At 41.3% G+C, this 243,793-nt stretch overlaps 2 protein-coding genes and 2 long non-coding RNA genes across 6 annotated transcripts; 1 reads left to right on the forward strand and 3 right to left on the reverse strand.

Moving 5' to 3' along the window:
* Positions 1-97,404: 97,404 nt before the first annotated feature.
* Positions 97,405-198,840, reverse strand: PAX3 (paired box 3). Of its 3 annotated transcripts, XM_055573580.1 has the most exons (10): positions 198,750-198,834; positions 197,211-197,446; positions 195,748-195,877; positions 194,446-194,580; positions 142,954-142,956; positions 131,153-131,358; positions 121,388-121,553; positions 120,016-120,230; positions 99,411-99,657; positions 97,405-98,916 (listed from the first exon to the last, which is right to left on the reverse strand). In XM_055573580.1, the coding sequence occupies exons 1-10, from the start codon at positions 198,832-198,834 to the stop codon at positions 98,882-98,884; spliced, it is 1,458 nt and encodes a 485-aa protein (XP_055429555.1). In that variant the 3' UTR covers positions 97,405-98,881. The 3 variants fall into 3 exon arrangements, with proteins under 3 accessions (XP_055429555.1, XP_055429556.1, XP_055429553.1); XM_055573581.1 differs by lacking the exon at positions 142,954-142,956 and having other exon boundaries at positions 198,750-198,840; XM_055573578.1 differs by lacking the exon at positions 142,954-142,956 and having other exon boundaries at positions 195,748-195,874.
* LOC129646813 (uncharacterized) lies at positions 171,850-177,942 on the reverse strand. Its single transcript, XR_008712184.1, has 2 exons — positions 174,376-177,942; positions 171,850-172,634 (listed from the first exon to the last, which is right to left on the reverse strand). It is a non-coding gene; the product is annotated as an uncharacterized LOC129646813 (long non-coding RNA).
* A 12,756-nt stretch (positions 198,841-211,596) lies between the features above and the next one.
* Positions 211,597-229,255, forward strand: LOC129646817 (uncharacterized). Its single transcript, XR_008712186.1, has 3 exons — positions 211,597-212,700; positions 222,268-222,601; positions 228,897-229,255. It is a non-coding gene; the product is annotated as an uncharacterized LOC129646817 (long non-coding RNA).
* LOC129646815 (RING finger protein 223) lies at positions 219,983-220,999 on the reverse strand. Its single transcript, XM_055573589.1, has one exon. It carries the CDS (start codon positions 220,997-220,999, stop codon positions 219,983-219,985), a length of 1,017 nt encoding a protein of 338 aa, XP_055429564.1.
* Positions 229,256-243,793: the final 14,538 nt, after the last annotated feature.

The raw sequence follows: 243,793 nt of genomic DNA on the forward strand, positions 1-243,793 counted from the left end.
TGAAGAAGAACTAAAGAGCCTCTTGATGAAGATGAAAGAGGAGAGTGAAAAAGTTGACTTAAAACTCAACATTCAATAACTAAGCTCATGGCACCCAGTCCCATCACTTCATGTCAAATAGATGGGGAAACAGTGAGAGACTTTATTTTGGGGGGCTCCAAAATCACTGCAGATGGTGACTGCAGCCATGAAATTAAAAGATGCTTGCTCCTCAGAAGAAAAGCTACGACCAACCTAGTTAGCATATTAAAAAGCAGAGACATTACTTTGCCAACAAAGGTCCGTCTAGTCAAAGCTATGGTTTTTCCAGTACTCATGTATGGATGTGAGAGTTGGACTATAAAGAAAGCTGAGTGCCGAAGAATTGATGCTTTTGAACTGTGGTGTTGGAGAAGATTCTTGAGAGTCCCTTGGACTGCAAGAGATCTAACCAGTCAATCCTAAAGGACGTCAATCCTGAATATTCATTGGAAGGACTGATGCTGAAGCTGAAACTTCAATACTTTGGCCACCTGATGCGAAGAACTGACTCACTGGAAAAGACCCTAATGCTGGGAAAGATTGAAGGCAGGAAGAGAAGGGGACAACAGAGGATGAGATGGTTGGATGGCATCACTGACGAGTTTGAGCAAGCTCCGAGAGTTGGTGATGGACAGGGAGGCCTAGGATGCTGCAGTCCATGGGGTCACAAAGAGTCTCATGTGACTGAGCAACTGAACTGTACTGGTATAAACCGGTATACCTAAAAGTCAACCTTAACAAAAATTCTAAAATAAGCACTTGGGAGTATTACTTCTTGGAATCCTGACAGCATGGGAAGCATTGGCCTGGAGATTTTAAGAGTTGAAGAATGGAGAACTAGTGGGAAAGTTGTATGCATGTTAAGTCCCTTCCATCATGTCCAACTCTTTGCAACGCTATTGCTGTAGCTGCCAGGCTCCACCGTCCATGGGCTTTCCCAGGCAAGAATACTGGAGTAGTTTGCCATTTCCTCCTCCAGGGGATCTTCCCAACCCAGGGATCAAACCCACATCTTTTGCATCTCCTGCATCGGCAGGAGGAGTCTTTCCACTAGTGCCACATGGGAAGCCCCAGTGGGAAAGTTATTTCATGCTAAAAGAACCCACCAGTTCTATTTAAGCTTGTCTCATCTGATGAAATTCTAAGCATCAACCCAAGGACTAGTGGCTTAGCTGGTTATACATGGAAGAATGGAAAATGAACTAGGAATGCCGGCTACATTCTCTTCTCTGAAACTAACGCTAGGAAGTAGTAAATTTTCTCAGTTTTGACAATCATGACAAAACATGACTTTCCATAATATTTCTGACACATCTCATTCACTTTATAGGTAGCACAGAAGCCTAAGACAGCTCTGTTTCTCTACCTTCCTCTTTCTGGAGCCCCCTTAAGGACAGGGCTGTGTGTTAAGGGGAAAGTCTAAGGACAAATGTCAAAACCATCTTCCTTGATAGAGAATAGTTAAAATTAATTAATTCCTGCCTTAACTCTCCACTTACCTTTCTCAGAATACCCACAACACAGAATATCATTATTTAGGCATTCAAGATATTTCAGAGAATTATCAGACAGCCTCAACAAAATTTCCACATGTCACACAACCCATCTCCGGTGGGTTGAATTATGTCCCCAAATATTCACATGTTGAAGTTCTAACCCCCAGTATCTCGGAATGTGACTGTATCTGGCAATAAGGTCTTTAAAGAGGTCATTAAGCTAAAATGAGGTGAAAGGTTAAAATGAGGTTAAGCTAAAAAAGGTCTATGGCCTATAGAATGGTCATTAGGTGCACTCTAATCCAGTATGACTGGTAAATTTACAAGAAGACGTGACCAAGACACAAGACACTCACAGAGGAAAGATGATATGAAGAACCAGAAAGAAGACAGCCATCTATAGGACAATGAGAGAAGCCCCAGAAGACATAACCCAGCCAACACCTTGATCTCGGACTTCTAGCCTCCAGAATTGTGGGGAAAAAAATAAATACCTGTCATTTAAGTCCCTCAGGCTATGGTACTTTGTTATGGCAGCCCTAGCAAACTAATACACTATTCATTTGCTTTTAGCTCAAACAATGATCTAATGGCTCAGCTCTTTTACAGATTTCTAGAGCTAGAAATCCCATATTATTCCATAGGCAATAGTTCTTAGAGACTGACCCATTTCTGTGCTCACACAGGTGCTCTTTACAGTCACCAGGTTAATTTGATCAAGGTAGAAACCTGTTATACTTTCTCCACCCCCACATCCTATGCCACTATCATTTTTATCCTTGTTTTCATCTTTAAAAGTATAGCCTGAACATTTAATGGACACTCAATATATCAGTGTCCATTAAATGTTCTCTGAAAGGAACTCTAAGATGAAGTTCAGTTTCAAATCTTAGTTTAGCTTTTCAACCTAACACTTACGAGTTAACATTTAGATTCAACATTGAGCATCAGTTCAGCTCAGTTCAGTTCAGTCACTCAGTCACGTCTGACTCTTTGCGACCCCATGAATCGCAGCACACCAGGCCTCCCTGTCCATCACCAACTCCCAGAGTTTACTCAGACTCACACCTAAATTATTTAAGATATTAATAAGGACATCACTTCCATTCTGAACTTTATCTTCTCAGGCCATTGACTCCACAGTCAAAGAGCTGAGAAAAATGCCTTCCTTCCATTCCTCCAGAGCAGAGAAATTAATTTTCCAGTCATGTAAATGAACACAGGTTTATGACTTTCTGACTTCTAAGTCACAGATCAGAAACCAGACTAAGGATGTTATAAACTGTTGTGATTATCATTGTTGTTTAGATGTTTAGGAAGTGGCATTTAATTTTGTCATTCATCTGTTTCAAGCAGGGAAAATCAGAAATTATATTTGTAATAATATGATATTTACCTCAGCAGAGTTTATGAGAATGTCATTCAACAAATTTTGTGCAGTAATTGCAATTAAATTACCTCCAATTGCAACTGAGGGCACATAACAGTTTCTCAGATTTCAGCCTCCTGGTGGCAGGTGTCTTCAACTCTTGACTATTCCATGGCTTTTAAAGGTAAATTAGATTAAATCATCAGTTACAGCTCCACATTTATTTTATCTTTCCTTGTTAAATTAAAGTCATCATCATATTTTTGTACCCTAATGTGAGGGCCTTTGTTTTTCTGCTTACTTTATGGGATGTAGTGTTTGTTATTAGAATGTTGTATTTCAAATACTTCGTTCAGCCTTTAGAATCTTACAAAGGAAAAGAGAAGCCTATAATCCATTAAGGAATCTGTTTCTAAAAAACACCATCATTGCATCAAAGAAATTCACTGCATTTGTTTGGAAAATTTCTAACGACAATATAGTCATCTTTTCTGACAAGAAGTCAGAAAACTTTGATAGTTATAAACATTGATAGTTATTAAACCAAAGCAGACAGTGAGAGGTCTATGGTGTACGAGGGGAATAATTTCCTCTTTGTGTGTTTTTGTTTATTACTGACCATGGAATAAGTGATTCAATCCTCCTCCACACTGTTGCAGAGTTAATACATACTTATTCCCAGAAAGATAAATCTGTACCTTGTTTAGTTCTAGGTAATAATATATCTGTTGAGAATTAAAAATGTGTTGGCACTCTTTGGGGAAAAACAAAGAAAGAGTGTTTACTGTGACTTTTAGCCTCATATTTCCTTTTGCCAATTGCCAAGCAGGTCATTCTTCCACGGCATTGCCTGGTTAGCATTGAAAGCTTTGTATAAATACCCTTTCCTAAGTTAGCAGCTCTTACTCTTCCGTTTCTTCCAACATTTTTTCTTAATGTGCATCAGTCAAGGCTCTTCTTGTCATTGGCTGCTTTCTGGGGAAAGCTTCTGCCAAATGGCCCCACTTCAGCTGGCAAAAGGGGTGGTTTAAAAGTCCATAAAATTCCATGGACAGAGGAGCTTGGCGGGCTATAGTCCATGGGGTCTCAAAGAGTCAGACACAACTGACCACATTATAATAAATAATAAAAGTCTATAAAGTACTGAAACCCTCAGAAAAAAGAGAGATTAATATTAGATTTTTTTCTACTGTCTTGCACAGCAGCTGCTGCAGTTGAAGAAATTTAGGACTACAATAGCTTCTGCTGTGTTGAAAGGAATCCATAAATGAGTCTTAACTTTACATGATGACAGGCACTAGCATTAATCAAAATTGTGATGGTCTGGTAGTACATCACCAAAATTACATTCAAGTTAAAGATATCCTGTTATCTCTATGGCCTTGGGCAAGTCACTTTTTGTCCATAACCCTCTAATGCTTTATCTCTCTAAAGTTCATTTCCAGTATAGAATGTTATGGTTCTATGGCCTATAGAGGAATTTTAAATTTCTGTATACAAACATCACTGTTGGTGTTTTAATTCCGGAATCTATCTTCTCTTTACTTGAAAGTAGGAGGTGCAAGTAGATCTGATCAAAATTAGTCACTCCCCAAGAACAAAGAAACAACCAGATGTGTAGCAGGGTCTGTCCTGCCAGAGTACTTAAACTGAGACTTTATAACCAAAGGCAACCCTTAGAATGGCTTAATGCACATAGCATACACACAAGCGTATAACCAAAATTTACCAAGCATTCAAATTAAGCATATACAACTCATTACAAATCTCTTCTACAACCATATCTACAAATAAACTTTGCGTATGTGAGTTTCATTTAGATTACGCATACTTCCCCCAACTCGGAATTAGAAACAGAAAGGATATGGGACTTTGTTCATCTTTCTGCTGTGCTCACAGGAGATCAGCTAGCTGAATGTCAGATTCAGTCTCTGAGCACTTCTTTGTGCTTAAGACATAAAGAAAATGCTTCTTTCAACAAGACAGTTAAATACGTACAAGAAGCATAAGCAGCACTAAGGTGGACTTGACCTATCACTTATAAAGTCACTTGGCCTGTCAGTTCAGTCAGTCAGTTTAGTTCAGTCGCTCAGTCACATCCGACTCTTTGTGACCCCATGGACTGCAGCACCCCAGGCTTCCCTGTCCATCACCAACTCCTTGAGCTTGCTCAAACTCATTTCTATCGAGTCAGTGATGCCATCCAACCATCTCATCCTCTGTCATCCCCTTCTCCTCCTGCCTTCAATTTTTCCAGTGTCAGGGTCTTTCCCAATGAGTCAGTTCTTCACATTAGGTGGTCAAAGTATTGGAGTTTCAGCTTCAACATCAGTCCTTCCAATGAGTATTCAGGACTGATTTCCTTTAGGATTGACTGAGACATGCAAAACACTTAAATTTGGGAAACACAAGTCATTCCCCCAGATCCAAAGTGCATAATAATTTAGAATAACCTGGAATTTGGTGGGTTCATCTTTGGTGCAACACTCTTTCTAGACTTTTTCTTTCAATGCTATATTCCTCAGCTCTCACTTACAGTGGGAAAGGCTGTTTCGTTACCTCTCAGAAATCTCAGGTGTTGCCTTTGGTGGGAAAGGGCTATCAGAAAGATAATCTTTCCCCCAGGAATCAAATTTTCCATCACTGCACTTCCTAATTCCAGGCAGCAGTTCCTTCTAGTAAATTCTTTTAGCCTGAATATTGAGGACTCGTGTGGCTGGTGCTGCCAATATCCTAATCAAAGCTGACACAGCCCACCCTGGAGGTTACCTGTAGCTTGATAGACCCTTCTGACTGTAGTGACATCTTCTTACTTTTTCTGACCAAAAGAGCACCCAGGGCAGGCTAGAAATGTCAGGAGTTAACACCTAGTTAAATACAAATCTCAAACCCTGAGGGATTGAGTGGTAAATACTTCAACTTTCACACTTCATTAGTTGCATAATCCTGAGGTATTCCCCCCACCACCATCTCTCATAGGGTCACCAGAGGGATTGGATCTCCCACAACAGTAGCTCAATAATACTCTTCCACCACCACCGCCCCCATCTCTCCTCTTAACTCCTTCTCAAGTGCCTCCCAAGATCATCTCCCTTCTTAATTTTTGTTTCCATATCTTTGTCTGAGATCTGCTGTGGAGTAGCTCAGGATAAGCAAAGAACAAAGATAAAACTAATAGACCGTGGAAATATCAGAAGTTAAGTAGAGGAAGAGAAGGAGAAGGAAGAGGCTGTTCCAGAAACCCAGGTGCTAAGTTAGGACATGGCAATAAATATTTAGGCATGGTCAAAAACACATGTGAGGACCAATAAGGGAATGAAATGGACCTTCCTACCACTTAATCAGCTGATCAAAGATCAAGACTGTAGGAAGGTTGGTCAGCCAAAGTTACAAGGGCCAGTTTTGAGCAGATGAGCCAGGAAGGGAAAAGCCAGAGGCAGAAGTTAGTCGGGTTAATAGACAGGCTTGAAGTCTACATGACAGAAACTAATGACACTTCCACAGAATTATAGTAGAGTCTTAGCTGAAAATGGGGTCATAAAACTGGATTTTCCCTGGAAAGTCAAGTTGCACCAAAGAAACTGGGTGTCTGATTCTACTTTGTTAATGAACTGAGGCCAAGCTTAGAGATCTCTGTCTCCAATGGGGCATGATAGCTTCTGTGTTTTAGGAGTAGATCTAGAATGTAGGTCTCCCAATTTCTGAGTAACATATGTTGTTAACCTACCAGTAAACATCTGAGTCCTTTAAAATGAAAGCACACACACATATACAGATACTCTTGTCATATCTTAAGGCACATATTTGATGATTGAATGAAATGAACAAGAAACAAGATCACGAATGTACATTTTCAAATCTCCTCATTCATGTATATAAAAAAATTGGCTTTTACTATTGTAAGACTACTCTTATGTTTCTGTTATTGGTGAGTTTTGAAGATAATAAAATAAAGATCTTAATTCCACAAGAGTGGAATCAACACATCAACTCTGTCAATTACATCATGGGTTTATTTCATCTTCCCAAGACTTGCATTCTTTCTATTGAGTTTGATGTGCCAGGTCCCCAAATTGGGAATTGCATCAAGACAAATATTTTTTAAATAAAGTAAGTATTGTTGGTTTCAAGTATGATTGTCTCAAATATAAACAACTACACAAATTCAAAACATGTTGGATGAAATAGTAGAAAGAAAACAGAGGAAGAAGCAAAGTAAAAATAGAAGCCATATACATAAGGGTATAGTGGATGAAGCAGAGGGTTTATTCTGGAATTATATGAAGCCAGTGAAAAAGATATCATTTGGAACATAATGTTTTGCAATTCTAGCCTATGTTAGAGGCAATCAAAATGTTTCAGGGGGGCTGAAATGTTTGAAACATGAGGACAAGTGTTGGCCCATTCAATACCTTAGAGAAAAGAAAACTATGGGAAAATTTTTTCCAAGGGTATATACATGAGCCAAATTCTTCACTCACATACTTGTCCATGGGACCTAATTCTGCACTTGGATATTTGTGGCAACCCTGCATTCTGCAAACTTAGTGCTTGTGTGAAACAGGAGTTAAGCATATGGCAGAATTCAGCTTGCACAGCCATGCACTAGCTTCTGTTAGCATTAAACTGCTCATTAGCATGCAGTGGAACTTTTTAAAAGGAAAACAACATTAATGGCTAGGAGCCATTAGTAAGCTATTTTAAAAGCTGGAATTCAAAATACAATTGAACAACCTAAAGCAGATATGGGTGTAATCCACCACCCTATACATCAAGTGCCTCTACTAGAACCCGCTCAGCTTAATCTCAGAAAGTATAAACCCAATTTAGCAGCCTGTGACATGTTTTTGAGAGGCATACCAAAGACAAACGGAGGGACCCAATGACTCGTAGCTGTATTGTCAACCATCTTCCAGGTTCAGAGGAAGATGAAGTGCCTGGAGAGGCAGTGCTCTCAGCCTCCTGCACCTCCCTAGGAAATAAATGCTTCCCAATCATTAGCAAAGGAGCTTATTTTTTTTTATTTATGTTTAATTGGAGTATAATTGCTCTACAATGTTGTGTTAATTTCAGCTATGCCAGAAAGTGAATCAGCTATACATATACATATATCCCCTCCCTCTCAAGCCTCCCTCCCACCCCCCATCCCACCCATTAGGTCATCACAGAGCACTGTTCTGTACAGCAATTTCCCACTAGCTATCTATTATACACACGGTAGTATATATATGTCAGTGCTACTCTCTCAATTCATCCCATCCTCCCCCTAAAGAGCTCATTCTTATGCTACAGATCCTATCTTCTTTGTATTTACTTGGCCATAATCTTCAAATTGGGCTTCCCTGGTGCCTGCAATACAGGAGACCTGGGTTAGATCCCTGAGTCAGGAAGATCCCCTGGAGAATGAAATGGCTATCCACTCCAGTATTCTTTCCTGGGAAATCCCATGGACAGAGGAGCCTGGGTGGGCTACAGGCTGCAGTCCATAGGATGGTAAAGAGTTGAACATGACTGAGCAACTAACACTTTCACTTTCACAGTCTTTCAATTACGGAACAGAGAAAAAAAGCTCTTAGTTTAAAATGCAAAGGCTTTCAAAAGAAAACCAGTCACTTCTGTGAACAGAACAAATATGGTCTCTGCATTTTCAGTATTACAGTTTCTTAAATGGGTGGACGTGGTGTTTCAAGCTACTGCACACTCATGGTCTCCTTCCTCTTCTTCCTATGTTTCAATGTACTTGATGTTAACCTATAAAAACACATGTTTCTGCTTTCAGGAACTTCTTGGATCTTCCAAGTCTGTTCTTTCTTGGCAAAAATTTGATCTGACAGCTATGGAGGATGCAGCAACTGTTGAGTGGAAAAACTGAGAAGGGGAAAGCAATTAGCTTTAGCCCAAGTTCATTTCAGGTAGTATGCAACATAATATAAAGAACAAGATCTTGAGAGAGAGAGAGAGAGGGAAGGAGAGAGGTTAGATGTGAAATGAAACCTAAAGAGACAACTGAAATTTATTAAGGATGGAGGTTTTCACCTGTCTTCTTTTTTTTTAACAACAGAAAACAAAGAGTACAGAACATGATGCCATTCAACAGAAACATACCCCACACAGAGCATACCAGGGAAATCACTTCATTTGAGGAGCCACTGCCTGACTATAAATGGACAGAGTGTGAAATCAGAACAGAAGTCTGGGTCAAGGTGCTTACAGAAGTGTAGACAGGGAAAAGACAATTGTCCACTGGAGAACAATAAAATAAAACACTCAACTTCAGAAGTTAAAGAATAAATACATACCTACTAAGAGTATGGTCCACAGACTCCATAGCCAGAGGGGGGAAAAAATTGCCGAAAGAGTGCTAAGCTACTATAAAAGCCACAGAAAAGCTAGGTTATTTACTCAGGAGAAGGAGCTCAAGAGGGTCCACAGAAAATGCAGTGGGAACAAAGAAACTCAGTCATTTCATGTGCCAAGAGAAATAAGCAGTAGCAACAACATTTTAAAACCCCAATTTTTGGGGAAAAGAAGAAAATGATTAGTCTCAGCCAAGAAAAATAATAGCTCTGCATATCTTCGGCTATTGGATTTTTGCATTCTTAAATACATGACTGTGGTCTGTGATTCCCAAGTCCTTTCGTGAGTGTGAAAATTGACCTCCATAAACTTCTCACTAAGCCACTTTCTCCTACCAAAATGTGGATGAGCTATTTACTATCCTGACTCAGCTGATGTACTCTGTAGCATCAGGATATGATTGTTTACTGGGAGAATCTTAAAGCTCTCTGATAGCTCAGCAGGTCTTTCCTTATTGCAAATAGGCCCTTCCTCTGGATTCTTAGGAGGGAAAAGGAAGAGAAGGGAGTGAATCATTTGTCTGGACTTTTAAGGTAATCATACAGAGGAAAACCTGGGAATAAAATGAGAGCCCGAAAGGCCATGATTCAACTTTGTCTGCAGAGTTTGACTTCAGTTTTTAATATTCTAAAACACTCAGCAAATGTGATTAAATATGAACAAGTGTCAATGCTGGGTGGTGGAGACATCGATGTTTTATAAATTATTATTCTTTTTCTTTTTCTAAATACTTAAAAATATTAAACAAAAATTAGTTAAAAGTAAAAAGTTTGCATGGTGTAATATTTATCAACAAATGGTTGTGGTATTGTGATACCAACAAAAATCATGAAGTTTAAAAGAGAAATGTACAGAATTGCCTGATCTGTTATTCCAATGAGCTTCAACTCCAGAAATAAATTGTCATTACGTTGGGGGGAAGTTTTTAAAACTACTACTCCAGTTCAGAGTTCAGCTTGGACCAAGTAAATGTGACAATCAGTGAATATAGGCCCCAGGCATCTGTATTTCTAAAAGCTTCTCTGATGGTTCTAAATGAAGCCAGCATAGAGAGCAACTCATATCTCCTGGGACATTGTCCTCTATTAACCTGGGATGAGATCAGAAAGAGTGTGACAACAAAAAGAGCACTAGAATACCAGGAAATTCAAGTTCTAGACCCAATTTTATTACAAGCTGCATAATCTTAAACAATTAATTTAATCTCTTTGGAATCCATTTCCCTTTTCTGGACCATGAAAATCCTATACTAGATCAATTAAAAGGTTTGTTTCTTTTCCAAAATTCTATTAATTCAATATAAAAAGAAGAAAACAGTTAACATTGATGTATTCTTTGGAAATATTTTCTACAACAATATTTTCAATAAAATAATTGAATATGTGATCCCCATTGCAGCTAATTGGCATTTGTCTTGCTTAGTATATGAAAGATCCCTACACATGGCTAACTCTGGAAGATCCTTTTAAGCCACTTTTGGAAGAGGGGATTCCATCTTTTCATTATCATGAATCAACGGATGCATTCAGCTGTGAATAAAGGTACCTAACTGTGCTTAATGGAATTGCTTGCCTTCTATTAAATAAAGACGGACCTAGCATTTTCAAATGACAAAAGTAAAGGAATACTCTGCAGAATGGTTGATGGGGAGCTAGAGGGGCCCTGGGAATTATACCTAGACAATGGAGAGGAGGGAAAGATAAGCAGCCAGGCTAACAGCGTGGTCCAAAGTGGATGATAGATAACCAGTCTACTATGCAACCCAAATGGGGTAACATTCATTCCTTCAATTCTGGCAAAAACCAAGTAAGGCTCTGGTCCTGAAAGGCTTAAAGAACTTGTCAGAGTATCATGAACAGGAATTGGACATAACAAAACAACAACTCGAATGTGTGACCCAGGTTACATGGTAGAACCCAAGAACAAGGCAGAAAGCAACCCAGGGACATGCCCAGCATCCCAGAGGAAGAGCAGGGCTAGCAGTAGGATGACTAGTTGCTGAACTTACTCTCTAAGTACTAAGATTGGGACTGAGCTGACAGTTTTGGTTAAGAGATCTGTCCTGTAAAGATGGGAAAATAGAGGGGCAGTCAAACCACCAGGCTCTTACCAAAGCAACTTAGAATTAACTTTGGTGAGCTTTCCTATTTTTAGGGGCAAAAAAAGAGAAAATCTAGCAAAAGTAGTCATATTTTATGCCAGAAGAGCACCATTAATAGATGTTGGAAAAAGCTAGACATACTCTGAGAACATGAAAAAAGCCAAAGGATTAGAAAGAGGAAAAGATATGGAAAACCACTGGAAGAGAGTCAAAACTAGAGGAAAAGGACAAAGAGCAAGAGAGAGGATGGCCAGCGAATCCCACCCATACAACTTCTAGTCCCTGGAAGATCAGTCTCTCCCCTTCACAATTCATCCCTCTGGCTTCTATTTTAATACTTTTGTTTCTACCTTCCCCACTGAATGGACAAAACAAGATCTCTTTAAGGTGGGTCTATGGGAACTTTCTTCTTTGCTGCCCTTCCCCGGTACCAGTCAGTACTGCTTGTAACATGTGCCTAAAACCAGCTTCCACTCTTTCAGGCCACTTTCCTTTCTTGTTCAATCCTCACTCCTTCCCTCCAGACAGTTATAACCCCCTTGTCTATTTGGCTGCTGCAGGACCTCATACATCCCATAGGCTTCACCTAGCTCCAGTGCTCCTGGGAAATCTGGCTTTTCATTACGGCCCTGACAGTGGTCCTCTCTCCATCACAATCATCTTGGAAGATGTCTCTGCTACAGAGAATAAACCGGACTTTGTGGAAAATTTACTGTAAGAGTGCCTGCAATACAAACTACACATAAGAAGGACACTTCTTTTGAACTACCATTTCAAAACAACCTTCCATATGCGCTTGAAAACAGTATGTATTCTGCTGCTTTGGGATGGAATGTTCTCTGTATAAATTAAGTCCATTTGGTCTATGTGCTATTTAAGACCTCTGTTTCCTTATTGATTTTCTGTCTGGAGGATCTGTCCCATTGATGTAAATGGGGTGTTAAAGTCCCCTACTATAATTGTGTTACTACTGATTTCTCCTTTTAAGTCCATTAATATTTGCCTTATGTATTGAAGAGATGTTAGGTTGGATCCATGTATATTTACAATTGTTATATTTTCTTGGATTTCTCTGTTGGTTATTATGTAGTGCCCTTTTTGTCTCAATAGTCTATATTTTAAAGACTATGGTGTATGATGTAAGTATTGCTACCTTGGCTTTATGAGTTTGGGTGAACTCTGGCAGGGAGGCCTAGCGTGCTGCGATTCATGGGGTCGCAAAGAGTCGGACACGACTGAGTGACTGAACTAAACTGAACCTTGGCTTTTTTCATTTCCATTTGCATGGAATGTCTTTTTTCCTTCTCCTCACTTTCAGTCTGTATGTGTCTCTAGAACTGAATTGAGTATCTTGTATGCAGCATATATGTGTACCTTGTTTTTGTATTCATTCATCCACTCTGTGTCTTCTGGTTGGAGCATTTAATCTGTTTACATTTAAAGTAACTATTGATACTTATGTTCTTATTGCCATTTTGTTAATTCTTTTGGATTTGCCTTGTAGGTCTTTTTTTTTTTTCCATTTCTTCTTCTTTTATATTCTTGTGATCTGATTACTATCTTTAGTGTTATGTTTAGATTCCTTTTTTTATTTATTATGTATATCTATTGCAGATTTTTGGTTTGTGGTTACCTTGAGGTTTTTGTATCATAGTCTGTGTATACATGATCGTTTTAAGTTGCTGATCTCTTCATTTCAAATGCATTTTTTAAAAACCCTGAATTTGTACTTTCCTCCCCTCATAATTACTGCTTTTGATACTATCTTTTACATCTAATTGTTCTCTGTATCTCTTAATTTTTTATTGTAGATATAGATGATTTTACTACCTTTTTCCTAACCCTCCCTACTGGCTTTATTTGCAGTTGATTCCTACTTTTACTGTCTGTTTGCCTTTATTAATGAGAGTTTTCATTTCATAATTTTCTTGTTTCTAGTAATGGCTTTTTCTTTTTCACCTAGAGGAGTCCCCTTAACATTGGTTGTAAAACTGGTTTGGTGGTGCTAAGCTCTTTTAGCTTTTGCTTGTCTGTAAGTCTTTTTTAATTGGAATATAATTGCTTTTCAACACTGTGTTAGTTTCTACTGTGCAATGAAGCAAATTAGGTATGTGTATATATATATCCCCTCCCTCTTGGACCTTCCACCTACTACCTCCCATCCCGCCCATTTAGGTCATCACAGAACACTGAGCTGAGTCCCCTATGCTATATAGAAGGTTCCCACTAGTTATCTGTTTTACACATGGTAATGTATATATGTCGATCCTAATCTCCCAATCCATCCTACCCTCCCTTCCTCCCCCGCCATGTCCACATGTCCATTCTCTACATATGCAACTCTGTTCCTGCCCTTGATTTCTCCACTATGTCTGAACAAGAGACTTGCTGGATAGAGTATTTTTAGTTGTAGGTTGTGACACCTCCTTCTGGCCTGCAGTTTCTGCTGAAAAGTCAGCTATAGCCTTATAGTATCTGTTCCGTTGTATGTGATTTGTTGCTTTTCCTTTGCTGCTTTTCCTATTCTTTCTTTATCTTTAATTTTAAATTTTGTATGCAAATACAAAAGACATCAAATAATCAAAACAACCTTGAGAAAGAAGAGCACAGCTGGAGGAATCACACTCCCTGACTTCAGACCATGTTGCAAAGCTACAGTAATCAAGATGGTATGGTACTGGCATGAAAACTGACATATAGACCAATGGAACAGGATAGAGAGCCAAGAGACAAACCCACATGCTTATGGCCAATTAACCTATGACAAAGAAGGCAAGAATATACAATGAAGAAAAGACAGTCTTTTAAAAAGTGGTACTAAAAATAAACTGGACATCTACATGTAGAAGAATGAAATTAGAACCTTCTTTAACACCATACACAAAAATAAACTCAAAATGGATTAAAGACCTAAATGTAAAACCAGACACTATAAAACTCCTTGAGAAAAACTTAGAACACTCTGACATAAATTGCAGCACTATTTCTTTGGATTTACCTGCTAAAGAAAATAAAAGCAAAAATAAACAAATAGAACCTAGTTAAACTTACATGCTTTTAAACAGCAAAGAAAACCATCAACAAAATGAAAAGACCAGCTACTTATCGGGAGAAAATATTTGTGAATGATAAGACTGATAAGGCATTAATATCCATTGTACATAAACAGACCATATAATTCAACATCAAAAAAGAAAAACAATTAAAAACTGGCAGAAGAACCAGACAGACATTTTCCAAAGACAAAATGCAGATAGCCAACAGGTACATGAAAAGATGCTCCAGTTCAGTTCAGTTGCTCAGTCGTGTCCGACTCTTTGTGACCCCATGAATCATAGCACGCCAGGCCTCCCTGTCCATCACCAACTCCTGGAGTTCACTCAGACTCATGTCCATTGAGTCAGTGATGCCATCCAGCCATCTCATCCTCTGTCGTCCCCTTCTCCTCCTGCCCCCAATTCCTCCCAGCATCACAGTCTTTTCCAATGAGTCAACTCTTTGCATGAGGTGGCCAAAGTACTGGAGTTTCAGCTTTAGCATCATTCCTTCCAAAGAAATCCCAGGGCTGATCTCCTTCAGAATGGACTGGTTGGATCTCCTTGCAGTCCAAGGGACTCTCAAGAGTCTTCTCCAATACCACAGTTCAAAAGCATCAATTCTTTGGCGCTCAGCCTTCTTCACAGTCCAACTCTCACATCCATACATGACCACAGGAAAAATCATAGCCTTGACTAGACGGACCTTTGTTGGCAAAGTAATGTCTCTGCTTTTGAATATGCTATCTAGGTTGGTCATAACTTTCCTTCCAAGGAGTAAGCGTCTTTTAATTTCATGGCTGCAGTCACCAACTGCAGTCATTTTGGAGCCCAAAAAAATAAAGTCTGCCACTGTTTCCACTGTTTCCCCATCTATTTCCCATGAAGTGATGGGACTGGATGCCATGATCTTCATTTTCTGAATGTTGAGCTTTAAGCTAACTTTTTCACTCTCCACTTTCATTTTCATCAAGAGCATCGCTAATTATCAGAGAAATGCAAATCAAAACCACAATGAGATATCACCTCACCCCTGTTAGAATGCCATCATCCAAAAGAATACAAATAACAAATGTTGGCAAGGATGTGGAAAAAAGGGAACCCTCCTACACTGTTGGTGAAAATGTAAATTGGTGAGCTACTGTTGAAAACAGTATAAAGTATTCTCAAAAAACTAAAAATAGAACTATCATATGATCCAGTAATTCCAATCCTGAGTAAACAAAAATACTAATTCAAAAAGATACGTGCACCCCAATGTTCATAACAGCATTGTTTAAAATTTCCAAGATATGGAAACAACCCAAATGTCCACCAATAGATGAATGGATGGAGAAGATAAATGCATTACTATTCAGCCTATTAAAAAGAATGAAATTTTGCCATCTGCAGCCACATAGATACCTTGGTGGGCATTATGCTAAGTGAGATAAATCAGAAAAGCAAATACTGTATGGTAGCACTTATAAGTGGAATCTTAAAAATACAACAAACTACTGACTGTAACAAAAAAGAAGCAAACTCACAGATTCAGAGAACAAATAGTGGTTAACAGTGGAGAGATGCAGAGAGGGAATATATAGAGGTGGGGGAATGGGAAATATGAACCATTAGGTGTACAATAGGCTCAAGGATATATAGTACAACATAGGGAATATAGCCAATGTTTTGTAGTATCAATAACTTAAACAGAAAATAACCTTTAAAAATCATATAATTTTTATATAAAATTTTTAAAAATTAGAAATAAAAAATGTTTAAGTCTACCAGTTGTTTTGCATTTACATCATTTAATTACATAGGACAAATTTTACAGTAAAGTACTGTTTTTTGCATTGGTAAGGATTAGAACACTCTGGCTTAGAGGAAAACACATGTGGTTTTCAACAGTTTAAGATTATAAACACTGCTTAAGCACCCAGAGAAGGGTGAAGAGAAGACACAGCAAGGACTTTTAGGCTGCAATCACCCTAGGTCTCTCCTCATCTATCAGTATGTAGATGTAGGTGTGGAATTGATGGGGGTGGAGGTGGGTGGTCCTTCCATGATCCTTGGCCTTTATAATATAATCTGGAGAAGGAAATGGCAACCCACTCCAGTATTCTTGCCTGGAAAATCCCATGGACTGAGGAGCCTGGTAGGCTACAGTCCATAGTGTTGAAAAGAGTCAGACACGACTGAGTGACTTCACTTTCACTTTCATAGCCCTTGTCTTTGTTCCAACATCTTAGATGTCCCACTAATTATTTATTAAAGCTCAGAAAAAACTATGTTAAGGTAAGAAAGATCATAAAATTTCAACATTTTTGTTATTTATATAAATTGTATGTTATTTAATGAGTTTGAGTAATATGGATGAGTATATGTGTTTGTTGCCTGGTGGTGGTCAGAGCACATTTAAACTTTTTATATTAGCTCTTATGAGAATACATTCAACTGCATAAGTCTCTCACTATACACTATATTCTTCTGGTATGTAAACTTGACATATGACAGAGACCTTCTTCACCCTGAATAATGCTGCTGTCCCTATTTTGCCATCTGGAAACAAGCCATTCTTCCTTTAGGGAATACTGAAAATTTTCTCAAGTTCAGATGGCAAATTCTTTGCTGAACGTTTCTTTGTAGAGTTAAGCATGATAATCTTTAAGCCCAACTCCTTTCCCCCTTTAGAAAAGAGTTCTCTCTTGTGGAAGAAAAGCAGCATCCCTTCCTTAATGAATTTAATCAGCATTCCCAAAAGGGATGGGTATTTTCATTCTGCACCTCTTCAGAGCATCAACTCTAGAACTTTATCAAATTGGCATTGGTTGGAGAAGTCCGTGGATGCTTCATTTTAGAAAAACTGAAAAAGACAAAGAAAAAATCAAACTAAAATTGAACTTAAATCCAGTTTTTAAGTTCACTAAATCTAAAAACTTTCTAGCATTCCACAAAATGTACCAGGCATAAAGAAAAATTTGAAACATCTAAAGGAAAATGTTTATGAGTGTATGTAGGTAGGAGATAGATAGATAGCTCAAAAGACAAATGAAAAACAGAAAAAGGCAGGATTTTCCACCATCAGTAAAAACAATGTACAACTTGATAGAAAAATACGATCAATGGGTTGTTCAAAGAAGATGAAATACAAATAGCCAAAAAATATGTAAAAGATACTTAATTTTACACATAGTTAAATATATGCAAGTCAAAACAGTGGGATTCTTTTATTTTCTCAATTATATAATGAAAGTTTATAAATGCATAGAACCTTAATGGGAGAAGGCAATGGCACCCCACTCCAGTACTCTTGCCTGGAAAATCCCATGGATGGAGGAGCCTGGTAGGTTCCAGTCCATGGGGTCGCTAAGAGTCGGGCACGACTGAATGACTTCACTTTCACTTTTCACTTTCATGCATTGGAGAAGGAAATGGCAACCCACTCCAGTATTCTTGCCTGGAGAATCCCGGGGACAGAGGAGCCTGGTGGGCTGCCGTCTATGGGGTCGCACAGAGTCGGACACGACTGAAGCGACTTAGCAGCAGCAGCAGCAGCAGAATCTTAATGAAAGTTGTACATGTATGGTATCTTTGGAGAACAGGTTCTTTCATTGATTGTTGATGAACATATAAAATAGTGCAACATTTTGAGAGAACAGTTTGGCAATATCTATCAAAATTCTAAATATGCATGCTTTTGACTCAATAAATACAATGGATATAGTCTCTCCTGAATAAACAGATGAATGTATACCAAAATTCTAAAAAAAAAATTTAATTGTACCAAGAAATTATGATACCTCTCTACAGCAGAATATTGAGCAGCTATTAAAAGAGGGTAATTAGATTTATATGTTATTTCAAATAAAATCTCCTAAGATCAAAGTACAAGAAATATGTAGTCTGTAATCACTAGGCAGCATATTTAAAAACAGAGATACTACTTGCCAATAAAAGTCCATATAGTCAAAGCTATGGTTTTTCCAGTAGGATGGATGCCTAAGTTGGACCATAAAGAAAGCTGAGTGATGAAGAATTGATGCTTTTGAACTGTGGTGCTGGAGAACACTCTTGAGAGTCCCTTGGACTACAAAGAGATCAAACCAGTCAATCCTAAAGGAAATCAATCCTGAATATTCATTGTAAGGACTGATGCTGAAGCTGAAGTTCCAATACTTTGGCCTGCTGATGAGAAGAGCTGACTCATTGGAAAAGACCATGATGCCGGGAAAGATTGAAGGCAGGAGGAAAAGGGAATGACAGACAACAAGATGGTTACATGGCATCACTGACTCAATGGACATGAGTTTGAGCAAACTCTGGGAGATGGTGAAGGACAGGGAAGCCTGGCGTGCTGTAGTCCGTGGGGTCCCAAAGAGTCAGACACAACTGAGTGACTGAACAACAACAATCTCATTTGTACAAGCAAAGAGAAGAACAGGTATGGAGAGAAAAGTAGTTATATCCATAGATATAATTGTATATATTCACTAGCATTTGCATAAACCTTTTCTGGAAGTTCAGTTCAGGCAAGAAATAGTTAAGAGAGTTACAAGGCTCCTTCCACTTGTGCCACTGTGTTTTCATTTCACGTTTGGCAAGCTTTGAGTAGAAGAAGGCTTTCCTTGGCTTTTCTGTAAGTTAGTCTTTCTATGAGTCCAGAGATGGGTGGCCAGAAAATCTCATCATACTTTGTACTTCCTGTTCCTTGCCTATAGAGAAACAACTGTAGTGTTTCTTGAGTTGTCTTTATGATGGTTCCTTTGTGAAACTCATTTCCAGTGTGATCTACTCTTCACAGGCCACATACCTGATAAGTCACTTCAGTTGTGACCAACTCTTTGTGACCCTATGGACTGTAGCCCACCAGGCTCCTCTGTTCATGGGATTCTCCAGACAAGAATACTGGAGTGCATTGTAATGACCTCCTCCAAGGGATCTTCCCAACCCAGGATCGAATCCATGTCTCTTACATCTCCTGCATTGGTAAGCCAGTTCTTTACCACTAGCACTACCTGGGAAACCCTCACAGGCCATGAAGACTCCATATATCAGTGTTGTTCATTAGACCTCAGATGTTACAGAAGCTATTGTCATGGTCGGGTAGGAAGTCTCCTTCACCAACGTAGTACATGGTAGCCAGAAGAGGTAATGAGTGACATTGCCAGGTATCATAGGCATATGCTTATCAGGTCTGCACAAAGGCACAGAAACATAAGGAAGATCCCTAACTAGATGTAATTACTCTCTGCATAAATCATTTTGAAATTCCAGCCTCTGAGAATAGGGGCTAAGTAGACAGGCCAGAGAAGATTCATGAGAATTTCAAAGTTTCCTCTGCAAATATGTATTAGTATTTCCTTTGTCCTAGCTGGTTGTTCAATTTTCAATCATTGATCTTCTCCCCCATTCTATTTCCCTCATCCCACAATTCCATCTGACTTATTTCTTTTAGGAAGAATACTTTTTCTTTGTGTACATGAGTGGATATAAACTCACTGGGGTATGAATGAATTTAATGAATTTCCAAATACAGAACTTTATGCAATTGCTATATTCATTTTCTTTAAAAAGTAGGTTTGCATCATGTTATATCATTTTCAACTCTGCATGTTCAGTCATTTCAATCGTGCCCAACTCTTTGCAACCCTGTGGACTGTATCCTGCCAGGCTCCTCTGTCCATGGGATTTCGCAGGCAAGAATATTGGAGTGGGTTGCCATTTCCTTCTCCAGGGGATCTTCCCGACCCAGGAATCAAACCCACATCTCTTATCTTCTGCATTGGCAGGCAGGTTTTTTTTTTTTTTTTTACCACTAGTGCCAACTGGGAAGTCCTTTTCAACCCTGAAAGTGAAAGTAAAACTGAAAGTGAAGTCACTCAGTCATGTCCGACTCTTTGCAACCCGACAGACTATAGCTTACCAGGCTCCTCTGTCCATGGGATTTTCCAGGCAAGAGTACTGGAGTGGGTTGCCATTGCCTTCTCCAGAGGATCTTCCTGACCCAGGGATTGAACCCAGGTCTCCCGCATTGTAGGCAGAGGCTTTACCATCTGAGCCACTAGGGAAGTCCTAGACTCTATTAATTTCCCATTCAGTGGTGTGGGAAAATAATAGCAATTGTTTTATGCATTTTAATTTATGCCCTGTAAAAACACTAATAGATAAAAATTTTCCAAACTGGAATGGTGATGACTGAACTTGATTTTTTTAAAGAGGGTTGTTTTCCAAAGAGTTTACAGAGAAACATTCTTAAAAGCACTGAGGATTTTGCACAGCATTAATTTCATTGCACAAGTCTATTTTGGGTACACACTGTCAACAGATCCTAGTGGCTAGTTTATTTCAAATGCACAGTTCACATACTTCACATACTGGGATATAATGCCAAGAGAAATCATAACCAAGTCCATGACCTCAAGTCTTGGTCTACAGAACATGAAAATCAAAGAATGCATAATCTAGAAAAATGGTACTGATGAACCTATTTGCAGGGCAGGAGTAGAGAGACAGACACAGAGAACAGACTTATGAACACAGCAGGGGAAGGAGAGGGTGGGATGAACTGAGAGAACAACACTGAAACATATATATTACCATATGTAAAATAGCTAGTGGGAAGTTGCTCTATAACACAGGGAGCTCAACCCAGTGTACAGGGGTAGGATGGGGTGGTGGTGGGAGGCAGGTTCAAGAGGGAGGAAACACATCTATATTTATGGCTGATTCATGTTGTTGTATGGCAGAAATCAATACAACATTATAAAGCAATCATCCTCAAATTAAAAATAATTTAAAAAAAATAAGAATACAGATTCAGCCTAGTAGAGTTGACACTATTCTAGAAGGCTGGAGTCCTGGCTCAAGGCTCAGCCTCTCTTCTACCTATCAGTAAGACCTAGCACAGACTACTTAAACACCCAGCCTCATCTGGACAATACGTGAAACAGGTTTGATGATCTTGGAGGTCTCTCCTAGTCTTCCCGTCTCATGAAGATGAGTAGAGAAAAAGTGAAAGTGAAGTTGCTCAGTCGTGTCCAACTCTTTGTGATCATCTGGACTGCAGCCTACCAGGCTCCTCCATCCACAACATTTTCCAGACAAGAGTATTGGAGTGGATTGCCATTTCCTTCTCCAGGGGATCTTCCCAACCCAGGGATGGAACCCGGGTCTCCCACATTGCAGGCAGACGCTTTACCGTCTGAGCCACCAGGGAAGCCCATGGGTAGAGATGTCCTTACTAAAACCGCTTTTTCCACTGCAAACTTTTGCTTCAAGAAACTATCATTCCCACCCCAGGAAGTTAAATTTGTTTCACCTGAAAACTAATTTCAAGGCAAGAAGTTAGTTGTGAACAGAGACAATACACCTGTTTCAAGCAACCCCTAGCACAGAACGATCTGTCTTGCTCACCCTCAGATGAATATGACTCCTTTATTTCTATGGTTGGTTTTCCTCATGAATACACATCAGTCTGGTTAGTGAAGAAATTCTTAGCTCAATCCAATAACATGAATCTGATTCAGTAATTGACACATTTTTTAAAGGTAACTCTTCAGCCTTCCTCAGGTATAGCGTTCATCCATGTAGAAATTTGTTCCCATCCCTAAATCTCCCCAAGAGACTTGCTGCAGATTTGCTGTCTGCGGTCCTCCCTTGAAGATGTAGCTGCTGAGGTGTGATTGGTTCTGCTGCCATTTTAGATGATATGTTGGCACACATCACAGGATCCGTGGTCATGTGTGTGTGTGTGTGTGTGTATGTGTGTGTGTGTTAGTCACTCAGTCTTGTATGACTGTTTGTGACCCCATGGACTGTAGCCCACCAGTCTTCTCAATAATATTTGACTTCTTTCAGCCATCCAGATTCTATCACCTGCTCCTCATTCTTCCTCTGATGGTTATATCTCTGAGAGTCAGCATTAGAGAAAGCTTACTGCTAAGTTGCTTCAGTCTTGTCCGACTATGTGCGACCCCATAGACAGCAGCCCACCAGGGTCCCCCGTCCCTGGGACTCTCCAGGCAAGAACGCTGGAGTGGGTTGCCATTTCCTTCTCCAATGCGTGGAAGTGAAAAGTGAAAGTGAAGTCGCTCAGTTGTGTCCGACTCTTAGCGACTCCATGGACTGCAGCCTACCAGGCTCCTCTGTCCATGGGATTTTCCAGGCAAGAGTACTGGAGTGGGGTGCCATTGCCTTCTCCAAGAGAAAGCTTAGAGATGAGTAATATCTAACCAGGAAGGAGAATACAACAAATGTTGAGTGGGATTAATTTCATCACAAAGAAAAACAATTGGTTTGTATATTCTATTTACATGTCTTTCTGTTAATCTGTGTATTCATCTATTTCATTCGATCACAAGGGAAAATGCCCCATTTCCTGCTTCCTTCCAAATGGCTTTCTCCATGCTGATTCTGCTCTTAGGTCTCTTTTAGACCCAAACCATTTGTTTCTTTGGACTGAGGGAATCTTCCTGAACTTTTCCCCAAATCCTCTACTTCACAGCCTTATGCACTTGAATCATCATCTAACCAAATCTAGAAAGCTCATAATTTATTTATTAAGCTACAATTTAATTGTTCCCAGTTGTCCATGTACTTTCTCCTTTGAAGAGGTAAACTGCTTAAAATCAATCATTTTAGCAATTTTAAGCTTTTCTTCTCTGAAACTTGTCTTTTTGTTTTTAATTCCTTTTTTATTCTGGATTAAAACCTGTTTTACCACCCTTTTCCCCAACCATCACCAATGACTAAAAATACCCAGTTTTTGTTCTTTATGTCCATTTTTTTTAGCAGTCTTCAAAGAATTTTCTGTGTTCCTTTCTCTTTTGTGCAGCCCTCCCCAGCTCCCCCATCATTTCCATTTAGCAAACAAGACAATCGTTCTGTAATGATTTGTTTCTCTCTCTCAGATCTTTACACAACTCTTCTTGCTTTCCCCAATGTGTTATGCACATACTATTTTTGTTAAGTCCCACATTCTTCTTTTTTTTTTTTCAGAAGGCCTGCGGTTCTTTGAGCTTTAATTATGGTGTCTCAAAAGATTCTTCAGCTGCTTTCATGCTCGTGAATTTTATACTTCCTCTTATTGCACCTTGTTCACCAGATTTCTTAATTCCCCAAAATTTACTTTCTTGAAATCTGATACTTTTGTATAGCCGCATTGTTCGAAACTTACATCTCATTATTTCCAAAATGAGTCATCTGTGGACGTGGAAACCCTTTTGCCTGCCCAACTGCTGTCTTCAAATTACAATGTTTTACTTCTTCTTTCACCCCAATGCAAAAAGATACCTGTATTATTTTTTCTCTCCAGCAATTTCTATTATTTTTAATTCTCTCCAGAATCTCTAAAGATAATCAAAATTCTAACATATTATTAAATCAAAATCTTTTATTTATGACCAAAATGACAATAATCCTCTGCCTTCCATTTATCTCTTGATCCAGTCAATACCTTTGTTAGGATCAAGCCAGAATTACCTAGCACTGTGCCAGACTTTGTTTCTAATCATCAGTAATCAATTTCTTAAGGAGAGGCATCTAGTCCAGAAAGAAGGAAATATAGTCTATGAGCCAAAAATCTGAATCAATTGAAAAGAATTACAAAGAAAGCTAGAGTTCCAGAGAAGTTGGAAATATACATATTAAATGTACAAGCATCTACCTTTTTTAAAGCAAGTGACAGGTAAATATAGAATTTGAACATGGAAGAATGAAAGTTAAAACCACTTCCTGGAACCAAATTAGTTTTCGGAATTCTTTTGGCTTGAATGTAAGGTTATTATCGTAAAAGTCGTCATGTACTGCAACCCTGTACTGACTTCAAAGTGAAGTATCAACAAAGACGATCACTCTTCAACATGAGAAAGAATATCTTGATGGAGGCGAGGCAAATAACATATGAATTCTGGTTGGTTTGAGTAGAAAGAGAACCTGTAATTGAGGAAAAGGGTTTAACCAAAAGGATTTGAGCCCATTTGATTAAAAGTAATTTTTAAAAGTCTCACATAAGCATCCCTGGATATTAGAGTTCTGAGGTTTATCCATCACTAGTCATTTTCCAATTAACTGCACATCCTAATATCCCCTGATCCTAGTTCAATGGCTTCAGTGACTGATAATTTTGTGTCTTTTCAGAACAGATACTTAAAACTGAAGCCTTAGGATTGTGATTACAATCATTCTGTGGGTTTGGGTTTGCAATCCTGATTATTCAGAGAGTGTTTATTTCTTCTGGGCCACCGTTTCAGCATCAGGTAGCTTCCACCAGGTAAACTGAGTGCAGCTCTGTAGATGTGCTGGTGGGAATTTTTCTCAGAAAAGGAAAATTCAGCATTACAATAGTTCAGTTAATTTATTTAACAAAAGTTATAACCACACATGTGAAGTAATTATTAACTGCGACATTTACATCCATGTGTTTAAAATATTATACACATGATTTTAGCAATAAAAATGAAGAAACTTCAAAAATACAGCATGGATAAATCTTAAGAAATAATGTTGAACCAAACAAACACAAAATGAGGAAAATTCTATTTAAAACGGAGTAGGGAAATGCATATATTACAAAAATTATTATTATTTTTTAAAAAAGGAATTATCCCTGATTAGAGAAAACTAAAGAGATATGACAATTGAATGAAGGCAATGGCACCCCACTCCAGTCCTCTTGCCTGGAAAATCCCATGAATGGAGGAGCCTGGTGGGCTACAGTCCATGGGGTCGCTAAGAGTCGGACACGACTGAGCGATTTCACTTTCCCTTTTCACTTTCATGCATTGGAGAGGGAAATGGCAACCCACTCCAGTGTTCTTGCTTTGAGAATCCCGGGCACGGGGGAGCCTGGTGGGCTGCCGTCTATGGGGTTGCACAGAGTCGGACACGACTGAAGCGGCTTAACAGCAGCAGCAGCAGCATTGACCCTGAACTATGTCCTATACTAAAGAGAAACTTTCACTGGAAGGGGAAAATTGCTGTAAAGGATTATTTAATAAAAGTGTTATTGTGGGCAGTAGATCGTATTGTATGAATGTAAATTTATAAACTAATCACTGTATTATTCTCCAAGCAAGAATACGGGAGTGGGTTGCTATTTCCTCCTCCAGAGGATCTTCCTGACCCAGGGCTTAAACCCATGTCTCCTGCATCTCTTATATTGGCAAGCGGATTCTTTACCACTGAGCCATCTGGGAAGATGGATTCCATTTATATAAAGTTGCAAACCAAGAAAAATTAAACTATGTTCTTTAAACCTGCATAATTAGATGTAAAATTATAAAGAAAGGCAAGGAAATTAATCGTGATTACAGTCATTCTGTGGATTTGGGTTTGCAACACTGATTATTCAGAGTGTTATTTCCTCTGGGTCACCATTTTGGCATCAGGTATCTCCCACCAGGTAAACTTGGTAAAACTCTGCAGATGTATGGTAGATGTAGGTATGGGGACAGCATAATCCCATAATAGGATACTACAATAGAGTAGTGATTATCTCTGGCAGGGAGGGAGGATCTTACTTAGGGCAGGGACCCCCTGGGGACTTTGGAGTGCTAGAACATTCTATCTTGTATCCTGGGTAAAGATTGTGTGAAGATTGTGCTCTATAAATATTAAACAGAATATCTACATTTTATGAACTTCTCTGTACATGTTTTCTAAAGGAAGGAAGGAAGAGAAAGAGGGAGGGGAGGAAAGAGAAGAGAAGGAGGCAGGAGAAAGATGCCAAGATACAATTTGTTACCCGACTTTATACTCTTATTGGTGAGTGATTTGCACTACTCTAGTCATCCTTGTTAAAATAAGAAGAAAATTGCTACTTAATCTTATTTTAGAGCAGAAACCCACTATTGCTTCCAGGTTTCTGACTTAGTACAAGTCTGAGCTTTAGAGCTGTCAAATATCCAGGCATAACTTGATGTAATCCAAGTAACTACAGAAACGGGTAATTGACAGAAGCAAGATCTGTATGGTCCAGCTGCAGATTTGGAGAACACCCAGGGCAACAGGTAGACAATGGCATCAAAACGATAAGAGAAGAAACCAACAATAACCAATGTCAGCCTTCCTACATCTTAACTCGTTAGATCTTCTTCCTGTGACATACGACTTAGCATATAAATGAAAAAGTGTTGTATGGCTGCATAGACTGGGAACCCAACCATGAAGCTGTGTAACCATCTCCCAGCTTCAGCTCCATTTCTGTCTCCCACGGCTGCAGGCTCTGACTTGATGTTCATCAGTACCTGAAGTGAGTTGTCCTCTTTCCTGCATCCATTTCACAGGTGGTCCTTTCCCCACTCCTTGCCTAACCATTGTCCATCCTCCAGTTCTCAGTGGAAATTTTACTTCTTGGAGAAACCTCTTCTAATTCTCCAATCTAAATCAAGTCTCCTTGTAATACTCTCCCATGGCATTCCATCCTTTTCCTTCACAGCATTTATCATACCTTATAATTATATACTCATTTGTGAAACTATTTACTTTCCCACCAGCCTTGAGTTCCTAAGAGTAGTATACTATCTGTTTGATACCAACTGTTTACCCAGTTACTAGCACAGTATCTGGAATACCGCACTCAAATCATTTTGTTGACTCATGAGAGAATGAATGAATGAATGAATGATTTGTCAACCAGCCTAACAATTTCTACTCTCTCTTCCAATAGACAGAGACATGACTGAAATATTGGTTAAATAATATCATCACATATAGAAAACAAACTAGTGGTTACCAGTGCGAAGAGTGAAGGGGAAGGGGCAAGAGAGGGATACAGAATTAAGAGATACAAACGATTGTGTTTAAAATAGGTAAGCAACAAGGATATATTGAACAGCATGGGGAAATACAGCCTTTATTCTATAATGGCTTTAAATGAAGCATAACCTATAAAATACCGAATCACTCAGGTATACACTTGCAACTAATATATTATAAATCAAATATACTTAAAATCTGAAAAAAAATACTATCACCAAAAACCCTCCCATAACCATAAAAGATTTTCTATAACATTGGCAGGCTCAAAGGAGATCATGTTTGTGAAAGTACTTTATAGAAAGAATCAATTATTCTTTCCCGAATTTTGTAGTTCCATATAGGAGACTGACTCATTTTTCCATCTCTTCATAATACCTACTATAGATCCAAACACACACCAGGTGCACAATTAATCTTTGCCAAATGATTGAAAATCTAGTTTAATAAAGTGATTATACTTTTTCAAGAATATTTTAATAATATGTGAAGAAAAACGTTACATAGAGAAAGCGAAGTGGGGCAAGTATCTAAACATAGTTCACTTTATTCTGCCCTAAGAATCACTGAAGAACATACTTCTCCAGCTCTTAAGTGCCATTATTAGAGGAAACAGCAAGGACAGTAACAAGAGAACTAGTTTTTAGGCTCAGTAAAACCTGTGTTTTACTGAAAAAGTGAAAGTGAGAGTGTCAGTTGCTCAATCATGTTTGACTTTTCGACTCTTTGTGACTCCATGGACTGTAGCCCGCCAGTGTCCTCTGTCTATGGAATTTTCCAGGCAAGAATACTGTAGTGGGTAGCCATTCCCTTTTCCAGGGGATCTTCCAAACCCAGGGATTGAATGCAGGTAAATTCTTTACTGTCTGAGCAACTAGGGAAGCCCATGGGTTTTACTGATGACCAAGTTAATTTTCACCTAACCTCCCAAGTTTGCTTTCCTTATCATCAGTTGAGGCCACTGGAGTTGACTTTGGGGGTCCATTATTTAACTATTGGGATGCTTTGTAAGATCAATGACTTATTTAAAGGTTATTAAAATGTAAGATTTTTTTTAAAGCTATAACCAACCTAGATAGCATATTAAAGCAGAGACATTACTTTGCCAACAAAGGTTCATCTAGACTAAGCTATGGTTTTCCTAGTAGTCATGGATGGATGTGAGAGTTAGACTATAAAGAAAGCTTAGCACCAAAGAATTGATGCTTTTGAACTGTGGTGTTGGAGAAGACTCTTGAGAGTTCTTTGGACTGTAAGGAGATCAAACCAGTCAATCCTAAAGGAAATCAGTCCTGAATATTAGTTGGAAGGACTGATGCTAAAGTTGAAACTCCAATACTTTGGCCACTTGATGTGAAGAACTGACTCTTTTGACAAGCCCTGATGCTGGGAAAGATTGAAAGCAGGAGAAGAAGGGGACGACAGAGGATGAGATGGTTGGATGGCATCACTGACTCAATGGACATGAGTGTGAGTAAACTCCGTGAGTTGGTGATGGACAGGGAGGCCCGGTGTGCTACAGTCCAGGGGATCGCAAAGAGTAGGACACAACTAAGTGACTGAACTGAAAATGTGAAATTAAATATTCTAAGAATTGGCTTTCCCTTTTAAAAAGATTAAAGAATCATTTCTTTGATGTTTAGATCTAGAAAAATCTCATACTATCCATAAGAAGTTTATGTTCATTCTTCAATATAAAAGAATAATTCTTCAGAAAGTTTTCTCACAATTTTGTAGCTCTGGGGATACAGGACTTGCTACTGGGACAAATACAGCATAAATAACTCATAATTCAGGCATCATTTCCATGACATTGACATACAGAACATAAAGAAATTCAACTATACAATAACAACATATAGAAGAAACTGGAAAACTGCTAAAAACTGTGTATGACTAGCTCTGCATATAGAACTAATTGAAGAAAGAGGTACAGAAAACCAAATGAGGATTTATATTTTAATTTGTGCAAATGCATATAGAAACCATGAAATTAATCTGTTCTGTGTTTGGGTGGTGCCAACTCCTTAAAATTTTAAGTAATATATGACCAACATTTCTCTAAACTATGCAAATACAACAAGCTAGATTATAGTGTTCTATATACTGGCTAGTTTTGGAAACATTTCCTGTCTTAAGTTTAAAGTAATAATTATGTATTTTTCTTAAGATACAATCTACCTTGAAAGGAAGGGTGACATATTCGTTCTGGTCCTAAAAACACCCCCTTGTGCAGTCAAGCCAAACGGTAGAGTGGTAGTTAAGGTGACATTCCACTTTTATTGGGGGTGGCTAGACTCTGCTTCCTTGAAGCATACCCATTAGAGATCCTAGAAACCAGCATGGTTTCCACAGGAATGGTCCTTTTGGGCACCACAATAAAATCTTGAAAAGTGGTTTAGAAAAAACATCTTATTAAGGTTTTATACTTACCGATTTCTAATGTGGTACACTCTGAGCTTCATAAGAAACGCTTAGCCAATGCGATGTGATTCAGAATCCAAAAGGAAAAAGGAAAAAACAATTTGCAAAGCAATGGTATGTATACAAGTGTTCTTCTTCCAAAGGTTGATCCACAGAGTTTTATCTGTCCTTCCCTCCCATCCACTCCACAGTCATTCTAACCCCCAGAACACAGGGGTGCAAATTCCATCACCCCTTAAAGAAACTGAGGCCCAGGATGTCTGCAAGTATTAAGCCTTGGTCCAAGTGTTGTCCTTCTGCAAACCTAATTCTTAATTAATATCCCTTTAATACTTGCTATTTGTAAAACATTGGGCTGGACTTGAAGCTTGAGGAATACGCAAACATCTGTGTGTGTGTGTGTGTGTGTGTGTGTGTGTGTAGTTACTTCCTTAACCACTGCTGGTTCACAAACCTAATTTAAAACCTAGTTTTGTTGTAGCCAAATAAATAAATATTTTAAAATAAATAAAACCTTTTTTTAGAAGTAAAAGATATGTTATCTGATTTGAATCACTTGAGATGTTTGCAAGATTCAATGCAAAAGATAAAAATGCAGATTAAAAAGATTATATTTGAAGAAGAAAAATCATACTCTTCTTAAAAGAACTCTAAAATACATTAGCATCTAGTTAAAGCACCCAAGTGGTAAAAAAAATTTGCCTGCCAACACATAAGACTCAAGAGACAAGGGTTCTATCCCTGGGTTGGTAAGATCTCCTGGAGAGGAAATGGCAACCCACTCCAGTACTCTTGCCTGGAAAATTTCACTGACAGAGGAGTCTGGTGGGCTACAGTCCATGGAGTTGACAAAGAGTTGGACACGACTGAACATGCACACATACACATGCACACACACATGGATTTCAAACATTCAGATGCACTGTGGGTCTAAGTATGTTCACCTAAGTAGACCACCTCTATAGGTCTATAGGGTGATTGCCTCCTATAGAGTGATTGCCTCCAGCCATTTCACAGTCACCAACCTCATCTTCCAACTCCAACATTTTAAAGGAGGTTCCAAAGGAGCCCTGTCCTTTAAAGAAGTATTGTGCCTTGCTATACTGAAAATGGAAAACCAACAAGACCTACTGTACAGCACGTGGAAGTCTGCTTAATGGTATGTGGCAGCCTGATGAGAGGGAGAGTTTAGGGGAGAATGGATATATGTATATGGAAGCCTGAGTCCCTTCGCTGTTCACCTGAAACTAACATGACATTGTTAACGACTATACCCCAATATAAAATTAAAAGCTTAAAGTTTGGAAAAATAAATAAATAGGGGTTAAAAAAAAAAAAAAAAAGTAGTGTGTCTAACAGCCAAGTAATGAGGTCAGCCCCACTGGAATGGCAGTTCTGGTTCCACACCTGACTCTCTGCATTACCATGGGAGCCTGCTTCATCTCACAATGTCTCAGTAAAGTGACTGGCATAATAACCACTTTATTCATGAAGGGACACTGTAAAGACCATTTTAAATTCTCATAGCAAGACTCCTTACTGAGCCAAACGAAGCATCTTCTGATTTCAGTCATCTCTTTTCTAAATATATAAACACATGGCCAGCTTATCAGCTAATAATAATAATAGCTTAATAAAAACAACAAGACTCTAATATGTCAAGCAATAAACTAGGTATTTTTAAAGACATCATTAAATAAATTCTCAACCTTCATGTTAAAGTTTTTAACACGTGAGCCATTTTTTACATGTGAGGAATCTGAGATTCAAAGCTATAAGACACTTGTTAAAGTTTTTAACACGTGAGCCATTTTTTACATGTGAGGAATCTGAGATTCAAAGCTATAAGACACTTGTCCAAGACCAAGTAACTAATCAGAGTATAAACAGAATTCAAACCCAGGTCTGTCTATAGGATTCAAACTATAGTGTTATTTCCACTAGGTCAGAATAATTAAGAGTTTCCAATAAAATTATAATTTACAAAGCACTTTTATAAAAGTTCTGAAAGATTAAAAATTACTGGGTTATCATGAAATTTATGATTGCAAATAATAAAATCAGTAGTATATTGGGCATATGTGGCTAAGTCCACATATTATTGTATTTACAATATGCCAAAGAAAAAGCTGATTAAGCTTATCAAGTAAATCAGTCAGACAAATTCAAAACTTCTATTAAGAAAGTCAACCAATCTGACAGAAAGCAACACAATATTGTAGTTTTTTAAAAATAAATAAAAAATGTTTTAAAAGTCAGCCAAATTGCTTATGGTTTTCATTGAACTTTTAATTTCCCTGTAAGTTACACAAGTGTGTAGAATACACTCACAAACATGGTCAGATCTTTTATGTTCTCTAAGGTAGTCGTGTAATGAGGTGCATGGGGTCAGGGGAAGGTCTGAAGACTATTTTTCAGCATTTCAAAGAGTCTAACAAATATCAAATATGTCTACTAGATAAGGCAGAACAGGCTAACTAAATAACCACATTCTTAAGCTTTTGACCAAAATTACTTCAGCTCAGTGCAGTAATACTCATGATCTCATCCTGATCAGAAAGACTGATTGGGAATTGCATATGTCTTTGGTTATAAAAAAAGTTTCAAAAAACATAATGATTACTTAATATCATAAAGGTATATGTGCCAAGATGTTTATGCTTATTACAACATTATAGTTACAGTACCAAAAGGGGTGGGGACTGGAAACTAGATGCTCAACAATAAGGAATAACTATGTAAACTATAGCTTATTCATGCAACGGAATACTATCTAACTAAAAAAAGGCCAGGCATCACTTCAAGATATGTTATAGACTAAAATATAGAAAAATACAGAATAAAATACACAGGTCACAGAACAGTATTTATTCCTTGCATACTAAGAGCCTTATTGTCTCACCTAGGTTAAGAAGCTAAAGGATAGAGATATGCATATTCTCTGTATACCCAGTGCACTAATAGAAATATGCAAAATTGCTTTAATAGAAAAGGAGAGAAGTAACTGGAACTGGTGGGCTTGCCTTGCATTTCAGTGGTAAAGAATCCGCCTGCCAATGCGGGAGACATGGGTTCAAACCCTAGGTTGGGAAGATCTCCTGGAAAAAGAAATGGCAACCCACTCCAGTTTTCTTGCCTGGGCAATCCCATGGACAGAGGAGACTGGAGGGTTACAGTCCATGGGGTGACAAAGAGTCAGGCACGACTTAGCAACTTATCAACAACAACAACCTAAACTGGTAACAGCAGTAATTTCCAGGAAAGGAAGGGAAATGAGGACAGATAAATAGGGTCTTTCACTTTCTACTCTAAATTCTTTTTTTTTTAATTTATTTAATTGGAAGTTAATTACTTTACAATATTGTATTGGTTTTGCCATACATTGACGTGAATCAGCCATGGGTGTACATGTGTCCCACATCCTGAACCCCCCTCCCACCTCCCTTCCCATCCCATCCCTCAGGGTCGTCCCAGTGCACCAGCCCTGAGCACCCTGTCTCATGCATCAAACCTGGACTGGCACTCTATTTCACATATAGTAATATACATGTTTCAATGCTATTCTCTCAAATCATCCCACCCTTACCTTCTGCCACACAGTCCAAAAGTCTGTTCTTTACATCTGTGTCTCTTTTGCTATCTCACATATAGGGTCATCATTACCATCTTTCTAAATTCCATATATATGTGTTAATATACTGTATTGGCATTTTTCTGTCTGACTTACTTCACTGTATATAATAGGCTCCAGCTTCATCCACCTCATTAGAACTGATTCAAATGCATTCTTTTTAACAGCTGAGTAATATTCCATTGCTTATACGTACCACAGCTTTCTTATCCATTCATCTGCCGATGGACATCTAGGTTGCTTCCATGTCCTGGCTATTGTAAACAATGCTGCAATGAACATTGGGGTACACGTGTCTCTTTCAATTTCCTTGTGTGTATGCCTAGCAGTGGGATTGCCGGGTCATAAGGCAGTTCTATTTCCAGTTTTTTAAGGAATCTCCACACTGTTCTCCATAGTGGCTGTACTAGTTTGCATTCCCACCAACAATGTAAAAGGGTTCCTTTCTCTCCACACCCTCTCCAGCATTTATTGTTTGTAGACTTTTTGAGAGCAGCCATTCTGACTGGCGTGAGATGGTATCTCATTGTAGTTTTGATGTACATTTCTCTGATAATGAGTGATGTTGGGCATCTTTTCTTGTGTTTGTTAGCCATCTGTATGTCTTCTTTGGAGAAATGTCTGTTTAGTTCTTTGGCCCATTTTTCACTTGGGCCGTTTATTTTTCTGGAATGGAGCTGCATGAGCTGCTTGTATATTTCTGAGATTAATTCTTTGTCAGTTGCTTTGTTTGCTATTATTTTCTCCCATTCTGAAGGCTGTCTTTTCACCTTGCTTATAGTTTCCTTCGTTGTGCAAAAGCTTTTAAGTTTAATTAGGTTCCATTTGTTTGTTTTTGCCTTTATTTCCATTACTCTGGGCGGTGGGTCACAGAGGATCCTGCTGTGATTTATGTCAGAGAGTACTTTGCCTAAGTTTTCTACTCTAAACTCTTGTATGGCTTGAATTTGGACAAAGAGCATCAATTGTGTTGTAATTTTTTAATTTGTTAATACATGCAAGAGGGTCCTTTGCTTTGGTAAACGTTTCCAACCAAGGGCTCCACATGGAAACAAAAAGAAAATGAGTCCCTGGTAGTGGAAACTAAGTGACCCGCTGGTGTGGAAATACTCTTCCAGCGCACATATGTAACACACGCATCCACTCCACCAGGGAGGGATCAGGAGTGAAGCATTTATGGAGAATGCTCTGTTTCTCATTGCCAGAAATCTATACCATGTGACAACTCTTCTCTACAACCTTAGCTGGTAGCTAAGCATTGTCAACAAGTTGGAGGAATAGCACAAAGACCCTTCAGGAATGCTGGTACCTTCCTGAGACTAGTCCCACTCCTCAATGGACACAGGTGTCCCTGAGAGGGAAGTCACCATGTAAGCTCATCCTGTGAGGGGCAGGACCAGCCTTGCCATTCCCACAATGCAAATAGGACTGGACCTGCTCCATCAGCTGCAATAGCAAACAGCTTGCAGTCTGCCCAGCTCCAACTCTGGCACAAGAGCTCAGCCCATAATGATAGATGTGCTGTGTGCTGGAAGTACCCCACCCCCCACCTCTCCACCCCCACCCCCCCACCCAAGGCTCTGCTAGACAGTGAGAATCTCTCTTTAAAAGGTAAGTGATGGGCTTCACAAGCCTTGTAAAAATGCACTTCTTAGGATATTCCAGTGCAACTATTTCAGAGTGAGCTCAAAGTAGGTCTCAGCCATATTGAGATTGATCAGGAGAAGAGAGGGGGTCTTATCTAGACCTCTTCTCACAACTGTTCCACATTCCATCCAAGTCTCTTTTTCCCTTTATCTATGAAAAACTTTTTATTTTATACTGGAGTATAACTCATCAACAATACTGTGATAGTGTCAGGTGGACAGCAAAGAGACTCGGCCATACATATACATGTATCCGTTCTCCTCCAAACTCCCCTCCCATCAACCCAAGTCTTTTATTCCAAGTTTCTTAGTTTGTATCAGACCAGCCTAGCCACCACATGCTTCTGCGCTCTCTTGGCCCAAGTTTTCCCAGGAACTAAACAAGGATGAGTCTCTGCCAATGCTAAGGTTGTTCTGCTGAAGGGGCAGATGCCATCAAATAAGGACCATGGAGGCTGTGGGAAGAGGCAGACTGAGTAAGGAAGGAAGAAGAGAACTTGCAGCACAACTTCTCGACAGTTTGGCTAACACTCACCCCTCTCTACTTGTGGTTAGGATGCTATGGGATAGGATACATGTCCCTTCCCTGTCTCTGATAAGGCTGGGGTAATGAAGACGGAGAGGTGACTGAGCAGGTGAGCACGTGTGGCAATTCAAGAGCCAGTGTGCATAGGTCAATGGAAGCATGTGTGGTAGAAGCAAAAGGAGACACGTATTAAGGGGGGTTTTTCCAAGGGACAGGAGAAATCAGAAACAAAATGCTGCATGAAAGAATGAATAAAGAAAGGCTGAGCATCTTAAAAGGTATAAACAAAAAGACTTATCACATCCTTGTTCATTCTCAGTTAGTGATGTCTTTTCAGCAACTTTATCTTCAAATGTATTGGTGCTGGAGAAGACATTTGAGACTCCCTTGGACTGCAAGGAGATCAAACCAGTCAATCCTAAAGGAAATCAACCCTGAATATTCATTTCAAGGACTGACACTGAAGCTGAAGCTCCAAAACTTTGGCCACTTGATGCAAACAGCTGATTCACTGGAAAAAACTGTGATGCTGAGAAAGATTGAGGGTAGGAGAAGGGGGCAACAGAGGATGAGATGGTTGGATGGCATCACTAACTCAATGGACATGAATTTGAGCATGTCTGGGAGGTAGTGAAGGACAGGGAAGCCTGGCATGTTGAAGTCCATTGGGTCACAAAGAGTCAGACACAACTTAGCTACTGAACAACAACAAATAATGAAAGAGACTTTTAAACGTTTTGAACAAAAAAATGAAGGCACACTCTCAGCAGCCTTTTCTTTTGTTTTGAAGCCACTTAAATGAGATGATCAACAACAGGTTGTCCACTGAAAGCTGGTGGATTTCCAGACAGACAATGGGGAATCAGTGTAGCCCATAGCTGCCTGCCAGGCTCTCCGAGAAAGTGTCTATCCACGGTGGCTCTTTATTCTCTGTCCCTGACCCCCGGGCCTTGGCTTCAGTGTCTCCCACCTTTTGTGGCCTCCAACAGGATGTTCTCCTCTTGAATATCCATTCCTGTTTCCATCTGTCAGCTCCCTGAAGTCTCATACTTGAGCACCCCCCTCATCAAACCCAAAGCCACCCAGCTCCACGATCCATTCGACTCATACTAGCTCTTCACTCCCACTTCTCAGCAGACACTTCACTTCCGCTTTTCACTGGACAACCCCAGCCCAGATGCTCAGTCTGAAAATCTGCACCACACTTCTCCAAAATGTTGATGATCTTGAGTCAAAAGACGTGGGTTTACTTCAATTGCTCACTCATCGTTTTTTACTATCTGACTCTTACACTGGGAGAGAAAGCCCTGTGAAACCAGAGAGTTGTCTTAGATGCTTTCACATCCTTGGTGCCTGGAGAAAAGTGAAAGTGAAGTCGCTCATTCATGTCTGACTCTTTGCGACCCCATGGACTGTAGCCTACCAGACTTCTCTGTCCATGGGATTTTCCAGGCAAGAATACTAGAGTGGGGTTGCCATTTCCTTCTCCAGGGGATCTTCCCAACCCAGGGATTGAACCCGGGTCTCCCGCATTGTAAGCAGACACTTTACCCTCTGAGCCACCAGGGAAGCCCTTGAGATTGGCACCTGGAGAGGTGCTGTCCAAAATTACAACCTCAAGTTACAACACCTGAATAGCTGCTCTTCTGAATTGTTATTGTTCAGTCACTCAGTCATGTCCAAATCTTTGCTACCTCATGGACCACAGCACACCAGCCTTATTTGTCCTTCACCATCTCCCGGAGTTTGCTCAAACTCGTTTCCATTGAGTCGGTGATGCCATCCAACCATCTCATCTTCTGTTGTCCCCTTCTCCTCCTGCCTCCTGCCTTTTCCAAAGGTCAGTGGAAAAGACCTTTCCCAGTATCAAGGCCTTTTCCAATGAGTCAGCTCTTCACGTCAGGTGGCCAGAGTATTGGAGTTTCAGCTTCAGTATCTGTCCTTCCAGTGAATATCCAGGGTTGATTTCTTTAGGATTGACTGGTTTGCACTCCTTGCTATCCAAGGGACTTTCAGGAGTCTTCTCCAGCACCATAGTTCGAAGGCATCAATTCTTTGGTGCTCAGCCTTTTTTATTGTCCAGCTTTCACATCTGTACATGACTAGTGAAAAAACCATACTTTTGACTATACAGACTTTTGGAGGAAAAGTAATGCCTGTGCTTTATAATATGCTGTCTGGGTTGGTCATAGCTTTTTTTCCAAGGAGCAAGTGTCTTTTAATTTCATGGCTGCAGTCACTATCCAGGGTGATTCAATTTCTTCTGAATTGGGATGTATTGTACTCTTTGATTCCAAAGACTCCGTAGAAAGAAAAGAATAAAATATATCTTATGAATAATTTTTGTATTGCTTATTGTTGAAATGATAATATTTACCAACAAAAGGTAACATTTTTAATTTATAAGGTTAAATAAGATATTATTTAAATTAATTTTACTTGTTTATTTTTTAATATGACTAGAAGAGCTTAAATTACCTATGTGGCTTACATTCTATTTCTATAGAGCATTGTTGACCTCAAATTATGACTGGCACATTTTAGGTGGCCAATACTTATTAAATACACATGTATATTCCACATTTATAAAAACTGTGGCTCCTTGGGTCCAACATTTAACCAGGCTAAACCTCTTTTCATTTTCACTATTTGACCTGACAATAAAAATATCTATCCCACAGGACTTTTTATGAAGACTGAAAGAAATCAGTTCAGTTCAGTCGCTCAGTCATGTCCAACTCTTTGCGACCCCATGAATCGCAGCACACCAGGCCTCCCTGTCCATCACCAACTCCCGGAGTTCACTCAGATCACTTCCATCGAGTCAGTGAAGCCATCCAGCCATCTCATCCTCTGTCGTCCCCTTCTCCTCCTGCCCCTAATCCCTCCCAGCATCAGAGTCTTTTTCAATGAGTCAACTCTTCACATGAGGTGGCCAAAGTACTGGAGTTTCAGCTTTAGCATCATTCCTTCCAAAGAAATCCCAGGGCTGATCTCCTTCAGAATGGACTGGTTGGATCTCCATGCAGTCCAAGGGACTCTCAAGAGTCTTCTCCAACATCACAGTTCAAAAGCATCAATTCTTCGGCGCTCAGCCTTCTTCACAGTCCAACTTTCACATCTATACATGACCACTGGAAAAACCATAGCCTTGACTAGATGAACCTTTGTAGGCAAAGTTATGTCTCTGCTTTTGAATATGCTATCTAGGTTGGTCATAACTTTCCTTCCAAGGAGTAAGCATCTTTTAATTTCATAGCTGCAGTCATCATCTGCCGTGATTTTGGAGCCCAGAAAAATAAAGTCTGACACTGTTTCCACTGTTTCCCCATCTATTTCCCATGAAGTGATGAGACCAGGTGCCATGATCTTTGTTTTCTGAATATTGAGCTTTAAGCCAACTTTTTCACTCTCCACTTTCACTTTCATCAAGAGGCTTGTTAGTTCCTCTTCACTTTCTGCCATAAGGGTGGTGTCATCTGCATATCTGAGGTTATTGATATTTCTTCCGGCAATCTTGATTCCAGCTTGTGCTTCTTCCAGTCCAGCATTTCTTATGATGTACTCTGCATATAAATTAAATAAGCAGGGTGACATACAGCCTTGATGAACTCCTTTTCCTATTTGGAACCAGTCTGTTGTTCCATGTCCAGTTCTAACTGTTGCTTCCTGACCTGCATACAAATTTCTCAAGAGGCAGGTCAGGTGGTCTGGTATTCCCATTTCTTTCAGAATTTTCCAGTTTATTGTGATCCACACAGTCAAAGGCTTTGGCCTAGTCAATAAAGCAGAAATAGATATTTTTCTGGAACTCTCTTGCTTTTTTGATGATCCAGTGGATGTTGGCAATTTAATCTCTGGTTCCCCTGCCTTTTCTAAAACCAGCTTGAACATCAGGAAGTTCATGGTTCATGTATTGCTGAAGCCTGGCTTGGAGAATTTTGAGCATTATTTTACTAGTGTGTGAGATGAGTGCAATTATGCGGTAGTTTGAGCATTCTTTGGCATTGCCTTTCTTTGGGATTGAAATGAAAACTGACCTTTTTCAGTCCTGTGGCCACTGCTGAGTTTTCCAAATTTGCTGGCATATTGAGTGCAGCACTTTCACAGCATCATCTTCCAGGATTTGAAATAGCTCCACTGGAATTCCATCACCTCCACTAGCTTTGTTCATAGTGATGCTTTCTAAGGCCCACTTGACTTCACATTCCAGGATGTCTGGCTCTAGGTGAGTGATCACACCATCGTGATTATCTGGGTTGTGATGATCTTTTTTGTATAGTTCTTCTGTGTATTCTTGCCACCTCTTCTTAATATCTTCTGCTTCTGTTAGGTCCATACCATTTCTGTCCTTTATCGAGCCCATCTTTGCATGAAATGTTCCCTTGGTATCTCTAATTTTCTTGAAGAGATCTCTAATCTTTCCCATTCTGTTGTTTTCCTCTATTTCTTTGCATTGATCTCTGAGGAAGGCTTTCTTATCTCTTCTTGCTATTCTTTGGAACTCTGCATTCAGATACTTATATCTTTCCTTTTCTCCTTTGCTTTTCCCTTCTCTTCTTTTCACAGCTATTTGTAAGGCCTCCCCAGACAGCCATTTTGCTTTTCTGCATTTCTTTTACATGGGGATGGTCTTGATCCCTGTCTCCTGTACAATGTCACGAACCTCAGTCCATAGTTCATCAGGCACTCTATCTATCAGATCTAGGCCCTTAAATCTATTTCTCACTTCCATTGTACAATCATAAGGGATTTGATTTAGGTCATACCTGAATGGTCTAGTGGTTTTCACTACTTTCTTCAAGTCTGAATTTGGTAATAAGGAGTTCATGATCTCAGCCACAGTCAGCTCCTGGTCTTGTTTTTGTTGACTGTATAGAGCTTCTCCATCTTTGGCTGCAAAGAACATAATCAATCCGATTTCGGTGTTGACCATCTGGTGATGTCCATGTGTAGAGTCTTCTCTTGTGTTGTTGGAAGAGGGTGTCTGCTATGACCAGTGCATTTTCTTGGCAAAACTCTATTAGTCTTTGCCTTGCTTCATTCCATATTCCAAGGCCAAATTTGCCTGTTACTCCAGGTGTTTCTTGACTTCCTACTTTTGCATTCCAGTCCCCTATAATGAAAAGGACATCTTTTTTGGGTGTTAGTTCTAAAAGGTCTTGTAGGTCTTCATAGAACCGTTCAACTTCAGCTTCCTCAGTGTTACTGGTCGGGGCATAGACTTGGATTACTGTGATATTGAATGGTTTGCCTTGGAAACGAACAATGCTGCCCAAATTTTAAAATACTACCTAAAGATATGTTCTTTGTATTTAAAGTACATTGAATGCTTGAAGAATGAGAAATGCATTGTAATTGAATAATCCCCTAATTACTAAGACAGCTCTATTATCAAAACATGTAAACACTGAGAACAACTACTCTGAAAGAGATAGGATTAATACTCTGAAACCACATTCATTATCAATCTTACAATCAGAATGCAGACTTCAGCAGAAAATCAGGGGTTTGCCAAAATTATGGCAGAAAATAGATTTAACAGCTTAGTGAAAACATAGATCCTAATTATTTTGCATTCCAGATTTCAGCCTAGATAGGGTGTTTCCCCTTTGGGTAATTAACTGTTCCGTTTGGTAAAGTACATTTTATATGTCAAGGAGAAAATGGCTTCAAACTGAAAAATAAGATGGAATAACAAATGGGGTGGGGGAAGTCAAATTAACTTGGAAAGAGACAAATCACAGTCATTTTGACCTAAGTATCTCTGAATGTTTGTCAGTAACAACCATATTCTGAACTCTCACTAATATGATTTAAATATACAATTTGGAAGAGGGAGGTAGCAGAATCAAAAAATATCCTAGAATTCTTTATCACAGAAGAGGAGATTTAAATTTATGATAGACAAAAATTTACCTAATTTTCAATCCAGTGAGTATCATACAAAGTTAAGGAAAAGTGGCTATTGATCTAATTTCAGGCTTCAAATTTAAGCAAATGAAATCCCATTTTAAGCATTGACATATCCAGTTTCTTTAAAAGACACCTTTGACTAGGAAGTCTAGGTTTTGTTGTAGAGAAAGAAGTCTTTGTTGTTTTTTCTCTCTCCGTTACTTTGCTATGTCTTTTAAATGTACTAAAGGAGTAGTTCTCCACTGGAGGTGGGAGATTCTGTTCCCCAGGGCACATATGTCTGGGGACATTTTTGTCCCATCATGGGAGGAGTTACTGGCATCTTGTGGATATAGCCATGGATGCTGCTGAACATCCTGCCAGGACAGCCCCCAACAACAAAGAGCTGTCCAGACCAAAATGTCAGTGGTGCTACTGGTGAGAAATCGTATCCCAAAGGACCAGTTGACTGTAAAATGTTTCAGAAACTTTTTTCAAATCAAATGAAGTGGAGTACATTCTTGATGGTCTCAGGCAACCAACAGTGCATGAATACAAAGCCAAGGAAGCAACACATAAGTTAACTGGTTATAAGTCATTATAGAAAAACTTAAAGATGATCCTTTAGTCTGTAGGAACAGATCAAGGAAAAGAAGAGTGTTAACAAAATGATTAATGTAACTGAGGCACAGCTTATAAAGATGAAAGATTTTCTTTGACACACTTCATTCAACATTTACTAGGGAGTAAGGACTTTGAAGGATATAAAAGCAGAAAATCCCAAAGTTTATCATCAACAAACTTATGATAGACTAAAGTTAAGACAGCCCTTGAAGAAATGTCTCTGCAATTTAACAAAATCTGGGAGGCACTGCACCATAAAAAATAAGAATCCTGGCTTTGGAATCATCAAAGGACAAACCAGGACTCGAATCAAGACATACCCTGGGAGAGCCTCTTAATCCCTCTGAGCTTCAGATTTCTCCTCTATAAAGTGGGGATAATAACACCTACTCAGTGGGGTAAGTGTGAGGATTATGTGTGATTAAGTATGTAAATTGTCTGGCATGAAGCCTCTGTCGCGGTGGTTACTCAATACATGCAATGCCTTGCTTCTTGATTAGGCTATTGGTGTTTTCATCTTAGCTATACCTAAGTAACCATGGTGAGGTGACACGAAAAGGAAGACTTCTTGCAAGTGTTGTGGAAATGCTGGGGGTTTTTGAGAAAAAGCTAACTCAAACAAACAAAAACTCTGAACTCCAGAAAAATGATTAGAAAAGAAAGAAGTAGTAAGAGTCAAGAAATTTGGTTATAACAATAGTGATGACAAGTGCTGGAGGATGTAGAAGTCAGTTGATGATGGAATATTCCCAGTTGAAAGAGACACCACTCCAGAACACACTACAATTTATGTTATTTCAATAAAGTAAGATGTGACCTGAACTTCCAGAAAGAATCATATATTTATAGCTAAGTAGAAACAAAGAACTGGTTGCAGAAGTTCTCAGATCAAAATTCATTTGCAAAAACCTTTTAGGATCTGTACAACAGCTCCTGGATATTCAAAGGGTTTGAAACATAAACTTAGTTAAAAACTACTAAGTAGTAATAGACTACCTAGTATACTACGTATACGTTTTTGTATTGGACATATTTTAAAACTTTCCATAGAAATCCTTGTTAGCGTTGGTGCTATCATCAACAACAGATTTCTCAACACTTTTCAAGTATTTTCATACTGCATTTTAAGTTTTTATGTGTTACCATCCTAAAAGATAAATAAGGCAGGTATTAATGTTCCCATTTTATTGGTAAGTATATAGAGATTGTGAGGTTAAGCAGTTTGGGGGAGTCTTTGCCACAAACTGGTGGGAAAATTGACTCTAACACCCTCACTCTTTTCAGCCTTCTTTTTATATAATAATTCTTTCTTCTCAATCGTATGATTCAATCTAATGCATTTTTTGAGCATATAATCAACAAAGATAAATAGCTTCAAATACCTACAATCCAACATGTACATAAGTACAACATGGGGAGGACATAATGACATAAGAAATGTGTGAAAAATGTGCTCTGTGAATTGAAAGGAGGGAGAGATCACACCAGGAAGGGAGGAAAGACAGGAGGTAGCATTCCAAGGGAGCATTGTGGGTGGCATTTTCACATAAAATGCAGAGGAAGAGATTCCACAGAAGAGAGAGACAGCAGATACTTGACGATATTTTCAGGTATCAGAGAGGGAAAATCTGGCCACATCCTAGGGTACCACGTAGACAGGAAAAATGGGAGTTGGAAAATTAGATTGATGCCATATTGTAGAAGCATTTGATGCCCGGGTGAGGAGTTTGTATTTAATTGTGCAAACACTCTGGATACTTCCTAGAGGAGAATCATTTCAATTTCTACAAAGAAAAAAAAAGTAGAAGGGTTAGTTGCTCAGTTGTCTCCAACTCTTTGGACTATCGTCTGCCAGGTTCCTCTGTCCACAGAATTCTGCAGGCACGAATACTGGAGTGGGTTGCCATGCCCTCCTCCAGAGGATCTTCCCAACCCAGGGATTGCAAACCTGCCTCTATCTCCCACTGAACTGTGAGTGTAATTCTTTATATACTGGTCACTGTAGCTAGTCTCTAAACTCCTAAAGAATGAAAACTATATCTTAATTATCTTTAAATTTCAGTGGCAAGATTACTCTGCAAAGCACACATAAGCACTTTAAAGTTTTCCAGAAGAAACAAGTAAGTATGGATGAACTAAGGGATGAGTCATTGAGCTAAAAAGGAGACATGAAAAGGAAGGGAATAAATATAGGAAATCATGTGGAAGAAACCCTACTATTTGGACTGGATGGACTCAGCAGGAAGCAGTAAAGAGGAAAGAGAGGAATGAGTTTGAGTCTTTGCTTCAGAGTAGCTGGGACTATGATAGGTATCAAAAACAGGGAAGATGGGACATCGAGTTTATTTGAGATAGGTGATGATCAGGGTAATAGATTATTATTAATGAAAAATAGAGGTTTTAAAGATCATGATAAATTATACATACTACTCTATATAAAATAGATAACTAATAAGGACCTACTGTGTAGCACAGGAAACTCTAATCAATACTCTGTAATGGCCCATATGGGAAAAGAATCTTTAAAAGAGTGGATAGATGTATATGTATAAATTATTCACTTTGCTGTATACCTAAAACTAACTCAGTATTATAAATCAGTTATCCTCCAATAAAATTTTTTAAAAATACATTACAGATTTTTACTTACTATAATCCACTTACAAAGATTTCTGTGCACTGTTATCCCATAATAAATGTTTTTTACATGAAAAATAAATAAAGATCATCATAATTGATTACCTGTAATATTAATGGAAACTTGGGAAGAAAACTAGATACCGGATTACAAAACAAACAAACTGAAGTCACTCAGTCATGTCCAACTCTTTGTGACCCCATGGACTGTAGCCTACCAGGTTCCTCTGTCCATGGGATTTTCCAGGCAAGAATACTGGAGTGGGTTGCCATATCCTTACTAACCCAAGAAATCTTTAAAATTCATCTATGCACAATCCCAATATTGGGAGAACTCAGAGACTAGCAGAGGTCACCACTTCACAAATAGCAAGCGTAAGGCAGTTAAGTGCTATAAGAGAGGCATAATCCCATGACAATACGCACAGCACCTCAAACATGTTTGAGAGGTTTTTCAGTGAATGAGTGGGTCAATTTGTTTGTGAATAAGTGAATGTTGGCTCAGCAAAACCTGCAAAATGCAAAACTGTTTTCTGTTTTGTGTATCTGCTTTTGATGTATTCCACAGTTCTTCTTAATAACTATATCAATCAAAGTTCTTTAAAATATCTCTAGACAATTGAGACAGATATATGAGATGTGTTGATTCATTTCCAGGTATTTTAAGGGATTTCACTTCACTATGACAGCCTTCTTCTCCTGTCAGGAAAACAGGTAAGGTTGGCAAAGTCTGGATAAAGGTATAAATAAATGGGTCAGTTCTTACACAGGGTTATAGTATACAAAGCACATAAACCACATGACCATCACACACACACATACATAAACTAAAGCCAACTGATTCAAATCCAAGTTTGCTAAGTAGAAGCAGAGCCAAAGGTTGGAGACCAGTGAGAGAAGCCACATCAGCTCTCAGTGTGGTATAGCAAAGCAGACAGAAAGCAAGCAAGGCTAGAGGAATTGCCAAATGGTTGAGCAGGTACCTATCACAATTGCTAAAAGGGTTCCTATCCACTTGTGTGGTTCCAAGAGGTACAGGAAAATGCAATAAAAGAAAACAGACAGAATAATCCTGGTCCCTAGTCATTGTTAGTGGATGACATTTCTTACAGGCAGATGGATAGAGTTTCTGTTTTCAAAAAATACCATCTGCAGCTTTGCACAAAAATGTTTCAAGTTGTTTTCTTTCATATAAACATGGACTTACAAGTTTTTTAGCTTTTGAAAATATAATATATTCAAATTATGCTTTGATAATGATCTATTAGTTTGGGAAGATTCCAGTTCAGGAAAAAAAAAAAAAAGAGCATTAAAAACTATAGAAAAGAATCAAAGAATAGAAAACAATTGAGCATTTACATTTCTGTGCATGTCATCATTCTCCCCCACCTAATCAGGACAGAAGAGGCCCAATCCAAAGGTCCTTGAATTGACTGGGTTACTCGGGAGACTCAGCACCAAGACCCTAAGGCAGGACGGCCCAGGACTTAGGGCTGAAGAGTTCTGCGCAGGCATCAGAAAGACAGTCGCTGCAGTATAACGTTGCTGTTCAATGGCCCAGTCCTGTCAGACTGTTTGCGACCCCAGGGACTGCAGCGTGGGAGTATGATACAGTCGCACAAAATGCAGCGATTTCATCAACAGTGCTGCGCAGCTGGTGGGAGGGTAAGTAGAAAGAATGATAGTTGATGGATGAGGTGACAACTCATGTTGGCAACATGACCACCTCACAGATGACGAGGATGTTCAGGCAACTCTCCTGACTCTGGGTTCAACAACTGTGGTGTTTTCTGGCTTAGTTACTTCCAAATCTGGGCTCAAGACTCCTTCCTGATGAAATTATGTATCTTCCCTCAAGTCTACCCCAGCTGCTGAAGGTCAAAGAAAAAGCCAGCAACCACCAGGTACAAATCTCAGAGAACTCTAGGAAGCAACTGACATGAGAACCCAAGAACTTTTCTAGAGAAGTATGCATTTAAAATCGTTTTTCAAATGAAGTCATAAAAAGCTTCACTCAAGAAAAAAGCATTTCTGGTGTAGTGATAGTTTTCATTTTTTTGGTCAAAATGCATGTAAGTGGTGCTTCTATAATTAAAGATTCCAAATAACAGAAATGTTTAGTTTTGATTTCACGTATTGTAGATATTATTAGTATCTCAACTTCATTTTCCTTGGATTTCATGCCAATAGATATGGGAGTAGGCTCCGTGGTGGTCTTGCCTGATGAGTAATCTTACCACAGCGGCAAGGTTGGCACTCCACCTACCTGGAGACATAATAGCCTCAGTAGAAACTGTGAAGCAACAAAATGAAGGAAGGCATATGTGCTGTTCAATGGTAAGATGGCATTTTCACATCATAAAGAATTTGTGGTATGTTATTTGGCTTTATGAAAACAGCTATTGCAAAAGTACAGAGACATGAGGAGAAAACAGATTATGGAGGAACATAGAGTGTGGACAGGGAATAATCAAAGTACTTAAAAGTGGTCTGAAAATGTCAGAATAAGTTATTTGGGGCCATTGTTAAGGACTTTGGGCCTCAAGTGGTCAAGGACTAATGCTGAAGTGTTCACCTGGCAATAACATTTGGCACAAGCTCCACTGCAACCAATATGAAGGAGATGATCAAATAATTTGGTCAAATTGGGATTTCATTAAGTCAGTAATTTCTAATCTAGAAACAAGGCAAGTTTCAGATACTCCTGGGGCTTCTGTTACTATTTTGTAACTATAGAAAAGTGAAAGTGAAAGTCGCTCAGTCATGTCCGACTCTGCGACCCCGTGGACTACTGGAGTGGGTAGCCTTTCCCTTCTCCAGGGGATCTTTCTAACCCAGGGATCAAACCGAGGTCTCCTGCATTGCAGGCGGATTCTTTACCAGCTGAGCCACAAGGGAAGCAAGAGAAAGCAAACTGATCTCTTGCATTCATTTCGTGATTCTTCAATGCCTCCCCTTATCATCCACGGTTGGAAATGTCTGTTCTATTTCTAAACAGTTGTCTGATCTGATGAAGGGCCCTTTGTTCCATCAAAGAGGCTGCTCATCCTCACCATTTTGTTTCTTAACACTTTAGAACCTTCATGAAAGATCTCATCAAGGAGACACCAGGTGTCAAAGCACCCTAATTGCTGTAGATAATGATCAAGAGCTTAAAGGCAATGTACATGCATGTGAAACATTTGCTGGGGGCCTGATTCCCAGGCAAGAACATGGAAACAGCTGTCTCCCTGGAGTTTAAGTTCTTACAGTTAAGGGGATATGCTATTTCCAAATCAGATCAGACGAATTAACTTTTAAAATAAAGACTGTCCTTCTGTACTTACACAAAGCATATGCTTAGTTTTAAACAAAACAAATGCTGGGGATAGAAGGACTTCATTCAAATTAATTAAAGAGTGTGTGTGTGTTATGAAGGAGAGAGAGATGGAAAATGTATGTGTGTGTGTGTGTGTGTGTGTGTGTGTGTGTGTCTGTGTCTGTGTCTGTGTCTGGGTGTATGATCTGACCTGGGGAAAACAGAAGAGTTTCAAGCTCAGTTGTTACTTTTAACATATTCTTTTTATCACTGGTTTTAAGCAAATAGATTGCCTTGTGCTTTGATGTAATTTTCAAGTTTCTTGTGCTTGGAATTTGTTGATCTGTTTATATCTGTGAATATACAGTTTTCATCAAATTTACAAAGTTTCTAACCATCATTTCTTCCACTATATTTTCTGCCCTCCTTCATTCTACATCCTCACCATGGGCACTACAATTACATGTATGCTTGTCCATTTGAAGTTGTACCACTAATCATTGATGTTCTGTTCTTTTCAGTCTTTTTTCTCTGTGTATCATTTTCAGTAGTTTCTACTGCCGTGTCTTCAAATTTATTGGTCTTTTCTTCTACAATATCTCATCTATGATTAATCTCATTTCATATATTTTTTTCATCTCAGACACTATGGTTTTTATCTCTAGAAAACTGATTTGAATGATTTGTATATCTTCCACGTTTCTACTTAGCAAATTCTCCTGGCTTCTTGAATATATGGAATACAGTGATAGTGATTGCTTTCATGTCTTTGTCAACTGATATTGTCATTTGCATCATTTCAGTGTCAGTTTTGATTGATTTTGCTCCTCATTATTTGCCGTATCTGCATGCTTCTTTGCATTCTGACAATTTTTTATGGGTACCAGCATTTTGAACTTCACTTTGTTAGATGTTAGTTATTTTTGTATTCCTATAAATATTTTTGAACTTTATTCTGTGAAGTTAAATTACTTGAAGCAGTTTGGGCCTTTCAGGCCTTGCTTAGTTAGGTAGAACTAGAACAGGGTTTAGTCTAGGTTTTTATTGTCTCTGATACTCAGGAAAAGACCCTTCTTAGTGCTCTAACTGATACCTCCTGAATTATGAGATTTTCCACTCTGGCCACTGGGAACAGGAATTATTCCTGGCCCTGTGTGAGCCTCAGACACTATTTCCCTTAATGTTCTTGAATGGTTCTTTCCCAGCCCTGAATTTTCTCCCACACGCTTGCTAATCTCTGGCATTCTTTCCCTATTAGAATCTCTCATGTTTGGTATTCTGTCCTTCCCATTCTAGCTGCATTGTCTTCCCCAGACTGCCTCTTCAACTCAGAAGAGACTGGGTACATCTTCTTGTGTTCTAGTTTGCATACTGAAATCTAGAAACTTCCTAAAGGAAATAAATTGGGACAGTTGCAAAGATCACTTTATTTGCTTTCTATCTACCAGGTATTGGAGGCATGGTTGTCCGATGTCCAATACCTTGAGGGCTGTCATTTCAGTATCCAGTTTTTAGTTGTTTCAGGAGGGAAACAATTTGCATTGAAAGTAGAAGTTCTCAAGTCTAATCATTACTAAACTACTTAAAAATTTATAAAGCAATGAGCATCAAGGCATAATGCAAAGTTTGGAGGTGATATCCATGAGTGAAAAGAAAAACTAAATAAACAGAGGGGCTTCCCAGGTGGCGCCAGTGCTAAAGAACTCGCCTGCCAATACAGGAGATGTAAGAGATGCAGGTTTGATCCCTGGGTTCTTGGCTGGAGAATCCCATGGACAGAGGAGGCTGGCAGGCTATAGTTCATAGGGTTACAAAGTTGGTCACAACTGAAGGAAATTAGCATGCATGCAAATGAATAGAGAGAAGAGACAGTCTGCTGAAAACTTATCTTCTAAAAGACAAGTCTGTTAACTATTTGTTAACCATTGACAAGTTTTTGTGTTAAAAAAAAATGTAGATAAATCATTCTGCAAATGTTGTGAAATTTTTGCTTTAATTCACAATAATCTGAAATTTTGAGACTTGGAACTTAGCAGAAAAAGATTACAGTTATAATAATTTGATCTTCTCATGGTGAGAAGAATGCCATACTTAGGAATGTCTTTATGAAGAGAAAGAATCATGCATGGCACAGTGCCAAACATACACACAATAAATGCTGTGCAATCATAATTATTACTGCAGGAGAATATAGAAAATAATGACCAATAAAGAGTATAAAATAGTCTGAGACAGTTATGACACAATGTCAAACTACTAGGTACTTTTAAAAACTGTATTGATTTGCTAAAAAAGAAATATGTGTTTAAAGATTCTATGAAGACATGGGGCTTCTGGGATACTCAAATTGTTATTTCTGGGCAGGGACTACACAAGTATTCATTTTACATCTACTTATTAATCTGTTCCTTTATATTTTATGCACTTTTCTAAGTGTTGATTATAGTACACAATTATACCTTTTTTTTTTTAAGAAGATGAGAAACCATAAAAGAGCCAGTTTCAAATGTCAACTTTTCAATTGAAACTAAAAAGTGGAATAATTCTAATCTTCATAAGAAATCATCATGTCATTATAATACACTGTCTATTTACAAGTTTAAATAAAAATTGAAGAGAGTCTTTTTTTTCATAAATGGCTTTCAGATAGACTATCTTCTTATGACCCTGAGGAATAGGTATTATTCACCTCCATTTTCCAGATAGAAAAACTGGGGCTTGAAAGGCTAAATGACTTGTCCAAGACCATACACAGTAAAGAATTAGTGGAGTCATGTTATAGCCACTGCACCATAATCCTACATTTTTCTTGATTTCATAACAATGAAGTATGTGAAGGGCCATATGGCAGACTAATGGTTATCTTCAAGCATTCATTTCTCCATGCTTTCTTTGTTAATATTGTTTGCACAGTAATCAGTTAGCCACTTCCTAGAAAGGAGTGGAGTAATCCTTCCCAGGCCCAGAAGGGAACATTTTATTAATTTAAGCCAATTACAGTAATCTCATCCCCTTTCCAATAACTGGTATATGAAATGAGCATGTGATGATGTATATTGACTAGGAGATACAAGAGAAGACCTGCTGTGGGCTTATTGTATAAAGACATGATATTTGAAGCTGTTTGAACATCTTGAGGATGAGATGGCTGGATGGCATCACTGACTCGATGGACGTGAGTCGGAGTGAACTCCGGCAGTTGGTGATGGACAGGGAGGCCTGGCATGCTGCGATTCATGGGGTCGCAAAGAGTCGGACACGACTGAGCGACTGAACTGAACTGAACATCTTGACAAGCCGGAGAATAAAAGCAACCTGATGAGGAAGGCTGAGGCAGAAAGATGAAAAACCAACCTGGATCTCTGATGACATGGTTGAATCCTATAAGTCAAATCCTAAAATATCTCCACTTTCAAAGTTTTTATTATGTGGGATAATAAACTTCTTTACCACTCATGCCACCTGGGAAGCCCAGATAATACTACTGCCATTTTTCAGAGGACTGACAGCTTAAAAAGCAGTTAGCAGTTTACAGCAGTTCATCAAGTTAAAACAAAGATTCAAATCTGTTATGCTTGACTCAGACATGTCATCTGATAAACTCTGCAATAGGATCTTTTTCTAAAGATGATGGCTCAGTCACACGGGATCATTAAAAGTTATTTTGTTGCCATCATTTTACTTGTGGCTACAGTGAGAATCAATGTGTTTTTCTGTTTCCTCCAGTTCTCAGACAGAGAACCCTTCAGGCAAAATTCTTGACTCATGGTACTCTGCAACCCATTCTTCCACAAAGATTTCCTAAAAGTGAAGGGAAGACAAATATTCCCCATTCTAAGAAAGTGCTTCCTAACAGCACATGATTACAAAAAAATTGTCTCAAGAAGTAGTCAGTTCCCTGCCATAGAGTCTTTAAAGCTAGGTGGCCATATAGTATAAACGTGGTGTTAATCTGGCAGATAACTTGGCAAAACAATCTATTAATTATAGTTATAAGGCTTCATGAAATTCACAAGTTTCCTATGGAATAATTTATCTGTATGTGTGTGCTAATTTGCTTCAGTCTTGTCCAGCTCTGAGACGCTATAGACCACAGCCTGCCAGGCTCCTCTGTCCATGGGATTCTCCAGACAAGAATATTGGAGTGAGTTGCTATGCCCTCCTCCAAGGGGTCTTTCCAACCCAGGGCTCAAACCCACTTCTCTTACATTTCTTGCTTTGGCAGGCAGGTTCTTTGCCACCAATGCCACATGGGAAGCCCCATTCTATTTGTCTTTTTTCTCATTCACATCTTCCTTTCTGAAGAGTAAAAGGATGAATGAAGTAAAAACTCAAATAATTTATGATTTCTCTATGGAAAGGTTTTCTAAGGGTGCACAATGAATATTGGTATTTTATAGCCTGTCATTTCTTTCAATATGCAAATACTAAGTTTTTGCTCTATGCATGTCACTTTGCAAGGTATATTCTAAATATAAAAAGAAAATGTAAGACACATTTCTTCCCTTGAAAAATTTGTAACAACTTACTTGATCAGATCTTGTTGTTGTTCAGTCACTCAGTCATGACTCTTTGCAACCCCATGGACTGTTGCACGCCAGACTTCCCTGTCCTTCACCATCCTCCAGAGCTTGCTCAAACTCATGTGCATTGAGTCAGTGATGCAATCCAACCATCTCATCCTTTGTTGGCCCCTTCTCCTCCAGCCTTCAATCTTTCCCAACATCAGGGTCTTTTCTAAGGAATTAGCTCTTAGCGTCAGGTGGCCAAAGTACTGGAGCTTCAGCTTCAGCATCAGTCCTTCCAATGAATATTCAGGACTGGCTTCCTTTAGGATTGACTGATTTGGTCTCCTTGCAGTCAAAGGGACTCTCAAGAGTCTTCACCAACACCACAGTTCAAAAGCTTCAGTTCTTCAGCGTTCAGCCTACTTTATGGTCCAGCTCTCACATCCATAAATGACTACTGGAAAAACCATAGCTTTGACTAGATGGACCTTTGTTGGCAAAGTAATATCTATGCTTTTTAATATGCTGTCCAGGTTTGTCATAGCTTTTCTTCCAAGGAGCAAGCGTCTTTTAATTTCATGGCTGCAGTCACCATCTGCAGTGATTTTGGAGCCCAAGAAAGTCTGTCACTGTTTTCATTATTTCCCCATATATTTGCCATGAAGTGATGGGACCAGGTGCCATGATCTTCGTTTTTTGAATGTTGAGTTTTAAGCCAGCTTTTTCACTCTTCTCTTTCACTCTCATCAAGAGGCTCTTCAGTTCCTCTTCACTTTCTTCCAAAAGGGTAGTGTCATCTGCATATCTGATGTCATTGATATTTCTCCCTGCAATCTTGATTCCAGCTTGTGCTTCATCCAGCCTGGCATTTCGCACAATGTACTCTTCATATAAGTTAAATAAGTAGGATGACAATATACAGTCTTGTCATACTCCTTTCCCAATTTTGAACTAGTCCATTGTTCCATGTCCAGTTCTAACTGTTGCTTCCTGGCCTCCATGTGCTTGAGTTTGGTTAATATTTAGCCTAATATTTTGGGCATCTTAACAAGTGAGTAGCGTTTACCTGAGGAGAGCATAGCAACCACTCCAGTATTCTTGCCTGGAGAATCCCATGGACAGAGGAGCCTGGCAGGTTACAGTCCATAAGGTTGCAAAGAGTTGGACAGGACTGAGGAACTAACACTTTCACTTTCATGCTAAGTGAAATAAGTCAGAAGAAGGCAAATACTATACAATATCATGTATATGTGGAATATAAAAACTAAAACAAGGAAGACAAAATAGCAAAAAAAAAAAAGAAGCACACTTATAGATCTCGAGAACAAACTAGTGATGACCAGTGTGTAGAGGGAGGGAGGAGGAACAATATAGGTATAAGGGATTAAGAAGTACAAGCTAAGGGCTTCCCTGGTGGTCCAGTGGTTATGATTCCACACTTCTGCTGCAGGGGGTGCAAGTTTGACCCCTGGTTGGGGAACTCCTGCATACCACTGAGTGGTGCAGCCAAATTCTACATATAAAATAAATAAGCTACAAGGCTATATTGTACAACACAGGGTATATAGTCGGTATTTTATAACTATAAATGGTATATACTATTCATGGGGTTTTCGAGGCAAGAATACTGAAGTGGTTTGCCATTCCCTTCTCCAGTGGACCACATTCTGTCAGACCTCTCCACCATGACCCGCCCGTCTTGAGTGGCCCCACGGGCATGGCTTAGTTTCATTGAGTTAGGCAAGGCTGTGGTCCTAGTGTGATTAGATTGACTAGTTTTCTGTGATTATGGTTTCAGTGTGCCTGCCCTCTGATGCCCTCTTGCAACCCCTACCGTCTTACTTGAGTTTCTCTTACCGTGGATGTGGGGTATCTCTTCACGGCTGCTCCAGCAAAGCGCAGTCTCTGCTCCTTACCTTGAATGAGGGGTAACTCCTCACCACTGCCCCTCCTGACCTTGAACGTGGAATAGCTCCTCTAGGCCCTCCTATGCCCACACAGCAACTAACTTTAATTTCTTCTTAAATTGAAGAAAGTAGGGAAAACCACTAGACCATTCCAGTATGACCTAAATCAAATCCCTTATGATTATACAATGGAAGTGAGAAATAGATTTAAGGGCCTAGATCTGATAGATAGAGTGTCTGATGAACTATGGACTGAGGTTCATGACATTGTACAGCAGACAGGGATCAAGACCATCCCCATGGAAAAGAAATGCAAAAAAGCAAAATGGCTCTCTGGGGAGGCCTTACAAATAGCTGTGAAAAGAAGAGAAGAGAAAAGCAAAGGAGAAAAGGAAAGATATAAGCATCTGAATGCAGAGTTCCAAAGAATAGCAAGAAGAGATAAGAAAGCCTTCCTCAGAGAGCAATGCAAAGAAATAGAGGAAAACAACAGAATGGGAAAGACTAGAGATCTCTTCAAGAAAATTAGAGATACCAAGGGAACATTTCATGCAAAGATGGGCTCGATAAAGGACAGAAATGGTATGGACCTAACAGAAGCAGAAGATACTAAGAAGAGATGGCAAGAATACAAAGAAGAACTATACAAAAAAGATCTTCATGACCCAGATAATCATGATGATGTGATCACTGACCTAGAGCCAGACATCCTGGAATGTGAAGTCAAGTGGGCCTTAGAAAGCATCACTACGAACAAAGCTAGTGGAGGTGATGGAATTCCAGTGGAGCTCTTTCAAATCCTGAAAGATGATGCTGTGAAAGTGCTGCACTCAATATATCAGCAAATTTGGAAAACTCAGCAGTGGCCACAGGACTGGAAAAGGTCAGTTTTCATTCCAATCCCAAAGAAAGGCAATGCCAAAGAATGCTCAAACTACCACACAATTGCACTCCTCTCACACGCTAGTAAAGTAATGCTCAAAATTCTCCAAGCCAGGCTTCAGCAATATGTGAACTGTGAACTTCCAGATGTTCAAGCTGGTTTTAGAAAAGGCAGAGGAACCAGAGATCAAATTGCCAACATCTTCTGGGTCAAGGAAAAAGCAAGAGAGTTCCAGAAAAACATCTATTTCTGCTTTATTGACTATGCCAAAGCCTTTGACTGTGTGGATCACAATACACTGTGGAAAATTCTGAAAGAGATGGGAATACCAGACCACCTGACCTGCCTCTTGAGAAATCTGTATGCAGGTCAGGAAGCAACAGTTAGAACTGGACATGGAACAACAGACTGGTTCCAAATAGGAAAAGGAGTTCATCAAGGCTGTATGTCACCCTGCTTATTTAATTTATATGCAGAGTACATCATGAGAAACGCTGGGCTGCAAGAAGCACAAGCTGGAATCAAGATTGCCGGGAGAAATATCAATAACCTCAGATATGCAGATGACACCACCCTTATGGCAGAAAGTGAAGAGGAAGTAAAAAGCTTCTTGATGAAGGTGAAAGTGGAGAGTGAGAAAGTTGGCTTAAAGCTCAACATTCAGAAAACGAAGATCATGGCATCTGGTCCCATCACTTCATGGGAAATAGATGGGGAAACAGTGGAAATAGTGTCAGACTTTATTTTTTTGGGCTCCAAAATCACTACAGATGGTGACTGCAGCCATGAAATTAAAAGACGCTTACTCCTTGGAAGGAAAGTTATGACCAACCTAGATAGCATATTGAAAAGCAGAGATATTACTTTGCCAACAAAGGTCCGTCTAGTCAAGGCTATGGTTTTTCCAGTGGTTCATGTATGGATGTGAGAGTTGGACTGTGAAGAAAGCTGAGTGCCAAAGAATTGATGCTTTTGAACTGTGGTGTTGGAGAAGACTCTTGAGAGTCCCTTGGACTGCAAGGAGATCCAACCAGTCCATCCTAAAGGAGGTAAGCCCTAGGATTTCTTTGGAAGGAATGATGCTAAAGCTGAAACTCCAGTACTTTAGCCACCTCATGCAAACAGTTGACTCATTGGAAAAGACTCTAATGCTAGGAGGGATTGGGGGCAGGAGAAGAAGGGGATGACAGAGGATGAGATGGCTGGATGGCATCACTGACTCAACGGATGTGAGTCTGAGTGAACTCCGGGAGTTGGTGATGGACAGGGAGGCCTGGCGTGCTGTGATTCATGGGGTCACAAAGAGTCGGACACGACTGAGCGACTGAACTGAACTGATAAATAGTATATAACTTTAAAAACTGTGACTGTCTATGTTGTACACACAGAACTTATATTGTACGTGAACTACACCTCAATAAAAAAATTTCACACACAGAACATAAAAAACCACAAATGTTACTATATCACAATTATGGTGTTTTTTAACATACCAAATGTTTTAATCAACATTTTATTTAAACATAATTGATTTTTTTTGTAATCCTGTGTATTCTCTATTATGCATTTAGAAACAATATTCTGGGAAAGGGACCGCTTACCTGACTGCCAAAGGGTCCATGACATGAAAGAGCTTAAGAACCCCTGGGATTCAGGTATCTTCCTTCTTGAATTTTAATGAATGTTTTGCTATTGGCTTAGCAGAGATTCATCAGTGTTCTGTGTTTCTGGGTTTGTCCCACATTATAGCTTTGAGTTTTCAGTGTTTCAAAGATTGGAATTATAAAAGAGATCATTAGGGATAAAAGTGTTAGTTGCTCAGTTGTGTCCAATTCTTTGCAATCCAATGGACTATAGCCCACCAAGCTCCTCTGTCCATGGAATTCTCCAGGTGAGAATACTGGAGTGGATAGCCACTCCCTTCTCCAAGGAATCTTCCTGACCCGGGGATCAAACTCACGTTACCTGCATTGCAGGCAGATTCATTAGAATTAAACAGAACTAAATTTTAGTTACTTTAATTTTTTAACTTGTCTCTCACATATACTTTGGACATTTTTATCCCAATCTAGTAGAAAGGAAATTGGTCCCTGGTCTTTCTGTAGCAGAAGTGTTCAGATATGATGCACAAATTCACCATATCTCAGATCTGGAACATATTTTATGGATTTCAGGAGTTTCTACCCTGGAAATGAGCTTTTTCCTGCCATGAGCAGAGGTATAATCTCCTTTTTCTTTCTCTTTTCCTTTAAACTCTCTGAGCACAATTTAACCTCAATGAACTCTGTTCTTAAAGATCAGATGCTTGCTCTTTGAAGAGTTTATATTTCTTTTGTATACAAAGCAAGTTAAGTCATATTGTATAAATACATGTTTAAAGGTACATGTTAAAACTTTTGTCCAGGCATACAAATTTTCATTTTTCTTTAGGCTATGTTTGTTGGCTTTGAAATTAAATGCAAGATGCATTTATATCAAAGAAATAAACATGAAAAGGTGATTTTTTTTTTTTGCCATTTAAACTCAGATAGTCAATTTATATTGCTCTATTCATGATGTTACCTAGTATTGTAGGTCAAGATCAATAAAAAATAAGCACAAGATAGGCCATTACAAAGAAATGGCTCTTATGCTGTTTTATTTTATGTGGATTTGGGAAAAGAAATTTAGGATGACACATTCAGAAAGAATTTTGTATGTGTGGGGTGTTTTAAATTTATGAATTTCTTAAAATTCTCCCATTACAAATAGCCTCTGGGCCTATGTACACACTGCAGAAAGAAAAACAAGAAACTGGCCATGAACAGCAACCCCATAGGAAGTCATGGTCCAACCATGACATTTTCGGCCAGAGCCTTGGTCTACAGACTGCTAATTCCCATGGAAGTCCCAGTAAGAATTTAACCATTTCTCTGTATGCGAGTTCTCCCTCTAGCCATGTGAAAACATGTTTTTAAAGGAATAACTTGGGGGATGGGGGTCTCCAACAAAACTCATCCTATCCTTTTTGTTTTTCATGTGATAAGTCATATGAATCTTAACATAAGGAAATAGTGTTGTTTCAAGTACTTAACTCTTTAAAATAAATGAAAATGGTTTCAGCCTCAAGCAAATATCACGGAAGATATGTTCTTACAACAGTTGTCCCAGTGAGATCCATTTTTATGGCTCACACAGTTTCAGATACATTTATTTCTTTTTCAAAGAACCATCCTTGGCCTTGACTTACATGTTTTTTGATCATATGTACCTTCACAAGAGATCCAGTATGAAATCTAAGGGCAATTCAGACACTCAGGTTTTCAAGATCAATGGATGATATCAGTTTTGGTATCTCCTTCATGTTTTCAAACATAACTGGTTCATTTCTGTTTTTAAACCCTACAGAACCTACTAGAGAGATTGTTATTGCTGTTGTTTAGTCACTAAGTCATCTCTGACTTTTTTGCGACCCCAACAGGCTCTTCTGTCCATGGAATTCTCCAGGCAAGAATACTGGAGTGGGTTGCCATTCCTCCTCCAGGGCATTCTTCCCAACCCAGGGATCAAACCTGCATCTCCTGCATCTCCTTCATTGGCAGGTGACTTCTTTACCACTGAGCCACCAGGGAAGCCCCATGAGAGAGATTATAAAGTTGTTTTATGCCTTAGTGTTTTATCTAAAAACAAAAAAAACAAAAGTTTGCCTTGAAATCATGGAGACCCGGGTGGAGGTGTGTGTCACTGGATTAAGGAAGATTGTGACATCTGATATGCTAATGACACAGAGCAACAGTGGAAGGTGCAGAATGAGTGGAGTATCAGAGCTGCAGTAATTCATGCACACTTAATTTATCTGGAATGTGGCTGTGGTTTTGGCCATGAAATGCTCCGAGAGTGAGTAATTTCCACAACGCTCTTCAAGCTTGCAGATGGTTTCACATTTTGAGGAGGTGGGGAAGAATAGAGAAAAACCTAAGATTCTTGTTTTCCAAAATAAAAAGTAAGCTATCTTGAGAAAACCTAGAATGAATGGCAGACATCTGAAAGAGAAAAAGACAAATCCTTTTAATAGACTCTTGTACCCTAAAGATAAACTTATTAATATAAGTTCATGCTCAGAGGATGGAAAAAAATTTTTCACACTCAGATTTGGAATATTCAATTAAATGTGTTCTGGTATAGAGATCCCTAGATAAAAAAACAACATAGTGTCTTTCTGAAAACCCTCATGCAGCTTTTGATTGCTTCCTTCCAGATCTAGGAAGTCATCATTTGATTCACAAACTAAATGAAGGTTGAATATTAGTTTTCCCAATGATGAAGATACTAACTATATAACCAAGACTGATTTTTTAAATATTTCCTAAGAAAAATTAAATTATTTATTTTGACAGCTATATAAAATTCAAGTGATAATATCAAGTTAACTATAATCTAAGTAGTCCATGTAAGATATGTTACATGCAAGTCTGCCCAAATGCAGAGAAAATCTTAAAGGGCATTTCAAAGTAGTAAATCCAAAAAGACATGCTGTTAGAAAAAACATGGATTTGCAAACAATCAAAGACTGTTAATATTATTAATATATCTCCCACCCCAGTTTTTAGCAAATCTCATGTTCATCAATTGTAAACTTGCTAAAAACATAAGATCTGGAAATAAATAGATCAGAATTTAAGTCCCAGAACATCAGATTCATCCCAGTGTGACTTTGAGTGACTAATATAATTTTTCCAAACCTAATTCTTGCTGTAAAATTGAACTAGTTGTCCCTGCTTCACGGGGCTGTGTGAGAATTAAATAAGCAGCTGTCTAGGAGGTGCTGAGCAAAACACTTAGCACTCACTCATTAAAGGATACCTATAATTGTTTTCATTTCTATCATCTTATTAGTTGATTCAAGGAAGCTTATAAATATGCATGAATAAAGAAGATGAAATAAATACACAAGTATATATATCAGCGCAAAAGGAAAATAAGGGTAGGAAAATAATGTGAAGCCAGAAAAGAAATAAGTACATGAAGCATGGGCTGTTTATTCTTTCATTCATTAATTCAACAAATTTTACTGAATAAATAAAAGTGATCATCTCTGTGAGGTGGGACAGTGCAGTGAACAAGACATGAGTCTGCCTTCATGGAACATATGCTTCTGTATATCTGGGAAAGGTGAGGACTATATAAAATACCATCAGTACTAAGGCTTTACATTTTCTTCCTATTTTTGATATGTTATCTTTAAATCATAGTCATGCCAATATAATTCTTTGGATAAGTTTTCTAACTTGGGTAGTTTATAATAATCTGCAACCTTGCAAGGAATGTAGAATACATGCTTTTTTTATCAGAATGACTAGGAAGATAGAACCATGTATGTTCACATACACATGCACACACGTATGTGGAGTGAGTGTAGCATGCTTTATTGTATATATCTCAGCATGGCCTCACCACTTGGGGATACATCCCAGAGGATCAGGGTTGAACATCCTGCATCCGTCTGTCCTGCATCTGTGAACACTTGCCCTAGTTATCCTCTCCAGTTGTCATGTCAAAGGAGTGGTACTGTGCACCCAAAGGTATGCTTGAAGTGATGACTGAGGTGGAGGAAAACAATTTCAGACATTACAGTTTGTAATATTAAAGATTGTAATATTAAAAAAGAGATAGGCACTACTTAGAGTTTGTAATATTAAAAAAGATAAATGATACTTTGCTAATATTTAATGTACAGGTTGGCCCTAGTCTATATGCCACGTGGGGTAACCTGAGGGAGGAACAGAAGCTTCCTAACCCAGTGGGACTTGCAGGTAGCACCTGTGTTCTGACACTCACATGCAGCATACTGGAAAAGTCTGCAGTTCACACATGCAAGACTAAGCTGTTTTAGGAGTGACATTATCCGGTTTTAACAAAATGGACAAGTGGATTAAAAAGGGTCTGGCAAAAAACAAAACAGAAGTATGCATTGAAGATAACACAAATAATGAACTACAAGGGAATAATGAAAGAAAATAAAAGAGGCAGAGCTGAGACTTCTCCTGTCCCCAGTAAAAGCTCTTTGGAATCACATAAATAAAAATAATGACAGTCTAATTGGATCTGACAAGAGGACCACCAGCAAAACTGGACACAATCAAAACTCTGAAATATGAGTTTTTATCCACTATATTGATCAATGCCCTCAATGTGTTTGATGGGCCCTGAGATATTATTTGATAATGGATTTCAGTCGCAATGATTAACAAGGCAATTTAAAACCTGAGCATCAAGAACATGAAATGCAAACTGTGACTCTTTTTTTCGACAGTTTTTAAAGACACATAATACGCAATCAGGCTTTACAAAATGTCTCTGAAACTTAATGGGAAAGGTTTTGAAGTTATTTTTGAGGTTTCTTGTATGATAATGAAAGAGAAGAATGCTTTTCTGGCACAAACACATCATTTGGGACCAAGATTACAGGGATATTAGTACACTTGAAACTTGGACCCCACCCCACTCAGAGCTGTTGGAACAAAGTGAAAGTCAGATGCACACCGAGTTCCCAAGGAAGACTTTCAAGTGCCTCCTTTTCCAAAAATTAGCACTTTCCTATCGCAGAATGTTCATCATGCTTTTCATGAGACAGAGTAACAGTGAAAAGGTTTGGTTCCACAGAGGTTTCCTGTTGTCCCTTAATTAAGTAATTTTGAAAGTTTCTCAGTTTAAAAAAGTTATATATATATATTTTACTACAACACGAATGTTCCAAATTTGTCAAAATTTTCTGTAATAACTAGAAATGCTCAGTTGCATGTTACCTAGCAGATTTATATCATATTATCCCTATGTACTTCTGTCCACCTATGTGTATGTATGGACTTCTCAGGTGGCTCAGATGGTAAAGAATCTGCCTGCAATGCAGGAGACCTGAGTTTGATCCCTGGGTCGGGAAGATCCCCTGGAGAATGTAAGTGTACATATTTAAATTTCATCTGTTCTTTCAAAGTGAAGGTGACAGTTCAATAATAATTGGGTAATGATATTGCTTTTAGAGAATAATTCAAGCTATGAATTTTAAGCATTTGAAAGCAAAAGCTTAAAAATGTTTTCATTGTTACATGACTTGTGGAAGGAAAAAAAATATGTCACTAAGAAAATTAGGATTTATGTACTCAAACCTGGAAGAGAACTTTCTAACCTGATTTGAAATCTTCCAAATGAGAAACTTCAGAGTGTTTTAAAAGTTTGTTAAAAATGTAAAAATTCAGCAAATTTTTATTAATTTGAAAAACATTAAATGATATCAGAGAATACAGATATTTATCAGCCAAATTTCAACAAAAATATTGCATGATTGATGGATGGAATTTAAAAATGAATATCATAGTTTAGAAAGCCCAGCTATGGACGTATGCTTTCATTTGAATCTGTGCATCTTTGAAAGGTTTTTCTTCCAGCTATGAAATCTGTTATAACCAAGGGTCAGAATAAACTGGACTTTGAGATGATTTTTAGATAACTGTTTCATGATATAGTTACCATATTTTCAAAATAATAGAGCATGTTTGATCACATGGCTCTCATTAAAACATAATTAGTATTAACTGAATTAAATATGTTAATAATAATTCTAGTGAGAGCAAAAAGAATAAACCATATAGAATAATGAATAAGATAAGGCTCAAAAATTTATAAAATATAATTTGTTTCTTCTTGAGAGCATCCTAAAATGTTTAACTTCCATTATTATATATGTTTTATGATGAATAGAATGTGCGTACATAAAAAAGCAGTATGTAATTTTAGGTAATTTATAAATAAAGTTACTTTATTTACAAATAAAATTACTTTAATTTGTAAATAAAGTTACAAATAAAATTACTACTAGGAGTTTAGGTTTAAAAAAAAGGAGAGGTAGATAACCCACTCCAAAGAATATTTCTTAAAATGTGGTCCATGACCTATCTGCCTCTGGATCACCTAGGGTGCTCGTTAAAAATTAAAATTCCAGAATTTCACCCCAGAACCGCTGATTCATAATCCCTAAAGGTGTAGCTCAAGATTTTGCATTTTTAGCAAGCTCTTCAGGTGATTCTTGTACATGTTACAGCTTGAAAACCAGGGCCTCTGGGCCAGAAAAGTATGCCTATCTCTAAGCTACCATATTCACTGCTTGTGCCCAAGACCAAAGATTGAGTATAAAAGGTCCATCCCCTTGGTTGACAATAATAAACCCATTAGCCCATTCTCACACTTACTAAGATTAATTGTCAGGGTAAGTAGCAGCTGTATGTCCAGGAGAAAGAGATCACATCACATATACTCACCTGAAAGAGAAAAGAATCGGCTTTATTAGGAAATTTTTAACTTTTCTAAAACTTATCATTCCTAGCATTCATGTTAATTCATGGATGTTAACTTCTTCAACCGCACAGAATCCTACGGGCTTGTCAGAAGGCAAGACTATGAAATTCTGAACATAAACTACCTAAAGGATAATACCATAAAGAAATATATATATTAAAATAAGCATTTATACTAGTTTATCTCCAAGCAAAATTACAAGGAAATAAAGTGTCTTTTACATCCAATATCTTGAGAAACTTGTAAATACATATTTCCCCCCATTTTAGAAATAAATTGGACTTTGCTTCAGTAATGCATAACCAAGCATAGCAATTCCAGTGCTTCCTGAGCGCCTCCCTGGCTTTATAACCACAAAGTCATATGCTTTTGGGATCTTACCTTACAATTTGAAGGAAAATCTCAGTTTTCCTCGTCAAGCAAAGACTTTCTGCATTTTCTTAGTCCTGTTCTGTGTCATCTGCCTGTCAAGAAAGCAGTTGCCTGTTTGATTGTTAATTGCCCTTGTTTTTATTATAGAACATATTTGAATTTTGGTAACTAACATGTTCTTCTTTGTAATTAGATACAGTAGTTAAAACATCTTTCAATTCACCATGCCATTTTCCTTTAATCAGCACATCAGCCGGGCTTTATGATGATGGAAGTCTATCTGTATTTTGCCATAGCGGTACAGCTCAAAGAAAATTGTGTTGTGAATACATGTTATAATTGGAATGAAATTCAAAGGTAGGGGTGCTTTTATTTTACAGGCCTGAAATATGTCAATACATAAAATAAAATGCAGATATTTCAATTATTTAGATCTCTGAGATTCAAAGATTTTCTGCAGGCCTTAGGACATTGATAGCTATAGTTACCTAGTGAGCACGTACAAGGTCCTTCTGAGATACCTCTTGGTAGAGCAGATGGCAGATAGGCAAGCTGGAAATTCAGGCAGGATCGATGCTGCTAAGAGAATTTCTCCTTCTCCAGGAAACCTCAGTTTTTGCCTTTAAGGCCTTCAACTGATTGGAAGAAGCCTGCCTACATTTTCAAAGGTAGTCCCCTTTACAAAGGTCGGTGAGAAATAAGTTTGTTTATTCCTGTAGCATAAAAATCTGTGCCTTGGGATTTGGCGAACTCTCTGAAAGCATGCTCTGCTTCCTGCTGGTTGAGGAAATGTTTTCCCTGCAAAAAGTTGTTGAGATGCTTGAAGAAGTAGTAGTCGGTTGGCGAGAGCTAAGGTGAACATGGTGGCTGAAGCTTCGTAGCCCAATTCATTCAGTTTTTGAAGCGTTGATTGTGTGATGTGCAGTAGGGCATTGTCATGGAAAAGAATTGGGCCCTTTCTGTTGACTGATGCCAGCTGCAGGCCTTGCAGTTTTCGGTCATTCTTATAGATTTGCTGAGTATACTTCTCAGATGCAATGGTTTTGCGAAAGCTTTTCAGAAAGCTGTAGTGGGTCAGAAAGGCAGCAGACCACCAAACAGTGACCATGACCATTTTTGGTGCAAGTTTGGCTTTAGAAAGTGCTTTGGAACTTCTTCTTCGTCCAGTCACTGAGCCGGTCATTGTTGGTTGTCACATAAAATCCACTTTTCGTTGCACATCACAATTGAATCAAGAAATGGTTCTTTGTCGTTGCATAGAAGGAGATAATGACACTTCAAAATGATGATTCTTTTTCTTTTTTTTTTTGGTAGACTTATGAGGCACTCAAGGGCTTCCCTGGTGGCTCAGACAGTAAAGAATTGGCCTGCAATGCAGGATACCTGGTTTCAACCCCTGGGTCAGGAAGATCCACTGGAGAGGAGAATGGGGTCCCACTCCAGTATTCTTGCCTGAAGAATCCCATGGACAGAGGAGCCTGGCGGGCTACAGTTTATAAGTTCACAAAGAGTTGGACACGACTGAGCAACTTTCACTCACTCATGAGGCACTGACTTATCAAGCTTTTTTCACCATTCCAACTTGCTTCAAATGCCTGAGGACCATAAAATGGTCAACACTGAGTTCTTTTGATGATGCTCTCAGTTGGTCATTAACAACTTCCAGTGGCCTGCCATTATGTACCTCATCTTCAAGCCTCTCGTCTCCTTTGCAAAACTCCTTGAACCACCACTACACTGTATATTCACTAGCAGTTCCTGGGCCAAATGCATTGCTGATGGTGTGAGTTATCTCCACTGCTTTACGACCCATTTTGAACTTGAATAAGATGTTTGCTTAAATTTGCTTTTTATCTAACATCATTTCCATAGTCTAAAATAAATATAAAATACACAGGAAGTAATACGTCATTAACAAAAAAAAGTAAAGAAAGAAATGCACATTAAAATGGTCTATAACATAACCACATTTATTTATGAATGTATTCCAGTATCAAACAGCAAAGTTCAACAATGCAAAACCTCATTTACCCCAACCTCATAAAAAAAGATAGTGGGAAACTGCTGTTTAGCACAGGGAGCTCGGCTTGGGAGGTCCAAGAGCAAGGGGATATGTGTATACATAGAGCTGATTGACTTTGTTGCACAGTAGAAACTAACACAACATTATAAAGCAATTAAACTCCAACAACAACAAAAAAATCTCAAGGTAACAGCCTAGCTAAGCTGACATAGAAAACGAAGCATCACAGAAGAGGAGAATGTTTTAAACACTTCTCATTACATTCCCTTTCACGAATGTTTTATTAGCTGCATTTTAGGGGTAAAGAAATTGAGGATTAGATAGGTTAAGTGATTTGTCCAAGATCAACCACAAAAGGAAAGAATAAGCAAATCAGTCAAGCTTCCCTGAGTCAAGCTCAGGATCCATGGAGCATCCATCTTATGTGGTTCTCTCTCTGTCGATCCAGAAACCATAGGAATGGGACTCTATCATCCTTGCTTACTGTGTTTAACTCCTAGTGAGCTAGACCCACTTCCTCCCCTTTACCTTGGAAGGAACTCTTTCCTGAATGAAGGATCAATCCCAGTGACAAACTGGAAAATGGGAATCACTGGATACAGGAAGTGATTGAAAAAATTCTGGAGTCAGTCTCCTCTAGTTCAAATTTCAGTTTTGCCATTTACTACTTGTGTGATCCTGGGCAAGTAACAGAATCTTTCTAAGACTGAAAAAGCAGGATGCTCAGTGCTTAGATGCTAGAGCACAGACTGCCTGGATTTGATCCCAGCTCTACCTCTGATCAGCTGAGCAACTCTGGGCAGCTGCCTACATCTTTTTGCCTCTTTTTGTCTATAAAATGAGGACAGTAATACCAATCACATTCCTTGCATACATGTTCAGTCATTTTCGACTCTTCGTGACCCTGTGGACCATAGTTCACCGGTCTTGTCTATCCATGAGATTCTCCATACTGGAGTGAGTTGCATTGCCCTCCTCCAGACCCAGGGATCAAACCCATGTCTCTCGGTCTCCTGAATTGACAGGTGAATTCTTTACCACTAGTGCCACCTGGGAAATCCACCAACCACATAAGAGTTGGGTTTTAATGAGAAAATGTATGTGGGGCACTTAGATCCAAGTCTTACACAGACTAAGTACCCAGTTATCATTAGCCATTACCTTAAAGTTCTACTTCCAGTCTATAAAATGAGAATAAAAATAGGACTTCAAGGGGTTATTGTAGGAACTAAATATGTTGAGAATGGAGTGCTGAACCTAGTCATGGCTCACTGATAGACATCAACAGCCAACAGTGACTGTCCAGTTGTCCACTGAAATGCAAGTTCCTAAGAGTAACGACCTGTCACCGCTCCTTGCCACTGTATCCCCACCACCTGATATCGGTCAGGCAATTGGAAACGTTGAGAAAGACACTTAATATTATCTGCAACTGAAGGCCACACCTAGAAGAAGGGTGAACTGGGATTAGCACTCACTGGAAAAGAAGGGGGCTAGAATGTATCACTGGGAGTAAATACACAGATTGCGTTTTTTTAATTAAAAGAATTGGAGACAAACTATTATTTTCCTTCATACATACACATTTTAAAACATGTATATTTCTCTACTTTGTTATGCCTCTTCAGAAAGCAGAAACAAACACAAACACAGCACTTAGAAAGAAGTGCCTAGGATGGGTTCCTTGGTGAAACACCTGAGGACCAAATCCCACCGCCACCTGTTTGCATATGATCCCCTCAGTCAAGAAGAGGTCCTACAAATGAACATGTACAAATGATTTGATGATGAACCGCCAACTTTGAGCCCCAATTAAATGAAATGCTGAGTAGCGGTGGTGGTTTCGAACAAGGCAATGGCACCCCACTCCAGTTCTCTTGCCTGGAAAATCCTATGGATGGAGGAGCCTGATGGGCTGCAGTCCATGGGGTCGCTAGAGTCAGGCACGACTGAGCGACTTCACTTTCACTTTTCACTTTCATGCATTGGAGGAGGAAATGGCAACCCACTCCAGTATTCTTGCCTGGAGAATCCCAGAGACAGAGGATCCTAGTGGGCTGCTGTCTTTGGGGTCGCACAGAGTTGGACACGACTGAAGCGACTTAGCAGCAGCAGCAGCAGCAGCAGCAGTGGTCATTTAGTTGCTAAGTTGTATCCAACCCTTGCAAACCCATGGACTGTAGCCTGCCAGGCTCATCTCTCCATGGAATTTCTCAGGCAAGAATGCTAGAATGGATTGCCATTTTCTTCTCCAGGGCATCTTCTCAATCCAGGGAGGGAACCCAGGTCTCCTGCATTGCAGACGGTCTGCTGCATTGCAAGCAGATTCTTTACCGACTGATCCACCAGGGAAGCCCACAGATGAAATGCTATTCCACCCCCAAAAAAATACATTCTTCTCATTAGTGGGCCTGCATTACAAAAATTATACACAGTGAGTATTATGACTATTATATTTTTAATCTTGCCAGTTAAATCTATGGAAAATATTTCTGTCTTGTGACATGAGTACCTACATAATATCCCTGATTTTGGCTACTAGCCTGCAAAAATTAAAATGTTTATTCTCTTCCCCTTCACAGAAAAAAATCTGGTGTCAGAGAATCTGCCTTGTGACTTTCTGTTTCCAACAGCTGGTTACCATGAACTACAAGCTTCTCGCTGAGGAGCACATCTGCTTTGCAATGGGAGAGTATAAGAGAGCTTCAGAACACTTCTTAAACCACAGGAAAAAAAACAAGCTCTATGCCTTGGTATCACTGACTCAATGGAGATGAGTTTGGGTAAACTCTGGGAGTTAGTGATGGACAGGGAGGCCTGGCGTGCTGCAGTCCATGGGGTCGCAAAGAATCAGACATGACTAAGTGACTGAACTGAACTGATGCCTTGGTAGTTTTAAACGAAGGAAACTTTAAACACCCAATTCCAGTCCCATGCACTTAGGCGTGAAACATATTTATGAAACCATGTGATCAGAAATATTGTGTAGTGTTTTCTGGTTGTGGGAAACAGGGTCGCCTTGTTGCCTAAATGGACCCATTCTTTGGAAAGAAGTTATCTCATATCACATGGTTGAAAGTTAACTTCCAGGAACCTCTATTGAGGTTCAGGAGGCCATCATCCTCTAATTTATTTCACTTATTCATTTCAAATGTCACCTTTTCCCAAGAGCACTTAAAAAGTACACTCTACTTCAGTTTCATTCTGGATTAAGACATTTGGGCTGTTGACATTTCTTAAATGATGAAAGCTCTTCATTTCAACCAGCTTCAAACATTAAAAGTCTATTAAAGAAAAACATGAGCTGAATCTTCTGTGAGGAAAGATAGCTCTTGCCCAATAGCCAGAAAGTTACAATTTTGGAGCTCTGAAGCCTGAATGGAAGAGAAGTTACAGAGACAAAGTCCTTTATCAAGATCCTTATGATCCAAACAAGGTTCTTGCTGGAAATTCAAAAATAAGGATCTACACCAAGTGGAAAAAAAAAAAAAAGGGACCACCAAAATGAGCTATAAATTTGTAGCAGTCTCCAGTGAAATGGTATGTATATACACATACCATTTGTTTATATACACACACATACATATATATACACACACACATTATATAATATATATTAGCAAAATATCCAATATGTCAGAATATGAGAGAAGCAGGAGTGCAGAAGTGTAGAAAGAGAAAGGCTGTACCAGATGGGCTTGTCTTGTGTTCCTCAGAAAGTCAGTAGGAAAATGAGGTTGAATGCCAATTATGACACTTCACTGTCAGATCTGCAGATAATAAGAGAACATTGCAAACACTGCTGTCCCAAAATAGAAACTCTTCACTTATAGAAGGCATAGGTCATGACCTCTGGGGTTTTGGCCCCCTTATGTATCATCCAGTCCTAAAATTACCCTCCACTTCTGCCTCAGGGGTCCATGCTGGGAAAAGAAACAAAGAGGTTTTGATGATTCTTAAAAAGTAGAAAAAGAAAAACAGCAATGTCTTTGCCTTCCCCCCCCCCTTTCACCCCTTTGGACAGGGAACGTTAAATTCTATATGTAGATAGTTACAGATAATTTATTAATACATCCAAGCGTTTAAACAGTTTTGGGGGGCTTAACATGTCCTAAGCACCCATACATCTCTTTAAAAAGGCAAATATGTATAATTTCTCACCACAAAAATTCAAAATACACATTTAAACTAAATAATGTAAACTATCAAAAGACCTTTAATGGTGCCTTACATTGACTTGAAGTTCTCATAAAAGGGTCTCCATAATTCCATTGCTTCTATAACAAGTTTTACTACAGAAAGAAACAAAATCAAAGAGAAGCCACAGAACCACAAATTGTAAAGATGAAATTGACCTTGAGACATTAATTACTTCCTCCCTCCCTGCTTCTCCTGCCTCCACATTTACCCCACACCACAACCCAAAGAATATCTTTCTGTTTAAGCCTCAAAATATGAGATACCACAAATTTCCTAAAAACGCAACTGCCTCTTATAGAAAACTCAACTTACTAGTGACCTACATATATAAATGGCCACTTCCTGTTCCCTTTTGATTCCACACTCACAGGTAGCAGTACTAAACCTTCCTAAGGAACCCCTCAACCCCCTCACCCTTCCTGGGAAGATTCCCTCCATCCCACTGCCCTCCTTCAGCCATTCATGTACAATTCTCATGGCAGAACCTTCCTAGAAGTCACTGGAGTTTCTAGACCCTATTCCCAGTGGACAAATCTCTGCCTCACACCTTCTTCAAGCCTGTACCTGACTACACCTCTGTACTTCAAGTTTGTCTAAATAGACTAAAAGGAGAATGGGAAAAGCACCAAAATTAAAAGGCATGTATTTATAATCATACAAATATACAAGTGTACAACATATACATAAATACAAAGATTCATAGGTATATCTTTATGTGTGTTATATGCACATGGAATTTATAGATACAGATAAACATATGTAGAGGGAAGAAAAATTTCTTGATGTGTCAAGCTAGATAAAAGTGAAGTAGACACAACTGGTCCTCCACTAAGATCCTCATTACTGAAGTGGTGCTCCCCAACTAGTTGAGATGAGGGCTAACAGTAGAGCACTATACCCTTCTCCATCAACTTACTCCTAACTAGAGGAGAGGCGGCTTCCCTGGTGGCTCAGATGGTAAAGAGTCTGCCTGCAGTGCAGGAGACCGGGGTTCGATACCTGGGTTGGGAACATCCTCTGAAAAAGGGAATGGCAACCCACTCCAGTATTCTTGCCCGGAGAATTCCACAGACAGAGGAGCCTGGCAGGCTTCTGTCCATAGAGTCACAAATAAAATGCTAAGTCGGTAGCATTCCAACCAAAGGCCTGCCTCCCTTTCTCAAGATGCGACAACTCTTGGTGTCTTTCATGCCCCAGAGGTCCATGTGGGGTCAAACTGAGGTTGGGCTTCAGCTAAAGTCACATTCTGCCTGTCTCCCATCTCAGTCTGCTATACTTACTCCCTGCCAGTGCCCACTTGAAAGCACTGCCTCAATAAATGAGTTGCTCAAGAATTACTGTCTCTGGTTTGGCATCTAACAAATCCAGTCAAAACCAGGGAGCAGCAGAGGAAACAACCAAACATAAAATCAGAGGAAAGATATGTATGTTCATACATACAAAGTCATCTGTTACTTTAGACGTTTGCTAAAGAACGTGTCAGCTGGAGAAGAATCACACACTGAGAGGTAATGCTGCTATTGTTCCCAAGAGGGAATTGAACCCAAGGAGAATTGTAGAAGAAGCACAAACCCTAGATTGGGGTGAGGGGTGATGGTCGTGGCCTGCTGCGCTGCAAATGACAGATACCCACCCAAACTGGTTAAAATTAATGCAAGTGGTGGTGGTGGAAATAAAGATACAGACTTATGAAATTCAAAGGAAAGCTTGACAATCAGCCTCAAAAAGCATAAAGAAAAGGAGAGCACTAGGACCTCAGCAGGATTTTGTGAACTTTTTCTTTCATGTGCCACCAAATGTTTTTCCTTTTATTTTTAATAATATCTGATGTAGGCATTTAAAACCTCAAGTAAAACCCCATAGGGACTCTAGAGAGATGGCTGAAATGACAGCAGCACTTTGGGGATCTTCCTGAATCCGTACACAAAAACTACAGAGCAACTGGAACGCAAAATCAAAACTTCACAGACATTTCAATAAAACGAAGTGACAAGGATGAATGAGTAAATAAATTATGATATGTATCTGCAATGGAATATTACCATATTCCATTAAAAGAAATGCTCTAAGAGTACATGCTACAAAGTGGATGAACCTTGAAAACATTATGCTAGGTAAAAGAAGCCAGGCATGAAAGGTCACATGTGTATGATTCCATTCATACGAAATGTCCAAAGCAGGTAAATTTACAGACATAGAAGGCAAATTGGTGGTTGCCAGAGGTTGGGGCCCTGGGAGAACAGGGAAAGATTGCTTCACGGCTATGGGATTTTCTTCTGGAGTGATGAAAATGTCTTGGAAGTAGATAGCAGTAATCGTTGCCCAACATGGTGAGTGAACTAAGTGACCTTGGACTGTACACTTTAAAGTAGTTAATTTTATGTTCGGAGAAGTTATATGAACTTCACCTCAATTAGAAATAAAACATTCCCAGCCAATGCACTAAATAAATAAACATTTTTTAAAAAGAAACTGAAGAGAAAAACTAAATTATGTGACAAGGCAGTCTTATACCCCAAAATATAAGTAGTTGGGGCCAAATTGCCCAAGGCCTCTGGATCTGTATATTATTGGTTCTGAATAGATGAAAGCACAGGGAAGCATCAGGGCATCTGATAAACCTGAGAAGAGGAAAACAAAACAAAAGTAGACAGATTTCCCTGGGAAATGCAAAGGGTCCATTTGAAGTCCACAACTTGAAAGGGTCATGGCTACCCCAGCAGTGGATTCAAAGAAGGAGTTTCCCAAGGATTCTTGAAGAGGCTGGGGCAGGGCAGCCCCTGTGAACTCTCATGACTGGCCTCAGGCTAACTTCCAGAACAGAGGTCCAGCCTGAAGAGAAACACTAGAAGAAAAACAAAACTGAATAGAAACTGGGACAATGGAGATGAAGAAAAGAGATGGTTCAGATGAAAAGGATGAGAAGAACAGCCAGGAAATCTCAGAAAACAAACACTCATTTTTATTGAACATGTGAAAAATGAAAGAAGAAGGAGTTCTGTGAAGTTGAAAAGCTTTCTGAACCCAATTTCTGTCTAAAGTTCAGGAAACCTGCATAGGCAGGTAGATTCTTTGCCACTTATGCCATTAAAAGAATCTGGCTACAACGGAGGAGACCTGGGTTCCATCCCTGGGTCAGGAAGATCCCTTGGAAAAGGGAATGGCTACCCAATCCAGTATTCTTGCCTGGAGAACTCCGTGGACAGAGGAGCCTGGCAAGCTACAGTCTATAGGTTCACAACTGAGCAACTTTCACTTTCACTTCATTTTGTGGGAAAATGAAACTCTCTTGTTACAGCCCTGCTGATACCATCCAGGGTTCTTTGCCTTCCCCAATCAATAGAAATTCACACACACACACACACACACACACCCCCAAAAAAAAAAAAAAGAAAGAAAGAAAGAAAGAAATTGACTAGAAACCAGACAAGAAATTCAGACAAGGCTTAGTGGTGTTCCTGCTACAGCGGAGGAAAGTGAGAACCAACAACAGGTTCCCTTGCTCACCGAGGAGGGGGTGAGCTTGTGGAATGTCTTTATATGGGATGAGGGTAGGGGTGTGTCCAGGGCTCAGGAGGAGGGGTGGCTTAAGTGGTTTGCCCAGCCCTCTGGTGTTGCTGAGTGCAGGGAACATACATGGTACCAACACCCTGCTTGTGCTCCTGGCTCTTCCAAAGTGGCAGTTTAGGTCAGGAGATCAGTCCTGGGTGTTCTTTGGAAGGAATGATGCTAAAGCTGAAACTCCAGTACTTTGGCCACCTCATGCAAAGAGTTGATTCATTGGAAAAGACTCTGATGCTTGGAGGGATTGGGGGCGGGAGGAGAAGGGGATGACAGAGGGTTAGATGGCTGGATGGCATCACCAACTCAATGGATGTGGGTTTGAGTGAACTCCAGGAGTTGGTGATGGACAGGGAGGCCTGGCATGCTGCGATTCATGGGGTCGCAAAGAGGCAGACACGACTGAGTGACTGACTGAACTGAACTGAACTGAAAGCCTCCTTTTATAATGCTTCTCAACTGCAGGGAAAACATGCTGACTGTGTGGCGAGGTGATTTTCTTCTCTGTGACTACCTCAGTTCATTCAGTTGTGTCCGACTCTTTGTGACACCATGGACTGCAGCACACCAGGTCTCCCTGTCCATCACCAACTCCCCGAAGCTTGCTCAAACTCAAGTCCATCTATTCAGTGATGCCATCCAACCATCTCATCCTCTGTTGTCCCCTTCTCCTCCTGCCTTCAATCTTCCCCAGCATCAGGGTCTTTTACAAGGAGTCAGTTCTTTGCATCAAGTGGCCAAAGTATTATAGTTACAGCTTCAGTATCAGTCCTTCCAATGAATATTCAGGACTTATTTCCTTTAGGATGGACTGGTTGGATCTCCTGCAGTCCAAAGGACTCTCAAGAGTCTTCTCCAACACCACAGTTCAAAAGCATCAATTCTTCAGCACTCAGCTTTCTTTATAGTCCAAATCTCACATCCATTCATGGCTACTGGAAAAACCATAGCCTTGACTAGATGGACCTTTGTTGACAAAGCAATGGCTCTGCTTTTTAATATGCTGTCTAGATTGGTCATAGCTTTTCTTCCAAGGAGCAAGCGTCTTTTAATTTCATGGCTGCAGTCACCATCTGCAGTGATTTTGGAGCCCCCAAAAATAAAGTCTCTCACCGTTTCTGTTGTTTCCTTGTCTGTTTGCATGAAGTGAGGGGACCAGATGCCATGACCTTAGTTTGTTGAAAGTTGAGTTTTAAGCCAACTTGTTCACTCTCCTCTTTCACTTTCATCAACAGGCTCTTTAGTTCTTCGCTTTCTGCCATAAGGATGGTGTCATCTGTATATCCGAGGTTATTGATATTTCTCCTGGCAATCTTGATTCCAGATTGTGCTTCGTTCAGCCTGGCATTTCTCATGAGGTACTCTGCATATAAGTTAAATAAGCAGGGTGACAATATACAGCCTTGACGCACTCCTTTCCCAATTTGGAACCAGGCTGTTGTTCCATGTCCAGTTCTAACTGTTGCTTCTTGACCTACATACAGATTTCTCAGGAGGCAGGTAAGGTGTCTGGTATTCCCATCTCTTTAAAAAAGTTCCACAATTTGTTGTGATCCACACAGTCAAAGGCTTTGGCATAGTCAATAAAGCAGAAGTAGATGTTTTTCTGGAACTCTCTTGTTTTTTTGATGATCCAACAGATGTTGGCCACTTGATCTCTGGTTCCTCTGCCTTTTCTAAATCTAGTTTGAACATCTGGAAGTTCACGGTTCACGTACTGTTGAAGCCTGGCTTGGAGAATTTTGAACGTTACTTTGCTAGCATGTGATATGAGTGCAATTGTGCGGTAGTTTGAGCATTCTTTGGCATTGCCTTTCTTTGGGATTGGAATGAAAACTGACCTCTTCCAGTCCTGTGGCCACTGATGAGTTTTCCAAATTTGCTGGCATATTGAGAGCAGCACTTTCACAGCATCATCTTTTAGGATTTGAGACAGCCTAACTGGAATTCCATCACTTCCACTAGCTTTGTTCATAGTGATGCTTCCTAAGGCCCACTTGACTTCGCTTTCCAGAATGCCTGGCTCTAGGTGAGTGATCACAACATTGTGGTTATCCAGATCATGAAGATCTTTTTTATCTAGTTCTTCTTTGTATTCTTGCCAGCTCTTATTAATATCTACTGCTTCTGTTAGGTCCATACCATTTCTGTCCTTTATTGTGCCCATCTTTGCATGTAGTATTCCCTTGGTATCTCTAATTTTCTTGAAGAGATCTCTGCTGCTGCTGCTGCTAAGTCGCTTCAGTCGTGTCCGACTCTGTGCGACCCCATAGACGGCAGCCCACCAGGCTCCCCCATCCCTGAGATTCTCCAGGCAAGAACACTGGGGTGGGTTGCCATTTCCTTCTCCAATGCATGAAAGTGAAACATGAAAGTGAAGTCACTCAGTCAGGTCCGACTCTTCGTGTCCCCATGGACTGCAGCCTACCAGGCTCCTCCATCCATGGGATTTTCCAGGCAAAAGTACTGGAGTGGGTTGCCATTGCCTTCTATTGTTTTTCTCTATTTGCACTGATCACTGAGGAAGGCTTTCTTATCACTCCGTCCTATTCTTAGGCACTCTGCATTCAAATAGATATAACTTTCCTTTTCTCCTTTGCCCTTCGCTTCTCTTCTTTTCTCAGCTATTTGTAAGGCCTCCTCAGACAACCATCTTGCCTTTTTGTGACCACTTACAGTGGGTATTTATCTTTCTTGACCCTTTCATGCCCTAGAATGCTACAGGGGAGGAGGTTACCATGTTGAATCTGTGCAGAAGCTCTAAGCTCCGGATGTGCCAGAGAAGCAATCTGTGATTACTTTCGCACTGGCTGGGATTTGAACAGGCCACTTATGACAAATGTATTCTTTCTTTTGAGATGGTGAGGATTATAAATCAAGACTTCACATCCCACCCATGTAGCTCAGAGAACCTAGGTGTAGTTGAGGCTGATGTGGGAAGCTGCAAACAGCTGAACCTCCTAACACGCATCAGACCTTGCAAGAAACTGAAGGTGAATGTAGAAGACTTGAAACGCCACCCAAAAGTCTTTTAAGAGAAATAGAAGTTTTTAAAATACTACATAAGGAGTCACTGCGAAAGCATGAAAAAAAAAAAAGACCCAGGACTTCCCTACCCAACCATGGTTAACACTTCACCTTACAATGATGGGGGTTCCATCCCTGGTCGGGTAGCTAAGATCTGCATGTCTTGTGGCCAGAAAAAAACAAACAAACAACAACAACAAAAAAAAAAAACAGGAGCAATATTGTAGCAAATTTAATAAAGGCTTTAAAAATGGCCCATATCAACAACAACAAAAAATCTTTTAAAAAAGACCCAGTTGGGTGAGCGGCAAACATTTACAGAGTAACAACTTCTATGGTTGTAAATTACTTCCTCTGTATACCTTGTTTTGGAACCCTCATCACCTGTGTCTGCACTGATTACTTATTAGATGGCAGGAAATAGAATGCCAATCTGACAGTTGTGCTGGCAATTACTCTTAAAATTTAGGTAGTTTTTTACTTTGTTTGAAGTGCCCCCTACTCCCCTTTTAAGTTTGAAGCCATAAGTACCCATCCAACCCTTCTTGATTTATTGGTTGTAATTATATTGTAATTGGTATAAATAAAATTTAACTGTGCTGGGAAGAAGTGCTGACAGGAAGATCTTTAATTTTTTTAAATAAAAACATTTAAACAAAACAAAACTAAAACAACATGCCCAGCTCTTCCTCTTAACATTGCCTTCACACTTTCTGGTCCCTTTGCCTAGAATCTTTTTCCCCCAGATCATCACATAGCTAACTCTTTCTTGTCATTCAAATCTCAATGTCACCAAAGCTCAAATATCACCTGCTCAGACACACTGGGTCTAACCCCTTCCCTAAAACAACACCCCCAACCTTAATCACTTATCTTGCTTTATTTTTCTCCTTTTCATTTTTACTTAACCTCTCATGTATTTATTGTCTGTCTCTTCTCCTAAAAGGTAATCTCCATGAAGGTAAGTACTTTGTTTTGCACCTCCCTACATCCCCAGCTCCTAGATGTGTGTCTGTCACAAAGGAAACACTCAGTTGACCACAACGCAGTCATTGTGATGCACTTGTAGACAATGGTAACCATCCTTATTTACTAACAATGTTTGCAAAAAAATGTTTGTTAATATAGATGATGTTATGATTATTCTTATAATCCTCTTAAAAGTGCCATTCCCTGACCAACCCAGGAATCTCCTGCATCACCTTCATTGGCAGGCTGATTCTTTACCACTGTGCCAGCTGGGAAGTCCAAAATTTCAGATGTTCAGAACAAATACAAAAGGTTTATAAATCAATCTACAATGTCAAAGAAACTGACAGAAAGAGTCAGATAATCTGATACATTGAAAATAAATCATATTAAATATACTGTATTTTGCATTAATTTAATCAGTATTAAAAATATATTTAAAAAAAAACTCATGGGAATAGCCCTGTAGAAATAAATGACCATTAGTGGCTACCAATGAAAATCAGAGGCACACTTATGTTATAAGATTTATGAATGTTTTCAAGTCATGTAAAGAAAAAATGTCAGCTTTCAACTCCTAGCTTTCCAGTAAAAAGATATAAAACAGCAGTGTAATTATGTTCTGCAGATGTTGTGCTAATAATTTCCCCATTGCATATGAACTCAGCTGAGTAATGGGGGCGGGGGCATGGAGGGAATTGATATATTCCCATATTCAGTGGTATTAGTTCATAAAGAAGGGTAAAGCACGTTCTGCTATACTGCTTGTGCTCCCAGAGTTAATTTCCAATGAAACCAGAAATTCATGGGCTTTATCACCAGATAATATCATAAGTAACAAATTCCTTCAAACTATTCACCATACTTGAGTCGAGCTGGTTTTTTCTTCTTTTTCTGCCTATAACTTAAAAGAATACAGTCCAAAACATTCCATTACTGATGCTCCGTGATGAATTAGTGGCATGTTAATACTGATTTATAAAAAGACAGAAAAGCATTATAAGTTATACCTCCTCTTGAAAATTCTTTTGCAAATAAATCAGGGCTTTTTTTTTTTTTTTTAGAAAGTCGGTCTTTTTCTGCATTCAGGCAATAATTTGGCTTATCAGGCTGGAATTAGCTGAATAAGGTGTCTACAGCCCCCCTATGATAGGAGCCTTCTATGAGTATTTAGCACAGTATCCTGGTTTCAGTGTTCAAAGAAGGCTTTTCGTCTTCAAAGTAATGCTTCTCCACCATCAACGGGTCACATTCTTGTTTCAGGGCTCACTCTCATTGAACTCCTGGTAAAGATCTTTCTTTGAAATGGCTTTCTTGGAGCAACTATAACCCAACAAGACAGTTAATGCCAAGAAAGAGTAAACCAACATGACAAAGAAAATGAAGAAATAGGCATTGTCATATGGTTTGGATTTTGAATTTTTTTTTCTCTTTAGCATTTTTTACTTTGCTTTCCAGTTTTCTTTCCAGTAGTTGAAAAACCCTGAGAGATGCAAGAACCCAGTTCTCTTGATTCACACTGTAGTTTTTCTCAAAAATGAAAATGGTAACATCAGCTTGAGGTCAAACTAGCATTCTGTACACTTGCTTCTTTGAAGGCAGTGACTCTCTACTTGCTGAGTTCTGGATGAGTTGCCCTAAAACCCTGAGGACACTAAGAAGAGATCTCATTTTTAAAACTGAAACTAAAATGCATTTACAGACCGAATACAAATGTAAATATTCATTTCAACTTTAATTCAAATAAGTTTTAACATTAGGGTAACATGCAGACATGACTTCCCTTTTTTTATTTTTCCTAAGAAAAATAAACTGAAGTGGAAAAGGACACACTGGTTTTCCTTATATATTTCTTATATATTTCCTTATATATTTTCTTCAAACAAAAGTCTGAATCAAATTTTTTCTTTCTTATATTTGCCCATGAACAAAATAAGGTAGAAAAAGCAAATTCTAAAATCTTCAGAATAGGTTCAAATTTTCATATTTTCTCTTCAGTTCCTATACAAACAAAACGGGGTTCTCACTTTACTCCCGAGAAAAGGAAATGCTTTTATAAATTTCTCGGAAACTGAAATCCTGAGCAAGTCAACCACATGGGGACGTTTCAGATATCTTTTTGTGTGGTTTGTCCCAGATCAGTCCCCTTGCTTGATATTAGTGACCTGGGCTTCTGTGGACACCAGCTTCCTATTGTGTTTTATCAGCACAGACTCCTAAAGTAAATTGTTGTTCTACAAAGTAGTGAAACCCAATCTTGGCTACAAACACGCTCAAACACACACAAGCCTTCCATCTCTGGACAAACGACAATCCCAGCTGTTTCTGCCTGGGATCCGAGTTCTCGTGGCCAAGCACGCCCTCTTTGAAGTGGAGAGCACCTCTGCTGACCTGCATTTTGCAAACTTTGCACTGTTTCTCTAAGCCTGACCCCTGAACTGATTGTCTGATGACTAATTCACATGCTAAGCTCGCGGTATATCAGTATCACTGGTCTGCCTGCATTTGTCATTAAGGGTTTGTAGTAAAAAGAAAGATGAAAGGGAAAGGTGTAATATTAGACCAGCAGCCAAACATCTTATGAGTGTGTTTTGCAAATGTGACTTATAAGAGAAATAGGCAACTCATTTTAAATATGTCTTTCAAGTTAGAAGGAAGGCCTATATATTTTTAAGTTCCCAAACTTTCATTCCTTTCTTTCCAAACTCTTGGCTACTGCTAAAAGTGTACCTTATGCATAAATAATGTCACTGCTATGTGAGTTTCAAAATTGTGTAAGAAAGTAAAGATTAATTCAATAGTGCTTGCATTTGAAACTAAACTGCCCTTCTGCTCCATTTGTTGCCACCAAAGTAGTCTAACAGAAATTAAAGATGTATATGGATGCTCCTGATTGAAAAAGCTAAGTGACTTGTGAATTACCAATTTTTATGAGTTGTTAGGATAACTTTTGTCTTGCATGTATATTCGGAAGGTGAAAAATCGAATATATTTTAACGTTTCATCACAAGAAAATAATTTCATTAAGCATCATTTTGTCCACAAGATTTATGTGCTATTAATACTGTGAAAGATAGTCTGTTGAGACATCTTGGCAAGTGTTGCAATGAAATTCTTTAGAGAAATAGTAGGGCCTCTAACTGTGGATAATGGCTCTTTGAACAGCCTCTGAAGAACCATTTCCATAGACTGGACCAATTCTTTTAAAGGAGTACATAACGAGAAGTCAAATAAAAGGGGTGGGGCAAAATGAGAAGATTAAAAAGAGAGTAAAAGATTAAAAGAGAGAAAGAATATAAGGAAAATTCAAAAGGAAAAAAGATCAAAAAGGGGATTAACCATGTTACTTGTTGTTTTTCAGAAATTAAAAAAGTATGGTGGATAAGGAATTTGTTTCCTTTTGGCCCAAGAAAAATGCCAATTATGGTAGCTAAACGGCCTGGATCACATATCAGCATGCTTTGGAAATGTGAGAAATGGATGGGAAATATAAACATGGGGCAATAGCTTACAGTTATGTTATGAATTAAGCCAGAAAAATATCAAGATTTAGTCACTGAATAAGCTGCCAACGTTAATTTTCCCTGATGAACTTGAGCAAGATCAGAATAGAAGCGATAGCACTGTAGTTCCACGTTTTGTGCGACACCCCCACTGCCTTCGAGAATCAAATTCTTCATTTTCTCATCAAACAAACAAACAAAAAAAATCTCAGGCAAAGAGAACACAGTCAACAATAATGTCATGAAATCCCCTTTCATTTCTTGATTTTTATTTGATCAGTGCCCTAGGTTCTGAGTTGAAATCTCTGATACAGTGAAACCATGTAGCCAACACTGCCATGTAGAGTCATTTAATAGTGGGCTTTGTATATTATTGGCTTTTTTATTATGTCATTTTCATATCAGGAGTTAATCACTTAAATTTACTTTAAAATATAGAAAGTGTTTCAGATTGTATTAATTTTATCAAATTAATTTGAACATCTTAAAATGGAGTATTTATCATTAAATATTTGTAGGTATTAGACTAGTTGATTTTAGTCCTGGTGAATTCATTGGCAGTTTTTTCATTATGTTTTTCCTGGTCCACATATTTGCTTTGGCTTTTTTGGTGGTTGTAGTTGCTGCTCCTTTAACTTCCGTTAACCCAAAACTAAAGATTTTTTAACCACCAAATCCTAATTGCCAAATACTACTTGCTTGAAAAATACAAAAACTAAGTAACTTAGAAGCTCTAAAAGATAAAACTGAGAACTAGTAAATCATGAAAGAGAAGCCAGGATGAAGAGACAAAATCAAAAAGGTTATTCTATTACCCTAATGCCAACTGAATTCCGATAAAAATACAGATTTGAATTCTAAATCATTTGGTGGAATTATTTAAACAACCGTTTATGGCATTTAGGTGCTCCTATGGTGTATTTCATATATTCCTTCTCAAAAATCCGGGGGCATATATTCCAGCAACACAACTGAATGGGCCTCGAAGCAGCAGCACTTTCCCCTCCTCTTTTATGAATGAACTATGTAAAAATTTTCCAAACTGCCCCATATGTTTAGTTTTATTCAAAGTTCTCTTAAAGGCAGGTAGCACAGAATTACAATCCAGAAAAGCACATGAATTTTATATTAATTGCCCTCTTTGTCCGTGGTCAAAAGGAGCACACTGCTTCTGAGGTGGGGTCACTATAAACAAACAGCTTAGGTCAGGAGGCACAACAGCTACTTTACCTCCCGCTGTTGCCATCTTGTGTGCACTTAGGTGGGGCTGTTGGGGTGGGAGCCATGACCAAGCTAAGAAAAGAAGCTAGAGGAGGTCAGGCCTGGGTGTTCACTGAAAGGACTGATGTTGAAGCTGAAACTCCAATACTTTGGCCACCTGATGTGAAGAGCTGACTCATTTGAAAAGACCCTGATGCTGGGAAATATTGAAGGCAGGAGGAGAAGGGGACGACAGAGGAAGAGATGGTTGGATGGCATCACCAACTCAATGGACATGAGTTTGGGTGGACTCTGGGAGCTGGTGATGGACAGGGAGGCCTGGCGTGCTGTAGTTCATGGGGTCACAAAGAGTCAGACACGACTGAGCGACTGAACTGAACTGAACTGAAGCTACTGAAGTGTTGGGACACTGACTGAAAATGAAGTAGCTTACCACAGCAAGCCCATTTCTAGAAATCCACCCTATAGAAACTAAAGTGCCAATATGGAAAGAGATATAGATAGAGACAGAGGTGATAGAGAGATAAACTTACCCCAGTATATTTGTGTGGAAGCTATGTGCTCAGTCAGGGGCTTCCCTGATGGCTCAGATGGTTAAGAATCTGCCTGCAATGTGGGAGACGTGGGTTCGATCCCTGGGTCAGGACAATCCCCTGGAGAAGGAAATGGCAACCCACTCCAGTATTCTTGCCTGGAGAGTTCCATGGACAGAGGTACCTGGTGGGCTACAATCCATGGCATTGCAAAAAGTTGGACACAACTGAGCAACTAACACATTATGTGAAAATGATATAGTTACATCAGAAAATGGTGTAATTAATTAAGATAGATCCACCCTCTCCAGTATTATGCAACACACACACACAAAAATAAAGCACAGTAATGCACCAGAAACAACTCCGTATATGCAAATATAGGCTTATACGTTTGTGTAAGCATAAGGAATAAGATTGCCGGGAGAAATATCAATAACCTCAGGTACGCAAATGACACCACCCTTATTGCAGAAAGTGAAGAACTAAAGAGCCTCTTGATGAAGTGAAAAACGAGAGTGAAAAAGTTGGCTTAAAGCTCAACAGTCAGAAAACTAAGATCCTGGCATACAGTCCCATCAGTTCAGTTCAGTTCAGTTCAGCTGCTCAATTGTGTCCAACTCTTTGTGACCCCTTGAATTGCAGCACGCCAGGCCTCCCTGTCCATCACCAGCTCCCAGAGTTTACTCAAACTCGTGTCCATTGAGTTGATGATGCCATCCAACTATCTCATCCTCTGTTGTCCCCTTTTCCTCCTGCCCTCAATCTTTCCCAGCATCAGGGTCTTTTCAAATGGGTCAGCTCTTCTCATTAGGTGGCCAACATCCCATCATTTCATGACAAATAGATGGGGAAACAGTGGAAACAGTGTCAGATTTTATTTTGGGGGGGTTTCAAAATCACTGCAGATGGTGACTGCAGCCATGAAATTAAAAGACGTTTGCTCCTTGGAAGGAAAGTTATGACCAACCTAGACAGCGTATTAAAAAGCAGAGACATTACTTTGCCAACAAAGGTCCATCTAGTCAAGGCTATGGTTTTTCCAGTAGTCATGTATGGATGTGAGAATTGGTCTATAAAGAAAGCTGAGCACTGAAGAATTGATGCTTTTGGACTGTGGTGTTGCAGAAGACTCTTGAGCGTCCCTTAAACTGCAAGAATATCCAACCAGTCCATCCTAAAGGAGATCAGTCCTGAATATTCATTGGAAGGACCGATGTTGAAGCTAAATGACCGATGTTTGGCCATCTGATGTGAAGAGCTGACTCGTTTGAAAAGACCCTGATGCTAGGAAAGATTGAGAGCAGGGGGAGAAGGAGATGACAGAGGATGAGATGGTTGGATGGCATCACCAACTCGATGGACATGAGCTTGAGTAAACTCTGGGAGTTGGTGATGGACAGGGAGGCCTGGCATGCTGCAGTCCAAGGGGTCACAAAGAGTTGGACACAACTGAGCAGCTGAAATGAACTGAACTGAACTGAACTAAAGAAATAAGTGGAAAGATACTGTTAATTTGGGGAGCTGGAGGGAGCTAGGCAGATTCTAGACTTTTTATAGAGGTGCCTCTTTCTAGTTTGGTAATAAAAATTATAGAATCTTATATACATATACCAGAGAAGGCAATGGCACCCCACTCCAGTACTCTTGCCTGGAGAATCCCATGGACGGAGGAGCCTGGTAGGCTACAGTCCACGGGGTCGCTAAGAGTCGGACACGACTGAGCAACTTCACTTTCACTTTTCACTTTCATGCATTGGAGAAGGAAATGGCAACCCACTCCAGTATTCTTATTCTTGCCTGGAGAATCCCAGGGACAGAGGATCCTGTTGGGCTGCCGTCTATGGGGTCACACAGAGTCGGACACGACTGACGTGACTTAGCAGCAGTAGCAGCAGCATATACATATACTAATAGATGATCATAAGAAAAATATATTAGCTTTGCTCCTCATCCATTTTTTTAGATCCTTTGTCCTAGAATTTAACTTTTTGAACCAGCCTTTAGGCTTCTGAAAATGACAAAGAAAATGGAAAGTTTCTAAGGAAGGTTTCTAAGTAGGTAAAAGAAACTGAAGGTGCTGAATATCTGGATGATTAATGATCCAACACAAATAAACAGCAAGTGCAGATGTCCTGAGGTGATGGGTGCTTGGAGTGCTAAGAAACAGCAAGAAAGGCAGTGTGATTAGGGCTGAATTAATGGGAGAATTAGAACAAGAGGTTGCAAAGAGATCCAGAAGCCAGATTATAAAATTGAGTTTATATTTTTTTTTCTATTGCAACTCAAAGTAAGAAAAAAGCGTCTGCATCAAAAACTAGCATAGGTTTAGATATATGTACCACACAGAAACAGGCACACACACACACAGATTACAAACCAGTTTGAAAAACACTGAACTTTGTTCTAGGCGTGAGAGAATGTCACTAGATTTGACCTGCATTTAAAATAATCACTGTGGCTGCTGTTTGGAAACCAGACTAGGGCAGAGTGCTAAGACTGGGAAAAAAGATCACATTTGAAAGGTATTGAGGTAGTGGTTCAGACACTGAGAGAGAGCAATGACTGCATTAGATTGTTAACAACAGAAATATTAAGAGGTGATTAGATTTGAGATATACTTTTAAAGCTACTACAATGTGCTGATAATTTGGATGTGCAGCACGAGAGAAAAAGAGAAGTCAAAATGACTCCCAATTTGGGGGCATGATCAACCAGGTGAATAGCGTTGCTGTTTACTGAGATGAGGAGCAGTAACTGTAGATAGAATCAGACTGTAACCAAAGGAGAATAAAGAGTTTGCCTCCAGATACGTTATGTTTGAAGTGAGAAGGACCATGTGACTTGCTTTGGCTACTGAAAAATGACCAGAAGTGCGTCACTCTGATGAATGTGTGAATTCAGGTGGCATCACAATTTACATGGTTGGCAGTGTGTGTGTTCGTCTCTCAGCTGTGTCTGACTCTTTGCAGCCCCATGCTAGCAGTAATGCTATGAAACAGAAGGAAGACTTTGAGGGCAAGATTTTCTGAATTGTTAATTGTGGCCATAAAATTAGTGTACATTTCTATTGAAACCACGTGGACTACACAGTTATAGGACATACTTATAGGACATACCCCAGATTACATTGCATGGATGTGCTAGATAATTATGAGTTCATATAACAAACTATGAAATTCTGTTTATTCTTGATCAGAAATGGACTTAAGTTAATTGATACATTTTTAATAAGATAAGTGAAAACTATTTAAGATTGGGCAAAAAAAAAATCAGGTTTTATACAATAAAATAGAAAAAATGAATGAGAAAACCTCCATGGTATTTATACATTTGAGTGCTTACTAACTGCTACCTACTATTCTAGTACGATTCCATATGAGTAATCCTTTAAATTCAAGTTCAATGACGAAACAGTCACACAAAATTTTTATTGAAAGGCCATTAGGTTACAAGAAATTATCTCATTTACTTCTCACAAGAGTGCTGTAAAGGATGCGTTAATATCTCCTTTTCATAGCTGAAAAAACCAAGATGCATGAGGCTTGGGTTCCCTATTCAGGTAATCAGTGGAATTTAGGGTTGCAAAAAGATCTTTCTGAAGCCAAGACAGGCTTGTTCTTATTACATTACAGTAGTTTCATCAAAGTGCACTGTTAGCGCTGTTGTCAAAGGAGGCGATTGGAAACCTCCTACCATCAAAAGGGAAGTGATTAAATGAAATGGTTGGATGGCATCGCTGACTCAAAGGACACGAGTCTGAGCAAACTCCCGGAGTTGGTGATGGACAGGGAAGCCTGGTGTGCTGTAGTCCATGGGATCGCAAAGAGTCGGACGTGACTGAGCAACTGAACTGAACTAAGTGAAGCATGGTACATATAGCAGTGGCCGCTAATGCAGGAGGACTATATGATGTATAGAGAGAGATCTTTAAAAATATGTAGAAATAAAACAATCCAATAACCAAGAAAAGAAAAGACAGAATAGCATTTATTGAACATTCTTGAGCACCCAAAAAAGGATGCATGCATACATTGATATACACATTACATATGTTTTTATATGAAAGGAAAATTTTTGAGCATGATATACCAGAGACTGTAAATAGTGGAGAAGCTGGAATGAAGGATTGGGAGTCTAGGGTAAGACACGGAATTACTTTTCATCATCTACCAAGTGTGATATTAACCCACATTATCATCACAAGAGCTCTAGTTAGAGTAATTTCTTTCCTCCATCTTTTTTTGAGGTTAGGCTGCATGGCTTGCTTTGGTCAATTAAATGTGAGCAGATATAAAGCATGTCTCAACTGAGTATAAGTTTTAACAGCCAATGTTCAACTTATCTTGGCCCTTCTCCTGCCCCAAGTTTGTAGAAAGTATGTGCAAAGATAAAACTCCCATCAGTCAGGGCTCCTGAGTGACCACGATGAGCAGAGCTCATTGGACATGTAGAGAAAGTTAGAAATAAATCTTCATTGTCTTCAGTCATGAAGATTTGAGACTGTTATGGGCAGCATTGTCCAGCTTCTCCTGGCTGATACGACATCAGAAAGAAATCCTGATGTAAACCTAATAATTACATTAGTTCTTTTTAGTATTTTTAGATGTTTAAGAGAAAAAAAAGATGTGTTTGAAAATATAAATCAGTTCATTTATTAAAGTAGGCAAATATTTATTGAGGACCAAATATATCCCAGGTCATCACAGGCAGGAGAAGTACCATCAAGTAGGAGAGACAAAATCCCTACTGTCATAATTTACACAAACAAATGAGTGAGCAAGAAAATATCAGGTAGTGGGGTGCCCTTGGATGAAAATGAACTGCACAGTGTTACTGGGAGGTCCAAGAGGCCTCTGGGAAGAAACCACGTCAGCTGATGGTTGCCGTTGCGATGCCAGTTCTCAACCCACAAGGAAGTTTTCTTTTCAACATCTTTGTAGTCTCCAAATTGTCTCTGCATTTCATTTCAAATCAGAACAGCACCATAAAATAAATAAATAACAGGAAACGGAAGGATGGGGTGATAGAGGCGTCAGTGACGGAAGCCTGGGAAGGACAGCCCTTATTGGGAAAGTGAAGGACCAGATTCAGTTACACCTGCAGATGGAAGCGATCGAGTCCTAAGTGGATGCAGAAGCCAACGTTGGCACCTCTCTAAGCGGAGGAGGCCACCAATGAAAATGTATCCCATAAAACATCAATCAAGATAGCAGTAAAAGGGGTGAAATGTGTACACACGTAAAAACAATTGAAAACATATTTGCCTAATTATGTAGACAAAGATATCAAGATGAGTGCTGAAAGGAGATGAAAACGTAGGAGATGCGGAATCTCTGCTCTAATGGAACCCAACTCCGGGGCTGGTAACACGGCCTCAGGGACAAATGCCACCAATTACAACAACATTAAAGAGTTAATAAGGCCTGTGAAGTGTTTCCAAAGAAAGGAGGATCTGAAAGAAGGAAGCCACAAGTCTGCTTTTATCAGCAATTACTCTTTCATATTTTTGTATCAAGCTAACTTTATTAAATCATTCTGCAAAGGTCAAGTGGGATGTGTCTTTCCTGAACTATTTTCATATTTCATGACACAGACTGAGTAACTGGATAACATACAGTGTATTTCCAAAGACTGGAAGACATTTACGCCCAAGTGCTGATTTCCTGTGGTGTGATATTGGTCACTTAGACAATGGGGTTTTATGCAGTGCTGTGTGTGTATAGTAACTCAGCCAATTCCTTTTTTGTGCTTGAAAATCTTCCAGTTACCAGCTGTCAGAAACACAATTTAACTGCTTATCATTACAAAAATGAATTAATTCCAATTCATCTCTGCAGCAGGAGGGTATCAGATCCTCAGGTTGCCATAGTCAACACTTTTTCTTAAATGAAAGAAATGATTTACAAGGCATAATATCCATTTAGGTGCTAGGATAATAATTTATGAGATACCAGAGTTCTCTTTCTCAAGATGTCTGCTTTTCCCTAATATTGAAACAAGGCTTGAGGCCCTGAAATACTGACCAGTCCAAAATAGAACCCCAAAATTTAAATCTTTACAATAATTCTGAAAGTGGCAATGAAACAACAGGGCATTATATTTGTGTAGAATCTTTCATCCAAAATTTTTGAAACTTTTCACAAATATCTCAATTTTCTTTTAGCCTCCCTAACAATAGACACTGTCTGCCATATTATCCTCAGTGCAAAGAGGCTAAGAAAACCAGAATATTACCAGTGGTTATGTTTGGCTTCTGTTTCTCTCAGTTAAGTTCAGTTCAGTTGCTCAGTTGTGCCCGACTCTCTGTGACCCCATGGACTGCAGCACACCAACTCCCAAAGCTTGCTCAAATTTAGGTCCACCAAGTCAGTGATGCCATCCAACCATCTCATCCTCTGTTGTCCCCTCCTACTCCTGCCTTCAAAATCTTCCCCAGCATCAGGGTCTTTTCAAATGAGTCAGCTCTTCACATCAGGTGGCCAAAGTATTGGAGCTTCAGCTTCAGCATTAGTCCTTCCAATGGATATTCAGGACTGATTTCCTTTACTATTGACTGGTTGGATCTCCTTGCAGTCCAAGGGACTCTCAAGAGTGTTCTCCAACACCACAGTTTAAAAGCATCATTTCCTTGGGCTTCAGGCTTCCCTGGTGGCTCATCTGGTAAACAATCTGCCTACAATGTGGGAGACTTGGGTTCAATCCCTGGGTTGGGAAGATCCCCTGGAGAAGGGAACGACTACCTACTCCAGTATTCTGGCCTGGAGAATCCCATTGACTGTATAGTCTGTGGGGTTGCAAAGAGTCAGACACAACTGAGCAACTTTTACTTTCTGTTAATTTAGATGACCTTTTTTTTTTTTAATCTTTCTACTTTTCTACGGTTTCTAATTTTTTTTAATGGTCCATTAGTATTTTTAAAATGAAAACATAATTTTTAATGTTGTGAATACTAACAGACATTGCTACCCCTATAATAGACCAGGGGCTTCCCAGGTGGCACAGTGGTAAAGAATCCACCTGCCAATATAGGAGACCTAAGAGACACAGGTGTGATCTCTGGGTTGGGAAGAACTCCTGGAGGAGGAAATGGCAACCTACTCCAGTATTCTTGCCTGGGAAATTCCATGGACAGAGAAGTGTGGTGGGCTGCAGTCCACAGGCCCACGAAAATGTTGGACACAGATGAGCAACTGAGCACACACATGTATAATAGACAAGTAAGGAAAGCAGTAATATCTTTTCTTTGTTTTACTTTCATCAACCCATTGGCCTCAATGCCACACACACACACACACACGCATCTTCACTAAGAAGTAGAGTATCAGGTCCTTTATCTACTCCCAGTGGGGACGGAAAGAGAATTAACATTTCTTGGAAGTTCACTCTATGCAACAGTCTGTGTTGAAACACATAGAATTAACTCAATTAATCTCACTATCCTATGAATTCTTATTCACTTAATTTTGAAAATAGCAGCTCAGAGAAGCTATTGCTTGGAGGGAATAAGTAAAGAATTATAGGAGATTGAATCAGTATTGAAATCCACATCTAAGTATTCACACAGGACAACACGTGCAAGTTAAGTCTCACTATGTTACTTCCCAGGATCTCCAGTCCTGCATCCCTCCAACACGTCCTCCATGAAGGATGAAAATTAGATAATATCCTTCCTCTGCTTGAAAGTCCTCAGTCCCTTCCCACTGCATACATAATCAAATCCAAGCCCCTTACTGTGGCCTATAGGGGACCTGGCATGACCCAGGCCAGCCTCATTTTTCCGCTCCACGTACCAGATGCAAGGACCTAATTTCAGTACCTCAAACAAGCAAAGTTCGTTCTCAAACCCAGGCCATCACAATTGCTGTGCCCTCTGTTTAGAAAATTTCGCTGTTCCCTTCCCATGAGTCACTGTTTCTCATTTTCTGCCAGGCCTTCCCTAAAGGCTCAGTCTAAGTCGGTCCCATTAATCTCTCTTTGCATCTTATTCTTTTCCTTCCCAACACTCAGCACGATTTCTAATTATATGTTTGCTTCTTTCATTTATTTATTTAGGCTGCACTTGGTCTTTGTTGCTGCGTGTGGGCTTTCTCTAGCTGTGGCAAGAGGGAGCTACTCTCTAGCCGTGGTGTGCGGGCTTCTCATCGTGGTGGTGTCTCTTGTTTCAGAGCGTGGACTCTAGGGAGCGTGGGCTTTAGTATTTGCAGCAATCAGGCTCCACTGCTCTGTGGTATGTGGGATCTTCCCCGACCAGTGTCCCCTGCATTGACAGAAATGTATTCTTAACCACTGGACTACAAGGGAAGCCCTATATGTTTGCTTCTTTATTCATGTAGATCTATGTTCCCTACATGAACTTCTGAAGTCAGGAACCACTGTTTGTTGAACAAAACATCATAGACAATAAAACAATTCCTGGCTGGCAGAAGACTCTCAAAAAGTGTTTACCAAATAAATGAACAATAGGGTTAGAACTCAGATCTCAATGGCTCCCAGTTCACATTCTAACTGTTAGCATAATACTGAGCATTTGCCTCACTGTCATCTCAAGAGTGTGTCAGTGGTATTGCTAGAACCCAGTGATTCTTCCCTCCCTATGCCCTGGATCTCACTGGGTTCTACTTACCCCAGTATCTGACTGCAACACAATTGAAAGAAGTTGGGGCTTTTTCAGCAAAGAAGACAGATGGGACCCACCATTTAGGTAGTCAAACAGTAAACCACCTCCTGCCCTGGATCATGAGGTTAAAAGTGCCCAGACTTGTGCCTGCAAAAAATCTACTCACACTTTCTCCCCTGACAAATACACATTGCTATAAAATCCAAACCCAAAAGAACTAGAAATGCTTCTGCCCCCAAACCCCTGATAGCCCCAATAACTGCTCCTCACTGCCATCATACACAGCTAAGTGTCAGTCTTGCAATGAGATAGCCCTCTGTGTATAAACATGTATTGGAGTCTACTGTCTCTGACTGACCTTTACTGTACTTCCTTTGCATCTTAGAAACATACCTGTTTTACCATGACAAAAATTGCCCTGATAAATGAGCCATCATCAGTAAGAATATTTTGGAGCAGAGGTCAGCTTATTATTTTCTTGTTTGTGACTTCAGTCCCATTATTTGGGGAACTCTCAGTGGTAAGAGAGAATCATTTAAAAACCATGACCATATATGGCAAAGAAAAAAAGAAACTATGAATACGTCTGCTCAATAAGTTATATTCACATAAAAGAGCTATTTTCTGACTTCTCTATTCATAGTCATTAAAAATAATTCCTCATTATTTTAGCAACTTGGCTAGGTTACTGTGGAAGTTAAAAGTCCAGGAGCACATTTTATAATCTGCATATTATGACCAAGGTGATTAACTAATAATATCAATAGCTAAAGATTTATTCATTGCCCACCATCTGCCAGGCATGTTCAAGATACCATTTAACCCTCTATAGAGTCCAATAAAGAAATCATCACTATTTTTTGTTCTTTAGAGTAATTTAAATTAGTTTAGAGAAATTAGATGACTTATTAGTCGCACAAATTTTTAAATTGCCCATGGAGAATTTAAAACCTAAGTCTAGCATTCTTAAAATCTATAGCATTAGGCTATACTGCCTTCAGAAAACTACTTTTAGAGCAGTATGTCATTCTTAAAGATGTGAGGATGCAAAGGCATGGGAGAATGGTTTTCTCAGAAGATTGTCCCCTATACTTTGTAACCCTGTCAAGTCTAGGAGCTTGGGGTCCATTTTCTATGTATCTCTGAAATCTCTAGGCAGAGATGTCATCTCTTCTCTGGTGTGCAGTGGATCCCATTTCAGTTCTCATCCCCAGCACCAAAAGGCAGCTTTCCAAAATGATCTTTCCAACAATGTATGTCTGATTGTATTTCCCTGTGCTTTAAAATACTACCATGTGTAAAATAGCTATTTTACAGGGAACTTGCACAGGGAGCTCAGCTTGGTGTTCTGTGATGACCTAGGGGAGGGAGGTTCAGGAGGGAGGGGAGATAAATATACATACGGCGATTTACTTCATTGTACAGCAGAAACTAACACACTGCAAAGCATTATACCTCAATTAAAAAAAAAAAAAAATCCTAGTCTAGCAGTCTCATAGGTACTAAGGAGGAAGCACTTAGAATGGCCTTCAGGGCCCTGCAAGACTTAGCCTCTTCCATCCTCTCCAGCAGCCTTTCCACCACTCATTCCTAACTGGCGATGCTGCAAATCCCCCTAAAAGAACCAGTCCAGTCTCCAGTCCACTCAGTCCCCGTGCATGAGCCACCAAGCACAGCTGAACAAAGTCATCCTGCCCTCTCCTGGGTGCTCAAGTTTGCTCCACATCCTGTCTGTGTCCCATGACAGGTCCCTCACTGCTCCACTGAGGGTGTTTTAAATGTCTGCCTCTTCCCATTGTGTTCAACTTCAGAAAACACAGAAGCAGCAGAGGTGAACACCTGCAACTTCGTGGTCTCCTCACCCACCCACCAATATGTCTATATTCTTCTTACTTCCCTTATTTAAGTAGAAAATGTTTTAAAAGCTGCTCTTTGTCCTGAATAAAGCCTGTCCCTAACTGATTCCATTCCTACTATAATTCACACACCCTTGAGGTAGAGATTGTCCTTCAGAAGATCACATTGGGATAGTTTGAGACACTCTTCATTCATTTATTTATTCAACAGGCAGGCACTGAGTACTCATTTGGGGACATACATGGGACTAGGTATTTGGGTACCTATCAGAAATACCAAGGAATGGGTCTATGAAAAAGATAGAACTAGCTTATATCACTGGCATTTAGCAAGAACGCTAAATCGAGTTCTTTATTCCTATCTTCTCGTATATAATCTAACACTGATTGAAGATACATGAGTGCTTGTCCAAGGCCAAGGCTTATCCAAGACCTCTGGATCTCCTTGCATAAATATTGCCACATGTCACTTCTTGATGTCTGATGCCAGCTCTCCTTACTCCCAGATGGCGCTAGTGGTAAAGAACTTGCTTGCCAATGTAGAAGACCCAAGAGATGCATATTGTATCTCTGGGTCAGAAAGATTCCCTGGAGGAGGGCATGGCAACCCTCTCCAATATTTTTGCCTGGGGAATCCCATGGGCAGAGGAACCTGGTGGACTACAGCCTATAGGGTCACAAAGAATCGGACACAACTGAAACGACTTAGCATGCTCCTTACTCATAAATGATTAAACACCAAAAAACCAGATTCTCAGAATGGTTGAGGCCCAAATCTTCACCCCCAAAATGGATTTCCTTCCAAAGAGATCTCAGTTCGGGTTCCATGTAGCAATTATATAGTTTGAGGAGAGATTCATCCATGGCATGTCCACACAAAGGGCATTAATTAATCCATCCAGCCCCCATTTAAGTCTCTTTCTAAATTCACAACCAGTGACCTGGTCAATTACACTGGTTCTGTATGCCAACACTAATGAAGATTCCTTCTAACAAAGGATGTTCTCCAAATATCTAAGTGTGTGTGAACATGCATTTTCAAATTGGGCTAATTAAAAGCCTAAAGCAATATGTTTGTTTCCATCACAGGTGCAAAATGTGTCAGTTTCTAGGAAAATTGCCAAGGAATGACTCAGTAGTTAACATTCATAATCCACTGTTTAATAATTTTAAGTTCTAAATTTCAGTTTTTACATTTAAGGTTTTTAGATCAAAGTGTATAACTACACGGACAAAGGGGAAGCCCTTCACACAAAGTCAAGTTTGAACTCAGTTGAATGCTGAGAGTTCAAAGTCCTGAGGGCTGCCTGTCCTAGAGGGTGAGAGTAGGGACCCCAACTAGGGTTAGGACTGGGGGAAGTCAGAGCCCCATTACCCTGGAGACGGATTAGATGCCAAAAGAAGTCAGGGGGAAATGATCTACAGAGACTTTCAACATAAGAAATACAGGCAGAGTAACAGATCTCAGAGACATGTATAAATAAGAAAAGGGCATAAAGAAGTATCAAAAAGAGGTATGAGCCACATATGGCAAGTTCTGAGATCTGGAAGGAAGGGAAAGTGATATGTAAGATCAGTTTCTAATGAGTAATCCCACGGCCTGGTAGCATTTCTCTCATGTGTTGGGAGTGAATGATTTTTCCTTTAAATACTTTGTTTTCAACTTGAGTTTGGCATGAGGATAGGTTGACATAATGAAGTGAGTACCGCAAGCAGGATTTGCAGAGATATAGTAATAAAGAGTTCCACCACCAGATTGAATGGAAGTCAAAGTCTGCTTCTGCTATTTCTGATGGTGTGACCTCACCCAAACTAATGAACAATTCTGGACCTCAGTCTGTTTATTTATAAATTGGGGCTTATAACGACCATCTCACAGGATTTTGTGAAGATTAAGCTAGATTACAAGAGTAGGCATTCAGTAAGGATTACCTTCCTCTCCTTGTATCATTTTTGGAATAAATAATTGTCAGAAAAGGGGAAACATATTGACTTGGAAAGATGGGTATCCATGCTTAAAAGACCTTATGGCATTTAAAGAATTTGGACATTTTTATCTACAGTACTATGAGTCCTTGGAGTTTTTAACAATGAGCTCAGGTGATTTGTTCTCAGGTGGCACTAGTGGTAAAGAACCTGCCTGTCAATGCAGGAGATATAAGAGGCTTGGGTTCGATCCCTGGGTCAGGAAGTTTCCCTGGAGAAGGAAATGGCAACCTTCTCCAGTATTCCTGCCTGGAGAATCTCACGGACAGTGGAGACTAGTGGGCTACAGTCGGACATGACTGAAGCAACTTAGCACACACACAGGTGCTTTTAGATCAGTGCTGAACAACAGAACTTTCTATGATGGTGGGATGTTCTTTAACACTGCCCAATATGGAAGCTTCTGGCCACATGTGGCCCTTGCACACTGGGGATGTGGCTACTGCAACTGGAATCTGAATTGTATTTACTTTCAATTACTTCTTTAAATTGCCACACATGGTTAGTTGTAGCTTCCCTGGTGACTCCGATGTAAAGAATCTGCCTGCAGTGCAGGAGACCAAATTCGATGATATTCCTTTATTATAAGGTTCTCTCACAGCAGTCTGGCCTTGGGGAAGCAGAGAGAATAAGTTGAAGCTCACAGGCTCTGAAGTTGGATTGCCTGGGTTTACATCCCAGCTCTGCCATTGGGTGCTCTTACCTAAAAGAATGCTAATGACATCACCTGCCTCAAATAAGATGTTGGGAGGAGTAAACACAAGTCAATACAAGTAAGGGAGAAGGCAATGGCACCCCACTCCAGTACTCTTGCCTGGAAAATCCCACGGACGGAGGAGCCTGGTAGGCTTCAGTCCATGGGGTCGCTAAGAGTCGGACACGACTTCACTTTCACTTTTCACTTTCATGCATTGGAGGAGGAAATGGCACCCAACTCCAGTGTTCTTGCCTGGAGAATCCCAGGGACAGCAGGGCCTGGTGGGCTGCCGTCTATGGGGTCACACAGAGTCGGACATGACTGAAGCAACTTAGCAGCAGCAGCAGCAGAGCAATACAAGTAAGAGCTTCAAAGAGTATTATGATCATTTCCCAGTAAAGAGTCCTCATGCTTTACTACAGCCATGTATTTGCTTCTCTGTCTCATCCATGAGGTTATAATTACTGCTGTAACACCAAGGCCAAGTACATGCCTGGTGCATTTAGACTCTCATTAAATAAGTGTTTAAATAAAGTGTTGAAGGAACAGAGAGAGGGAAAAGAAGAGGAAAGGGAGGAGGGGGAACAGCACAAGAGGAGGAAGGGAGGGAATAAGATTGAATAAAATAGCCAGTAAATCTTTTTCATGAAGAGTAAAGCAAGCTTCCAAAACAGAAGAACAAAATATGAGAGCTTTCAATAAAAACCTCAGTGGACATGACTGCTGGCAATGAAGGTGGAATGACGTTCTCTGCAGGAAAACACGCTTCCAAGTGACTATAAAGGGAGCTGATAGCTCTGAGAGAACCAGGGGGATAGGAAGCTGGCCTCGAAGGGATTGTCTACGAAGAGATTCCACACCTATTAAAATACAAACTTCAGTCCTTAAAAGTATTTTCAACCAAGCTTCATCAAGAAAACAGGTGTGGGTTGTGTGACCTTGTATGTCCATGTGATAGTCTAATGCAGGGGTCCCTAACCCCCAGACCATGGACTTTTAAGATCCAGGCCTCATGGTGGGAGGTGAGTGGTAGACTAGCAAGCGAAGCTTCTCTGAATTATAGCCATTCCCATGGCTCACATGACTGTCTAAGTTCCACCTCCTGTCAGATCAGTGACAGCATTAGATTCTCATAGGACCATGGACCCAACTGTGAACTGAGCATGCAAGGGGTCTAGGTGTGCGCTTCTCAAGAGAATCATCCCAAAACCATGCCCTCTGCCTACCCGGCCCGTGGAAAAATTGTCTTCCATGAAACCAATCCCTGGTGCCAAAAAGGGTGGGGACTGCTGGTTTAATCTAAAAGGCATTAGATTAGAAGTGAAGCATAAGCTTTGATGGTTCCACATTTCCACGTTATTATTAATACTGCATTCACCAGTTCCCCCCCAAAAAAATCAGTGTGGGGCAAGTTTTCATAACTGTTTATTCATTATAAATAGTAAATATTTACTGCACTTTTTTACAGGAAAGACATTTTTACAACACGTTGTTGGTTGAGGCTGCAACACGAAGATAGCTCTTCTCTCGATCCATCACCCCCTAAGACCAACGTAGGAACTAAACTCAGTACTATGTCTAGTCTCGCTAACTCACTACATCATAGTTTTTAACTCTAAAAGGAATGTATTTGTGCCTACCTCATTCATGGTTCCAAGAATAGAAAGAAATAAATAACACTGCCTTCCACCGTCCTGTTCCTCTGAACATCTCAAAAAACAAATTTATTGACATTCTAAAATGTCACCACACAAACATATGTAAACCTCAGTTCCTATCACCTTTCCATATTGGATATTACTGTATAATTTAAAAGTACATGAGAGCCAACATGGACATCGGTATTGCTGCCCTGCCTTTCATAGAAAAGAGAAGAATGTAAACGTAGTCATTTAAAAAGGATTATTCTCAAACATGTTCTCTCATCAAAAGGGGCAAGCCGGGTGTTGGTTGTCCAGCAAATGGCAAATGTCACTGCATTCTACCACAATGAATCATGGGCTGTGAAAAATAAAGCACCTGCAAAAATAGAATTCTGCTTCTGTTTCTAGGGCCCTGGACTTTGCCAAAGCGTCCGTGAGGTACATAATATTGCACTCTGATAAGCAGCTGTGGGAATGCGCACCACTTCTTCACCCCACCCCACCCCCCACCCCAGGCTGGCTTCCGAATGAAAATAAACTGGGCAAATGTCACACACCTCTTCCACACTGAGAAAGAAAACAAGCTTTCCTCCTGGATTTCCCCACCCTCCCGTCCTGTGAGCAAGACGTGTCCACCCAGGTCGTATATTGACAACCGAATTACAGATGAGGGTAAGATAACAATTTATTGGGGACGTCCTTTACATCTAGTCTAACTTCCTAAAAACGGTGGCACTTATTCTTATATCCATTTCCAGTGTGTCAAAGACCCCTCGTTCCTGCTTCATGGAGCGAGCAGTTTTAAAGTTGTCGAAGTGGCAGCATCGGACGTCAAACTTGTTCTACTTTCTTCTCCGACTACATTTTCAGAACGTTCTGCTTACCCAAACCAGTTAAAATAAATCACACACACACACACACAAATGGAATGTTTTAGCTCCTTGATCATCTGCACTAGAGTTGGGATATTTGATATGTAGCCATGTTAAATCATTGCCTTAAAATGTTGCATTTGTCTTTTATTGTTCCGGATCTTCCTTTTCTCCACTGCTTTTGTTCGACACGTTCAAAAGAATTTGAAACCAACTACTGGAGAAAGAAAATCAATCATTCTCCTTTGTCTCCTGTCGAGACTGCCCCCCCAAGAGGGTAATTTTTTTTTTTTTTTTCTGAGAAGATTCTTCATGTCTAGGCCGTGGAGACCGGAAACAGGGCCAGTTTACGCTCCAAGTGGACAGTTCACTTATGCGATATCTGGCTTGAGATAATGAAAGGCACCTGTAAGGAAACACACGCAGCTTTTCAGGTCAGGCTGGGACAATTCACAGCAAGGGGCAAAATCAGCTACAGGCTGACAATGTCATATTTAATACCGGGGTATCAAAGGATTGAGACTAATATTTTTATTCCTGAGACAAGTTTGACAGAACTCTGTGTCCTGGGGATTATACCCCATATGATCCTTGAGCTGACCTCATTAAGAACATGTGTTTCTAATGCCAGGGGTTATTTCGTTTGGGCCAACACTTGTGTTTTACCTAGTGGCAATCAGCTTTCACGTCTCAGCAATTAATAACTGCAAGAGGTTGTTGACATCAGTTAAGAAAATAATTATACAAGGAAGCCCTTGCTGGAACAACCAGCTGGCTTTGCCACAAAATTGATACCGGGATGGAAGGCTTAATCATGTTGGCAGCTCCCCTTTCTCCAGGAAGAGTTAAAGTGTTTCACTCTTCCAGGAATAATCACTCCCTAGAAAGTCCAAGGCTTACTTTGTCCATACTGCCCATACTGATAGCCCGTGACAGGGTCCATACTGTAGCCCGTGGTGCTATAGGTGGGTGGACAATAAGATTGAGAGGTCGGCAGACTGTCCAAGCTCTTCATATGGTCTAGTCTCTGACTGCAGCTGGCCGACACCGTGGTGGTAGGTTCCAGGCCCCCAGTGAGAGGCGAGAGCGCGTAGTCAGTCTGGGGTTGGTGGGGTACCCCGCCGTGGTTGGTCAGAAGTCCCATTACCTAAAATAAACAGGCAGATGGGGAAGAAGTGAGAATGCAGGGAGGACCAGACGCTAGCCTGAAGCTGAAGGGATAACTGGAAAAGGCCAAGTTTGATTTCTTTGGAAATCTGCTGTGAGAGGGCTGTCCCAAAGAGGGTAACCTCAATTCAAAGTGGCAGAGCTATTACATCATGCCCAGTGATAACATCGGATTGCAGTTTCAGAAAGAAGGAGAGAGGGTGGAAGAGAGCGGACACCATGCCCCTAGTGATAAGATCAGGCTGGAAATTCAAGGAAGGAGGGACACAGGGACACAAGGATGGAAGGAGGGAGAAATTGTAACTGTTCATTTTGAATAATGTTTAACCATGTTATAACTGGGAGTGTCACGTGTCATTTTAAACAGGCATTTGCTTATATTTCTTTAAGTGACATGAATCTAAATCAAATTCTCTTTGTGTATTTTGAGATCTCTGTCTTTTTTCATAGAGTTCCCTCTCAAGAAAATTATTCTCCTTATGTTGGCCATCCTTCAGTAGTTACAAATAAAGTACTCCTTCTCTGACATTCCCTTGTGTTTTCCCCATCCTTCTTACTGTGCAATTAATACTTGGTCACCTACTTTGAATTGTGAGTGTTCTGAGAGGAGTGAACTACTGATTCTTATATTCTCAGCCCCTAACAGTTCTTAGCACTTATCAGGCAAATGATTCTTCAAATAACTTCCTCTATTTACCTAATCCTTTCATTTCTTCTCCAAACTAACATTTTCATAAGAAATGTCAAAAAAGAAAAAAAAAAAGCCTGAAATGCAAACATATTATCAGAAGTTGTTTGGCTTTGTAAATAACCCTGGAGAGCAAGCGAACTTTTAAAACAACAAAACTGTAATAACAGAACAACTTTCTGATTAGCACGGTGACGAGCTTCACAAACTCAGGCTTGCTGACCCTTACAACACACTGTGATGGAAGCAAGTGGATAATTAATTTTGCAGCTGGAAAACTGCCACCCAAGAGAGGAAGTGATTTTTCTCAACTTTGTACAAGTCGGTGGCAGGGCTCAAAAAGCAATCGCAGAAGAAATAGACTGCTGGGTAAAAAGCTCCACCTGCTCACAAAGTATTTCAATGCAGGGGCCCACCATGGCACAATACTTCCATCCTAGTCCCGCTGTGTTTTAGGAAGTCTGAAGCATATGGAGATGAAAATGCACAAATAAAAGCAAGACGAGAGGGCAGTAATGGAACTCAACCTTGACTGGAGGCCTCTGTTACCCACTAAGGTAATTCAGGCCACAGAATCCTGGATGGAGGTGCACCAGTGAGGCAGGAGGGAGGGGTGAATCTCGCATTCCAGAAAGCTTCCTAAATTAGATTCCAAAACCAGTGAGGCCACAATCCCCTTTGGGAAGGGTTTGCATAATCCTCATAGCTAAACAAAATCTTCTTGAAACAAAGCTTTAAACTGATCCATCTTCAATTAGCCCCAAAAGACCAAAAAAGGGGGGGATGGGGTAAGGAAACAAAAGAGAATCTGTTCACCACCTTCTATGGATTGTGCTCTCTTCCTCCAGTCCTTCTCACCTCCCCCTTCCCCACACACCCAAGTCTCTGTTCTCCATTTCCTTGTCTCCCTTCACTTGAGTTCTTGTGTAAGATGTGTGAGCAGATGGGAAGGGGGGCCAGTGTAGGGCAAGCAACACGGTTGTTCCCAAATTTTAAAAGACATTCCAAGGGATCTAAATTTTCTTGAGCTTGAGATTTTTCAAAATCTCTAAAATTATATTCAAAAAAATAATTATATGTTTCAGAGCATAGTTCTGTTTTCTTGGGGATTAGAGAAAATGAGAGTCACAAAGTAAAGTAAGAATCAATAGGATTCCCAGCTCCAGGAGGATGAAAGTCACCAGAACTTGGGCTCTCATATAATGCTATTTACAGTAAGTTGATTACTTCATTTTCTCATTTAAAAAAACCTAAACATAATGCAAAATGCATTTATCTCCTGAATGTTCTTCCAGCTATACTTTTTTTTTTTTTTTTGCCTTTCTTTGAGCTCATATAGGTGATTTTATGGCATATGTTAGGAAAATTTGTTGATATACTAATTTATTAAATATTTTCTTTCAGCCCAAATTACTAATGTCTATTAGAAGAAAAAAGTCTTTAAAATAGAAGTTGCTCAGTACCAAACATAAACCTTTCAAATCAGGAGTACCTCCCTGTATACCAGCCTAATGGACAAGAGTGGATAAGGAAAATAAAAATATTAAAAATGTACCATTCTGGGGAACCTTCCTACACTGTTGATGGTGATGTAAACTGGTACAGCAACTATGGAGAAGAGTATGGAGATTCTTTAAAAAAACAGCAATCCCACTCCTGGACATATATCCAGAGAAAACCACAGTTCAAGAAGATACATGAACCCCAGTGCTCTCACTGCAGCACTATTTACAATAGCCAAGATATGGAAGCAACCTAAATGTGCATGGACAGATGAACAGATGAAGAAAATGTGGTACATACATACAAAGGAATATTACTCAATTATTAAGAAGAATGAAATAATGCCATTTGCAGCAACATGAATAGACCTGGAGATTATCATACTAAGTGAAGTCAGAGAAAGACAAGTATCAGATGATATAAAGAATCTTAAAAAATGATACACTGAACTTATTTACAAAATAGAAATAGACTTACAGACTTAGAGTATGAACTTACAGTTACTAGAAGGGAAGTGTGGGCAAGGATGGATAAACTGAAAGTTTGGGATTGATATATACACACTGCTATATTTAAAATACATAACCAACACAGACCTGCTGTAGAGATCAATACACTGTAATAACCTAAATAGGAAAAGAATTTTTAAAAGAATAAATATAGCTGTAGGTATACCTGAATAATTTTGCTATACATCTGAAACTAACACAACATTGTTAATCAACTACACCCCAATAAAAAATAAAAAAATTTTTAAAGTATATTTTTAATGAAAGGGGATTTTAACACAGGGCACAAATATTTTACTGTGTAAATAATCTGTGGTAAGTTTTTTTCAAAAAGCACTTAGGAAAAGCAACTTTGTAACTATATCAAATCAGAGAGGAAAAATATACAGTGTTACTGGATAAAAAAGAAGTATATTTTTAATAGTGTTTTTCATGAAGCTGCTGCTGCTGCTAAGTTGCTTCAGTCGTGTCCGACTCTGTGAGACCCGATAGACGGCAGCCCACCAGGCTCCCCTGTCCCTGGGATTCTCCAGGCAAGAGCACTGCAGTGGGTTGCCATTTCCTTCTCCAATGCATGAAAGTGAAAAGTGAAAGTGAAGTTGCTCAGTTGTGTCTGACTCTCAGCGACCCCATGGACTGCAACCTACCAGGCTCCTCCGTCCATGGGATTTTCCAGTTCTGTTAATGGTATATCACTTTAAGGAAGAAATGGTATACTCTATGTACCATTACAGTTGAAGAGTAAGAGCAAAATTTTATTCAAAACATGCCCACTCTCTCATGAGCTATATGTACATTTTTGTGATAAACTTTTTTAATCCTCTGCCATATATTTCTTGTTTGCAAAACTCTGAAGGCAGTAATAACTTTGTCCATGGGGAAAAATACATGAAGACCCTAAAAGAGAAGAAATGAGTCCTTCCGAGAAGCAAAATTCAACTTACGCTGTTTATGTAGCAACTTATTGGAGTTGTTGAATTAGAAAATCCCTCAGGATAGGAAGACCTTGAAACATTATCTACTGATGGATGGAGAAGATACGGTACTATCTCCAAGGCTGTATTCTAGGGCAAGAGAAACAGAGTTCCTTAAAGGTGCCAGGGCACAGTATCCTGAAGGCATCCTGGGTCCTGATCCAATCAGGAGGAGTGGCTGCTGTGTGAATGGAACAAGAAGGATGCTTGTTAGGTCTTCTTGTCGCTATTACCAATGTCACACACCGGAAGCCAGTGACAGCTCCTGTATCAGCAGCTGCCCGTAGCCCAGCAGCCCAGCATTTCCAGAGGCTAATGTGAAGAAATAAAGAGGACCAGAGACCCATTATCCCTTCGACTTCCCTGAGCAAGCCCAAGACACAGATAGTCTCCCATGAGTTTTTCTTTCCATTGAGACAGTCACATATTGTAACCATGACTTCTTTCTCAGGAATTGTATAAGGTTGGAGAAAGAAACACTAATATAACCCTACATTTGCTCTGAAATGGAAGTTAGTGAATGATGATAACTAACACAATTAATTTCAATGTTTCATGCTGAGAAAACATGAGATGTATATACATCATTTTACTAACTTCTTATTTAAAAATCAAAAAGGAAATCTGTGTTAGGAAAGAAAAATAACTATATCAATACAAAATGTATTACTTTCCCCTAACATAATTTAAAACCTCAAGTCTCTATGGAAGGGTCCCATTACACTTTTATGTACGTTTCTTTGAAAGCAATTTTGCTATTCCATGTGGTTCCAGGGAAGCTATGGAAATATCTTTTTTGCTGCACAAAGTTGGGAAACGAACTTCTTAGAATCCCCCAATATGGTCACAGAATATCTTCCAGTCATATTTTAAAGAATGTTGTCAGGATCTTTTTTATATATGCTTTTCCTACAGCAAATTGTAGTTCAAAGCCTAAAATAAAATCTTCACTGGTTGCAAAGTGGGTTTTTTTTCCTCATAAGCTATCAGTAAGGTATTTCTGCTGCTGCTGCTAAGTCATTTCAGTCGTGTCCGACTCTGTGCGACCCCATAGATGGCAGCCCACCACACTCCCCCGTCCCTGGGATTCTCCAGGCAAGAACACTGGAGTGGGTTGCCATTTCCTTCTCCAATGCATGTAAGTGAAAAGTGAAAGTGAAGTTGCTCAGTCTCCATTTTTGTCCGATTTTATTTTTTAATTTGAGATAGGAGAAACACAATTGCCTGGTTTTCACAAATAATTTCAAAGGAAAAAAAAAACCAAAAAACTCAGGGCTACTCAGTTCTGTCAATTGAACACCAGTCATATTCTTATTAAATGTCAGATAAGTCCAGGAACTGCAATGAACAAGAAAATTATTCCTTTTATAAAGATATCTGTCTGTCTCCTTGGGAAGGGAGATAGGAGGAGGATATTTAACTTTTAGTTGAGTACAAATCTAAGGTGAAGCGTATAAAAATCTATTAAATATATTGGTAAATATTTCCCAGATGTCATTTCTAAATTGTTTTATGGACAACCTTTAAAAATAAATTCAAACCTTAGAATCATCAACCAGGACTTCTGCCGGTTCCTTAGTCATTCCCATTATTAGAAGCTTTCTTAAAGATCCTTTTAAACTCATTCTCAACTTTCAGAATTCCAAATAGGTTGTTTATATCTTGATTGGAAGATTATATGGTTCAGGAAAAACTAACTTTACAATTGCTTCATGCCGTATTTCTTGAATTAATTTTAAATATAAAAGATAAAAAACTATGAGCCAAATCAAGATTTACATTTAAAACAATGTGTCTGGAAAATATTTGTCTTGGCTTACGTGTTATGATTTTGCCATCAGTTAAAAGTGCTTAGAGCTTATCAGAAATCTAAAATGATTTAGCATATTATGGTGTACGTCTAGGTACTTCTTTTTTTCCTTAGCAGGAATCCTGGTTCATGTCTTTATTTTCTTTTTTGTTCCTAAGTAATCAGAAGCTCTTCTAACTTAACATTTACTAATACACATTTAGTTGCATTTTGGAAAACTACTGTGAGTTACAGCTTTGTATGATACAAAGAGGTTTTATTTTAATAGCTTCTACACTTTTCTTGAACTCCGGGAGATGGTGATGGACAGGGAGGCCTGGCATGCTGTGATTCATGGGGTCGCAAAGAGTCGGACACGACTGAGCGACTGAACTGAACTGAACACTTTAGTTAAAAATCTAATGATTTTAAACTTTTAAAATCTGGATATAATTTATTTCCAGAACCAAACAAAAAATCCAAATGTTTATGCAATTGTATTTTTCAATACGGGTGCTACTGAAGTTATCTGATAGTTAAATTTCAGCAACTATATTTTTAAGGCTATACCTAAACCTAAACTTGAACAGTGGAGACTTTCCTGAAAATGTTGTCTTCAGATTCAAATGCCTTAGGAATTATCCTGCAGTTGATTAGCATCTAAATAATTAGATTTTTTTGCCCTCTCTGTTTGAAAGCTGTAAGAAGGAAGTTGCCTTAAGGCAGAAGTTTCTCTTAAGGTAAGAATGGTGACCTTCTCACCCATCCAGATTTAGGGAAGGGCATGGCTGACCTCTGCCTAACCAGAAAGAAAACTAGTACATGTAAAATGTCCAGCCAAATACATACTTATTGTGTTGGCCAAAAAGTTTGTTCGGGTTTTTCTGTACATTTAAAAGCCCAAACAGAAAAACTCAAATGAAATTTTTGGCCAACTCAATACTTTTCTTTAATGTTAATCCTTAGCTAACATTTTTAAGTAGCTCTGTTTCATGCATGATGAAAAAGTATGAGTGCCAGACAAGTGTGGTTCATATGGTACATACATTTCCAAGATTTATTTGAAAAAAGCACTGTAAGTACTGTATAAGCTAAACTTTTAAGTGTTACATGTGCTTTAATCTCCAACTCTGTGATCAGTTACAGAATGATTTTTACTTTATCAGTTCTTTAGAATACCTCTTTCTCAACAGACCTAAACTGTCAAATGGATAGCAACAGAGACTGCTTTAGACACTGATGACTAAAATATAAATCTAGGCAGAATATTCGGAGAAGGCAATGGCACCCCACTCCAGTACTCTTGCCTGGAAAATCCCATGGACGAAGGAGCCTGGTGGGCTGCAGTCCATGGGGTCGCTGAGGGTTGGACACGACTGAACAACTTCACTTTCACTTTTCACTTTCATGCATTGGAGAAGGAAATAGCAACTCACTCCAGTGTTCTTGCCTGGAGAATCCCAGGGACAGGGGAGCGTGGTGGGCTGCCATCTACGGGGTCGCACAGAGTCGGACACGACTGAAGCGACTTGGTAGCAGCAGCAGGCAGAAAATTAACATAGAAATGGCTTGCAAGAGACATATATACATATACACATACATATAGAGTGTATTTCTAGACCATGATGGACAGTCATATCATGTCCATCTATTATCAATAAAATAAAGCCCATTAAGAAAAAGTTCATTTCACCTAAATGAACACTTATGGTTAATACAATTGCTGACTATGTTAGACCCACCATGGGCTGTAATAAAATTCTCATATGTTTTAATTCATTTATGCATGCCTGCATTTAATATGCTTTGTGACCATGTCTACAATTAATATGATTTATGAGAAAAGAACATGTGTGATATTGGGGGGGAGGGGATAGCATACCTATTTTTTCTTCTATGAATGAAAAATACAGCAAAACGGCTCAAGGAAAATTGTGGGCCGTTAGCATATTAAGATGGACTGACAGAGCCCTGAGTAAACTTGAGGGAGTTAATGATATCCTCTTATCTGACCCTGACACATTTGCAGCATGTAATTTACAGAAGCTCTGTCCAGGGAATCTTGACAAATGCTCCTAACGATGTCAGGGCAATGTTCCATTCTAATGTAAAACACATGTGGGTCAGATACCCTCATTCATCACTTAGCACAGAGAGTCTCCAACTCTTTCTGGGAGGAATGACATTACCTGCTGTTAACTCTTCTCCTTTCAGGAAATTTCTCACCACCGCAGTAGCCCTCTGAAGAGTAAGTACTCAAACCTATCACTGTTTCAAAAACCTGTCTAAAAAACATGACTGTGGAAAATCAAGCATATATCTTGGTTTAATTTCATGACTACTTCTGGACACGTTTGCTAAATATTAATTGACCTTTTGAGACCTAAGAAACCAAATATAGACAGGGGAAAGCTCTACACCTGGGCATTCCACAGTTCTTCAATGAAATGGCGTTTAAAAGTCTAACTGCCTATAAACTATGCCTGCATTCAAGGACAGGCAGGGCTGATGCACCCTAATAACCATTCATAAACACACACCTTGCTGCTGCTGCTAAGTCGCTTCAGTCGTGTGCGACTCTGCGCGACCCCATAGACGGCAGCCCACCAGGCTCCGCCGCCTCTGGGATTCTCCAGGCAAGAACACTGACTGCATCCTAACTGCCCAGTTCTGTTTGAGATTCTCGTACAACCTTACAATAACCTAGCATCCACATTACCTTTTTTTAGAAAGAAGGGCCTCAACACTGCCCCCTCTGAAGCAGAAGGATGCTTGGTTATACTACATCTCCAATCCCCCCACAAACTTGGAAGGCAGACATTCCAGGCTACTAAGGGAGGAAAAAGTTGCCCAGCTCAACAACAAAATCTCTTTTCTTCCAGACCATGTGTGATGTAGGCAAATATTTTTGTGGTTGCCCAAAGCCCGTGTCATAAGACTCCATCTACTAAATGCCTAAAGACTACAGAAAAGGACCTTCCGATATGGCCTCAGGACAGAGAAAAGAGCCAACTGAAAAGATCAAGTGATACTGATTTAACAAGTAGTTATCAGGGAAACTATTTCTATTAACCATGGGAAAGCAGATCACAGCCTCATAAAAGTCTGAGAATGAACTTACCCTTCAAGAAGAGTTTTCTGGCCTGTTTCATAGGTTTTCGTGTTAAGGCAGAATAAACTTTCATTTAAAATGCTTGGAAACTTGTAACAACTGTATACATATGGGACAACATCTGAGAATGCAGTCTTCTAAGAATCAGAAGCTACTATTCCAGTAAGCTAAAATCCTATCTACTTTATTCCCCCACCTTCACAATGCCAGAGACACTGGACCAATAAAGACATGGTGATGCTTTTTCACATCTAAACTTATTTGTGTCCTTGATTACAATAGGCAGGGGCTAGATGTGCAGATGACACCACCCTTATGGCAGAAAGTGAAGAGGAACTAAAAAGCCTCTTGATGAAAGTGAAAGAGGAGAGTGAAAAAGTTGGGTTAAAGCTCAACATTCAGAAAATTAAGATCATGGCATCTGGTCCCATCACTTCATGGGAGATGGATAAGGAAACAGTGGAAACAGTGTCAGACTTTATTTTTGGGGGCTCCAAAATCACTGCAGATGGTGATTGCAGCCATGAAATTAAAAGACGCTTACTCCTTGGAAGGAAAGTTATGACCAACCTAGATAGCATATTAAAAAGCAGAGACATTATTTTGCCAACAAAGGTCCGTCTAGTCAAGGCTATGGTTTTTCCAGTGGTCATGTATGGATGCGAGAGTTGGACTGTGAAGAAAGCTGAGCACCGAAGAATTGATGCTTTTGAACTGTGGTGTTGGAGAAGACTCTTGAGAGTCCCTTGGACTGCAAGGAGATCCAACCAGTCCATTCTGAAGAAGATCAGTCCTGGGTGTTCTTTGGAAAGAATGATGCTGAAGCTGAAACTCCAATACTTTGGCCACCTGATGCGAAGAGTTGTCTCATTGGAAAAGACTCTGATGCTGGGAGGGATTGGGGGCAGGAGGAGAAGGGGACGCCAGAGGATGAGACGGCTGGATGGCATCACCAACTCGATGGACATGAGTTTGGGTGAACTCCAGGAGTTGGTGATGGACAGGGAGGCCTGGGGTGCTGCAATTCATGGGGTCGCAAAGAGTCAGACACGACTGAGCGACTGAACTGAACTGAACTGATGTCTCCTATTGCCCAGGCAACCTGAAGTAGCTGGCAAGATTCAGAGCCCATGTACATAGATAGTTCTTTTATCTACATAAATGAACTCTGCTCCTACAGATCTTGACAAAATAGAATCTTTGTAATTTAGTGATAAAAAGAATACTCCCCAGTCAGTTAACTCAGAATTACTTAAGGTTGTCCTTTACTTTCTAAAACCTTTCTATTGTACCTGTTGTTTTAGCTAACTTTCTCCTTTGCTGGTGAGAGAGTATAGTTCATCAGATTCTCCTGCCTTTGAGGTATCTAGTATCACAGAAGCAGAACCACTGATTCTTTAAAAATGAGTTCATGTCACTATTGCTTGCTTACTAAGTCACTTCAGTCATGTCCAGCTCTTTGCAACCCTATGGACTGTAGCCCATCAGGCTCCTCTGTTCATGGGAGTCTCAAGGCAAGAATACTGGAGTGGATTGCCATTTCCTTCTTCAGGGATTCTTTCCCACCCAGGGATTGAACCTGCGTCTCTTGGGTCTCCTACATTGCAGGCAGCTTCTTTACCACTAGCACCACCTGGGAATGTCAGCATTACATTTCAATAAATCAAAACAAGAATAAGAATAGGAAACAACAAGACAAGCCTGTCCCATCCCTACTCTTAGCCCCATGTAATGAAGGATGGTTGCCTCTTGTCTTCATTATAGTACATGCTCAGTCACTGAGCCATGTCCAACTCTTTGAGACCCCATGGACTATAGCCTGCCAGGCTCCTCTGTCCATGGAATTCCTGACAAGAATACTGGAGTGGGCTGCTTCCTCTTCCAGGGGATCTTCCCAACCCAGGGATCGAATCCACATCTCCTGTGTCTCCTGCATTGGCAGGCGGATTCTTTACCACTGAGCCACCTGGGAAGCCACAGGTGATCTGAATTACTCAAACAAAACTAATTTTGGTACAATGTATGTTGGGGCAGTATCATATCCCAAGTATATTAATTACAACGACTGCATTCTGAATGGACACCACTATGAGTCCTTGGGCCTTTAAAATGTCTAAGTAGAATAACTGAAAATACCCCAGTCACCAAGAAACTGCTTTTCCTTTGATGGTATTCAGCTTCCACATTTGCCTTCTTCATCAGAGACAAACAAAAGTATGTTTTTTTGTCAGAGGCCCACATGATTTTTTTTTTAAGTAAACAATAATGAAAGCCCTATTGCAACAAACAGTATTATCTCTTTACCAAAATGCATTTAGTTCTTTTAAGTACTATGTTTCTCAGCATAGCTCTATAGGGTGATTCTTTTTCAATACCTTCCAAGTTTGACAAGAGAGTGGAACAGAAGATGAGATAGTTTAAGCAGCTTGCCCCAAGACACACAGCTAGTAACTGGCTGTCAAGTATTGCAATCTAGTGCTTTTGACTTTGGTGTTCCTGCTTAGATCGATGAGTTACACCCACATGGCCATCAATTCACTAAACAGGAATTCTCTGTTTTTACTCATTTTCATACCTATCGATATTATTAAGCAGTTTATAGCTTCTTTTCTAAAATTACCCCTTTCCCCCCTAAGGTCACCTACAGAGGATGATAATGTATTCAAGCAGAAGATAATATCGGATGTTAACAGAAGAAACATTCACTAGTGAAAAAAATGTAAAGAACAATTCTAGAAATGGACAAATCATGAGTTGGGTCTCTACTCTCCACTGCTTTCATTCAGCACTTCCCAGAAAATGTTCCTCAAAATTTAGTAGTCTGATACGCAACAAAAGGGATCCATAGTCAAATTAGAGAATGCCAAGTTAAACATGTTTTTAGACTGCAAGATTTGTCAGAGCCTTTAGTAGGCTAACATGCACTGGGACTCTGAAAGATAAAGGGACATAATTTGAAATATTTACCAGATTTTTGATTCAAAATCTTTTTTCCCCAAACCACCATTCCACAGAGACCACTTTGGGAACAAGCCTTTATTATGAGACACTGTTTGGCTTCTAGGCATTCAAAGATGATTACAACCTAGTGTCATGCCTCTAGAAGCTCATGGTCTGAGGGGGGATGGATATATTATAATACAGTGTGGTATGTGTTTTAACAAGGTATAAACACACTACTGTGGCATCAACAGAGACTAAAGGAATTCTGCCTAGAAGCATCACAAAAGGGTTGACATTGAACTAGAAATTTTCCCGTGGACTTGTACATATAGAGGGTCATTTCTTTTGAGGATTTTTACACTTCATCTTAGCCAAAAGGCCGAGAAGTGATACAGAGTGTTTCTTTAATCTGTAACTATCTAATTAGATTTTTTAATGCAAGCAGAGCAAAATCAGACGTCAGTATTTCATGGGGTGGGGGGGTGGGGGAGAAGGTTATTTCTTTAAATAATGCCTGCACCCTTCATTAGTTTGGTGCTGAGGACTGCCTGCCCAGTCCTCTCACAGCTAAGAAATATTCCCTACAAGTAGGAACAACTCTTTGATTCTACAAAATGCACTGTTTCAAAGGGTCTCCCAAATTTATCATCTTTTCCACTGATCAGTGGAGACAATGCAATCACTAATCTCAGAAACTCGAGTTCACTGAACTCTAGCTAAATGTCAAGAGTAATTTTTAAATATTATACTACACATTGAAAAATATACACCTCTGATGGAACCCAGACTGTTTTGCAGAGACAGATTCTTTAAAAAAAAAAAAAAGAAAAAACAACAAAAAATAGTACACAACTAATGACTGAATCCAGTCTTCTGCGTCTGCAGTACAAAGCACACATTCAGACTCTAATTGAATAAATATGCAAGTATTCAGATTTCTGTAGATATTGCCATTTTGCGAATGCAGTAATAAATTAAAAGCTTTACGTTGCATTCCAACCACATATAAAGGGCTGATTCAGACCGTGGCCTCACACTAAAACCCAGCACGGCTTTCCTATGCTTTACTGATTACAAAGAAAAACTTTTGATTCTAGTAGCTTAATTATAGACCAAGCAATCACACTCAATTTTTTCTCCTCGATGGCTAACAGAATTCAAATGGGCCTAAAAACCATGGGGTTGTTACATTTGATTTGTTCAATGTACAAGAGAAAGTAGCTGATAGAATTTCTATTTAAATCAATATAATTCACACACACATACAAATTTAATTCAGCAAGAAAGGTTTTCTCGTGGCTCATTTCAGTGACATGAGTTAAGATTCAGTCATTGGAGGCTGCTGCTCCTTTCTTCTCTTATAAAGGGAGATTTTGGCCAAGGACTTATTTCTCTCACAATTCTTCAACTCTGTATAACTAACGCAAGAGGCTGTGGCTAGAACTGATATAAACCAGTGCTCTCCTCATACTCTTTAAGGGTAGCAACCACAGCCTTCGGAGAAAAACCAAAGGCACCATGTCAATTACAGCCTGCCTTGATTCAACAAATGGATTAGCAGCAATGTTTTCACCACCAAGCAGGACATCTTGAAAACCTAATATGGCAAAATGGAAACCTGCAAATGGTCAGCGGCTACTCTGGTGTAGCTGAAATGGGCTTATTGATGAGCATAAACATCCTTGAGCCTTCATAAACATGTAAGGCTTCCGCACCTCATGAATTGCTTTAGAAATGAAACAGAAAGAGGCTGAAGCTTCAGAGAGGTTGCCACTTTCTCTCTCCAGGCTTTGTTTGACACCCAACCAATCTCTTTAATCAAAAGCACTCTTTTCCGTCCACAGATGAATCTCTGGAAATTGTAAAAAAAAAAAAAAAAGAGAGAGAGAAAAGAAGTGCCTCTGTTGGGAAATGAGTTGGTCCAGGCCACCTGCTTGCCTGCTCCTTCATGATGATAAAGGTAAGTTGAGGGCAGAGGATCTGCAAACTTGTGTGTGAAATGGACAGAACAAATGGCCTGGCATCAAGTAGCTTCTGGATGTGTGCCCAAAATGTCCAGAAAAATAGCTCTCCTGAAACAGGGGCTGCCACGAGGGTAAGTCTTACTGCTTTCACATGCATCAACAGTACAAAAGAAGGTCAAGGAATTGCCATGCCACAATGAAAGGGATATTCTTTCTATAGGAAACAGAAGAGTATCCATCACAAGCATTCTTAAGGTTGGTACCCCATTCACATAACAAACTGGTCTGTAGTAAACCCTTACACCTTCGATGGACACAGATACCTCATCTTGCCTTGCAGCTAAGGAATTTGAGATAATTAGGAACACTGTGGTCCAAGAAATGACAAGCAAAATCAAAAGCAGTCTTAAGTTTGGTGTATACATATTAACACTTAAATGCATCTCCCTAATAAGTTTCAGGATTAACAAATGTTTGTCAAAAGAAACTGTGCTGAGCAATTGAAATCTGATTTGAAATGGAACCACGACAGTCTAATACATATATGCATGAAATGGAGAAGCTGCCTAACAGGCGTAGCTGACACCAAATATGCAATTTACATACATTACACACTAATAATCTCAATTTTAATATTATTCTTTAAAAGCAACTGGATGGGTGGTGAAGTTAAAGGGTTCCTTTTGTAAAATGTGAATAAGAACAAAAGTTGATCCTGGCGTCTTCTGCCATTAACCTCAATCTCGTTAGTATAAAGATCTATCTGCTCTTTCTTGGGTCTGTTTCAGAGACAGCATCTCATCCCCACAAAGCTGTGATGATTCAACCAGACTTAACAGAGGTATGGTCCATAAACTTGATGAGATCTGCAGACCTACTCTTTGTTCCTGAGGTGCTGAGTGGTGAGCAAACATTCAAGCATGTTGAAGCCTGGTACACAAATCTTTATGAGAATTTTTTTTCTTTCCTCAGTAGATTACCCATGAAATAGGACAGGTGTACTGGTTATTCAATTACATCTTACCCAAGACCTGGACAAAATTTGCAGTGAGGTCTGTGAGCGTAGATCTTACCGTGGGGATTTATTAATAACAGTTAAACGTTGTCTAAAACAAAACGTTTTTTGTAATTTAAGCCTATTTTCTTATTTTATCATTGGTTTCACTCATAAAACCAGAAACAAAAATCACTCCATCTGTTCTAAACATAAAATGTGTTCATAATAATCCAGATTTATACCAAATGTATTTTTAAGTATTGCTGAATTGAGAGAGTACTCAAAATTTATAGCCTCTGAGGTTGCAAAGAGGACTTCCTCTTTTTAAGGAAGAAAATGCTTAAAATGAACACAGCAAAGGCTCAGAAAGCTTCTTGGATATCAAATGGCTCCACAGGAAAAAAAAAAATGTCAATGATATAAGAGTAAATGAATCAAAACCATATGGATCAAATTTTCCCTAAAATACACAGTTTGAAAAATTAAGGAGGAAAAGTGCTTGGCAAAATGTGTTTTAGGTTTTACCAAACCCAAAACATTTGAAGAATCATTTGCAATGGTTGATGAACTCTAAATGCAGCCAAGTTGGCCCATTTTTGCATACTACATAACAACAACAAAAAAAAGCTTCCTAGAAACCTGTAACCCACTGACATTGTATTTCACTCAAGAAATCATTAGAAGCTGTCACCAAAAACTGTGGAGTTTTGTAGGATTTGGGTCAGAGGGGGTTGAAATGATATAAGTTTGCTCATTTTATTGGCCTTGTTCTGGAGGTTTAGCTATGTGCGTTTTGGAGGTGGGGGAGCAGTCAGGGTAGTATTTCTTGCAAAGGAAAGTTAATTAGAAGAACATGGGCCAAATGTTAATTAGTCTCACTTCTCGAGCATCTGGTTGTATTTCCTTGGCTCCATATTCCAAGTCAGCGTTCCTTTTTCTCCACTGCACATGCAGGAAGATGCCGGGAACATACCAGCTGGGTTTGGAGGGAAAATACACGGTCTCTATTTCCCTGTTTTCTTTCTGTGGTGTCCCCATACCAAGAACACACAACTTTTCAAAAGAGGGTGCTACTGCAGGGTATAGTGAGTTGAACGGTTTTCTTAAGGGGTGTTTTGTCATTTGTTATAAAAGCCTCATCTTCTAGAATGGTTATGTAGAAATTCAGAGACAGCAGAAAATTTCAAGGAAATTATCCTATTCTCCTTCCACCCAACACTGAGAATCTCAAGATGTCTTAACAAATCCAGTTCTGGAGGGAGTGTGAAGCCCAGTCATTCATCTGTGAAGCCTTTCCAGTCTCCCTGCTGGAAAACCAAGTTGAATATCAGCGCTGGAGCCCATGGAAAACTTTCTACGACATCATGCCTCTTTGGCAAATTAAATGTGTAATTTGGTTTATTAAAGAACTAGTGAAACTGGAAGAGACTTCTCTGGCAGTCCAGTGGTAAAGAATCTGCTATCCAATGCAGGGAACATGGGTTTGATCACTGTTCAGGGAGCTAAGATCCTGCACCACGGGGCAACTAACACTGCAAGCCATAACCAGAGAAGCCTGCACGCCACAAGTGGAGAATCCCATGCACTGGAACTAGTGAAGCCCACACATGGCAACTGGGAAAGCCCATGTGCCGTAATGAAGACCCAGCACAGCCAAAAAAACCTGGAAGAGAGACAGACTTGGCTCTTACCTCTGCCAGTGACTCTGACTGTGTTGCCCTGGCCTCAGCTTTTCCATAAATAAAATGGATACAGTTATGGAGTCCCTCAGAACAAACTACACTTGCCAACAATTCAGTAATGCACAGACACTTAGGGGCAACTTGAGGAAGGATATGATCAATGTCTCTAAAAGTTTTCATGAGGATTCTGAGATTCAGAATGTCACACCTGTTTGTCAATCTGTTGCTACTCTCATCTGACCAACTGGACAGTGACCTTTTCCTCAGTCCCTGCTTCACACCCATCCCTCCGAAAGCTGAGAATTTCTCTGAGGAAAGCGCTAAGGGCATCTGAGAAACACCCTTTGACTCATGGCTCTGATGCCAAGCCTTAAAAGAATCTTTGTTTGAGGGAGCAGATAGATACGTTAGAGGCCTCAGAGGAAAATCAACTAAATCCCACACACAAACCGTAAGGAATAATTTGCTTACCATAATGGTGTCTATTAATTCCATTAACTAGAAAGCTGATTTTACAATAGTTCACGCACATTCTAATGCATGTCCAAGTCTGAAGGGCAAATGATACATCAATATCAATGCCACTAGGAAAAAAATCAAATAAGATGCACAAATAAAATGGCATCTACTAAAGAGATCTACAATGAACTGATCATAAGGACTCAAAAAACTTTAGATCAATTTCATTTAAATTAGTAGATAAGAAAAAACCTATGATGAAGTGCAAAGGCAGGGAAAAGGCAAGATGGAAGCTTACATATTTTATGATATAGTATATATATACTATCTCAATTATGTATGTATTTTTAAAGCATAACACCCATAAAGAGCTGGAAGGTAAAATGCAAAAATATTAGCAGTGGCTGCCTAGGGGAATTTTTTCCCTACTCCAGAGAAAGGAAATCTTAAAAAAAAAAAAATTTTTCCCCATTTTCTACAATAACCAAAAAGTACTTTTTATTACTAGGGGAAGTTAAAAGATTGATAAGAAAAATGCATAAAGCAAAAAAGCATGTAAAGAGTGCATTAGAAAAGAGTGTTAATTAACCCAAATGCAAAAGTTTAGAAAACGAGCTTCTATAAAATGATTTTAAAATATGAATAAAGTCCCCACCTTTATTTTCTTTTTTTTTTAATCTGTTTTCTCTCCACCCAACTGGGTGCTGTAAGTAATGAGGTTCTAGACAAGGAGCCAGGAATTTTGTCTAGTCCCAGCTCTCTCACTATCAGCGATATGGCCACAAGTTCTCTGAGCCTCAGTTGATTTGTCGGCATATCAGACTTTCAGCCAGAGATAGGAAGTGCAAGAGTTGGAGAAGAGGAGAAATGGCAGTTGTAGGATTAGTTTCTTTAAGATTTTTTTTTTTTTGATGTGGACTATTTTTAGTGAATTTGTTACAATATTGCTTCTGTTTTGATTTTTTGGCCCTGAGGCATGTGGGATCTTAGCAGCCAGGGATTAAACTCCCACCTCCTGCACTGGAAGGCAAAGTCTTAACCATTGCACCACCAGGGAAGTTCCCTATATTTAATATTATATGATCCAATATATTAATAAGCACTTCCCTATAACAAGCAAAAAGACTTGGCCACCACCATTCTTTACCCTTTTCTTTAGATAACAGGTAAACTAGTTGTTAAATGTGGACTCTTTTCTTCAATTTTCTTTACAATATTTTTTAAACTTTTTTTTGGAGTATAATTGCATTACAATGTTGTGTTAGTTTCTGCTGTACAACAAAGTGAATTGGCTCTATGGATACACATATTCCCTCCCTCTTGGACCTCTGGCCACACCCTGTGTCAGGGCAGATCTAGTTCCCCGGCCAGGGATCAAACTCACACTCCCTAGCACTGGAAGGCAGAGTCTTAACCACTGGACTGCCAGGGAAATCCCTACGATATTTTTAATAAAGACAACCAAAAACAGTGGACACATCCCTCTTTGCTTAAATAGAGGCATTCCTGAGAAGTGGTCAGTCTCAAAGGCTATAGAAATCTAAGTCCTAATTCCCAATTCCCCTAATGCTCCCATTCCATCTATTTTGTAGATACGTCTGGCAAGATGTTGATGCACTCAGCTATTTTTCTCCAATTTTGCCTAAGGAAATAAGGAGGAACTTCATATTATTCATCTCTCTTCTAACTCACTAGAGATGCTACAGTAACTAACACAAGTGGTGGTTTGAGGAGGAAATATATGGTAGAAATGCAAAATATTCTGGATATCCGCAATATAATAAGTAAGGAGCTAACATAATGTACAAGAGTATTGTAAAGAAACACAGGAAAAGTTGCCTGAGGAATTTTCCATTGCTTGATAATGGAATCATTCCTGCCCTACTTACTGCCAGCTCTAGAATCATAGCCAGTCTTCTTGAAATCAAGGACTAACAGTTTCAAAGTCCAGGGCTAGTACCTCCACTTAAATAACACAGTATAATACATGTGTTATAACATACAAGGGTAGACATCTATAATACAAGATACCTGCAGCCTCAGTGTCTTGAGAATACAGATTTGTGTCATTTTTATTGTACTCGACCACTGACAAATGCCAAGAGAATCCTGGGTCTCACCTTACAGAGTTAAGTTTACTTTTATGCAAACTCTCAACCGAATTGTGTTCATAAAAAACTTTTCTGTGGCCTCAAACTACTTACGTTTTAAACTGCAGAGACAACAACTACTTCTGATGTTACTTGTAAACTGTGGGAGAAGCCTCTATGCTCTAAGTGCAGGCCTTTAAACATGAATCTATTAATATAAGTCCATGATTTTCATGCAAACCACACACAAATGCCAGTACTTGGAAATTAAGTCTATTAAAGTCCTGTAGGAAGCACGTCCATTGTTTTCATGTTGCTATTTTGCAGCCAAGGTTTAAAGCCACCTCTTAGTTTTTATCCCAGGATGTGCTATAGGAATCTAAGAAACTTAATTACATTTACTGTTACAAAAAAGGATTTATGAACTTTTGCCTTTAGGCAGAAATGTTTATTTCATTGCCTTTGCTATTCATTCTTTTCAACTGCAACAGCTTTGAACTTTTCAGCTGCTCAGAGTTATCACCGTTGTGCAGAGCCCAGGAACTCCACTCCCAAGATGCAAACCACAAGTTGAAGAAAACGAAGAAGGCAAAGATATATGAGTCCTTATTTTGGCCACCCTTTGTGCCATTAAAATCTCATTTTCTGCCTATTAGAACGCCCTCTTGGTGCTTAGGCAGTGGTGATAGCCAGTGATTGGTGTGTAATTGAGTATAATTGTCTTTTCACTTTTCATTTGTGTCATTCTGAGCTTCTCTCTGTTTTTCCAACCACCGAGAGGAAAAAGGGGGTTAAGAAAAGATAAAGCTGTTAAAACTCTCACTCTCAGCCCTGAAGAGATTCTTGATTGCAATTATAGATTGCAACCCCTTCGTGACATTTCTCCAAATTTAGCGGGCAGCTCTCCTCGCCACCTGGGCCAAGTGCTCTCTAATAAAATCAAGTGATCTGTATTTAAACAACTGCTAATAATGTCAACCCCAGACAGATGCCACATGTAGGAAATTTAACCAACCCTCTGACATGCAATTATCAAGGCAAGTTATTAATATAATCTCTCAAGAAAAGCTCATAGTCCAATGCAAATTAGAAAAACAATTACAACATTCAAATTCCTATATATTCCCAAGGAGCAGTAATTCTCCTAATTTTCGCATTTATAACTCATTTATCCCAGAGTTCTGCAGCCATCAGATGGGTCATTCTCCACACAACTTGTTAACCTTCTCTCTGAAAATTATAGAAAAGCTGTGGTGTTTTTTTATTAAGCATTCTTGCTCACAACCCTATCAGCTGACCAAATACCATTTTAAAAAATATGTGTGAACTTCTTACCCAAAGCCCAGAACTACTACATGTGGAGAAGATGACACCTTGACAACTAAGTATAAACAGAAAATCTCCCTGATTATGATAAAAGTCGCTTGAATTTTAAGTCTAAGCTCTAACTTTTGATACAGCCCGTAAGAAGGGTGGAGAGAAAGGAAACCAGAAAACTGAAATCATGTGGCTTGTATAAAGAATACATTATGGTTTAAATTTGGCAATTCATTATACGACTGCCTCAGGGAATTGACTATTTGGTTCTGGTATACAGCAACTCGTCTGTCTGGAAACACGGGACTGACCTGAGGTGAAAGGCCATTGCCAATGGCGGGGTTCATGGGGTTGGAGGGCCCGGATGGAGGCACAAAGCTGTCTGTATAGCTGGAAAATCCATGCCTGGTGCTGGGGAGGCAGTAGGCAGAGCTGCTGTCCGGGTTGGAAGGAAGAGTGCTTTGGTGTACAGTGCTTGGAGGAAGCGGCTGAGGTCTGTGGACGGTGCTGCTGGGGTCTGACACGGCTGCAAGGAAGAAGGTTATCAGCCATAAATCTCCTTTGAAGGCTGGCAGAGAAGGTTCAGTGCAAAAGTTCGCAGTCACCAAGCCATCAGCACATCCACTGGTCAAATAAATGTAAATTTCATACTGTACTTCTTGATATGTAAGTATAAAACCACTCCTAACAAATAGAGCCACATCTCTTCTGCACATATGTACAAGTACATAGTTTATTTATATACTTCCAAGGAACACTTAACCAGAACAGAAATTCAGAAATCACCTTAACAGTGAGAACAAACCTATATTAGTACTGAATGTTACTAATCAACATAAAGATTAACCAGTGTAAGAATTGCATCTTAAATTTCTTTTTTTTTAATTTTTTTATTTTATTTTTCAACTTTACAATATTGTATTGGTTTTTAAATTTCTTATCAAATAAACTTCCAAAACACCTAAATATTACTGTGATAGTATAGTTTCAAATGCCCACAATGCTATCTTTTGTAATCCAAAATAATTTAGTCTTCCTATTTATCCCATTCACCTCTATGCACTAACATTTTGTTGCTGTTGCTAAGCTGTGTCTGACTCTTTGCAACCCTGTGGGCTGTAGCCTGCCAGGCTCCTTGGTCCATGGGATTTCCCAGGCAAGAATACCGGAGTGGGTTGCCACTTCCTTCTCCAGGGGATCTTCCTGACCCAGGGATTGAACCCACGTCTCCTGCGTGGCAGGCAGATTCTTTAGCACTGAGCCACCTGGGAAGCCCATGCTCTAACATAGAAGGACTCTATCAAAGTTTACCTACCCTCAATTCCTACCCCAGTGAGGAGCCATCAGAACTTCAGTTAATTGCAGACTGGAGTACAAACGTAGAGGTTTTAACAAAGGAAAAGCCAATTGCGTGCTTATTTTGGGAGATTGTTTTGGTTCATTGGTTTTGTTTTAAAATCCTGAAACAGTATTATATTACAACACAGTTTAGAGAGATTCAGACATGTCATAGAACAAACTATGTTTCTGAAAGGTGACAGGTACTTTCAGGACAACCCGATATAATGCAACAAACATACAGACAGCCACAGGGACATCACAGAAGATTTCACCGTATAAAGTAAGCAGCGGGGAACAAGACTGGGAATTACATTTTAACCCCTTGACTGCCTTCCTCCATACCTTGTGGAATAGCTGTGGGCTGGTAAGAGGTCTCTGACAGCTGGTACGTTGGCAGGGTCGGCATGGCTGTGGGAGGGAATCCCCCCGGAATGAGATGGTTGAAAGCCATCAGTTGATTGGCCCCAGCCTGCTTCCTCCATCTTGCACGGCGGTTGCTAAACCAGACCTATGGATTTAATTTAAAATTTGAGAAGTTCACTGATGAAATAATAGTACATTCTTAATGAATTTTTCATGCTAAAACAGATTAAAGGCCCCTTACTGACAGGGCAAACAGACACAAGAGTCCTCTGCCTTCTGGCTTGTATTGTCAGGGAAGAAAGGAGAGTTAGATGTCAGGGGTCAGTAGAGGGACTTCAAGGGCTTTTCAAGGTCTGTCAAGAGCCCCCACATGAACTCTGGGGTGACTTTGGGGAGGGATGGCTGAGCAGAGGTGCCATCACCATTGGCACCCTCCCACCATCATGTACTACAGCACTTGAGGGAGGAGCCAGGAGTCTCTATGGCCCCCTCCATGACATGTGTCCTAATTTGGCCTTGCCTACTGCACTAACCCTTGTATTTCATAGTCTTATCAATGTGTCTGTATTTGTATGGACATTATGTGCACAGCTCCTAGAGAGTCTTATAAATTGACCAGAAGGATAAGTGGAGCGATTTTTTACCATCTCTTCCAAAATGTGAGACATAATACTGATCTTAATAGAAATAAATGTTGAAGAGGTACTTCAAAAAAGAAAGCATTTTATCTATGAAGATCCCTTACAAAATGAGTTTGTTTTATTATTTCTTTCCATAACAGCTGTAAGCACCTATCTTTTTATCAGAGGAAAAAAGAAGTAGATAAGATAGGATCCCTGAGCTCAAGGAGCTTACTGTCTTTTCTTCAAGGAATTCACAGAGTGGTCAAGGTCACCAAACTAACTGCTCACTAGAGGTAGAAGTTCCATGTTTGGAAATGCAGAGAATCAGGAAAACTTTAGATGAGAGACAGAATGTCAACTCATTTTAAGTTTGGATGTGACTTCAAAAAGCGGTCAGTCCAGATGGAAGAGATGATGCAAGAGACCAGCATGCTTGAGAAAAGATGACTTGATTTCCCCACAGAACAAAGTTAACACTTAAACAACTTAATTGTAAATTTTAAGTCACAAAATTTTTAAAAGAGTGGAGAGAGCAATGTCTCCCTCCCTCCTTTCTTAAACAAGAAAGCCCAGTTTAATAAATACTTTACCAAGGCATCTGCTTAAACTTTTGCTATTCACTCAAGCATCTGTATGAAAAGGAGTCTGGTCTTCTCTAGCCATGCTGCAAGATACTGGTAAGGAAAGCTGTTTGAACTTCCTCAGAACACTAACATTTAATACTCCTTAAGTATCCCACAGGAAAAGAAGGTAAGTCAATATTTTCTCAAGTTGATACATAATTGAATTAGAGTTTTACTTAACTTAATAAATTGCCACCTGGGATAATAGAACCAAGAACAGCATTCAATTTCGGTTCTGGATCAATTGTGTTTTCTCACTGGAAGTCTAAGTGTCTGTTACCATGACTCCTAGAGGCATCAGGGCAAAAAAACTGTTTTCAGGGAAGTGCTTGGAACAAGCTGGTTAGTCACACCTGGCTCAAGCGAAGGGCCCTCACACTTATCTTGACCAACCCATGTGCAGTGAATCTTCAGCTGCCTAGGCAGGGAGGAGAGTTGAATTTCCAAAAGTTATGATGTGACTTCACTCATTCAGACTTACTGTCACCAAACCTACTGGTGAGATTCATTATGAAGATCTCAGAAGCTTGCCCTTCTGACATTATCAGAGCGTGTCTCCAATCTCTCTGTGCCAACTTCCTGCTGTAACCTTTAGATAAGTAAACCAAATTTGATTTATCCAGTGGGTGGGCTCTGCCTGGTTACTCCATCAATCCCAACCTATTTTTGATTTATGTTCATGCTAACTCCTCCATAACCCAATTTTTAAAATCAAAAATGTCTTCATTCAGATAATAAATTCGAAGGAACATCATGACTTTCTACAAATCCCTTCAAAAGATTAAACCCAAAAGGCTAGGTGTACAAGGTTGTTTGGTTTTGTTTCATTTTTCCACAGTGATACAAGTAAACACTGATGACATGGAATAAACCCACCAGGAGGTGGATTTATAAGTTCTTATATTTACCATACAGTATATATTATAACTACCGCAAAAGACGAGGAATAGTTGGAAAGCAAATCTTTACTGAAAAACAAACCTTTAACAGGAGGTCTAAGAGTTTCCCAAAGGAATGAATTTAAAAGTTGTTTAAATTCAGGCTAAATAAATCCAGAAGGCTATTTCTGAGAGAACCAGGGCTTCTTGAGGGCTGAGCTGCCTGTCTCTGGCCAGTTAGCCAGAGTTTTCTATCATCTTGCCCCTGGCAGCCTCCGCATCTCCAAGAAGCAGCTGAAACTGCCAGAAGCAGCACTGAAGTTGCAAAATACACTGAAGCTGAAAACTGGGAAATGGTCCTTGCCTTCTTTAGGCTTTGAAACTCATAAAACACACATCTATTTTTAATAGGAAAAAGGCGCCCTTGAAATCACCTTCATTTTAAGTACCCAAGCCAAGCACAATGATTCTAGGGTGCTGTTATTACCCCATCTGTAACTGAAAGACATTCCCCTGGCACTCAGAAGTCCTACCTAACTCTTCCAATATTCTATCACCTAATTCCTAACAGACAATCAAAGAATAATCTACTGAATGACACATGTAAGTGCATAAGACTGAATAAAATCACTTAAAATGGGTGGAAAGTGAAAGTGCGAGTCGCTCAGTCATGTTTGACTCTTTGCAACCCCATGGACTATAGATCACCAGGGTGCTCTGTCCATGGAATTCTCCAGGCAAGAATACTGGAGTGGGTTGCCATTCCCTTTTCCAGGGGATCATCCCAACCCTGGGATCGAATCTAGGTCTCTGACATTGCAGGGAGATTCTTTACCACCTAAGCCACCAGGTAAGTCCCCAAATCGATAGAAGGTATTTATGATTTGGTTTTTACAGTGTTTAGAAACTTTTCTTTGTTTTGAAAAGAGTAACAATAGCAACAATCTGGCCTTTGAGGTTCTAGAGGAGAATATGAGTATTTCACCAATTTCTTAGCCAGTAGGGCAGAGAGAACAAGTTTACAAAGTCAGCTTGTAGTTGGTGTTGTTCAGTCAGTAAGTCCTGTCTGACTTTTTGTGACCCCATGGACTATAGCCTGCCAGGCTCCTCTGTCCTTCACTATCTCCCAGGGTTTGCGCAAATTTATGTCCATTGAGTTGGTGATGCTAACAATCTCATCCTCTGCTGCCCTCTTCTCCTTTTGCCTTCAGTCTTTTCCATCTCAGAGTCTGCTACCTTCCTGTTAAATGTCACTTTACAATCTCTAATTCAGTGTGATTTCACTGTCCCCAGCATTACCTGGCCTTCCAATCACATTTCGCATAGTAAGGAAGTAGGGCAGGAGGCACATATCAGTGGATAACTACTATCAGACACAGTTGTTTATAATTGCCTGTGCAATATCACACAACATCAGAACCTTCCCTTGCAGCAAGTTTTTATTTCGTTTGATGAACTGCAGCCTGGTTCAATTTCACCTGCTCCCTAAATCTTTCCCTGCTTGTATATCTCTCTTCATGCTTTTGGAAATGATCTTCAGGTCCATTCTGGAGTAACATAACATTCGATGATTTTCTGAAGCAAAATTGAAATTGATCGAAAGATCCCTATTATATCACAATAACTAAGGGGAAAAGATAATCACAAAAGAACAGGGTTTTATAAATTTTCCTCTTCCTGAATAAAATAAGTGACCAATTTGGTCTTAGCAATAAAAGCTGGACAAAAACTCAGTATTTTAAAAAATACAGTCACACTTTACATTCACATGGGAGCGATGCAGGCAAGAGTTGAATCCCAGCTTTTCCTGTCTCTCACTACCTCTGTAACCTTGAAAAATTTGCTTAACATCTGTGGGCCTCTGTTTTCTCATCTACTAAATGGGAGAAATAAAAAACTCCTTCACAGGATTAAATGAGACAACATAATTAAATGAGACAATACAAACAAAGCTTATAAAAGAATACTGTAAAAAAAAAAGTGTGTGCAGTAAATGTTAGTTATTAAGTAAAAATGTCACATTGAGAAATCCAAGAATTAAAGCCTTTGTTTTCTGAGTTCTGTCTATAGCCAAAGCCTTTCATGCCCCTGAGCAAGCAGGAAAGTGCCCAAATAACACCTCAAATAATTGAAAGCCAGTCTGGCTTGAACGGAGGCTTAGGTCCAAATTGTTTCCAAGTTTCATGGATTAGTGCTAATTGTCCCATGGTGTAAGCCTAATTTTGCTCTCAATAAATTACTGGTTCACATTTTTGGTGTGGTCCTCAAAAGCAATCTAACCTACATTATTCCAGATGGGTTATTTCAAATACAGTTTGAAAAATGGGAAGAGAGTGTAATCGTTAACCCTTAGAATTTACAACAAGATTACAAAATGTTTCATTAACTACCAGAGCTGATAGTAAAGTGTCAATTACAGTACTTTCCAAGTAGGTAAATTCAGGACAATCTGCTTGTTCCCTGGAACTTCTTATTCACTCCACTCGCCCAGCCCTCCTACCACGGCTGCTACCCAGCCTTGACCACCGTGTAGAGGGGAGAGGACGGGCCCGGCTGACAAGAAGAAATGCCATGCTGCCGTGAATATCACACATGAGGGCATACACAACTTTATACATCACAAGAGCAAACTGTGGCAGAGAATGGCAGGATGACCATATTTTTGCTTCATTATGGAGTTCAGGGCCAAATATTTCATACCTATCTTAACTTCTGAACTACAAAGATCTATTAGATGGTTTTAAACCATCATTGGGCTTCCATGAGAATGCCAAATTATCAATGTTAGAAGGGTCCTGAGAGATCATGCATCTTAGGGGCTTTTAATTAATGAAATGATCAAGGGGTGGTGATTTGTAAGAATATGAGGAAAGCTAGTGGCCCTCTCCCTACCTCACACTTGTGTGCACACACACACAGGCAAAAGCAGAACATCTGTGTACAAATGTCAAGTTTCCCAGGTCTCCTGAAATCCATTCATGATTATCCTAGTCATTCATGGACCTAGCCTAAGGCCATCTGATCTAAATCCCATATTTTAAAAATAAAATTAGAAAAAATGAAGCCCAGTAGGATTAGAGCAAAATTAAGTGACTTGCTTGACAAAACCCTTTGGGTAAAGCTGAGACCAAAACCCACCTCTTCTGACTCCTAGTTAAATCCTTTTTTTCACAAGCAGCTTCCTTTCCTGTCTTCCATTACCTGGGTGGCAAGAATACTTGCCTGCTTCATACAGTTCTTGGATGGAATATTTACTAAAACGTTTACACATCATAAGTGTTTGCAAGTCATTCCTTACAAAATTGTAGTTTTTGCCATTATTTGCACAACAACAGCTACCAGGGAGGTGAATTAAGCGAATTAGGTCTTTACTGTACAGTAATTCTTATATTGTGTACTCAGATTCAGCCCTGATAAATATAATATAGTTATTGTACAAACAAATTTTTTCAAATACTGATAAAGGTCTACGTTATTAAAGCTTTAATTTCATCTTTATCCACAAGAGCTTAGAAATTTTCTTCCATGGAGGGAGGGGAATGTAGACACATTTGGGTTTTTTTTTTTTTTTTTTTTTGTTTGCTGTTGGGTTTTCCCAGGTGCCCCAAATTAAACTAACACACTCTCTGGCTATCACTCAAACTGAACTGACGCTGCTACTGCTTTCCCAGATCCTTCTAAAAACTAAAGGATTTTGTTCTGGCATTTTAATCAGTGATTAACTACTCCCTTCTTTTTCCTGCTGGGTTAAGTAAAAGATCCATATGCCGGGTGTTGTAGGGAATTTGTTAGGCTGTAGATCATAGCTGTGGTGCAAGACATGATGCGTCTCAAGGGAACTAATGAAGCCATAAGGAATGTAAAGAGTCACCGGGTTAAAGCCACATTAGGACAGCTGTTAGGTTAATGAGGGCCCTGCTTTGGAGAGGAGGTCACTGTACAGAAAAATATGAACCACTCTTTATTGGTTTGATCCCTTGTCCTCTGGAAGTTAATGGGCCATTCTTACTCTCCTCCACATTTCCTGAACCAGATGCGAGTGCCCGGTGCTGTACAAGCTGCACGTGGTTGGGATGAATTCTGTCTCCACGTACTTGTCTTTGGCGAATGCAGCGAGGAGGCAGAGGAGCAGGGAGCACTCTTCTCAGTTTTCCATCACGCTCTCTGTTTGATTTCTTTAAATCCAGTGTTTATTTTTTGACTCTGAGTTCAGAACTGATCTCCAGTCTGTCTTAAGGGCAGACCCAGTATGTGGGCTTGGCCAGCCTGGGGGGATAGGGACCAGACCCTGGGATATAGAGGGCACGCAATAAAGGTTTGTCGAAAGAAAGGAAGAACAAATGGACCTCAACTTCACATTTAAACTAGGTGATCACAGAACTATAATAAAAGCAGACAGATTTCATGTAAATCATACGGAAGAGCCTGGTAGGCTGCAGTCCATGGGGTCGTGAAGAGTCGGACACGACTGAGCGACTTCACTTTCACTTTTCACTTTCATGCATTGGAGAAGGAAATGGCAACCCACTCCAGTGTTCTTGCCTGGAGAATCCCAGGGATGGGGGAGCCTGGTGGGCTGCCGTCTATGGGGTTGCACAGAGTTGGACACGACTGAAGTGACTTAGCAGCAGCAGCAGCAGCAGCATTGTTATATAATTATAATATGTACACTGTATATGTTACTATAAATAATATGATATGATATCATACATTATATATGCTATATAAATATGATATATGAGTATATGTTACTATAAATAATATGTGATATATATATATACACATCATGATTTGTGGTTGAAAAAGTGTTAGTCATTCAGTCATATATGACTCTTTGAGACACCATGGACTGTAATCTGCCAGGCTTCTCTGTCCGTGGGATTCTCCAGGCAGGAGACTGGAGTGGGTTACCTACCATTCCTTTCTCCAGGGGATCTTCCCAACCCAGGAATTGAACTCAGGTCTCCTGTATAGCAGGCAGATTCTTTACCATCTGAGCCACCAAAGAAGCCCAGCTTGTGGTTAGAAGTGGTCATTTCTGGGAAAGAGCACTATATCCCAATGTACTAAATACAGGGATTGAATAGGTCCAGCTGCAAAACATTTGTGCTATAAATCCCAGCATATCTGGGACTCTTCGCTGCATGTACCTCCAGCTCACACAATCAGATGCCTACATTCCACCTTCCACAGCAGTTCTCTCCTTTCCATTCCCACTGCCGCTGACCTATTTCATGCCCACCACCTTCAATGCCCTTTGCGTCAAGTTTAGCTGCCTTGCCTGAAACCCAAGCTCGCCACAAAATGTATGTAAGCACTCAAAATTTCACTATTGTTTATGCACCACCCCTACAGTCCACAGAGTGCCTGGTACATAACAAGGATCCCTGAAGTGGTGAGTGAATAACAAGAATTGACACACCTCTCTATATGCTATGTCTGATAGAATCATGTTCTGCCCAGAATGATAACTGAAGTTAAGAATGCACATTTCCTAAGTACCAAAAAATAAACACTAAGAAAAGACCCTGATGCTGGGAAAAATTGAAGGCAAGAAGAAAAGGAGGTGACAGAGGATGAGATGGTTGGATGGCATCTCTGATTCAATGAACATGAATCTGAGCAAACTCCAGGAGCTAGTGAAGAACTGGCATGCTGTAGTTCATGGGGTTGCAAAGAGTCAGACAAGACTTAGTGACTGAACAAAAACAGCAAGAATACAAAGAAAGCAAACAGATTTCCAATCAGCTTCCTTCCTGCCACCCTACCACTCCCTCTATTTAACCAAACTGAACTGTTCACTGTTTCCTCAACATGACTAGAGAGAAAATGAAAGTTCATCTGACATGTAGCTCATGTGCGTCCAGCCCTCTGTGCTTCTGCTCATTATTCTGTTACTAAAATGCTCTCCCACCTACCCTGCCCCTTGAATATCTATCTAGACCCAGAAGTCCATCTGATCCCTCCCTTCTTCATGAGCCCCGCTTTTTTACCCCAACAAGATCTCACACCTTTCCTCCTCTCAGCTCTCACTGCACTTCATCTCTCTCTAATACACTTATCATATCAGCTTTGCTCTCAAATTATTTGTGTGTTTACTTTATTACCCCATTAAACACTAGTTCTTTGAGAAATTTGTCTTCATTCATCTTGGTGTTCCTTGACTTTCCTAGCACTGTGATGATCAGATAGAAAGTCAAGCTGAGAAAAGCAATCTGACTTGGCTCTGCAGACTATAAGAGGCTATTCCAGAACAATCTGTGATGGGAGAGATAGCTAGAAGCATAGGGGAAGGTGTCAATCAATCTAGAGACCACATCAACTGCCTACTTCGCTGCTGAGTCCTCAGTCTCACTCTGACTATGAAAGTCAAGTATCTGGGAATAACATGACATTTCTGGATCAGGTGACTTCAACTCCTGGGCCAGTAAAGAATTCCAGGATACCTTGAGGCACTTGTAATCTTTCCATCAGTGCTTTTCTACCTTGGGGAGACTGTTCATCATTCATAATGAAACATTATTCAATCACCCAATAGAAACAAATTATACCCAGGTAGCCTTTCTCCAGGGTTCAGAACACTTCTAAGTTGAAAAGGTAATTTTACATGTTCTTAAAATAATACAGTTACTTGAAAAGCTTCTGGACTTAAAGAAAGGGATTTTACCTTATACAACTTTGCACTTCATCATGACTGAATGGCTACAGAGAGGAAATATATGGAATCCAATTACCGTGATCACTTACTAGCTACATGACTTTGGGTAGTTACTTAAATTCTCTGAGTCTCAGTATCCTCATCTATAAATTGGAGACATTAATAGTAACAACCTAGGTTTTAATGATAAGTAAATGAGTTAATCCATATAAAGCATTTAGAATAGTGCCTGGCACACAACAACATCTCAAAACTTCGTTGTCATCCCTGTACCACCCCCAAAATCTATGCATTCCCTGGTACATAACAAGGATCCCTGAAATGATGCATGAGTAACACGAGTTGACATTCTTCTCTGTGTTACATTTGATACAATTATTAACACATTCTCCTGGTAATGACAACCAAAGTCTAAAATAAGAACGTACATTTTCACAAATACAAAATATACTAATAGAAATAAAGCTAATTAAATAGATCACAGTTTTAAATCAATACATATAAAATACTCGTATCAAACAATGTGACAGAAAAGCCAAATATAGCCATCATATCAATAATTGGACTTACCGAACTATTAAGAGGAAAAAGAACCTTTTCTGACTTACTGGTTAGCATAGTAAAATGTTGCTGTATCCCACAGACATACCTTGATGAAGGGGGCAGGGGCCGGGGAGGGGGCAGAGGCGGGGTGGGGGGTGAGGAGCAGGGGCCGGAGGTAGTTGGACCACACAAGTGCAAATAAAAAGAAAAAAGACATCATGATATTGTTATCATGACAAGGCAAAATGTAAAGGAAAGAAATCAGAAAGGGAGAACTTTATAATGTGAGAGGCTACCATTCACAATGAAGGACCATTCCTAGCATAGTTACTTTCTTGGTTTGAAATACACCTTAGAGAAGAAGATGCTCTTGTTCCCTTTCTGGGTTTACGCAGGACAGGATGTTGGGATGTTGGTACCTGTACTCGGGCCTCCGTAAGCTTTGCCCTCTGGGCCAGTTCCTCCCTGGTGTAAATATCAGGATAGTGGGTTCTCTCAAAAGCCCGCTCCAGTTCTTCAAGCTGTTCTGCTGTGAAGGTGGTGCGGCTCCGGCGCTGTTTCCTCTTGAGGGGTAAGTCTGGTTCAGAGTCGATGTCAGAGCCTTCATCTGATTGGGGAGCCGAGGCTAAAAAGCACAGGAGAAAAGAAGTGATCTAATGTGTGTCAACAAACAAGTCGGTGGCATTTCCTGCTAGCCTCATGGTTAGGATTCTGGACTGTCACTGCCAGGGCCCAGGTTTGATCCCTGGTCAGGCAACTGAGATCTTGAAAGCCGCTTGCTGGGGCCAAAACATGGGGGGAAAAAAGTCTGACCAAGATAGAATGACTCAAATCCTAGTGTAAAGTACACTGCCGAAGTCCTCCCATGGACACCAAGCCCCTCCTTGCAGGAGTACATTAAATAGTATTTAATCTCTTCCCCAACCCCATCTCCAGGCTCCCCCAGGCAGAAATAATTGCTCTCTGCATCTGTCATTCTAAGTGCATTACAAGCTCTTAAAAAGCAAGGACAGGCCTCCTCCATTTTTTCTGGCCCTCACCCTTAGCATTTAATGGATACTTGGTTCTTGTCCAATATGAATCACATTTAAGTTGGTTCCTGATAAATTTTCACCAGCTTTTAGACCAGGAGAAAATTTGTTAAAGAGTGATTTTTAAAAATAAATATTCCAAAACTGACTTTGTATCTAAAAAGGCAATAACAGTAAACTATCACAGGAATACTATAAATCTGTGGACTGTACCACTCTTATCGACATTGTACAGGAGATAGGAATCAAGACCATCCCCAAGAAAAAGAAATACAAAAAAGAAAAAAGGCTGTCTGAGGAGGCCTTACAAATAGCTGTGAAAAGAAGGGAATCGAAAATCAAAGGGGAAAAGGAAAGATATATCCATTTGAATGCAGAGTTCCAAAGAATAGCAATGAGAGATAAGAAAGCCTTCCTCAGCGATCAATGCAAAGAAATAGAGGAAAACAACAGAATGGGAAAGACTAGAGATCTCTTCAAGAAAATTAGAGATACCAAGGGAACATTTCATGCAAAGATGAGCTCGATAAAGGACAGAATTGATAGGGACCTAACATAAGCAGAAGATAATAAGAAGAGGTGGCAAGAATACACAGAAGAACTGTACAAAAAAGACGTTCATGACCCAGATAATCATGATGGTGTGATCACTCACCTAAAGCCAGACATCCTGGAATGAAGTCAAGTGGGCCTTAGAAAGCATCACTATGAACAAAGCTAGTGGAGGTGATGGAATTCCAGTGGAGCTCTTTCAAATCCTGAAAGATGATGCTGTGAAAGTGTTGCACTCAATATGCCAGCAAATTTGGAAAACTCAGCAGTGGCCACAGGACTGGAAAAGGTCAGTTTTCATTCCAATCCCAAAGAAAGACAATGCCAAAGAATGCTCAAACTACCAACAATTGCACTCATCTCACACGCTAGTAAAGTAATGCTCAAAATTCTCCAAGCCAGGCTTCAACAATATGTGAACCGTGAACTTCCAGATGTTTGAGCTGGTTTTAGAAAAGGCAGAGGAACCAGAGATCAAATTGCCAACATCCTCTGGATCATCGAAAAAGCAAGAGAGTTCCAGAAAAACATCTATTTCTGCTTTATTGACTATGCCAAAGCCTTTGACTGTGTGGATCACAATAAACTGTGGAAAATTCTGAAAGAGATGGGAATACCAGACCACCTGACCTGCCTCCTGAGAAATCTGTATGCAGGTCACGAAGCAACAGTTAGGACTTGACATGGAACAACAGACTGGTTCCAAATAGGAAAAGGAGTACGTCAAGGCTGTATACTGTCACCCTGCTTATTTAACTTATATGCAGAGTACATCATGAGAAACGCTGGGCTGGAAGAAGCACATGCTGGAATCAAGATTGCCGGGAGAAATCTCAATAACCTCAGATATGCAGATGACACCACTCTTATGGCAGAAAGTGAAGAGGAAGTAAAAAGCCTGTTGATGAAAGTGAAAGTGGAGAGTGAAAAAGTTGGCTTAAAGCTCAACATTCAGAAAACGAAGATCATGGCATCTGGTCCCATCACTTCATGGGAAATAGATGGGGAAACAGTGTAAACAGTAGCTGACTTTATTTTTCTGGGCTCCAAAATCACCACAGATGGTGACTGCAGCCATGAATTAAAAGATGCTTACTCCTTGGAAGGAAAGTTATGACCAACCTAGATCAGATGAGATCAGATCAGATCAGTCTCTCAGTCGTGTCCGACTCTTTGCGACCCCATGAATCGCAGCACGCCAGGCCTCCCTGTCCATCACCAACTCCCGGAGTTCACTGAGACTCACGTCCATCGAGTCAGTGATGCCATCCAGCCATCTCATCCTCTGTTGTCCCCTTCTCCTCTTGCCCTCAATCCCTCCAAGCATCAGAGTCTTTTCCAATGAGTCAACTCTTTGCATGAGGTGGCCAAAGCATATTCAAAAGCAGAGACATTACTTTGCCAACAAAGGTCTGTCTAGTCCTTTGGATGTGAGAGTTGGACTATAAAGAAAGCTGAGTGCCAAAGAATTGATGCTTTTGAACTGTGGTATTGGAGAAGACTCTTGAGAGTCCCTCGGACTACAAGGAGATCCAACCAGTCCATCCTAAAGGAAATCAGTCCTGGGTGTTCATTGGAAGGACTGATGCTGAAGTTGAAACTCCAATACTTTGGCCACCTCATATGAAGAGCTGACTCATTGGAAAAGACCCTGATGCTGGGAGGGATTGGGGGCAGGAGGAGAAGGGGACGCCAGAGGATGAGATGGCTGGGTGGCATCACCGACTCGATGGACATGGGTTTGGGTGGACTCCGGGAGTTGGTGATGGACAGGGAGGCCTGGCGTGCTGCAGTTCATGGGGTCGCAAAGAGTCGGACATGACTGAGCAACTGAACTGAACTGAACTGACTGCTCCTTATAAGAAAAACCATGTTAAATTTACTATCTCATTACCAGGTATTAGGAAATGCTTTAAGGGGAGTTTAGATATTGTTAATGTAAGTCTCAAGAACAGAAGCAGCATAGTCTAGTGAATTGTTTCTAAACAGAGATTCAGAGTCTGGATCTCTGCTGAATGGACAGGCAGCTGCTCAGAACAGCTGCCTAATTTGAGGTATAAACTAACAGTAAAGAATCTGCCTGTAGCGCAGAAGATGGGTTCTATCCCTGGGTCAGGATACCCAGTCCAGTATTCTTGCCTGGAGAACCCCATGGACAGAGGAGCCTGGCAGCCTATACAGCCCATGGGGTCGCAAAAAGTCAAATATGACTGAGAGACTTAGTGGACAAACCAGTAAACAATCCACCAGCCAAGTTAAAAAATTAAAATAAAAAAAAATAGAGTGATACCAGTACTCTAACTTGAGGAACGCAGTGCAAAAATGAAAATGCAGGACCCTATGTTCAAAAGTTCATCATGAATTTCAAGATGGCAACAACAGAGCATAAAAGTAATCACAGGGCCCCTGTCTGCACAGGGGGCCCTGGGTGACTGAATAGGTCACATGGCCCTGAAGACAGCCTTGCTGCAGCCCCCTCCACCAAAGCTTGAATTTGCCTGTGTATGAGCACAATCAGGGAAAACCTCCAAACTGAGTATGCAGGTGCCTATGAAAGAGGAGCAGGAGCTGGGAAATTAAGTAGAAATCTGTGTTCGTGATGCAATTTGGTGTGTGTGACATAACAGTAACCGAGCACCTGTTGGCCAACAGCAGGTTCTGCAGTTTGAGGACGCATCACACAAGGGTTCTCAGTAGGAGAGCAGTCCTCTCTCAGAGTCCTGGACCTCAGGGCAGTGGCAGAGGCTGTCAGGGGGCTGTCAGACCATAAACTCTGAGCACAGTGCAGGAGTTGGAGCCACCATGCTCCTGAACATATCCAAATGCACTCAGAAAACTCCCCAAACAACTGGGGGATCCTCTGGGGAAAGGGCCTATGTATGCTGCCAGCCAGAAAATTGTAGATTACTAATGGGCTTCCCAGGTGGCACAGTGGTAAAGAATCCACCTGCCAACGCAGGAGATGAAAAAGACATGGATTTGATTCCCTGGGTGAGGAAGATTCCTTGGAGAAGGAAATGGCAACCCATTCCAGTATTCTAGACTGGAAAATCCCATGGACAGAGCAGCCTGGTGGGCTACAGTTCATGGAGTTGCAAACAGCTGGACATGACTGAGTAGACATACACAATGTCAAGGTAATTCATTTGCCCCCTCAGGCCTGAGGACTTGGGGAAATGCAAGGGGTGCTAGAAACAATCTTAAAATGTAGTATCTCCTACAATACCAATTTTCTTTTCTCTTGAGCTCAAACTTAATTCTGCCCCATAGAAATTTTAAATTTCATTCAAATTTAGAATAAGCTATAATTTGCCCCAAAAATGTACCCATACAAAAGAACTCATAAATATAATTCTAAGTTTTCTATTACTTTTACATTTTATTCACATTCAAATACTGTGAAATTAAGAAAGTAAATTAATAATATATATGACAAATTAAAGAAAACCAATTCTGGTATATAAAAGCAAAAGGTAATTATAATATATAATGCTCTACTGTGTGTTGGCCATTATGCTTGGTTTTTCAATTATGTTATCTAATTTAATATAAAATGGTCTAATTTAATATAAATCTTATTTTAGGATATTTTAGCATTAACTGAAAGAAAGAAAAATAGACTTTCTTTAAGTATGGGAGTATTTTACAGGAGTATAACATGCTGACTGCATGCTGCAGTCCATGGGGTCGCAAAGAGTCGGACTCAACTTAGCAACCGAACTACAAACATTAACTTGCTAAAAAATATGTTGTGCGTTGTGTGCTAAACTTAAAAAGCAGCCAATACAACTTACATGTGTCTACCTTTAATAAATGTGAACCAAATTAAAAGAATAATAATTTGTGCATAATTGTAGGGCTGCTGAGTGGTTCTCAAACCTCTAGAGCATCAGAGCTACTGGATAAACTTGTTAAAACTCAGATGGCTGTCCCTTCATCTGATTTCATTGGTACGGAAGGGGCTCTGAGAAGTCACATTTCTAAGACATTCCCTGGTGACTGATGCTGATTTTACTGATCCTGGACTGACACTTTGAGGACCACCTCTATAGAATATTCCAGACTAGTTATTTGCTTCCCCTGCAAAATTCCTGAGTATATAAAATATTTTTCCACCACAATTTATCCAAAAACTTGCCCCTACTTGCCCCTTCAATTATAAATAATATACTCAAGAAACAAATTACTCATCCGCCTAAGAAGAAAATAAATTTTTATAAAAAGTATTCCTTCCATGCTTTCAGTTTTTGTTGCCTTGACTTTTTTGTCTAATGTGAATTCAAGTAAAAAACTTGACAGCATTTAAGAACTGACCTAAATCTCTCCTCTGCCTGTGAGAACTTTAAATCTATGCTTGCACTTTCTCTTACTCTGATCCCATTAGGATAATAGTATGTGGAAATTTTCATGTTTCCTTTGGGAGTCTCTGGGGCTATTAAATCCTCCCAAGTAAATATGATGTGCCATGCACTGTCAGGTCAATTAATCAAAATCATCGCTAGTTTCTGGAGAAAAATGGCTGCTTAGATGTACAAGAACCAGCCAGAGCTAATTCTGAGGGTCAAGACCACTGTTTCAACTTAACAGTTAATGCCCGCCCACCTCTACCCTCCCCCAGAATATAAACTCTGTGAGCTTAAGTCCCTTCCTTTGCCTTGTTCATTGCTAGAACTACTGCTGAAACATAATACGTGCTCAATAAATACATGCTGAATGGCTAGAAGTACAGGAGAAAAATTCAGTTTTGAACTAAAATTTACTTCTCTGCCATCATTTTAGATCTTCAAAATGGAAATTCTGCTCTTATGAGTCACCCACCATTTAGATGAGCTTTGAGGGTGGAAGTTTTGAATCCTTAAAAATTACTTGAAAACTGTTGCAAGCATTTGAATGCAATTGAATATTTTCTGAAGAATAATTATCAATTCAAAGAGGATTGTGATTTAAAAAAAAAAAAGGTGAGGAACTATCAAAAGCCAGTGATGAAAAAGACTCAGACTATCTAAGAATTCAGTAAGACAGCCTTCACCACCAAAAATAAATTTTTCTTTAACAAGTTAGCAAATTACTACTTTTACTTCTAGACTATATATTCAAAAGCAATCCAAAGGTTCCATCTAACTAGGAAAAACTCCAAACAGCATAATTTCAAAGGCACTGAGGAAACGATTTGCCTGATTTTTCTGCTGGAAAATTATCTGAACAAACTGATCGTTTTTGACACTGTGAAGCCACAGTCTTACAAGCTAATTCTAACTTTTCCCCATCTGTGAATTCCAGAGGGATCTGGGTTTTAAAAAATGTTCAGTGAACCACCCTAGATTAATCTACAAGCTAGGAAATACTAGCTCTTTCTAAAGACAGAAATACTACCATTTCTTGTATCACTCAACAGAATTAAAATGTATTAGTCACACAGAACATGGTTTGCAATAATGTCCTGAACTTGAATCAGTTTTTACCAAAAACAAGTCTAAAACTTAAATCCCATTTTGATACACAAACTAAATCATTCCATTGAAGTTCTAGTTTACATATTTAACTTTGTTCAAAACTGAAACAAATTAGATACTAGACACCAAGTTTCTAACCTTGCTAAATATTACAGCAAAGTAAAAACAAGACTTTTTTTTTCAGACAGCTTGACAGAAAGAAATTATATATATTTTTTCTGTGTAGAATATTTAAGCTATGACTTTGAAACTACAAGCAGCATTAACAAGATGATTATCTAAATGTTCATAAATTGCCAGGCTATAGCAACTAGATTAAATATAATTTCTTCAGTCTACTTGTACTGTCTGGCCTTAATACTGAAGGGAGATGTTCGTACATATAAGTTGCTCTATCACATTCTACACCTGCCTTCACAAAGTTTGTTTTATAATTCATTACAGATACTATCCTCCAGTTTGAAATTCTAGAATGGTTCTCATAAGAAAATCTGTATCGATACACAATATAGTTTTTTAAGTGGAAATTTTATTATTTTAAATTGTATAAAAACTCTCAGATTTTATCCCAATCCATGTTATCAGACTTCGAAAGTTTTGACCCTATTACCAAAACCTCTTCACAATCCATTCTCTGATTTATACGTTAGTTTAATTCAATGTCACCAATGAACCTGGAACAAATCTTACCAAGAGGTTGAGAATTTCTCTCCTTTCCTTATGTAACTAGACAAAAATCCTGTAAAGTAAATACTCACCCCATTGCACAGGAAATGGAAAGACTCAGAGAGGTTATTCAGGTCGCACAGCTGGGAAACTAGAATTTGACCCAGGTTTATAGGGCTTCAGAGAACTCTCCCTTCTAGCCTGGAACATCCTAAATAGGTGTTGAGTTCTTCTCTCTCTCTCTCTCTCTCTCTCACACACACACACACACACACACACACACAGTCCTTTTGAAGAGGAATACCAGAAACACACGAAATCAGTAATTCCGATATAAATCATTTAGCTGATTGCCACCACCATTCTCATTTGTCTCAAATTTTCAAAACTTAGACTCAAGCAAAAATCGACAGAAATACAACAGTTTGACAGTGAAAGTGTGAAAATGTTAGTCATTCAGTCATGCCTGACTCTTTGCGACCCCATGGACTATATACAGCCTGCCAGGCTCCTCTGTCCATGGAATTCTGCAGGCAAGAATACTGGAGTGGGTTGCCATTCCCTTCTCCAGGGAATCTTCCCAACCCAGGGATTGAACCCAGATCATCTGCACTGCAGGCAGATTCTTTACCATCTGCCAGGGAAGCCCCCATACTTTGAATATACAAAGAATTCAATAAATATTTGTTGAATTAAATTCAATTGGGAAATTGATAAATCAATTGAATTTAATTCAACAAATATTTATTGAGTTCTTTGTATATTCAAATAAAACACTAGGAAACTAATCAATTTTCCAAGATATTGAATCAATTGAAAAAATTAAAATTGTCTGACCATTTGCAGTCTCCATTAATAATCATCATAGACCCTTGGTCCTAAGATCCAGGGTCAAGCTGGAAAATATTATTGATCACAAGCAGTTGAACTGATCACTCAGTTTATATCTGTATTAAAGCCTTCTTTTTTATATTAAAGGCACCCTGATGAAAGGATATCAAGAGCTATAAGGTAACCTCAAATTCTTTTAAGACAAAAAGGACAGAAATAAAAGTTTGAAATCTGTTGGGCTATTCACAAGTTATTCAGCAGAAACCTCAGTGTGATCGCTGGAAAACGTCACCTTTCACCAGGTGCCTAAGTATTTCAACCTTGTGTTTTATTCTCAATTTTGAAAGAAGTTCATTTCTTCTTTTTCTATGTCCAGCTAATTCTAAGTGTTAGGAGGAAAAATTTTAGTTATCCCAATGATCTCACACTAACTCCCAAAACCAACCTTGGGAAAATGGATATTTTCAGCTTAAAAAAATAAAAAAGGTCAAGCATAGGCAACAATCATACCCCACAGGATTACAAATTCTTCCTTCAGAAACAAACTGGGAGGAGAAGGCTAAAGTCTTACCACCAGCGGACGGACCATGAAGTTTAATTAAAGAAGGAATTACAGAATTAGAGAGTATGTCTTTGTCCGTTAACCCCTTGTGACCTCTTCTGTAGCCTCAGGAAATATTTCATCCTAGTTAACGATATTATACATGAGATCTTACCTCAATTTTATAGGGATTTAGTCACGTGGGATTCTATAATTACTGGTTTCCAGACCAGTATAATTCAGAGATAGGAGACAGGCAAAAAATGGAGAAACAAAATAACTCACAAGAGTGCATTTGGCACACAGTCTTTCTTCTCAGCAAGACCTTTCATTTGAATAATTAAAGAATCAAAACATGACAACCATTTAAACTCTATGTTTGCCCCTGATGTAATACAACGCGATTTACAGACATGGGAGGAGGCCCTGCAGGTTTTGAGGCTGAACTTCCTTGGTCATCGGTCATTTCTTCTTAGACGGCCTCAGACTGAATCACACGGTCCCGGTGTTTTTACTAACCTTTTGGAGCTAAACCTGTCAGCACCGGTCCTCAAATCTGTGTTTCACTGATGAAAGAACAAGAGAAAAATAAAAATGGTTCCTGAGAGCCCCACAAGGTGGTTTCACCCTGTGTTCGACACTGAACGGGTATTTCAGAGTTATATCCCATGAGGTCTTTAACGGGTCAACTTGAAGTTGGATGCACTTACTTGGCATCCAGTCGTAGAACCTCTCGTGTGTTTGAGTTTCACTGTTCAACACAGGAGGAGACAATGGGACAACTAACTGTTTTCTGATCTGAAGTGGTCCTTTTACACTGAGAGAGATGTGAATGACCTCTCTCGTGTTTACTCGGGTGAAAGCCAGGAAGAGTCTGATATTCCCTCACAGCCCCAGAGTAAATGACAAATGACATTTTCCCTTTGTGATCTTTGGGATTTTTGTTGACTTATTTGGAGGCTTTTGTTGGATCCCCAGAAATGGCCTGTGGCCGAGGCCTATTCTACCGATTTCCACGCTCCATCTGTGGAATCCATCAGCGGAGCGTTTACCCTCATTCAGGGCTCTGACACCTGCCTAGCAGGGAGCAGCAGACACAAAGAAAGCCGGAGTGGATGAGAAAGGGGAGGTTGGGTATTTTTTTTTTTTTTTTCCAGAGGCGGGAGGAGGGGGAGGTTGAAATGGACGCACAGTAGGGGTTAATCCAAGCCAGTAGAGAGACTTCAGCACCTGGAAGCTTCTCTTCCACATTAATTCACCAGCTAAAAAGTAATCGGCGATTTTATTTAATGTTTAAAATTGTATATACGTCGAGAGAAAAAAACTCCGCTGAAAAGAACAAACCAAAGTTTTACAACAAAATCCTAAGGTATCTAAGATCTAGCCAGTGTGTGTGTGACCCAACAAATTCTTGAACTTTCCAGAATCCCTAATTCAGAACTGGAATTTGAGTAATTCTGACTGTGTTCGTTGATAAACTAGGAGAGACGGTTTAGTTTATAACCTGATCAGCGGCCTCGTGGGGGAGATGGGCGGGTAGAGGTCTTGTTTTGCTTTTCTAGCCACTACAATTTCTCCCGCAAAATGTGCCAGCCAGCCCAAAAATCTTTAGCAATTACAAAAAAAAAAAAAGCAGGACAGTTGATAGGAAGGATATTCTGGGCTCTCTTGGAAAGGTTCTTTTAGAAACTCTCAATATAATTAAGACCCTCCGGCCCTTCACCTACCCTTGTTCCCGCCCAGCAGCGCCCCCCACCCCCACTTGGGGGCTGCAGAAACGTAACGCCGGTCCCCTCCCCTCTGACCCAAGCCCTTCCCTCGGAAGCTGCCTTCTCACAGCACGGGGTCATTAGAAGGAAAATAAGCTCCTGCCAGGTTGGTGCTAATCAAAATAGCACAAATAAACCCTGACACTCAACAGCTCCCGGAGTCCCCGCTGCCCTGGGAGGAGAGTACAGATTGGTTATGAATATGGCCGGCCGCGGGGGCAGCCCAGAAGGGCCGCGTGTGCCCCGGACCCGGGAGTCACTTGAAAAGGACAACGTGCACCATTGGGTGTTTGTGTAAGATAAGGGCTGCGAAGCAGAGGCTGGCTGTACAACCTAGTTGCCTCCGAAGCATTGCGCTGCATGGCCCCCAAGACCCCCCTTCCCACCCATCCTGAGGTTCCAGTAACACTGAATTTCACGTGCGCGTGAGGTCTCCATCCACTTTACACTAAGGAAACGTATTGAGGGTGGAGCTCTCTTCTCACAGCCACTACCTGACCATGAGTCACTTACAAGGCCTCTTTTGTAAAAATACAGGTTTATTTCTCTCATCCATCTCAGCCCCGCTAGTGATTATTTTTAGGAGCTTTAGAAATGATTATTTTGTATTCCTTGATATGATGAAGTAAAAACAGGCTTCTGCCCTTTCTTTTCCCCTGACACAAGCAACATTTTGCTTAAGGGAGCTACAAAACCCCAAAGGAACTATTTCCGTATCTCCTTCCAAAAGTATAAAAAGGAAGAACTGGTTTGGGGGGGACTCTGACAGTGACTCAGATGAACCCAGTGGCTTCTTAAACCCTTTATTTTGAGACTTACCTGGAACAAGAATTCTAGAAGGAAATGAATCTTTCTCATGGAGCAAAGATGAAGTCACACCTATCTGCCCCTTGCAAATGATTTCTACTGGCACATTTTTGTTTTATTAATAAATTGCTTCTTTAAATTCTGTGGTAACCAGAGTATTTCAGCCACCAGGGTATTTCAAAGAGGAAAAGAGAGAAAAGCCCCAAGAAAATGTGTTGCTATTCAATTAGGAAAACTGATTAGTTAACTAATTAATCAGCTAACAGCTTTCTAAGAATAGTCTCCCTTGATAAGAACTTTCCTCCCTCAAGAGCTTAAAAGTCAGTCATAATTAAAATTAAGAGCCAGAGCTCCCTCTCTGCTGAAGTCTCTGAGTCTCAAAAAACAGTAAACTAGGTTTTGCTTTACTGGGATTGGATTGCAGGGAGCAAAGAAAGGTAATTTGCACACTGAAGGCGAACAGGAAAACAGTAGTTCTGGTGAAAGGAAAAGGGCCAAGTGACTTTTATTTACAATTGCCAAGAGAGAGGCCATTATTGACCATATGTGCCACAATTGCCCTCTTATCACGGGCTGGCCATCATGTCCTTTGGGAGCTGTTAATGAACTGGGTAATTGAGCTGCTGACATGTGTTACCAAAACAAAACAATAGGAAGAAGAGACAAATGAACATTTTATTTGCCAATCAGAGTAGGTTCAGCTTTTCACTGAGCCGCAGCTAAGTAACTGACTGAATACATAAAACAGTGCATTGAAAGCAAGCAGATGCAGACACAATAATAGTTAACTGACAGCTTATGGCCCATCTGTGCTTAACATTTTGTTAAAGAAATTACTTGACTTGCTAAAGAGACAAATCATACAGCTGCCCCAAGTGCTGCATTATAAGAGATAAATCATTGGCTAACCTGTTTCATGCTTAAAATGACAATGCTTATTAGCAGTTATGTTGGGATATTTTGTCATCACAGCTTGACACAGTTATTACTTACTAAAAATGTGACAACTCATGGGTATTCAACAGAATTGAGTCAGGAAAGAAAAGCTGGACACAGCAAACAATTCGAAAGAACAATAGGCATTTTTCATCTCTCAGGGTTAACTATGCATTTCTAAGATGTCATGAATGGGAAAAAAAAAAATTAACCCAATGAAACAGAAGATTGTGTTCCCTATGGTAATTATATCTCTTTCTTCCACTTATACCTTATTCATTCAGACTTGTAGAGTATTAGAAATACTCTCATTCTGGGTTGCTTACTATTAATATCACCAGTGATATCAGTTTAAGAAATAATTGTGTCAAGCCCTTTTACTCTCCCAAACATACTCACTTTCCTTTCCTCCTATGGAAAAATATTTCTTTAATAGGGAAAGAAAAACCATGTCACAAAACACTCTCTTTATGAGGAGATTTAGCTTATGTTTCTGTTCCTGCATCTGAATTGAAACCACATTTTTTGATCCAAGTGTGGTTCATCCACTACAATGTAGAACAATTTAATTCTGAAGTCATTTCTGTGTAAACTGGTTAACTAGAGGCAGAACATGGATCTCTCAAAGACCTTCTTGTGATCGCTTCTTCAAAGTTCTGGGCAAAATCAACTCAATAATAATAATAAGGATATTTTTAAAAAGCTGTTATTCACTGATTTGCTGACAGCTTAAGATAGCCCACCTCTGCTTCTGGCATTCTTTTTGTGCATATTCTTTCAAAGTTCCCGAGACCCCATATGAGTACTGTCATCCCCATCTTATAGATGACAAAAAATGAGATCTCAAGAGTCCTGTAACTTACCTGATCCATGAGAACTAAGATAAGCTGCCTAAATATTAGATCTTAAATATCAAATATACACTTTTATTAGCATTGTCTTTTGAGGAGTAAGTTGGTTCAACCAGTGAGGTGGGCTGAGAAAAAGACTGGCCAGTATCAACACATTTTTTCTTCCTGGTCACAGTCAACTCTATAAATTCGTTGTGAAAACATGACCATAAAAGGTGAGTGATATTTTCCATGGTGGTTGGTGTATGTGAAATTATGTTATGTGCAGTCACTAAGAAAGAATTCTGCCTATGAAACCCAAACCTTAGCCATATTCACAGAGCTTTAAATAAAACACAATTGACAAAGAATCACCCTGCTTTTATTTTCCACGACTGAATATTTTTGATATTATGTGCATTGGTCATTTAAAAGTCAACAAATAAACTAAGGTTGAGTATATAAAAGAGGTGACAAGTTACACAGCCTTTCAGAGGGCAGAAAACAAAAGAACGCTTTTGCCACTCTTATTAAGACAAGACAACCTGCTGCTGCTGCTGCTGCTAAGTCGCCTCAGTCATGTCCGACTCTGTGCGACCCCATAGAGGGCAGCCCACTAGGCTCCCCCGTCCCAGGGATTCTCCAGGCAAGAACACTGGAGTGGGTTGCCATTTCCTTCTCCAATGCAGGAAAGTGAAAAGTGAAAGTGAAAGTGAAGTCGTGTCTGACTCCTAGCGACCCCATGGACTACAGCCTACCAGGCTCCTCCATCCATGGGATTTTCCAGGCAAGAGTACTGGAGTGGGGTGCCATTGCCTTCTCCGTAAGACAACCTAGAGATACACAAAACCTAAACAACCAAACTTTGTCAGGATCAGCATGACTGAAGATGTTTGGAAAAGAGAAGAAAGTCAGGTTTAAGAAGAAAGTTAAATACTGCAGTTTTGGTGCCAGAAACCTACCAAAGGAGGTAAGAAGATAAATGACTAAGAGACTTGAAATACAGAACAAAACACTTAGAGAATTACAGAATTATCAGAAGAAACTTTAGGACAATCCTTTCATTCTGCAGCTGAAGGTCAGAGAGAGCAAGGGGGGTTGCCTCAAATCACACATCTTTCAGTAAACATTTACTGAAAGCCTAAGGTTTGTCTGATATTGTCCTTGGCACTGGGGATGCAAGTATGATGCTTAAACTCAGAAAGTAAAACTTAAATCACCTAACTCACACTCCAGTGCTCTTTCCACTGAATCCAAGTCCTGTATCAGTATATACAGAAGGTAATACAGCCATGCCCCGAGGCAACAGAAAGATTAAGTGGTCTCTCAAGGCTGAAAAACTCTGATACATTATTTACTAAATAACAGAGCCATAGATTCTGTGTGCCTGTGATCTTTAATATAGAGATCAAATTAATACATAAATGCTTTAAGTGACACCTCCCATATGGCATTTCAAGATTGGTTTTTTTTTTGCTTTTCGTTTTCTGTCGGGTTCCATAACGAAGAAAAGAAACAGCGCAGGAAGCTTGTTTTGAAAATCCAAATCTTATCTGGGTCAATTACTGCTTGTTGGAAGATAGGAAGAGGTAATAACTGAATATAAATGAAAGAGGAAACTTTTCCTGGAGGCAAAAGAGGGAGGCTGAGCTTAATTCTCGCTGGTAAAAGCATTAGTAGCAACATCAAGGTCACCATCGGAAAGCACTCATGGGAAACCTGCTGTGCAAGTAGTACTTTGCCAGAGGCTGGGACGAAAGGGATAATGAAGAAGAAAGTGGTGTTTCTCTCCTTCATCCTGCAAAGGTATGATGCTCAGGCTTGGAAGGTTGGTTTCCAGATTGGTGTCCTCTCCCACCAAAACCCCAGGAGGAACTGGCAAACCAGTCAAGATGATTAAGTAGATAATGTGAATGATTTATCACTATCCTTAGTTAGATAGGGATGGCTGGTTTATGAAATTTTCTCTTTACATCTAAGCAACAGTCACCACTGAGTTCAGAAGAGATGATACCAAAGGTCTGAGCAAACAAAGTGGGCGCAAAAAAAAAAGCTATGGTAAAAGACCTCCAGTTCTAGAGAAAAGTCAATCTACTTCAAACGCCCACCTGGCCACTTCCTCTCTGATTTGGGGCCAGCTGCTTAAGCCTCTGATTCAGTGCTTTCATTAGTAAATGTGGTTTTTAAACACCTGCTTCAAAGGCTGGTTTTAAGGAAAGAGTTTGCAAAGCACACAACAGCTCCCAATGCACAACAGATCCTCCAAACATGTAGCCCTCTGCATACCTTCACCTTCATATTATCCAACCCCCACCGGGTATTAAAAAAAAAAAAAAATTAGCATGAGAAAAATGCTATGTTCTAAGACTGAGGGAGAAAAATGATCACCAAAACTTCGAAGATGTTTGTAGAACTTCCTGAGTTTGTGAAATAAGATCATCATCCAATCTCCCATCTGCTTCTCTTCTGAAGATCCTGCCCACAGTCAGCTAGTATCTATGTATCTGCTTTAAAAGGATGTTCAGCTCTGAATGAGAACCTACTACATAGCACAGGTTAACTCTACTTAATGCACTATGGTGACCTGAATGGGATGGAAATCCAGAAGAGAGGGCATGTATGTATAGGTATGGCCAATTCATTTTGCGATACAGTAGAAACTAATACAGCATTGTAATGCAACTGTACTCTGGTAAAAATTAATTTTAAAAATATCTAAAATGTAACCCAGCACACTCTACTCATCCTGGCCCAGGACATGCATCTGTGCTGCAGAATCAAAGATTAAGGTAGCTACGACAGTAAATAAATTCTGTGCTCCCAAATATCTCAGGGCTTAAGCAAGAGGGCTGAGCTTAATAAACATCCAGCAAACAGCCTAAAATAAATGAAGGACACTTGGCCTCTACTTTGTGCCAACATTCATTTTGGTTTCCATGGGGAAGAATTTCCACAGGCAAATTCTCATCTTCATTTTTGTCTACTAATATGAATCAACATAGGTAAAATGAAGTATAGCTTTGAGCAATTCTCTATCTGCTCATTTTAGTGTCCCTGGCCAATGTGAAGTCAGGCTCCCATCTCCACGAGAGATAAGATGAAGAACTCCTTCAAAAGCAGGCTTCCAGGTGAATTTTGGGGCCACTGCATTTCCTCTCGACATTCTCTTTCCAGAATTATCTTGCAGAGCTGAAAGGGAAAGAATGGAAGTACTAGGTAGGAGAGAGCAAGGGAGGGGAGGAGAGAAGAGGAAAGAACAAAAGAGGGTCCCCTTTCTCACAAATAAGAGTAATAACACAATAAGTGATTTCAGAATTAGATGGTTGACCCCAGGCACTCCTTTCTCCAATGGCTCTGATGACAAGTCTTATTGAGTTAGGAATGCCTGCTCTGAGGGGTTCCGGGTTAAGGGTCTAAATGTGTGTCTTTATCTTTGGCACAATTTTTGAATAAATTAAGGATCCTGGATGACCTGGATGGACCAAAGATAGTCCTACTCATCCTTCCTACCCACACCAACCAATAATGTAACCAGAAATCATCCCATTTGACATGTCAGTATAATGCCAACATCTAAAAACTATGTTGCCAATTTAGTTCAAACTGAAGCCCTACTCCTCATCACCCAATTCTAAGTTTATTCCTAAGAAGTGTTTCCTGGACAAAATACATTTCTTATTTTGTTGTATATTTTTGTCTTTACATTATAAAAACACATTACAAATTAAAATTTGAGCAGTATATAAAAATAAAAAACTATAGTTCCAGAATTCAAAATAATCACTATTGACTTTAAATTAGGGAACAGATTATATAAATGGATGGATGGATGCATGGATGGATAGATGGCTCAAGAGAGAGAGATGAATTAGTCAAACTCCTTCGTGGTGTTTCTTTCTATTCTTTTGTTTCATGTATACTATTAACAAAATATAAGTTTTTAAAACCTTTCTCTTGATTAGCTACACAATTAAAAAGTAAATAAAATTCTTTCCTCCAGTAAGTATTCAGTGAATTTGTCTCTGTTGTTTTAGTAATAACAACAAACTGTTTGGTAGTATTGCTGATACATGAACATTTCAATTCAGCTCTGAGATTACATACGGTTCTTCCAATTTGCTCATCTATACTTGTATATATATTTGAATGTACAAATACAAGCATCTGCCCATCTCTATATGTGAAGATCGAGATAAATGACAGGTACTCACATTGCATTCACATAAAGCAGTGATATAATTAATTCAAACAAGCACAGAAGCCACACTCGTACATCTCTCTACTCTCATAATAAATAAGGATAAAAAATTCACAGTTTTAAGAAAGTCTGAGACATCAGAGATGGTTGTCGTTACTAACCATCCTCCCAAATCTTCATTTCTAATCATGATTCAATTAAGTAAGAGGAGGCCCTTAAACTGCTTTCTTCTTCCTGGTAGAAGAAGCCAGAGCAGGATCGGTGTGTGAATGTCTGAGTATAAGATGGGCATGAAGAGAGACAGTGGCTACAGAAGAAAACCAACTGATACAGGAAGGTGATGTTCCAAGTAACTAATCATGTAAAACTACAGGAGGAAAATATCAACAATATTGTTTAAAGTATTTTTTCAATCATTTGCTATTTTTTCAATTATTTGTTTAAAGTATTTTTTCAATCATTTGCTCAAGACGTTCATGTGTGTGTTGTGTGCATGCTCAATCCCCCAGTCGTGTCTGACTTTTTATGACCTCAAGGACTGTAGCCCACCAGGCTCCTCTCTCCATGGGATTTTCCAGATAAGGATATTAGAGTGGTTTGCCATTTCCTTCTCTAGGGATCTTCCTGACCCAGGAATCAAACCTGTATCTCCTGCTTGGCAGGTGGATTCTTTACCACAGAGCCACGTGGGAAGCCCAGAGATGCTCCTGTTTTGTATTAAAATGTGCTGCTGAACACAGAAATTTAAAAGCTGGAAATCACTTTAAAAATCATCAGACCATGTTTTACCTTACATATAAAATAATAACTGAGTTTCAAATGGATGAAATGATCCATCTATCATCTGCCTTTTTAGTGGCAGAGTTAAATCTCAAATGTAGATCTTCAAATTCTAAATTATTCTTGTTTTTCAAATGAAGATGATACTCAGGGTGTTTAAAAGGACCCAAAGTCTCAGGAAACCAATGAAATATCAGAACTAAGAAGATAATCACCAGTCTTCACTCTAAAAATGCATTAAAGTGATTTTTAGATCATCTATTTCTTAGTATCATTATCAAATTTCTTTGGTCAAGTAACGTGATTATTCAAATACCAAGCACTAATAACCAATTTTTATAAGAAATAATGATTCATATATTCCTGAGTAAATCAGCTTTAAAAATTAGAAAACTATTCATTAACATGAAATTGAATGTGTATATGAGTATCTGCGAAGAGTTCATTGAGTGGAGTTTAAAGGTTTCATTCGACTGAAACAAACCTACTTCCCCGAATCCCATGTACTTGCCAAAATGGACCAAGGATTGGTCATATCTTGACCTTTCCACCTTAACCCATTATCTGTTCTACCTAGAATGCCCTTTCTACCCATGTCAAAGGACTCAAAAGCCCATTCCACAAACCTTCCCTGAACCTTCCAATCCTATACACCCCTCCTTTCTCTGCACTCAAGAGCACTTCATCTTTTGCATTCTGCCAGCACTTTTCCTTCTTAACTGAACTACTGACTAAACTTCCAGATCAACTCTTTCACAACCACACATTTCTCTGATTGAGCACATCCTTGAATGTGTATAAATTTAATTATGTATCCCAGTGGTGCTTTTTCATTTAAAAGGTCAAACAGTCAGAGGTCAGCAGTATGTTTTTACAGACAAAGCTGATGAATGCAAACACTGCCTTACTAAGAGTAGGTTTTGAGGGAACTGAGTTCTTTGCTTGCCAGTCAAGTAGTTTTGCAAGCAAAAATTAGAAGCCACTTGAAGAGAAGCAAACAGTTTTGTGTGTCAAAGCTCAATGGTTATTTTGACTGTCCCAATGCTGAAGAATTCACAAAAGAAGAGAAACTGACAGGTGTCATGGTTTTTATCACAAAATAAGGAAAAAATAGGTGCTTGCCTAGTGGCTCAGAGGTAAATAATCTGCCAGTAATGCAGGAGATGTGGATTCAGTCCCTGGGTTGGGAAGATCCCTGGAGAAGGAAATGGCAACCCGCTCCAGTAGTCTCACCAGGGACTCCAGTAGTCTCCATTGAGACAGGAGCCCGGTGGGCTGAGTCCAGTAGTCTCCACTGAGACAGGCAGCCCAGTGGGCTGCAGTCCATGGGGTCACAGAGAGTTGAACACGACTGAGCGCCTGGGCACACGTGCACACAAGTAGAGAATAATTAAAAAGACCATAGAGACCATTCCATCTCAATCTTTCACGGGATCCCAGTTAATTCTGGAGGCATCCAAAGACCATAAATAAAGAGATGCTTTCTTGGCTTCAGTGGTTACCAATGAGAGGAAGTATGTGAAAGTGTTTTATAAATGGTAACATTCATGTAACATATGTATTTTTATCATCATCACCAGCATTTCATCATCATTATTATAGCAGATAATGCCGCACTAAACATTATCAGCCAGTATCAAATTAGACAATATATGAAGCATTCAAAAATGTGAGTATATGAGGTTCTTTTCTGATCAGCTTAAGATACCTGCCCTTCTTTTTCTCAGACATCCTGATTTTTCTTTTTTTCCAGAGGTGGTGGGGTGAGGAAAACAGGAAAACACCAACAATGTCATTCCTCTCTCAGTTTCATGCCCCTTTCCCTAAGAAAATCTTTTACATTTTCTTCAGTCTGAGGCCTTAAGGAAGATTTACTCACAAATCCCAGAATCCTCCTAATCTACCAACAAAGGTGTTTTTCTTCTCACCTTCCAAAAAGGTGTAAGTCGGTCCCAGCCTACAAATACAGAGCCTGAAGCAGATCCATGTTTTGTGGGGTCTAAAGCTTTTACAGTTTAGAAGGGCGGAGTTCTTTAAAAATAACCCACTAAACTAGGTTATTTTTGCATATTTCACAAAATTGCAAGACCACATGACACAGTTTGGGGGCCCTTTGCAAGGATTTGGAAAGGGGGTTCTGAAGTTAGCTTCACTGTAAATCTACATTTGCTCATGAACCCCTGACGAAACTAGAGTCCTTAAGTGCAATGAACAAAAGAAAGACACTCTCTTTCTACACTTCTTACCATGAATATAGTACAAAGATCCCTAAACAACAGCAATGAAGCCCAGTTTACCCCCCAAACAGCAGGGACAGACAAGTCAACCAATACTCATGATTGTGAACTTCCTTGAGTCTTTCATGGGGACATGGGGTTTCTTCCTCAATCCCAGTAAAATCACCCTTCAGGGGCAGCCACGTCCCCCACCTATGAGCAAAACCCATTCTATAAACTATGATAACTGACTTATAAGGTCACAGAGAATGCAGAGAAACTCATGGCAAATAAAGACATTCTGCTTTGTTTTCAAACCTTAAAGAAATATCTTGGGAACCTGGGACATGTCCCTACCCAAGAAATGCATGTTTGCATTTAAAGAACCACTTAGTCCATCACTTCAATTGTCTCCTAGAAGTGTTCCACGTGGTGGATATAACCAGTCTCCAGTGAATGAGGAAGTACTGTTGACACCCCATCACATGCTTTGCAGCAGAACCAGCAGTGGCCAACAGAACTCTAATAATGGGCATCTCCACAAGCACAGATGTGGCCCAGTGCTATGCTGTGCTGTGCTGTGCTCAGTCGTTCAGTCATGTCCAGCTCTGTGCAACCGCAAGGCTGTAGCCCACCAGGCTCCTCTGTCCATGGGGATTCTCCAGGCAAGAATACTGGAGGAAGTTGCCATGCTCTCCTCCAAGGAATCTTCCCAACCCAGGGATCAAACCCAGGTATCCTGCATCACAAGCAGATTCTTTAACATCTGAGCCACCAGGGAAGCTCACTAGGCAAATAAGACTTCCAGACTGAAGATGTGAAGGTCTATAGCAGAGGTCAGCCAAACATGACCCACTGTTTGTCCTTGCATGTCCTGTCTAAGGATGGTGTTTACACTCTTAAATAGTTGAACAAAATTATAAGACGAATAACATCAGTGCATGAAAACTAAATGAAAAATTCAGTTCAGTTGCTCAGTCATGTCTGACACCTTGAGATCCCATGGACTGCAGCACGCCAGCCTTCCCTGTCCATCACCAACTCCCAAAGCTTGCTCAAACTCATGTCCATCGAGTCAGTGATGCCATCCAACCACCTCATTCTCTGTCATACCCCTCTCCTCCTGCCTTCAATGTTTCCCAGCATCAGGGTCTTTTCTAAAGAGTCAGTTTTCCCCATCAGGTGACCAAAAGTATTAGAGCTTCAGCTTCAACATCAGTTCTCCCAATGAACACCCAGGACTGATCTCCTTTAGGATGGACTGGTTGGATCTCCTTGCAGTCCAAGGGACTCTCAAGAGTCTTCTCCAACACCACAGTTCAAAAGCATCAATTCTTCAGCACTCAGCCTTCTTTATGGTCCAACTCTCACATCTATACATGACTACTGGAAAAACCATAGCTTTGACTATGTGGACCTTATCAGCAAAGTAATCTCTCTGCTTTTTAATATGCTGTCTAGGTTTGTCATAGCTTTTCTTCCAAGGAGCAAGTGTCTTTTAATTTCATGGCTGCAGTCACCATCTACAGTGATTTTGGAGTCCAAGAAAATAAATGAAATATTAGTGTCCATAAATCAAGTTTATTGGCACATACCCACATCTATTCATTTATGTATTTTTATGGCTACATGCTTGAAGAAAATGGCTCCCATGGACAGAGGAGCCTGGAGGGCTACAGTGGGGTCACAAAGAGTCAGACATGACTGAAGTGACTTAGCACAGAGCACGTGGCTACATGCTACAAAGGTAAACTGAGTAGTTGTGACAGAGACCAGTAGTCCACAGAACCAAAAATATTCACTATACAATCCTTTATTAGATAAAAAGAAAGCCAACATTTTATGAGTACTTACTATGCTCCAAATACTGTGTGGAACATTTTTACTTGCTTTTGTTCATCTAATCTGCAAATTAAGACTATTCTTGACTTTATGGGTGAAAAATCTGAGGCACAGAAAGAGTTACTTAAGTAGTATGGAGTGGAAATAGGTTTGATATAATAATTTTCTCATACAGATGCTCATGTTTATGAATTCTGTGCCAAATTTCTTCTTCACATCCCCTATTACCATCCAAGCCCACCACCACTCTCATTACCCAGGGGTAGGCAAAACATAAAGCCCACACTCTCATTTTTCCATAGCATGCTTCAAGTCCCACTCACTCTGCACTGTGGGTGGAGGGCTCCTCATCCTGTCTCCCACTGCCGTCACTCCCCTGTCTCCAGGCATGAATGAAGCCAGAGTTGCAGCAGATTTTTTTTACCATGAGAGCCCAGGTCCATAAGATGTTACTCAGCTTTACAGAGTTGAGTGCCAAACCTAATTCATGAATTAATTATACCCAAAACCAAAGTTATTACTCCATTTACAAGGAGATAGAAAACGGAGAAATTCTTTTAATTTGGACAACAGTTTCCCAGGTGATCTCAAGTCTTGCTGCTATGGTTACTTTAGCTTAATGTTCACCTTGGCTTTGACTTTAGAGCCTCAGATTGTCTTGGAGCTCCGTGCCATGAACTCAGTGACCTCTGACACAAGCCACTGGCTACACCTGCAGAAATGCTAGAACCATACTTGTCCCCTGCCTCCCCAGTCCTATGCCCTGATGCCCCACACACCACTCTCATCCTTTTTATCTAAGTGGCCACCACCAAGGCAGCAAATCTACTTATTTGGTAAACAAGGAAGTTAAAAATAACATAAAAGAACTAGTATTCTACCTCTAGGATTGTATTCTCAACCCAGACCTTCAGTTGGACAAATGGTTGCCTAAATTGTATCATTCTTAGATATGCCATCTGTTAAGGAGTCATAAAAAGTCCACAGGTGATTGTAAAGAACAGATTTACAGAAGTATGAATAAACCTTGAAAAATGTAGAGGACTGTAGAAATGTCAAATAAAAGTTATCATTTTCAAGTATAAACTATGTATCCTGGTTTACATTAGTGTGCTAACTTTCTCAAACACTAAAGACATTCTAGGCTGTGATTCAGGATCCAAATTTTAATGCTAACCAAGGCCTTATTTACACAAATAACCCTAAATGACGCACCACCAGAAATAGCAATAAAACAAGTTGGCAAAGATATAACAAGAGTCCAGACAACAGGACATAATCTACCCATACACACGTTTGGACATATGTTTTCCTTTCCAGTAAAAAGAGACGGAAATTTTAAATAACCTCATCACAAAATTTTTCTCTAATTCCTCATTTATTTATTCACCAAATATTTAGTGCCTACTCTAGGTCCAGGTCTATCCAAAGCAGTACATGCAGAAAAGTGAACAGAACAAAGCTCAAAGTTTAGCAAATATCAAATTTTTAAGAATCTGACATCCAACCTCCAGGAAATGTCAATTGCAAATTTTTTTATTGGAGTTTCACTTTAAGTTTTCAGTCAGACATGTTAGATGTTTTACCAAATAACAGTTGGACTCCTAATCCCACTTTGTGTGCGGTGGGTATATTATTTGCCCGGTTGGGGGTGGTGGTGTGGGGAGTAGCTGTCACGGTCTTTTTTCACTTTATATTTTGTCAGTCTTTTCTCACCTTACATTTCAATTTTGTTGTACTGAAATATGTTTGTCTCTTCTGACATACATCGCCCCACCATAAGTACTGTCAATACTTCAGACATATATGGTCTCAGAAGACCTTTGGAAATCTGGGTTTCCCATAGTCTCAGTGTATTATTTTATCATGAAGGCATCTCTGAGACCCATCTCAGGGTCTGCCCTCAAACTTATGTCTCCATCAAGGCCATGTTTATTTAGGATGTAAGAAAGTATTGTGGCTGGCTGAGACCACTTGGAGATCTCTGAGATCTTTTTTCATATTATTTTCATGTCACTTTACAGTGTATGCATGTCAAAGATCTCAGTTTATGTCAACATGCATTTATCATATACTTAAGATTTACTATCAAACTTCCTAGGCGATGGCACCGCACTCCAGTACTCTTGCCTGGAAAATCCCATGGACAGAGGAGCCTGGTGGGCTGTAGTCCATGGGTTCACTAGGAGTCAGACACAACTAAGCGACTTCACTTTCACTTTTCACTTTCATGCATTGGAGAGGGAAATGGCAACCCACTCCAGTGTTCTTGCCTGGAGAATCCCAGGGACAGGGGAGGCTGGTGGGCTGCCGTCTATGGGGTCGCACAGAGTCAGACACGACTGAAGCGACTTAGCAGCAGCAGCATTCTCAATTTAGCCAGTTGGGCAAGTTGCAACATTAACAGAATTAGAGATTTGTTCAATAGTCAAACTCACAAATTTCACTAAGGAAAGAGGGAATGTGTGGTGTTTAAACACGTAAGTCATGGGATCTGATTTTAATACTGAAAATGAGTTAGCTTGTGTGATAGGAACCTACTCTTGAGGTTATGAGATAGGAAGTACCTGCCCTGCCTAAATATGGTCAAGGAAGACAGAAGGAGGACCTCCTAGCTGGAGAGGCCCCATTAGGTAATTAAGCCTTCAAGCTCAGTCACTCAGTTGTGTCTGACTCTGCAACCCCACGGACTATGGCCCACCAGGCTCCTCTATCCATGGAATTTTCCAGGCAAAAATACTGGAGTGGGTTGCCTCTTCCTACTCCAGATAAAGTCTTAGCACTGTTATTAAATGGGGACATCATGCAAGTCACCTACCAGTATAAGCATCAGAATCACCTGACATGTTTGTTAAAAATGATGATTTCTGAGCTCTACTCCACATATGCAAAATCAAAATCACTTGAAGATGGTCCCAGAAATATTCTCTTATGCAAGAAGCCCAGAAATCAATTATAATAATATTAACACTTATCTAGCACTTACCGTACCAAAGTTCTGAGAATTTTTTTTAAAGTATTAACTCATGTTCTCTATGTATGATTCTTAAGTTTCTGTGAAGTTGGACCACCGGGCTAGGTTTCAGAGTAAAGCACACATGGAGTTAAATCCTGGAACTGCCATTTTCCCAGCAGTGTGGCTGCCAGCAGTTATTTAACCTCCCCTGCCGCCGCCCCAGGGAATTCAAGTGTAAAACAGGGGCAATAATTCCTATTTTGCATGGTGTTGTGATGATGGAATTTCTAATTACACATAAAGCACCCAACAGGAGCTCCCTAGAACTCTGCCGAGAGCTGATCAGGAGTGTGGGGTCTCACAAGGCGCACAAGTACCCTTAAGGAAAGTTCCAGCCTTGAGCAGCAATGACAAGGCCAGTCGGTTGCACTCTTTGCTGGTGGCTGTGAGATTCTACCTTGAGAATGAGCAACTTCTTCTCTATGGTTTGAGCCTGATCCTGCCCTGGGAAGCCTCTGAGCTCCTGGGCTTTTTTTTTTTTTCCTTCTGGGATTAGGAGTGTGCTGGAATCAATCACATTCCAGGAGGCAGTGCTCTTAAGTGTTTTCGGAGTTTCCACGAAGTACTTTTCTCTGCTCACAGAAAACCATTCTTTCCCTTCAACCAACCCCCGAGGACTTTGCTCACCGTTGCCTGGAAGATGCCTTGATCTGAGCAGGACCTCCTCGCGCAGCTAATACCATCCTCCTTCTCAGAACCCCCTGCTGTCCCTCCTTGATCCCTCGGGCTCGCACCGAGGCAGGCACTTCCTGATCTCTCCCGCTCCCCCTCCACTCCCACTGAGACAATCCCCCGGGCACAAAGACCCCCTAACCTCCTCCAGGCCCTCCGCCCGGGAGACTCGGAAACTGCGCTTTGATTTCTCTACTGCAAGGAATTAACTTTTCTTTTCTAGTAGCCTGGAAGTCTCATTTTTCTCATGAATACAAAATTAAATACTGTATGCAACGGCACTGTTTAAACGAATTATCTTTTAAATTTCCTTTTCCTAAAAAATCAGAAAGCGAATATGAATACGGAACTCTTTAAGTTGGGCTTCAACGAGATAACTTGTTTCAGGGAACGTAACTTGACTCCACCTCGGAAAACAGGCATGGAATTTGATGGATTGGTTCTCTCTCCATTGTGAAATGCTGCACGATCCCTAGACGGACTCCACCTTGAAAGGTACAGATGTGGCCACACAGGTCTAAACTTCAGTTCAGTCTGAAAGGGGGAAGTGGACTCTGCGATTGCGAGGTAGTTTTGTTTATGAGGTAAATTGGAAGCAGTATAAATAACTACTGATAGTTAAATATTAGGTACGGCCTATTGGTTAAATCTAGAAAATATTCACAGAATGGTCACACACAGGTACACCATAACACAGGCTCGTTTTTTTGGTGAGGAAAAACTACCAAAATGGGGGGGGGGGGGGGGGAAGAAACTTCCATGTAGATATATATTTTGCTTCATTTGTCTACATGTGCTTTCTCTTAACAAGGAAACACAAAAAGTTTGTTGACTAAAGGGCTCAGCGTTTTTAGACCTTCAGATAATATCTAATTCCTCACACTCTCTGCCTTATTATTGATGCTATGAGGTCATGGTAATTCAAGGTGTACACTGTTTCCCTTTACTTTTTACTTATACAACTAAACAGCCAATTAATAATAGGCTTTTATGTTTTAAGCATTAGTAATTTGCTAGAACAATTGTTTTCTGCCTCTGCAGCTACCAGAAAAATTAAAACCAGCTTAGTCTGTGAATTGTTTTAATTACTATTGGAGGTTTTACCACCCTAATTATGGAGACTTCTGCTCTCAGCAGCTTCCACTGGGAAACTATTTCCCAGACATTGGTTCAAAAACATCCTTCCTTTAGTGAAGAAAAAAAATAATCATTATCAACTAACTGTCTTGGTTGATCTTTTTGAATCAGATTGCCTGTAATCACTGGTCCAAATGCCTTCCTGAAATATTTTTCTAAACTAAACAAGAAGGGCTGCTGAGGAGCGAAGGGCCATTAGCATCTGCGAGCAGCGCAGGCGTTGGGAGGCCGGGCCTCCAGAGGCTTTTGTGTCCTTGGGGCCTCCCTGCACCGCTGCCGGTGCCGGCCGCCGCCACTGCCGGTGTCCCTGTACAGCTCAGAGTCACTACCAGGACTGGCCGGGCAATGTCCAGGCAAAGGACAAAAGGGGCTTTGGACAGATATGGACAGCAAACCCTTCTGGGGAAATGAGAAGAAAAAAAGAACCGCTTCAAGGAAGAGGAATATTTGAGAGACATTTTCCCTCCTAAAACCAAGTGCGCTCAAGAACATTTGTATTTTATGATGAATCAAATTAGGACTAAATCAATATCACACCATTCAGTTTTGGGGGGAGAACTACAGTGGCGGAAAGAACAGTATATTTACATGCCCCTATGACCTTGGGGCTTTCCTGGTGGCTCAGACAGTAAAGAATCTGCCAGCAATGCAGGAAACCTGGGTTTGATCCCTGAGTTGGGAAGATCCCCTGGAGAAGGGAATGGTTACCCACTCCAGGATTCTTGCCTGGAGAATCCCATGGACAGAGGAACCCGGCAGGCTACAGTCCATGGGGTCGCAAAGAGTCGGACACAACTGAGTGACTCTTAACATAAATGACCTTAGAAGAAGTGTTTCAATTATTTCATCTACAAAGTGGGAATAATAATATATACCTCACACCATTCTTTTGAGGATTAAATTATATAATGTATGTGAGGCTTTATTATTATCATTATTTCATATTTATTATAAGTGAGAACAATTTTTCTGATTTCATTATTAAATGACATTTAGTAAACCAAATAGGTTAATTTTGCAAAATATTGAATACCTTGTCACAAATTTAAATACAAAGCTTATATTCAGAATCTGAATGATGACCCTCCCCCCACCCTTTTCATTGACCTAGAGATAAACTTTGACCTGTTGTTTGATAATCACACTTTTTCTGAAGATGCCTTGTTCCTTTTAGGCACAATAGCTTGACCCCAGAATCTGGAAACTGACATGCATCAATATACCTCTTTCCTCCCTCTTTCACTTGCCAGCAAGAACCTTTAACCTTTGGACTTGATTCCTAACCCTTGCATATTGTTTGCAATTAGAGAATATTTGGGGCAGATGGAGGATTCTTTTTAATCTGAGTTTTACTGGGTACTAACCCTATTTTTCTGAAGTGTGGATCTGCAATTCAGTTCTTAAAAAAAAAAAAAAAAAGTAGTTCTCTTATTGGTAATGCTGAGATATTTTCCCCCTGGGTCTTATTCTCTTGGGTCAGATCTGGGATTGAGTGCATGGCACTGATTTTATACACACTATAAAAATCTCAAACCCTGAGGCATTCTGTGAAGTGAGCCACTAAACTAACCTCAACAAGGAAACTAGAATGAGAAAAATTCTTCCTGCAGATTTGCCCCTCAATGGGTTCCTTTTTAAAAAAATTAAAGTTTTCAATTTTCCTAAACCTAATTTATTCTATATTTTATCTCATCTACAGCTGCTGAGATCTACCTTCCAAGAATGGCTTATTGGGAAAGGAAGAACCTATTCTTACTGTTTCTAAATGAACACTCACACTTGTGCACAAGCACACACACAGGGCAGGAACCAACACAATGTATCCAACACAACATGGTTGTGGAATAAGCCCAGTCCCCACTTCCTGATGCATTCTAAAATGGACATTCCTGATTCCTGTCATCATATTACATTAAAGGCAGGAATTACATTGCTTCTGCCTGTTTTATATCTAGATCAAAAGGTTAAGACCAAAAGATTGTACAAAACAAATAAGCACTTTGCAGGTACTATGTGATACATCAAATATAAAGACCTGGCATAGCGTTATACCAATCAACATCTATTAAGAATATCAAAATACAAGGGTTTATAACTACTAGTCCAAACAGAGAAATTCCACTGGGAAGTAACACTGATTGTGTTTAGAGAAAGAAAAATACAAATGCCTATGTTTTTTAAAATACTTCAAAACCAGAGCTGATGCTACAGAATTCAGCATTTTTGTCCTTTTAGTTTTAATGGAAAAACTCAAAAGTAACTTTTGCCATAGAATCCGAACTGCAGTATTCTGGAGTCATTCTCTCCCTTTTCTCACAGATATATGATAGGAATTTGTTTTATCTAAAAGTAAAATGGCCTCAGGAGAATGAGGTTTTCAGGCTGATTCTGCTACGTACTCCTAGCTCAATGACTTCAGATCAACCACTTCTCTGAGGCTCACTTTCATCTCTGAGGTGGGGAAAGCCATACCATTCTGCAGCACGTCACAATATGAAGTAGCAAACAAAAACTACATGTAAAGGAACCGCAGAGAAATAAAGCATTATAATTATTTGCTGAACGGTGTTAGTTTCACTGAACTACATGCCTATCTAGTCTTTAAGAAATCGAAAAACTAATGTTCATTTACCTGTAGCTATGTTTCAACACCATAAGGTCTTGGTTGAGGAACGAAAAAAGTATTTCTGGAAACACAAAATTTAAAAATGATGCTCTCAATGTAAGAGAGCATTAGCAAGAGCCACCTAGACTTGGTATGATTAGAATGAACTCAAGTAGCCACATCCTTCACTTCTCAATGTAAAATTTCTAAAATTACTTAACTGATAAACTTTAACCTTGGATATTCATCTCAATATACAGTTTTTAAAGAGTAACTTGAAATAAGCAGACTTTAACCCAAAGCTTCCAAAATTTAGATCAACAAACTGAACTATTTTGGCAGACCTGGTATGCACACAATGAGCTGCCAAGAGTTTTAGGATAATTGATTTTAACAGCATCCCTCAAAAAACCAATCTTCAACCTGTATGCCAGGAATTAGTGTGTTGAATCCTTAATTATATTTTAAGCTCACTTTCATAATGCTCACATTGACTTTATAAGTGTTAAATGTTCATTTTATTCTAAGTGTTAGAAAATGGATAGGACAAACACACTAATACCTGGCATACATATGATTCTGTATAAAACATAAGGACCTGGCAGTCAAAGTTCTCTGGAATTTTGCAATGAAGTTCTAGACTCTAAGGAAAAGATGCCAAGAAGATTGTGACATCTTTCTAAGAAGCCTCTTCTAAAGTGGGGCAGGGGGTGAATTTCTTTCTTCCTTCAAACCAGAAAAAGAAAGCAAAACTTCCTATCTTCTACTTCCCTTCCTGAGTTCTTGGTGTTGTAGTTTTTAACTCACGGGACGAAGACTTGCCTGGAAACCCTATAATGCTGCACATTTGCAAATGTTTTGAAAGGACCCAAAGGCCTAAAACTGTATAAATTAAATAAATGATACACAAGCCAAGGGCAGGTTGACCTGTTCTTCATGAACATACATTAAATGTTTTACGTATGCCTTCCTTGAGACTGAAACTGATTCTGAGTGTTGCGTGACCAATTTAAAAAGCAGGTTAAACATATGTGGTGTTTCAAAGTTTATCTCTCATGTAGACATGACTCTGCTCAATTTCTCTGACTTACAGCCAACCATTTCACTAAAACTGAGCACTTTACATAGAGGAAGAATTTGTAATAGAATGAAACCTGCAATCTGATAATTTCATTAATTTTGCGTGAAATAAAAACAGACTTATTTTATTTTCACTCTCTTCTTTCCAAAACTATTCAAAACCAAAACAAATGCCTTTCAAAAAATTAATTTGCTCCCAGGAGGAATTTTCATAGCTATAAGATTAGCTATAGTGAAAGTGTATGTGGAAAATCATTAGAATAGCTAAAAGCTATTTTGAAAAAGAAGTTTAGAGGAATCATATCACTGAATTTAAAGAATTACTACAAAACTATAGTGATGAAGACATTGTGGTACTGGCAAAGGAACTGGCTTATAAATCAAAGGAACAGAATAGAGAGTTCAGAAAGAGACCCACACAAACACCACCAGTTGATTTTGACAAAAGTGCAAGCACAATTCAACAGAGAAAGAATAATCTTTTCAATAAATGGTGTTGAAACAATTGGACATCCGCATGCAAAAACAAATAACCTTTGCCCTAAACATAAAACCACATGCAAAAATTAACTGAAAATGGACCACAGACCTAAATGCAAAATCTGATATATAGGAGAAAATCTTCATAACCAGGGCTATGCACAAGGTTCTTACACATGATACTAAAAAGCACAACCATAAAATTTTAAATCGACAAACTGGACTTCACTGAAATCAAAGTATTCTGCTCTGTAAAAGACACTGTTGGAAGAATGAACAAACAAGCTAAGATCAAGAGCAAATCAAATATTTGACAAAGGAGTTGAATCCAGAATAACAAGAACTCTCAAAATTTAACAATAAGAAAACAACATAATTTTAAAATGAGCAAAACACTTGAACAGATATTTCACTCGAGAGAATATATGGATGATAAATAAACACATTCACAGGTGTTCAGTATCATTAGTCATTAGGGAAATGTGAATTAAACCATTATTAGATATCTCTAGACATCTATTCAGAACAGGTAAATTTTTAAATACTGACAATATTAAGGCTAGCACCAACACAGAGCAGCCAGACCTCTTATCCATTGCTGGTGGAATGCAGAATGGTATAGCCATTGTAGAAAATGGTTTGGCAGTTTCTTATAAAGTTAAACATACACTTAATATATAACCTACCAATCCCACACCTAGGTATTTACTCAAGAGAAATGAAATTCTGTGTTTGAACAAAACTTTTACACAAACATGTATGCCAGTTCTATTTATAATGAACAAAAACTGGACAGAATCTAAATGTTCCTCAACAGGTAAATAAATAAACAAACTGTAGCACAACCAGTCAGTAGGATAGTATTCTTCAATATGGTTTGAAAGGATACATACTCCCCCATGTTCATTACAGTGCTTGGCTACAGCAGTAGCCAAGACATGAAAGCAACCTCAATGCCCATTGACAGGTGAATGGATAAAGAAGATGTGGTACATATATACAATGGGGTACTACTCAGCCAGTAAAAAGAATGAAATAATGCAATTGCAGCACCATGGATGGACCTGGCGATTACCCATAGTAAGTGAAGTAAGTCAGAGACAGAGAAAGAGAAAGACAAATATATGATATTGCTTATATGCAAATAAAAATGATATAAATGAACTTATTTGCAAAACAGAAACAGATTCACAGACTCAGAGAACAAACTTATGAGTACTAGGGGGGAAAGGGGAAGGATAAATTGGGAATTTGGGATGGACATGTACACACTGCTATATTAAAAATAACCAACAAAGACCTACTGTATGGCACAGGGAACTCTGCTCAATATTCTGTAATAACCTAAACAGGAAAAAATTTGAAAAAAAAATACATACATGCATATGTATAACTGAATCACTTTAGCGACATACCTGAAACTAACACAACACTGTTAATCAACTCCAAACTAAATAAAATAAACTAAATACTTCAAACTAAATACTAATTCCAAACTAAAATAAAATAAATATGTCAATTTTTAAAAAAGAAATGAAATATTGACACATTCAATGGCTTGATGAATCTCAGAATAACTATACTGAGTAAAGGAAACCAGTCTGAAAAAGTTAAATACTGTATGATTCCATTTATAGGATATTCTTAAAAGGACAAAACTGGAAAACATACCAGTGGTTGCCAGGAGCTGGGAGTGGGACGGGGGTGTCCGTTTAAGGGGAGAGCATGAAGGGATCTTGGGGGAGGATGGAACCATACTGTATACTGATTGTGATGGTCATTACATGAATATGTACATGTGTTAAGATTTTAAAAAAGAATAAACATATGTATATACAAGTTCACAGGAGTACTATTCATAATAGCCAAAAGGTGGAAACAGCCCAAAGGCCCACCAGTGGATGATTAGATAAACAGTGGTTTATGCATACAAATGGAGTATTATTCAGCCATAAAAAGGAATGAAGTTCTGACACACGCTACAGTGTGAATGAACCTCTGAAACATGATGCTAAGTGACAGAAGACAGACACAAAAGGTCATATGATTCCGTTTACATTAAATAATCAGAATATTTAAATCTACAGAGACAGAACACAAACTGGTAGTTGCTGGGGAATGAAGGAAATGGGGAGCAACTACTTACTGGGTACACGGTCTCTTTTTCGGGGTGATGAAATGTTTTACAACTAGGCAGACCTGGTGGTTGCATCACACTGTGAACGTTCTAAATGCCACAGAATTGTTCACTTTAAAATGGTTTGTATGAATTTCACCTCAACGCAAAAAAAAAAACTAAAGTCTATTTTACCATATGACCATTTCAAAATATAATTTTAAGTCACAAAAAGAAGAAATCTAGAAAAAATAGAATTTGTAACTCAGATCACCTCCTTGAACAAAGGGTAAAGGAAGAGTTTGAGTTAGGCTGTTACATTCCCAAGGACCTCACTTCTGTACATCAGGCTCTGTTCTTTCCAAAAATGCTCGTCAAAGTGGTCACTCAGAGTGGGAGAATTTTTTGGTTCCATTAAAAAAAAATGCTCCTCAAAGTGGTCAGTTAGAGTGAGAAAATTTTTGTCCTGTTTAAAAAAAAAGAACCGAAGTATATGAAATCCATTTTCTTTTCAAACAACACGTAACAATAAATTTTAAAGAGACATACTTTGATATGGATGGACACTTGAAAGCATCATGCCAAGTGAAATAAGTCAGGTAGAGAAAGATAAGTTCAAACTCTGCTTTACATGTGGAACCTAAAAAAAACAAACAAACTTACAGAGAGACCCAAATGGTAGTTAGCAAGGGCTGTAATGTGGGGAGAAAAGGGAGATCTTGGTCAAAGGGTACAAACTTCCATTTATAAAAATAAGTTCTGGAAACCTAATGTCCAACACAGTGATTATAGTTCAGTTCACTAGTTCAGTCGTGTCCGACTCTTTGCGACCCCATGAATCGCAGCACGCCAGGCCTCCCTGTCCATCACCAACTCCCGGAGTTCACTCAGACTCACGTCCATCGAGTCGGTGATGCTATCCAGGCATCTCATCCTCCGTCGTTCCCTTCTCCTCCTGCCCTCAATCCCTCCCAGCATCCGGGTCTTTTCCAATGAGTCAACTCTTCGCATGAGGTGGCCAAAGTAGTGGAATTTCAGCTTCAGCATCAGTCCTTTCAATGAACACCCAGGACTGATCTCCTTCAGAATGGACTGGTTGGATCTCCTTGCAGTTCAAGGGACTCTCAAGAGTCTTCTCCAACACCACAGTTCAAAAGCATCAATTCTTCGGCACTCAGCTTTCTTCACAGTCCAACTCTCACATCCATACATGACCACTGGAAAAACCATAGCCTTGACTAGATGGTCCTTTGTTGGCAAGGTAATATCTCTGCTTTTCAATATGCTATCTAGGTTGGTCATAACTTCCTTCCAAGGAGTAAGCGTCTTTTAATTTCATGGCTGTAGTCACCATCTGCAGTGATTTTGGAGTCCAAAAAAATAAAGTCTGACACTGTTTCTACTGTTTCCCCATCTATTTCCCATGAAGTGATGGGACCAGATGCCATGATCTTCGTTTTCTGAATGTTGAGCTTTAAGCCAACTTTTTCACTCTCCACTTTCACTTTCATTAAGAGGCTTTTGAGTTCCTCTTCACTTTCTGCCATAAGGGTGGTGTCATCTGCATATCTGAGGTGATTGATATTTCTCCCAGCAATCTTGATTCCAGCTTGTGCTTCTTGCAGCCCAGCGTTTCTCATGATGTACTCTGCATATAAGTTAAATAAACAGGGTGACAATATACAGCCTTGATGTACTCCTTTTCCTATTTGGAACCAGTCTGTTGTTCCACGTCCAGTTCTAACTGTTGCTTCCTGACTTGCATATAGGTTTCTCAAGAGGCAGGTCAGGTGCTCTGGTATTCCCATCTCTTTCAGAATTGTCCACAGTTTATTGTGATTCACACAGTCAAAGGCTTTGGCATAGTCAGTAAAGCAGAAATAGATGGTTTTCTGAAACTCTCTTGCTTTTTCCATGATCCAGCAGATGTTGGCAATTTGATCTCTGGTTCCTCTGCCTTTTCTAAAACCAGCTCAAACATCTGGAAGTTCACGCTTCACATATTGCTAAAGCCTGGCTTGGAGAATTTTGAGCATTACTTTACTAGCATGTGAGATGAGTGCAATTGTGTGGTAGTTTGAGCATTCTTTGGCATTGCCTTTCTTTGGGATTGGAATGAAAACTGACCTTTTCCAGTCCTGCGGCCACTGCTGAGTTTTCCAAATTTGCTGGCATATTGAGTGCAGCACTTTCACAGCATCATCTTTCAGGATTTGAAATAGCTCAACTGGAATTCCATCACCTCCACTAGCTTTGTTTGTAGTGATGCTTTCTAAGGCCCACTTGACTTCGCATTCCAGGATGTCTGGCTCTAGGTGAGTGATCACACCATCGTGATTATCTGGATCATGAAGATCTTTTTTGTACAGTTCTTCTGTGTATTCTTGCCACCTTTTCTTAATATCTTCTGCTTCTGTTAGGTCAGAAGCATTAGGACCTGTTAGGTTAGGACCATTTCTGTCCTTTATCAAGCCCATCTTTGCTAAGAGAGTAGATCTTCAATGTTCTCACCACAAAAGAAGAAATACTCATTATGTGATATGATGCAGGTATTAGCTAACATGCAGTTACAAGTGTATGTTCTGGTAATCACTTTGCAATATACAAGTGTATCAAATCAACACACTGTACATCTTACACTCACACCATGTTATATGTGAATTATATCTCAGTAAAGCTGCGGGTAGGGAGAAAGCAATCTATCTAGCCTTTTGAGAATGGTGTTGTGTTACAGATATCACTTGTTCACTTTCAACAGTGGAAAGATGAAAGGGGGTGCTTATTTTGCCTTTTAAGACAGTGCTGTTCCCTCTGCCTGTAACGCCTTTCCTCTAGTTCTTGTGCTGATCAACTCCTGGTCATCCTCTAATGCTCAGCTCTGACATCTTCTCTTCCAGGAAGCATCTCTGAACCTGGAGATGTCCAGATGAAGGGTTCTCCTCATTTCCTTGGTGCCCTGGACTTTTAAAGTGTAGTTGGTTGGTGCTGATTGTTGTATATTTCTCATAAAACAGTCTGAATTGGTTTCTGAACAAGTGCTGGTATCTCCTTATTCATATAGGATCTGTTACTCTTGCTTTAAAATGACTTCTAATTCCCTAGGTTGTATACTTTCCCAGTTGTTTTGAGTTAGCCTCCTATGGAGTCTTCATACCGACAGCAAGACTTTTCCTCCATCTCTCTCAGGATATTGGGAATTAAAACATTAAGCTAACTATACTTCAAATAATTCCAGAGTAGGACAGTGGTTTTGACATCTTAGTGCATGTACATAGAATCTGATGGAACAGATAGAATTCTCAGTTAATGCCTCTGAATAAATTAAACTCTTCACTAACCCATCAGTAAAGTAACCATTTCCCACTCACGCCATAACCTGGCTCACTGGTGCCTGGAGAGGATATCTCTCCAAAGACCAGCCCAATAGTATGGCAACACCCAGTAGCTGATCCAGGTTTGGCAGGACCTTCTTAAGAATATAAATTTACAACTACAAAAGCCAGGTACAAAGTGAATATTTATTTTGAATGGGAGAAAAAATACAGTAAGTTATTACTGGAGTTACCTGTTGCGTTTACCTCTCAAGGCAGTTTAGTAGGAATTTTTACACAAAAAGTCATCCTGATTTCCTGTCCCCACCCAGGACTCTAGCACCCTCAGGGGCTCATGGACCTAAAAGCCCTATACTTGAAGCTTTATTTGCTTCCTGGGAACTCACCTCTGAGCCATGCCCCACAAATAAGATGAACAAAGACAGTACTTGACACTTATCGAGGGGCACTTGTATCCCTGTGTAGTCTCTCATATAATTTTTTTTCTCATATAATTTTTATCACAATTTTGTAAGGCAAATATTATTATTGGCCGGACTTCATAGACTTACCAGCTGCCAGAGTTGCTAGGCATGCTCCCTGAAAACAGACCCCCTTCTCAGTACTTTCTTATTGTCACCTGCCTTCCCAGAAGCCACAAGCCAGTTACACAGTGGCAGTTCTGGATTGCAACAAACCTGGAGGAGCTGGTCCAAGCCCAGCTCTGCCTTTACAAGCGGTGTTACTCTCCCACTTCTGTATCCTTATACAGAAAATAGGAATACATTTATATTATTGCTGCTTTCTCATTACCTGTCTGGCCCCTGGAGAACTGACTGTTGATCCAAGGATAGGGATAAATTCTGATTTGGGGGAAATTATTAAAACCACGAGATCCGAAAGATCATACAGATACTAGGAATTCCTCATGTATCTCTAGGAAGCAGCCGAGGGGATGACAGAATGGAGTTCTTTGCATTACAGACCTATGAAAGGATCGGCATTGAACCTGAATGTAGCAGGGGCTGTAGGTGTAGTAACTGCCACTGATGCTCTGTAAGCTAGACTCATCCATTTCAGTTCAAATTCTCCACAGGTGTAAGAAGAGCAAATGATAAACTGTATCTTCTCTCAATTCCTCCCACCCTCTCCTTCCATCTGGCTGTGTCAAGCCTGTTCTCTGTCTGTCTCCATGTTTCTATTCCTGCCCTGTAAACAGGTTCAGCAGTACCATTTTTCTAGATTCCATATATATGCCTTAATACATGAAATTTGTTTTTCTGACTTACTTCATTGTGTATAACAGGTTCTAGGCTCATCTACCTCACTTGAACTGACTCAAATGTGTTCCTTTTTATGGCTAATATCTCACTGTATATATGTACCATCCATTCATCTGTCAATGGACATCTAGGTATATATTACCATATGTAAAACAGATAGCTAATAGGAACTTGTTGAATAACACAGGGAGCTCAATCCAGTGCTCTGTGACAACTCAGAGGAGTGGGATGGGGCGGGGGCTTGGGGGGAGGTTCAAGAGGGAGGGGATATATGTACACTTATGGCTGATTCACAGTGTTGTATGGCAGAAGCCAACACAATATTGTAAATCGATTATCCTCCAATTAAAAATATATATATATTTTTTTAATGTATCTTGTCTTCAGAACCAGTCTCCTAGAGTCTGCACAGGATTCTGAGTTCAGGAAGGGTGGCAAGGTTAACACAGGAGACAAAAGGGAACCCAAATTGTTCTTCTTCACCACTATTCTCCAGCCTTCACTTCTGGCAACAAAACTGGGGGTTTGTGTGGGGAAAAGAGGCTAGAAGGGTAAAAGTTGGTGAAAATCTACAAATCACCCAGGATTAGGAAAAAGACAAAGAATAACAAAGATGTCCCCAGTCTTTCTTCCCACTTTGAGCTGATTTTGATCTGAAAGTTATATCAGTTTTTAGCATTCTAAGATGATGGACATTTCCTAATATTTCCAGATACCGTGATTTTTTAAATCATCCTGAAAAACATAAAACTGAGCTTTAAATTGAGTAATTTTAAAACTAAAACAATTTTTCAAAATCTGTCTGAAAAAAATTTCTCTAAGTGGAAAAGTTTCCACAGTTTTTTATTGGTGAAAATGTCCTAGATTATTCTATTTCTATTGCCTGAGTTTCCCCTTCTGGCTTTGCTGGTGGGCTAGAGGGTAAAGAATCTGCAAGCAGGTCACCTAAGGAAATTTGTAAATTCAGTGAATTCCAGTTTCTTAAGCAGCTACTGCTCTCCATTTGAACTTTGTTTCCAAGTAGAAATGCCCCGTAAGCCCCCAAACATTGTTCCATCCTAAGTAGCATTACACAGGGCAAGAGAGAATCTATGTGTTGACACTACTAAATAGCTGAAGTTATTAATATATTAAAAAACTGACCATATAATTTGTTTTCCTAGCTCTGTTTACAATTCACCCTGGGTGACCTTCAAATCAGATTTTAAGAAGGCAGTTTTCAAGTGCCAGGACTGGTGTGTTAAAATGCCGAGCAATTGAGTACTTAGTTCAGTAATGGACTTTTTACAAAGGCAGAAACTTTTATATTAATAGATACATTCTGGAACAATAGGTCAAAAAGCTACATAACAGACCCTTCAGATCTATTACTGTCCCTCCAAACAAAACCCATTATGCACAAAGCCAACATCAAACAGCAATCCGCAACAGCCCCTGTTACAAAGGATCCGAATACAGTCCTCAGCGGCCCCTTTAAAAGGCAGCCGCGTTTTGCAATTCGGAGATCAGTTCGACCTATCTGCAGACATTCCAACGGGGGCTTGGGGTTTCCCCCTCTCTCACCCAGACACCCCTCAGGCAGTTGGAAATCTTTCTAAAATCAGTTTGCTCACACCATTCAAAGAAGCGTGTGGTTGATGCTCTTCTTTTGTTTTTTTACAATGACCCCATAAAAGTAGAATCCAAAAATATCCTTCCTAACCCTAGGAACAGAAACTCATTCTGCCTCCAATCAGTCCTCCAGTCCTGCCTCCTCCCCTCGACCGTCTACTAAGGTTAAGGGCTTATTCAGGACTTTTCTTGCAAGAAAGTGTCTCAACAGCCAGGCGCGGTGGGAAGAGCTGGGTCCTGGTGGCGGCTTCACCCAGTTTCCACGGAAGCAGCAGGAACGCTCAGCCCAATCCTTCATATTATTTGAGCACAGCTTTTGCAGGTTAAGTTTTTTGGTTAGTTTTTTTTTGTTTTTTTTTTGTTTTCTCCGCGAAAGAACTTTTCTTGGATGGCTCAACGTGTTTGTCTTTAAGGGTTGTGAAAGGAGAAATCATGCATATTTCAGCCAGCTCCAGATGAAACGAGTTAAGTGATTCTCCAGCATGCTAATGTTTGAAAATGCCATATTTATGCCATATTTGGTCCTTTGACTAGGAACACAACTTCAATGCGACCTCCTCCCCCATGCAGCCCCCTTCCACCTCCTCCCACCCCCTCCTACTCCTTTATGTATATATGTTGCATAATTATGGAGCAGTGAGTATTTATCACCTTTTCTGGGCAGTAAGCAGAAAGAAATACAATACCATTACTTCCAGTTACTGCCTTTCCCAAGATAATTAGGTAACACAGTGGACGGAGCTCGATCGCCTAACGCTGTTCAAGTTAAGTGATTGACATGGCTCTGTCTGGCTGCTCTATTAACTGTTTCATTTTGTTGCTATTTGCAGTTTGCTTGGCTAATACTCCGGACAAATACAGACTGTTTCTTTAGCCCTTTTTTTCTCTTTGACCTTCTCCTGCCCATTTTCTTTGACTCACTTCAAACTGTCTTGAAAAGGCCTGTTGAATACACACAGTCCATCAGAGGCCCAGGTTCATCCCTAGCCCTGCCCTGAATGCCTTACTTCAAAGATGGGCCGCATTCTTTAATTGCCCTTTGAATTAATATCAAAGGGTCACAATGCGAGTGCCAAAAGAGAAAGGGGCTTTAATGAAGCAAAGAGCTACCATTCATTTGCAGATAAGCACGTTTTTATGCCTGAACGGTCACCAAGCTACAGGCTTCAGGAAGAGGAGGCTGTCCGTCCTGAGAGAACTGTTTCTTAAGTAGTGATTAGTTCAAACAAACAAGAGTAAACAAATAAAAGAAAAAGTCTACAGACAGCGACAACATACAATAAATAATAAGACAAAAATCAGGAGCTGCACATCCCCCTCCCGTGCCCCCCTTAAAAAAAAAAAAGCTGCACCTAATTAGCAAATCCATTCACCATTTTTAATCCCATATTTCAACACTGAAATTCCAAGGACGAGGTTCAGTCACATGCCTGAGATGAAATATTTTCAGTCTGAAATTTTGCACCATGGGTAACACAGAGGGACAAGCATATGACTTTAAAATGCAGGAAAGAAACAGTATCTTTCAAAAATATATCCCAGTGCTCAAGACATAATTAACTTTCGAAGTGAATATTTGTGCTTAAATAATTGATTCTTCATGAACACTTTCAGTACAGAGACTGTCGTTTGCATCTAAAATAGGAAAATACCTCTGTGTATCTTTTTATGCATGAAGGTCATATTTTCCAACTCTCCCAGATAAATCACCATTTAGTGGCCATTGTCTTCATGGTAGCCCCTGTAATACTGTAGCAGCAAGTCTAGAATGATCCACTAACAGCACCAGAGGTCACTGTAAGGTAAAATACAGCTCAAATCATAAATGATTACAGAGTGAAACAGTAAGCTATGCTTCCCCTCATCATCACTCGCCTTTTGGAGAGCTTGGTGATTAAGGAAGGATTTCAGTCCTGGTGAATTATCATCCTAGCTGAAACTCAGACAACATTCTTGGTGCCCAGCTACAAAGTACATGGCTGGCTTCTGGTAGACATAACATTTGGACCACTGCCTGGACATTTCTCTTCCGTGGATGCCTTGGTAAACAGAGTTTATGTTACTCTCAATGACGTAACAAGGAAAGTCCTTGTTCAAATGTTCCAATCAGTCTCCAAAAGTGACTTGCCAGTTTTGATCTGTGCACAAAAAAAAAAAATTGCCACGGCTATGTTAAAAGAAAGAGAGAAAGAAAGTGTTCTCCCTTATCTTTGAAGAAATCAAAAGCATCTTCTCTTCACTGGCCTTCATTTCCATGGGCTTGTCCATCTGGTTCAGAGTTGCCAAAACAGTGAGAAAAGGGCAGCAAATAAATGTCAGACAGGCAGCCAATCTGCATAAATCTCCAACTCCTTCCAGAGAGACTCCTTCCTGGCCTGCTGGGCCTTCCAATTTTGTGACATGAGCCAACGGGCATTGGAACAATATGGAAATCAAAAAGACTTATTTTGCACAAATCCAAGCCTTTAAAGCAGCTTCTCCCATACCACTTTTCCACTAGATGTATACCAGTGTGCTGCTCTGCAATAAAGCGGAATCATCCTAGCAACCAGGTCCCACATGTCCTGGATATAGAATTATTTCAGGGTATTCTGGACTGACCACAGGAAGACCCACTTAATTCTTGTTAAACTGTACCCTAAGAAAGCACATTAAGGCAAATGGACCACCAAATCTTGTTTCACTGAATACAAAAGCGATGGGTAGATTATAAACAAGTAACTCTTTATACTTGCTCAGAACTTGAAATGTATTCAGGGCCACTAACACATCACAACAATCCTTGGAGACAGCAAAGCATCTTACTGTGCACCTCACTTCAGAGGAATCCAACTCGGAATGGCTACTGAGTTTCCCTTCATCACTCAGCTAGCTAGAGATTGAACTGGGACCTAAAGCAAAATCTTTTAACAACAACAACAAAAAATCCTTCATAAAAACCACAGTTATATCTGGTGCAGAACTAGATCAGCAGTCCAACTGTGTGGGTTTTTGGGTTTTTTTTAACCAAAATCCACAAGTGGAATAAACTTCAAGACACTGCAGATCCAGCTTCATGAGCCACAGGAAAATTGTTTGGATCATGTATTTCAATACTTCCTCAGGATGCTACAGTCATACAAATACAACCATTGAGAGGCTCCATTCAAACATGGTACTGATACTGATGATAAGGGTACTGATGATCGCGATGAAGTCTTGCATTCCTCCAGGGCTTTAACTCTTTCATATCCACTATTGGATGGAATTAAATAATTCTTTGACATGAGAAAAAAATTTTTTTTCACTCTCAAGTGCCAAGGAATAGAGTAATGTAAGTCTCTAATATGTCAGGTGAAGTAAAGCAATGTGAAGTTTTTAAATCAAAACAGCTTAGTCACTGAAGCTACCCCAGTCATAGGTTTCTTATTGCCTCTGTTACTCTCAATAAAACTAAGGGGCACTTGGTACCCAAGTAAAATTTGTATCCCCAAGGGACAAACTGTTCACGCTAGAGTTCTCTTTTCCAGCCACCTACTCTTTTGCAGCTTCTGAAATTCAGGTTCACGGAAAAGACCCCTATCTGAAGCTTAATTTGCAAGCTGAAAAAATGCAACAGGAAAGGTATTGCAACTTCACCAACAGCTGTTTTATTCAAGGGGCTTTCTAGACTTAAAGCCTTGTCCAGATGCAAGCTATATCTCTCTCCCGAAGTTTTCCACTTTCTCTGCATCACCAAGTCTTAACCAACAGCGCTGCGGTTTTGCATGCAACCTTCTAGGCAGACAATGTGGACCTGAGAGCTGATGATGACTATTAATAGTTTAGGAAATACCGCATAGCAGTCTCCACTGTTTATCCCCATTAGGCATTGAAAGCACACTTGGAAGACTCTCTCACCTTGAAGAAAAAGCAGAGTAGGCTGTGCTGAAATCTGGAGACTTACAAAAGTGGTATTAGCTTGACTTCTTTTAAAATGTCAGTCTACCTCTTCTGTTCTTGCTGCCACTTCTCCCAAGAAGCAGCATGGTGCCCAAGCAAGGAATAAGTGTTATGTCAACTAAAGAGGCTTAAAGGGGAAGAAAATGTGATCTAAACAAACCTCCCTGAGCAGACATCCTGCTGTAGGCTTCAATGGGAAACATTTGTTATGAAGTAATAAGAATTTGCATAATTTTGGGGAAGACTTTGTTTTCAAAGTAATTCTCTTTTTCACCTGCTTAGCCCTTTGCTGTGTATGGCTTTGGTTAAGTTTTGTTGATGGAGGCTCATGTTTAACCAACTGTTTTTAATTTACAAATTAAACTTGTCAGAAGTAGAAATCCTTCCCTTGGAACTCTTCCAATATGTCAAGAATTAATTCTAATGAAAACGGCATTGCCTAAATGCAGGATGGCCAGCCACTTATTTTATTTACACAAAGTCCTTCTCAGTTTCTTTGATAAAAGCAGCTAAATCTTTTTCCTCTTTCATGTTTTGTCAGCACTTGATTCCTTTTGTCCCTTGGCTATTTGCCTAGCTGTGGACAATAAGGCAGGAAGAATAGAAGCAGATTGTTGGAATGGCCCTCAATAAACCTAATTATGACATGTTGACTGCCCTCACCATGACACAGTCAAGGGACCCAGGCTTATTCAATTACCCTTGCCAGGTTTCTCTTTCAGACCTAAAGTTATCCTTTGACTGTTTGTATTTCTGAACAGTATTCATGTTCATTGTGAAAGAAAATCCCCTGGACTTTGAGGGGTTTTTAAGTTGATGCTGTTATTGTAGCTAATTTTTATTAACTGAATGATAACATGATAAAGAAATAGACTTTTGTTATGTAATAAGAACAAATCAGTGTGTGCTTAAAAGTTACACCTCTCTTTCCCTTCTCTTCCAGCCAGCCTGGCAGGACATGTAACCTGAATTAATAAACAAAATAATTTCTCCAACCTGCATGTCCCTTTCAACGTGATACTGAGTTGAGCTCCACAGATCGGCACTGTTGCTTCAGAGAGTCTTCTTAACTTAAAAAATAATAATCACATGATTGGGGGTAGCTTGGAGTTCTGTTTTTTGTTTTTTGTTTTTAAACCACCAGGAAGGTTCCTTGCCGTATTAACCCCAGAGAACATAAGTTCATTGGTACCTTTATGCCAACAGCAATTTCTTCAGCTGCTTGAGATAGACGGGATGCACAGTATTTAATTAAAACGCTGGCTGCTGGTTGGAGGAGCCCTTTCCTCCTCCGACAGATTGTTCAGAGATCATGCCAGTGGTTCCTGCAAAGCCAGTGTATAAAAGCTGCGTGTCAAGTGAACAAAAGAGTGAGAAAATGAAGGAATGCCAAAAATCAGCTCCTGATCCATCCTAGCTTTTAAGTCAACTAGGTCTGATAGAATCAATAGTCAATTGCATTTAAAGCTATAGGAAGCCTAGCAGGAGAGACTGTTTTGTAAGTCGCAGCATCTCTGGGTAATTTCTTTTTCCTTTTCCTTTTTGTTTTCTGTTGAGAAACTCATTGTTCTCTTTAGGTAATTTGACAGCTCTTGGGACTATAATAGAGTAAAAAAAAATTAAACCACAATATAACAAAGTTGGTGCTATAATTTCTTGAATTTGTTCCTCAGTTCACTTTCCTTCATTAAAAAATTCCCATCATTTGAGTAAAAGCAAATCTAAACTGTTTTCCATCCTACAAGTAAATTTGGAGTTTGGTGGGGTTTTGTTTTTCACTTTCTAGGGAAATTATCTTTTTAATCTTAATGTGAGAAATCAACTTCAGGAAGGACTCTTCATTCTGTATATAAAGATACAAAATCCTTAGCCTCTGAAGAAGTTTAAATATTCCTTTTACTTGCCTAGAACCTGTTCTCCTCTGTGGGTCCCTTTCCTTGCAAATAGCAACAGTTTCAATTTCTCCAAATCCTAAAGGGATATTTTTCCTCTCAAACATTCAAACGGAATTGTACAACAGTCTTTATAAGTATTATTAATATAAATACTTAATGTATATATTATTATATGGCATATATATTTACTTTATAGAATGTCATTTTACTGTTTAGTTTTTAGCATTTGTTGATTTCATTTTCTTTCATTCGTATACATTTGCATTCACATTGACTTTTAAGAATTGTCCCTCTGTACGATTACAAAAATGATCATAATGGTACTCTATCTATAAATAAATAGCAGCATGGAAAACATTAAAAAGTCTTACCACTAGAAAGTTGAGTGTCCTTCCAAAGTGTTCAAATTACTTTAATCAGCAAATGTAACCTCATGTATAAAGTTTTTAAAAGTCTGCTTTTGCTACTTTAGAGTGGAAATGTTATTAAAATATCCAAGATGTCTCAATATTTTAACCTGAAGCATATGTATTTTTGCATTCCCTAAAATGTTTTAATGTTTTTATATAGTTAAATAGAATAACAAGTCTTCTTCAAATCTCAACTAGCACTTCCCTAAGAAAACAAGAAAAAAAAATAAGTACAAGAAATCAAATACTCAGATCGAATACTGCTCACCACCCCAAACCTGGCATTATAAATGCCTACCGTTTTAAAAGTTATAGTTATCTGGCTATTCAAGCTATGTTAAACAAATGAATGCCATAACTTTCACAAATTCGACTTCTTCAAAGCTGATGGAACTCAATTCACATGGCAGTATAAGTCAGAAGTTTGCTTCTGGATACAGAAAAGGGAGTCAATAATTTGAATTGTTTTGATTTGTATGGAGTTACTCAACAAAAATTCTAATGTTGACTAAAAGTAGCTGAGATCAGATTTCTTCTTTAATCTATAGGTCAAGTAGTGACTTTCTCTTCTATCAAATAAAAATTTTAATTTGTGATTCAAAGTTCAAAATTGCAATACATTTGATCTGAGTACAGGATAATCACTAAGAAAAACAGAAACAAACTCTTTCATATGGTAAACAGTAGTACTTATTATTCTGAATGTATAAAGGGGTACAGTTTCTCTTCCTGATATTCTCATTTTATAATGTTCTGCTTCTATTTTTAAAGATTGGTAGATACGTTGTAGCTGTATTCGCTTACAAAATCTATTTGCTTAAGATAAAACTACAACAAAATTAGAGCCACATATTTCAGATACATAAGAAAAGTTATAAATGCAAATATTAGATTGGCTATTTTATATACTCTAAAAATTCCTCAAATAAAAAATGACTTTTCACAACACATTTTTACATTGTTATCATTTGGTCTTTGTAATTAAGGACTGTAGCATCTGATGAACCATTGTCTATTTTCAGAATATATATTAAAAAGTTGATAAGTAGTATGTGTTGACTTCTGAAATAATTATCCTCCACAAAAATAAAAGTAAAAAAGTGACGGGGAAAAATGTATTGAAATCTTCCCTTGTTAGGCTAGGACATCTTGCTTTGAACTGTTTTCAATGTAACAAAAAATACTTCTTACATCCTCTCCAAGTTTCTAAAACGCTTCATAGCAAAGTTCTCAAAAAATGATAAAAGTTTTTGGATGTGAATGATCTCCCATTTAATCTTGATAGTATTATAACTCAGAAACAAAAAAGCAAATCTTGTTTATCCGACTGAGTTTCTGAGAACTACGAGTGAGGAAGCTAATTTAAGTTTAAGAAATGACAGCAGAATTCGATGAAGTGAATGCACCATTGTCTTGATTCTCTCCTCAAGCCCAGGTAGTTTCTAGCTTTGACTTCGTGAGCTGCCAGAAATCTGTGTCCCTCTCTGGGTGTTGGGGAAAATGTCGAGGCACAGATGATGTGAAAGAAGGAAAGTTACCGTCCTGTTTAAGCAACTCTAACTTAAAGCAAAGTTCTCTAACCAATACTCCAGGCCTTTCCAGCCTCATCTGGAAGCTGCAGCTATGAGAGGAGGTCCAAGAAAGCAAGCGTTTCCCCACATGGGGAAAAGCCAGTGTGTCCACCTGCTGAACAGTACAGCCAGGCCCCACTGCCACTATCCTTCCCCTGAGACAGAAAACAGGCAGGAGCTACTCACCTTCTAAGACACTGAGGGCCCACAGGCCTCTCCATTCTTGCCCTGATTCCCTGACTGCCTGAGGCCCCACTGTTTCCTCAAACAGCTGCCCGGGCCTTCCCAACGTCTATCAAGAGCTTCATGTGACCACAGCTGCCACAACCTGCCAGGCTGGGAAAGACCATCACCTTTACCTAGCCTATGCTTCCATCTTTAAGAGCAAGGGAGAATGAGGTCCAGAGAGGGAATACGACCTGTTCACAGTGATAGTTGTAAAGACCTAAAAGAAATATCTAAAAATTGCCAAATACACCTTAACAGCTGAGGGCACCAAGCCCCCACCCCACCAGAATTACAGTCATACCCACCGACCTGTATGCAGTGAGTGAATGGAGGTTCCTCCAGATTGATGGAGCTGGTGGTCTATGATTCCTGTAAGGGTCTCCACGCAAGGACTGAGAATACTGTACAGTAGAAGGGCCATGTGGGTGAATTCTCAGCACCTCTGGATTGCTAGACACAGACTTTGGCTCCATAAGTAAACAAGGTAGGGCATAAGAAACAAGGAAACATCCTGGAAACTTTTAAAGATACAAGTGGAGGGTAACTGAGTATCAGAATTATTATCATCATTGCTTTGCTCTCAAACACAGCTGTGCCAGGCCTTTACTGTATGTACAGGCAGCCTCTACCTTTCCCACACTAAACTGAACAAGGACAAGGATAGATGCAGTTTCATGGGCCCCGAAGCTTTTATAATTCAGAGAGCCCCTGTAAGGAACACACACAGGTGAGGGGCTCTGGAACTGAAGGTTCATCAGCTCTGTGGTAAACCCACCTCTGCCCAGGACTCCTCTCTCATCCTCCACTTGAGAGGGCCTGGGAGAGATGGGGGCTGTTTCTAGGTGCTCGTATGCACTGTTGTTAATACTTGCAAAACATTAATCAAGTCTAAGTGTCAACTTTGGGGGCTCAGCAGTAAGCCAAGATCATCAGAGTCAACAAACTCAGCAGGATGTTTCTGAACCCCATATTTCACAGGTGGACCAAATGCCAGGGGTCCCTCTGGGACCCTAGTGGCTTACATCCTCCAAAGCCACATGTTTCTGAGGCTCTCCAGAATGCCAGCACTGAGACTTTAGGAAACTCTTGCGTTCCGGAAGACTCCTGGAAGTGCTTCAGAGCACTTTCCAGAAGCTCTCCTAGCCACTGGATCCATCATAAATGCCCCTTGGGCCCTGTTTTGAGGAGGAGAACCTCACTTCCTCTGACCACTGACAACTATCCAGGCACCACTAGAAGCACAGATACCCAAATCAGATATCTGCTTCCTGGGAGGGTTGTGAGCACAGAGGCAGGATGGGCCCCAAAGTGCCCTCCCTGGCTCCAAGCCAGAACAGATGCTGTATGTCCTTTCTCTGGCCCTGCTTTTTGCCAGAAAGCCCAAAAGACACAAGCCAAGGCCCTTCCCTGGCATCCTGGATGTATCGGAAATCCACCTGCAGGGGAGAATGCTCTTGAGCCCCACCTGGCCCTGCCTCCCCCTGAGTACTCAGTGGGGTACCATGCCCTGGAAAACCACACTCACCAGCAAAGAGCTTCCTCAGAGCAGAACTAATCCTGCCCATTCACAGTGAAGCTGGTATCTGCTGGAGTGTGATCTGAGGGGCATCAGAAACCTGCCCCTTGCCTCCACCAAAAAGCTGTCCTACATGGGTACCTGGAATTCTGTCACTGGGGGTTCATTCCTCTATGCCAGGAGACCAGCTCCCAGGGGCCTGTAGGTGTGTGTGTGGAATCAGGGTACACAAGTGGAGCGTAAACCAGGCACAAAGAAGCAGGATGGCAGGGAGACAGGAAAGGAGAGGGAACAGCAGCTAAGGCTGACCTCCCCCTTGTTACCCAAGGTCAGCCCATAAAGCCCTTTGTGAAGGGCAAGTGACAAAAACATTTTCAAGGAGTTTGGGAACAGAGGATTGAGGGCAGGGAGATTATCAAACATCCCTGTAAAAAACCCAAACTTGGGACTTCCCTGGTGGTCCAGTGGCTAAGACTCTGAATTCCCAATGCAGAGGATCCAGGTTTGTTCCCTGGTCAAGGAACTAGATTCCATATGCCACAACTAAGAAATGGTGCCGCTAAATAAATGATCTTAAAAAAAAAAAACAACAAACTTGTTCCAGTAATATCACTTCTTATTAAACTATGGTCTGAGGGACCATCTTCTAAAGTTTTTCCAAAAGGATTTTCCAAGAACCAGAAATGTCAATGTGAAAGATAGTCATTGTCTTCCCAAATGAATTTAATTTGAGCTTTCTATTTTAAAAATAAATAAATAAAAAGGATTCATTTCAGGGGAAAAATCGTTACTTTTAAACGAGTAACATTAAATTACAGTAATTCAATAAAATGATGAAAGTTCGCCAACCAGCAAAATGAAGACCAAATTCAGCTCTCTATGTCATTTGTATTTTGTAATAAGGAAATTGTTCCTCTCCTTATCTGCCCAAGGTATCTGCTAGGACTCTACTGGGAATAAAAGCTTATGCAGTGGCTGTTGGTTTCAATTTTTCCAAAAAGACAAACCACATGACACAAAGGTGTGCCAGGGAATGAGTACTTGACCTGAACACGATGTGTTTGTTTCCACATCCACTTACTGAACCTCTGATGAAAACAAAATTAGGCAGCCTTCCCAGCCCCCAAAGAGCTTTATGCTCATGATGACCCAAGAAAACCCACTTTCCATAGGCAGGACGAAGGCAGAGGTTAAGGCTCAAAAAGTTCAGACAAAAGCCCAGGAGCTAAATCCAAAATAAGCCAGGGCTTGAGTTACCATCCCGGCCCTCTACCGGGAACTGATTCCCTGTAGAATGGGAGAAATTCCCCGAACCAGGCATCCCGCCTCACCCCTGCACTCTTAGCGAACCAGGTTCTTCACGAGGTTCTTCATCAGCCAGCTTCTGATCCGATGCTAAGTCCGCAGTCCTTCATTTCCTTTCTTCTTTTAGACAAAACTTCAGCGAAATTTCTGGGCTTGGCAGGGCTAGCCAGTCACCACAAGCAGACATTGGCTTCTAGTAAAAGACTACACAATTTGCTTTTCTACAGGCCCCTGATAAATACGTGTTGCGTGCACACGAGCCCCAGATGTGTCCTGTAGGAATAAAAGTTGGGGCAAATCTACTACCTGGAAAGTTTCCATCCTGGTTAGTTTCCCAAATCCTATTCAGCCCTGGAATCTTACAGGTTCCCCCAGATGCATCAAGGAGACCCGGATGCACTGTGAGGAGACCCGGATGCACTGTGTAGCCAGGACTGCAAGTTCCCAGGATGCACTGGGAGAGACCCCCATTTATCTGCTCAACCACCTGACATGGGCTATCTTTACCCTTTAGAAATAAATAGTATGAGAGGATGTAATAAGTTCTAAACGTTTCCAAAATATATCCAATAATTCCTGGCACTGAGATCCCAGTCACTTGGGATTCTTGCAATGGAAAGTTGAAGCGTTTCTCCAGATGAATTCATGGGTCTCCTTTTAAAAAGTTATAAATCTAAAATTCAGAGGGGGCAGCTCTCCCAATGAAACCCCTGCTCCCTAATATTAAGCCAATTCCCCAGAGAAGCCTCAGCCTGCTACCTTCTTCACCTCTGTGATCAGAACAACGTGAGGATATGTGGAGAATCTAAAGTACGGATACTCTGCTGACATGGACCCGTAAACCACTAATTTTATATGGTCTAAATTTCTGTTGAAAGCGTCACAGCAAGCTGACAAACAGGTCAACAATTTTCCTCGTTGGGATTAACCCTCCTAAGATCCTCCTTCCTACATGGAGGGCTGCATACTTTTGCAGGTAGTAATCAGATGTCACAAATTATGGGTCTGATTCAATCCAAATTATGCACAGAGCTGGGAGAGGGGAAAAAAGCTGCTTTTGATTCTTCTCAGCTCTTTGCAGATGCTCTAAATGCCAGGCCTGTTTACATCCCCAACTGACTCCTTTGGAGTTCCATAAGCCAGTTGGAGGGGAAGCAGGAAGAGAACCAAGGCATCCAGATAGCCGTTTCTATCCAAGCACAAATAAAAGCTCTAGCGTTAGGAAAACCCACTTTCCTGCCTCCTGTCTAGTAGAACACTGCTACATGCTGTGGGGCTGGCTGCAGGAACAGTCAAGAAAGAAGACCTGTGTTTGTTTCTGTTATTTTAAAAAACCGAATCAAGATTTTGATTTTCAAAAATGAATCCTGAACATTTAACTTGTTCTCCTGTTTCTGAAAGGCCCAGTCCTAAGAAGGAATGACTTGAAATATCGACCTTAAAATATTTATTGGCATTCACATCTCCAGCTTTCTCAGAGGGCTTTGGAGAGTGTTGTTTTTCTCATGTAGTTGGAGCACAGTTCTTTCTGGCTCATTCTGCAGATTCGAACGTCCAGCTTAGGTAAGCCAGGTACTCAGCAGCATCAACAACTGAATTCCTGAGCATCAGATTTAAGGGGAAATGGGCTGAAATGATTTGAGGGAGGCAAGGTATGTGCAAAAATATAAAAAGTCTTTTGTACCTAGAAGGGAATGGATACATACCCCCTTAAAAGTTCATAAAATTAAAAACTAGCCTTTACCAAACTCAAGAAAACCCTAGAGAATCAGGCCAGCACTTTTTCAAAAACGAGAAATAGAAGACTGCTTTATTATTCATAACCTGCTGTCTTACCAGTTCAAACCTAATTTGGTAACCCTGAGAGACAATTTCTCTTGTAACTAAATAATCAGAATAAGTTGTCTTTGAATTGTTCTGAAAACTACCAATAATTTTTCCAGTAAAGAAAGAAAAATAAGTGCTTAACATATGTGTACTAGTTTCGATGGAGGCAAAGTGAAATAAACAATAGATAAAAATAGAATAAAAAGAGGCACCAATAAGTCAAGGCAAAAACCTTTCCTTGGATTTAGAGAATGTTCCATTTGGAGAAATACCAAAATACTGGAGGAATTTCCAAGCAGAAATTTCAAAACCTATGTTCCTACCTACATACGTGGTAGAAGCAAGCGTCTATTTTTTCTCGTACAAGGAGCCACAGGCAAACCTGCACACACTCCATGTTGACTAAACATTCCTTCACCATTTGTTCTCAACACAGAACCCAAATTCCACTAAAGCTATCAAAATCACTAATGTCGTTCCCTTTTTCCCTACCACGGAGGAATTATTTTACAAATAAACTCACACATGTGCCAAATGGTGCTGTGGAATTGGAAACACTCTAAATGCTGGTAAATAAATCATTTGCCAACAGGATGGAATACTATGCAGCTATACAAACAGGCTGAGGAGACCCTCAGCCTCTGATGTGGAGTGATGGCAGAGATATATTCGAAGGTGGGGGAAAAAAAAAAAGGCAAAGTGCAGAAAAGTTTCTACCGTGGGCTACCATTTGTGCAAACAAAGGAGGAGAGAATATTTTTAAGAGAGAAAGAAATACAATTGCTTGTTTATATAGGCTCTCTAGAGAGACAGTCAAGTTACTGAGTGACTTGGGTGAGAGGAAACTTGTCCCTGTACACCCATTTCTATCTTTTGAATTATGTACAGAGTGAAGGGTTTACCCAGTCAAAAATAAATGTGATTTAAAAATCTGGGGACTTCCCTGGTAATCCAGTGGTTAAGATTTCATGCTTCCAATGCAGGGGGCAGAGGTTCGATTCCTGGTCGGGGAACAAAGATCCCACATGCCACGTGGTGCAACCAAAAAATAAGCAATTAAAAATTAAAATGCCATCTGACAAAGCATATATTTCACTTGAGTGTTCAGATGGACAAGAGGGCAATCCTTGGAATAAAAGATCGCTTCCCTTTTGAGGCTGAGCATTGGCCCCCATAATCCTGGAGTCCTCTTGCCTCTAAAAGCCTTCAGGGGGCCAGCACGGTCCAGAAGGAAGGCCCAGGGCTCGCCAGCGAATTTTTTATCAGTTCACTGGGGGCCGACTGGCCAAGGAGCCGGGCTGCCTGCTGAGACGCCTAAGCCGTGACAGCTGCATAAACTGGCGGTGCCCCAGCCTGACCTATTTCAGAGACAGGTCAGCCCAGTGCATGCGGGGATAAGAAAACAACCTTCCTTCTCTCCAGTGGCTGCATTGGCAAGCTGCTCCAGCGGGGGAACCACGGGGCAGGAGCTCTCCAACCGTGCCCCCCACCCCAGTCTTACAAACCGGGCTACTTTCTTTTCACCCTCACATAGCACCCCAGTCACACAGAAGTCCCCAGCTTTGGGGACTAGACAGAGTACAACTGAATAGCGAGGTCATTGAAATGTATCTACACCCCCCAGCTTAACAAATGCTATTTTGGAAAATTTCCTTAATATTTCTGAACTCAAATTTTAAAGGAGAGAGATTAAGAATCATGCAGAAAGCTTTAAGAATGCACACCATCTCACATGCGGAGCCATAAAGACATTTTAGAACAAGGAAGCAGGCTGAAGAAGGGACACGATGAGGAATTATACAAACACAAACAAAGGATTGTGCCAGGATTTCAGGAGTAAGAACGTATAGACGAGATCCATTTTCAAAAAGCAATTTATTTGTCAGATTACTGGGGGGAGTGGGGGAAGACTTGTGCAAATACACAAAGAAAACAAAGTTTGATTTGGAAGAGTTTTCAACAACCAAGTTAGTCTAAGAGAGAAAGATAAACTTTCAGATCAGGAGAAAAAAAGTAATTAAGAAATATCTTTGACATCCCAGCAAATGGTTTTTGAATTTTGTTATTTTTCATATCTAGTAAATCAATACAGACTTTTCTATTAAAGAGTTTCTTATAAACTCAATTTTTTCTGACTCAGTGAAAGTGGATTTTGTGGTGTGCATGAGTGTGTGCATGTATGTGTACTGGTCTTCATTGTTGCTCCTAAGCCTGAATTAAGCTTTTATCTGCCCTTGGGCAGAGCCCATCTGCCAGCAGACTAGTCACTTTCTGCAAGTTCAGAGTTTTTTTTCCCCTACAACATTTTGAGTTTTCCTATGAGCTAGGTATAACTTGCACCTTCTCGTTTCATTCTCATATCACTCTGGGAAATTGGTACGGTATAATATGCCCCCATCTTACCAGCTGTCAAAACTGAAGTTCAAGGGATCACACCCAAAATGTGCTTGGTCTCAATTTTAGAGCAAAATTAGTGATGTAAGACAGACTACTTTTACCTTGGGTGCTATGCTCTTAAAGGCAAGCAAAGACATGATAAAGGACTTTGGGGTGTGTTTAAGTCAGACAAGAAACACTCAATTGTATTAGTGAACCTCAGTTAGGAAACCAGCCAAGTGGGGATTCAGAAAGAAGAAACCTGTTGCTTTTTTTTATAATAAAATGAATTGGACCAATTAATTTTCTTTAGTTCAGGTTAAGCTCAACCATGGTAATTGGGAGACACACACACCCTGTGGCCAAGATTTTCTTAATCATGATAATATATTTGAATACTGGAAGAATTTTTTAATATGTGTTTGAAAATAGACTCTATGGGTCTATAATTGTTTAAAAATAAGAATTTTTTTTTTTTTTTTTCAAAAAAAGATAAACCCTATAAAAGAAACAAAAACTATGCTAATACCCCCAGACAATGCCTAAGTGCCTGTTGACTGGGTAAGTTAATGCTTATATTAGGGCTTGCCAAAAAAAAAAAAAAAGATATGAGTATGGTGGCTGTACTTCTCCTTTATCTGTGTACTTGTAAGAATCATAAGCCAGGCTTTCTGTTAAAAATGTAAATTTGTACATGACCATGTAAGTGTTGACTGTGAAAGTATACAAAAACCAATTCCATGTTGTAAGGTAACTTGCGCAAAGCCATTAACTTTCCTTTCTTAGCTATTCTATCCTAACATACTTATTGTTTCCATCTAATGACCTAAGGCCAAGCACACTGAATTCTGCAGTTGTTTCCAGAAATATGCCTACCATCTGATTATAAAATCTTTTTAAATTTCCACTTAAGCCTCCTTAGCTGTACTATTTGAATTCCAATATGATCCTGAAAATTTTTAATGCTGAAAGTCAGTGGTATTTCCTCTCCCCCAAACCTATGTTAGTTGGCCAAGAAGAGTCTCCCACTCTTGTCACAAAGCATTTTGATCAGCTATTTTAAAACAGATCTAATGGAATCAGATCCAGAATGAGTGGGAAATTGGTTCCCAAAATCAAAAGTTTATATTAATATACTATTGTAGATACAGTAAAGCTGGCCAAATAAAAGTACATAAGAATCAAGAAATCACTAAGTGAGTTGAAGGAGACAAACACGGCTGGTTTGCTATTGCCTGTCATGAGTTCCAATTTGTTTTACGGAGGAAGATTCGTTTCCCAGCCACAGCAGTAAAAACTCAGACTACCTACTTTGATTAAGTTGCTTCATCACAGAGAGAAGGGGTTCTTTGTTGTTTGGGGTTTTTTTTTTTTTTAACTTAAAATCCTGCAGCTAAAATTTAAATGTTATGAACTTTGTTATATACAACATCTAAGGTAAAACTCTTCCTCAGTAATTTTTTTCTAGGACAAATGTACACCAAATCAAATTCTAAATTTTACACCATTATTCTTTATTAAGATGCAATTACTTCTTTAAAGTGAAGTGGCCACTGCCGTGGCAGAAATTATGTCAGTCTCCTTGGTCTTTATCAGGAAGGAAGAAAAACTGACTTTGACGATAAAAATTCATAAAGCCTTTTATTACTCAACTGTCTTCAACAACTATTCTCCATGGTTTTCATAATTCCCTTTGACAATGGTGAAACTTCTAACTCATCTGTCTTGAATAAAGGTTTTATAATCCTAACGGGCATTTTGATAACTACATGTTCCAGATACAAACTGGAAAGTATATTCTGTTCATTTGAGGGCATAATTCCATCACAGACAATGTGAGAGGATGCTTTCTTAGAAAAGAGACGACCCCATTCCAGAAAAGTTCAACACTATTGGAGTTCAGCATTTGGCCCAATACCACAACATAAAGCTGAAAGCTGAACTGTGCCACTTTCCACCCAAGACTGGGACGAATGGGGTGAGGAAACCTTTCCCAGCAGAGTAGAGAATGGTCCTCTGTCCCCACTTTGGTGTACATCTTCCAAAAGAACAGCAACTTCTGAAATTCCCTTTTACTTTCTTAAATCACAATTCTCCAGCTAAGGCAGCCAGCACTTTTCTATTTCAACAATAACATCAAATATTTTTTCTAACCTTATTGAGATATAATTAACATAAGCCCACTGTCAAAGTCAGTAATTCTGCCTTGGTACTGAGGTCAGGCTCCACTCAGAGTATGACTCTGTGTCCCCCTGGCAGTATATGAACACATAGCCTGATTTCCAAGACAGGATAGTCACTTTCACTCCACATGTATGTGAAACATGAAATACACATATACGTGAAAAATATAGCAAAGAATTCTCTAGCATTGCATCTGGATCCAGGACAAGGCAGTCATAATCAATCTGCACTGACTCACATTTCCAGCTTAATCTATTTCAGGCAGTTGTCCCAATGCCCAATGATTGGGACTATTTCAAAGGACATTTGAGCACAGATAGATTATTAATTAATTGGGAATTATAATAGAAAATGTTAGAAAATACTCACTAATGATTCTGACTCTGTATGTCAAGATTCATCTTGCTCAAGAGTGAATGACATAGTAAAATAAAATCAAATGAAATAAAAATAAGTCTCTAAGCACATTTAGTAGAGAAATGAACAGAGAAAGGGCTTCAGAAAATCTCCCCCACAGGCAGATCCATGATGCTCAGTTGAATATTCAAAGCTGAATCTGGCATAAATTTCACAACCTCAGTTAGAGTGATTTGTTGGAATTTGCAAATTAAGCACAGAGATGGTATTTCCAAAAGAGCCTTTGCAGGAATTTTAGCTCTCATAATAAAAGAAAAATCTTTCCAAATATATTGAATTCTTAAACCAAAAAAAAAAAGTCTAGCAGTTCATCGAAAAATCAACAGTCCAAAAAAGTCATACAATTATTCAGGGAAATATTTTTCCTAGCATTCAACAGCAGTGCTGAGTATGAATTGGGAAGCTGTGCTGTTACTTCAAATTCTGATGACTCTAGAAAGTGTAATCCACAGGACAAATAAACCTTTCTGTGTGTGTGTGCAACTGGGTATAGTTTACTGCCAGCATAATTCATAGTGACCAACTTATAAATAAACTCTAACGATGCACAAACTACACACACAAACAAACACATATCTGCTCCTACATTGTAGGAGGTTTAAAAATATACATGGGACTCATCTAACCATCCATAAACAGAAAAATTGTGGAAACATATGTAGGGAAATGCAGTTAATCTAACTCTCAGTTTCCTGTGTATTTAATTATTCCCCACCTAGTTTTACATAAAACTCTGACATCTTGCCTTTACATCATTCCAGCTTGGAAAGCAACTTCAGTAAAACTTCCATATTTAGAAATTTAGTGGACACTGGGATCTTAGCTTCCATGCCTCCCACCACCTCCCGGCCAAGGAAAATCTATTTGATGATAAATTCACCATCTTAGCTTAAGTTTTAAACAAGAAATCACCATAGGATAATTAAAAACACCCCAAGAATCTCTTCTCTACAAACCTAGGACATGTAACTGGTTTCGGTTCCTTTTTCTTAAAGAGAATTCGGTCAATCCTCCTTAGAGGTTGCAGAGGAAAAGGGGGATTTTCCAAGACAGATAAGTTGAAATGATCCCGCTTTGATCTCAGTGGTTAAGAATCCTTCACAATGGAAGATGGCCACTGAGAGGCCGCGATCCTGGCCTTTTAATGCGTAACAATGGTATCAACAAACAGCTACTTAATCAATATTTGGCCAGAGCTGCTGAAAACTTCCTTTTCAGATTTTAATTCCTTGTTGTAAAACAACCCCAGAGCAGCCAGTGAGATAAGGCATTAAACTGACTGCTTAATTGCCTTTTACTGTCTTGTTAGTTATATATGTACATTCTTAATGGTACTTTAATCTTTATTTACCCGCATAAATAAATTACCTGGGGTAGGACCCCACCAAACAGAACCTCCTCTGCCCCCAAGCCTGGCGAAACTCTCAACATGTGTTTGTTGCTGTTGTTGAGGCTTTTAACATTTATTGACTATGTACGTTAACATTTAACCTCGTGGTTACGAAGGATTTTTGTTGTTGTTCTCAAAATACAAAATACTCGTGAAAGTTGAACCTGAGTTCGGCGGCAACACTGCTATTCACCTGATGAATTTCCGCATATTCCACCCCTTGAACCCAGGCGCACTTGCTGGTTCCACCTCGCCACGCGGATGGGTTTTATTGCATAGCCCTGGGGACTCTTAAATGACCCTTCAGTAATTATTACGCACTTGAAGCCCCAACGTCCCCGTTCCGGTGCTATCACCCAGCAAATCAAACTTCAAAATAAACATACAATTTCAAGCATTAATTAGAAAATCTGCATGTTTTCAATAAGGCTATAAAGTAAGCCGACAGCAGTCAACCAGACAAAACCAACCAGCGAAAAAGAAAGCTACAATCTGATCTCGGTTGCTTCCTTTCAAATCGGTCCAACGGGAAAATCGTTACCGTTACCTCCTCGAAAAGAACACAGCGTGCTGTTTCAATTTAACTCAAGTTCTGGTATTTCCCATAGATTTTTATATGTTGAGTATTTTAAGCGCTGCAGAAAACATGAAATTTACCCCCCAAAGACAAGAGACGACATTGGGGTCAAATTCGTGATTCTGACAAATGGAGACCGGGCTGTCCACTTTAATAAAGGTTCCGATGCCACAAACCTAAGATCTTATAGCTCATGATTTTAATCTGTGGGAAAGATTTTCCCCCTCCCCCCTCCCGCCCCCGCCTGACCCCCGCCCTTTGCCTCGCGCCAAAAAGTCCTTCCCTGCTAACTGGTGGGGTGGGGTAGAGGGGGAGAGACACGAAACTGCCTTCAGTTCCCCTCCATTTCAGTAGTGCTCCCGTTAATGATAAAATGTTCATGATCCCACAGGAAACGAAATCGTTCCAGAACTTTTAAAATGTCAGTACGTGTTTAATTGTTTTATCGTATGCCCGGCTGAAAAGATGACGTCGTCTTCGTTAATTTTAGAAAAGCTCACAAGTTTGCAAACTCGAGCAAAGCTTTTGTCACTTTTACTTTCTCAAATCCAAAAAAAAAAAAACCCAAAACAGTGCTTTTCATAAATGTCAAATTGAAAGGGATCGATATAAAAGGAGGGTAAGCTCCAACCGACCTATGCTTGGGTCTCTTGGCTCAAACTTTGAAATTGTTGCAAACCTCCCACGCTAGCTGGTGATTCTTAAAAAGGGTTAGGGTCCTATGAAAGTGTATCTCCAGCCCCAATCAAAACATCAATTTGGCAATCTGGCCTCTTTCCCCCTGCACCCCCGAGCTGCCACTTCAAAGCTGCTGCAACAAGTCAGTAATTGTAACTTTGCATCTAAATATTTAAGCGAGAGTCTTGCAGTCGCGTGTCCATTTACAGTCCTCATCTGTCCTCTAATTCCATTACGGCACAAAGCAAAAATGTTTCCCAAAACTCACAAACAGGAAAAGCGTCACCCTGCCGCTGGTGGAGGAGGAGGAAAAGGCTGGGGGGAGGAGCTGATGAAGGAGCAGTTTCTATTGATTAGTCACCGCTTTTGTGTTAAGGGCTTTCTTTAAAATAAGAGGGGGGAAAAAATGGGGGGAGGTTGCAGAAATTTCACTAATGTGAGCCTCAGGCAAGGAAGGGGGAAAAAAGAGGAGAAGAAGGAGGGGGAGGCGGGCTGTGTCTAGATGAAAGTGAGAAGGACATAAAGGAGGCAATTGAGTCGGCTGCAGCCCGGCGAGCTAAGCTTCGAGCCGGCCGGAGCGCAGGGGAGGGGGCGGCGCGGCGCGGCGCTTTGGCTCAGGGCGCAAGAGTGGGGGCCGTGCCCATTGTGGCGGCGCCCGCGGGCCCGCTCCGCCGCGCCGGGGGAGGAACAGAGGCGCCCATTGAGTGGCCGCGGCGCGGGCCGTGCCCATAGCCCCCCGTTGCCGCGACCGGGGCTGGGTTTCTCCGGCTGCGCCCGGTCGGCTCTCGGTGCCGAGTGGGGAGGGGAAGGAAGGGGAGTGAAGAAGGTCCTGGGAAGGGTGGGGGATTCCTGGCCGCCCAACCCTCTCCTTCCACACTGGCAAAACAGCTGGAGGTGTAGATCCAAGGAGGGGCGCGCAGTCTGTTGCGTGCCAGGGCGCACGGGCCTGCGCGCACCGGGTCTGTCAGCCACGGTCGTCTTGGATGGGGCGAGGCACAAGGCAAAGTTGAGAAAGTGAATGGGGCCATCTAGAACGCGACCCTGGGGAGAAAAACGAGAGCTGTTCTGACCTCTTTCAGGATGCCTCTCACCCTATGTCCTAGTCTCTGACAAGTAGAAAGATGCACCCGAGAAGAGCCAGTCAGCAACAGCCGGCAGGCCGAAAAGGAATCTGGAACCTTCAGAAAGCGCGCGCCGCCCTGCTCAGGACGCCCAAACCGCCTTCCTTAGGCCCGCCTGGGAGCTCAGACCCCTTTATCAACATTCATTCTATTTTCCAAGCCGGGAAGCCGGAGACTTTTGCTGCCCAAACCACCGGGAATCTTTTTTTTTTTTTTTTGAGATTTCTAAACTTCCCTTCCAACTCCACTCCACTCTGTCCTTTCTCTGGGCCCCTGTTGCCCTCCAGGGCTCATCTGGAAAAGGAGCTAGAGGCGCTGAAGAGACTGACGCTGCCTCTTGCTTGACAACCCCAAATTAAATTAGACTTTAGCCTCCGAGTTGTGTGTATGTGTGTGTTTTCAACGGTTCAGCTCCGCTGGGGAGAATACTCTGCTTTTAAAAATGGTAGCAATTGCCCTTGAATGGCAGCAGCCCCAGCTAGACAGCCCGAAAGACTAGAAACATTTTGTAGGTGAAATGGCCACTTTTTCCACGGCTGGAGAGTCCATAAAACTTCCTGGCGCAGCAGCTCTTGGGGCTCATTGAATAATTCATCCCTCATTGCAAGCCCATAATGTCTATTCTCAGCCCTTTGTGGGGCTGTTTTCTCTTCTTTTCTCCTTGAATTATAAAAAGGTTGCCTTCCTTTGTTCACATCAAGCTGCTGCGAGCGGGAGCTTTGTCTGGGCCGAGCTAAAGTGTGAGTTTCAATGGACTCTCCAGGCTTTGTCTCCCAAGTTCATCTCCAAGTGTAGATTGTGTAGAGAAGGCCTTCTTTGTAAAAGCTGGAAAAGTTGTACAAATGTTTGACCAGCTCATTTGGGGCGTTTTGTCTCCTGGGCCCTCGGTTGCCGGTGCGGCGAGGAAGCGATGGAGCTGCGGCGCAGGCGCCTCCAGCAACAAGTAGCAAAGCCTGGCCACCTCCACCCTCCTTCCCAAGCCTCCCTCTGGGTTTAGTGCCTACAGGGGCCATTGGGTTTGGGGTTGGCTGGCTTCTCTCCTTCTTCCCTCCCCAGCACCTCCAGTACAGCTCTAGACCAGGACTAAAAGCCAGGCATCCTCTCAGAGACCAGGGCAGAAAGGCACCCCTTCAAAAAGAAGGGCTTACACTGAGTCTGTGTGAGACCCCTGCTTCAAAGGAGGAAAGCCACAGGGTATGTGTCTTCTTCATTCAACCTGCCCTGGGTTTTTATGTCTTGATTGCCTGTGTGTGCCAGAGCACCTAGGCATCGGTTTAGCCCTACAAACTGTGGTTTGGATTTGTAACATCTAAGTCTGTGTCTCTTCGAGGTTGTGTACAGACTTCCTATTGATTTGTAAAGCTGTCGGCTCCGGAGGGCCAGTGGTCTGCGCTAGAGTTGAGCAACGAAAGTAAAAAAAGCGACCAGTTTCCCGAACCACAGTCCTACCCGGGACACCACTGGCGGAGGGCTCAGATCCAGTAGGTCGAAGTGGTTGACCGCTCCAAGCCCACCTGTAGAGCCGCCTGCCCTTCTAGGTCAACTCAAAAGTCCACTCAGCCTCAGAAGTCTCAGCCCCCAGCGAGGGAAGGCCATGCATGGGTGGGGACACCAGGCAACTCCCGACCCTTTGGGCCTTGGAAGAGGTGCAACCATCCCCCAGGCCAAAAGTGCTGAGAGGCAGAACTGCGGAGACTCTCCTTGTGCCAGGATCCCTTCCCAGTTCAACTCCCATGGGGCTGACTTTTTCCGTGGGGCTCTGAAGATAACCCCAAGGCTACATGTAAGGCTCCACAGGGGAGGTTTTTCTCTTGAGGCTAACAGATCACAGCCAAGGAGAAGACACCCCTGGGAAGAGAAAGTGCGCCCACATTGCGAACCCGAGAACCCAGAGCCCCTCGCTTGTAACCAAGATTTTAGGATTGTTTTTCTTCCCAGACACACACAGTTCAAACCCTACCGCACTTGAAAACCAATTTAAAACAAAGGAAAAACCACCGACGTACACATATACATTTATAAGGCAATCAGTGTGACACAACTTTGAGAACCTACTGCCTTCAAGAGTTTTGAGTCTCTCTTCCTCTCCCCTGCCTACCCACCCCCTCAACCAAGGAAGCTCTTTGGAGACTCTGGGCCTTTCCTAAGGGCACAAAAAGTTCCTTTAACCTCGGGAGGCTCAAAGACTGCCCCCCAGGCCCCAAACTGCTCAGATTCAGTCTTGCAAGCCTGCGGGCAAGAGGGTAGCCCCTCAGCCAGACCGCAATTTGTAGTTCTAGATTCCGAGGGACTGGGAGTGATGCGGAACAAAGATTTATAAAACAGAAAAGAGAGAGAGAAAAAAGATTTTTGTATTTAATGAAAGTGCATCTCGGGTCTTTCTCTTCAATGCTCTTACCCGGGTGCAGTGGATACGAGTGAGGAGGGACCGTGACATGAGCCGGGGAGGCGCAGCCCGTAAGCCTCCAAGGTCAGAGCGCGGAGTCCGAGAGGCGCTGGCCCGCAGGGCGCCGCTCAGCGCGCCGCCGCTTACCTCGCTCACTCAGGATGCCGTCGATGCTGTGTTTCGCTTTCTTCTCACTCTCCTCTGCCTCCTTCCTCTCCAGGTCGGCCTCCTCCTCTTCGCCTTTCCCGAATTTACTCCTCAGGATGCGGCTGATGGAACTCACTGGGGGCGGAAGGAAGAAAGGGGCGCAAACGACTGAGATTTGCAGGATCATGCTGGAAGGGGCTCCCCAGCCCCTAATCGGAGTGGGGGTGAAGAAGGCCTGCCCTGCACAGTTTGCTTCTGCCCCCTCCTGCATCTTTGGGCATCCTTGTCCTTCTACACCCCGCCTCACCCTCCCACTCAACCTGCCCCCACCCCACCCCCATTGTATGATCGTCTTCTAGGATCACGGAGACCGCAGCCTGGAAAGCTCACACCTCCGGGTTAGGGGCCGGGAACAGCCGTACCGGTCCTCTCTCCCCAGTAGGAAGCCTCCCTCCTGACTCCACAGACGGGCCTCTAGATCTCCAGTCTCAGAGAATTCTCCCGCCAGCCCACCCGGCACACCCCCAACCCCAAGCTGAAGGCATTGCGCCCCGCGGTTCGCGGTATGGCAGGAAGGAGAGCGGCCCCATCCCCTGCAATTCGACTTTTTTCTTTTCTTTTGCGACCATAAAAGGTTTAAATTTCAACTGCAGAATCGTTTCCTATTGTAAAAATCAAAAGAAAATGCACTCTTCCCCGTTTATTTTTTCCAGATTCCAGTCTGGTAAACAAATCCATCCTCTGAAATATCTCGTTCTCGCAGGGGGGGAAAGGGAGTTTCCTTCTAATTAAAAACAAACCGTGCGCCCTCGCGCTTGCCCTGCTCTCGCCCCTATTCTTCCTTCGCCTCCCCCTGGCCGCCGGGGGCGCCGGATGGTCCCTGGGACTCTCCCGTAAAAAAATCTCCCGGCCGTTGCCGAAGCCTCCCCTCCCGTGCGCGCACGGAGAAGCCTCGGCTGGCGCGGCCCCATCTCCCTTCGGTTAGGGTTACCAAAACATTTGTTTCTCTTTAAAAGGAAACATCAATATTAATAAACGCTTGGCCTCCGCCTCGCGTTTCCTGCCCTGCCCCTTCGACAGAAACCCTCTTTGGGGAGCCCTGAGCGGCGATCTCTCAACCCCAGGACAAGCAGCTGATCACTACCTCCATAAAACGGCTAGTTCGTAAATATTTCAGAGCCCCGGGAGGGACCGCCTCCCGATCATCCAGATCGATCACTGGGGGTGGTTATGGTTCAGATGGCCCGCCCGCGTAATAGCGACTGACGACTAGCCTTGGGAAGACGCAGATGAACCTGGTACCTGAGGGTACGGTGTTTCGATCACAGACCGCGTCCTTGAGTAATTTGTCTCGAATTTCCCAGCTGAACATGCCGGGGTTCTCTCTTTTGTATTCCTCTATTTTCTTCTCCACGTCAGGCGTTGTCACCTGCTTTAAGAGAACCGGCAGACCGGCGTTGGTACCCAGTTCTCTGGGCCGGATGTGGCGGCCTCACCGCCTCCGGGCCTGGCGGGATGCTCCTTCTTGCGCCCCGTGGCAAGTTTCCCCTGGTTAGCAAAAGGACCCCAACTCTCTGAGCAGTGTACTTTAGAAAAGGGCAGAGAGAAAACCATCCCAACCCTCTCCTCCCCAGATCAGCTCTCACAGTTGGGATAAAATAAGAAGAGGTATGACCTCTTGGAAGGGGTGTACTTTCTGATCCGTGGGAATAAAGAAAGGCAACCCCTTATGCTGAATCAACACGAAAACGAAACTAAAAAAAGTAAGACTTGAAAGAGGAGCAGAAAAAATCAGGTTAGATCTGTAACTTGGGCCTTTTCAAAGGAACTCAAGGTTTTAGCTCAAGTGAAGAGCAAAATGAAACGCAAAAGTTGAGTGTCCATTAAAAATCAGAGTGGTAGCAAATATGATTAATCGGAAAGACAGGCTCTTTATTCCATCCCACCCCACCCCCCAAGAAAAAGAGTTTCCAGAGATTCTTAGAGAGGTTGCAAAGCGGGCTGGCATGCGAGGAAAGGCAGTTGTCTGGAAATTTTCAGTTTACCAGAACCCTCCTTTTGGTTTTGCCCTGTGGCAACCAGAAAATTATATTGGATTTTCCCCACATCCAGAAAAAAGGGCAGCTGTAGGCAATCCCCTCCCACTCAGCCATAGCCAGTGTGATTCTCTTTCCTTTTGTAAGGAGAACCTAAATAATTTGAGGATAGCACCAAACTGCCTTTTAAAAGCCAAGTCATCGGCTCATTACAAAGAAAGCAAATCACCCTAGCTTTTGATTCCTTGAAGACAATTTGGACTGGAGGCAATAGGGGAGAAAAGTTGGAAGTGAAACCATTCAAAAACCCAAAGTGGCTCCTTGGATTACATTTGGAATGGGCAGTGTAGTCGCTGGGAGCTGGGGAGATACTTGGAGAAGAAACCAGCAACAGGTGAGCACGTACAGCTTGGACGCTTTGGGTGTCTGCCTATTAAAACAATTTGATGAGAATTTCAGGATTCTGAGGCATACAAAACAAAGGCTTTATCTCCTTTGCAAAAAGGCTAGAGTTTTTCCTTAGCATTTATCAAGGAGTACTAGCTCAAACAGCACTGTAGACCCTTCTCTTCACCACCACCACCCTCCCCACCACGCACACACGTACACACACTTTCCCAGACTTGGAAAAAAAACACCTCAGAAAGTCCCAGCTGGCAGTCCTTTCCCGCTGCCCACTCTGCCCTAACTCCAGACAGGAGGCCCCCAGGGCCAGGCCTGCGAGCTCACCTTGGGCTTGCTGCCACCAATGGCACCAGGGCGGATGGAGCCGGTCTCCTGATACCTGCATAGGATCTTAGAGACGCAGCCGTGGGACACACGCAGCTGGCGGGAGATGACGCAGGGCCGGATGCCATGGTGGGCCATCTCCACGATCTTGTGGCGGATGTGGTTGGGTAGTGGCCTGCCGTTGATAAAAACACCTCCAAGCTGGTTGACCCGGCCCTGGCCGAGGGGAGTGGACACTGGGAACAGAAGTCAAGAAGAGAGACAAATGGAAGATCATTTGGGGAGAGAGGAGAGCAGCCCAAAAGATAAACCCCAATTTCACACTCTTCTGGCCAATCGGTATGTTACAGCCTTAGCACTGAAATTGCTCCATTCGGGCTCCCAACCTGAGACCCTACTTTAACCACACTTGTTCAAACTATTAAGCAATTCAAGGGCACATAATCTTGTGTGAAAGGAGCAACCAGGGCAAAATAAACTCGCTATAGTGAACCTGTCTTCCCTTTGGACCCAAGAAAGGGGACAATTTGCAGGGGCAGGGGGTGGGGTGGGGAGACCTAGAGGCTGGTGAAAGAACAGCCTCCCTGCAGAGAGAAGTTCACCCAGGCCTTCTGCGGCTGGCATTAAACCCTGTCTAACTGGGGGATCTTTCTAAGAAACTTGGAGGAGTTGACAACCCTTTGGGTTTTGGGCTAGGAGTACTGCAGCCAAAGGTCAAAGAGGGTACTGAAAGCAAGCCGCAGGTGTCATCGCGAGTCACCTGTTACACCTCAGGCCAGAGATGACAGTCCAGTCTGCTCACAGGCCCCTCACCTCCTCTGGTGCTCTGGTTATTATTAATAATACATCCTATATCAGACTGAGGGCCAAGCCCAGGCCCCGGCAGGGTCAGCAACCCGGCTCGGGTGCCCGAGCCTGCAAACTGTCTAGAAAGTCCGAAAAAGGATTTGCAAGGTCTCCTGCCTCCCTGGAGTCCTGAACCTTCACTCTAACTGAAAGGCAGTCCCCCGAATGGATTGTGGAAACTTCCAGATGAAGCTGGAGATAAATGGGGCCCTAATTAAGGAATCAATTAATACTAAAAATTCCCCAGCACGATTCTGCACGGGCATGCGCCACCACAACTTCGCACCCCCTAAGAAAATCCTTCCAGAATTAACAAGAGTTTAGCGAATACAGGAACAGCCGGGGTAGTTTTGAGATACCTTCGGGGGCACAAAGTGCTGAGAAGTTGCTTGCTGGTGCTCAAAAGCCGGTTGATCCCTGCCCCACCAAGGCATTTCCAAAACAACAGGGGAAAGCATACCCGCCCAGGAGTAGGCCTGGCCACCAAGCTCCGGCAGGAGTTACAGAGAAAAAGGACCCTTCGTTTACCCAGAGAAACTCGAGAGGGGACCTCTCCCGACTGTTTCCTCCTGATATGGGGGTACCCCGGGAATGCGCTCCTGGACGCGCCGAAGGAGCCCGTGGAGACCCCGGCTGGGTGGAGCAGCCTGGCCGCGGACCCACGATCTGGGCGGCGCTGAGGCCCTTTCTTACCTTCCAGCGGGAACCCGCTGCGCGGGTAGTTCTGTCCCGGGCCCGGCCGCATCATCCTGGGCACAGCTCCTGCCAGTGTGGTCATCCTGGGGGCAGCTTCGCTTGGAAATTATATCCAGGTGAAGGCGAAATAGATGAGACAGGCGCTGGTGACCCCAGGCAACTCCCCCGAGCGTGGAGAGTCCCTCCCCAAAAAGGCTGGAGAGAAAGGAGGGACCCGGGAAAGGGGGGCTGCTCGCTCTTAGTCCAAAGAGAGGCTCAAGGTGGAACCGGGGGAAGGGGGTGGTCAGGGAGGCCCCGGAGTCCAGGATCCCTAGCCCAGGGCGGAAAAGTTTGGTGCGAGTCTGGGCCGGCGGCCCCGCGGCTAGGAACGCTGGGGAGGGGTCTCGGAGTTCGGCAACGAGCCGGGGAGGGGGGGTGGGGGCGGGAGCGTGGCCGGCCTGAGTCTCCTCCCGTCGTGACACCGAGTGCGGGGATCTGGGCTCGGGAGCATTTATTAGTTCTTTCACCCAAAGCTTGGTCAGGAGCCCTGAGCTGCGATTGGCCGACGGGGAGACCGTCCCGGGTGGCGGAGATACGCGCTGATTGGGCGACAGCGGCCACTTTCTCTTCCCATCCCCGGCGGTGCCCAAGCCTCGACCGGCCCAGAGAGGGACCCGCGCTGCGCCTCTAACCTGGGGAAAGAAGGGTAGACCCACGGAAACTCGGAGAGACAGTACTGAGGCGATGCCGAGACTGAAGAGGGATCCGTGCCTCTCTGTCTGTCACCCCATGTATGTCTCTCTCCTTGACTTTGTTTCTCTGTCTCCTCATCTCTGTGTATCTCTGTATGTCTTTCTCTGTCTGACTCGTCCTCTCATTCTCTCTGTGTGTCTCTATGTCTCTGTTTTTCTACCTGTGGCTCTCCCTCTCGCCCATTTTTCTTGGCTTACTGCCAATGAAGGGGGCGCAGTTCCAATAAGAAGGCATTGGAGCCCCCAGACCTCTTTAGTCTTCCTTCCTCTGGCCCATGCCCCTTGGCCTAGGCTTATTATGAGGGTCTTCCCTATGGGGTTCCTCCCAGAAAGAGTCCAGGATGTGCTGATAAGTTCTTTTGTCTTCACCGTCTGGCGGCCAAGACACTGAAGCTTACTTAAGTAGTGGTCGTAGGCCCCAGTCCTGGTTACCCGAAGCCTGGGAAGAGGAAGAGAAAGAAAATTATCTCCTCTTCTTGATTAAAAAGAACCCTCTCTCAGAAGCCCCAGCTCTAAATCTAGAGGTACAGATCCCCCAATGCTTCGGCAGAGATTCATCTATATGTTAAAGTTTTGCCCGGCTGCAGCGTTTGTTCTCAGGAATTTATTATGGTATTCAGACTAAACTGCTGGAAAAATAAAAGGAGCAAAGTCTTGGCTAGGAGCTGAAGTGTCCCCAGCAGGATATGACGCCAGGAGTGTTGTAAAGACTGTCTGTCCTTAGAGAAGGTGCTATTGTGCATAGGCTTTTATTTATAACTTGGTAAGTGCCAGCGAACTCGCCTCCTTCACACCCCCGAGTGCCAGCCCCGCGCTCTGCACTGCGCTTTATTCGCTCGAGTCTATTCAGAGACTGTCACTCTGGGCCTGCGAGGTATTCAGGGCCTTAATCAATCAAAAGGATGAGAATCGGGCAGGTTTTTCCCTTTGAAATAAAGGAAACAATGACTTCTGGGCTTCAAGTTCCCCCTTTTCCTTTTACGATTTTTGAATTTTTTCTGTGTTGGAGTTCTCCACCCTCTCCCGTCCTTTTCTCCCTCAACTCATTTGACAGTTTTTACGTGAACTCAGCCCCCCCAACCCCAACTCTCCACCCCCTAATTAAGTCAAACTAAGAAGGCAAGATGGGGGGCTGGGGGGAGTATAGCTGCTCAACTGTGTGGGAGCCGGCTTTTTAAAACTCCACTCGCAAGTGGGAAAAGCAGGCAGCTTTCATCTCAGACCAAAGTCAAAAGGTTTGTTTGACCCTCTGAGCAATGGGAGATGGGCAATGGAGACACCAGAAAAAATCTGGACACCCCCTCACCCACCCAAGGGGGGAGGCCCCGTGCACTCACACTACTCTGGAGGGATGCTGCTTAGCATGCAGTCCTGTTTAACTTGGTTTTACACAAAATGATTCAGTTTGTCAGGGGGAAACGTTCTCATTTCCTTCTTGCACACTTAAGGGCCACCAAAGCCTGTGTCTTGTTTCCTATGCTACTTCTCAAGAGCTGGGCTTTTTCCAAGTTTTCTGCCACTAAAGCTTGAGCGGAGCAGCCAGAGCACCTTCTAGGGTCCCTGGTTCTTGTTGGAGGAGGGAGGTACCCAAAGTGTGTTTCACGGGAGCAAATGCAAACTCAACTCGCAGTTAAAAGGAACCCGGGAACCACTCCCCACCGCCGGTAATGACAGTGTGAAAAACTTAAAGAACGGCCAGGGCTGTGTCTCATTGGTTGCAAAGCCGAGGGCTCGGGCTTCAAGCTCTCCCCGTGGACCCAGTGCTCTCTCCATGGGCGTTCTCTCTCCCCAGGGCCCATGGATCCGTGAAGGAACACAAAGCCAAAGACTCACTCTCCCAGGTTTTGCATCCTCCTTGCAACCATAGAGCCGGCAGGACCTTTGAATGGGGATACTGCCGATTGAAATTGATTTCGAGTGCCCATAGGTGCCTGGCCAGCACGCGCATCCATAAACCGAACACCCCTTGCTATGAAAAAGTACAAATGGAAACCAGAGAGGGTGAAGTGGAGACCTGTGGCCCAGGAGTCTCTCTTTCCCGGACTCCCCCACCCCCACCCGCCAGAGCGCTCTGGCGCTCTGGCGTTTATATGCCACCAGTTAACTCGACTCTTCCGCACCCTGGCAACAGCTAGAGGACCCTGAAGACCCAGACATAGGTGGGAGGACATCCTCAGGTGCTTGGGCCCATAAGGTTATGGGATCACTTCCAAATTCCCCAGAGTCCAAATTCTCTGAGATTGGTAGACCCAAAGTCTGACTCGGGAGGGCCAGGACAGCAATGTTGCTTGAGACTCCCTGGCTGGTGGTGCCCACTGCAGTCAAGTCAGACGGGGGGAGGGGGAAATGTCTCGCATCACGTGAGCAACTGGTCACCAGAGGTCGGAGTGGTTACTGGTTTCCCACCTGGTTTCTCAAGAAGGCACCTGATTCTGCACTCCAGCCACTCCTTCCCTGTCTTCGAAAGCTTTGGCCTTCCTTTATTTTACTTTCCAAAGTCTCTCTGGAAGCCAAAGCTAGCCCACCCCCTGACTCCTGCAGCAGGAAGCGAGTCTCCTCCAGGCCCCACCCCTGCCTGGAACCTGTAGGCCACAGAGTCCCCATTCTACTCATTGGCAAAGGAGTGACCCTGCAGTGGGCTTGGAAAACGAGTGCCTGCAGCCCTGAATCCAGGTTTGGAAGGCAGAGTCATTTCTGCTGACAAATTACCCAGAAAGCAGCCAGAGAGTCTGTAGCTCAGTTTTGTGAAGGAGGGTGGTGTCCACCCGCACTATCTGTGCATGCGCAAGATGAAACTGGAGCCTTGAGGACAACAGTAGGATAATTCAACCAAAACAGGATCATAACTTACCACTGCTTCCTCCGCTGCCCCCCACCCCCCATCCCGTCCCCCTAGTTTCAGAAGCCCTTCAGGTGAAATAGACAGCAGCTTCCCCTCCCAGCTCTGGGGGAGGGGAGGACAATGCCCAGCTCCTAGAAGGCTCTCCCTCCGGGCAGGATTGGATGCAAGGGTCCACAGTCAAGTCAGGTTAAGTGAAGTCTGCCTGGGCCAGGTGACACCCAGAACACAGCTCCCGCACTTGTGGGCCCCAGGCTACAGTCTTTCATGACCTATGGACTTCTCGGGCCTCTGAGAGATGACGACCTTATTCTATCCAGATACAGACCTTAAGAGGAAGTTATGATCTATATGAAATAATGTGCCTGAACTGGAGGGTGCCTGCCACCCAGATCTTTTTTTGCCTTATCTGGAGGGAGTAGCCTCTGAGAGAGGCATCTGACCTCCCGCCGGGTCTCAGACAGCTCAGGAGGCAGTCCTAAGGCTTGAGCAAATGCAACGGGAAACCGTCAGTTCTTGAGACATGTTCCCCAGGAAGAAATCAAAACGCCAGATACTGACCACGCATTTCTTCCGGGCACCAGATTGGTGATTGCTCGAGGCCTATCTCAGAGCCGGACTTAGCAACTGTCATCAGGCTCCCTGCAGGCTTTCGTCAAAAGCTGTGGCGCCTCTATTCTCCCACGTTGGAAAATCGGTTGGGATGGGGTCCGATTTAGGGACTAGATGGAAATGTGGGCGTCTCACTGAAACATGGAGTGGATCAGCTGCAGTGGTTTTGCCCCTGTAGCTGGGGGAGCCACCCCAGAAGGGGTTCTCAATAAAGAACATATGGTTTGTGAAAAAAGAAGAAAAGGAGGAAAGGAAAAAGAAGGGAGAGAAAGAAGAGAGACGTAAAAAAGTATTTTTTGAAAGGTGGTGAGGGAAGGAGAGAATGAATGTCACAGCAACTGGTCTCCTATCCATCTTCATTTGGTTCTGCAAAAAATTATTTTTTATGCAAATAAGGAAGGCAGGATGCCAGAGCCCATTTGGGGCTGGGGGCGGGGTGGTGGGTGGGGGTGGGGAGTTCAGGAGAAGAGTCTTATAGAATACTACCTTAAAAAAATGTCCTGCCCAAATAGGAAAGAGTGAGTATGTTGGGGGCTGGGTGGGAGGTGTTGTTGAAATTTAGAAGAGAAATTCCCGGTAACTGCTCTGCTGGTGTGTGTACGAGATGAGAACACAAAAGACCTCGTATGAAGGGATCCTGGTGTTGAAGGTAAAGATTGAGGGATCTTGGAAAGTGGGTATTATTGGGAGCAGCCTGGGTCTTGAGGAAAAGAGGAGGTGTGCAGGCCAGGTTGGGGGTCTGAAGTGAGTTTGAGAGCAGAGCTGGGAATGTGCCCATGACCGCTGGGGGAAGCAGGAGGTCTTGGGGTTTCCTTGACATTGGGAGCAGAAAAAAAGGCAAATGACCACACCTGGAACTCCTGCCCCAGAGTGCCTGGAGGGAGTGCCTGGACTGTGAGTTCAGATGGAGTGGTGTGGGGTACAGTGTCCAGTGGGGGGTCCGGGGCAGGATAGGAGCAGAAGGGGTGGGCAGGGAAGGAACGGAGCAGGGTGGACTAATAGGCCTTTCTCTTTGATCAGGCCAGGTCTCTCTCAGACTCCACGCCAGCGCGGTGAGCTACCACAGCCTCTCGACCTGAATCCCTTCCAAGCCCACAAGCAATTTCTCTCCCGAGGGATTTCACAGGGAGAAGAGGGAGGCGGGTGACACAAGGAGCAAGAGAGATCCGGCAGGCTGTTCAAACCCAGGATTTCCAGCTGAGCCACAGTGAGGTCCGGGGAGCCTACGGCAGGGAGCCTAGGGCAGCGGCAGCGGCGCTGTGAGTGAGTCTGGGACCTGCGGTCCCTGGGTTTTCAAAGCCAATCGAGGGGTGGGGACTGTGCTGCCAACTCGGCAGAGGAAACGCAACAGGTTGGGAAGCTGGAAAAGGCCAGTCTCGGGGATTTGACTAAAGCCCTGAGGAGCACGGGTGGGGACCAAAGGGAGATTCTTAGGAAGAAGTTTGCTTGCAGTCTGCCTCCTGACCACCCCCATCCCTTGGAAGCTCACCTGGCATGAGGGGAGGAGGGTTCCTCACGCTGGGGTACAGCCTGATCACCCTTCCTTTCAAAGGTGGAGAAGAGGAGGAAGAGGAAAAGGAAAGGAGGAGGGAAGAAGAAAGAAGAAAAAAACAGAAAAGGAATTCACCACAACCAAAACCGGTTACCTCAGCCCTTCAGATCTCTAGATACTACGACGGACACCAAGTTCCTTTCTAGGTCTTAAATTTGCTCTCCATTTCTCTTCCCTGCTGGAAAACACCTATTTCCCTCTTCTAAACAAAGTTTCTTTTTCTGGAGACAACCGTTAATCTAGCCTTGGGTTTGGGGTCGAGGAATGGAAGAAAGCCTTTGATTTAGAAGTATAGAGTCAGAAGAACCCTAAGGGGAAACTCTGAAAAGATGAAAACTAATCATCTCATACTGTGAAAGCGATGGAAAGGAGGCGGCCAGGAGAAGTTTGAGCTGGAGCGAGCGTTCGATAGAAGTGCAGACCTGGGGCTAACAGACTGCCCAGAGTCCTATCACAGAAAACTGTCCCGGGTCCCCTGGGGGCCCCGCGCTCAGGTCACCCTAGTGGCTTTTCTTTCCCACCCCACCCCTGGAAAATCCTGCAACAGGCATGCTGGCCCCCAGACCCCCAACGCGCCCTGCCCGGGGCCAAGAGTTAAGACAAGTAGCCCCAAGAGAAATGAGCTTCGGAAAGCCTTTCTTCTTCTTTTCATTTCTAAACGAAATCTAATACTATCTGGCTGCAAAAATATATATCACTGGCCCAGAGTCTGAAAGATTAACATTTGGATATGTAGGAAATGTAATCTGCATGGCTAATTGATTCCCAGCGTATCAGTTTAAAGGATAAAGATCAATATCTACATGATGGATATTATATTAATAGGGACATAAATAAAGGCCGAAGAGTCATTCCCCAAACCTTTGAAGCCGCTTCCCGGCTCCTGGGCCCTCCACGCGGCCACTCGGCGTCCCCCACCTGCCGGCCCCCAGCCCCTGCTGGGAGGGAACACTCCCCCCGCCCCCCCACCACCTGCACTAGGAGGAAATAAGTTTCCGGCTCAAGCGGGAGGGTTTTAATGCAGCGAAGCTTGAGAGAGAGAGGCGGCACTGTTTTCCGGGTCTGTAGCAGGTGGACAGTAGGCCGGGAGCGGGGCGGTATTTTAGCAAAACCTGACGCTAAGATACCTAGAAACAGACATAGAAGACCCCCACGGGGACACACACAGTTCCAGGTTCACACACAGGTTTGCACACGCACAGACACGTAGAAATCCACACATGGGCATACTAGCCATACAGACACACAAACATCCATCTCTAGATGCGTTTACACGGTGATACACACTCACACACGCATATTCCCACGCAGGGGTGAATTCCCAGCATTTTCTGCGCGCATTTGGCCTTAAGGATTCGGAACTGGTTTCTTTCCTTCCCACAGCCCTCTCCCTGCGGAGCATCGACAGAGCCCAGGGATCAGCGATCCCGGCTCCTGGAAGTCCTCTCCGGACTGGATGAGGCAGCACCGCCGGGAGCGAACTCAGAGGAGCGAGAGAGAGGCTTGCCCGTGAGGTCCCAACGCATCCTTTGAGGGAGGGGAGGGCCACTTCGACCTACAGTGGCTGCAGCCTGAGGAAGCAGGTTGTTGAGTCCCGGGGAGCACGTCCCCGAGACGGCGCAGTGAAGGGGTACTGGCTGCGGGACGCTTCGATCCGGAATGAGAACGCCTCTGTCCTGGGGTGGCCTGGATACCAGCGGCCCCCTCCACACCGCAAAGCCCGCGCCGCTGAGGGACTTTTCCAAATGCCAATGAATCACCCTTCGCTTCTTCCTCTTCATTAATTAAGAGGGATGTTTGGACAAAACGGTCGTAATCTTTATTAATTACTCAACCCTCGGTGTGCGGTCGCATCCATCAGGCCCGAAGCGCAAGTACTGGGGACGCCTCATATCTTCCCACAGCGCCTCTGGGGAGCGAGCCGAGGAGCCGGCGTTGCCCGCCGCGGGCGCACGTTCCTCGGCTGGCGCTGCAGGGGAGGCCGGAGGAGACGCGGTCCTCGGGGCTACGCCAGGCCTCTCCCAGAGCCCAGAGCCGGCTGTGCGCCGGGTTCCTGGAGCCCCGACAGAGCCCCGACGTCCCCCGCTTCCGTCCCTCCCGCATCTGAGCACTCGTTCGTTTACATACACACAAACTCACAAGCAGACTCATTCGAACACATCGCCCGGCCCCCGGTTCTTCTGGCCGCCGCCTCCCCACACAGCTCCCCGCCCTTCTCTTCCATCGGATTCCTCCAGGAGCAGCCGGACTAAAATCCATTTCTGCGGAGCCCCGAATACTGGCTGAGCCGTGTTCCAGGAGTGGGGTGGGGGTTTATTTACTCCTGGCTGAAGAGACAGGGATGGAAAGCAGAAAACCCAGTCCAGTGGCCCCAAGGGCGTACCCACTCCCCGAGAGAGCTGCCCTGGAGGGCGTGGCGGGAAGACCCTAGAAACCTTCCAGGAGGCCAACTCCCCCAGTTGCGGGGGAGGGGGGTGGTGGTGCAAGAGGACGCTTGCTTTGCATAGGAGGGGGTGGGGTTGGGGAGGAGGCTCTATTTCTTGGCTGAGAAATCAGGAAACCTCCGAGCCTCCAGGTCCCTTGTGGGAAAGCTGGCTGGAGATGGGGGTCGCCAAATTCAGGTTCCTTCCGGGCAGCCCTACAGCATTCTGTCCTCTGAGGGCAGAGACCCTTGGGCTCACTCAGGAAAGAGTCCTGGGATAGGATGTCTGTAGACCACCCCCCTCAACCTGGTCAGGACCGGTCTCTTGGTCTGAGCTCCTCTCACCCCTACCCTCACCCCTCCAACACCATGCTAAGCAGGTCCCATCCTCTCTCTGCTTTGAACCTGCACCATCAGAGATGAGATTCTTCTACTGGAACCCCTTAAAGAGATTCTGCCTGATTAAAGGGGAGGGGGCCAATTCAGGGCACAAATCTAGTAGGGTAATTATTTACAGGGCCATAGCAGGTGAGGTGGGTGCTACGCAAGCCCTCTTCGTGGCCTCTCTGGGCTGGAACAGTGAGGATCCGACCTCAGGGAATGTAGGGTGCACTCTTAGCTGCCTCTCTTGGTTTTTGCAACCTCAAATCTGGCGTGGGGGTTGGGCACTCAGCATACTATGCCCTAAAGGACTGGTCCATCCACCCTTGCATCCTTCAGCGTCCAAGGCCAGCGGGCTTTTTGGAGCTTCCCCAGGAGGCCGAATGCCTCTCCATGTAATCCCAGCTTTTCTCATGATTACGGTGCCCAAAGCTACCAAGCCGTGGCCTGCGCCCTGGGGACGCGAAGGCCTGAGGAGAAGGGAAACGTGCTATCCTGCTTTGGGCCGTACTGGCCAGGCCAAGAAGTGCGGGATGCGGTGGCTGGCGAGCACCGCCCTCCTGGCTTAAGCTGCACCCTCTGAATGCATCATCTCCTTCTTTCCTGCTGCTTGCTCTGTGCGGAGGCTGGGTACACTCCGTGTCCCACAGTCTCTCAATCATTCCTTCCCTCTTCTGAAAAAATTTTCATTAAATGTGCGGGCGCACACTCCAGGTCCCACACTGTCTTAATCATTCATTCCCCTCTTCAAAAAGTTTTTCATTAAATGTGCGGGTTCCTTTACCCACTGGTCACCCCCAGGCCCTGAGACACTTGCAAGCCTGGCCTTTGAAGCCTTTCCCTGGGGCAGTTTTGATTATCTTACTCTATGCACTGAATGGTTGGCTTGTCCTCTGGCTGAGTTCCCAGAGCCACCCCAGAGCTTTTCATTTATTACACACATACTTACTGAGCTTCTACTATGTGCAGTTCCAAAAGCTAGGGCTAACCTTGTGATGAAAACAAACCAGAGTCCTCATCCTGGCAGAGCCGAAGTCCCAGAAAATAACCAAAATATAAATAAATAGATGCAACTTGTCAAGAGATTGACTGTAAGTTTGCAGCTCAGCTCTGAAGAAGCTCAGAGGACTTGCAGGGAGAAGGGGTATGCAACCCTGGGGTGAGATGGGGTTGCCGCATTGCTATTTCAACAGAGTAATTTTGGGCAGGCTCAGTAGAGGTAGGTTTCTGCAGAGAACTAGGGTTGGAAGGAGTGATTGCTAAAGGAAGGAAAAGGGTGAAGGTGAAAAAACCCAGTAGATGGACAACAGCTTAAGGAGCTACTACTGCCAGTGGGCGGGGCGTTCTGACGTCCTGGAGAACTAGGGGCCGGGGATCTGACCTAGAAAGAGGAAACTTTGGGGGCTGCAAGTCACTCCAGATGTTTCCCACTGTCCTCTTTCCGAAGACACTTCATTCCAACTACTGAAGGAGTGACTGGGGGACTGAATCTTGCCACCAACAAAGGGAGCTTTCCTTGGAGCCATCCCTCACCCCACCTCTGAGAGTAAGGTAGATGTCACTGTTGTGGGTCAGGAGATTGAGATTGCCCTGTCGCCTCTCTTCCAGGTGTCCCTGGCTCTAAAATCCAGCATGAGCTTGAGCGTCTTCTCGATGTCCATGGTCCAAAAATTGAATTTTTATTTGAAAGAAAATGGGGACCCAGATGTCCAGGTGTCTTGGTGTCCAGGTCCCCCCAGTCATCTGGACCTGTCATTCCTGCTCCCTAACTAGGAGAAAATTCCCTGCAGGCTGGAGAGAGTTGGGCAGACTACACATGCCCTGCTTCACATGGCAAGTATGCATGTTCCTCCTGAATGATTCCCACATTTGCTACCATTCGGAGGAGAAAGGGAGAGAAAGGACTCCGGAGGAGGAGCCCAAGACCCTAGCAAACCAGTCATCTTTCCCCAGCCTTGTGAGGTAAATGAGAAAAAACCAGCAGGACCATACAGGAGAGAATGTCTTCACAGGGCTTCATACATTATTAATAGAAAGGGTTGGTAGCTCAGTCGGTAAAGAATCCTCCTGCAATGTAAGAGAATGGGGTTTGATCCCTGGGTCGGGAAGATCCCCTGGAGAAGGACATGGTAACCCATTCCAGTATTCTTGCCGGGAGAATTCCATGGACAGAGGAGCCGGGAAAGCTACAGTCTATGTTGTCAGAAGAGTTGGACACAACTTAGCGACTGAGCCACCACTGCCCCTGTGAAGGTCTGGGTTCAAGGGAACCAGCAGATGCAGTAGAGGCAACAGCAGGTAGTGCTCTGTGGGGGTCTGAAAGAGGGCCATGGTTTTCTCAGAACAGTAGTGGACATACTGCTCAACAAAAAGGAACAGTTCTTACTTGTCAGAAAACGATTGATAAAGCAAAGTCCTACTCGATTTTGGAGCTACTTGATAGGGGAGAACTCTCCCTCCTAAAGGAAATCAGTCCTGAATATTCATTGGAAGGACTGATGCTGAAGCTGAAACTCCAATCAATACTTTGGCCACCTGAGGTGAAGAACTGACTCATTTGAAAAGCCCCGATGCTGGGAAAGATTGAAGGCAGGAGGAGAAGGGGACGACAGAGGATGAGATGGCTGGATGGCATCACCGACTCAATGGACATGAGTTTGAGTAAACTCTGGGAGTTGGCTATGGACAGGGAGGCCTGGCGTGCTGCAGTCAATGGGGTCGCAAAGAGTCGGACACGACTGAGCAACTGAACTGATCTGATAGGGGAGAAGAACAGAAAACAGCGTGAATCTGCAGCAGAGGTAAGAAGGCCCACGTAGAAAGGGAATTCCTGGGGCATCTCAGATCTGTTTTCTATCTCCACAGCAGGCTGAGGAGGTTCTCAGACAGCCTGGGTTCCTGCCCTGTGTAATGAGATCATAAGAGTCATCCTTGTAATAGAAAGGATCATCACATGTCCCCCAGAGCAAGGTCATGTTTCCAAGTAGGGGAGGTGTGCAGTGCACTCTTCTTCTCTGATTAATGAGGAAGCCGCAGTATCAGAAGAGCAAACAGTGTGGTTTCATTGGGCAGGATGACCAGAGGAGTGGGAGCTAGATCCTGGGGGCATGTGAACTTTTGAGGGATTGGCAAGTCACTCTGGGAGGGGAAATCAAAGATTTCTGAGCTCAAAAAACAGGAAAGGACCCTGAAAATCGAAGTTCTCAGAGACAGACAAAAGAGAAGAAATTGAAAAGTCCTGGAAGAGAAGGGAATTGCTTTAAGATTGAAAAGGGGAGAGGGAGAGAAAATGACAAAATACTGAAGAAACATGATAAGATATTTCTGATTTTGAAAGTTCTAACTGACATTAGTCAAGGTGGGCTCATAATAGACAGCAGAGAATGACTGTTTATGATTTGAAGGATACATTTGTGCTGGGAAAAGTGACCTGAATCCCCATTTCACTGTTGCAGAACATGTGATTGGGGGGGTGGGGGGGATAGGTGTATACTAGGGGACAACAGGATACAGAGGGTTGTGAGGAAGAAAAGGATATTAGGAAGAAAAATACGAAAGTGATGATCCTTCTATGTGCCAGACACAGCACACACATCCTTATAGTATTGACTTAAGGATATGTCATTTAGTCTGCTCCCATGGTTTTATAACTCATTTGTGTTAAAAAAAAAAAAAAAAGACAAGGAGAAATAGATATTGGACTTTGCCAGCTCACGCATTATACAAGTGCAGGTTGATAGGAGAAAGGATGCATAAAATCAACACTTGGACCAAATCCTTTTAAGGGTGATTTAGTTGCTAAGTCATGTCTGACTCTTGTGACCCCATGAATCATAGCCCGCCAGGCTCCTCTGTCCAAAAGTACCAAAGTAGGGAGATGAGGCTTATCTTTTACACTGCACAGCATGCAGGATCTTACTTACCTGACCAGAGACCGCCGAACCTGAATCCCCTGCAGTGGAAGCACAGATCCTCAACCTCGGGACCACCAGAGAAGTCTACATCAGGCTTTTCTGATGCCATCATCCTCTCGCCACCACCACAGGTGGTGGCTAAGCCATTTCTCCATCACCTGTCACAGTCTACCTTCCAGGAATCAGACCACACTTTCCAGAAGACTTCTCAGAACATGACTGGTGTCCTGGGGTTGGGAAAACAAGTGCTCAGAAAGCCTTACAACTCCTTGGTCCCGAGGCTTGGGTTCCCCATCTCGAATAAACTATCTTGGGAGAACAAGGGAAATTGTGCAGTGACAATAGCACTAAATAATACTCTCACATTTTCATTTTATAATGATGTAATAGTAATATAATACTATCTAAGAGTAATAGCATATATGTATTGAGCATTTCATAAGTACTGGCATCTTCAGCCCTTTACAAAGACGAATTTACTTACTGTTTAAAACCACTAGATTGTATCCAGTTAAAATGAGAAAAAAGAGGACCAGCGAGTTTACTTAACTTGCTCTAGGTCACACAGCTACTGCTGCTGCTGCTAAGTCACTTCAGTCATGTCATGACTCTGTGCGACCCCATAGACGGCAGCCTACTAGGCACCCCCGTCCCTGGGATTCTCCAGGCAAGAACACTGGAGTGGGTTGCCATTTTCTTCTCCAATGCATGAAAGTGAAAAGTGAAAGTGAAGTCGCTCAGTCGTGTCCGACTCTTCAGGACCCCATGGACTGCAGCCTACCAGGCTACTCCGTCCATGGGATTTTCCAGGCAAGAGTACTAGAGTGGGGTGCCATTGCCTTCTCCGAGGTCACACAGCTAGCAAGCAACAAAACTAGGATTTAAACCACAGACAATGTGGTGTTGTCACTCCTGTTCAATCAGAAGCCCAACAAGTTTCTAACTCTCCAATCAGACCTCCAAAGGGATGGGATCTGGGAGTTGGCCAAATACTTTACCTCTCACTGTTTGCCCTGTTCTGTAAATAAATTTCAACAGAAGTTACCTTTAATGCCTCTGGGAGGCACTGATCTATCTTATCTCGATTGAAAATAATTTGGAAATCTACTCCATTTCAGTTCCCTTTTAAAACGCTTCCAGTAATATAATCCCACTTTAAATTTTTTGCTTATTTTAAACAATCTTTTTTTCTTACTCCCAGTTAGAGTTTATAACTCTGTCTTCCCAGGCGGAGAAGAACCAGAGACGCCTAACATCATTAAACCGCCTCTAATTCGGGTTGGAGGACACGTGGCAGGCAGCTGATGCATGTTTGCAGAAGGAATCCAAATCTTCGTGCCTCCCGCGGATCAGCGCTCTATTTGGAACGGGTCGTGGGCCGGGCTTCTAGAAGTCCTCGTAGGCACCTAGCCGGGTAGTGAACCTCGCGTAGGATGCGGGCAACGCCAGTGCGGGGAACCGCGAGGAATTTCCAAAAGGAAACCGAACACACCAAAGGTACTTCCAAGTCGCCATCCGTTGGTGTCCACGTCCCGCTGACCCGCGCGGGAACAACGCGGTGGTGGTGGGGATTGCGAAAGCCGCGGGGGAAATGGGAAAGACGGCGGGAGGCTGGAGCGGGTTTTTGGCTTCTCTGTTATTTTTAGGAATAGATGCGAATGCAGGACTTTGGGACGGGCGCTGGGAGGGGCCGGTGGACATCCAAGAATGGTAACGACGCCACCCGGTCAGAGACCTTCAGACTCTGAAATCCGGGCGTCACAAAATCCGGAGAGTAAGGGCTGAAGGAAGACCAGTTTCCATACAAAGGCAAAACAAACAAGCCTTTAAGTCTCTTTACTGAGTGGCTAGGTTGACAGGATACCGCGCCAGCGGCTTCTCGTGCGCTCTTCCAGAGGGTTGGCGACAGCGTTGTTGTGCCTTCTGCTTCACCCGGGCCCGCGCCTGTCCTTCGGGATCGCCAGTGTAGGGGTTGCTGGGCTGGGGATTGGGGTCGGGGGCTGCAAAGAGGTCACGTTTGTGTCGTCCCAGTTGTGCGGGGACCAGCCCGTTGTCCCGGGCGGTCTCGAGTTCTCTTCTTCACCCGAGGCTGCGCGGGTGCGGGCACAGGCCGGCCCCAGGAGGCAGACGCCATCCCACTCGCCCAGGAGCCTCCCCGGAACTTGTCGCGGTGGCTGCCCCGGCCCCGGGTTCCCGCGGAGGGGTGAGCCTCCGCTTTCCGCCCGAGAGTCCTTGAGCTCAGCCACGAACCATCTCCGGCGTCCGCGTTCAAAGGGGGAGAAATCAAGGTAGTCCCCCCGCCTTCCACCGCACGCCAGCCGCCGAGTCTCAGCACAAATCCCTTTACACCTGGGTCCCAGAGCGTGGAATTAATTTGCACGCTGATCGGCTACTCGGAAGTGTCTTTAAAAAAAAAAAAATTGAACTCTTCTAGCAAATATTTTTAAACAGGACTCTGAGCTGGATCTGCTCGCAGGTCCACACCTGTCGGCGACCAGCGGCTTCGCCCTCAGCTGTCATGGTCGATGACACCCAGAGCTGTCTAACCGGCCAGGTTTTGTTAATTTAACCTGTAGACTTTTCCTGGTTATCCACATAATCCGCCCTCAAATCCCCACGTTGTCACCGAATTTTGATGACTGGCGGGATTTGGAAAAGCACATACTTATTTTGAGGGGCCGAGGGGAGCCCACGGAAAAGCCTTGGGGAGGCGCAGCTTTCATCCCCACCACATTAGGAAAGACCACAAAGCGAGCCAAATTGGGCTGCAAATATTTACCTAACTTTCCTGGGAAGACAAAGTCAACAGAAGCGTGTGTGTGTGTGTAGAGAGAGAGAAATCGATAGAGACATAAAGAGAATGTCAGAAAGTAGAGCAGCAATCAAATAGTTATTCAAACTATGGCCACTTCCAAAAATCCAAGCATTTGTCCACAATCTCCCAGTTTCTAAGAAACCTGGCGGCCTTTCGTTCATTAAAGTGAGATTAGGGAGAACGACGCATTTCAATAAAAAACGTTGTGAAGTCTAATGGCTTTCAAATCTCGCTGCCCAGTAGAATCACCTGCGGCGCCATTTAAAAATACTGATGCGCCTCCCCTCCCTACGCCCATCCCTACTCCCAGACCAATTAAAGAAACGTCTCTGGGGGCGGGACTGGTGCTTTCGCTTTTTTTTTTTTCTTAAGCGCTCTAGGTAATTCTAACCTGCGGCCGGAGCCGAGAACCTCTGCTAAGGCTCCAATCAGGAAATAAGTTTGTTGTGTGTGAATTTAATAAGAAATTGGCTCTAGGGACAAATCTTCTTGCAGAGTTCAGTTCCAAAGTTTCTTCCGCACAAAAACTATCTACTTCACAACTTGAAGTTAATCCTTCCCCCAAGCTGCAAGTCAGGTGCAATGGTTCTCTACCTCTCAAGTTTGACTGCAAACTACTTTTAAATACACGCACACTAGACATATAAATCCCATCAAAGTATCATTTCCATATGATAAGGAGTTTCATCATTGTGGTCAGAGATAGCTGAGTCATTCAAATACAACCAGACCATGGTTCTTGAGATAATAATTGCTGAAATAAAAGTGTTCTGTTCTTGCAAAGATTAAATGCTTTCACTCCCGTTTATTTTGGAATGTGTGTTTGTAATATTAGGGGTTAGGAGAACTTTTTTGCACATCTTCTCTACGCTCTTTCTTCCCACATCAGCATTTCCCTTCTTCCACCCCATGGAGATGTGGTATTTCTAAACCAAAGATAATCCAATTTTACATGCAAAGACAATTTCTTCTAAGGGAAGTGTGCACATTCTTCCTGAGCTCCTAGGAATATTCTTGGAAATTGAACATTAAACACTCTCATTTCCCTGAATATATTTCAAGAATGATGGTGAATTTATGACAGAAAAAAATTTGCCTCTCGCCTCAGGTATAACTGATGGATAGAAACAATGCTAAGGGTATGTATTACAAAGCTTTCCTTAAATGAACAATGAGAAGAAATCTAGCAAAAGATAGATAAAATATCTCATGATTTCTTTATTCACATAACTCAGAACTAACTAAGATCTGACTGCAGTCATTTCTAATACTCATTTCAGAAATATTTACTGTAGCAAATACTATTCTGCAGACAAACTCACACTATAGCATATACATATTATTTCAAAGAAAGAAGTATGCAGTTTACCTTTAACAAGAATGCAGTTCTATGCCAAAGGCATGAGCATAATTGTCTTTGTATCATAACAGAACTTTAAAATACAAATATTAGCTAACGGGAATTAAGTGATTAAAGAGGATGAGTTGGATCACAGACTAATGGGGGATTACTCAGATACTGAGATTATAAATTTAGCCAGTCTATGAAGGATAATTTATGTAAAGTGGCAAAGACTGAAGAATTAATAAAACAGGGGGTAACAAATAATGAGAAATTTGATAGATATTAACATAAATGTTGTGAGGAAATTTCACTGCAATGTAAACTTATCCCAAACATGTAGGTGCTGCTGGCTTTGGAGTGGATGGTTCAGACATGCTTATAAAGAAGGAAGCCAAAAGGCATCACATCTTGAAATCTTGCAGTGCAGAAAATGATTGGAAATGGAAGCCAAATGTCTTTTAGTTTCTTCAGTGTCTACTTTCACTGACTATATTGCAATTAGAGTTTCATTGTGCTTGAACTGATTTTTATCAAAACTCAAGATGCTTTGGGGGTATATTTTTTCACCTTTGAAAACTCCAGATGAAGTTGGGAAAATCAATTGTTTACCTAAGTCCCCCAGGGTTTCAGGAGTTACTGAGTGGCAGTGTGCGTAAAGGGAGCCAAGGCATCTAACATTTAGTACAGGGTTTCCCATTAAGGCAAGTCAACAGACTAGTTAATTGTCACTTACCAAATACCTAGAGCTGGTTAAGGTTTTTGTGGATAGAGTGAGTGACCAGACAAGTTTTCTTCGCTTGTTTCCATTCTGGTTACAGGAGGTTGAGATAAAGCATATAACAAATGAGACCACTGCAGATAGTAGTATTAAGAAAAAAGAGAAAACTTCAGTAGATATTCCCTTAGGAATAGAGTGGTCAGGGTAGATCTCTCGGTGCTGCTGTGCTTAGTCGCTCAGTCGTGTCCTACTCTTTGTGACCCCATAGACTGTAGCCCACCAGGCTCCTCTGTCCATGGGGATTCTACAGGCAAGAATACTGGAGTGGGTTGCCACGCCCTTCCTCAGTGGATTTCCCAACCCAGGGATCGAACCCAGGTCTCCTGCATTGCGGGCGGATTTTACCAGCTGAGCCACCAGGGAAGCTCTTCTCTGGGGAGGTGATATTGGACCCTTGCAAGCCTGAATGAAGCAAAACTATAGATCCACATAGGGATTGTTTCCAAAGTATTTTCACCTGTATTCCCTCTTTTGTATACAAAGCCTTATATCAATCCTGAAAGGAAAGGAGGGCTGATCCTTTTTGTTCCCATTTTGTAGATGAGGAGCCTGAGACTCAAAGAGGTTAAATGACTTGCCAAGGTCCTTCCAAGAAAAGAGAAAGCCAGTTTTCAAACTCGTAACTCCTAATGATGTTACTGATTTTTAGAATCCAAACCGATGTTCTTTATGGATGTGGACCCTGTTCACCAAATCATATTACATTCATAAGCCAAATATTTAATCTATCACTCCAAGATGAGTTTCTTTCACTTGAAATTTAGATGCTATTGAAGCCTCACGATAATTCTACCTAATCACAATAATTCTACCTAACAGTCTCAGAACGTAAGCAGAACCTGGACCATGGAAACCACAAGTTCTTGAGCATGTGTGCAGCCCAGACCAGGTCTGGCATTTTGCAGTGACTTTACTGGTGGTTCATACTCAATAGCTAGAGATGTGCTCAGGACTGAGTTACTGAATTTTTATAAGAAAGGAGTCTTCCACTTTAACAGGAGTCCTCCAGATATCTCCTTGGTCACTTCAACAATTACTGCTAAATTCATGCTCTAAGGTGATGGAATTCCAGGACTTTCCAAAGGAGGTGGAAATGATGAAGTTATATCTGCAAAATGAGGAGGGGGGGCACCTGAATGCCAGAAAACCACTTGAAGTTGGAAAAATGTTTTCTATCACCTCATCCTGCCACTCAATTCCTGATAAAGAACTCAGAAATTAGCACTAAAACAAAGCAAAAAAAGTTAGTGAAGAAAAAAAAATCTCCCCATGTTCAGGTACTGAGGTCCTAATTGTATCTACTTGATTTTAAAGTATTCATATTTCTCATTCTAAGAGCTTTACATGTATACAGCCTATGAAAGAAGTGCAATGTGGCTTGTATTGTGACTCAAGCAATTCAAAGATCTCTTTCTCATTTATGAGCAATAATTCAGTTTATGTCATTGTTGTACCTTCCTCTCTGGAACACAGATTCAAGCAAGCTGGTCCCCAAGTAACTTTAGACAGACTTCTAGGTTGTCAATTTGAGGGAATGAAATAGCAAACACATGGGCTTGCACACATGTGGGTGTACACTTGGTTACATCCACAAAGCCAAGTTCTGTCACTAGCACTACTATACATATATGTGTAGTTGCACTTGTACAACTGAACATATGTGAATGCTAGAATCTCAGCACTGGAGGCGAACAAAATATAAAAGATAAAAATGAATATAGAAATAAAATAGCACAAGTAACTTGGTGGAGGTAAAAGTAAATTAAAACCAATCTCTGGAATGTGATTGTTCATATTAGGAACCTGAAAACATTTTACAGAAACTGAGAACAAAATCTGACAACAGAGTTTCATTTTAGGGGAGTTTTATAGTAGTGGGTGGGTAAAACTTTAAAATACAACAGATCTCACTTGGCCTTCAGGAGTTCCAGTAATTCCATGAAATGTCCTTGTAGTACATTCCCACACGTGAATTATCTCTCTCTCAGCCCTATTCAAAATGTGAAATTAGAATCTGGTTGAGGATATGTGTATTTCAGAAAAAGAAGTGCCGCCCCAATAACATGGAGCCATTTCCCCATGAAATAAGTTTCATGAAAGTAGGTTTTTCTAGAAATGCTTCTTGTTTTTATTGACAGTGCAGACATAAAACACATCATATTGCAATTCCTAAATTGCAGCCATACCACACTTATCAATGGCCAGTAAATTACTTTACTCTATGATAGATACAAATGCTCCATTCAAGTTCAGTTAATAGAATAGTGTCAGGATATCATGCAGACAGCTTGCATAAATACACGAGGAATAACAGCATACCCTCCGTAGCTTCTGTGGTGTTTAGGCATGAAAACTTTATCTTATTCCAAACTTCAAAAGATGGAATAAAGAATGTTTTCATATAAAACACATTTGGAATAACTGTTGTTTTTTCTTTAAAAAAGCATCGAATCCACCTGCAACATACACTCCAATTCATCTTTTTAGTTACAAAACCGGATAGATATGTATTCTTTTTCATCTAATGTGATGAGAAGTGAACATTTCAGTGATTTCTAACAATATCAAACAGCTACATTCAAAATAATATATATTTGTAATCAAAGGAAGAAAGACTTGGTATTTGATTTATCGGTTTCGTCTTTGGGCAGTATTTTCTTTTTTATCAGATAATTGAAAGTCAGTTATTTCACAGTATAAAATCTTGAATCAACTACCAACACGCGTTTATTGTATGCCCCTCATTTCGAAATGTATTCGGACTAGAGGTACAGGAGAAATAGTACTGCTTATCAAACAACTTTTCCAGAAATGTTAATGCACAAATTTTTCAGATTTATATACTCTAAAATAAATTATTTTAAAAATGAAATTAAGAAAAAAGGCAGGGGAAGCCTACAGTTTCTATTCTGCGCGAATAGCTTTCAGTATCTTCCAGGTGGGGGCAACAGTAAGTCAGTTTTGAGAAGAGAAGGGAGAACGGGCTCTTGAAGCTCCCTGAGTCCAGTTACTGAAGATGAAATGACTTTCTGGTAGCAACATCGAGAATAAAGCGATCACAAGTTTCCAGGAGGTGGGACTTCTTGGACTCTGTCGGGCCACTAACAGAAGGATCCACCGCCCAGTGCGCTCCACCACCATTCTACTCGAAATAATCTGGAGGCAGATGAGGGCGCGCACGCGCGCTGAGCACCTGCTCAATTGCTCACAGATGCTGGGCGGTTGTTCTTTCCAGCCTCCCCACGCGTGACGCCCCCGAAGGTTGTACATCACTCTCAGCGATCCGGCTCACTCACTCTCCAGGACCTCCAGGGGGGCAGGAAGACCTTTCTCTCACGTTCACATCTCATTCGTTCTTCCTCAGGACAGCTTAGGTCCATTCACAACTGCTGCGGGCTTGCGCGCGCGTGCACCCATACCCTTAAAGAAACGCCCAAGTCACGGCATTCAGAAAACCAGCTTCCAGGCGAGGCGATGGGTGTCCCACTCCTCTTTCCTCCTCTTTTTGCGAATCTTCGCACTCCGGAGAGGGATGATTGTGCATTCTGGCGAGGATGAGGGCGGTGCATGGAGGGGGCTGACCTTGAACAGTCCACGGAGATGTGACACCCCGCCAGGATCCCTGCCTCTTCGGTTTCCCTCTCTGGCCCAGCGCGAAGTGGACGGTAAAGGCCAGAGAGGCGGAAAACCGAGGCTCCTCAGTGGCCGGGTGCAGAAGGGGTGCGCGTCCGGGGTCCAAGGGGAGAGGGCGGAGAAGCTCGATCGCACGGGACCAGAGGCCCCCTCCACTAGGGCCACGCGGGGCTAGAGGTGCTCGAGCGAGGCCAAGCGTGCGGCCCCGCTACGTGCCGCTCCTCCGCGCACCGCTAGCCGCTGCCACCGCCCGCGCCCTCGGGCCGCCACCGCCCCCGGCAGAGCCCGAGGCGGCGCCCTCGGGCCGATACTTGAGCCAGCAGATGATCCAAGTGATGACGACCGAGAAGAGGGCCAGGATGCTGGCCACCGACAGGCAGATGGGCCCCACTGGCGAGGGCGAGGGCGAGCCGGCTGCCGGGGCTGCACCAGGGGGCGCCCCGCCCCCCGGAGGGGCCCCGCCGCCGCCGTAGTGGTTGACGAAGATGAGGCCGGTGAAGAGCAGCACCACCATGGAGAGGAAGGAGAAGACAACGCACACGCAGCCGGCGGTGAGCGCTGCGCGCTTGCAGTTCTGGCAGCTCTCGTAGCTGCCCGGCGCGCGCAGGCCGGCGCGGGCGCTTGGTCCTCCGGCCGCGTCCTCTGAGGACGGCTGCGGCGGCGGTGGGGCAGGGGCCGCGGCGGTCGACGGGGCCGAAGTGGGCGCTGGGCGGCGCGCGGGCAGCGGCGGGAGGCGGTCCTGGGGCAGCGGGTCGTGCGCGGCGCGGAGGGCCAGCGGGAAGGCCTCGGCGAGCTTAGTGTTGTTGGGCAGGCCGTGCACGCGGCTGTCGGGCAGCGGCGTGCGGTGGCGACACACGGGGCAGGCGATGGCGCCGGGCGGGCCGTGCCAGGGTGGAGGGCGCGGCGTGCGCTCAGGCGCGGCGGCGGCGGCGGCGGCGGCGCGGAGCTGCAGCTGGCTCAGGCACTCCTGGCAGAAGGTGTGCAGACACGCCAGCAGCTTGGGCGCGCGCCGGTCTGCGTCGAAGTAGTTGTAGCAGATTTTGCACTCGTAGTCCTCGAGCGGAGGGAGGCCGGGGACCGTCACCGCTGCGCTCCGGGCTCCCGCGTCCCCGCCGTCCCCGGCTCGCGCCGCGGTGCCCCCGGCTCCGGTCGAGCTCCCGGGGCTGCTGGTTGGGTTCCGATCGCCGCAGCCGCCGCCGCCGCGGTCGCTCGCCGGCTCTGCCATGGCATGATCCGCCCCTCATCGGGGGCAAGGTGAGGCGCCTTGCTGCCCCTGCGCCGCCGTCTCGGCTCCAGGCTGGGAGGAGGCGCTTCTGCCGCCCCCGTCCGGCTGCTGTCGCCTGGCGGGGGAGGCACCGCTGGCTGGGCCGGGCGGGGGCGCAGTGGCGGCCGCCTCCCCCGCCCCCCCGACTCCCCCGAGGAGGCGCGGGCGTCGCGGTCCCTCCCAGTCCCCGAGAGCCTCTCTGCCCAGTCCCCCTTGGACCTCTCAAAGCGACTTCCCTGGCTGCTTTGGATGTCAGAATTGAGTGTTGAGGGCGGGTGGGGAGTTGGAGGGGGGGCGATGCGGGAATGAAATTTGGGGTGCGGCTGCTTAAGGACCAGAAGCCAGTGCAACACCCTCCTCACATTCGGAGGGGTAGTGGGAAACGTGGTCCTCCTTTTTCCTTCTCCTCTCCCGCTCGCCCCCTCCCCCTACATCCTTGCTGCTCCGTATTTATCCTCCGGAGTCAGGGGATACGACCCTGGAGGAGCCTCCGCTCCCCCCACACCCCCACCCCCCAGGAGCTCACCGGTGATGTAATACGGGACCCGCTCTGGGAGAGGAAGCGGCAGACTCCGCGGTGGCGGCAGCTGCGGTTCTTGTCCTTTGTGAAAACCGTCATCTCATTTCTCCGTCCAAGGGCGAAAGCCAGTCATCACCAAACCATTTACACTTTCCGCTTTTATTAGCAAAGCCCAGGCGGCCCTGCAGCGTTCTTCTCAGGGTGGAAGCCGAGAGATGGCATTTTCCTTTTAACCATCTAGAGGAAAATTTGGGAGCTGAAAAGTACGTTTTCCTCCCCTGAAATATTGCTTCCTGAAGGAGGCATGAAGACAGACTCGCTGATTTCCTGACGTTGACCCTTAGGGATGGAGGTCGCTACTTGGTGGCTGTGCATATGTTTACAGCCTGGAGAGGGGAAATGTTATCGGCACAGAGAGGTTCACAGAATTTCAAGGTACAGCTTAAGTCTACCCCTGGCATCACTCCCCACTGTGGTCGACTTAAACTTTTAACACACACATGTAGAGAGCTGAAAACTCCATGAGTAACAGGAGAGGTATCTTCTTAATGTTATTAATTAAAACCAAGGGAAGCCCATGTGAGCAGGTTAGCAAGAAGTAGCACTTCTTGAAGGAACACTCAGGAGGGTACAGGAATGGAGGATGGGCATCTGAGGGGCGATGTTTAGATATTCCTAATAAGAAAGTTCTGTTCCTCTGTTTCTCCAGGTTGGTCCTCACTGTATGAAGAGAAAACCTCCCCAGCCCCAACAGGGAAGGGAAAGGGGAGAGCTCTCTGGGTTCCCATGAGATGAGAATGTTCCCACTTTCTCTCTGGATTCTCTGCAGCAGAAAGCAAGATACCCCAGGGGGTATTTGTGGAAAGGTTGAATGAATGAGAATCAAGCTGAAGGAAGAGAGAAGCTGAAGGAAAGGAAGATACCAACAAACCACCAATGTACAGACCAAAGATGGAATTATCATAAATAACTATCAGGTTTCTATGACACTTGAAAATAAATAGACCTTTTACTCTATGTGAATAGAGAATGTGATTGACATGGTAAGTTTGAGAGACCTTAGGTGAGGCTCATTAAAAACCGTGAGCTTTCCTAGTTTCAAATTTTACTTTAAATTAAAAAAAATTATACTTAAAAAAAACTGTATCATTTTGTGATGGAGGCTGTGACAAGCAGAGAGCAGGGTAATGAACATCGGAAGAAGACCCTAGTCTGGCCTTGGAATAGTACAAAGTTTCACAAACCAACCGATTGTGGACAGAGTTAAGTTCCTGTCCTCGCCTCTCTTTCCCTCCTTTATCTGATTGTGAAAAGCCTCTGAAATTGCATTTAAAGCACAATTTTAAACTGGTTCTTCTAAATACTTTAAGCCCTGAGCAGCCCGAAGCTGAGAAGATAGATAATGCTGCTATAGGGGAGACTTTTCTTTTTAATTTTATGTATTTATAGTTTTGACTGTGCTGGGTCTTTGTTGCTACGAGGGCTTTTCTCTAGTTTCAGAGAGTGGGGACTAGTCTCTCGTTGCGGCCGGCAGGCTTTACTTGTTGTGAAGCAGGGGCTCTAGGTCATGCAGGCTTCAGTAGCTGCAATATGTGGCTCAGTGGTTGCTGCACATGGGGTTTTAGAGCACAGGCTCAAGAGTTGTGGTACACGGGCTTCGTTGTTCCATGGCCTGTGGGATTTTTCCGGATCAAGGATCGAACCCGTGTCTCCTGCACTGGCAGGCAGATTCTTTACCACTGAGCCACCAGGGAAGCCCAAGAAAGAAATTTTTAAACAGGGCATGGGCAGAAGAGAAATTTGGAAACATGAGGGGCTTGTGTGCATTTATGTCCTTGTGCATCCCACCCACCCAGTTCCTAAGACACTGGCAAGCTGCGTGCCAAAGGGGACTGAAAGCGTTCCGAAGATCTACAATTCACATGTGGTGTGCATTTGGACAAAATGTTTAAGATTTCAAAATGTCACTCTATTATGCATTCTCACCACTGAATGAAAGAACTGAGGAATGGAGCATGTGGCTCCACCAGGGTTTCTCAGCCTCAGCTGTTGACATTTTGAGCTGGAGAATTCATTTTGAGGGTGCTGATGTATGCATTGTCAGATGTTTTGCAGCATTTCTGGCCTCCATGCTCTTGATGTTAGTAGCAATCCAGCAGTGACAACCAAAAATGTCCCATCGGGACATAATCACCCCTAGTTGAGGATTTATACAATAGCCACCAGTTTGGTTAAAATGAAACCAAAAGCAGAAACATCTCCCAAGTATTAACTGTGCAAGGAAAGTCATCAGCATTACCAGTCAAAGTAATTAGTTAATAGTTATGGTCTCCCATAGCTCATGGTCACTTAGATACCACCGCACTCTTTGAGATGTCCAGGCTTGGATTTTGTCAATAATATATTCTGTTGATGGGGTCATAATCAACTGCCAGAATTTGGGTTAACAAGACTGGAATTTACTCTGTGTTTGACAAGTTTTTTTTTTTTTAAACCAGCATTTCCAATTATTTTATATCCTAGTAGCAGTCATTCACTTTTAGGACTCCCAAGGTGTGACATGGGGTTTCGATCCGTGGAATGAGAGACTGTTCATGAAGAGTATGAGTTTGCATGACACAGACCACAGGCATCCTGTCTTACAGACTGTAAAGCCCAGTGCTCACAGTGTTACCCACAGCAGCATGTAGTGAAGTCTGGTCCTTCAAGCAGGAGTTTCCACTGCAGTGAAAGATATGTTGAAAGAGGTCTATGTCAGAAACAAGCAACTCATTTATATTAGGATTTGAATTGACTTTGCAAGAATCCTGCTCGTGCCTTGAATATATAAGACACTCAGTATTTGCTGAGTCATTTTCTTTTTGAGGACCTGAGAAAATGTGAGGCAACAGTGGTTTCAGGTAATCTCCTGTATATATTCCCTCCATATAAATAGAGCCAATATTTAAGTTTTGGGGGCAGCTATTTCACAAAGGACTTAGTGGGGAACAGAGAGTGGGGTTTGACTGCTCTGGGTCTGAATTCGAGATCTGTTCTTCACCTTCTGTATAGCATTGGATTGCTAGTTAGCTTCTCTGTGCCTGTTTTCTGAACTGTAAAATGGGCATAAGAATAGTTACCTCCTAAGTCTGTTGTAAAGAGTGAACATGATGTACACAGAACATACACAGAGTTCCCAGCCCCTGTTAATACTGTTTATGGTCAGGAGTTTCTATTCCTAACCTCAATAATTTTCTCAAATGCCCTGTGACAGGCCCAGAGAGTTTGTGTCACCAGTCCAAGGTGACCCAGCCAAAAGAGGTAGAGTGGTCCAACTCTTCCATTATTTCAAAGGTAGAGATACAGGTAGCATCTCCATCAGAAAGACCAGGAGGAGGCCTGACCTGTGAATCTCACCATGCATTATTGATTTGCCAGCTGAAATAAATAAAGCTCTGCATAAAACAGGAGGACAAAGTGAAATTTCATTGGTAATATTGGAAGAATAAATATATAGATGGATAACGCCATTCAGAAGCAAGTAGGGAATGAGTCAATCAAACAGTTGACATTTTCAAATACAAACTGGGTTGATTCAATCTGACATTTATTGAAGTACTATTCTGGAAGGCATTATGGCTATGTGATAAGATAACCTGGCTTCCAGAAAACGAGAGTTTAATAGAGGATATTAAGCTGATGTACAAAACCAGGAGACAGAATAAAGCAGGTCTGTGGTCCAGGGACAAGTCTGGTGAGAATGAGGAGTGAGAAGTTATTTCTGCTGTGGGATGAGGGAAATTTCTGCAGACTCATGGTTAGTGAATTGGGGATTTAAGGAAGAGGCAGAGAAAAAGACTTTCAAGGCAGCAGCAGGGAAAGCGTACATGCTGAAGGCATTGTAAGCAGTCTGCTTCAGCAGTTACTTGCTGTTCAGGAAAGCTCAGAACCATAGTAGCAAGGCTGGACTTAATTTTGTAGACAACTGGACATACCACGTCAGGGTTTGGCAGGAGTACCCATGGGACTGTGGGGTGGACAGGAATTGGAATTGTCTTCATCAAGAGAAAGCATAACAACATAACTTTAGGAGCTAGAACTCTTTGCTGTATATTGTAAAGATAAAACTTTTAAGAGTATTCATGCAATAGAACTATTATATGACCAAACAATTTGACTCCTAAGTATATATCCAAAAAAAAAACCAAAAACCCCAAACCATTCATTTTAAAAGATACAAGCATTTCAATGTTCATAGCACCATTTTTCACAATTGTCAAGATATGGGAGCAGCCTAAATGTTCATTAACAGATGAATGGATAAAGAAGATGTGGCATATAGAGAGGAGCCAGTGGTCTACAGTCCATGGAGTCGCAGTGAGACACAACTGAAGCAACTTAGTTGGCACGCACGCACCCTTGATATGATGTGTTGACAATGGCACTTTCTGTGATATTCCTCTCAAAAATCCATAATCCATCTAATCATGGAATAAAACACAAAGCAAATCCCAATAGAAGGACATTCTACAAAATAGCTAACCAATACCATTCAGAACTGCGAAGATCATCAAAAAGAGGGGAAGTCTAAGGAATAGTCACAGCCAAAAGGAGCCTAGGTAGACAGAATGACTAAGGTAGTGTGATATCCTGGAGGAGAGACTGGAACCAAAAAAGGGACATTAGGTAAAAAGTGAAAGCATATGAATAAGGCATGGACTTGAGTGAATAATCATGTATCAACATTGGTTAATAAGATAAATGTGGCATATTAATGAAAGATATTAATAATAGGTGGAACAGTGTGGAGTAGATGGGAATTCTCTGTGTTATCTTTGCAGTTTTTCTGTAAATCTAAAACTATTCTGGAATTAAAAGTTTATCTTTTAATGTGATCAATTTATGGGGATTTACAATCACAAGAATTCCCTGGGATAAGGCATATCAGCTCACTATGCGTTTGTTTCATTTTGAGTAAAATCCATTAAGCAAACTTGAAAAAAATGTTCTAGGAAAATATCTGAAAATAAATCAGAAAATATCTGATTTATTGCATTAGGGTATCTTAATACTTATTATAAAAGGCACATGATGCTGATTTTTAAATATGTATAGAAATAGTGCAATTACTTTAAAGAAACTTCAGAAAAGAGAGTTATACCCCCAAACTTTGGCATAACTATTACTATCACTAAATTTATTCTTATAAGCAAATGTTTTTACATATTTGGGGTAATAATGCACGTGACTTGCTTTACTTCAATTTGATTTATTCATTCAAATTACTATTTATGGTGTCTAATATGTGTCAGACAGTGTTTTTGAGGCTGGTGATGTAAAATAGTGAACAAAACAAAATGCTTGTCTTCATGAAGCTTGTAGTCACATGTACGTGTGATATAAAAAAATAAATGGAAGTATTTAATAGCAAAATGACTACTGGAAATTTCCCAGTTTTTCCTACATGACTGTAAATTCCAGAAAAGTCATGTACAGAAATTCCTGATTTTTCCAGTAGTCATGTATAGATGTGAGAGCTGGACCATAAGGAAGGGTGACCATAAGGACCTGCTGCTTTTGAACTGTGTGAGACTGAGAGTCCCTTGGACAGCAAGGAGATCAAACCAGTCAATCCTAAAGGAAATCAAACCTAAATATTCATTAGAAGGAGTGATGCTGGAGCTCCAATCCTTTGACCACCTGATGGAAAAGACCCTGATGCTGGGAAAGATTGAGGGCAAGAGGAGAAGGGGGAGACAGAGGATGAGATGGCTGGATAGCATCACCGACACAATGGACATGAGTCTGAGCAAACTCCAGGAGATAGTGAAGAACAAGGAATCCTGGTGTGCTGCAGTACATGGGGTTGCAAAGAGTTGGACATGACTGAGTGACTGAACAACCACAACAATAATATGAGTAAGTCTAAAGTCCTACAAAGGAAAATGTAGCAGGATAGGAAGACAGGGTATATTGGACTGCGGAATGGATGGTTTGTTTTTTTTAAATAAGGTGGCCGGTAAGACACATCTAATAAAGTAACATGTGAGCAAAGACCTTAAGGACATGAAGGACAGAACCATGTGGCTCTTCAAAGGAAGAATACCCTAAGCAATGAATAGCATGTGCAAATGTCCTGCGGTGGGAGCATAGTCCATGCGTTCCAGGAACAGCCAGGAAGCCAACCACAGAACAGAGTGAGCTAGGGGAAAGGACAGGATAGGAGGCCACAGAGGAGGTCAGGGTAGGGATGATCTGGACTTGTTGGAGTAAAATGAGAACCGTTGAAGTGTTTTGAGCAGAGAAGTACATAATCGATTTAGGTCTGAAAAGAATCACAGTTACTGCTGTGTGAAGAATAGCTTAGAGGGGGCAAATTTAGAAGCAGGAAACCTGGGAAGGGGGCTCCGGTTAAAGAGGCTAGAGAGAAAACAGTGCTTGGATTGGGTGAGACTTGTTGGATTCTGTATGTGAAGGTAAGGCCAGCAGGATTGGTGTGGGGAGAGAGGGAAAAAGCATTTTTCAAGGCTTTTGTCCTCAATCCCAAACCCCCAAACTTATATATATATATATCTTTTACTCAATAGCAATCATTAACCTAACAAATATATAATAAGCATTTCCCAGAATATTGATAATTTTTATAACCATGACATCTTTCATCTTTTTACTTAAATATCACATCAGAGATGCTTACTCTGACCCCTTCTGATCTAAAAAATTGTAATCCCCTCCCCTTCTGATATCCCTCTGACCCTTAATTGGTGGGGTGCAAGCTTCTCAGGTGGCACTAGTGGTAAAGAACCCACCCGCCAATGCAGAAGACATAAGAGATACGGGTTCTGTCCCTGGGTTGGGAAGATCCCCTGGAGGAGGGCATGGCAACCTACTCCAGTATTCTTGCCTGGAGAATCCCCATGACAGAGAAACCTGGCAGGCTACAGTCGATAGGGTCACAAAGAATCAGACATAACTGACATGAGCATGCACACAGTGCAGATTGAAAACGTGCAGCCCTTGCTTGAAAATTAACAAGAATTTTAAGAAGGCTGCCAGCAGAGCATTAAAATAAGAGGGAGGCCCTGATAAGATCAGGGTCTGTCACAAGTCCACGAAGCCAGCCCTACATATTCATGTCATATATTTAATTAACAGACTTATTTCCTGTGTATCTTTCTTTTTCTTTATGTAAGCCTATGGAGAATGGTGATTTTTTGTGTTTTCTTCCCTTCCATATCCCTAACACCTAGAGTAGTACCTAGCATATAGTAGACACTCAAAAAATATTTTTGAATAAATAAATGATTTTTAATAGCTGATTAACTGTTTATCTAATTACCCTATCATAATTTCCTTAAGGAGATCAGTCCTGGGTGTTCACTGGAAGGACTGATGCTGAAGCTGAAACTCCAATACTTTGGCCACCTCATGCAAAGAGTTGACTCATTGGAAAAGACCCTGATGCTGGGAAGGATTGGGAGCAGGAGGAGAAGGGAACAACAGAGGATGAGATGGCTGGATGGCATCACTGACTCTAGGGACATGAGTTTGGGTAAACTCTGGGAGTTGGTGATGAACAGGGAGGCCTGGCATGCTGCAATTCATGGCGTCGCAAAGAGTCAGACACAACTGAGCAACTGAACTGAACTGAATTTCCTTAAGCATCCTTCCATCAGTGGATATTTGGGTAAAATATTTGGCTACTACAAATCATATGGCAATTAAAATTTTCATCATATAACGTTTTCCATATTTTGGATTATTCTCCAAGGCTGATTCTCAGAAATTTTGTAGGCCATCATCCTCAAAAAATATTTTACAAAATACTATTAGCTGATGACTTCACATCCTATTAAGCATAAAGCCTTTAAGCAATTGGTGTTTTTTATTTAAGAACACATTTTTATCACCCAGGAAAGTACTTTTATTCTGTTAACATTCATGTTTATGAAGGAATAAAAATTTTTTTTAAAGAAGAATTTATTTTTTCTCAAGAAGGTCATTGTAGGTGTTAAAACCATTCCTCTACCTATTGCTTGTTTTAATTTTGTTTCACTGAGATATCAGTTTAAAAAAAAAGAATAAGTAGGTCAATTTTATACTTCATATAATTAATTTATCCCATTTCCTTACAGGTGTTCTTGTTTCACTGGACTTTTGATGTTTCAGTACTTGTCACTAATTTATGTTCTGATGGTTAAACTGTAGTTTATGCAAGAAAATACATGTCTGTCATGCCTCCCAGGGACTATTAGAAGTTGCTCTTTAAATTTTTCAGTTCTTTATAAGTGTAATTATTAGAGGTGCCACCAAAAGAGGAAAGCCAGAGGTTCCGGTTGTTGGTAATCCTGTGTATTTGTTATCACTTATGCAACCCTGTGAAGTGTCTAATGCCCCAGAGCTTATACCAGGTGGCAGATTGATTGGTGGGGTTTTGTCAGCCGACAGTCACTAAGGCCAGTCAAGTGTCTGCATACCAGAGCTAAACAGAGTCAAGTCTAAACAAGTTTGGAGACATGTAAGAAGCTCACAAACTCTGGTATCTTGACATTTTTTTATATAAGAAACTTGAAAAATGGCTTTTATGCTTAAATTTGCCGATTTTTGAAGCATTATTTTGCAACGCCTTCATATTTCTACTTCCATTTTATGATCAGTGTGCTAATACAGAACACAAAGGTCCAAATTGTTTACCCAGGGCCATCTGGTAAGTTTAGCTAAAATCAAAAGCTGTATTCCTTCTGAAGCTTTTAGAGGGAAGTTCATTCCCTTGCCATTTCTAGCTTCTAGAGGCTGCTGGCATTCTATGGCTCTGGGCCACATCACTCTGAGTTGACATCCCTTTTTACCCTGACTCTGATCCTGTTGTCTCCCTCTTAAGGACCCTAACCTTGGGATTAGGATGTGTATATCTTTAGAGGCCATTATTCTCTTGGCCAAAGCACCTCTGTAGCCCCCTCAAAAGCTGCTCACAGTTGGTGACTGGCCCTTAGGTTGCAGCTGTCCCAGGCCCTCCATAGCTGCAAAAAGCCTGAGGGCTCAATATCCTTTCTGGCCCTCCAGTGGGTTGCTGAACACCAGTTGGAAACTTTATCACAAAATATAAAATAATGTAAAGGCAGATTTCTTGTCAGAGGAACTGCCAGTACCTGTATTCATTTTCCTGACAACTTTTTCCTGTGGCCAAGTCTCCTTTGCTGCCTGAAGCACTGAGGAATTAATACACACACGCAGCCCCCTCCCCTGACCCCTTCCCTGACCCAGAGATCAGCCCTCAACCCCTGACTAATGGGAATTCATGTATCCCAGCTCCCTCTCCCCTTGAGTGAGTTGATTCTGAGGCATGTGTCTTCTCTCTGCTCTCAGAGTCTTCTCATCAGAATTTAGTGCCAGACAGAGTGATGGCTGGATTGACAGTGCACCCTTTCCTTCCCTGCTTCCTATTCCTACTCCCCTACTGCTGTGTCCTTGGGATCACCTCTTATCTCAAGGTCTGTTTCTGGGGAATCCCAAGTTAAGATGTGGGGACAAGCTTGGAAATGGAGAGAGCAGAAAAAGAACATTCAGACACATTTGCAAAAGCTTTCTTTTTTTTTTCATATTTATTTAGTTATTTGGCTTCACTGGGTCTTAGTTACAGCAGGATCATTTACTTATAGCATGTGGGATCTAGTTCCCTGAATAGACGCCAAACCCAGGTCCCTTGCACTGGGAAGCCAGATTCTTAGCCACAGGACAACCAGGGAAATCCTGCAAAAGCTTTGCTTGTTGAACCACTCTTGAAGTAAAATCTGGAGTCAGGAGGTAATAGGAGCTTATAAACGTATTTTAGCATGAAGGTTTGTGTGCCATTTTCAGAGTGTATCCTGGGAAGATTCCAAACCCAGAGAAGGGAGTAAAATGGTGCTGGGGCAGATCAGTGCAGAGAGGCTCAGACACACCTCATCCCACCACCAGTTGATTGATGCTCCAGAGAGCTCCAGGGTTGCACGTGGAACATCCTGAGCCCTGGGTGGGGTACAGAAGTCAGTTCAGAGGGAGATCCTGGTTAAGAGGTGGAGGAGGCAGATGGACTTCAAGAGCAGAAATCACAGCAGCACAGCATTAGGTGCACCAAGAACCAAGGTAAGATGACAGTCACCTGAGCAGGGGCCAGGAAGGACCCTCTCACTCTTTTCCACCTCTTGCCTCTGCTTTCCTTGAATCCATGTGCCATTCAGAGTGAAAGGAAGAGAAGGAAGAGAACCACAATCCTAAAATGACTGAACCGTTACCCCCATAAAAGGTGTTTAAAAGTGGAAGAGAGGTGACTGAGTTACCAAAATAAGTTTGTTCTTTTGCTTTTAATAAAAAAAGAAAGAAAGGAAAACATCTTAAAGAACAAGAATAGTAGAAGTTTTCTTATGCAATTTGATTATGTCCAAGAAATGGTCAGTTAATCAAAAAAAGAAAAGAAAAATGGGGAAGGGGATGCTTATAAATTGGGAGCATAAAATATTGCACCTAGCATTAGAGAAGGTATTTCATTTCCCATTATTTGTTTTAACTGTGGTCCACCATTCATTCACATGGCACCATGAGACTAGCCATAGGAAACAATAGGTTAATTGGATAATGTGGAGTAACATACACCTGTTAACAACAACAAATGTATTTTCCAACCCTCACACGTGTGTGCAAATGTTTCCCAGAGCTGCTGTGCTTTTATGGCTCTAAGGAAGCAGGAGGGTGAGTACCATCTTGGAAAAGAGAGGGATTCGTGAGGAGAGTGGGCTTCCCAGGTGGTGCTAGTGGTAAAGAACCCTCCTGCCAGTGCGGGAGATGTGGTTTTGATCCCTGTATAGGGAAGATCCCCTGGAGGAAGGCATGGCAACCCACTTCAGTATTCTTGCCTGGAGAAACCCACAGACAGAGGAGCCTGGCAGGCTATAGTCCATAGGGTCGCAAAGAGTTAGACACAACTGAAACATTTAGCGCGCACACACGGATGTATGAGGAGCACTAGCCCTACCTGGGAGGAGTTTGAAGGGAGAAGGGTTCTGAAAGAGTAAAGTGTCACACAGGTGTGTTCTGTGGCTCTCTCCTTTCTCCTTCACCTGCCAGTGAACCCGTGCAGGTGAGGTGGAGCCCCAGAACTTATTAGGTAATATGAAGGGCTTATTGTTGATTTTGTTTGTTATAGTAATAGCAGTGGAGTTAGGGAAAATGTTCTTATCTGCTATAAATGTATCCTGAAGGATTATCAGAATCTATAATCTTAAATGGCTCCCAGAGATTAAAGTGGGGGCAATTTTAGCCTCATAGATTTTCCCTGATGAGGAGAGGCCCTGTCTGCAAAACCTGTATCTCTTTGAAAAGATCTGAGCAACAAAAAGAGATTGCGCCTTCCAAGCCAACCGGCTGCAGGCTCGCTTCTAAAAAGCAGTTTCTTACCCTGTTATCACTTGGCAACCTTTGTACAGCAAAGGCAAGGTAAACCGGATATGCAGGAAATGTACTTTTCTCCAAAAGGTTGGGACCGTTTCCATCAACTCTGTATGGCGGATAGAGAAAAAAGTTTTTCCACTTACAAGTCTGCCCTTTGATTAGATGCTATAAAAAAAAAAAAAAAAAACTTAGGTAGCAAATGCTTTAAAGCTTTCTCTTTGAGCTACGGATCTTCTCTTTGAAGAACAAAACTAAGGTACAGTATTTTTATTTTATTTATTTATTTATTTTCACAGAACACAGCCAGTTTTATTCATCATACTGCTCTGGAGACAGGCAGGCTCACTTTAACACACTGTCCTCTTGGGCTTCTTCTGCCAGTTCTCTCTCAATGAGCCTCTGCTCATCCTGCTTCTTTTTCTTCTCAGCTGCTATACTCCTCTCCTCTTCTGCCTGGGTTTTCAGGTAATGGTAGCACTCGGTACTATAGGCCGCCCGCTGAGAAACACACTGCAGAGCAATGGCTGAGCTTGATGACCCGAGATGAACCTGCACGGGCAGAGCCATCTCGTCCGTGACCTTCGCACCGGAAGCACAATCCGGACCGAGGAGGATGCTGCAAGGGCCCAGAAAAGTGTATGGTTTTGTTTGTTTTTTGACTGGGAAAATATTTTGTTTGGGACAGTGGACAGGGGTGTAGTATCAGAAATTCTGGAACTTCTCTTGGTGCCGGCAGCCTTGGTAACCTTGAGCACGTTGAAGCGCACTGTCTTGTCTGGACACCATTGCTGCTGCTGCTAAGTCACTTCAGTCGTGTCCGACTATGTGCGACCCCATAGACGGCAGCCCAGCAGGCTCCCACGTCCCTGGAATTCTCCGGGCAAGAACACTGGAGTGGGTTGCCATTTCTGTCTCCAATGCAGGAAAGTAGAAAGTGAAGTCACTCAGTCGTGTCCGACCGTTAGCGACCCTATGGACTTCAGCCTACCAGGCTCCTCCGCCCATGGGATTTCCCAGGCAAGAGTACTGGAGTGGGTTGCCATTGCCTTCTCCATTGAAGCGAGGGGAAAGGTGCGCTTGTACTTTCGGATGTTCGGAGGTAGTCTCGGCTGATGACGGGATCCTCTGCATCTTCATCTTGGTCACCATACCAGATAGGATCTGCCCTCGGAGATATTGCCAGTAAAGTGCACTTCTTGTCAATCTAGGTGCCCTCCATGGCCTTCTTCAGTGTCTTGAAGCCCAAACCAACATTTTTGTAGTATTGCAGGAGCTTCTCCTTGCCAGTTTCCCCAAGCAGGACCATCTTCTTATTCTGAAAGAATGATCGGTTGCTTTTGGTACCCACGCTCAGTCTGAATTTCCACCATCTTCACTGCAAAAAAAAGTTTAAAAAGGGGGTGGGGTACAATATTTTTAATAAGAAAACCAGCTTCTTGGATGCCACAAATAGGAGTAAATGATGCAAAATATTCCATTTTCCAGTAAGGTTTGTTCTGGACTTCTATTATAGCACAGCATAGTGAGCCCAAGCCCTTAACCGATTGCTCTGGGTCATTACTCATCCCTGTTACCAGGCAATGGGTCCTGCTCAGCCATTGGACACTGCAGCAGTGGGCCCCGCCCACAAGCGACCAACTGTTAAGGAATTGTAGTTAGTGAGGGGAATCAGACCAGAGTGGAGTAGTGGTTGTAAGATGAAGACTCAGGTAAGAGGCGAATCCTGGCTTCTCCTGGAAGCCCTCCAGCTCATCCCGCCTTGGGCCAGCAGGTGAGCTTGGTGGGGGCCCAGAGAACAAGCCGGGAACCTCCCCTGTCCCTGTCGCAGTGACCTAACAGTAGTGGCAGTCTGCCTGGGTCACAGTCTGTGGGATCTGGTCTCTCCCCTTTGGGTGACCTGAGGAGCCTGAGGGCCAGTTGGGTTGGGCACCTTGCTCCCTCAGAGGTGACAGCTAGGCAGAGTCTGGGGACCTAGCCCTGAGTGAACTGGCAGCTGAGCTCTGCCTCCTTTTAGCTAGGACCGGGACCTTGGAGGGTGAAAGTTGTACTTTGGAACCTTGCCCTTTCTTGTCAGGACAGAGAATAACATTTATTTGGTAGAGATTTATAGGAACATCATTACCTGACCATGACCTGACTTCAAGAGCAAAGGATCTGACCACCAGAAAGTTTGCAACAGTTAGCCACGTTCCTCCCTTACCTTTTGCTTTTAAAAGATCTTTGCTAAAAGTTTTCAGTAACTTTGTGCTTCTTAGGGCATGAGCCACCCATCTCCTTGCATGGCCCTGTAATAAACCTTTCTCTCTTCCAAACTCCAACGTTTTAGTTTTGTTTGACCTCACTGTGTATCAGGCACATGAACTTGTGGTTTTGGTAACACTATCACAGCAATGAATCCCAAAACTCTAAAGACTACCTGAATGTTGTGAAATACTAAAGGCATTTGAGTTTCCAACCTAATACCAGGACTGTCTTAAGCTCTAGAGAGTGTAAAAGCCAAAGATGGTATGTGCTAAGTTGCTTCAGTCGTGTCCAATTCTTTGTGACTCTATGGACTATAGCCTGCCAGGCTCCTCTGTCCATGGGATTCTCCAGGCAAGAACACTGGAGTGGGTTGCCATGCCCTCCTTCAGGGGATCTTCCCAACTCAAGGACTGAACCTGTCTCTTATGTCTCCTGAATTGTCAGTTGGCTTGTTTATCCCTAGCATCACCTGGGAAGCCCCAAAAGATGGTATAAGTCTATACATAAAATAACCATCCCTTCAACTGAAATAGAAGATGCTGTAGGTACTCATAGACTCAAGGAGGGTGAGGAGAAGGCCTAGCCTCTGAGCTTCTCTTGAATACTTTGCAAAAATCTTTGTAGTGAAAGGTTTCCCAGACTTGTGTGAGTCAAGCAAGTCCTTGATGTGTTTAATCACCAATAGCAAAATTTTAAATCAAAGGGAATTTCAAATAAGAACATTTCAGACCCACTGTGAAATTCTCACTCTTTAGCTCTCTTGTTTTCTATTCATAATCTCTTAAGTATTCTGGCTCCAAGGGGAATTTATTAAAAGAACTGCATTTGATCAGAACAAAGGTGAACAGAAGGAGAAGTATTAGAAGGTATGAATGTAAATATCCTCAGCTCATCTTTGAGTATCTCCAGGACAGTCCACTTTTATTTATAGTAAAAAGAAAAAAAACCAAAACATAAAAATTATCATCTTAACCATTTTCAAGCGTATAGTTCAGTAGCTTTCAATATATTCATATTGCTTTGAAACAGAACTCCAGAAGTTTTTCTTCTTGCAAAACTGAAACCTTATACCCATTAAACAACCCCCTTCCCCCCTCCCCCTTCCCCCTGGTAACAACCATTTTACTTTTTTTTTTTAATGTATAGTTGATGTGCAATATTATATAAGTTACAGGTGTACAATATAGTGATTCACAATTATTAAAGGTATACTCCCTTTATAATTATTATAAGACATTGGCTGTATTCCTCATATTGTACTATATGTCCTTATAGCTTATTTTATGTATATAATTTGTGCATCTTAATCCTCTACCCCTATATTGCTTTCCCCACTTTTATATCTACACTGGTTACCACTAGTTTGTTCTCTGTATCTGTAAGACTGTTCCTTTTTTAGTATTCATTTGTTGTATTTTTTAGATTCCACATATAAGTGGTATCATATAGTATTTTTCTTTCTGTGTCTGACTAATTTCACCTAGAATAATATCCTCCAAGTCCATCCATGTTGCTGCAAATGGCAAAATTTCATTCTGTTTTGTGGCTGAGTAGTAGTGCACTGTGTCTATATACACTGTATCTTCTTTATCCATTCATTTGTTGATGGACACTTAGATTGTTTCCATATCTTGGCAGTTGTAAATAATGCTCCTATGGACATTGGGGTACATGTATCTTTTTGAATTAGTGTTTTTGTTCTCAGATACCTACTCAGGAGTATTGTAGTTCTGATTTTAGCTTTTTGAGAAATTCTTATACTGTTTTTCCATGTGACTGCGCTAATTTACATTTCTACCAACATTTATATTTACATTCCCAGTGTATAAGGGTCTCTTTTCTCCACATTTTCATTTGTGTTCTTTTTGATGATAGCCATTCTGACAGATATGAGGTGATTTCCCTTTGTGGTTTTGATTTGCATTTCCCTGATGGTTAATAATGTTGAGCATCTTTTCATGTGCCTGTTGGCATCTGTATGTCCTCTTTGGAGAAATGTCTGTTCAGGTATTTTGCCCATCTTTTAATCGGGTTGTTTGCTTTTTTTGATGTTGAGTTGTATGAGCTGTTTATATATTTTGGATATTAAGCACTTGTTGGTCATATCATTGGTAAATATTTTCTCCTGTTCACTAGATTACCTTTTTGTTTCATCAGTGGTTTCCTTTGCTATGCAAAAGATTTTGATTAGGTCCCATTTGTTTATTTTTGTTTTTATTTTCTTTGTTTTGGAAGACAGATCTAAAAGAATATTGCTATGATTTATGTCAAAGGGTGTTCTGTCTGTTTTCTTCTAGGAATTTTATGGCTTCCAGTCTTTCATTTAGGTCTTTAATCCATTTTGAGTTTATTTTCATATATGGTGTTAATGCTCTAAGTTTATTCTTTTACATACAGTGTCCAGTTTTTTTTCCAGCACACTTATGGAAAAGACTGTTTTTTCTCCATTACATGTCCTTGCTTCCTTTCATAGATTAATTCATGGTGAGTGCATGGGTTTATTTCTGGGCTCTCTATTTTGTTCCACTTATCTAGGTGTCGTTTTTGTGCTAGCACCATACTGTTTTGATGACTGTAGCTTTGTAGTATAGTCTGAAGTCAGAGAGTATGATTCCTCCAGCTCTGTTTTTCTTTCTCAAGATTGTTGTTGTAGAAGTTCTTTATGTACTCAGGATATTAATTCCTTTTCAGAAATATGATTTGCAAATACTTACTCTCATTACAGGTTGCCTTTTCACTTTATCAGATCAGATCAGATCAGTCGCTCAGTCGTGTCTGACTCTTTGCGACCCCATGAATCGCAGCACACCAGGCCTCCCTGTCCATCACCAACTCCCGGAGTTCATTCAGACTCACGTCCATCGAGTCAGCGATGCCATCCAGCCATCTCATCCTGTGTCGTCCCCTTCTCCTCCTGCCCCCAATCCCTCCCAGCATCAGAGTCTTTTCCAATGAGTCAACTCTTCGCATGAGGTGGCCAAAGTACTGGAGTTTCAGCTTTAGCATCATTCCTTCCAAAGAAATCCTAGGGCTGATCTCCTTCAGAATGGACTGGTTGGATCTCCTTGCAGTCCAAGGGACTCTCAAGAATCTTCTCCAACACCACAGTTCAAAAGCATCAATTCTTCTGCGCTCAGCCTTCTTCACAGTCCAACTCCCACATCCATACATGACCACAGGAAAAACCTTATGGTTGTATCATTTTAATGCACAAAAATTTTTAGGTTTGATGTAGATTCATTTGCCTACTAGGACTTCCCAGGTGGCTCTAGTGTTAAAGAACCTACCTGCCAATGCAGAAGACCTAAGAGAAACAGGTTTGATCCCTGAGTCAGGAAGATTCCCTGAAAGAGGGAATGGCAACCCACTCCAATATTCTTGCTTGGAGAATCCCTTGGACAGAGGAGCCTGGCAGGCTATATAGTCCATAGGGTCACACAGAGTCAGACATGATTGAAGCAACTTTGCACACACATACATTTGCCTTTTATGCTTTTGTTGCCTGTACTTTGGCTATCATATCCAAAAAATCATTACCACATTCAAACTCATGAAACTTTCCCCCTTCTTCTCCTAGCGGTTTTACAGGTCTTATATTTAGGGCTTTAATCCATTTTGATTTAATTTTGTATATGGTGTAAGATGAGAGTCCAACTTCATTCTTTTGTATGTGCATATCCAATTTTCCTAACATCATTTGTTGAAAAGACTGTTCTTTCCCCACTGGGTGACCTTGGCATCTTTGTCAAAGATAATTTGGCTATATATGAGTTGACTTATTTCTGGGTTCTTTATTCTATTCCACTGGTCTACTTGTCTGTCTACTACCACCAAGCTTTTATTACTATAGCTTTGTAATACTTTCTGAAATTAAGACCCATGGGACTTCCAAATTTGTTCTTATTTTTCAAAATCATTTGGTTATCCAGGGTGCTTTTAGATTCCATATGAAGTTTAGAATGAATTATCTAATTTCTTCAAAAATGCCAATGGGATTTTGATAGAGATTGCATTGATAGTCACTGTTCTTTAATATTAATAGATGTAGTGGAAAAATCTCAAAAAAATAGTGAAAGTACTGAGGCAGCAGATAGAAGCTTGATAACTAGAAGCTTGTGTAGTTGTTTCTCAACTGCTTTTTTAAATAAAACTATCACAGAGGAAAATTATGCGAGTAAATACATTTGTCTTAGTTCATCTTTTTCTCATAAACAGATAGTTTGAATGGTCCCAGTAGAAAGAAATGAGATAAACAATTGATTCCTTTGAACATAGTGATCATAATAATAATAATAGTTATTATCATAGTATCATATAATTCATTTAATTTTTATACTTTATAAATGCATTTACATCCCATTAACTCCCTTTATTTTAGTCCAAAGCAGCATTTTTCAGTGTTATAGCCCATTTTCCTCATTACAAAAAAGGTTTTTGTGATCAAATAATTTGGGCAGCATTGCAAACTACATTCTTCTATACTGAGAAGATTCAAACTCCAAGACCTACTGCAAATAGTAAAGAAATCAGCTCACTGTTATATAAACCAATGTTTACCAAACTTTTATGGCTCCAATTTTCTTCTTAGTAAACCAATTAATATCCTATGAATCTAAGATATGACTAAAGACACTTGGGCAGAGAATTTAAATGAGCAGTTTTTAAATGCTGTTTTGTAAATACTGAGATTGTTTGAAGTGGTGCAGGAAATAGGATACATAGGACAAAAGAGCATACCTGTCATCATAAGTATTGATTTCTCCCTAAGACCTATAAGCTGCAAAGCTGTGAGTGAGATTCAGCATGCACAGAGACCCGAGTGTGTTTGTAACAGCTTCCATAAACTTTTTGCATCATCTACATGAAACCACATACCATTCTATTTGCAGCAATGCCCTTGCTGAAAAAGAAGAAATGGATTCTGAGGTTATATTGAGCCAAGCCAGACTGGCTCTGTTAGACAAGATCTGCTTAATCACCACTTCCCATGACAATGATTTTGTAGTATTTCCTATAGAGGGAAATAAAAGATAAATCACCCTTCCTCTAGCATGCTCAATCATAATTGATTGTTTATGTATTTCTCTCCCTGTCTATGATGTATCCTTCTTCCTAATTTCTTTTAAAGAACAGCTTCTTCCAAAACACTGTTAGAGATCAAAAACCTTTAAATAATGTATTATTTATCTGTCTGGCCACACAGATTCCTACACAGTCACTAAATCCATCAACAGTACATTTGCTGACTTAATAATAAGCAGATTTGGTTTTCAGGAGACCAAGGCAGCTTAAAGGACAAGTCCATTAGGTTTTATCACCTCCACCACCAGCATGAATGGGCAAGGTGCTCACTTCAACTGAGGGGCAGATCTGTGGGCCTGAAGCTCATACAGTTTTGGAGGCCCTTTTTTTATTGAAAAAATTCAAATTATTAGATAGGAAATTAAATATTCATTTAGAATTATAAATGAACACAATTACAGCGACACATTTAAAGCTGATTAATTCTGGAGAGATCTCAAAATGTAGAAAATAACATTTTTTGATAATTCAGTTCAGTCGCTCAGTCATGTCTGACTCTTTGCAACCCCATGAACTGCAGCACACCAGGCCTCCCTGTCCATCACCACCTATCGGAGCCTGCCCAAACTCATGTCCATTGAGTTGGTTATGCCATCCAACCATCTCATCCTCTGTTGTCCCCTTCTCCTCCTGCCCTCAATCTTTCCCTGTATCAGGGTCTTTTCAAATGAGTCAGCTCTTCACAACAGGTGGCCAAAGTATTGGAGTTTTAGCTTCAACATCAGTCTTTCCAATGAACACCCAGGACTGATCTCCTTTAGGATGGACTGGTTGGATCTCCTTGCAGTCCAAGGGACTCTCAAGATTCTTCTCCAACACCACAGTTCAAAAGCATCAATTCTTCGGTGCTCAGCTTTCTTTATAGGCCAACTCTCACATCAATATATGACTACTGGAAAAACCATAGCCTTGACTAGATGGACCTTTGTTGGCAAAGTAATATCTCTGCTTTTCAATATGCTGTCTAGGTTGGTCATAACTTTCCTTCCAAGGAGTAAGCGTCTTTTAATTTCATGGCTGCAATCACCATCTGCAGTGATTTTGGAGCCCCAAAAATAAAGTCTGACACTGTTTCCACTGTTTCCCCATCTATTTCCCATGAAGTGATGGGACCAGATGCCATAATCTTCATTTTCTGAATGTTGAGCTTTAAGCCAGCTTTTTCACTCTCTTCTTTCGTTTTCATCAAGAGGCTCTTTAGTTCCTCTTCACTTTCTGCCATAAGGGTGGTGTCATCTGCATATCTGAGGTTATTGCTATTTCTCCCGGCAACCTTGATTCCAGCTTGTGCTTCCTCCAGCCCAGCGTTTCTCATGATGTACTCTGCATATAAGTTAAATAAGCAGGGTGACAATATACAGCCTTGACGTACTCCTTTTCCTATTTGGAACCAGTCTGTTGTTCCATGTCCAGTTCTAACTGTTGCTTCCTGACCTGCATACAGGTTTCTCAAGAAGCAGGTCAGGTGGTCTGGTATTCCCATCTCTTTCAGAATTTTCCACAGTTTGTTGTGATCCACACGGTCAAAGGCTTTGGCATAGTCAATAATTAGCTATCTGATATAACAAATAAAAGTACTGCCTGCATGTTTGATGACCTCTTCTTAGAACAATGGTTTTGCTACACTTTCTACCTAGAGAACAGGAGGAATCAGTTTCCCTCAAGCATGGTGGATCAAATGAATTTTTACTTTTTAGCCACCCCATGAGGCATGTAGGATCTTAGTTCCATGACCAGGGATTGAAGCTGTGGCCCCTGCATTGGAAGCTTGGAATCTTAACCACTGGACTGCTAGGGAAGTCCTCAAATAATGTTTGTTTGTTTGTTTGATTTTATGATTTACGGAATGGGAAGCTTTCTCTTGGCTTCACCACCTATTACTGGTATTGGTATGTATGCTTTTAGGATTGTCAATTTTAAGAAAACTTCACTCAGGTGTCTTTCATATATGAGCTGTAAGATGTCAAGATATTTCAGAGGTTTGTTGCAAGAACGAATCTCAAGTACTATTTGAATTGACAACATTCACTAACCAGCTTCTCTTGTATTCCTGATATTGTGTCATATTATGAAGGTCATGTCAGGCCCTGAACTTCCATTTTTCAAGGTGGAGTATGTTGGTATAGAAGGTGGTGGGACCATTCCTAAAATTTGTTCTTGCACTGGGGCAGCTAGCAGTAACTAAACCATACATGCAAGAGGCTGTGGACCACATAAATATTACACTTAACCAAAACTATATGTAACCTCATCAGCTTCCTTAGTCAGGGTCCCAAAATACCATGGGCTCCTCCCATGCCACCCAGCACAAGGGGAAATATGACTGATTAGAATTCAAAGTGGAAAGAGACAGTGGTCTCAACCATTTGTGATTAAAATATTGTACTCCTTAAATTTCAAAAGCCCAGATCGTCACGGAAGCACTTACAAGTTCTAGTATGGAGCCCTGACACTTAAGCTTTATTAGTTTCATGTAAATCCACTTCTCAATTTTCTTCCCCTCAATTTTTTTTCCCACCAGAGCTACTGCTGTTTCTTTAGGAAGGATGTGTGTTTGCTTCTTGAACTTAAGGACCAGATCTTAAAAAATATAATGCAAACAAACGAGACACATGTATCCAACTGTTTTCCAGCTGACCAATTTATTGCTTGTAATAGAACAATTACTTGGCATTATGTGGATCAGTGGCTTTTAAATCTGGCACTAGATTAAAACTATCCACATAGCTTTGAAAAAAGACACTTTCCTTGGCCACAAACCCAGAAATTCTGATTCTGTAGACCTACATTGAGGCCCAGTAATCTCCAGTTTTTAAGTCTCCCAGTTTATTCTGATGTGCTGCCAAATTTGAGAACCCACTGATGTAGACAAACTATTTGGATGAATGCCTATGCCACTGAAGTTCCACGGAACTAAACAAAGGGTAAACTTATAAAGAGGTTTCTTATTTGGTGTAAGTGAGAGTGTTGAGTTCCCCATCAAATCAACTGTATCAGCAATTAGTAAGGAAGTTATGAGAGGATTTGTATTGGCCCAGGCTTTTTTGGGGGGGAAATGTAAAAACTAATTTCAAATGAGTTTAGACAAAAAAAGAAACTTATTGGCTCTTGAGGCTGAAAAGCCTATTTCAGGCGTGGCTGAATTGAGGTTTAAAATAGCCTACACAGAGCAATTCCCATGGAGGGAAAGCACCCTTTCAATAATATCTATTTTGGAGTAGAGTTTTATTGCCATGGTTGAGTTGAGTGTCCATTTCCGACATAATCACTACATCCAGGTTGGCTGAGTGTCGAGTTGGCCCACAAGATCACCTCAGGCACACAAGGGTTGGTTAGCCTCCACCCATGTGACCTGAACGAGAGGGTGGTTGTTCCTTTAGGGCAGGGGTCCCCAACCTCCAGGATCTAATGCCTGGTGATCTGAGGAGCTGATGCAATAATAATAGAAATAAAGTGCAGTGCTCTTAAAGTATCCTGAAACCATCCGCCCTTCCCCGGCCCAA

This window comes from Bubalus kerabau, chromosome 3, assembly GCF_029407905.1.
Source record: "Bubalus kerabau isolate K-KA32 ecotype Philippines breed swamp buffalo chromosome 3, PCC_UOA_SB_1v2, whole genome shotgun sequence".
NCBI lineage: Eukaryota > Metazoa > Chordata > Mammalia > Artiodactyla > Bovidae > Bubalus > Bubalus kerabau.

Coding starts and splice junctions, on each gene's coding strand:
- PAX3 (XM_055573580.1), bottom strand. CDS start 198,834: ATGACCACACTGGCAGGAGCTGTGCCCAGGATGATGCGGCCGGGCCCG. Junction 197,447..198,749: donor CAGCGGGTTCCCGCTGGAAG/GTAAGAAAGGGC, acceptor TTCTGTTCCCAG/TGTCCACTCCCCTCGGCCAG. Junction 194,581..195,747: donor TCGAAACACCGTACCCTCAG/GTACCAGGTTCA, acceptor TTCCGCCCCCAG/TGAGTTCCATCAGCCGCATC.
- LOC129646815 (XM_055573589.1), bottom strand. CDS start 220,999: ATGGCAGAGCCGGCGAGCGACCGCGGCGGCGGCGGCTGCGGCGATCGG.